Genomic DNA, 231,472 nt, shown 5'->3' with positions numbered 1-231,472 from the left:
TGCCTCCCAAAGCACTGTGATTACAGGTGTAAGCCACCTGACCTCAGGATCCACTCACCTCGGCCTCCCAAAGTGCTGAGATTACAGGCGTGAGCCACTGTGCCTGGACAGATATACATGTTTAACATTACCATGCAAAGTGTAGGCTTCATGACCTGTTTAAACATGAATGAACTGAATGCTATGCAAGACAACTCAACACCAGCTGCATTTTTTGTGTGTTTTTTTTCCTTTATTTTTAATTAATTATTTTTTGAAACAGGATCTAGATGGAGTACAGTAGCAGGATGATGGTTCATGCAACCGTGACCTCCTGAACTCAAGAGATCTACCCACTTCAGACTCATGAGTAGCTGGGACTATACGTGTGCAGCAACACACCTGGCTAATTTTTTAAATTGAGACAGAGTAAGGCCATGTTGCCCAGGCTGGTCTTGAACCCTTGGCCTCAAGCCATCCTCCCACCTTGGCCTCCCAAAGTGCTGGGATTATAGACATGTGCCACCCAACCAAGCCTACCAGCTGTTTTCAAGACAATAATATTCATATGTCAATTCTTTTTTTTTGAGATGCAGTCTCGCTCTGGTGTCCAGGCTGGAGTACAGTGGCGCGATCTCAGCTCACTGCAACCTCCGCCACCTCAGTTCATGCAATTCTCTTGCTTTGGCCTCTCGAGCAGCTGGGGTTATAGGTGCACACCACCATGCCCAGCTAACTTTTGTATTTTTGTAAATACAGGGTTTTACTATGTTGGTCAGGCTGGTCTCAAACTCCCGACCCCAAGGCCTACCTCGGCCTCCCAAAATGTTGGGATTATAGGCATGAGCCACCATGCCCAGTTTCATGTGTAAATTCTTAGAATATGTTTTAGGAGAAAAATTTTTAAGAATAAATAAATGTGGGCCAGTGCGGTGACTCACACCTGTAATCCCAGCATTTGGGTAGGCCAAGGCAGGCAGATTGCTTGAGCGCAAGAATTCAAGGCCAGCCTGGGAAACATGGCAAAACCCTGTCTCTACAAAAAATGCAAAAATTAACCAGGTGTGGCGGGGTGGACCTGTAGTCCCAGCTACTCGGGAGGCTCTGGTGGGAGGATTGCTTGAACCTGGGAGGTCAAGGCTGCAGTGAGCCAAACTCATGCCACTGCACTCCAGCCTGGGCAACATAGCAAAGCCCTGTCTCAAAAAAAAAAAAAAAAAAAAAAAAAAAATAATTAAAAAAATTAAAAAATAAACTTAAATTGGGCTTTCATTTTGTTTGTTTTATTCCCATTCTGAAACTCACTTCAGAAACATAACTTTCTCCTGTGAGTGCAAATTACCTTAGATTTCTCCCGGGATTTTTGTACTGATCTTCAATATTCTGGTCTTCTGATATCATTTCTAAAAGGTAGACCCAGAAAATCACTATAAATTATTAGAAAATTATATAAAACAGTTAAGATTTTATATATACTATAATCATACATGATTTAGTCACCAAACTACAATTGATTCTGTACAGTTTGGAGTTGGAGGTGGAGTCTTGCTCTGTCATCAGGCTGGAGTGCAGTGGCATAATCTCAGCTCATGGCAACCTCCAGCCTCCCAGGTTCAAGCAATTCTCCTGCCTCAGCCTCCTGAGTAGCTGGGATTATAGGCGTGTGCCACCACACCCAGCTAATTTTTGCATTTTTAGTAGAAATGGGGTTTCATCATGTTGGTCAGACTTCTAGAACTTCTGAATTCGTGATCCACCCACCCTGGCCTCTCAAAGTACTGGGATTACAGGCATGAGCCACTGTACCCAGCCTTACAGTTGATTCTTGAACAACACAGGTTTAAACTGCACAGCTCCACCTATATATGAATTTTCTTTAGTCTCTGCTACCCCTGAGATACCAGGATCAATTCTTCGTCTTACTTAGCCTTCTCAATGTAAAGATAAGAATAAAAACCTTTATGATCATCTACCTCCACTTAATGAATAGTAAATATTATTTCTTTTCTTTATGATTTTGTCAATATTTTCTTTCTCTAGCTCACTTTATTGTGAGAATATAGTATGCAATAGATATTACTTAGAATACATGGATTAATCAACTGTTTATGTCACCAGTAAGGCTGCTAGTCAATGGCTGCTTAAGCTACAGTGGACAAAAAGTTAGATGAAGATGTACAACTTCTTTGGGGGCTGTCACTTCTGAATTCCGTGTTGTTCAAGAGTCCATCATTTGCCCTTTCCACATTTAAAATCATTGAACAGCACTGATAACCATGAAACAAATGTCTCTAATTGATTAAGTGAAGACATGATTTTATCCTTACTTATACAGTCCAGGTTCCTGATGGTTTCTTGTGTTACTTATCTGTACAGGTTCTTCTGTGATGGATCCAGCAAAGCCCATTCCTCCTGGGTAAAGTTCACAGACACATCCTCAAGGGCCACTGTGTCCTGAAACATCCCACACATAAAGAAGAGAAAGGTTGAGTGACAGTATTGAAAAATCTATACTCAATTCATAAACTTCATGATGCTGTGCTTTCCAAGCATTTATTCAATGACATAGTAAACTGTCTCATATTCCGTCTATACTCACTTTCTCCCACACAGCCATTTTGATGCTAGAGTTCAACATGTTTGGTAAAGTTACAGTTGAACAGGAACAGGTTTCTTCTTGGTGAGTTAAATGAGTCTTATTGCCTGGATCACCCTAATGTCTATTTCTGTAGTGGGTTGTAGTTCTTGTCATGACAAAGTCCTACTACCTATTGTTCAGAACAGAGCTACTATTAGCAGTCCTGAAACTACATGTCCTTCCAAATTCTTATTCTGAAAGTTGGACCTTTTATGGTGTCTAGTAACTGGATTTAGGGAATGTCCTACCAACCTAACTAATAACAGGGCTTGATTGTATCTACACTGTTTATGCAAAAAGTATATTATTTTCTTAGCTCCTATGTTCTGAGAGTTTGGAATCTTATAAACTCAACAGAGGGAGCATATGTGATCAGCCACTGCTAAGTTTGAATGTTGGTCCCCTCTAAAACACATGTTGAAAGTTAACCCACAAAGTGGGAGTAATAAAAGGTGGAGATTGAAAAGGTGATTGACTTTTGAAGGTTCAGACCTCATGAATAGATTAATCTATTCATTGATCAATGACTTAATAAATAAATAAGTTATCTCAGGAAGGGGACTGGTGTCCTTACGAGAAGATGGAAGAAACCCGAGTTAGGCAGTTCAGCCCTTGCCATGTAATGCTTTGTCATCTAAGAACTCTGCAGAGTCCTCACCAGCAAGAAGGTTCTCACAAGTTGCCCACCCTTACCCTTGGACTTCCCAGCCTCCAGAAAAGTAAAAAACAAATATCGTTCCTTATAAATTATCCAAGTTCAGAAATTCTTAAGCAACAAAAAACAGACAAAGCCAGCCACCAAAAAACACTACAGGCACTGGTCTCTGATGAGAGGCCCTAGTAAATAAAATTTCACATGATTTTTGCAACTCATTAGTTGGAGGATTCAGCACAACCTCTGGGATTATACTAACAGAAAATCTGGAAGCTGGTAACTGGTTTCCTCTAGACAGATGTAGTTAAGCATGACAAAAGAATAATAAAAGATATTTCACCATCCCAGTGGAAATTTTTTGAACATTTTATTGGGTAACGTCAAAGGAGAAGGAAAGAAGGACAATGAGAGCATGTATTCTTAGAAAAGAACTCAATGCCATCTCTCATGAATACTTATATTCCCTAAATAACTAAAACAGATCTTTTAGAAGTCAACTAAAATTACATTACCAGCTGGGCACCATGGCTCATGCCTGTAATCACAGCACTTTGAGAGGCCAGGGCAGATGGATCGTTTCAGCCCAGGAGTTTGAGACCAGTCTGGGCAACACGGCAAAACCCCATCTCTACAAAAAATACAAAAAAAATTAGCTGGACATGGTTATGTGCGAGTAGTCCCAGCTAATGGGACTTAATGGGAGGATCACCTGAGCCGAAGAGGTGAAGACAATAGTGAACCATTACTGAGCCACTGCATTCCAGCATGGGTGACACAGTGAGACTGTCTCAAAATAAATAAATAAATAAGTAAATAAAATTACATTACCAAATCTAATAGAAGTCACAAATGTCTAAAAATGCTAAAAACCTTCTCACCAACAAAGTGACAGCTTTACAAAAACAGATAAAGGATTTTGAAACTATAATATGCAGCACCCCATACTAGTAACAAAGAGATAAATAAAAGTGAAAAACGGTAGGAAAGCCTTGTGGTAAACAGATAAATAAAAGTGAAATATGGTAGAAAAGCCTTGTGGAGTTTTTATTTGTCCTTGGCTCAATCACTCTCCACTTTCATGCCAGTCTTAAAGACAGCAGCCTGAGATCCCAGTGTGGAACCCTAGTCACTAATTCTAGAGAAAGCAGATCAGATATTATTCAAAAATTATTGCCTTTGTATTTTCCAATCATTCTGGGGACGATCTGAAGGTGTGAAACAAGGCTCTCTTTTCTATTTCATCTATGATGGTATCCAGTTAGGGTCAAACATAAGAAATGCTGATGAGCTGGGCGCAGTGGCTCACAACTGTAATCCCAGCACTTTGGGAGGCCGAGGCAGGTGGATCACAAGGTCAAGAAATCAAGACCATCCTGGCCAACATGGTAAAACCCTATCTCTACTAAAAATACAAAAATTAGCTGGGCGTGGTGGTGCTTGCCTGTCTGTAGTTACAGCTACTCAGGAGGCTGAGGCAGCAGAATTGCTTGAACCCAGGAGGTGGAGGCTGCAGTGAGCCGAGATTGCGCCACTGCACTCCAGCCTGGCACCTGATGACAGAGTGAGACTCTGTCTCCAAAAAACAAAAAAAAAAAAAAAGAAAGAAATGCTGATGAAAGGGCCGGGCATTGTGGCTCACGCCTGCAATTCCAGCACTTTGAGAGGCCAAAGCGTGTGGTCAGGAGTTCAAGACCAGCCTGCCCAACATGGCAAAACCCCATCTCTACTAAAAATACAAAAAATTAGTCAGGCGTGGTGGTTGGGTGTCCATAATCCCAGCTACTCAGGCTGAGGCAAGAGAATCGCTTGAACCTGGGAGGTGGAGGTTGCAGAGAGCTGAGATCATGCCACTGCACTCCAGCCTGGGCAACAAGAGCAAAACTCCATCTCAAAAAAGAAAATAAGAAATGCTGATGAAAAATGGTATAAAATACACAAACAGCCTGCAACTATGTAACTACCTGGGACAACAGATTATAATTAAGATATACGTTAAGGTCGGGTGCAGTGGCTCACATCTGTAATCCCAGCACTTTGGATCACAAGGTCAGGAGTTTAAGACCAGCCTGGCAAACATAGTGAAGCCCTGTCTTTACTAAAAATACAAAAATTAGCCAGGGATGGTGGCACATGCCTGTAGTCCCAGCCACTCAGGAGGCTGAGGCAGGAGAATCACTTGAACCTGGGAGGCGGAGGTTGGGATGAGCCGAGATTGTGCCACCGCACTCCAGCCTGGGCAACAGAGCAAGACTCTGTCTCAAAAAAAAAAAAAAAAAAAAAACAAAAAAACATACATTAAACCATCTAAATCCAAAAGGAAAAAACTGGAGAGGATCACTTGAGGTCAGGAGTTCAAGACCATCCTGGTCAACCCGGTGAAAGCCCATCTCTACTAAAAATACAAAAATTAGCTGGGTGTGGGAGTGCACACCTATAGTCCCAGCTACTCAGGAGGCTGAGGCAGGAGAATCGTTTCAACCCAGGAGGTGGAGGTTGCAGTGAGCCAAGATTGTTGCCACTGCACTCCAGCCTGGGCAACAGAGTAAGACTCAGTCTCCAAAAAAATAAAAAGAGAGAGAGAAAAAAAATTAGCTGAAATTAAGATAAAACAATTGAATCTACCCATTTGGAGAAGGGGAGAAATGTCGGGGATGAGATGGAGAAAATGTATGACTGGTGTACCTGCCTTGCCAGTAATATTAATATTAAAAGAAGTTTATCAGAAAAAAAGAGAAATGATATGGGTTAGAAATTCACATCACATTAAATGAAGACACAAAAAATGATCTGTTTTTCTTTTTTTTGGAGACGGAGTTTCGCTCTTGTTACCCAGGCTGGAGTGCAATGGCACGATCTCGGCTCACTGCAACCTCCGCCTCCTGGGTTCAGGCAATTCTCCTGCCTCAGCCTCCTGAGTAGCTGGGATTACAGGCATGCGCCACCATGCCCAGCTAATTTTTTTGTATTTTTAGTAGAGACGGGGTTTCACCATGTTGACCAGGATGGTCTCGATCTCTTGACCTCGTGATCCACCCGCCTCAGCCTCCCAAAGTGCTGGGATTACAGGCGTGAGCCACCGCGCCCGGCTCGATCTGTTTTTCTTACACCTACCTGATCTAATAGATGCAGGGGTGCTCAAAATAATAATATCAACAATGAGGCCAGGCACAGTGGCTCACGCCTGTAATCCTAGCACTTTGGGAGGCTGAGGCAGGCGATCTCCTGAGGTCAGGAATTTGAGACCAGCCTGGCCAACAGGGTGAAACCCCATCTCTACTAAAAATATAAAAAAATTAGCTGAGTGTGGTGGCACATGCCTACAATCCCAGCTACTTGAAAGGCTGAGGCAGGAGAATCTCTTGAACCAAGGAGGCAGAGGTTGCAGTGAGCCAAGATCGTGCCACTGCACTCTAGCCTGGGCAACAAAGTGGGACTCCTTCTCAAAAAAAAAAAAAAAAAAAAAAAAAATCAACAACGTATTGGGTGTTATAAATCCCAATTGTGCAAATGAATGATAGTGATAATTTATGGAATGAAAAGAAGAAGTTTCAAACAGTTTATTACACCAGCACTAACCCTGAAGCCAGTATAGTGTTTTTTTGAAATTGAAAGTCCATTAGTTGTGAATGGTATAATATGTACCCTATGGAATTCACTAAAAAAACTAAAAATCAAGTAGACACACTGTACTAATAGAATAAAGAAAATCACATTCCACTCAACTAACATAAAAGACAGAAAAAGAGAGGTAGATGAAAAAACAGACAAGTGCAACAAATAGAAAACAGTAATATTATACATATACATATTAATCCAATTATATCAATTACCACATTAAATGTGTATTATCTATATTTGCCAGTAAAAAAGACAAGCACTGGCAGAGTAGGATAAAAATACGAGGCCTGACTGGACGTAGTGGTTAATGCCTGTAATCCCAGCACTTTGAGAGGCCGAGGCAAGCGGATCACCTGAGGTCGGCAGTTTGCAACCAGCCTGACCAATATGGAGAAACCCCATCACTACTAAAAACACAAAATTAGGCAGGCATGGTGGCGGATGCCTGTAACAGTTACTTGGGAGGCTGAGGCAGGAGAATCACTTAAACCCAGGAGGCGGAGGTTGCAGTGAGCTGAGATTGTGCCATTGCACTCCAGCCTGGGCAACAAGAGCAAAACTCTGTCTCAAAAAATAAATAAATAAAAATACAAGGCCTAGCAATGTGTACATAAAAACCATTTTAAACAGAAAGACACAGATACATTAAATAGAGAAATACATGCCATTCTAGCTCTAATCAAAAGAAATATGAAACAGCTCTACAACATTCAGAAAAATTGAGTTGTACATTAAGGAAAATTATAAAGCATAGTGATTTCATAATGATAAAGAAAGTCAATCCTATAAGAAGGCATAATAATCCTTAATATTTATGCCCATAAAATAGAGGATCAAAATACATAAAGCAAAAACTTACAAAAACCACAAGGCAAAATACACACATCTACAATTATGGTTGGAGGAAAACAACTCATTTCTATCAACAATTCACAGATCAGTTTGTCAGAAAATCACTAATGATATAGCTGAAATCAATAGCACTATTACAGCACTATTAATCAACTGGATTTAATTGATACATGTTTACAGAATCCTTCATTTAACACCAGCAGGGTATATATTCTTCTCAAGCCCACATGAAATATTCACCAAAATGCACAAAATTCTGAGCCATAAAACACACTAGAACAAATGTTTCAAAATAGAAATTCTAGGCCAGGCATGGCGGCTCACACCTGTAATTCTACAACTTTGGGAGGCCAAAGTGGAAGGATTCCTTGAGGCCAGCCTGAGTAGCATAGTGAGACCTTGTCTCCACAAAAGTTTAAACCAGGATTGGTGGCATGCACCTATAGTCCCAGTTAATCTGAAAGTTGAGGCAAGAAGATTGCTTGAGCCTAGGATTTGAAGGCTGCGTTGAGCTATGATCACAGCACTCCACACTAGGCCTGTGTAACAGGTCAAGACCCTGTCTCTTAAAAAAAACAAAACAGCCAGACGCAGTGGCTCATGCCTGTAATCCCAGCACTTTGGGAGGCCCAGGAGGACAGATCACTTGAGGTCAGGAGTTCGAGGCCTGCCTTACCAACATGCAGAAACCCCATCTCTACTAAAAATACAAAATTAGCTGGGTGTGGTGGCGTATGCCTGTAATCCCAGCTACTCAGGAGGCTGAGGCAGGAGAATCACTTGAACCTGAGAGGTGGAGGTTGCAGTGAGCCTAGATTGCACCTTGTACTCCAGCCTGAGCAACAAGAGTAAAACTCCATCTCAAAAAAAAAAAAGAAAGAAAGAAAGAAAGAAAGAAAAGAAATTATATAAAGTATGTAATCAAATTATAAACCAATAACATAAACATAGTTGAAAAACCTCAAAAAAGTGAAAATTTAAGTCACAAACTTCTCAGCTACACAGATAACAAAGAAAATTGTCACACAAAACGCAATATTGTGGTGTTGATGAAAAAGAATATATTTTAGCAAAATCTCTGGAATGCAGCAAAGGCAGTGCTTTGAGGGAAACTTAAAGAACTGAATGCATTTCCTAGAAAGCAACATTCTAAACTCAGTGCTCTAACCTTCCAACTTAGGAAACTAGAGAAAGAATGGCAAGATTAATGTAAATCAAGCAGAGGAAAATAACAATGGGAAGGGATAGTAATGAAATAGCAATCAAGAAATCAATAGAAAATATCAACAAACCAACAGATGATTCTCTGAAAAGATTAGTAAAATTGATAAGCCCACAGTGAAAAGTTAACACAGAAGTTAACACAGAAAAAAGAAAAGCCACCACTACTAACCCTCCTGGACATTAAAAGGACCATGAAAGAATATTAGGAAGAACTGAATGCACACATATTTGATAAATTACATGGATTGGACCAATTCCTTAAAAGACACAGTCTACCAACCTGGGACGCAAGTGGGGGTGCAGGGCGGTGGGGGGGAGGGGGGCTCCCAATCCGGTTCCATCCAGTTCTCCCACTGCCCCCGCTGTGGGTCTCAGCAGCTCAGGCGGTGGGAGGAGTGCCAGCTGCCAGGCAGCCCAGAAGGCTCTCGGTGTGCAGCGGCCTGCAGGCACCCGGCACGCGCCCTCCCTATCACCAGGGTGCCCGTGAGGTAGGTCAGCTCCCTCAAAGGGGCCGCCAAGGAAGAGCCCAAGATGAGATCGGTGCCATTGACAGCTAAACCTCCTGCAAAAGTGGAAGCGAAGCCGAAAAAGGCAGCAGCGAGGATAAATCTTCAGATAAAAAAGGGCAAACAAAAGGGAAAAGGGGGGCAAAGGGAAAACAGGCCGAAGTGGCTAACCAAGAAGATAAAGAAGATTTACCTGCAGATCATGGGGAAACGAAAACTAAGGAGAGTCCAGCCTCTGATGAAGCAGGAGAGAAAGAAGCCAAGTCTGATTAATATCATAGACCATGTCTTATCAGTGGTCCCTGTCTCCCTTCTTGTACAATCCAGAGGAATATTTTTTATCAACTATTTTGTAAATGCGAGTTTTTTAGTAGCTCTGGAAACATTTTTGAGAAGGAGGGAATCCCACCTTACCCATTTTTTAAGTGTAAATGTTTGTTTTTTGTTTTTTTGAGATGGAGTCTCACTCTGTTGCTCAGGCTGGAGTGCAGTGGCTCGATCTCGGCTCACTGCACCTTCCACCTCCTGGGTTCAAGTGATTCTCCTGCCTCAGCCTCCTGAGTAGCTGGGACTATAGGCGCCCACCATCATGCCCAGCTAATTTTTTTGTATTTTTAGTAGAGACAGGGTTTCACCGTGTTAGCCAGGATGGTCTTGATATCCTGACCTTGTGATCCACCCACCCTGACCTCTCAAAGTGCTGGGATTACAGGTGTGAGCCACTGTGCCCGGTTGTAAATGCTTTTTTTTTTTTTTAAGAGGTGAAATCATTTGCTGGTTGTTTATTTTTTGGTACAACCAGAAAATAGTGTGGGATATTCAATTATGGGAGGCTTTGACTGTCTCAGGTGACAGCTTAACATTCCACAGATGGGGGGTTAGTTTTTACAGCCTATAATACAAAGCATATTAAATGGCAAAATGGAGTCAGTCCTGCATTTAATGTCTTGAACATTTGAAATTACCTCTATTCCCATGTTGTTTTTTAGAATTGTTTCCTAAAGAAAATCACTCCTTGATCATGGCTCTCCCTGTCAGAACTGTGTGCACTCTGTAACATCTTGGATTGTAGTAGTCCTGTTTTCCTAATAACTTTGTTACTGTGCTGTGAAAGATTAAACGTTTGAATATGTAGTATACATGCTATTCAGTTGTGAATTGCTGGGATGTATGCAACAGCTTATCAACAAGTGAAGATACTGGTACTTGATAGCCTCTTAAGGAAAATGTGCTTTCAAATTTTAAGCTGGAAAGTCACTGGAATAACTTCAAAAGAGAATTTCAATACATGGCTTTTTAGATTTTCATTCCGTATGTTAAGAATTGTGCACAGGGCTAGGCGTGGTGGCTCACACCTGTAATCCCAGCACTTTGGGAGGCCGAGGTGGGTGGATCACAAGGTCAAGAGATCGAGACCATCCTGGTCAACATGGTGAAACCCTGTCTCTACTAAAAATACAAAAAATTAGCTGGGCATGGTGGCACGTGCCTGTAGTCCCAGCTACTCAGGAGGCTGAGGCAGGAGAATTGCTTGAACCCAGGAGGCGGAGGTTGCAGTGAGCCGAGATCGCGCCATTGCACTCCAGACTAGGTAACAAGAGCGAAACTCTGTCTCAAAAAAAAAAAAAAGAATTGTGCACAAATTGAAATGTCTGTACTGATCTTCAACCAAAAAAATCTCAATTATGAAAGAATTAAAAAAAAAAAAAGACACAGTCTACCAAAACCCACAAAAGTAACAAAAAGTAATAAGAATAGGCCTACATCTCTTGAAGAAATTGAATCAATAAATGATAAATTACTCAAGAAAAAGGCCAGGATGTTTTCACTGGTGATTTATGGCAAACACATATGGAAGAAATTATATCAATTCTCTACAATGTCTTCCAGAAAATAGAAGCAGAGGTAATACTTTTTTTTTTTTTTTTTTTTTTAGACAGAGTTCCTCTCTTGTTGCCCAGGCTGGAGTCCAATGGCACAATCTAGGCTCACTTGCAACCTCTGCCTCCAGGGTTCAAGCGATTCTTCTGCCTCAGCCTCCCCAGTAGCTAGGATTACAGGCATGCACCACCATGCCCAGTTAATTTTGTATTTTTAGTAGAGATGGAGTTTCTCCATGTTGATCAGGCTGGTCTCGGTGACCTCAGGTAATCTGGCCACCTCAGTCTCCCAAAGTGCTGGGATTATAGGCGTGAGCCACCGCGCCCAGCCAGCAGAGGTAATACTTTCTAATTGATGTTATAAGGACAGCTGGGCACCTTGGCTCACATCTGTAATCCCAGCACTTTGGGAGGCTGAGGGGGGCAGATCAGGAAGTCAGGAGATTGAAACCATCTGGCAAACATGGTGAAACCTTGTCTCTACTAAAAATACAAAAATTAGCCAGATGTCGTGGTTCACACCTGTAGTCCCAGCTACTCAGGAGGCTGAAGCAGGAGAATCGCTTGAACCCAGAAGGCGGAGGTTGCAGTGAGCCAAGATTGCGCCACTGCACTCCAGCCTGGCGACAGAGGGATACACCATCTCTAAATAAATAAATAAATAAATAAGGCCAACATTGCCTAGTACCAAAACTAGACAGACATTACCAACATATCTCTACCATGTGAGGACATAAGGGGAAGATTGCCATCTTTAAATGAGGAAGTGGGCCCTTACCAGAAATCTGACCTGCTTGAACTCAGATTCCCAGCCTCTACACCTTTGATAAATGAAAGAATGTTGTTTAAGGCATGCAGTTGATGGCAATCTGGTATAGCAATCCTAAGTAATTAAGACAGGTAGGCTCTTTCTCTACTACACATCAAGGCTTTGAAGTCTACAGTAATCAGGAGAGTTGGTGTTAGCAAGGTGATGGGTACAAAGTCCAATGGAAAACAGCAAATTCTGGAACAAAAGCATCTATTTAAGGTATGAGAAACTATAGCACAGCAGGTATTGCCAGGCAGTGATACAAATGACAGCCACTTTAACACAAAGAACAGGGACAAATTGTTATCTCCAGGAAAATAATCTGTCCAACACCTCCATATACAATAATCAGCTAATTACAGATCTGCCTGTTTTCATGAATTTTTATTCACCCTGTTATCTCAGCTTCCATTCTGAATATGGTTCTACCTTTCTCCTACCAGAAAAAGTATTTTAAAAGCCTTGACACAGTATTCATTTTTCTGTAGTCATCATGAAAGACAGTTTTTTCCAATTTATTTTCCCTGGTAGCATTTCTCTGCTCAGCCCTGAAATTCCATTTGAGATCATTCAATTAAAAAAAAAAAAAAAACAGATCTGGGAAACTTATAGTATGACAGAAAAAGTAAAAAAGAATTTTTTAAAGGCATATAGGCCTAAATGTATATACTTTGTTTTCTGAAATCCAACTCTTTCTTGTCCCTTTAGAAACATCTTATCTTCTCTATCAATCTTTAATGACAGAATGCATTTTACAGTTAAGAAAAACCTGAACAGAAAGGAGTGAACAAATCTTTTCCAGGCTGACAACCCCAGGGAGGGACAGTGCTGACTGGAACACAGACAAGTTTCATTCAAGGGTCAGGTCAGGTCCTCCTATCACCTGGGACATCCCTCGCCTCATGCTGCTCATTGAAGTGCTCAGTGACCACTCCCCGCCCCCAACCACTGGACACTGCACTGTGTGCTTTCAGGCTCCTGCACCATCTCACTGTGGTACATTATCCTTGACCTTTGAGATAGTTTTTCTCGCCTCACCAGTCTAACAGAATTCAAAAGATGAGAATCATTTTTATTTCACCCCCTCAATACTAGCACCTGAGTGGCTGACCAGTCATGTCTCCAAGCAATGAAAACTGGGCTTGGGGTGAGAAAACTGAGTGTCCTAGGGCTTAACTTTTTAGAAGAGAATACCAGGGGAATCATCCTACCTCAAGGCATCCAGCTCTTCCCCTGGGAGGCCCCCCCCCACCACCAACACCTCAGGCTGTCCTCTGGGAAGAGTGACAGAGGCTGATATTCACTACACCCTCCAAGACAAGGCTGCTGTATTCACTTGGTGCCAGCCCCAGGCAGTTATCAAAGCCAGCACCAGGAAAAGATAGTGTGGGCTCAGGACTCATCACTGGGTGGTTTCCAAATGGGAAACTCAACCCGAACACATTCTGATAAGGTGCCTTTGCCTCGGAAAAACAAAAGGAGAAGCACAGACTTCTGTTGACGTTGTTGTTCGTTTTTACAGCAGAGTGGTTAAACTACCTGACAGGTGGTTATTCTCTACATTCTCACATACGAAATATTCACAAACAAAAATTGTATCTTCTAAAAAAGGGTCATACATTGCTACCTGGGGAAAAAAATGACAGCTAAAATACTGCATCTGTTTGAAATACAGCCTGGGGGACAAAGAGTTCATTATGTTGCTGTGAACTGAGGAGAGTGTGGAGTCTTAATTAGGGAAAAGGAGTCAGGCTAAGGGGAACAGGGGAAAGCAGAAAGATAAAGCAAATAAGCTATAAATCTGCCTATCTTCATGTCCAGAGAATTTAAACAAAAGAGAATGCAGGTAAGTTACAGGTCTAAAATTTTTTTTTTTTTTTTTTTTCCAGACAGGGTCTTGCTCTGTCACCCAGACTGGAGTGCAGCGGTAGTGGTGTGACCTCAGGTCACTGCAACCTCCACCTCTTGCGTTCAAGCGATTCTCCTGAGTAGGTGGGATTACAGGCATGCACCACCACACCTGGCTAATTTTTGTATTTTTAGTAGAGATGGGGTTTCACCACGTTGGCCAGGCTGGTCTTGAACTCGTACACATGTCTTTCTTTCTGGCCTAAGACATATGGCCCAACACATGGCCTTCTTGCCCAGATAAAGTACTTAATTGACAGACTTCCTGCTCACGATCAAACGCCTCAATTTATCAAACACCTGGGCTGACAGAGGAATGCAAGTTAAGCTCCCTGCTGCCTTAGCACCATCAGCCCAAGTTCCATTCTATAAAATCGCCCGCAAGCCTCCGCTTTTCTCCTCCAGGCTCCCCTTTGCCTCCCTTGAGACAGATTTTCCTACTTGTGCTAATAAATCTGCCTTTCTCTACCTACAACTGTCTCGGTAAAAATTCTTTTACCCAAGGGTTACCGGCCCAGATAGTAGCCGTTCCCCTGTGACAGAGAGGAAGTCAGCTTTATGAAATGCAGGGCGAACTCTGGAAGTTTAGGGATTTACTGCCAGCCCCAGGAGTTAGGGTGAGGGGACAAGGTAAGGCATTAGCCACCTGGCTTCCCAAATCTTTGAAGACCAGTTTTCCAAATGGGAAAACTGGTCCCATTTGGGAAGAACACAGAGACTGAGGATCCCACAGATCACAGCGCCTCCCACCCACGAACCCCACACACGAGTGGGGATTCCCCCATGACCCTCCCGTGACCTCCCCACAATCTGGGGGAGAAACGAGGCTGCGGGAGCCGAGCTGCCCAGAGAGGGTTCTGAGGTCGCGACCGCAGTCGCCGCGCAGGGACGGGACAGGACGCCTGGGGTCCCAGCTGCCAATCCAGCCTCACCCTGCGGCCGAGGGGATGGACCGAGCGCCGAGCTGCGCCAGGGGGACCCGGGTCCCAGACCCCAGAGCTGACGGCGGGGGTGGCCCGGGTTCCGCCACGGCCGGTTCTGGACAGTTCCAGTCAGCCCTTCCCCACTTTCGGGACGCCTGGCCCCGCAGACGCACCATTTCCCGGCTTCCGGGATGTTCCAGAGTCCTCCTTCTGCCTCCCGCTGCCAATGCGGGTCCCAGTGTGACAGAGGTTGCCACAGACGTTTCAGGGCGTCTCTCAGCGGCGGAGGCGGGAGATGAGCGAAGGGGCGTGGGGAAGACGCCGCGGGCTCTTTGAACCTCGCACTCTCCTCCGGGCAGCACGCCTGATTGACAGTTCCCATGACCCCGCCCTGTGGCTCTGATTGGATAGGGCTCCAGGTCCTGCCCCTTGGGCACTGAGTAACAGAAGAAGCGATCACACAGTGCTGAGTAGAGCGGGATGAACGGGTTCCAGACACAGCCCTTGGCAGGGCAGGCTTCCTCCCTGCGGTGTGACCTGATCCCACCCAGGGAACATTTGCATGTATGCAGAATCCCCTGCCCATACTCAGCGGGCCCTTATTGCTTTTCCTCCTGGAGAAGGAGTCCCACGTGTGTGCAGGGAATCCCAGACCCACTGTCCAGTGGAGCCACTCCCCTGGCGTCAGAGCAGAGGGAAGCCCAGGCCACAGAGGCCACACTGCAGCAGGAGGGAGCCTGATGTCCACCGGGCGTCAGGATTTGGGGATAAGACTCTTGGTGATAAGGTCAAGCCTTCCTCTCACCTTGCATCTCATTTTCAGCCACAGAAATAAAAACAAGTGAACGGTATTAAATATCCAATGTGTGGAAGAACTGAAATCACACAGCAGCAATAAATGAATGAATGAATCAAAACAGTAAAAAAAAAAAATAGCAAAACCTTGAACTAGTTCAGATAAAGCAGCCTGCTGCACTCATACTTCACAAGCAAACGTCCCATTCAGGAGGCTAAACATATTCCCAGACTTGGCAGCCAGCCTCTTAACTGTTGAAATGGAAACCCAGAGTGGATAAAAACCTGGTGATGAGACTGGGACACTGAAGGATTTGACTCTGGGAGCTCAACATACTTCCCTGTGCTCTCTGCAGAGTGTGGAAATGCCCCCTCCTTCAAGACCTGCATTTTCACCAGCAGTAAAGTTTCATGTAAAGTTAGTTTAAGGGCCGGGCACGGTGGCTTATGCCTGTAATCCCAGCACTTTGGGAGGCCAAGGCAGGTGGATCACCTGAGGTAAGGAGTTCAAGACCAGCCTGTACAACATGGTGAAACCCTGTCTCTACCAAAAATACAAAAATTAGATGGGCATGGTGGTGGGCACCTGTAATCCCAGCTACTTGGGAGGCTGAGGCAGAAGAATCACTTGAACCTGGGAGGAGGAGGTTGCAGTGAGCCGAGATCGTGCCACTGCACTCCAGCCTGGGTGACAGAGTGAGACTTGGTTTCAAAAAAAAAAAAAAAAGTTAGTTTAAGGTACTGACCTACATAAACTGTCAAATTCATAAACTCTTTACCCAGATTTTCCTAATACATAAATGCTAACATCTGATTTTAAGCACAGCTTCAGACTATGTGCAGACCAGCACAGGCTGTGGAGGAAGCACCAAAGAGGAAGCTTCATTTCCCTCCCTTTGCAGCCTTCAGAATGGGCTCAGCGCGGAGTCACCGGCTCCAGCTCTGCTGCCCACTCCAGGTGGTTGGGGCTTAGAAAACAACACCCTAAAAAGAAGACCCGGGTAGAAGCCTCAGAAGCAAAAGTTTTTTCTCTGCAGTGGGCAGAGGAAAAACTTAGTCCCATTCTTTTTCAAGGCTAGTCATAGAAGAATCTGTCTTCTCCGGGTCATAGAATCCAGAACTCTTTTCCCCTAAATCCAGGCATAAAACCTAAATGTATTACTCTTTCCATTGTCCTTTCTGTGTAAAAACTGGCCATGAGCAAATTAACTGCCAACCTTGTTTGATTGTAGGTCAAGGGTGTCCCTGGGACTTCCCTGGGCCACACTGGAAGAATTGTCTTAGACCACATATAAAATACACTAACACTAACAATAGCTGATGAGCTAAAAAAAAAAATCACACACACAAAAAATCCCTAATGTTTTAAGAAAGTTTATGAATTTATGTTGGGCTGCATTCAAAGCCATCCTCGACAGTAGGTTGGACAAGCTTGCTGTAGGTCATAAGACCCCCCATTTCAGAGTGGGTCCTGTCTTATACCCAGAAGAAAGGAATGCATGCTCAGAAAGGCCAAGAACAATCTAGCCAGGTCCAGTTGGGTTTCCCCACTCAGTCTGTTAGTATGGGATCATACTCTTTTGGTCTAATCACATTTCTACATAGCTGTCCATACATTGTTAAACCTAAGCATAAAATAGAACCATTTCCAGGCTGGGAACGGTGGCTCATGCCTGTAATTCCAGCACTTTGGGAGGCTGAGGTGGGCAGATCACCTGAGGTCAGGATTTCGAGACCAGCCTGGCCAACATGGTGAAACCCCATCTCTACTAAAAATACAAACATTAGCTGGATGTGGTGGTGCACACCTGTAATCCCAGCTACTCGGGAGACTGAGGCAAGGAGAATCACTTGGACCCAAGAGGCAGAGGTTTCATGAGCTGAGATCACACCACTGCACTCAAGCCTCGGCGATAGAGCAAGATTCTGCCAAAAAAAAAAAAAAGAACAATTTCCTCTGTATCTCTGGGTCTTCATTCTGAAGTTTCCCAGATATACACGTTAAATAAAACTTGTATGCTTTTTCTCCAATTAGTCTCTCTTCTCTCCAATTAATTCAGCAAAACATCAGAGGGCCAAAGGGAACGTTCCCCATGACCGCTGCAAGTCTTCATGTGCTTCTCACCAGCACTGATTAGTTAAATGAGACAGAGTCCCTCAATTCCACTGTTTGAATAAAAAACTGGCAGAGTCCTGGGTTTCTTCCTGTGCTTATATATTAAGTAGAGGAAAAAAATTCTAAGATTTTTAATAGGGATTTGGAAACTGGTAAATAGACTGGGCATGGTGCCTTGTGCCTGTAATCCCAGCACTTTGGGAGGCAGGAGGATTGCTTGAGCCCAGGAATTGGAGACCAGCCTGGGCAACACGGGAAGATCCTGTCTCCTCAAAAACAAAACAAAAAACCAACTGATAAATAATTATTTCTTTGAGAAACAAACATGCTAACAAACTACTATTTTTACCTTAACAAACTTGTTATGTAAAATAACTAATCAAACTGTCTTCCCAGATAGACTGTGATGTGTAGGGTGAATACCACATCCATTTTATTTGCTTCTGTTCTCGTTAACAGTCTATTGAAGCCTTGAAAGTTCCAGAAAATTGGACAGGCATGGTGGCTCACACCTATAATTCCAGCACTTTGGGAGGCCAAGGCAGGTGGATCATGAGGTCAGGAGATCAAGACCATCCTGGTCAACCTGGTGAAACCCCATCTCTCCTAAAAATACAAAAATTAGCCAAGTATGGTGGTGGGAGCCTATAGTCCCAGCTACTCAGGAGGCTGAGGCAGGAGAATCACTTGAACCCAGGAGGCAGAGGTTGCAATGAGCAGAGATCACACCACTACACTCCAGGCTGGGCAACACCAAGACAGAATCTTGTTCTATCGACCAGGCTTGAGTGCAATGGTGAGACTCTGTCTCAAAAAAAAAAAAAAGAAAAGAAAAGAAAACATCACATTCCAGAAAAAGATTTGGATGGTAAACTGTGGTTAGTTGTGGCCATTTCAACATTCAGCATAGGACCAGCTACCTTTCTCCCCACTACCTCTGTTGCAGAGAGCCATGCACATATATTTTCCTCTATTTGGCATTGGGGTTTCTCAGAAGTGTGGCTACAAACTCTAGTGCTGCCATCATGGGGCTCCCGGACATCTGGTTGTGATGTTTACAGTGTGCCTTTCATGGCAATTCATTCTGGTGAAGGGACTGTTTAAATGTCAGCCAGGCATGGTGGCTCATGCCTGCAATCCCAGCGCTTTGGGAGGCTGAGGTGGGCAGATCACAAGGTCATGAGTTCAAGACCAGCCTGGCCAATATGGTGAAACCACGTCTCTACTAAAAATACAAAAAAATAATAAATTAGCTGGGTGTGGTGGTGCATGCCTGTAATCCCAGCTACTCAGAGGCTGAGGCAGGATAGTTGCTTGAACCCACGAGGTGGAGGTTGCAGCGAGCTGAGATTGTGCCACGGCACTCCAGCCTGGGCGACAGAGCGAGACTCCATCTCAAAAAAAAAAAAAAAGAAAAAAGTCAATGAGTCAATGAATGACCAGGTGTCCCTCACAGGAAACGTGGTTCATCCAACACAGATAATCATCCTGATATCCTGTCAAGAGTCAAGTGAGCCTGATGTCTCACTGCTTATCTACAGTGCCAGCCATCTAGTCACCTCAATGAATCACATTAGGCACCACACTGTAATCATCATCATCATACTTGGGTTATCAAGCAAGAAGGACCAGGATTTTGTTAAGTGTTAACACATGATTCCAGGTCATTACATAAAAGCAATTTATGAGTGTTGAAAAAAGAAACTGAGGCTGGGTGTGGTGGCTCACACCTGTAATCCCAGCACTTTGGGAGGCTGAGTTGGACAAATCACCTGAGGTTGGGAGTTCAAGACCAGTGTGACCAATATGATGAAACCCTGTCTCTACTAAAAATAAAAAAATAAAAAAAAATTAGCCAAGCATGGTGGCATGGCATGCGCCTGTAATCCCAGCTACTTGGGAGGCTGAGACAGGAGAATCACTTGAACTCAGGAGGTGGAGGTTGCAGTTAGCCGAGACAGCGCTTGCACTCTAGCCTGGGCAACAAGAGCAAAACTCTGCTTCAAAAAAAAAAAAAAAAAAAAGGGCCAAGCACAGTGGCTCACGCCTGTAATCCCAGCACTTTGGGAGGCCCAGGAGGGTGGATCACGAATTCAGGAGTTTGAGACCAGCCTGGCCAACATAGTGAAACCACGTCTCTATTAAAAATACAAAAAATTAGCTGGGCATGGTGGCGGGCACCTGCAATCCCAGCTACTTGGGAGGCTGAGGCAGGAGAATCACTTGAATCCAAGAGGTAGAGGCTGCAATGAGCCAAGATCACATGACTGTACTCCAGCCTGGGCAACAATGTGAGACTCCATCTCCAAAAAAAAAAAAAGAAAAGAAACTGTAACATTCTGGGTGACATGTACTATGTAGGCAGGCCTGCAAAGGTTAGGTCTGTTCTCAACATTATAGGATTATTTTCGTATCATGATTCTTTAAAAAATACAATAAAATGACTATTTGCATAGCATTTACAACACATGAGGTATTTTAGTAATCTACTTTTTATTTTTACTTTGACAAAAACTTTGGGTTGGTGAAAAATTAAGTAATGTAGGCATGATTTACAGGACGCAGGAGGATGCAGATACGTTACATGCAAAAGTCATTTTATAAAAGGGACACAGCATCTGTGGATTTAGGTGTGCTTATGAGGTCTGGAACCAATCCCCTGCATATGGCTGGGTGATAACCATATTCAAAAGAAACATCTTAAGGCTTTACCATGTGTTTACATTCATGAGGCTTATTCCTATGTGATTTCTTTCATGTTTCTGAAACAAAATAAAATTAATGAATGCTTTCCCACACTTAGAGAGTATCTCTCCAGTGAGTCCTTTTATGTCTATGCAAGAAACGGAGAGAACTCAGCGCCTTCCCACATTCCTTACATGCATGCATCTTCTCTCCAGTGTGAGTCCTTTCATGTCCTCGAAGGAAACGAGAACGAGTGAAGGCTTTACCACATCGTTTACACTCATAAGATTTCTTTCCAGTGTGGATTCTTTCATGTCTCAGAAGACAAGTGAGCCAAGAGAATGCTTTCCCACATTCCTTACATTCATATGGCTTCTCTCCAGTGTGAATCCTTTCATGGACTTTTAAGTTACCAAAATGACCGAAGGCTTTCCCACATGTTTGACACTCATAAGGTTTTTCAGTTGTGTGGATCCTTTTATGCTGAGAAAGGTATGTAGAACAACTGAAAGCTTTCCCACATTCCTGACACTCATATGGCTTCTCTCCAGTGTGAGTTGATTCGTGATTTTGAAAGGAATAGAAATTAATAAAGGCTTTCCCACATTTGCATTTATAGGGTTTCTCTCCAGTGTGAGTTGCTTCATGTCTTCGAAGGGAACTGGAAATACGGAAGTCTTTACCACATACTTTACATTCATAGGGTTTCTCACCAGTGTGAGTCCTTTCATGTCTTTGAAATACACTGACATAAACAAAGGTTTTCCCACATACCTTACATTTGTGAGGTCCATCTCCAGTGTGCATTAGCATATGACTTCGAAAGCTTGAGCGATGAGATAACGCTTTCCCACACTGCTTGCATTCATAGGGTTTCTCTCCAGTGTGAGTTCGTTCATGACTTTGCAGTGAACTAGGACAATCAAAGCCTTTCCCACATACCTTACATTTATGGGGTCCATCTCCAGTGTGCATTATCATGTGTCTTTGAAAGCTTCCCAGATGATGAAATGCCTTCCCACATTGCTTACATGCATAGGGTTTCTCTCCAGTGTGAATTCTTTCATGTATTCGAAGGGAACTGGAAACGCTGAAGGCTCTTCCACATTGTTTACATTTATAGGGTTTTTCTCCAGTGTGAGTTCTTTTGTGTCTTATAAAGGAACTGGAATCGGGGAAGGCTTTGGAACACTGCTTACATTCATATGGTTTCTCCCCAGTATGTGTTCTTTCATGTCTTAGAAAGGAACTGTAAATAGGGAAGGCTTTAGAACACTGCTTACATTCATACGGTTTCTCTCCAGTGTGAGTTCTTTCATGTATATGAAATAAACTAGGCCAAAAAAAGGCTTTTCCACACAACTGACATTTATAAGGTCCACCTCCACGTTGCACTATTATGTGTCTTCGAAGGTTTCCCAAAGAACTGAAGGTTTTCCCACATTCCTTACAATCATAGCGTTTCTTTCCAATGTGAGGTCTTTCTTGTGTTTGAAAGGAGTGATGATAATTGAAGGCTGTCCCACATTGTTTATATGTATGTGGCTTCTCTCCATATTCCTGACACTCACCTGGTTTGTGTCCAGCATCAAATATGAGGCAATTAAGGAACAAACAATCCATGTTGACTTCTTCACGTACACTGCTTTCACATGGATCTACTCCAGGAGTTTTTTCATCCACAATACTATCTGAAATCTGGCTACTTTTACGGAATCTCTCTACAATATGACATCTGTAAAACATGAGAAGTATATTAATAAAGGTTTACTTATAAATGATTTTATATTTATTAATAGGCTTTGGATTTACATTTTTACATCATCATGCAATGTGTAGGCTTCAGGCACTGCTCGAACGTGAATGGACCAAACGTTGTACAAGATAATTTGACCCCAGCTGTTTTCTTGACAATGATAAACACATAGAATTTCTAATATTGTTTCTAAGGGAATGATTTTCGAAAACACTGAATAGCTACGTCACATTTAAGTATGTTTCTGGGCCAGGTGTAGTGGCTCACACCTGTAATCCCAGCATTTTGGGAGGCCAAGGCGGGTAGATCACAAGGTCAGGAGTTCGAGACCAGCCTGGCCAATATGGTAAAACTCTGTCTCTACTAAAAATACGATTAGCCAGGCATGGTGGCGGGTGCCTGTAGTCTCAGTTGCTTGGGAGGCTGAGGCAGGAGACTCGCTTGAATCCAGGAGGAGGAGGTTGCAGTGAGCCAAGATAGCGCCACTGCACTCCAGCCTGGGAGACAGAGAAAGATGCTGTCTCAAAAAAAAAAAAAACATGTTTCTGAAGAAAATTTTCTAGGAATAAATAAATTTATAATGGGCTTGTTCATTTTATTTGCCTATTTGTAAAACTTCCTGTCATCCTAAGAATTGCTCCACAGATATATCTTTCTCTTGTGAGTACAAATTACCTTAGGCTTCTCCTGGGATTTTTGTGCTGATCTTCAGTATTTGTGTCTTCCCATTTCATTCCTAAAAGGTGAACACAGAAAAAACACTGTAGATTATTATAAAATTCTAAAAACACTATACAATTTTAGGTACAGGCTGGGCGCGGTGGCTCACGCTTGTAATCCCAGCACTTTGGGAGGCCGAGGAGGGTGAATCACGAGGTCAGGAGTTCAAGACCAGCCTGGCCAAGATGGTGAAACCCCGTCTCTACTAAAATTACAAAAATTAGCTAGCATGGTGGTGGGCGCCTGTAATCCCAGCTACTGGTGAGGCTGAGGCAGAGAATTGCTTGAACCCTGGCAGTGGAGGCTGCAGTGAGCTGAGATCACACCACTGTATTCCAGTCTGGGCAACAGAGCAAGACTCCATCTCAAAAAAAGAAAAGATTTTATGTACAATGGAATCATGCATGATTCATTCACTGAATTATAGTTAACTCTTGAACAACATAGGTTTGAACCACATAAGTTCACTTATATATAAATTTTCTTCAGTCTCTGCTACCCCCGGGACACCAAGACCAACCCCTCCTCTTACTCAGCCTGCTCAATGAGAAGACAATGAGGATGAAAGCCCATATTTATGATGATCCATTTCAATTTAATGCACAGTAAATATAGTTTCTCCTCTTCGTGATTTTCTTATTGACATTTATTTTCTCTAGCTTACTTTATTGTGAGAATATAGTATGGAATACATGTAACAGACAATATATCTGTTAATCATTGTTTTTGTGACCAATTAGACTACCAGTCAACTGAAGGTTAAGTTATGGTGAACAAAAAGTTATTGAATATGTATAACTGGTTGGAGACCCCACATCCCTTAACCCTGGGTTGTTGAAGGGTCAACCATATCCCCTTTCCATAATTCAAATCATTCAACAGCACTGACGACCAAGTAAAAAATGTCTCTAATTGACTAAGTGAAGACATAATGTCAACTTTACCTATATAATCCAGGTTCCTAATGGTTTCCCACATCACATCTCTGTACAGACTCTTCTGTGATGGACCCAGCAATGCCCACTCTTCCTGAGTGAAGTTCACAGCCACATCCTCAAAGGCTACTGAATCCTGAAACATCCCACATGTACAGAGGAGAAAGGTTGAGACTGATAGTACCAAAAATTTATACCCACTTCATAAACTTTGCATGATGCTATTGTTTCTAAGCAGTGATTCAACGACATGGTCAATCCACTCTTATTCTCTCTCTACACTCACTTTCTCCCACACAGCAATTCTGATGCTAGAACTGAATGTTTGGTATAAGTAATAGTCAAATAGGAACAGGTCTCTTTTTGATGACTTAAACGAGTGAATTTTATTGCCGGGATCATCCCTAATGTCTACTTCACAGTGGGTCTGTAATTCTTGTTGTGACAAAGTCCTACTACCTACTAGGTAAGATTAGGAGTCCTGAGATTGTATATAACTTACAAACACCGGTTAACAAAGTTGGATCTTTCATGTACTCTAGGCACTGGATTTATAGAGGGTTTCCACCAACATAACTGATAATAGGTGCTGAGTGTGCATAAACTGTTTATGGACAAAGTGTAGTATTTGCTTAGCACTTACCTTCTCTCGGAGAGCTTGGAATTTTGTTACATGCTCAGCAGTGGGAGCACAGCTGATCAGCCAATGCTAGGTTTGAATGTTTGTCCCCACCAAAATGCATGCTGACACTTAACCCCCAATGTGGCAGTAATGAAAGGTGAAGCTTGAAGAGGTTATTGGGTCTTGAGGATTTGGATCTCAAGAAAATCAAGATTAATCCATTCTTGAATTAATGGCTTAAAGAATAAATGGATAGTGATAGGAGCTGGACTTATGTCCCTATGAGAAGAGAAAGAGACCTGAGCTAGACACTCAGCTCTCTCATCAAGTGATGCCCCGTGCCACACAGGGACTCCACAGAGTCTCCGCCAGCAAGGAGGTTCTCACCAGATGCCCAGCCTTGACCTTGGACTTCCCAGCCTCCAGAACTACAAAATACATATATTGTTTCATTTAAATTATCTAGCTTCAGGTATTCTGTTATAAGCAACAAAAAAACATAGACATGAGGAAACACTCTGGACACTGAGTCTCTAATGAATGACACTGATAAATAACTTTTCAAAATGCTGTTGCAACATGTTACTTGGGGGATTCAACCCATCCTATGTGATTACACTAAGACAGAACATTAAGAAACTGGCAACGGGTTTCCTTTAAATCAAATGTGGCAAAGCAAGACAAAAGACTAATAAAATACACTTCATCATCCCAATGGAATACTTTTAAACTTTTTATTAGGTAATGTCAAAGGATAACAAAGGGGACAGATTGCACATGTTTTTAGAAAGAACCCAATGTCAGGCTGGGCGTGTTGGCTCACGCCTGTAATCCCAACACTTTGAGAGAGGCTGAGGTCGGGAGTTCGAGACCAGCCTGACCAACATGGAGAAACCCCATCTCTACTAAAAATATAAAATTAGCCAGGCATGGTGGCACATGACTATAATCCCAGCTACTCAGGAGGCTGAGGTAGGAGAATCACTTGAACCCAGGAGGCGGAGGTTGTAGTGAGCCAAGATCGTGCCATTGTACCCCAGCCTGGGCAACAAGAGCAAAACTCTGTCTCAAAATATCTATATCTATATCTATATAAAATAAAAATAAATAAATAAATAAAAGAATTCAATGTCACCTCTCATGAATATCTATAATATTCCCTAAATAGCTAAATCAGACTTTTGTTTAGTAGTCAACAAAAAACTATATCACCAAATCTAATAGAAGTCACATATGTATAAAAATGCTAAAAAGCTTCTCATCAACAAAGTGACAGCTTTACAAGAACAGATAAATAATTTTAAAACTATAATATTCAGCTTCCATACTATTAACAGAGAGACAAACAAATTTAAAAATGAAAGTGAAAAATGGTAGAAAAGCCTTGTGGAGTTTTCATTTGTCCTTGGCCCAATCCCTCCCCACCTCAGTGTCAGTCTTTTTTTTTTTTTTTTGAGATGAAGTTTTGCTCTTGTTGCCCAGGCTGGAGTGCAATGGCACAATCTCTGCCTCCCAGGTTCAAGCAATTCTCCTGCCTCAGCCTCCTGAGTAGCTGGGATTACAGTTATCCATCACCACGCCCTGCTAATTTTGCATTTTTAGTAGAAGTGGGGTTTCTCCATGTTGGTCAGGCTGGTCTTGAACTCTTGACCTCAGGTGATCCGCCTGCCTTGGCCTCCCAAAGTGCTGGGATTACCAGTATGAGCCACTGTAGTGTCAGTCTTGAACACAGCAGCCTGAGATCCCAGTATGAAACACTCGTCAATGATTGTATAGACAGCAGATCAGATCTTATTTGCAAATTATTGCCTTTGTATTTTCCAATTAGTATGGGGACTATCTGAAGGTCTGACACAAGACTTTTTTTTTTCCCTGAGACAAGTCTCGCTCTGTTGCCTAGGCTGGAGTACAATGGTGAGATCTCGGCTCACTGCAACCTCTGACTCCCGGTTTCAAACAATTCTCCTGCCTCAGCCTCCTGAGTAGCCGGGATTACAGGCGCCCACCACCACACCCAGCTAATTTTTGTATTTTTAGTAGAGACGGGGTTTCATCATCTTGGCCAGGCTGGTCTTGAACTCCTGACCTCGTGATCTGCCCACCTCAGCCTCACAAAGTGCTGGGATTACAAGTGTGAGCCACTGCACCTGCCCCTAAGACTCTTTATTCTATGTCATCTGTAATGGAAATCAGGGACAAACGTGTCAGGAACATCTTGATACACAAAAAGACTGCCAAATACACAAAAAGACTGCAATCACTCAGGAAACAGACTATGATTAAGACCTGAGACCATCTGAGTCCCAGGGAAAAAATCTGGAGAGAAATTTTCCTTCAGAAACTAGGGTATTCAAAGGTACCCAGGTATGCTGGGGAATTGAGGAAGCCACAGCAGGCACAGGAAGTAACATTTTCATAGAAGACCTAGGGAAACCCTCAATTTCAGCTCTGGCTGATGTCTGGGTTTAGTAAAATAGAACATAAAGGCTAAAGCAGAGTTTTAAATAGCCTAGCTAAGTGTTCAAGGAATGACCCAGCACAGAGCCATGCACAGAGACCTGAAGAGGTCAGGTTTTTGTGTGTTTCATCTTTTTTACTTTTAGCTTCGAACATTCAGGAAATCTCTGTCAGAACACAGGATGAACACAAGCTAAAGAACAGAGACTTCAGTGTGATTAGGGAATATAGTCTCTACAAACACACTTTGAAAATGTTACTAAAGGCCGGGTGTGGTGGCTCACACCTGTAATCCCAGCACTCTGGGAGGCCAAGGCAGGCAGCTCACTTGAGGTCAGGAGTTTGAGACTAGCCTGGCTAACATGGTGAAACCCCATCTCTACTAAAAATATAAAAATAAGCCAGGCATGGTGATGCATGCCTATAGTACCAGCTACTTGGGAGGCTGAGGCAGGAGAATGGATTGAACCTGGGAGGTGGAGGTTGCAGTGAGCCGAGATCACACCGTTGCACTCCAGCCTGGGTGACAGAGCAAGACTCTGTCTTAAAAAAAAAAAAAAAGAAAGAAATGTTACTAAAAAAATGAGTAACTACAGCTTGCAACAAACAAGAATATCAACCGGTGAATGGGAAAGAATCAGACTGCTAGAGTTACCCCATTACAACATTCAAATGTCTTCCTTTGAACACAAACAAAATTACGAAGAACACAGAGAAACATGGAAATATAGTTTATTGGTGGAAAAATTTAACTCAGATAAACCATCTCCATGAAATCTCAGATAATGAACTTACTGAATTAAAAACTTGGAAGCAACTGTCTTAAATACATTGAATGAGCTAAAGGCAATGATGAACACAGAACTAAAAGAAAACCAGAAATAGAGAAAATGATACCAATAAAAAATTAACAACTGCGCCATACAGAATTTTTGCAGCTGTAAGGTACAACAACTAAAGTAAGTATTCAACAGATGTGAGCAACCAAAGAAAAACTCAAGCTAAAATGAAGACAAAACAACCGAAACTGGATAGAATCTTTAAGTCCCTAGTCAAGTCAGAAAAAAAGAGGGGCTGGGTTATCACTAACAATGTCAAGGACATTAAATAGACCATATAGGAATAGTGAGAACAGCTGAATGCCTACATATTTGCTAAATGACATGAAATGGACTAACTCCTTGAAAGACACAGTCTACCAAAACTCACAAAAAGAGAAGTGAATAACGAATATGCCTATATCTACTGAAGCAATTGAATCAATAAATAATAAAAGTCCCGGGGGAGGGGGCGGGAACAGGCCAAGATGATTTCACTGGTGAATTCTGGCAAAGAAATGACACAGATTCTTTACAATCTCTTCAGCAAAACAGAAGCAGAGGTAACACCTTCTAATCTACGTTATAAGGCAAACACTGCCCTGACATACTTCTCTATAAGAGACAACTCTGATATGAGGAGTCCCCCTCCCTTCTCCTAAACTTTCCTCTGAAGTTATCACTTTGCAACAAACTTTGGAACATACCCAAATTTGTTGGTGGATCTTAGCTAGTCCATCCTCAAATTAGACTTCCAATAAACTTTTATCAAATGATTTCCGCCAAAACAGAAGTATCCCATGAAAGGCACAATGTAAACATCCACCACCAAACCCCTGGAGAACCATCAGAGCAGGAATAGGGTTTATAGCCAGTCCCCAGAAACAGACCTCAAGATTAAAAGAGAAAAAACCCAACACCTATGAAAGATAAAACTAGTATTTTAAACAGTTACAGACAAAGGTCTTCTTCAGATTTAACAAGATGAGAGTTTTCTTAAGTAAGAAAATAAAGGCTGGACACAGTGGCTCACACCTATAATCAATCCCAACTATTTGGGAGGCCAAGGGAGGAGGATCTCTTGAGTCCAGTGGTTCAAGACCAGCCTGAGCAACATGGTGAAACCTCATCACCACAAAAATACAAAAATTAGCCCAGGTGTAGGAGTGCATGCCTGTAGTCCCAGCTACCTGGGAGGCTAATCAACTGAGCCCAGGGAAGTAGAGGCTGCAGAGAGCCTGGATGACACCACTGCACTCTAGCCTGGGCAACAGAGTGAGCCCTTGTCTCCCGTCAACCTCCCAAAAAAAAAGATAAGAGGAAAAAAAGAAAGTTGGTCCCAAATGAGGAGTCTTCCAAATTCAACTCTATTAAAATTAAGCATAGTGACTCACACCTCTAATTTCAGCATTTTGAGAGGCTGAAGCGGGAGGATCCCTTGAGCCCAGGAGTTTGAGGCTACAGTGAGCTGTGATGGCACCATTGCACTCCAGCCTAGGGCAACAGAGCAAGATTCTAGCTCAAAAAAAAAAAAAAAGAAAGAAAAGAAAGAAAGAAATAGAAAAGAGAAAAGAAAGAGTCTATCAAACTGTAGAATGAAATAAAAAGATAAACCAGGCCGGGTGTGGTGGTTCACATCTGTAATCCCAGCACTTTGGAAGGCCTAGGCAGACTGATCATGAAGTCAGGAGTTTGAGACCAGCCTGGCCAACATGGTGAAACACTGTCTCTACTGAAAATACAAAAATTAGCTGGGCATGGTGGCGTGCTCTTGTAGTGCCAGCTACAGAGGCTGAGGCAGGAGAATCTCTTGAACCCAGGAGGCAGAGTTTGGGCAACAGAGCAAGACTCAGCCTCGAAAAAAAAAGAAAAAGAAAGATAAACCATTATCTGGAAGGAAATATTAGCAATTCCTCCATGTGAAAACTGGTTAGTATGTACAGTATGCTTAAAAACAAAAAGAATGAGAGAAGCAAAGCAATAATATCCAAATAAATTAAACCTGAGAAAAGACTGAAAATTATTTCATGAAGATGAAAGACCGCAAAGAGAAAATGCTCAACACCAATGCTAATCAGCAAAAACCAATGGAGATATATAAAACATAATTTTTTGTTTTTTGAGACAGACTCTTTCACTGTCGCCAGGCTGGAGTGCAGTGGTGTGATCTCGGCTCACTGCAACCTCTGCCTCCCAGGTTCAAGCGATTCTCTTGCCTCAGCCTCCTGAGTAGCTGGAACTACAGGCACCCGTCATCAAGCCAAGTCAATTTTTGTATTTTTAGTAGAGATGGATTTTCACCATGTTGGCCAGGATGGTCTCAATCTCTTGACCTCATGATCCACCTGCCTTGGCCTCCCAAAGTGCTGGGATTACAGGCATGAGCCATCGTGCCCCACCCCACCCCCAGAATTTCTAATTCAGTAGGACTGGAGTAGAACCCTGAAATATGCATTCCTTTTTAAATTTTGTTATTGTTGTTTGTACATATTCATGGGGTACAACTGTAATGTTGCCACAGTGATATAGTGGATTGTGGTGAATGAAGTCAGTCTTCAGTGCATCCATCACTGCGGCAAGGCACATGTACCCACGAAGCAACCGCCCATCATCCACCATCCTCCACCCTCTTGGAGTCTCCAGTGACCATCATTCCACACTCTGCTTCCATGTGTACACATTATTTACACATGGGAGGTATATTCGCCCACTTTAAAGTGTGTACATGTGGTATTTGCCTTTCTGCGTCTGAATCATTTTGCTTAAGATAATTGCCTCCCATTCCATCCATATTATCACAAAGACATGATTTCATTCTTCTTTTTATGGCTGAATAGTATCCCAATGAGCATACATACCACATTTTATTTATCCAATCCTCCACTTAGGTCGATTCCATAGCTTTGCTATTGTGAATAGTGCTGCAATATGCAGACAAGTGCAGGTATCTTTTTGATATTCTGATTTCTTTTCCTTTGGATAGATACCCAGTAGCAGGATTGGCTTTTCAGCAGAATATTGATGGCATATTAATGGTAATATTAACTAACTGAAAACAGAAAAGAGGCAAAACTATGCTTCTAGATGAATACACGCTGAACCTATGCATAATGAAATACAAACTCTATGTCAGTTATGTTTCTAACCTGTAGTGTTACCTTACACAACTTTTTTTTTCTTTTTCTTTTATTTTTTACAGAGAAGGACTTTCACCATGTTGGCCAGGCTGGTCTCGAACTCCTGACCTGGTGATCACCCGCCTTGGCCTCCCAAAGTGCTGGGATTACAGGCATGAGCCACCACGCCCAGCCACCTCACACAACTTTTGACAACAAACATAAAGCATTTGCTGAACACGAATCTCCAACAAAACCTGGTGTCCATCCAACATTAGTACAGACCCCACAAGTTGAGGGTTGAGTATCACAACCCATCAGCCTCCAGGCAGATGCCAGGGGCAAGCCCCAGAGACCATCTTTTAATCAAATGTGTATAAAATCAATGACCCCCTCCTCAGGGTCAATACTGTGCTAAGCCAACCCACAGAACTCAGCAAGACCCTCTGCTTAAGGTTATCAGTGTGTTATAAAGGATATCTTAAGAATCGCCAAAAAGAGGAACGCAGCAAAGAAAGGGGAGGGGTTAGCACAGAATTTGGCACTAATCCATCAAGTATACGTATAGGAACAGAACAGTTATCCAGTCCTAAATTCCCCACCCTAAAAAGAAAGAAACTAAAGTTTTGGTAAATTTTTATAATTCAATCAACTAACTATCACATTTTCTGTTAATATGTGTTCACTTTTTCTGCAGCCATAAATAAAGTATGACCAAACATTTTTCCTTGGTCATACTTTCACTGCTAGGCCCTGAAATTCCATTTGAAATAATCAGAGAAACTTACCAGACAGGCTCTGGTGGAAAAAAAAAAGTTAATGAAGTTTTTTTTTTTTTTTTTTTTTTTTTTTACAAAAAATGGAGGCTGCGGCGGCACATGACTTGATGTCAGGAGTTTGAGACCAGCCTGGCCAACAGGGTGAAACCCAGCTCTACTAAAAATATAAAACAATTATCCAGGCATGGTGGTATAGGCCTATAATCCCAGCTACTTGGGAGGCTGAGATGGGAGGGTCGTTTGAACCTGGGAGGTGGAGGCTGCAGTGAGCCAAGATCGTGCCACTGCACTCCAGCCTGGGTGACAGAGCGAGCCTCCATCTCAAAAAAAAAAAAAAAAAAAAAGGAATAGGTGACTATATACATGATCTGTTTTCTGAAATTTAACTGTTTCTGGCCTCTGTGGAAATACTTTATTTTCTCTATCAATCTCTAATGATAGGATACATCTTATTGTTAATAAAATGTTGAAGTTGAAATGAGGGAACACCTCTTTTCAATGTGAAAACCTCAGGGATGGTCAGTGCTGACTGGAACACAAATCTAACTCAGGTGTTAGGTCAGGTGGTCCTATCTCCTAGGACATTTGTCACCCCCATGCTGCTCAGCAAAGTGCTCAGGGACCACCCCCCTCCACCCCAGGAGATACTGCACTGTGTGCTTTTCTGGCTGTTGCACGACCTGACCTGAATGGGAGGTTCTTGTACAACCAGAATTCATGGGTTCTCCAGTGCTTAGATACTGTTTTCTCTCTTCACTAGTCTGAGAGTCAGGAAGGAAGAAATCATTTCTGTCTTCTTCCCCAAATACGACCATTCAATTGGCTGACCAGCCTGTGTCCCTAAGGAATGGAAACTGGGGTTGGGGAGGAAAAGGTGATTGTTGCAAGGGTTAGCTTTTTATAGAAACGATATCCCATCCCACCCAGGGCATCCAGCTGTTCTCTGTGAGGCCCTACCCCGACACCTCAGGCTGCTCACTGGGAGAAATGACCCAGGGGCTGATATTCACTAGACCCTTCCAGGGACAGGACAGTTGTGTGTATCTTGATTTAACCTCAGGCAGTTCTGAAACAGAACCAGGAAAAGACAGAGGGTGGGCTGAGGACATAACCCTGTAAAATTTCCAAAGGGGACTCTCAACCCAAAGACGTTGAGAAGGTATCTGTACCCATGGGAAAGAAACAGAGAGACACAAAGGTTTTTTTTACAGTGGAGTGTCACATTATTCTCTGCTTCCTCACATGTGAAATGTTCAGGAACACAAATCTTTTAAGAAGAAGCTGAGCCGGGCACGGTGGCTCACACCTGTAATCCCAGCACTTTGGGAGGCTGAGGCAGGTGGATAACCTAAGGTCAGGAGTTCGACACCAGCCTGGCCAACATAGTGAAACCCTGTCTCTACTAAAAATACAAAAAATTAGCTGGCATGGTGGAGGGCGCCTGTCATCCCAGCTACTCAGGAGGCTGAGGCAGGAAAATTGCTTGAACCCAGGAGGAAGAGGATGCACCTGGGTTCCGAGATCGCACCACTGCACTCCAGCCTGGGCAACAAGAGCGAAACTCTGCCTCAAAAAAAGAAGAAGAAGGCTGGGCGCCGTGGCTCATGCCTATAATCCAAGCACTTTGGAGGCCAAGGCGGGCGGATCACCTGAGGTCGGGAGTTCAAGACCAACCTGACCAACATGGTGAAATCCCGTCTTTATAAAAAAATAATAATTAAAAAAAAAAGAAAAAAAGAAGAAAGAAGGAAGAGGGAAGAGGGAGAAGGAAGAAGCAGAAGCAGAAGCAGAAGAAGCAGAAGCAGAAGAAGCAGAAGCAGCAGCCACACATTGCTCTCTGAAAATAAAATGAAAATTAAAATACTGGGACTGAATTAGCACACGTGGGTCGGGGAGGGAGGAATTCATGATGTTGCTGTGAATTGAGGAGAGAAAGTTAGCCTGGGGAAGGATCTGGAAACTAAGGGATTTACTATCAGCCCCAGGAGAAGTTAGGATGAGGGAATAGGTGGTGGATTTGAGGCCCTACTGCCCTCATCTCTGAAAAACTAGAGGAAGAATCAGTCACCCTGGGAAGAAAAGAAGGGACTGGCGACCCCACAGACCACAGCTCCACCCATGCATGAACCCCACGCAAGAGTCTGGATTCCGCCTGGTGACCCTCCCACCCTCACCGGGTTCACAGGAACTGAGGGCCAGACTGGAGGTGAGATTGCAGCTGATATTAACCAGGTGCCCTCAGCCCCGCCGCCTCACGGGGCCGCCTCCCTGAGAGTCAGGTCACAGCAGACGCCGGCTTCCCCACTGTGCCTGGGGATAAGATCTCTGAGTGCTGCTCAAGAGTCGCTTAAATCCTTTCTCAGATCTTGAATTCCAGCGGAAAGGCTGGCGCCACGTAGGCTGAAGACCCCACGAGGAAGCCCACTCAGCAGGAGAACGCAGTTTCTTCACCTCCTGTCCCAGGATTCGCCCCTCATTTCCCCACCAACCAGAGACCCCACATCCCAGCCGCCCCTGTCCAGACCCCAGATCCCTCAGGGAGGCGGATCTGGGGTGTCCTCCCCTCTCCCCCTATTAAACTGTTTCTGCTGCAGCTCTTGGCGTGTCGGTGCAGTGACTCGGGCCGCGAACCTGTGCCGGTTACAGCCGCACAATCTGGGGAGACGCAGGGCTGCGGGCGCGGAGCTGCCGAGAGGACGACGGGGCAGGGGCCGGGGCCGGGGCCACAGTCGCCGCGCACGACGGGACAGAACGCCCTGGGTCCCGGTTGCCGGCCCAGCCCCACCCTCATCCTGCGGCCGAGGGGACCGAGGCCCGAGCTGCGCCAGGGAAACTCGGGGCCGCAGACCCCAGAGTCGCCGCGGGGACGCCCGGGTCCCGCCACAGCCAGTTCTGGCCGGTTCCAACCAGCCCTTCACCCTGCCTCAGGACGCCGGGCCCCGCACACTCACCATTTCCCGGGTTCTCCTCAAGGCTACCGCTGCCAGTATAGGACTCAGTGTGACAGAACCGGCCACTGACCTGCCAGAGCGTCTCTTAGCAACAAAGCCGGGAGCCAGAGCTCAGAGGAGAAGGCTCCACCCTCCTCCCGGCAGCGCGCCTGATTGACAGTTCCCACGAACTCGCCCCCACCCATGACTGGGTAGAGCTCCAAGTTCCGCCCCACCAGGGGACTGATTGACAGAAGAAGCATTACACAGCCGATTGGAGCTGTTCCAGATGGAGCCGTTCCAGATACAGCTCTTGATAGGGTGGGCTTCCTCCCTTCGCTATGACCTGATCCCTCCCAGTGGACATTTGCATTTAAGCGGAATTTTCTGCCTGTACTCAATGGGCTCTTCCTACTCTTTCTTCCTTGACGGGGACCCACGAGCGTGTGCAGAGAATTCCAGACTCACTGCCCAGTGGAGCCGTCCCCTGGCCTCAGAGCAGAAGGGGAGCCCAGGCCACACAAACCACTCTGAAGCAGGAGGGAAGGCCTGGTGTCTTCCGGGGATCAGGAATTTGGGATGAAGCTACTGGCTGCCTAGCCAAGCCTTTAACCCACCTTCTCTCTCTCTCATTCTCAGATCAGAAAATAAAAACCCATCAAGAATGAAATAAAATTAAGTGCATGGAAAATCTGGAATTATATGGCAGCAATCTTGTATAATGGAATCAAAAGAGGGGAAAAGAAAGAAACCTAAATTAGTTCAGAGAACTTTCAGCCACAGTTCAGCAGGAAACCCCCTTTCAGGAGGTTAAACATATTCCCAAGTTTAGGGGCCAGATTCTGACTCCTGAAATTGAGTCCCAGAGTATGTAACCAGCAGCTTAGCAGCTGAGTCTCAAACTGCATTTAAAATTTTTTTTCCTTCTTCTTCTTTCCCTTTTCCTCTCATCTTTAAATACAGCCTCAGAAAGTGCTGTGAACCTCCACTCCCTTTCCTTTCCCATACTATACTGCCATGCCTTATGCATATTGATTTTTATGTTTTTGGAGACACAGTCTCGCTTTGTCACCCAGGCTGGAGTGCAGTGGCACAATCTCGGCTCACTGCAACCTCCACCTCCTGGGTTCAAGAGATTCTCCTGCCTCAGCCTCCCGAGTAGCTAGGATTACAGGCACCCACCACCACGACCAGCTAACTTTTTGTATTCTATTAGAGTCGGGGTTTTCACCTTGTTGCCCAGGCTGGTCTCAAACTCCGGAGCTCAGGCAATCTTACGGCCTTGGCCTCCCAAAGTGCTAGGATTACAGGCATGAGCCAACATGCCCAGCCTATGCACATTTATTTACCTAAATACTTATTAAGCACACACTATGCTCTCTTATTTGGTCATATATTTCCTTAGAAGCTTCAGGGGTTACATCCTGGTAGGGACCAGACACCTCTGGAATTCTCTCCAACAAAAGATAAATTCAAAGACCAAACCCACACCCAGCTGAAGATTGACTAGAGATTGTCTGCGACTAATTTATAACCTGGCAGGATCCACAATGGAGTAGTCCCTTCACCAAATGGGACAATTCAAGAGGGGCAACCAGAGCAAGTCACACCACCTGGTACCTCCTAGCCCCCCTCGCCTCTTCTGCATTCCAAACCCTTCCTATAAAAACCCCTGCATCTCCTCCACAAATTGAACAGTGGGGTTGCTTTCAGCTCTTCCCTGCTAGGACAGATAATATAGAAATTTCACTCCTTATTACAAGTTGTTATTATTTTGACTTCTTTATACAAGTGGCGAGCAGTCAGACCCTTTTGCCAGTTACAAGTGGGATCAGCACCTGGTGATGAAGCAGGGGCACTGAAGGATTTAAAGAGGAGGAAACTCAGCTTGCCCTCCTGTGTCCTCTGCACAGTGTGGACATGCTCTCTCATTCAAGACTTTAAATATTAATGAATTAAATACTCCAATCAAAAGCCAAGGCTTTTGAAAATATAAAGGTTTCCCATATTTGTATGAAATACAAGTGTCACCGTCACCGGTAAACTGAGTTCTTTCTCTAGTTTGTATGCACAATGAAAGAATAACTAATGAAACAAAAAAAAGGCAAGCAGGATTTATTTTCTGGCCAGAGAAGGAGATGGGGTCAGAGTCTCTTGCTCCCAAGACACTACCTCCTCCTAGAGCTGCGGGAAGCTGGGGAATTTTAAGCAGCTAGGTATGGGACGGGAAGGTTTGTAGTATGGGCAGAAAGGAATTTCACATGTGCAAGCACAAATCATAAACATGTCTCTTTATATCACACATGTTCAAAAAGCCACCATGATTTTCTTCTATGGGTGCGGATTTTTGTATGACAACAAGGTGTTGATGCTCTAAAGCAGCATTTCCCAACTTTTTTTCAAAGCACGATCTTGGCTCACTGCAACCTCTGCCTCCCGGGTTGTATTTTTGGTAGAGACTGGGTTTCACGATACTGGCCAGGCTGGTCTCAAACTCCCGACCTCAGGCAATCTGCCCACCTTGGCCTCCCAAAGTGCTGGGATCATAGTCATGAGCCACCATGCCCAGCCACATCTTTTTCAACCTTCACTATACTATTAAAGTCAGAAAATTATTTCCTGTGCAGGTCATGATCTTCTTCATCCATTTCTTGAACTTGCAGCCCAGGTTCAGAATTACAAGTCAATCTTCTCTAATTTTGCATTGTATTTTCTCAATTTCCTATATTTCAAAGAGTCCATATCTGGAGGAAAGTGGGAGGAATTAGGTGAACTGACTTCATAAAGTAGTTTTCCTCATATGAATGGCCCATTTCACTTAGCACAATATCCGCAAGGTTCACCCACGCTGTAGCATATGTCACATTTTCCTTCCTTGAAGACTGACCGATATTCCATTGTACGCATATAGTACCATCTGTCAATAAACATGAGGGTTGCTTTCACAGTTTATCTGTTGGTAAATTATGCTGCTATAAATATGGGTTTACCTTCTTTGAGGTAAATACTTTCTTTCAAAAGTATTTCTTCAAATGACCCAGTCCATCTGTCACCCTTGGAAAAACATTTGAGACCCTTCTGCCTGCCAACAACCCTTTCTGACAAGGGCCCACCGGGCTTCAGGGAAGGACAGAAAGAAGGTGCCTTATGCCCACCTGGCACATAAAAGCCTTCTTACCTGAGATCCTTCTTTCAATAATTTTGGGCAGATTCCCAGAAAGCAGAAATGTGGATCCTATGTTATTTCAATTTTGGATTTCTTGATGATCTATCCTACAGTTTTCAACAGTGGTTGTACTATTTTGCATTCCCACAGTGTACAAAGGCCCCAATTATTTCACATCATTGTCAGCATTTATTTTGTTATTCTTAGAAGCACTCTAGAGTCTGTGAATGTGGGTGGTTTTTTTTATTGTTGTGAGATGGAGTCTTGCAGTGGTGCAATCTCGGCTCACCACAACCTTGGTCTAGCCAAAATTGTTGAAAGAAGGGTGCCAGGTTCAAGGATTCTCCTGCCTCAGCCTCTGGAGTAGCTGGGACTACAGGCATGTGCTACCACGCCCAGCTAACTTTTTTGTATTTTTTTAGTAGAGACAGGGTTTCGCCAAGTTACCAGGATGATCTCAATCTCCTGACCTCATGGTCCACCCGCCCTGGCCTCCCAAAGTGCTGGGATTACAGGTGTGAGCCACTGCGCCTGGCTTGTTTGTTTTTTGAGACAGAGTCTCGCTCTGTCACCAGGCTGGAGTGCAGTGGTGCGATCTCGGCTCACTGCAACCTCTGTCTCCCAGGTTCAAGTGATTGTCCTACCTCAGCATCCTGCGTAGCTGGGACTACAGGCACACACCTCCAAACCCCGCTAATTTTGTATTTTTGTAGAGACGGGGTTTCACCAAGTTGGCCAGGATGGTCTTGATCTCTTGACCTCGTGATTCCCCCACCTTGGCCTCCTAAAGTGGGAGATTACAAGCATGAACCACCGTGCCTGTCCATCATTGTGGTTTTCATTTGCATGTCCCTCATGATGAGTGATGCTAAAGATCTTCAGGTAACTATTGTCTATTTGTACATGCTCATTAGAGTAAGTCCTTGACCTATTTTTTAATGGAGTTATGTTTTACACAGCTTGAGCTACTAAAACAAAATACTAATATAAATACTAATCTATACCCCCATTGAAAGGTCACAGCAAACTTGTTACAAATTATTGGACTTAAATTGCAAAGGCATACTTCTGTGCTATTTATTTTGTTGCACTGGTCTACTTCTGTGTCATTATGCTAGTACCAAACATGTTATTAGCATAGATTTGCAGTATGTTTTGAAATCCAGAAGTTAGAGCCTACTAATCTTGTTCTTGATTTTTTGTTTGTTTGCTTTGTTTTGTTTTTGAGACAGAGTCTCACTCTGTTGCCCAGGCTGGAGTGCAATGGCATGATCTCAGCTCACCACAACCTCCGCCTCCTGGGTTCAGGCAATTCTCCTGCCTCAGCCTCCTGAGTAGCTGGGATTACAGGCGTGCACCACCATGCCCGGCTAATTTTTTTATTTTTAGTAGAGATGGGGTTTCACCATGTTGGTGAGGCTGGTCTCGAACTCCTGACCTCATGGTCCACCCACCTCAGCCTTCTAAAGTGTTGGGATTACAAGCGTGAGCCACCGCACCCAGCAATGTGGGGATTCTTAATGTTGCTTCCATGGAAACTATTATGCAAACACTTGAATAGCTATGAAACAAGTATATACTTTTGAAGAAAATCTTCTAAAATAAATAAATTTGTGGCCGGGCGCGGTGGCTCAAGCCTGTAATCCCAGCACTTTGGGAGGCCGAGGCGGGTGGATCACAAGGTCAAGAGATCGAAACCATCCTGGTCAACATGGTGAAACCCCGTCTCTACTAAAAATACAAAAAATTAGCTGGGCATGGTGGTGCGTGCCTATAATCCCAGCTACTCAGGAGGCTGAGGCAGGAGAATTGCCTGAACCCAGGAGGCGGAGGTTGCAGTGAGCTGAGATCACGCCATTGCACTCCAGCCTGGGTAACAAGAGCGAAACTCCGTCTCAAAAAAAAAAATTAAATAAATAAATAAATTTGAGCTGGGCTTGTTCATTTTCTTTGCTTCTTTGTAAAAATTCCTATCATTTGAAGAATGACTCCAGAGACGTATCTTTCTCCTGTGACAGCAAATTACATTTCTCCTGGGACTTTTGTATTGATCTTCAATGATCTGGTCTTCCCATTTCATTCCTAAAAGATAGACCTAGAAAAATTTTTTACAAAATTATAGAAAAACTTAAGATATTATAGTGCAATCATGCACGATTCATTCATCAAACTACAGTGGCCTCTTGAAAAACAGTTTTGAACTGCTCAAATCCATTTATATACAAATTTTCCTCCGTTTCTGCTATACCTGAGATAGCAAAACCAACCTCTCCTCTTACTCAGCCTCCTCAATATGAAGACAACAAGGATGAAAACCTTTATGAGCATCTACTTCCACTTAAGGAATAGTAACTATAGTTTCTCTTCCTTATGATTTTCATATCATAATTTTCTTTTTTTTTGAGACAGAGTCTTGCTCTGTCACCCAGGCTGGAGTGAGGTAGTGAGATTTCGGCTCACTGCAACCTCCACCTCCCAGGTTAAAGAAATTCTCAGGCCTCAGCCTCCCAAGCAGTTGAGATTACAGGCATGTGCCACCACACCCAGCTAATTTTTTTTGTATTTTTAGTAGAGACAGGGTTTCACCATGTTGGCCAGGCTGGAACTCCTGGTCTCAAGTGATCCACCCACCTCAGCCTCCCAAGGCGTGGGATTACAGGCGTGAGCCACCACACCCAGCCCATATTGCCATTTTCTTTCTTTAGCTTATGTTATTGTGAGAATATAGTATATGATAAATACGACACACAATATATATATATTAATCAACAGCTTATATGACCAATCAGAGTGCCAGTGAACATTAGTTAAGCTGTGGTAGAAAAAAGTTGCATCAGGATGTGCAATTGCTTGGGAGGATGGCACCCCTAAACCCTGTGTTATTCTATGGTCAATCATACCCCCTTCCCATACTGCAAATCTTTGAACAGCATTGCAGATCAAGAAACAAATGTCTCTAATTGACTAAGTGGAGATATGACATCATCCTTATTTATACAGTCCAGGTTCCTGATGGTTTCCTGCATCACATCTTTGTAGAGATTCTTCTGGCAAGGACCCAGCAAAGTCCACTCTTCCCAGGTAAAGTTCACAGTCACATCCTCAAAAGCAACTGAGTCCTGAAACATCCCACATACGTAGATGAGGAAAGATGAGGTTGACAGTACTGAGAATCTATACTTCTTAAATTTCCTGGGTGCATGGTTTCTAAGCATTTATTCAATGACATGGTAAATCCACTTTCATTCTCTGTCTACACTCACTGTCTCCCACATAGCAATTCTGATGCTAAAATTGAATGTGTTTGCTAATGCAACAGCTGAATTGGAACAGGTCTCCTTTTGGTGAGTGAAGTGAGTATTATTACATGGACCTTAATGTCTATTTCTCCAGTGGATCTGCAGTTCTTATTATGACAAAGTCTTACTACTTAGTGTGCAAAAGAGAGTTAACATTAGTAGTCCTGAGACTACATATACTTACAAATGCTTGTTTACAATGTTGTCTAGGCACTAGATTTAGGGAGGGTCCCCACCAATGTGACTAGTAACAGGGGCTGAGTGTACCTAAACTATTTATGAAAAAAAAAATAAGGCATTTACTTAGCTCCTATAGTCCTCTGAGAGTTGGAATTTTGTTTCATACTCAGCAGAGGGAGTGCACCTACCTGATCAGCCACTGCTAAGTTTGAATGTCTGTCCCCTCCAAAACACACAGGTTGAATGTTAATCTCCAATGTGGAAGTAATCAAAGGTGGGGCTTTAAAAGGTGATTGGGTCTTGAGGGTTTGGAGCTCATAAATAAATTAATCCATAATGGCTGAATGAATAAATGGGTTATCTCAGGAGTGGCACAGTTGCCATCATGAGAGGAAGAAAAGATCTGAGCTACACACTTAATCCCCTCACCATGTGATACCTGTGCTACCTAGGGAATCTGCAGAGTCCCCACCGGCAAGAGGTTCTCACCAGATTCCCAGCCTTGACCTGGGACAGTCTCCAGAACTGTAAAAACTAAGTATGATTTCTTATCAATTACCCAGGTTCACTTATTCTGTTAAAAGCAGCAAAAACAAGAGAAAAACAGCCATGAGGAAACACTCTGGGCACTGAGTCTCTAATGAACAATGCCAGTGGATTACATTTCATATTCTTTGTTGCAACTTGTGATCGGGGGATCTTGCCCAGCGTATGTGTGATTACAGTAAGAGAGAATATCTGGAAGCTGGCAACTGGTTTCCACTAGATCAAACATAGTGAAGTTTGACAAAAGACTAATAAAATATACTTCACAATCCCAAGGAAAAAATCTTAAACTTATTATTGGGTAATGTCAAAAGAGAAGGAAACAAAGGGCGGACTGTGCGTGTTCTTAGAAATAACTCAGTCATCTCTTATGAATATGTATAATATTCCTTAAATCCCTAAAACAAACCTTTAGTAGTCAAGATGACATTACCAAATCTAACTGAAGTAAAAAATGTCTAAAAATGCTTAAAACTTCCTCATTAAGAAAGTGACAGCATTATAAAAACAGATGAAGAATTTTGAAATTATAATATTCAGCACCCCATACTATTAACAGAGAGATAAAGATAAATAAAAATGAAAGTGAAAATGGCAGGAAAGCCTTGTGGAGTTTCTGTTTGTCCTAGGCCCAATCCCTCCCCACCTCCGTGCCAGTCTTAAAGTCAGCAGCTGGAGATCCCGTATAAAACCCTAGTCACTCAAGTATCACCTCTGTATTTTCAAATTGGTATGGGGACTTTCCAAAGGTCTGAAACAAGGCTCTCTGTTCTACATCTACTATAACTCAGTCAGGGTCAAATTTGGCAAGAACTACTTTAAAGTGTTGCAAAATAGGCCAGGCACGGTGGCTCAGACCTGTAATCCCAGCATTTTGGGAGGCTGAGACAGGCAGATCATGAGGTCAGGAGATCGAGACCATCTTGGCTAATACAGTGAAACCTCATCTCTACTAAAATTACAAAAAATTAGCTGGGCATGGTGGTGCACACCTGTAGTCTTAGCTACTTGGGAGGCTGAGTTGGAAGGATCACTTGAGCCTAGGAGGATGAGGCTGCACTGAGCCATGTTTGAGCCACTGTACTCCATCCTGGGTAACGGAGTGAGACCCTCTATCCAAAAAAAAAAAAAAAAAAAAAAGGCAACAAATATTAGTCCCATATTTTCCAAAACAAATAAAAACTATGAACCTAGAGATGCAAAAAGCTCAACAAACCACAGCCACAATATATATCAACAAATCCACACCAAGACACAGCATCAAATTGCTGATAACCAGGTATAATAAAGAATTACTTGAAGAAACCGGGGGAAAAAGACACCTTAACAACAGACAACCAAATGTAACATTGATTACATACTTATTATCAGAAACAATGCAAACTGGAAGACAATGGAACAATATCCTTAAAGAACTAAAAGAACAAGTATATCAACAAAGAATCCTATATTGAGCAAACAACATCTTTCCAAATGAATGGAAAATACTTTATTTAGTCATAATTAATGTGTTTGCAATCAGCATATGGGCTCATTAAAAAAGGTCTGGGTCGGGTGCGGTGGTTCACACCTGTAATCTCAGCACTCTGGGAGGCCGAGGTGGGTGGATCACCTGAGGTCAGGATTTCAAGACCCGACTGGCCAATATGGTAAAACCCCGTTTCTACTAAAAATACAAAAATTACCAGGCGGGCACCTGTAATCCCAGCTATCTGGGAGGCTGAGGCAGAAGAATTACTCCAACCCAAGAGGCAGAGGTTGTAGTGAGCCAAGATCACACTACTGCACTCTAGCCTGGGCAACAGAGTGAGACTCCATCTCAAAAAAAAAAAAAAAGGTCCAGCCAGGTGTGGTGACTCACGCCTGTAATCTCAGCACTTTGGGAGAACGAGGCCAGAGGAATGCATGAGTCCAGGAGTTCAAGACCAGGCTGAGCAACACAGCAAGACTCTCTACAAAAAATTAAAAAATTAACTGGCATGGTAGCAGCATGTATCTGCACAGATCACTGAACCTGTAAAAAAAAAGAAAAAGAAAAAGAAAAACAGACCAGGCACAGTGGTGGCTCACACCTGTAATCCCAGCACTTTGGGAGGCTGAGGCAGGCAGATCACCTAAGGTCAGGAGTTTGAGACCAGCCTGACCAACATGGAGCAACCCCGTCTCTACTAAAAATATAAAATTAGCTGGGCGTGGTTGTGGATACCTGTAATCCTAGCTACTCAGGAAGCTAAAGTGGGAGAATTGCCTGAACCTGGGAGGCAGAGGTTGCAGTGAACCGAGATTGCAGCATTGCACTCCAGGCTGGGCAACAAGAGCAAAACAACAAAAAATAGGGCCGGACGCGGTGGCTCCCGTCTATAATTCCAGCACTTTGGGAGGCTGAGGCAGGTAGATCACAAGGTCAAGAGATCGAGACCATCCTGGTCAACATGGTGAAACCCTGTCTCTACTAAAAATACAAAAATTAGCTGGGCATGGTGGCGCACGCCTGCAGTCCCAGCTACTCGGGAGGCTGAGGCAGGAGAATTGCTTGAACCCAGGAGGCAGAGGTTGTGGGGAGCCGAGATCGCGCCATTGCACTCCAGCCTGGGTAGCAAGAGCGAAACTCTGTCTCAAAAAAAAAAAGAAAAAGAAAAAAATAGCAGTGTATTATGGAGTTATAAAATTAATATGGAAAAAACTTGAAATCAGTAAACTAATAGCTAAATGATTCTCAACAAAACAAAACAAAAAAAATTGAAAGACTTAACAAAGCCAAATCAAGATAACATGTCATTGGCATAAAGATAGACAAATACACTAATAGAACAACATAAAAGTTCCAGAAGTATACCTACATATATGTGGTCCAGTGGTTTAAGATAAAGGTTGAATATAATATGGTAGAGTCACACTATGAATTGTGACACTGCCACAAACAAAATGTAAACGTATGTGTATGGAATATTAAATGCAAACAGAAAATTCCATGGTAACACGTATAGTATAAGCCCATCCTGTGCACATTCTAGTTGGAACCAGCACCAAAGGGGATCTTACAGAAACACAGTTCCAGTGGCTATACTTGGCGGTTTCAAGAGTAACACTACCCTCTAGGCAACATCTTTGAGATCTATTTGGAATACACATTCTCATGAATACTCCAATGAAACAGCTCTTATCAAGGCCTGTGGTGGACAAACACTTGGCAAATTCTACAGTCCACCAGCATTCCTCATTTTATTCAAACTCTCAGCTACCTGTGACACAGCTGACCACTCTCCCATCTTGAAATACCTTCTCCTGGAGGCTTCTAGAAGAGGATATCCACCTCTTTCTCCTACCTCACTGGCCTTCCCAGTCTCTTGCAGCCTCCTCCTCCTGTTACCGTTAGAGGAGGAGAGTGCTTCCTTTTCTCTTGAACCCTCCTTCTAATTTACCTCTCAGCCTAAAACCAGGTGACCTCTTCTGTATCCAGAACTCCAAATAGCCTAATTATGCTAAAGACTTTCAAAGATACATCCAGATCCTTCTTCAAAGCTCCAGAAACTCCAGGGTCCAACGGTCTACTCAACACTTCCCTTTGATTGTCTCAAATGTATCATGGCCAAACAGAAAACAACCCTTCGCTTCCCCTCCAATCCCCTGAGCCTTCCTCTTCTGAGGCAAACCGCCCACCTCAGCCTCCCAAAGTGCTGGGATTACAGATGTGAGCCACCACATCCAGCCCGTTCATTGTTTTTTTGATATTAAGTTATATAGACTGCTGTAATAATAAATGATTGGGATGAAATAGATTTGTTTTTAGTTAGGTTATGGTCCTCCTTTCAGTGGGAAGCCTCTCACATGCCAGTTCCTCAACATGCTGTGCTCGAAAACATATTTGAATCAAAAATTCTACATTTGGAAAGCTTGGAAAATAAAGCTTTTGCATGTTTAAAAACATACACATTGGTCAGGCGTGGTGACTCACACTCAGCACTTTGGGAGGCCGAGGCGGGCAGATCATTGGAGGTCAAGGGTTCGAGACCAGCCTGGCTAACACAGGGAAACCGTTTCTACTAAAAATACAAAATAATTAGCTGCGTGTGGTGGCAATCCTAGCTACTTGGGAGGCTGAGGCAGGAGAATCGCTTGACCCAGGAGGCAGAGATTACAGTGAGCCGTGATCGTGCCACTGCACTCCAGCTTGGACAACAAGAGTGAAACTCCATCTTAAAAAAAAAAAAGAAAAAAGTACACATTGAGACAATCTGTTCCTAGCACACTAAACCTACAAGAAAGAGTAAAGTTCTTATATCTGAAACCAAAGGATGTCAAAATAAACAGAAAAAACAGAGAGCTCCATTAAAGATCATAAAATAAGTATAAAGGTAAGATGGAACATGTATTTCTTTTTTTTTGAGATGTAGTCTCACCCTATTGCCCAGGCTGGAGTGCAGTGGCACGATCTCAGCTGACTACAACCTCTGCTTCCTGGGTTTCAGAGATTCTCCCACCTCAGCCTCCCAAGTAGCTAGAACTACAAGCATCCACCACCATGCCCAAATACTTTTGTATTTTTAGTAGAGATGGGGTTTCGCATCTCTACTTAATTAGCCGGGCATGGTGGCAGGAGCCTGCAATCCCAGCTACCAAAAAGAAATGCAAGCCTCAAGTGATCCTCTCACCTTGGCCATTCAAAGTGCTGCCATAACAGGCATGAGCCACCATGCACAGCCCACTCTCATTTTTGAGGCTCCACTCTCATAATTTAACCTAATCCTTATCATATCTCAAAAAAACCATTGCCTCATACTGCCACATCAGGGAAGTGGAAAAATAAATACAATTTTATAAGGACATAAACATTAATTCTGTAACAAGTGATTTATTAGTAGCTAACTTTTTATAGTTCTCTAAATAATCTGCATGTTAACCCCTTATCGGATATATAATTTGGAAATAGTTTCTCCCATTCTATGGGTTACCCATTTACTCTGTTAATATTGCCTTTTGATGCATAAGCTCCATAAAGTCTGTATTATTTTTTCCCTTATGGGTTATGCTTTTGGTGTCAAATCTAGGAAATCATTGCAAAATTCACTGTCATACAGCTTTTACTATGTATTTTCACCTAATAGTTATAGATCTAAGATGTACACTTAGGTATTTCATTCATTTGAACTTTCATACATGTTAGGTAAGGGTACAAGTTCATCCTGTTGCATGTGGACATGCATTTCCCAACAGCATCATTCTGTGGAAACACTAAGCTATCCCCCATTGAATAGTCAAAGCAGACTTTTCAAAAACTGTTAAGACTTTATATAAATTAGACTTTATTAGACTTTCTGTGCTGTCTATCTTGTTGCCTTGTCTATTTATGTGTTATTGCACTAGTACCAAACTGTTTTTATTAGTATGGATTTGTAATAAGTTTTGAAATCCAGAAGTATGAGTCCACCAACTTTGTTCCGGCTTTTAAAGACTGTTTTGTTGATTTAGAGTCCCTTGAGATGTCATACATAAAAAATTTTAAAAACGTTCAAAAATGGCTCCTAAGAAGGAATCAAATGGTCAAAGCTATCCCTAAAAGGTTAGCAGGGAACAAAAAGTGCTTTCTCAATCAGAAAATACAAACCTAAGATGTTTTGAAAAGTGGCATGTCACCTTGGAAAGTTCGTAAGGTCAGTAAGAAGGAACCAAGATCTTCAGTCACACCAAACCAATAGAAAATAAATAAATAAATAAAAGGAACCAAGAAATCCCACACTAAAGCAAAGAGAAGCTGAAGTTCCTGAAAGTGTTAGAGCTGCCCCTATGATGGCAAAAATGATCTCTATGGTTCACGATAAACTAAGTATAAAGACTAAGAAAGCATTAACTGTGTGGCTAGAGGACACATCAAAGAACCACATCCCTGTTGATGGTAACATCATACCTGAAAAAACACTTAGCCTCTATGAGCACTACTGTGAGAGGGCTGAGGAGAGCAAGAGGAAGGAGTCTGAAGCCAGTAAGGTCTGGCTAGGCTAGCTATGAAACACACTGCAGCCCAAGAACTTGAAGACCACAGGAAAGAATTGTCATTGGCTGATACCAGGGAAACCACAGCATTCCTAGAAGAGCTCATAAAACAAAAAAGAAAGACTACCTTCCAGAGCAAATCTTCTACTGTCATGAATCAGGCATATTCTAGAAGATGTCCAATGGCACCCTCATCCGTGAGTGCAGGTACTGGGGTTCAAGGCCTGGAAAGACCACCTTATTCTGGTGCTGTCAGGCAATACATCAGTTCACAAGAATAACCCAGGCTTCATCTACTGGGCAATCAGTAGGTTCTTTAGGACAAAAGCAAAACTTGCTCACCTGTATCCTGGCAAGAAAATAAGAAGGCTTTCTTTTACCAATGCTTCACTCCTGATGTGACAGAATACCTCAATGAGACTTCCACTCAAGGTCTTCCTCAGAATTGACAATACTCCAGGCTCTCTCTCCAATCTCTTTGTTTTGCCTAAAAAAACATGCAAGTGACTGGGTATGGTGGCTTATGCCTGTAATCCCAGCACTTTGGGAGGCCAAGACGGATGGATCACGATGTCAGGAGTTCAAGACCAGCCTGGCCAAGATAGTGAAACCCCGTCTCTACTAAAAATACAAAAATTAGCTGAGCATGGTGGTGGGTGCCTGTAATCCCAACTATTCGAGAGGCTGAGGCAGAGAACTGCTTGAACCCAGGAGACAGGTGTTGCAGTGAGCCAATATCGCGCCACTACACTCTAGCCTGGGTGACAGGGCGAGACTCCATCTCAAAAAAAAAAAAAATACAAGTGATATTTCTGCCTCCTAAAACTACATCACTGCTGCGTCACTAGATCAAGGCATCATCAAGTGCATTAAAGTGACTTATATCCACCTGACCTTGGGTGAATTCATGGGGTCTTGATGCTAACTTTGAATGACATTCACAATGGAAAGGCTTAGATGCCCTAAAGCCCAGGACAGCCAATGTATGTTACAAGCCATCATGGAATAAGGGAGTCTTCAGGGACTTCCTCACTATTGATGCAGTCATTAAGAATATTTGAGGCCGGGCGCGGTGGCTCAAGCCTGTAATCCCAGCACTTTGGGAGGCCGAGGCGGGTGGATCACGAGGTCAAGAGATCGAGACCATCCTGGTCAACATGGTGAAACCCCGTCTCTACTAATACAAAAAATTAGCTGGGCATGGTGGCGCGTGCCTGTAATCCCAGCTACTCAGGAGGCTGAGGCAGGAGAATTGCCTGAACCCAGGAGGCGGAGGTTGCAGTGAGCCGAGATCGCGCCATTGCACTCCAGCCTGGGTAACAAGAATGAAACTCCGTCTCAAAAAAAAAAAAAAAAAAAGAGTATTTGAAATGTTGCAAAAAAAAGTTGGTGAGGAGCGCTGTCTGAAATGACACACAAAAGAGCAAAGAGAAATCCTTACCAACCAGGAACTTCAAAGTCTGCTGAATCCACTATAGATGATGATGATCAGAAAATTTAGAAGACAAAGAATCGCTGATTTGGATACTTGAAAACTTTGCCAGTTTTTCAGTAGACAAAGGTGAAAAAGAGGTATGATCCTCAAAGATCCTACAATGAAACAAAGCTTTCATTTCACCTGAGAAATAACAACATGCCTATAAACACTGCAAGATTTTTTGTGATGAAGCAAAGGAAAAGAAGAACTAGCTTCCTATAACTAAGCATCTGCAAATAAGATGGAACATTCAATGGTTACAGATCTTCAGCCCTCAAGCCAAACAGATCCTGACATTAGTATTATGTAGCCTCATCAAATGAGTCCACATCTATAATTGCAACTTGGTTCTTCCAACATAGATGATAGTCCTGATGGCCTGTCAAGATTCAAGTTAACCTGATGTCTCACTACTTACCCACAGTGCCATACATTTAGTCATCTCAACACATCAAAACATTAGGCACCACAGAATAATCATCATTATAATCATTATACTTGGGTTATCAAGAGAGAAGACCCAGGATTTTGGTGAATGTTAACACATTAAACAAAAGCAGTATGTGAAGGCTGAAAGAAAGAAAGTTTAATGGTCTGGCTGACACATACTATGTCGACAGGCTCACAATTACTGCATCTGTACTGAAAGTACATAGACTCTTTTCCTTATCATGATTCCCTAAACAATACAATAGAACAACTATTTGCATAGCTTTTACAATGCATGAGGTATTTTAAGTAATCTAGACAAGATTGAGAGTATACAAGAGGATGTGGGTAGGTTACATACAAATATGTCATTTTATAAAAGGGACTTGAAATGGCTCACAGAGTGCTGGAACCAATACCCAGCACGTATCAAAGGATAACTGTATTCGAAAGAAATTGAACCTACTTAAGGCTTTCCCAAAGTGCTTACATTCACAGGGTTTATCTCCAATGTGTTTCTTCCAAGTTTCTGAAATGAAATAAATAAATGCTTTCCCACATTCCATATATTTACAGAGTCTTGTTATGTCTATGAGTCTTTTTATGTCTATGCAAGGAATTGAGAGAAGCAAATGCTTTCCCGCATTCCTTACATTCATACGGGTTCTCTCCAGTGTGTTTTTTTTCATGTCCTTGAAGGAAACGAGAATGAGTGAAGGCTTTACCACATTGTTTACATTCATAGGATTTCTCTCTCATGTGAATTCTTCCATGTCGTAGAAAGCAAGTGAGCCAAGAGAATGCTTTCCCACATTCCTTACATTCATATGGCTTCTCTCCAGAGTGAATTCTTTCATGGACTTTTAAGTTACCAAAATGACTGAAGGCTTTCCTACATGTTTGACACTCATAAGGTTTTTCTCCTGTGTGAGTCCTTTTATGTTGAGAAAGGTATTGGAAACAACTGAATGCTTTCCCACATTCCTTACACTCATATGGCTTCTCTCCAGCATGAGTTGTTTTGTGATTTTGAAAGGAATAGAAATCAATAAAGCCTTTCCCACATTTGCATTTATAGGGTTTCTCTCCAGTATGAGTTGTTTCATGTCTTCGAAGGGAACTAGAAATACGGTAGGCTTTGCCACATTGTTTACATTTATAGGGTTTCTCTGCAGTGTGAGTCCTTTCATGTCTTAGAAATACACTGGGATAAACAAAGGCTTTCCCACATACCTTGCATTTATGAGGTCCATCTCCAGTGTGCATTGTCATGTGTCTTCGAAAGCTTGAGCTATGAGATAATGCTTTCCCACACTGCTTGCATTCATAGAGCTTCTCTCCAGTGTGAGTTCTTTCATGACTTTGCAGTGAACTGGGACAATCAAAACCTTTCCCACATACCTTACATTTATGAGGTCCATCTCTAGTGTGTGTTATCATGTGTCTTTGAAAGCTTCCCAGATGATGAAATGCCTTCCCACATTGCTTACACACATAGGGTTTCTCTCCAGTGTGAGTTGTTTCATGTCTTCGAAGGGAAGTGGAAGCACTGAAGGCTTTCCCACATTGTTTACATGTGTAGGGTTTCTCTCCAGTGTGAGTTCTTTCATGTCTCAGACAAGAACTGTAATCAGGGAAGGCTTTAGAACACTGCTTACATTCATATGGCTTCTCACCAGTATGTGTTCTTTCATGTCTTAGATAGGAACTGTAAAAAGAAAAGGCTTTAGAACACTGCTTACATTCATACGGTTTCTCTCCAGTGTGTGTTCTTTCATGCACATGTAATAAACTGGGCCAGAAAAAGGCTTTCCCACACAACTTACATTTATAAGGTCCATCTCCACGTTGCACTGCCATGTGTCTTTGAAGGTTTCCCAGAGAACTGAAGGATTTCCCACATTCTTTACAATCATATGGTTTCTTTCCAGTGTGAGGACTTTCAGGTGTTTGAAATGAGTTGTGGTAACTGAAGGCTTTCCCACATTGTTTACGTGTATCTGGCCTCTCTCCACATTCATGATACTCATGTGGTTTGTGCCCAGCATCAACTCTGATGTAGCAATTAAGAGATGAATGACCCATGACGATTTCTTCACACATACTGCTTTCACATGGATCTACTCCAGAAAGAGTGTTCTTGTTCACAATACTATCCTGAATCTGGCTAGATGTTTCGCCACATTGACTTCCACCACCTTTACTTTCACCAAATCTCTCTAACATATAACATCTGTAAAAAATGGGAAATATGTCACTAAAGGTTTATAAATCATTTTATAGGTATTAATAGGTATTGGATGTATATTTTTAACATTACCATGTAAACTGTAGGCTTCGTGTCCTGCTTGAATGTGAATGGATGGAATGTTGTACAAGATAGCTTGACCCCAGGTGTTCTCAAGACAATGATATTCACATGTGGATTCCTAATATTGTTGCCATGGGAACTATTTTACAAACACTGAACAGCTATGGAACATTTAAGTATATGTTTTTGGAGAAAATTTTCTAAGGATAAATAAATTTAAGCTAGGCTTGTTCATTTTCTTTGCTTGTTTTTAAAATTTCATGTCACCAGGCACGGTGGCTCATGCCTATAATCCCAGCACTTTAGGAGGCCAAGGCAGGTGGATCATGAGGTCAGGAGATCGAGACCATCCTGGGCAACATGGTGAAATCCCATCTCTACAAAAATACAAAAAACTAGCCAGGCAGGGTGGCGCACATCTGTAGTCCTAGCTACTTGGGAGGCTTAGGCAGGAGAATCGTTTGAACTCAGGAGGCAGAGGTTACAGTGAGCTGAGATCACACCACTGCACTCCAGCCTGGCAAGAGAGAGAGACTCTGTCTCAAAAAAAAAAATTAAATTGGGCCGGGCGTGGTGACTCACGCCTGTAATCCCAGCACTTTGGGAGGCCAAGGCGGGTGGATCACGAGGTCAAGAGATCAAGACCATCCTGGTCAACATGGTGAAACCCCGTCTCTACTAAAAATACAAAAAATTAGCTGGGCATGGTGGCGCGTGCCTGTAATCCCAGCTACTCAGGAGGCTGAGGCAGGAGAACTGCCTGAACCCAGGAGGCGGAGGTTGCGGTGAGACGAGATCACGCCATTTCATTCCAGCCTGGGTAATAAGAGCGAAACTCCGTCTCAAAAATAAATAAATAAATTAATTAATTAATTAAATTAAATTAAATTTCATGTCATTCTCAGAACAGCTCCAGGGACCTATCTTTCTCCTGTGAGTATAAATTACCTTAGGTTTTTCCTGGGATATCTGTACCGATCTTCAATGTTCTGGTCTTTCCATTTCATTCCTAAAAGGTAGACCCAGAAAAATCATTATAAATTTTTACAAAATTATAGACAAACAGTAAGATTTTGATGTACATTGCAATCATGCAAAATGCATTCACTGAAGTACAGTTGACTCTTGAAAAACAGAAGTTTGAACTGCACAAGTCCATTTATACATACATGAATGTTCTTCAGTCTCTGCTACCCAAGACAGTGAGACCAACCACTCTTTTTACTCAGCCTACTCAATGTAAAGACAATGATGAAAATCTTTCTGATGATGTGCTTCCACTTAATGAACAGTAAATATAGTTTCTCTTCCTTATGATTATCTTACTAACATTTTTTGTTTCTCGCTTACTTTACTGTGAGAATATAGGATGTAATAATATGACATAAAATATATGTATTAATCACCGCTTATGTGATAGATAATGCTGCCTGTCAACAGTAGGCTAAGATGTTGTGGACAAAAAGTTTTTTGTTTTTTGGTTTGTTTTTGAGACAGAGTCTCACTCTGTTGCCCAGGCTGGAGTGCAGTGGCGTGATCTCAGCTTGTAGCAACTTCTGCATCTCAGGTTCAAGCGATTCTCCTGCCTCAGCCTCCTGAGTAGCTGAGATTACAGGCACGTGTCACCATGCCCAGCTAATTTTTGTATTTTTAGTAGAGAAGGGGTTTCACCATGTTGGTCAGGCTAGTCTCGAACTCCTGACCTCAGGTGATCCACCCACCTCGGCCTCCCAAAGTGCTGGTTATAGGTGTGAGCCACTGTACCTGGCCCGACAAAAAGTTACATGAAGATGTACAACTGCAATGGGAACTGGCACCCCTAAATCTGTTTCTTTTTTCCAGGGCCAACCATATCCCCTTTCCATATTCCAAATATTTGAACAGCATGAATGACTAAGAAACAAATGTCTCCAATTAATTAAGTGGAAATGCAATGTCATCCTTACCTACACAATCCAGGTTCCTGATGGTTTCTTGCATCACATCTTTGTAGAGATTCTTCTGACAAGGACCCAGCAAAGCCCATTCTTCTCGGGTGAAGTTCACAGCCACATCCTCTAAAGCCACTGAGGCCTGATCCATCCCACATGTACAGAGGAGGAAGGGCGAAAATCACTGTACTGATAATCTATACTCACTTCATAAACTTCACGTGATGCTGTGGTTTCCAACCATTTTATTCAATGACATGGTAAACCCACTCTTATTCTCTGTCTACACTCACTTTCTCCCACACATTAACTCTGAAGCTAGAATTAAACACGTTTAGTAAATTAACAGTTGAATAGAAACATGCCACTTGGTGGTGAACTTAGTGAGTGAATCACGTAGCCTGGATCACCCCTAATGTCTATTCCACAGTGGGTTTGCAGTCCTTGTTATGGTAAAGTCCTACTACTTGTTGTGCAACAGAGAGTTACCATTAGCAGTCCTGAGACTGTATATCCTTACAAATGCTTGATCACAAAGTTGGGCCTTTCATGGTATTTAGACAATGTATTTAGGGGAGGGCCCCATGAGCATAACAGAAGTGGAGTGTGCCTAAACTGTTTATGCAAAAATATATATATTATTTCCTTAACTCCTATCTTCCTTCTGAGAGTTTAGAATTTTGTTACATACTCAGCAGAGGGAGTGCACCTGATCGGCCACTGCTAGGTTTGAATGGTTGTCCCTTCCAAAATGCACACTGAATGTTAATCTCCGAAGTGGCAGTTGGAAAAAAAAAAAAAGGTGGGGCTTTAAGAGGTGATTTAGTCCTGACGGTTTGGACCTCATGAATAGATCAATCCATAATGGGTAAATAAATGAGCTATCTCAGGAGTAGGACTCATGTCCTTCTAGAGAAAGAGATCTGAGCTAGACACTCCACTCCCTCACCATGTGATACTCTATGTCACCTAGGGACTCTGCAGAGTTCCCACCAGCAAGAAGGTTCTCACCAGATGCCCAGCCTTAATCCTGGACTTCCCAGCCTCCAGAAATGTAAAAACTAAATACTGTTTCTTATAAATTACCCAGGTTCAGTAATTCTGTTATGAATAACAAGAAACAGGCTAAGACAGCTATAAAGAAACACTCTGGGGCCGGGCGCGGTGGCTCACGCCTGTAATCCCAGCACTTTGGGAGGCCGAGGCTGGTGGATCACGAGGTCAAGAGATCGAGACCATCCTGGTCAACATGGTGAAACCCCGTCTCTACTAAAAATACAAAAAATTAGCTGGGCATGGTGGTGCGTGCCTGTAATCCCAGCTATTCAGGAGGCTGAGGCAGGAGAATTGCCTGAACCCAGGAGGCGGAGGTTGCGGTGAGCCGAGATCGCGCCATTGCACTCCAGCCTGGGTAACAAGAGCGAAACTCCGTCTCAAAAAAAAAAAAAGAAACACTCTGGGCGCATTGGGTCTATAATGAACTTTCTGGGTAGATAAAATTTCACATGTTTTGTTGCAACTTGTTATTTGGGGGATTCAGCCCATCCTACCTCTTACAGAGAATATTTGGAAGCTGGCAACTAGTTTCCACTAAATCAAATGTAGTGAAGTATGACAAAAGACCAATAAAAGATATTTCACCATCTCAATGAAAAAAATTTAAACTTTTTTTGAGTAATGCCAAAAGAGAAGGAAAGAAGGAGAAATATTGCACGTTCTTAGAAAGAACTCAATATCATCTCTCATGAATATTTATAATACTTCCTAAATAACAAAAACAGATATTTTAGTAGTCAACAAAAATTACATTACCAAATCTAATAGAACTCACAATATCTAAAAAAAAAGCTGAAAACCTTCTCACCAAGAAAGTGCAGTTTTTCAAAGACAGAAAAGAATTGTGAAAGTGTAATATTTGGCACCCCATACTATTAACAGAGAGATAAACATATGTACAAAGAAAAATGAAAACTGGTAGAAAAGTCTTGTGGAATTTTTATTTGTTCTTGGCCTAATCCCTCCCCCTATCAATGCCAGTCTTCAACACAGCAGCCCAAGTTCCCAGTTTAGAACCCTGGATGCTGATTCTAGAGACAGCAGATCAGATTTTATTTGAAAATTATTGCCTTTGTATTTTCCAATCTGTATAAGGACTATCCAACGGTCTGAAACAAGGCTCTCTTTTCTTGTTTTTTTTTTTTTTTGAGATGGAGTCTCGCTCTGTCACCCAGACTGGAGTGCAGTCACATGACCTTGGCTTACTACAACCTCCGTCTCCTGGGTTCCAGCAATTCTCCTGCCTCAGCCTCCCGAGTAGCTGGAAGTACAGGTGTGCTCCACCACATCCAGGCAATTTTTGTATTTTTACTAGAGACGTGGTTTCACCATGTTGGCCAGGCTGGTCTCAAACTCCTGACCTCAAGTAATCTGCCTTAGCCTCCCAAAATGCTAGGATTACAGGTGTGAGCCACCACGCCCAGCCAAGGCTCTCTTTTCTATTCTAGCTAAAATACAACACAATCAGGGTCAAACTTGGCAAGAACTGCATGAAAATGTTGCAAAATACACAAAAAGCCTCCAGCCAACTGGACAAACAGACTAGGATTAAGACATACAGTAGATCGGCCGGGCGTGGTGGCTCACGCCTATAATCCCAGCACTTTGGGAGGCCGAGACGGGTGGATCACGAGGTGAAGAGATCGAGACCATCCTGGTCAACATGGTGAAACCCCGTCTCTACTAAAAAAATACAAAAATTAGCTGGGCATGGTGGTGGCGCACACCTGTAGTCCCAGCTACTTGGGAGGCTGAGGAAGGAGAATTGCTTGAACCCAGGAGACGGAGGTTGCAGTGAACCGAGATCGCGCCATTGCACTCCAGCCTGGGTAACAAGAGCAAAACTCCGTCTCAAAAAAAAAAAAAAAAAAAAAAGGACATACAGTAGATCAACTAAGTCATGGGGAAAAAGAGCTGAAGAGAAAATGTCCTCCAGATACTAGAGTAGTCAAAAGCACCCAGGTATTCTGGGGAATTGAGAAAGCCCCATGCATACTCAGTAAAGAATACATTTGCACAAAAGATACCTGAGAAGAAACCCTAATTTTCAGTTCTGGCTCATCTGTAGGTTTAGTTAAGCAGAACATAAAGGCTAAAGTAGAGTATTAAACAACCTGGCTTAGTGTTCAAGGAATACCCCAGGACAGAGCCATCCACAAAGACTAGAAGAGGTCAGGCTTTTGTGTGCTTTATCTCTTTTTACTAGCTTCTAGCATTCAGGAAATCTCTGTCAGAACATTGGATGAACACACACTAAAGAACAAAGATGTTGGACAGTGTGGTGGTTCACACCTGTAATCCCAGCACTTTGGGACGCTGAGGCAGATGGACCACGAGGTCAGGACTTCAAGACCAGCCTGGCCAAGATGGTGAAATCCCATTTCTACTAAAAATACAACAAATTACCCAGGCATGGTGGCGTGTGCCGTAGTCCCAGCTAGTTGGGAGGCTGAGGCAGAGAACTGCTTGAACCTGGGAGGCAGAGGTTGCAGTGAGCCAAGATAGCGCCACTGCACTTCAGCCTGGGCAAGCCAGACTCTGTATCCAAAAAAAAAAAAAAAAAAAAAAAGTCAATGAAGGCACAAAAATTATTTCCTTTTCTTATTCCTATTGGGTATCACAAAAGTTTGTTCAAAAAATAACATCAACAATGTACTGAGTGGTTATAGTTTATAATAGGGCAAATAGATGACAGTGATGTTAAACTGGGTGGGGAAGGAGGAATTCTGAACACTGTGTTTTACTAGCATTACCCTGTTAGCCAGTACAGTGTTACTTAAAACTGAAGTTTCATTTGTTGTGAATGGTTTACTTCAAATGCTAGGGAATTCAATAATAAAATTTAAGAAACAACAGCCTATCACAGTGGCTCATGTAATGCCAACATTCTGAGATGTAAGACAGAAGGATTGCTTAAGCTCAAGAGTTTGAGTCCACACTCAGCAACACAATGAGACTCTGTACAAAAAGTGGGAAAAAAAGGCCAGGTGCAGTGACTCACACCTGTAACCCCAGCATTTTGAGAGGTCGAGGTGGGAGGATCACAAGGTCAAGAGATCAAGATCATCCTGGCCAACATGGTAAAACCCCATCTCTACTAAAAATACAAAAATTAGCTGGGTGACATGAGCCTGTAGTCCCAGCTACTCAGGAGGCTGAGGCAGGAGAATCGCTTCAACCCAGGAGGCAGAGGTTGCAGTGAGTGGAGATTGCACCACTGCACTCCAGCCTGGAGACAGAGCGAGGCTCTGTCTGAAAAAAAAAAAACAAAAAACTAGCCTGGTGTGGTGGCCTGCACCTGTAGTCCCAGCTATTCAGAAGAGCAAGTATGGAAGATCTCTTGAGCCCAGGAGTTGGATGTTACAGTTAGTTATGATTGCTCCACTGCACTCTAGTATAGGTGATAGAGCAAGACCTTGTACAAAGAAAAGAAAAGAAAAAAAGAAAAGAAAGGAGGGAGGGAGGGAGGGAGGGACCCCAGCTACTCTGGAAGCTGATACAGAAGAATTGCTTGAACCTGGGGGGTGGAGGTTGCAGTGAGCCAACATCATGCCACTGCACTCCAGCCTGAGCAACAGAGCGAGACTGTCTCAAAAAAAAGAGGGGGGAGGGGAGGGGAGGGGAGAGAGAGAAAAATAAGCAGACTTCCCATACTATTAGAAGAAAACAAAATCATATAGAATGCTCAGTTAAAATAAAATGAGGTGGAAAAAGAAAGGAAGTTGAAAAAACACCGACAATATAACACATATAAAACAATTATATATGTACATATGAATCCGAGTACATCAATAACCACTTTAAATGTACATTATATGAATATACAAGAAGACAGATACTGACAGAGTAGAATGAAAAAACACAAGACCTGGCCAGGCACAGTGGCTCACGCCTGTAATCCCAGCACTTTGGGAGGCGGAGACAGGCAGATCATAAAGTCAGGAGTTTGAGACCAGCCTGATCAACATGGTGAAACCCCATCTCTACTAAAAATACAAAAGCTAGCCAAGTGTGGTGGCACATGCCTATAATCCCAGCTTCTCAAGAGGCTGAAGCAGGAGAATTGCTTGAACTGGTAGGCAGAGAATGTAGTGAGCCAAGATTGTGCCATTGCACTCTCCAGCCTAGGTGACAGAGTGAGACTACATCTCAAAAAAAAAAAAGAAAAATAAAAAACCAAGACCCACCACTGTGTGCAAGAAAACTATTTTTTTATTTTCTCAAGAAAACTATTTTAAGTAGAAAGACACAGGCACATTAAATAAAAAGGTATGAAAAAAATATATGCCATTCTAGCCCTAATCAAAAGACATACGGGGCCAGGCGCGGTGGCTCACATCTGTAATCCCAGCACTTTGGGAAGCTGAGGCGAGCAGATCATCTAAGGTCAGGAGTTCACAACCAGACTGGCCAACATGGTGAAACCCCATCTCTATCAAAAATATAAAAAAACCCAGCTTGGCCAACAAAGCAAAACCCTGTCTCTTAAAATACAAAAATTAGGCCAGGTGCAGCTGCTCATGCCTGTAATCCCAACACTTTGGGAGGCCAAGCCAGGTGGATCACCTGAGGTCAGGAGTTCGAGACCAGCCTGGCCAACATGGTGAAACCCCATCTCTATAAAATAAAAATTTAAAAATACAAAAATTAGCTGGGCACAGTGGCGTGCACCTGTAATCCCAGCTACTCTGGAGGCTGAAGCAGAAGAACTGCTTGAACCCAGGAGGCTGAGGTTGCAGTGAGCCAATATCATGCCACTGCACTCCAGCCTAAGCAACAGAGCGAGACTGTCTCAAAAAAAAAAAAAAAAAAAAGTGGGCATCAGCCTCAAGCCATGGTCAAAACTACTCGCCCTTCTATGCTTTACATGGGTATTTAAAAACAAAATACTCATGTTTGATGAATCCAGGAAAATCATTCAAATTCAGTGTTTATGTTTATGGGTGGGAAGGAAATCATAAGGCACCTACATTCTATATAGCTCAATAGGAAAAGCACAAATATCTATCCATTTCAGACAATGAATGCCATTTAATTACTACTTCCATGATAGTAAGCCATATAGTAAAAAAAAAAAAAAATTATATTTTACTTCTTTAGCTGTTGTAAAGTCCTGTCCCACAGAATTTAGCACTAATCTGCCAAACCCACATAACAGGAACAGAACAGACTTCTCCATTGTTCCAAAATCTCCACCCTAAAAAGAGGAGGAAATGAACTTTTGTTAAATCTTCTAAATTCAATCAATGTACCTACTACACTTTGTTGTAAAAATGTATTCTTTTTTTTTTGCAGCTATAATGGAAGAAGGTTTTTCCCAATATTTTTCCTTGGTAGTAGTTATACTACTAAACCCTGAAATTCCATCTGAAATCATCCAAAAAACAAACACACCAGAGAAACATACTACACAAGCTCTGGGGCAAAAATAAATAAATAAAGGTTTTTAAAAAATAGAATAGAAAATTACATATACCATTTATATTCTGAAATCCAATTCTTTCTAGAATTACATACACAATTTATTTTCTGAAGTTCAACTCTGGGAATACTTTGTCTTCACTAACAATCTTTTTTTTTTTTTCCCCTGAGACGAAGTCTCACTGTTACCAGGTTGCAGTGCAATGGCGTGATCTTAACTCATTGCAACCTCCACCTCCCAGGTTCAAGTGATTCTCTTGCCTCAGCCTCCCAAGTAGCTGGGACTACAGGTATGTGCCACCACACCCAGCTAATTTTTGTATTTTTTTTAGTAGAGACGGGGTTTCACCATGCTGGCCAGGATGATCTCATCTCTTGACCTGGTAATCCGCCCACCTCAGCCTCCCAAAGTGCTGGGATTATAGTTCACTAATAATCTCTAATCATAGGATGCATTTTACAGTTAATCAAAAATTAAGGCTGAACAGAGTAAACATACCTTTTCAAGGTAACAAACACAGGAATGAGCAGTGCTGACTGGAACACATCAAAGTCTAATGCAAGTATCAGGGCAGGTCATCCTATCACCTGGGACATCTCCTAACCCTATTTTGATCACCACCCTCCCAGGAGACACTGTCTTGTGTGCTTTCCAGGTTCTTGCACTACCTCAACAAGCAGGTTTTCCAGTCCTTAGATTTAACTTTCTCTCTTTTAAGTTTGAGAGAGTCCAGAAGGCAGAAATCATGTTTTTTTCCGTGGAATACAACCACGAAATTGGCTGATCAATGTGTCCCCAAGGAATGGAAACTAGGGCTGGGAAAGAAAAGGTGAGTGTCCCAGGGGTTAGCTTTTTACGGGAATGATACACCAGAAGATTCCTTCTACCCCAGGGGATCCAGTTGCTCCCCAGGAAGCCCCATGTCCCCTATCTCAGGCTGTCCTCTGGGAGGAGTGACCCAGGGGCTCATATTCACTAGACCCTCCTAGAGACTTGGCAGCTGTGGGCATCCATTTTTTTTTTTTTTAGACGGATCTGCCTCTGTTGCCCAGACTGGGATGCAGAGGCACGATCATGGCTCACTATAGCTTCAAACTCACTGGCTCAAGCCATCATCCCACCTCAGCCTCAGAAGTAGGTGCGACTACAAGTGCCGGTTACCAAGTCCAGCTAATTTTATTATCATTTATCTAGAGACAAGGTCTTGCCATGTTGCCCAGGCTGGTCTTGAACTACTGGGATCAAGTAATGCCTCTGTCTCAGCTTCCCAAGGAGCTGGAATTACAGGAATGACCCACCGTGTTCAGGAACTCAGAACAATTCATTCAAGAAAAAGGCATACATTGCTAGCTGAAAACAAGATGACAAACTAGTGAAATATTGCCTGGGGGCCAAAGACTTCATAAAGTTGCTATGAATTGGGGAGACAGTCTGGGGAAGGCTCTGGAAACCAAGAGATCTGCTGCCAGCCCTAGGAGCAGTTAGACTGAGGGGACAGGGTGGTAGATTTCAGACCCTGCTGGCCACATCTCTGCAAGACTCGGAGGAGAAACGGTCGCCTTTGGAAAGAAAGAAGGGACTGAGGACCACAGAGACCACAGCTCCTCCCATACACAAACCCCACACACGAGTCTGGATTCTGCCTGGTGACCCTCCTGTCGTCACCATGCAGCGTCCTCACCGGGTTCACAGGAACTGCGAGCCAGACTGGACGCGAGATTGCAGCTGATATTAACCAGGTACCCTCAGCCCCACCGTCTCACGAGGCCGCCTCGCTGAGAGTCAGGTCACAGCAGACGCCGACTGCCGGCTTCCCCACTGTGCCTGGGGATAAGATCTCTGAGAGCTGCTCAAGAGTCGCCTGAGTTATTTCTCAGATCCTGAATTCCAGCAGAAAGGCTGGTGCTAAGCAGGCTGAAGACCCCACAAGGGAGCCCACTCAGCAGGAGAATGCGGTTCTTCACCTCCGGTCCCAGAATTCGACCCTCACTTCCCCACCAGCCAGCGACCCCACATCCCAGCCGCTCCTGTGCAGATCACAAATCCCTCAGGGAGGCGGATCTGGAGTGTCCTCCCCTCTCCCCCTATTAAACTGTTCCTGCGCTAGCCCTCGGCGTCTCGGTGCAGTGACTCGGGCCGCGAACCCGTGCGGGTTACAGCCGCACAATCTGAGAAGACTCGAGGTTGCGGGCGCGGAGCAGCCCAGAGAGGGCGCCGGCGCCCGGGCCGCAGTCTCCGCGCAGGGACAAGACAGGACGCCCGGAGTCCTGGCTGCGGGTCCAGCCCCACCCTGCGGTCCAGAGGACCGAGGGCCGAGCTGCCCCAGGGGGACCTGGGTCCGCAGACCCCGAAGTTGCCCGCGGGGAGGCCCGGGTCCCGCCACAGCCGGTTCCGGCCGGTTCCACCCAGCCCCTCCCCCGCCTCGGGACGCCGGCCCCGGCACACGCACCATTTCCCGACTTCCGCGGTGTCCCAGGTCCTCCCAACGGCTCCCGCTGCCAATACGGGCTCCAGGGCGACAAAGGCTGCCACAGACTTTCCAGGTCGTCTCTCAGCGACGGAGCCCGGAGCCTACCGCAGGTGGGTGGAGAAGACGCCGCGGGCTTTTTCAACCACACACCCTCCTCTGGGCAGCGCGCTTGATTGACAGCTCCCACGACCCCGCCCCATGGCCCTGATTGGATAGAGCGTCAGGTCCCGCCCCCTGCGGACTGATTGACAGAAGAAGCGATCTTGCACTGCTGAGTGGAGCCGGATGAACAAGCTCCTGACACAGTCCCTGACAGAGCGGTCTTCCTCCCTGCACTGTGACCTGAACCCTCCCGGGGGATATTTTCACTTAAGCGGAATTTCCTGCCTGTACTCAATAGGACTTCCTGCTTCTTCCTCCTGGATACGGACTGACAAACCAATTATACTCTTTTAGTGATTTTTCAATGTACAATTAAATTACATTTTTACTATGTTCACTCTGTTGTGCTAGCAAATACTAGGTCTAATTCATTCTTTTTTTTGAGACGGAGTTTCGCTCGTTACCCAGGCTGGAGTGCAATGGCGCGATCTCGGCTCACCGCAACCTCCGCCTCCTGGGTTCAGGCAATTCTCCTACCTCAGCCTCCTGAGTAGCTGGGATTACAGGCACGCGCCACCATGCCCAGCTAGTTTTTTTTTGTATTAGTAGAGACGGGGTTTCACCATGTTGACCAGGATGGTCTCGATCTCTTGACCTCGTGATCCACCCGCCTCGGCCTCCCAAAGTGCTGGGATTACAGGCTTGAGCCACCGCGCCCGGCCTTCATTCTTTTTTTTTTATTGTTTTTTTTTTTGAGACGGAGTCTTGCTCTGTCGCCCAGGCTGGAGTGCTGTGGCGCGATCTCGGCTCACTGCAACCTCTGCCTCCCGGGTTTAAGCGAGTCTCCTGCCTCAGCCTCCCGAGTAGCTGAGACTACAGGCACGTGCCACCATGTCCCGCTAATTTTTTGTGTTTTTAGTAGAGATGGGGTTTCACCATATTAGCTAGGATGGTCTGGATTTCCTGACCTCGTGATCCACCTGCCTCGGCCTCCCAAAATGCTGGGATTACAGGCGTGAGCCACCATGCCCGGCCTCTATTTCTTATACTTTTTTTTTTTTTTTTTTTGGAGACGGAGTTTCACTCGTTACCCAGGCTGGAGTGCAATGGCACGATCTCAGCTCACCGCAACCTCCGCCTCCTGGGTTCAGACAATTCTCCTGCCTCAGCCTCTGGAGTAGCTGGGATTATAGGCATGTACCACCACGCCCAGCTAATTTTTGTATTTTTACAAAATTAGAACATGGGGAGACAGGGTTTCCCCATGTTCGCCAGGATGGTGTTGATCTCCTGACCTCATGATCTGCCCACCTAGGCCTCCCAAAGTGCTGATATTACAGGCGTGAGGCACCATACCCAGCCCACTCAGCTAATCTTTAAATCTTTTTGTAGAGATGAGGTCTTGCTATATTGCCCAGGCTGATCTGAAACTCCTGGCCTCAAGTGATCCTCCTGCCTCAGCCTCCCAAGGTGTTGGAATTATAGGCGTGGCTCATGCCTGGCCAGATAATGAATATGACAAAGGTCAACACCACTTTACAATGAAAACACTCAATAGAGTACAAATAGGAAGGAACTTTCTCAACCTGCTATAAGGCAGCTATGAGAAACTCATAGCTAAAATTATACTTGATGGTGAAAGATTGAATGCTTTTTATCTTAGATCAGGAACAAAACAAGAGTGTCTGCTTTCATCACTTCTATTTAACATGTTAAAGAAGGTGCTACCAGGGCAATTAGGTAAGATAATAAAATGAAAGCACTCCAGATATTAAAGGGCATACATACATAACTCCCCAGACAGACATACAAAATCACCAGACTTTATCACTGCACATACACGTGGACAAACCCAGACACAGACACACAAACTTACAAACCCTCAATGATTAAAGACCCAGAGACACCAACAGATGACTCCAGAGACACCAACAGCCCAAGCCCTCTGCAATGTTCCCCAGCTTCCTTTCCCTCCTTCGGACTAACCACCATCTGACACATCATGTAATTTTGTTTGTATCTTATTTCTTGTCTCCTAGAATGTCAGCTTCAAGGGAACACTATTAGCTCAGGTTTGCTCACTATGAAACCTACAAAAAGACTTGTTACATACAAGAGTTTAATACACATTGAATTACTGGAGCTCTCTGACACACACACACACACACCCTCACTATAGGGCTACATCCACTTGATCTTAAGAGTGAATTGTTCTCACCTCCATCCCATGTGGCAGAAAAAGTATATAAGCACTGCAAAACAAATTTTAAAATAAGTTTTAAAATATAAATATTGTGTAAGTATATAATTATACAAACCTTGCAATGTTCTTCTAAGTTTAAAGTTCTTGGCTGGGCATGGTGGCTCACGCCTGTAATCCCAGCATTTTAGGAGGCTGAGGCAGATGGATCACTTGAGCTCAAGAGTTTGAGACCAGCCTGGGCAACATGGCAAAACCCCATCTCTACGAAAAAAAGAACAAAAAAAAGTCAGGTGTGCTGGAGTGCACCTGTGGTCCCAGCTACTTGGGAGGCTTAAGTGGAAGGATCTCTTGAGCCCAGGAGGTGGAGGTTGCAATTGAGCCGAGATTGCACTACTGTACTCCAGCCTGGGTGACAGAGCAAGACCCTGTCTCAACAACAACAAAAACTTTTTGGGTAGTGCCCGGTACGGGTGGTGGCACATATTAGGACTTCAAAACCCAGAGAGTCCATGATTCTGAGTTGCACGAGTTTGGGTAAGACCCTGTGCTCTGTGCTTAACTTTCTTCATTTGTAAGATGGGAGAAATGATTGGTTGGGCAATCAAATGAGATACTCATCATTATGAAATCACAGTGCTAAGTGCTAACATAAGTTATCACTGAAAAAATGGAAAAAGATTTTGTTTTCTTTGGTCAAATGTAGTAAGACACAAATATTTTACTTTTTCTCCCTCGTCCCGAACATATGAATACCAAATTGAGATCTGGGGGCTTTCTGGATCATTGAAACAAAAAGATTCAAACTATTCCTCTTATAAGAAGGCATTAAATTTTTCCTTATGACACCAGATATTCTTCCTTTCCACTAAATTAGGCTGTTAAGCAAAATTATTCCCTGTCTGCAACTCACCTCCATTATTCCTTGAAAATTGCCATCAGATCCACAGATCTTTTGGGTGGTACATATTGGGTCTCTCAGTCTGCACAACGGCAAAATGATCATGCCAAATATCCAAGGCAATTTAAGAATCTTTAAATGACATTAAACAGACATGTAAACATCACCAACACCTGTGGCCCAGATCAATAGGAAATCTCAAATCCAAAATACTCATGTCCAAACTCATGATCACACTTCACGTCTCAAAATTTTTATCAATTATAAAAATAAAGATGAACCATATCTATGCCTTTATGGGGAATCCTTACTGTTCATCTCAGGGATGTAGGACTGTATTGTTCCCCAGTATACATCAAACCTGAGCAGTTCCTGAGTGTTTCAGATAAGTTAGATAATGGAAACAGAAATGATCAATGACAACATTCTCACTCATGGAGGTCCCTACCTTCCAAAACTAAGGTATCAAACCAACACAACCATAGCTTCTCTATTAATCTCACAAGTTGGTCGTTATTTCATTTTCTTCAAAGCTCTTTTTTTTTTTTTTTTTTTTTTGAGATGGAGTCTCTCTCGCTCTGTCACCCAGGCTGGAGTGCAATGGCACAATCTCGGCTCACTGCAACCCCTGCTTCCTGGGATCAAGTGATTCTCCTGCCTAAGCCTCCCGAGTAGTTGGGATTACAGGCACCCATCCCCATGCCTTTGTATTTTTAGAAGAGACAGGGTTTCACATGTTGGTCAGGCTGGTCTCAACCTCCTGACCTCAAGTGATCTACCCACCTCAGCTTTCCAAAGTGCTGGGATTACAGGCGTGAACCATCGCGCCCAGCCCTTCCTTCAAAGATCTTAATTGCATCTTAAAAACCAAACCCTTACCTTTTGTTAACTGTCTCTCTTTTCCCATAACTATAAGCATCAGGAAGGCGACAACTTGTTTCATGTTTCTATATCCATAGCCTAGAATGTCTTTATCATTTGTGCTGAACTGTGTATGTTTTGATACTACAATGCCAGGTCTATGAGAGCTGTTAAAAAAAATTAGCATGAAGAGCAAGATGGCTTGATTAAAAGTGATTCTGTCTTTGCACCTTGCTAGGTTTGTGGTCTCTGAAAACTTATCTACACTTACAGGACTCTGCTAGTACACAAGGAGGAAAAGAAAGTATTATATAGTTTGCTAAAGACTAAGTGAACTTACATATTTTAACTGAGATATTTTGTGGAAAACATTCACCAATACCCCATAAGAAATATTTCTATGCTTAGATAATAAGAAAGGTTAAGACCAGTTCCACAGGACTAGGATCTGACCTCACACTCAGGTAAAGCCAAGTCTTATCCTGTTGAAAAGAAAAATGTCACACTTCCTTCATCAGACAAAGCTACTCAGCAACCATAATGGATCAAAACAAAAATAAGGGCATTCTGTAACCATGTCTCTAAAAATGATAAAAGAGAACAGAGTTGAAGCCATTAAAATGACCAAAATTGCCCTCTACTCACTAATCCAAGTGAGTGGTTTCCTAGGAATTAGGTTTAGCTCTACTTCATTCTTCCTGCCTCTAGATAAGAATTATGATTACCAGTGATACAATTAAGTTCACCTCACAGCATACAACACACAGAAGTGTCTCAGTTTGGGGATTAGCAATCAAGTCACCTAACAAAAATCCAAATCCAAAAAGAAGTCCTTTTAAGCACCCTCTTTTTTTTTTTTTTTTTTTGAGATGGAGTCTTGCTCTGTCACCCGGGCTGGAGTGCAGTGGTGTGACCTTGGCTCACGGCAACCTCTGCCTCCTGAGTTCAAGCAATTCTCCGGCGCAGCCTCCTGAGTAGCTGGGATTATAGGAGCACACCACCATGCCCGGCTAATTTTTGTACTTTTAGTACAGACAGGGTTTTACCATGTTGGTCAGGCTGGTCTGAAACTCCTGACCTCATGATCTGCCCACTTAGGCCTCCTAAAGTGCTGGGATTACAGGCGTGAGCCACCACGCCCGGCCATCACTCCTCTCCTGACTACAGGTGTGATCCTGGTGATCTTTGGAAAAAAGGCACTGAAACAACCATGATTTAAGTTTTTGGTATTATTAATGCATGAGAAATTGGTTTTGTGGGAAAAAGTAATAACTATATTAAGAATAAAAAATTAAAAATTCCTAGCCAGGGGCAGTGGCTCACACCTATAATCCCAGCACTCTGGGAGGCCGAGGCAGGTGGATCACAAGGTCAAGAGATCAACACCATCCTGGCCAACATGGTAAAACCCCATCTCTACTAAAAACATAAAAATTAGCTGGATATGGTGGCACATGCCTGTAGTTCCAGCTACTTGGGAGGCTGAGGCAGGAGAATCACTTGAACCCAAGAGGCAGAGGTTGCAGTGAGCTGAGATTGCACCACTGCACTCTAGCCTGGTGACAGAGTGAGACTCTTGTCTCATAAAATTTTTTTTTTAATTCATAAGGATGCACTGGTACAGTGGCAAAAAATAAAAAATAAAAAATAAATTCCTAAGGAAAATACTTGACCTTATATGCACATAATATTGACTCAGAATATATGAAGATTAACTCAATAAACTTAAAAACTTAATCTGAAAATCTATAATTGCAATGGAATATTTTAATATATCCTTGCACAAAATGAAAGAGACAACAATTGATAGCATACAAGTTATTTTAAAACAGTTAATAAAATATTTCTAAGAAATATCTATGGAAGCTTTTGTTCAATAAAAACATAGACATAGTTTTTAATCACATACAATGAAACAAAACTGAAAGTTTAATGAGATTACATTCACCTGTAATAAAACACTGACAATTAGGAAGGTGCTTATTCTTATGCTGTAGGACTGGGTAAGTGCATTCACTATGCAGTGCAGTAGAGGAACAAACACCCATGCAGTTCTTTTTGACTGCACCACTGTAGTCATCATGGTGGAATCAGAAACACATAGTCACTGGTACTGTTAACAAAACATGGTGTTTATTGCATAAATAATACCTTCGATAAATTCAACCTAGAGATGAGGTGAGTCAGAGCATCAGAGAATATTCCCAACCTTAAGAGTCTAAATAGTTGCCTGGTGGACACATTAGAGTTTCTAGGAAAATCCAAACTGCAGTGCATATCTGAGAACTTTTGGAGGCATTCTGTGGAAAACCATGTCTTTGAAAATATGGCAGTTGGGGTCGGGCACAGTGGCTCATGCCTGTAATCCCAGCCTTTTAGGAGGCGAAGGTGGGCGGATCACGAGGTCAGGAGTTTGAGACCAGCCAGGCCAACATGAAACCCTGTATCTACTAAAAATACAAAAAAATTTAGCTGGGTGTGGTGGCAGGTACCTATAATCCCAGCTACTTGGGAGGAGGCAGGACAACTGCTTGAACCTGGGAGGCAGAGGTTGCATTGAGCCAAGATCGTGCCACTGCACCCCAGCCTGGGCAACAGAGCAAGACTCCATCTCAGAAAAAAAAAAAAGAAAGAAAGAAAGAAAGAAAGAAAATACGGCAGTCAAGCAGTTAGTGGTGGTTCTAAGAATACTCTCAATTAGCAGGGCAAAGGATCAGGAAAATGTGGTGGAAGCAGGTGTCCCTGAAGCTCCCATGCATCCATCTGTCTCCACATACAGTGGCTGTAACACCTGACTAATGCTTTCTTCACTTCTGCCTTCCATATCTCCTGCAAGTAGGCTATTAGTGAATTATACCATGGAGCCATAAAAGGAAATAGAAAACATAGGTCAAAACATTACCCATGTTAACACAATCCAGGACAGCCATTTCCAGCTATAGGTCATATGGTTCTATCTCAGGTCTCTCTTATTATTGCAAAGTCTATTATCCAAATCACAGCCAGAAGGAATTACAAACAGCAAAGAACAGAAGATGAAAATAATAATTCCAATGAGAGAGTCTACTATATGATAAATTTTGCATACTCAAAAATGTATTATGATTATTTCTTATCATGAAAAAATAGAAAAAAGGATACTCTGCCCTCCTCTAAAAAAGCTTCTTTTGATCAGGAAAAAAGATGAAATACATATAATGATATCTAGTACCTGCCACATAAGGCCAGTAGGAAATCCTAAAGATTACCAAATTGTTATTTTTTGATGGCCCCTTACAGCACAACTAAAAAATATATATACATAAAAATCAAAACTACTAGTTTATTACAAATACACTTCAATTCACTCATGAATCTAACAGACTTCAATAAGGAAAGACAAAATTTCAGTAACTTATTTAATGAAAAAATACTATCAATAACAACTGTTTAAGAAGAGCTTACAGAATTATCTCATCTCAATGTTCTTTTGTGAAAGTAATAAATAGAAATCCATAGTTCAGAGATCCACTTTCAAAATGAGTAACTGGTAATACATTTATAAGTTTTATACCATTTCTGTCGTGTGAATTTTCTAGAACTATATACATGAATTAATTTGCATCAGGCTTTCCCATATTATCTACATTTACATAATACCTCCCTATTGGGAGTTTCAATATGAGTTTGAAGTTTCACACATAAGGGAGTATTCACATGAGCATTTGTTAAAATTGAAAACATTGTTATTTCTCACTTTTATAGGATTTCTATCCAGTCTGCATTCTCACATATAAGTATGTGGGTCAACTGAAGGCTTTCTCACAATGCCTATATTCAAGAAGTTGCTTTCCAGTACAAGTTTGTTTATGGTTTCCAAGTAAACTGAGACAAATAAAGGTTTACCACATCCTTTACATTTATAGGGTTTTCCACATTCTTTACATTTTTAAGGTAATAAATTCTTTACATTTATAGGGCATATGAAAATTCCTTACATTTCATATGCCTTCTCATGGTCCTCAAATAGTCATATGACCATTGAAGGCTTTTCCATACTGCCTACATTTGCAGGGTTTTCTGTCCAGTATGAATGCTTACCCATATTCACACCTAGAGAATTGAAGATATTCCCATGTCTTATATTCATTCATAGGGTTTCTCTGAAATATGAATAATTTCATGTCTTCAAAAGGAAATGGGGGCCGGGGGTGGGGGCTCATGTCTGTAATCCCAACACTTTGGGAAGACAAGGTGGGTGGATCGTCTGAGGTCAGGAGTTTGAGACCAGCCTGGCCAATGTGGCGAAACCCCATCTCTACTAAAAATACAAAAATCTGGGCATGGTAGTTCACACCTGTAGTCCCAGCTACTCAGGAGGCTGAAGCAGGAGAATCGCCTGAACCTAGGAGGCAGAGGTTGCAGTAAGCTTAGATCACGCTACTGCACTCCATCCAGGGCACCAGAGTGAGACTTCATCTCAACAACAAAAAAGGAAATGGGACAACTGAAAACTTAGCCACATTGCTTACATACATAGGCTTACTCTCCGGTATGAACTCTTTCATGTACTCGAAAGGAACGGGAACACTTGAAGGCTTTACCACATTGTTGACATGCATAGGGTTTCTCTCCCGTGTGAGTTCGTTCATGGATTCTAAAGGAACGTGAGCAACTGAAGGCTTTATCACACTGTTTACATTCATAAGGTTTCACTCCAGTGTGTGTCCTTTCATGCATTCGAACAGAACTAGAACAACTGAAGGCCTTACCACATTGTTTACACTCATAAGGTTTCTCTCCAGTGTGAGTCCTTTCATGTATTCGAATGGAACTGGAACAACTAAACGCCTTACCACACTGTTTACATTCATAGGGTTTCTCTCCAGTGTGAGTCCTTTCATGCATTCTAAAGGAACTGGAACAACTGAAGGCTTTACCGCACTGTTTACATTCATAGGGTTTCTCTCCAGTGTGAGTCCTTTCATGCATCCGAAAAGAACTGGAAAAACTAAAGGCTTTACCACACTGTTTACATTCATAGGGTTTCTCTCCAGTGTGAATTCTTTCATGCATTCGAAAAGAACTGGAACAACTGAAGGCTTTACCACATTGCTTACATTCATAGGGTTTCTCTCCAGTGTGAGTCCTTTCATGTATTCGAACAGAACTGGAACAACTGAAGGCTTTACCACATTGTTTACATTCATGGGGTTTCTCTCCAGTGTGAGTCCTTTCATGCATTCTAAAGGAACTGGAACAACTGAAGGCTTTACCACACTGTTTACATTCATAGGGTTTCTCTCCAGTGTGAGTTCGTTCATGGATTTGAAATGAACTAGGACAATCAAAGGCTTTCCCACATTCCTTACATTTATAAGGTCCATTTCCAGTGTGCATTATCATATGTCTTCGATAGCTTGGAAGAGAAATGAATGCTTTCCCACATTCTTTACAATCATAGGGTTTCTCTCCTGTATGAATTCTTTCATGTTTTCGAAAGGAACTAGGAAAACTGAAGGCTTTGCCACATTTTTTACATTTATAGGGTTTTTCTCCAGTGTGAATCCTTTCATGACTTCGAAAGGATGTGGGACAACTAAGAGCTTTACCACATTGCTTACATTGATAGGGTTTTTCCCCAGTGTGAGTCCTTTCATGTATTTGAAAAGTTTGGTAATATCTGAAAGCTTTTCCACATTGTTTACATTCATAGGGTTTCTCTCCAGAGTGAGTTCTTTCATGGTTTCGAAATGAACTGGGATGACTGAAAGTTTTCCCACATTCTTTACACTTATAGGGTTTCTCCCCTGTGTGCATTCTCATGTGTCCTCGAAAGGTTGTGTGATAAATGAAGGCTTTCCCACATTCCTTACATTCATAAGGTTTCTCTCCAGTATGAGTTCTTTCATGTATTTGAAAGGAACTAGGCCAACTGAAAGCCTTGCCACACTGTTTACATTTATAGGGTTTCTCTCCAGTGTGAGTTCTTTCATGTATTCGAAATGAACTTCGAAAGCTGAATCTTTTCCCACATTCCTTACATTCATATGATTTCTCTCCATATTTTTGATACTCATATGATCTATGTTCACTGTGAGATCTCATGTGCCTATTAAGAGATGAATGACACATATAGTCTTTTCCACACACGCTGCATTCATATGGTTTCACTCTGGTAAAAGTTTTCCTGTTTGTTTTAGGATTTGGAGTCTGACTGATGGCTTCTCCAAGCTGATTACCTTCTTTCCTTTCACAGAGCCTCTCTACCATATGACTTCTATAAAAAAATAAGCACACAATTAGGGTTTTTAAAAATAATAATTTTATAATCACGATTTCACGATCATTAATAGGTAGTAGAATTATACTTTTGCATTTTCAGGGGAGTGTATGTAATGAATGCTCAGGAAGAGTACTTGACCAGAGCTATTATCAAAACAATAAAACTCATAATATAGAGTTACTTTTTTTGAGACAGAGTCTCGCTACGTTGCCCAGGCTGGAGTGCAGTGGTGCAATCTTGGCTCAATGCAACCTCCGCCTCCTGGGTTCAAGCAATTCTTCTGCCTCAGCCTCATGAGTAGCTGGGATTACAGATACCCACCACCACACCTGGCTAATTTTTGAGTTTTTAGTAGAGAAGGGGTTTTGCCATGTTGGCCACACTGGCCTTGGACTCCTGACCTCAGGTAATCCACCCATCTCAGCCTCTCAAAGTGCTAAGATTACAGGCGTGACCCACCATGCCTAGCCAAAATTCATAATATAGAGTTTCTTAATATTGTTTCCAAGTGAACTATTTTCAAATACTGAACATCTGTGCTGTGTCATTTTTAGGAGAACTTTCTTGGCAAAAATTTTCTAAAAATAAATAAATATAAAATGGGGCTTATTTGTTTCAATTACTCTTTTTTTTTTTGAGACAGAGTCTTGCTCTGTCGCCCAGGCTAGAGTGCAGTGGCATGGTCTCAGCTCACTACAACCTCTGCCTTCCAGGTTCAAGCGATTCTCCTACCTCAGTCTGCTGAGTAGCTGGGATTACAGGCGCCCACCACTACGCCTGGCTAATTTTTGTATTTTTAGTAGAGACAGGGTTTCACCATCTTGGCCAGGCTGGTCTCAAACTCCTGACCTTGTGATCCATCCACCTTGGCCTCCCAAAGTGTTGGGATTACAGGCGTAAGCCACCGTGCCTGGCTCAATTACTCATTTTTAAAACTTAATGACATGCTAAGATTCTCTCATGGAACAGTATTTTCTTTTGCAACTACAACTCACCTTAGCTTTCTCCCCTGGTTTCTGTGATCTTCAATGTTCTTGTCCTCCCAGTTTTCCCCTGAAATGCAGGCCCAGAAAAAAATCATTCAAACTATTGGAAATTAAAGAAAAATTATTAGATTCTAAATCTATGATGAGTTGTTATCCTGTATGATTTCTAACGTATTCCCTTTCAACATTCTAAATCTTGGAACCTTGTTGATGAGCAAGAAACACTTGTTCTCTAATTGACTAAGTGAGGGAATAATTTCATTCTTACCTATAGAGGCCAAGTTAACAAAGGTTTCTTGCATCACATCTCTGTAGAGTTTCTTCTGAGAGGGACCCAGCAAAGCCCACTCCTCCTGGGTGAAGTTCACAGCCACATCCTCAAAGACCACTGAGTCCTGAAACATCTCACATGTATAGAGGAGGATGGGTGAGACTGACAGCACTGGGGATATATACTCAATTTATAAAAAGTTCATATTTAATTCCCTTGTTCTCCATTTATCCTGTAACTTTGTCATCAGAACTCAAATCTCTGTCCACGCTTGTGTCTTCATAAATTTAACACTGCCATGAATACTTTGAAATTATTTTTACATTTTTACTGTGATTATTTCAAGTCTTATGCTCTCCAATAACAGGATACACAGCACCTTGGAGAAATGCTATACAAACAAAGCAAATATTTCCAGTTTAAAACCAACAATTCCTTGTAGGAAAAATACTTTATATCTCCTGCCTTATTATGTACCATATCACTCAGCATCCCATGAAACACAGGGTCAAATCTGTATTGAGATTTTAAAGAATAAGTATATGCTGAAGAACTGTACATTTTTTTCTTCTGTCCCCACTATTACACTGAGAAGCCAGAGGGCATGCACAACTTGTAACAACATCCTGCTGGCCATGCTGTCCTCAAGTACTGCAGACCATTAAATTAGTCAGATACAACTGGTTGAGTGAAAATATTCTTTTAGTGAAATTTTAATTTTAACTTGTGTAATATTTATCATGTACCCAGTATTTCTTTTTTCTCCCTGTCCCATGTTAGATGTTAGAGCACAGGCAGGAGGAAGAAGGCATGCCAACTTAGATCTTCATAAATATTAAATCTTAAAAAAATCTCTATACTCATGGGATGCAACCATTGCTAGCACACATAGGATGGAGATGATAAGATGCCAGAACAGCTCTTTCCCTTGGAAACCTAACAGTGTAACCTGAGACTTGCTGACCTTGAGTAACAGGTTAACAGCTGGCAATTTGCAAGGGAGTTCACTGAAGTCCACAATGGTTTCATACTGAATTTGCTAATGATCACAAAATTCAAAGGGTTCAGCAGTGCTGTCCTCCAAAAGGATATGAAATTCCCTTTCTCCAATTTCAGGAAGAAGTGATTCTCAAACAGCTACTCTAGAGACCAGTCATCCTTCCAACTTCTCTCATTTTAAGCTCCCATGATGGGTACGGTGGCATGAGATCTTGACACCAAAGCATAGAAATCCCTCAGTGGCATAATTCCCCTAAATATTGGCCTGTGAAAAAGACAATTAACCTACTGATATCCACATGCAGGGGACAGAAAAAATGCTCCCAAACAGCAATTCTGATACTAGAATTTACCTATTAGGTAAAGTAACAGAATATCCACATCTTTCTTGTTGGTGGGTCAAGGGAGTAAAATGAGCTCATCAGGTGAGCCCTAATTGCTCCTTGCACAGTGTTTCTGTGGCATTTGTTCAAAGAAATTCCTACTACCCAGTGTGCAGAAGATAAGTAGTCTTACTTTACTAATGTTAACCTGAGACTACTTATTCTTAAAAATACCTAAGGGTATATACTCAATTCATTAAAAGTTCACATATGATTCTGTGGTCTCCAAATATTTGTTGTCCTTCACCGGTATCTGGGAAGTGAGAATTTGGGAGGGACTCCACCAACCTAAGTGATAAGAGTGGCTTAGTATGCCTAAATGGTTATGGAACCAACAGAGTATATACTGAACTGCTTTTTTCTTTCTTAGAATCTGGACTTTTTCACATGCTAGGCAGAGGTTGTCTACTTGATCAGCCCCCGAAAGGCAGTCTGAGCACTGGGTCTCTAATGAGCTTCCCTAGCACACAATATATCATATCACAACTTGTTGCTTGGGGAATTGAGCCCATTCCATGTGATTACATAAGGAAAGAACATTTTTTTTTTTTTTTTTTTTTGAGATGGAGTTTCGCTCTTGTTACCCAGGCTGGAGTGCAATGGCGCGATCTTGGCTCACCGCAACCTCCGCCTCCTGGGTTCAGGCAATTCTCCTGCCTCAGCCTCCTGAGTAGCTGGGATTACAGGCACGTGCCACCATGCCCAGCTAATTTTTTGTATTTTTAGTAGAGACGGGGTTTCACCATGTTGACCAGGATGGTCTCGATCTCTTGACCTTGTGATCCACCCGCCTCGGCCTCCCAAAGTGCTGGGATTACAGGCGTGAGCCACCGCACCCGGCCAGGAAAGAACATTTAAAGGCTTGCATCTGCTTTCCTCCACACCAACTATGACTAAATAAGACTAATGAAGGATATTTAATAATCTTAATAAAAAAATGTTATTGGGTAATGTCAAAGCAGAATGAAATAATGTAAAAGTTGGTACATGCTCTTAAAACTCAGTGTTGCCAAGATGCCACTGTTCCCAAATGTTATCTTTTTAAAATTCTACAAATCCCTAAAACAGCCTTATTAGGAGTCAAGAAAAACTGCTTTTCAAAACCTAAGAGGAATAATAAATGTCAAACAATGGGTAAAGTCTTTTGAAGAATAACAAAAATACTTGCCTAGTATGTATCAAGGATTTTCAAACTATAATACTCCAAACAGCAAGACACTAGCAGAGAGATAAACAGAACAAGGGAGGGGAAAAGAGTTTTCAATGAACTGACATTTATAAGGAAAACTGATTAATGATAGATCAAGCATTGTAGGGTAGTGGAGGAGATAACTAACACTTTAATACATGTAGAAGGGACAAACTGTTATCTAATTGGAAAAATGCACTGCATCAGCTCTATTCCATAGACAATAATCAATTTATATAGATTTAAATGTGAAGAATATAATTAAAACTCTCTTAAAAGTCACAGGTAATTTTTTTTGAGACGGGATCCTGCTCTGTTGCTCAGGCTGGAGTGCAGTGGTGTGATCTTAGCTCATTGCAACCTCTGCCTCTTGGGTTCAAGCAACTCTCCTCCCTCAACCTTCTGAGTAGCTGGGACTACAGGTGTGCGCCACCAGACCTGGCTAATTTTCTGTATTTTTAGTAGAGACGAGGTTTCACCATGTTAGCCAGGATGGTATCCATCTCCTGACCTAATTATCTGCTCACCTCGGCCTCCCAAAGTGCTGGGATTACAGGCATGAGCCACCATGCCTGGCTGCAAATTTTTTTTAATGCAAAAATAGAGAGAATTTTCTCATATAAGAGTAAGCCATGAAGGATGAGACTGAAAAGTTCAAATATACTAAAATCAAGAAAGTTAAAGAAACCATAAAGCAGGAGAGAAGTATCTGGCATACAAGCAATATAAATGAACCAGGTATGCTGAGTAAAAATAAATGAACAGTCAGTCATCGTGGCTCACACCTGTAGTCCCTGCTACTCAGGAGGGTAAGGCAGGAGGATTATGTGAACCCAGGAGTTAGACAATGCAATGAGCTCTCATTGCACCACTGCACGTCAGCCTGGGTAACAGAGTGAGACTCTGGCATTAAGTAAATAAAATAGCCAAATAAATAAAAAGTGAACACATGATTTTAAAATGGGAAAATAATGAGAACATATTTAACAGAGGATAACACACCATATATGAAAAAAGGTCTGGCTGGGTACGGTGGCTCACGCTTGTAATCTCAGAACTCTGGGAGGCCGGAGTGGGCAGATCACTAGAGGTCAGAAGTTTGAGACCAGCCTGGCCAAGATGGCAAACCCTGTCTCTACAAAAATTAGCCAGGTGTGGTGGCATGGGCCTGTAATCCCAGCTACTCAGGTGGCCGAGACACGAGAATTGCTTGAGCCTGGGAGACGGAGGTCGCAGTGAGCCAAGATCATGCCACTGCACTCCAGCCTGGGCGACAGAGTGAGACTCTGTCTCAAAAACAAAACAAAACAGGAAAAGGTCCATCTCTCTCCTTGATATAGCCAAATGAAATACCAAATAAAAAGATCCAATTTCTTACATATTAGAAGGACAAAAATCAGTCAATTAGACACTTCCAAGTATTGGTGACCACTGCTAATAAAGAAATAGTTACACGCGAATGGAAGGTCAATTTATATACTCCACTGCTATTTCCTGTAAATTTGAACTTGACCATAATCTACAGCACAATGATTTTTCTCCAACATCCAGAAAAGTTATCGTGTATTTGTACTTAGAGACAGATATCAAAATGAAATGATCGGTATTTTTCACAAGAGCAAAATATCAACTTGAAAAAAGCCCAAACACCACCATCATTGGATTGGATAAAACTGGATTTCTTTGGCCTCAGTCACTACCGTGTGAAACACAGAGGCAAAGGAACCACTCAAAAACCTTTTCATTGTTAATTCCATTAATACTCATTTATTCAAAGTTCAAATAAGGCTCAATTAAAATAATATCACATAGTGAAAAAGAATAAAAGATAAAAGTATAAAGAATAATCAAATAATCAAGACTGTGGCCATCTATGAAGCAGGATGGAGATAAGCCAGAGGAAACCATCAAGAGACTAATGACTGACCAAGGCTCACCTATCAATTTATATTTTTAAATCATTTATTGAGGTAATGATTGACATAAAAAAGCTGTACATATTTAATGTATACAACTCAATGAGTTTGGGGTAAGTATACACCTATGAAACCATCAGTATCATAAGGACATAGACATATCCATCACAAAAGTTTCTTTCCCCTTCATTATTATTACTATTTGCGTGTGTCTCCATGTGTTAAGAATACAACATAATATCTATTTTAGAAATTTTAGGGCCAGGCACAGTGACTCACACCTGTAATCCCAGCACTTTGGGAAGCCAAGGTGAGAGGATCACTTGACACCAGGAGTTCATGACCAGCATAGGCAACATAGTGAGACCACATCTCTAGAAAAAAATGTAAAAATCTTAGCTGGGTGTGGTGGCATTCACCTGTAGTCCCAGCTCCTCAAGAGGCTGGGACAGGAGGATTGCTTGAGTCCAGGAGTTTGAGGCTGCAGTGAACCATAATTGCACCACTGCACTCCAGCCTGGATAACGGAGCAAGATCCATCTTCAAAATAAATAAAATTGTAAAAAAAATTTAAAGGAATGTTTAACTATAAAATAGTTATTTATTAGCTATAGGTACTATGCCATGTAGTATATCTTCAAAGCTCATTTATCTGCATAACTGCAGCTTTGTACCCTTGAATTTCACCTCCCCATTTCCCCCTTCCCCTGAAAATTACCATTCTACTCTCTGCTTCTATGAGTTTATTTCAGATTACATATATAAGTGAGATTACAGATTATGTGCCATTCTGTTTGGCTTATTTCACTGAGCATAATGTCCCCACGTCTATCCATGGTGTTGTTAATGGTAGGATTTCCTTTTTTATTTTTTGAGACAGAGTCTTGCTCTGTAGCCCAGGCTGGAGTGCAGTGGCACCATCTTGGCTCTCTGCAACCTCCGCCTCCCAGGTTCAAGCAATTCTCCTGCCTCAGCCTCCTAAGTAGCTGGGACTAAAGGCACGCCACCACCACACCCAACTAATTTTTGTATTTTTAGTAGAGACAGGGTTTTACCATGTTGGCCAGACTGATCTTGAACTCCTGACCTCGTGACCTATCCGCCTTGGCCTCCCAAAGTGCTGGAATTACACGCATTAACCACCATGCCTGGACCAGGATTTCCTTTTTTAAAGGCTAAATCATATTTTATTTTATATATTCATCATACTGTATCCATTCATCTGTTGACAGATATTTAGGTTGTTTACATATCTTGGCTGTTGTGAACAATGCTGCAATGAACATGGGAGTACACATATCTCTTCAAGATCTTGATTTAATTCCTTTAGCTAAATATGGAGAAGCAGAGTGCTGGATCTTATGACAGTTCTTTTTCTAATTTTTTGATAAACCTCCATGCTATTATCCATAATGGCTGTATCAATTTAAATTTAAACTTCTACTAACAGTATACCAAGGTTTCCTTTTCTCCAAATCCTCACCAACACCAGTAAGACTATATGTCTTAGCAGAAACCTTGAATGTCAACAGAGTGGGACAATACAATTCAAAGTGTTAGGCTAATTATCAACATAAAAACATACAAAATATAAAATTCATGGGTAAAGGCAAAAGTATAGTCAAATCCAGAATATTCTAATACATAATGGTGGTACAAACATCACTTTAAACTCTAGTATAAAGGCTAAAAGATGAAAGTATTTAAAGTGACTATAGCTACCATAACTTGTAAAATGGACACTGAATATTAAAAAGATATAAATCCTGGCCAGGTGCAGGGGCTCACACTTGTAATCCCAGCATTATGGGAAGCCGAGTCAGGCAGATCACCTGAGGTCAGGAGTTCAAGACCAATGTGGTGAAACCCTGTTTCTACTAAAAATGCAAAAATTAGCTGGGTGTAGTGGCAGGTGCCTGTAGTCCCAGCTATTTGGGAGGCTGAGGCAGGAGAATTGTTTGAACTCGGGACTCGGAGGTTGCAATGAGCCAAGATCATACCACTGCACTCTAGCCTGGGCAACTGAGTGAGACTCTGTCTAAAAAAAAAAAAAAGAATCTAAGCAGCTACATTAGGAAAGCAAGAAAATAGGAGCAAATTAAACCCAAAGTAAGCACAAACAGAAGAAATAGTAAAAAGAGAAATTAAACAAAACCAAAGATGTTTCTTTGAAAAGATCAATATATTTGATAAATGTATGGTCAAGCTAACAGAAAAACAGACAGAGAATTACTAATACCACAAATGTAAGTGGGAAAAATAAAAATGAAAAAGCTACTGGCAAAATCCAACATGCACTTATGATAAGAAACGGGACAGAGAGACTTTCCTCTTTTTGAGAAGTGGTATTTTTTTTTCTTTTTTTTCTTGTCCAACTTTCTCATTTGTTCTCTAGAGAAGCGGTATTTTTAAGAAACCTGCAGCTAATATCATATTTAATAATGAGAAACTAGATGCTTTCCTGCTAAGATAAGGAATTGGGCAAAGATGTCCTTACCATTCCTACTCAACAGATTATACTCAAAGTGTAACTAATGATGGAAGAGAAGGTCAGGGGAGGGGAAGGGGGGTAGGGAAGGGGAGGGGAGAAGAAAAGGTATACAGATTGGCAAGGAAGAAATATCACTGTCTTTGTCACATAAGACATGACTGTCTAAGTAGAAAATCTCAAAGAATCCACAACAAACTCCTCAAACTAGGGGGAAAGGAAGCATAGCAAGGTTGAAGGATATAATCTTAATATACAAAAGTCAATTGCTTTCTTACAGACTCACAGTATAGTATAGAGTAAATCAGTCATCTGATTTTCAACAAAGGACCAATGGCAATTCAACGAAAAAAGATAGGCTTTTTCAACAAACTGTCGGAAAAACTGAACATCCACATGCAAAACACAATGAAAAAACATGAATCTAAAAACAGATGCTACATCTTAAACGAAAACTGGCTCAAAATGGATCATAAATCTAAATGTAAAATGTGGGCCAGGAGCAGTGGCTCATGCCTGTAATCCCAACACTCTGGGAGGCCATGGCAGGAGGACAGCTTGAAGCCAGGAGTTTGAGACCAGCCTGGGCAACTAAATGGGACCCCATCTCTACCAAAGATACAAAAATTAGCCAGGCATGGTGGTACACGCTTGTAGTCCCAACTACTCAGGAGGCTGAAGAGGGAGAATTGCTTGAGCCCAGGAAGCTGAGGCTGCAGTGAGCCAAGATGGTACCACTGCACTCCAGCCTGAGCAACAGAGGGAGACCTTGTCTCAAAAAAAAAAAAGTCAAATTATAGGATACCTAAAAAATAACGAAGAAAATGTAGGTGATCCTGGGTTTGGTGATAAATTTTTAGATATAAGCAAGATCCATAAAAAATTAATCAGCGCCATTGCACTCCAGTCTGGGTAACAAGAGCGAAACTCTATCTCAAAAAATAAATAAATAAATAAATAAATAAATAAATAAATAAATAAATAAGTTTGACTTCATTAAAATGAAAAAGCTCCTCCTCTATGAAACCCCTGTGTTAAGGGAATGAAAAAAACTCTAGAGTCTTTTGTGGTGGGGTACCCATTCAAAGTGGGCCAATTTGCTATTAACAGCATAAATGGGCTTAAGTAAAATTTACAAACAAGGAATATGTTGCCTCCAGAACATAAAAAGAACCTAGAAGATGCTGTGGGTAGTCAGAGGGACAATAGATATTTCATAGTGGTGTCAGGATAGAGCAGTCCTCCATTCACCAAATGGTTTTTAGGAGTTTAACCAAAACATAGAAGTCTCTTATTTTATATGTGGGGCAATCTGAGCACTTGGTTGTTCGGTAAAATCCAACATGCATTTATAAGAAACAGGACATATCTTACTTATGATAAGAAATAGAGCTTTTGTAAGCTCTATTTTTTTTTTCAGTATTTATGTATCCTGAATGAATGTCAAAAGAGTGTCCTCAGACAAAACTATCATTAATGTAATGTCATATGTGTGCTCCTGAAGAAAGGTATATACAGTTCAGATTCTGCCTCCAAAGACTGTGTGCGACGGCAAGGCTATTGAGGTTCCCTTGGGAAAAGAGGTAAAGGTGTATAATCAGCCTTTAGAGGTAAAACTGCAAACTACAGCTAAGTGGCTGTTGAAATAAGCACTAAACAGAACAGATGTATACAAATCTGTGAGAGTATTTACCAGTTGGAAGGTGTCAGTAATTTCTATGCTGGGTATTGGTATAGGGGCTTAATGGGTGGGACCACAGCATTAAGGTTGTTGTAATCCACTGTGGGCTGCTATTCATTCTTTCCAAGTTTAAGAAAGGCCAAACTCAACTGCTAAAATGAGAAGCACTGGGAATAATCACTTCCTCACTAAATAGGTTTTATATAATACTTTTCAATCCTTCAAGGCCCTGTTAGCCACAGTAACTAATTTAACTGGGGAGTAAGTTCCATAGGGTCTCATTCTGTTAAGCCAATTTGTAAGTGCCAAAGATTTAATTTAAATCTCATTTATGACTCACTGGTTTAGAGTTTACCTGTTCACTATGGGATATTTTAGGACACTGGGTGCTATGACCATGGGGAATTTAGGTAAAGTTATGATGGCTAAAATGAGGCCTATTCTCTATTTTATATTCAGTACTCCCTTACAATTATCAGGGGACACCCTGCTTAAATTTTAGTGAGTCTCCCAGGTATAAATATAATTTGAGCCTTGGTATTGATTAATCCTATAGTGTGTCACTTAATACATTATACAAGATGTTAAAATTCATACAGAGCTTATGATTTAGAGACTCCTTTATCTTTTTTGTTGTCTAAATTCCTTTACTCTATTTGGAATTTCCAACTGGGTCAAATTGTGGACCTCTTTTTCAGCATTTCTTTTGTTCCCTTCCTTCTTAACATGTTTGTTTTTTGTTTTTGTCCCCAGATATATTTTGACAACAAAATCCTCTCTAGAGGGAAGGGGGGTTCTTTTCCCTCCAGAGAGCCACCAATCACTATTATCAGGCTTAGGGGACTGTCCCTCATGGTTGCTTTATAGAGTTTAAGGAGCTGGACCTGAAGCTGGCTTTGAATGAACCCTATGCAATGCTGCAGAGAAACCATGAAAGTTGTACCCTATAATTCTGAGGATAAGCATCCTTGCTGCAATAGAAGAAGTGGCAGCAACAGCAGCAGCACTTAAGGGTCCTTGTGAGCCCTGTGCTGTTAGGAGTGTGGACTTGGCCCACCATCTAACAAAGGTCTTTCCTCACTCTCTTTTATCTCTTTTTAAAAAATGACTGCTCTGGGGCCAGGCATGGTGGCTCACGCCTGTAATCCCAGCACTTTGGGAGGCTGAGGTGGGTGGATCACGAGGTCAAGAGATCATCCTGGTCAACACGGTGAAACCCCATCTTTACTAAAAACACAAAAATTAGGCCGGGCGCGGTGGCTCACGCCTGTAATCCCAGCACTTTGGGAGGCCGAGGCAGGTGGATCACGAGGTCAAGAGATCGAGACCATCCTGGTCAACATGGTGAAACCCTGTCTCTACTAAAAATACAAAAAATTAGCTGGGCATGGTGGCGCGTGCCTGTAATCCCAGCTACTCAGGAGGCTGAGGCAGGAGAATTGCCTGAAACCAGGAGGCGGAGGTTGCGGTAAGCCAAGATCGCGCCATTGCACTCCAGCCTGGGTAACAAGAGCGAAACTCCGTCTCAAAAAAAAAAATACAAAAATTAACTGGTCGTGGTGGTGTGCGCGTGTAGTCCCAGTTACTCAGGAGGCTGAAGCAGGAGAATTGCTTAAACCTGGGAGGCAGAGGTTGCAGTGAGCCTGCACCACTGCACTGCAGCCTGCTGCTGGTGACAGTGCAAGACTCTGTCTCAAAAAAAAAAAATGATTGCTCTGGCAGGTGGTCCTTCCCATGAGTACCTTGTATATCATGTCAGTAGCAGTCACAGCTTCACTCTAAAACACAGAGATAAGTCGAGGCCAAGACACACTACCCAGGACCATTTTAAGGAGTATCTCAATCTCATCTTCCTCTTCCTAAAAGCCACGGAATTATAAAAACTGCCAACTCCAGTTGGCTAAACATAGAACCCAGACTTGGCAGGGCTCAACATGCAACACAGAGTAGCACAACTCAAAGTACTAGCTTCCCAGAAAGCAGCAACTCAAAGTGCATGCTGGCCATCAGGCAGCAGAGCAGTTAGCAATTCAGTGCAAGAGAAGGCAGACTCATGAGGTGACTATCAATGTCTTAACACCATGCTCGTACCAATTACTATGTTGTTCCAATGTTTACACTAATAACAGCGTGGAGAACAGACACCAAAAGGGTATGAAAAGACTTACTACTGTGATCATTGAGGTCTTGGGGAAAGCAGGGCAGGCTGCTCAAGCAGGTGTGACATAGCTTCAGAGAGCAAAGAAAGCCTCCTGTCCTGGATTTTTATTGTACTTTGTGGGTGGGGCTACAAGAGAGTTCCTGCTCACCAGCAGGAGCTTCTGTGGTTTGAATTTCCTGCTCCCAGACTTTTTCAGCTTGTCCAGGTGTGCAGCACAAGAAGAGGGAAAGGTGAGGCTTATGATCTCCACAGACAAAATCAAACCATGTGGAGTCCAACTACTCATTACAGAACCAAAGTGAGTATGAAAAACATGCATTTGTAATTGCTTCTTTTTATAAAAAGAAACACTCACAGGATGCTTAGGAAATCATCAAAAGGCCAGGCATGGTAGTTTAGATCTATAATACCAGCACTTTGACAGGCTGAGGAAGGAGGATTGCCTGAGCCCAGAAGTTCAAGACTAGCCTGGGCAACATAGTAAGATCCCCCATCTCTACAAAAAATTAAACAATTATCTTGGAGTGGCAGCACACACCTGTAGTCCCAGCTACTGAAGAGGCTGAGGTGGGAAGATCCCTTGAGCCCAGGAGGTTGACACTGCAATGAGCTATGATCCTACCACTGCACCCCAGCCTGGGCAACAGAGCAAGACCCCATCCCCAAAAAAAAAAAAAAAAAAGAAATTATCAAAAGTGAGTATTTGGGTGTGGCTGGAGCAAGTGCCCTGGCCTAGGGTGGACCAGGATACGCTGGCAGTGAGTCTTTTCAAGTTAGACTTAACTATTGTGATTTTTTTTTTAACTTCCAAATCCATGATTTCTTTCAAATAAACAGCTAAACTTAAATAGCCATATTTTACTACTTAATAATCTTCATTTGGTCAACTTACTTTTGCTTTTTAAAATTTGATTTAAAATTTTCTATGTAGCCGGACACGGTGGCTCACGCCTGTAATCCCAGCCCTTTGGGAGGCCAAGGTGGGTGGATCACGAGATTAGGAGTTCAAGACCAGTCTGGCCAACATGGTAAAACCCCATCTCTACTAAAAATACAAAAAATTAGCCAGGCATGGTGGCAGGCGCCTGTAATCTCAGCTACTTGGGAGGCTAAGGCAAGAGAATTGGTTGAACCTAGGAAGTGGAGGTTGTAGTGAAACAAGATCACGTCATTGTACTCCAGTCTGGATGACAAAGCAAGACTCTTGTCAAAAAAAAAGAAGTTCAATTCCATTTTCCTTTTAGTTCCAATGGAAATTCATTTGCGATAGGAATAGTATGGACTTTTAGGGTCTTTTTCTGTTTTTTTGAGACAGGATCTCAATCTGTCGCCCAGGATGAAGCTCTGTGACTCAATTTTGGCTGACTGCAACCTCTGCCTCCCAGGCTCAAGGGATCCTCCTATTTCAGCTTCCTGAGTAGCTGGGACTACACCAGCTAAAAAATTACCACAACTGACTAATTTTTTTTTTTTTTTTTTTTTTTTTTTTTTTGTAGAGACAGGGTTTCCCTATGTTGCCCACGCTGGTCTCAAACTCCTGGGCTCAAGCAGTCCATCTGCTTCAGCCTCCCAAAGTCATGGGATTACAGGCATGAGTCACAATGCCTGGCCTCTTTTAAATTTCAAAGTACTCTATGACATGCATATACGAAAACTGATCTAAAAATGAAAAATGTCTCTGAGAACGTAAACTCCCCATCTCTTATCTTGAACTTCTCTTGCCTAAAAGGAACAAATATTCTGTTTGGTTCCAGAATTTTCTTTCTTTTTTTTTTTTTTTTTTGAGATAGAGTCTTGCTCTGTCACCCAGGCTGGAGTTCAGTGCACAGTCTCGATTCACTGCAACCTCCTCATCCCAGGTTCAAGCAATTCTCCTGCCTCAGGCTCCCAAGTAGCTGGGATTACAGGCATCCACCACTACGCCTGGTTAATTTTTGTATTTTTAGTAGAGACAGGGTTTCATCGAGTTGGCCAGGCTGGTCTCGAACTCCTGACCTCAAGTGATCCCCCTGTCTCGGCCTCCAAAAGTGCTGAGATTACAGGCGTGAGCTACCATGCCCAGCCCAGTTTCAGAATTTTCTTGCCTTAGTTGCATCATATCTTTCAATCAATTTACATTTTCAGACCCAAGAAACAAAATCTTACACACTCACATATGGAATAACATTAAAAAGTGTTAACAAAAACTAGAATTCAGCTGTGGTAATAGCAAATAAAGGAATCCAAAGGGGGAAAAAGAAAATACCAATCTGGACAACATAGTGAGGATCTACAAAAAATTCACAAATTAGCCAGGTGTGACAGTGCATACCTGTAGTCCTAGGTACTTGGGAAACTGAGGTGGGAGGATTGTTTGAGCCAAGAGAGGTGTTTGAGGTTACAGTTAGCTATGATCACACCACTGCACTCCAGTCTGGGTGACAGAGCAAAACCCTGACTTAAAAAAAACAAGGAAGAAAGGATGAAGGGAAAGGGAAAGGCAAGAAAACCACACTTGTAATCCCAACACTTTGGGAGGCCAAGGTGGGAGGACTGTTTGAGGCCAGCAGTTTGAGACCAGTCTGGCCAACATAGTGAGAACCCATGTGTAAAACAGACACACACATACACATACACACTTCCTCTCTCTCCCTCTCTCAAATCAGCTCACAGCCTGCTTCTCCACAATTCAGAAGGAAAACCCACACTCTGAAGGCTAAACACACACACAAGCTTAGAGCCCACATTCTTGCTATTGGGCAACAAGCTTTAGAGTGAGACAGTCCCTGGTGACAGAGGGCAGGGGCACCTGAGCAGACAAAGGAATGAACTTTGGGAACTCCACACACTCCCTCGCCCCTGGTGACAGGAAAATCATCCCTTCAATTCTCATAAGTGAAGAAACTCAACTGGATTGAGATTAGGGTTCTGACCCAAATGAACTCCCCAATTCATTAATCCTGTGTCCAGGAGACAGATCTCCTGGCCTTCATAGACTTTCTCACTATGGAAAAATTACACTGAGTGGACCTACACAACAGATGCAAAACTCAAACCTAACGTCTGAAAACAGGCCCAAGAAAACCACAATTACGCCCTCAGGAAAGGGCATCACTCGGTTCAGCCAATCCCCCAAGGTGCATTCAGATGGCCATCTTTCCAGTGCTCAGCAGCTTCTCTCAGTACAAAGGGCTCCGTCCACAGTAGGTGTGAGTAGGTAGGATACCTGCAGGGGAGGCTCCCTAGGAAGAAACAACTGGACCTTCGATTACATGTATCCTTGGCAGACTCAAGGAATGGCCTTAGCTTAGAGTCACTGACCTCAGTCCTCTTTGCTTTCCAGTCAAGTGACCTGGACCACTACTGATACTTAAATGAGACAAACCTAGTGTTTGAAGAAATCAAAGGGGAGGCTGAGGCAGGTAGATGACTTGGGCCTAGAATGGAATTTCATTTGAAATCACCCAAAAGGAAAGAACAGACCTGAGGAACTTGCTACACATGCTCTGAAGAAAAAAAGAGAAACAAGAATTTTTAATAAATGCAATATAATACTGGGTATTTTATTATTTATTTATTTATTTTTGAGACAAGGTGTGAGACCTTGCTCAGGCTGGAGTGCAGTGGCACCATCAAGGCTCACGGCAGCCTCAACCTCCTGGGTTCAAGCAATCCTCCCACCTCAGCCTCCCAAGTAGCTGGGACTACAGGTGCAGGCCGTCACATCCAGCTAATTTTTTTGATTTCTAGTAGAGATGAGGTCTCTCTATGTTACCTAGGCCCGTCTTGAACTCCTGTGCTCAAGTGACCTTCCTGACAGCCTCCCAAAGTGCTGGGATTACAGGCGTGAGCCACCGCTTCCAGCTGGATATTTTATTATTTTCTGAAATCCATCTCTTTCTTGCCTCTTTGGAAATATTTTACATCCTCTCTCAAGGTCTCTTTTATTTTATTTTATTGTTATTTTTTAAATTAAAATTTTTATTTTTATTTTTTTGAGACAGAGTCTAACTATGTTGCCCAGAACAGAGTACAGTGGCGCAATCTCAGCTCAACTGCAACCTCTGCCTCCCGGGTTCAAGCGATTCTCCTGCCTCAGTCTCAATAGCCAGAATTACAGGCATGCACCACCACGCCCGGCTAATTTTTTGTATTTTTAAGAGAGACGGGGTTTCGCCTTGTTGGCTGGGCTGTAGATCTCCTAATTACTTACATTTTACAATTTTTGAGAATCAATTAAGTGAGTAAATCTTTTCAAGGTGACAAACCCAGAGAGGGGAAGTGCTGAGCTAGAAAGGACAGATCTCCCAGAAAAGTTTCCAAAAAAGACACTCAACCCAAAGGAGTTCCCATAAGATGTCAGATCCCATAGAGATAACTGGGAAGAGAGGCACAAGAATTTTACAAGAGGTAGCTTCAGGTCCTTCTCCTCTGTTTTTCTCTTACGTAAATATCCAAAAGTATAAATTAAATCTTTTAAAAAGAACCATCCATTCCTCTGCACAAAAAGGATAATTAAAATACTACGTCTGGTTGAAATGCCCCCTTGGAAGACGAACAGTTGATAAACGACGTTGTGAAGTGGAGAGAAGACATTGTCATTTGAGAGAGATCTAGAAATTTAGGGATTTAGTCTCAGCCCTCGGAAGAGCCAGGCTGTGGAGAACAGGGTCGTGGATTTGAGATCCGGCTTCCCATACACTTGGAAACCTTGAGAAACGAGTCCTCCCTTGGGAATAAAAGAGGTACTTGGGACCCCACACAACACTGCTCTTCCCACGGACGAACTCCACGCCCGAGGCGGGATTTCCCCCATGACTCTCCCGTGGCCCCCGCACAATCTGGGGAGACGCGGGGCTGCGGGTGCGGAGCTGCCCAGAGAGGGCTCCGGGGCTGGGGACAGGACGCCCGGGATCCCGGCTGCCGGCCCAGCCCCACCCTGAGGCCGAGGAGACCGAGGGCCGAGCTGCACCAGGGGAACTCGGATCCTCAGACCCGGAGACAACAGCGGGGAGGCCCGGGTCTCACCACAGCCAGATCTGGCCGGTTCCAACCAAACCCTCTCCCCCATCTCAAGACGCCCAGCCCCGCACACTCACCATTCCCCAGACTCTGGGATGTCCTGGTGTCCTGCCTACCTCTCCCGCGGCCAGCACAGGTCCCAACTCCACCTGAGGCCCTTTTCGGGTGAGGAGACCTCAAAGCGGAGCGCAGCGGCTGGTAGCGACGTCGCCGTTTGCGCAGCGTCGCCTCGGCCGGCCTTCCCGGCGGCGCCCCTGATTGGACATTGCACACTTGGACCCGTCTTTTTTGCCTGAGTGACAGCTGGCCGGAAAGTCGCGTCTCTAAGCACTCTGCATTGCTCGGGGTCAGGAATCTGCCCCGCTGCCACCAATATTTGCATCTAAGAAGAATTTGTCAAAGTACCTGGGGTCCGGCACTGGTGTCTCCCGCAGCTCCTTCTGAGCGCGAAGACACAAGCGTGCACAGCGCAGGAAATTCCAGACTCAGTTTCCAGATAAAGAGAGGCTCTTTGTCCACAGTAAAAAGGGCGCCCGGGCCATGCCAGACTGGAGCTGGAGGGTCAGATGCTCCCACACTTAGCATATGCTCCCACACACAGCCTTATGCTCCCACAGTTAGCATAAGGCTGGAGGCCATGGACTTCTGACTCTTGTTTACAAATACTGACACTTAGAGTGACCTCATCATACCTAACGAAGAGTCTGACTAACTACGTTTTAATCTTTAACTGACAAGCTGAGGCCATCATCCAACCCTTCCCTCCCCTCACACTTTGCTTTAGTGGGAAGTTTGGACCCCACAGCCCTAGTCGAGAGAAGGAGTTCCTTTTTTTTTTTTCCTCTTTTGGTAGAGATGGGCAGTTGGGTTGGGGGGTCTCATACGTTGCACAGGCTGGTCTCCAATTCCTGGGCTCAAGCGATCCTCCTTGGCTTCCCAAAGTGTTGAGATTACAGGCATGAACCACCATGCCCGGTGAGGAATTATTTTCAGTTCAACCCAAAACTATGTGTTCAGTAAAACTGTGAGGTGCACACTTCACAATGGAAGGGTATTTTGGACCAATTTTTTACTGTGTCCCTACAGAACTTTTGTGGGTCCTTTATGATGGTTTGGTTTGTGGTTTTCGTTTTTGAGACAGGACTCCTCTTTGTCCCTCAGCCTGGAATGCAGTGGTGCCATCAGAGCTCACTGCAGCCTCGACCTTCTGGGCTCAAGCAATCCTCCCACCTCAGCCACTTGAGTAGCTGGAACCTCAGGCACGTGCCACCATGCTTGACTAATTTCTTTCTCTCTTTTTATTTTTATTTTGTAGAAACTGGGTCTCACTATTTTGCCCAGGCTGATCTCAAAGTCCTGGGCTCAAACGATCTGCTGGCCTTAGTGTCCCAAAGTGTTAGGATTACCGACGTGAGACACCTCGACCAGCCCCTAATTAATTCCTATTTTCACTGAGATTAATAGGAGTTAATTGAAGGTAATTAACTGTATTTTCACTGAGATTATTAAAGAAAACACAAAAGGATATGTAAATTTGGGAGGTACCAGGAAACTCAATATACTTAAGATATTGGACCAAAACTACCAAGGGGCTGGGCATGATGGCTCACACCTGTAGTCCCAGTACTTTAGGAAACTAAGGTGGGAAGGCTGTTTGAGCCCAGGAGTTCAAGACTAGCCTGGGCAATAGAGTGAGACCCCCTGCCCCATCTCTACAAAAAATTTTAATTAGCAAGGCATGGTGGTGCACACCTGTAGTCCCAGCTATTGGGGAGGCTGAGGCCAGGGGATCATTTGAACCCAGGAGGTCAAGGCTACAGTGAACTGTGATCCTGCACTCCAGCCTGGGTGACAAAGTGAGACCCTGTCAGAAGGAAGGAAGGTAGGAAGAAAGGAAGGAGGGAGGGAGGAGGGAAGGAGGGAGAGAGGGAGAGGAGAGGAAGGGAGAAGGGAGGGAGGGTAAAAGGAAACCCCTGTAGCCTTTAGCTGTCACTGTCCTATCTTCGCATCCTCCTCCTCCAAGCCTCTGTCCTAAGCAAACACTAATTTACTTTCCAGTTGCTATATAGCTTTCCCATTTTAGACTTGGAATGGAATCATATACTATGTGTTCTTTGTGATTAACTTCATTCACTTAGCAAAACTAAGGTACATTGACATTGAAATTTGTATCAATACTTCATTTGTTGTTTATAGTGAAACAATATTTCATTGTATGGATATAGCGAATTTTGTTTATCCATTCAACCATTAATAGGCATTTGGTTTGTTTCTACCTTTTGGCTGTAAATAATAAGGTTGCTATAAACATCCATGTACAAGTTTTTCTGTAGACATACAATTTCATTTTGCTTGGGAATACACTTAGGAGTGGAATTGATGGGTTACATGGTAATTCTATCTTTAATCCCTGAAGAGCTGCCAGACTCTTCTCCTCTCCTTTGGGTAATTCTATTGAAGCAGGATCGAGAGAAAGAGACCTCTCAGACACCGAACTAGAAAAGGAAGGGGTTTTATTATTATGGCCCAGGAGCAAGGCTTTATGTTTTGTCCAAATGGCCAAGCTCCCCTAACAAAGAGAAGCTCTGCCTTTATATAGGCTTACACTCTAGATACTACATGTGAAAGGATCTTAGGTTTACGGCCTTAGAAATTACAAGTGAAAGGGTCTTGGGTTTACAGCTTTGGAAATCACATATGAAAGGGTCTTGGGTTTACAGTTTTAGGTACATGTGAAAGGGTCTTGGGTTCACAGTTTTAGGAATTACATGTGAAAGATTTCTGGTCTCTGGATGGAGGAGTAGGGTGGGGGTTTGATCTTGTTTTAGTAAAAACAGTGTCTTCCAGAGACATTCCCCCATACCAGCCTGCTATCTTATAGGAAGGTGATTTAGGAGGCGCCAGTTGGCCAGCCTTTTCTTCTATTGAAATGCAGTGTGGAAGTCAAGGGGGAGATGCCTGAGTGTCCTTCCTCACTATTATACACATACTGGTGAGCTAAATAGGGTTGTGCATATTTCTCAGGCTCTGTTCATTTTTCTACTTTTTTTTTTTTTTAAAGATGGAGTCTTGTTATGTTACCCAGGCTGGACTCAAACTCCTGGGCTCAAGTGATCCTCCAGCTTCAGCCTCCTGAATAAGTGGGACTACAGGTGTGCACTAGCATGCCCACCTTAAAGAAATAATTTCTTAGCCAACGTGGTGGCTCACACATGTAATCCCAGCACTTTGGGAGGTTGAAGCAGGCAGATAACAAGGTCAGGAGTTTGAAACCAGCCTGGCCAACATGGTAAAAGCCCGTCTCTACAAAGAATACAAAAATTAGCCAGGTGTGGTGGCACATGCCTTTAATCCTAGCTACTCAGGAGACTGGGACAGGAGACTTGCTTGAACCTGGGAAGCGAAGATTGCAGTGAGCTGAGATCGGGCCACTGTACTCCATCTTGAGGGACAGAGAGACATTCTGTCTCAGAAATAATAATTTCTTAAATCAGTGTTTGATATTTTGGATATGACACCTGCAGATCCCTTCCCCCTCCCCCCTAAAAAAATTTTTTTTTTGAGTTGGAGTTTTCCTCTTGTTGCCCAGGCTAGAGTAAAATGGCAGTCTCAGCTCACTGCAACCTCCCCATCCTGAGTGCAAGCAATTCTCCTGTCTCAGCCTCCTGAGTAGCTGGAATTATAGGCACCTACCACCACATTCCGCTAATTTTTCTATTTTTAGTAGAGATGGGGTTTCACCATGTTGGCCAGGCTGATCTCGAACTCCTGACCTCAGGTGATCCACCCACCTCAGCCTCCCAAAGTGCTGGGATTACAGGTATGAACCACTGTGCCGGCCAATTTTTACTTCTTTCTTCACTTTCTTGAGAGTGCCCTTTGGCTTAGACTTTTCATGCTCTTTTGAGTCAGTTAATTTCTTTGGAAAAATATTAAGAGCCATTAGTTTTTATGGCTTGTGGTAGGAAGAGATGGCCAGGGGCAGACCTGTGTTACAGTTAAATGATTACAAGCTTGCTTTGCTTTTTATACACTGAGATTTGTACCACGGATCAAATACTGAATTTAAAAAAAACTCCAAACTATGGTGCAGTAAAAGCAGAGATCAAGCAGTAACAGGGGGCCTATAGGAAAGACCATCTGGGAGCGCTATAACCGTGGAACGCTGTGTGTGGTTGCACAGCTGGAAAAACTGCTTTGGTCACACATCTCTTCCCAACATAGAGTGCGTGAGGGTCTCACAAAGAGGGGTTATGTAAAAACTCTGGGAAGGAATGCAACCTCTGCTCACAAGATTCGGGAGGGTCTTTGCAGACGGGAGCATATGAAGCCAGCCAGAAAGCCTTGTGGGTCAGAGATAACTGGAATGCCACAGGCTCTGCCTATGTTTAAAAAGCCACTTAACCAAGTATAGTGGCGTATACCTCTAGTCCCAGCTAATTGGGAGGGCTAAGGCAGGAGGTTCACTTGAGTATAGGAATTCAAGGCTTCAGTGAGGTATAATGGCACCACTGCACTTTAACCTGGGTGACAGAACAAGATCCCAACTCTTAAAACAAAAAATTATGGCCTACATAGAAGTGCAAACACACAGCACTTCAAGCCTGCTGGGGCCTCCTTCACTAATTCACTTCTTATAGTTGTGGTAAAAGGTGTGTCTTTTGGACCTTCCCAGGGCTGGTGCATGGGTTGTAAATGGCAAATCCACTCTAACATCCCAATACCCCTAAGTCTTTGCATCCCTTATTCTACAGCAAATGAAGCAGCTTCAGCATTTTAGGTTCATTTATTGTTGGCCACCTTTTGTCCATGTTTCAACCAACCAACCAACCAAGCAGACTCTTAGAGCCCTTTATAAATCCATGAGCTACAATATTAAATGCAGAATGTCTGCTTACTAGCTGGGTGCAGTGGCTCATGCCTATCATTCCAGCACTGAGGATTATAGGGAGACTGAGGTGGGCAAATTGCTCGAGGCTAGGAGTTTGAGACCAGGCCGGGCAACATAGCTAAAACCCATGTCTACAGAAAATAAAAATTAAAAAATTAGCCAGGTGTGGTGGTGTGCACCTGTAGTCCCAGCTACTCCAGAGGCTGAGTGGGGAGGATCTCTTGAGCTCAGGAGTTAAAGGCTGCAGTGAGCTGTGATGACGCCACTGCTCTCATGCCTGGGTGACAGAGTGAGAATCTATCTCAGGGAGAAAAAGAAAAGAATCTCTGCTTAGTGGACCCATATCTGTAAATTTGGCCTGGTCCAACTTCATGTTCCTTCCACCATTATCACAAAACTTTAATATTTATTTCCTGTCTGTAAAAATTTTAAAAATCAAGTAATTCTTCTTCCTTTTTTTTTTTTTGAGACTCCCTACGTCACCCAGGCTGGAATGGAGTAGCACAATCTTGGCTCAATGCAACCTCCACTTTCTGGGTTCAAGCGATTCTTTTGCCTCAGCCTCCCCCAATAGCTGGGACTACAGGCGCATACCATCATGCCCAGCTAATTTTTTGGTACTTTTTAGAATTTTAAAAATTCTTTTTTCATAAATGACCCAGTCCATGGTACTCTGCTATACCAACACAAAACAGACTAAGACAGGCCTAAAAGGTATATCCTAACTTCACATTAGGTTCTAAGAGAAGCCTGTTAAGGCTGGGCACGGTGGCTCACACTTGTAATCCCAGCACTTTGGGAGGCTGAGGCAGGTGGATCACGAGGTCAGGAGTTCAAGACCTAGTCTGGCAACATAGTGAAACCCCATCTCTACTAAAAATACAAAAAAATCAGTCGGTATGGTGGTGTGTGCCTGTAATCCCAGCTACTTGGGAAGCTGAGGCAGGAGAACTGCATGAACCTGGGAGGCAAAGGTTGCGGTAAGCCAAGATCTCACCATTGCACTCCAGTCTGAGCAACAGTGCAAGACTCCATCTTAAAAAAAAAAAAAAAAAAGAAAAGAAAAGCCTGTTGAGGCATGAGTCCTTCCTTCTCTGCTCTTCTTTTCTTCCTAAGAAGTATTCCAAAGTGGTGGAAAAAAGTAGAAAGGTGCTGCACACCTAAAAATCAAGATTTGTAAACCAGGAGCATTTAAGTTGTCAAGTTGTTGTTTTGTTGTTGTTTGCAGGGACGGGGTCTCACTCTGTCGCCCAGGCCGGAGTACAGTAGTGTGATCATAGCTCACTGTAACATCGAATTCCTGGGCTTAAGCAATCCTCCTGCCTTAGCTCCAAGTAGCTGGGATTATAAGCATGTACCATCACGCCCAACTAATTTTTTAAAACTTTTTGTAGAGACAGGCATCCCACTATGTGCCCAGGCTGTTCTTAAACTCTTGGCCTCAAATGCTCCTCCTGCCTCAGCTTCCCAAAATTCTGGTATTACAGGTGTGAGCCACCATGCCCAGCCCAGGAGCATTTAAGTTTTCACTTGACACATGAAAGCCTAATTGTTTCTTTTCTTTTTTTAAGAGACAGGGTCTCAATATATTGCTCAGACGAGAGTGCAGTGGCTATTCACAGGCACAATCCCACTGCTGATCAGCATGGGAGTTTTGATGTTCCATTCCAACCTGGGTGGGTTCACTCCTCCTTAGGGAACCTGGTGGTCCCCTGTTCCAGGGAGGTCACTATGGTGATGCCAAACTTAGTGCAGACACCCCATAGGCACAGCACGCCAAGCCCAGAATTCCCAGGCTCAAGTGAGCCTCCTAACTTACCCTTCAAGTAATTGGAATTTCATGTTTTTAACATACACACATACTATTTTATACTTCTATTAGTTTACATAAATGTATATGATAGCACAATAATCAAGACAGAATACTTTATCACCACAAAAGAAAACTTTTGTAGTATCCAATTGTACTAAACGCCTCCACTTTTAACCACTATTCTCTTATACAACCTTATACCTTTGCCTTTTTCAGAATGTCATATAAATGAAACACCAAGTAGTCTTATTAGTCCGGTTTTTAAAATTTGATGACTTATTTGTAAACATTTATACAGCACCTGCAGTGTTCTGAGTTTTCTATTTTTGACAGTGCCCAAAATTTTGACAGGTGGTGGCACACATTCCAACTTCAAAACTGAGCAATTCCAGGGCCAGGCGCGGTGGCTAACACCTGTAATCCCAGCACTTTGGGAGGTGGCAGAGGGCAGATTATGAGGTCAGGAGTTCGGGACCAGTCTGGCCAACATGATGAAACCCTGTCCCTAAAAAAATACAAAAATGAGGCTGGGTGCAGTAGCTCACGCCTGTAATCCCAGCACTTTGGGAGGCCATGGCGGGTGAATCATGAGGTCAGGAGTTCAAGACCAGTTCGACCAACATGGTGAAACCCCATCTCTATTAAAAATGCAAAAATTAGCCAGGTGTGGGGGGTATGTACCTGTAATCCCAGCTACTCAGGAGGCTGAGGCACAAGAATCGCTTGAACCTGGGAGACGGAGGTAGCAGTGAGCTGAGATCGCACCACCGCACTCCAGCCTGGGTAACAGAGTAAGACTCCGTCTAAAAAAAATATATATATACAAAAATTAGCTGGGCACAGTGGTGGGTGCCTGTAGTCCCAGCTACTCAGGGAGGCTGAGGCAGAAGAATCGCTTGAACCTGGGAAGCGGAGTTTGCAGTGAGCTAAGATCACACCACTGCACTCCAGCCTGGGAGACAGTGAGACTGAGACTCCATCTCAAAAATAAAAATTAAAAAAAAAGAGAGAGAGATTCCATTAGCATTGTGGGCTATAGGAATGTAGTCAAGACTGTGCTCCCTGTACTTCAAATTTTTCATTCATAAGTTAGAACAGACGCTTCGATGGGGCTAATCAAATGAAATAATAATGACCGGCCAGGCGCGGTGGCTCATGCCTGTAATCCCAGCACTTTGGGAGGCCAAGGCGAGTGGATCAAGAGGTCAAGAGATCGAGACCATCTTGGCCAACATGGTGAAATCCCATCTCTACTAAAAATACAATTAGCTGGCCATGGTGGCATGCACCTGTAGTCCCAGCTACTTGGGAGTCTGAGGCAGGAGAATCACTTGAACCTGGGAGGTGGAAGTCGTAGTGAGCCGAGATCACTCCACTGCATTCCATCCTGGGCAATAGAGTGAGACTCCTCCATCTCAAAGAAAAAAAGAAATATTAATGATTATGCACATTAATTTCCAATGACATATAGTGATATGCATATAAGTCATTGAAATATCGGACAAAATTAGGTATTAATTACTCTCTAGTAAAACACAAAGCTGTTACTTTTTTTTTTTTCATCTTTCCTAACATATGCTGGAGGTCTACCATATGGAAATGATACCTATAGTTTCATGAGCTTTTGGGTCTTTGTGGATCATTAAAACAAAATCACCCAGCGACTTCTCTTGTAAAAAAAGGATGAAAGATTGAAGATGTCAAATATATCTTTTTTTTGTTTGTTTGTAGAGACAGAGTCTCACTCGGTCACCCAGGCTGGAGTGCAGTGGTGTAACTTTGGCTCACTGCAACCTCTGCCTCCCAGGTTCAAGCAATTCTTCTGCCTCAGGCTCCCAAGTAGCTAGGATTATAGGCACACGCCGCTACGACCCGTTAATTTATTTTGTATTTTAGGAGAGATGGGGTTTCATAGTGTTGCCCAGGCTGGTCTCGAACTCCTGAGCTCAGGCAATCCACCCACCTCTGCCTCCCAAAGCACTAGGATTATAGATGTGAGCCACCCTGCCTGGCTGTATGCCTTATTTTTAACTAAATTGGGATGAAAATGAAAATGATACCCTCTGCCTGTAGCCTGCCGCAACTCTAACTTGGATAATTGCCCTCTAAATATCCATAGTTCTTTTCAATGTGTCAAACTGGGAAATCATTGTGGATTTGGATAGATACCACTCTGTTCATCGGTTTGTACTATGCAGATGACTATTACCCTTCTCCAAACTGAGAAGAACTCCATGGTTTTCTGATTACAATTTGTGTCATTCAGTCTCCAGTAAATGCAAAATTATAATGTCAAATAGGTGAGATGAATGGAATAGAATTGAAATCCCAGAAATAAACTCATATATATATACATATATATATATTCAAATGACTTTCAAAAATGGTGCCAAGAATATGCAAAGACTATTATTTTCATAAATTGGTGCTGAGACAACTGGATAGCCAAATGTAAAAGAATTAAGTTGGACCCTTACATCACCCAACATATGGTAATTCACCAAAATAGATCACAGACCAAAACATAAGAGGTGAAATTATAACAATCTCAGGAAAAAAAGGTGGTAAATATTGATAATCGTGGATCTGGCAAAGAATTCTTACATATTTGCAAGGCCAGGCACAGTGGATCAAGCCTGTAATCCCAGCACTTTGGGAAGCTGAGAGAGATGGATCGCCTGTGGTCAGGAGATTGAGACCAGTCTGGCCAACATGGCAAAACCCCATCTCTACAAAAAATTAGCTGGGCATGGTGGCACATGCCTGTAATCTCAGCTACTCAGGAGGCTGAGGCAGGAGAATTGCTTGAATTCAGGGGGGCAGAGGTTGCAGTAAGCCAAGATCATGCCACTTCACTCCAGCCTGGGTGACAGAGTAAGACTCTATCCCCCCACCAAAAAAAAAAAAAAAAGAATTCTTATACATGCAGCCAAGTGTGGTGGCTCATGCCTGTAATCCCAGTATTTTGGGAGGCCGAAGTAGGAGGACTGCTTGAGGTCAGGAGTTTGAGATCAGCCTGGGCCACATAGTGAGACCCTTGTCTCTATGCAAAATAAAAGAAAAAAAATTCTTACATATGATAGCAAAAGCAAAAATTGATATTTGTGTGTATACAAATACACACACACAAATAATTTGGACCTCATAAAAATAAATAACCTTTGTGCTTCGTAGGACCCCATCAATAGTGAAAATGCCCACTATAACACTTGTTCATGGTTGCTGGGAATATAAAATGTGGTAGCCAGTACAGGAACAATGTGGCAGTTACTCAAAAAAATTAAAAACATTTACCACATGGTCTAACAATTCCACTTCTGGGTATGTATATAACCCAAAAAACTTGAAGAAGGGCCTTGAACAGATATTTGTATGCCCATGTTCACAGGAGAATTATTTACAATAGCCTCAAGGCCATCAACAGTAAAAGTTAAAATGGGTATGGTAAGTGTCTGTGTTTGTAGACAAGGGCCACAGTTCTTTAAGTTTTCCTTTTTTTTTTAAACATTGCCTGGTCTCTCAAAGAAGGTCACTACATAATGATAAACAAGTCAATTCAGCAAGAACATATAAAAATTGTAAATATATATGCACCCAACACCAGAGCACACAGATATAGGAGTAGGGAATACTTCCAAACTGAATCTACAAGGCCACTATTACCCTGATACCAAAACCAGACAAAGACACATCAAAAAAAGAAAACTATAGACCTCTATCATTGATGAATGTTGATGCAAAAATCCTCACCAATATGTTAGCAAACTGAATTTAACAACACATTAAAAAGATAATGCATCATGACCAAGTGGGATTTATCCCAGAGGTGCAAGAATGGTTCAACATATGCAAATCAATTAATGTAATACATCATAACAATAGAATGAAGGACAAAAACCATAGGATCATTTCAATGGATGTCAAAAAGCAATTAATGAAATTCAACATCTCTTCATGATAAAAGCCCTAAAAAAAACTGAGTATATAAGGAACATATTTCAACATAATAAAACCCATATTTGAAAGACCCATAGCTAGTATTATACTGGATGGGGAAAACTAAAAGCCTTTCCTCTAAGATTGGGAACACATCAAGGATGCCCACTTTCACCACTGTTATTCAACATAGTACTGGAAGTCCCAGCTGGAGCAATCAGACAAAAGAAAGAAATAAAGGGCATCCAAATTGGAAAGGAAGAAGGCAATTTATCCTTATTTACAGATGATATAATACTATATCTGGAAAAAAACAAAGACTCTACCAAAAAACTATTAGAACTGATAACCCAATTTAGTAAAGTTGCAGGATACAAAATCAACATACAAAAATCAATAACATTTCTATATGCCAACAGCAAATAATCTGAAAAAGAAGTCAATAAAGTAATCCCATTTATAATAGCTACAAATAAAATTAAATACCTAGGAATTAACCAAAGAAGTGAAACACATCTACAATGAAAACTATAAGACATTGATACAAAAAATTAAAGAGGACACACACACACACAAAATTAAAAGATACTTGTGTTCATGCATTGGAAGAATCAATAGTGTTAAAATGTGCATACTGTAAGGCCGGCTGCCTCACCGGGAGTTAACTGGACACACTTATCTCTCCCCATGCCGGCCTCTCCATGCTGACATACTTATCTCTCCCCATGCTGGCCTCTCTATGCTGGCTCCCCACACCCACTCCTATCTGGTCTCTCTATGCAGGCTCCACACACCCACTCCTGCATTCCTCACTCAACCCCTTCAAAATTTAAAAGGCCCACCAAAGATTTGTCCAACGGCAGCTTAACATTAACCTCCCCAGCCGGTCAGCCCACCAGTAGTCCCGCCTGGCAACCAATGGCAGCTCGCCCCATCAGCACCTTGACTTCCCCTCACCAATGAAACTCTCTGCTCTTTGTTTCCCTAGTAATCAATCAAACTCCCTCACCAATGAAACTCTCTGCTCTTTGTTTCCCTAGTAATCAATCAAACCCCCTCACCAATGAAACTCACCAATAAAACTGTCTGCTCTTTGTTTCCCTAATAATCAATCAACTCTCCTCACCAATGAAACTGCTCTTTGTTTCCCTAAAGACCAATCAATTACCTCCACTCCCTATAAAACCCCACACCCTGAGAAGCCCAGTGCGACTTCTCTGGCCCCTTCCCGGACCACAGAACCTCGCCAGGGAGCTGAATAAATTGGATTCTCATTTTCTCACACTGGTCTCAGTTTCCTCATTTTAACTCGACAATATACCTTACACATACTACCCAAAGAAGTCTAGAGACTTAATGCAATCTCAATCAAAATATCAACGACACTCTTCACAGAAATAGAAAAAACCATCCTAAGATGTGTATGGAACCAAAAAAGACCCGGAATAGCCAAAGCTATCCTAAGCAAAAAGAACAAAGCTGGAGGAGTCACATTACCTGACTTTAAATTATACTAGAGTTACAGTAACCATAATGGCATGATACTGGCATAAAAACAGACACATAAATCAGTGGAACAGAATAGAGAACCCAGAGATAAATCCATACATCTATAGTGAACTTATTTTTGACAAAGGTGCCAAGAACATACATTGGGAAAAGGGCAGTCTCTTCAATAAATTGTGCTGGGAAAACTGGATATCCATATGCAAAATAATGAAACAGACCCCTGTCTCTCACCATATACAAAAATCAAATCAAAATCAGTTAAACACTCAAATCTAAAACTTTAAAATATAGGGAAATTCTCCAGAACATTGGGGTGGGCAAAGATTTCTTGAGTAGTACCCTACAAGCACAGGCAACCAAAGCAAAAATAGATAAATGGGGTCACATTAAGTTGAAAACTTCTGGCCGGGTGCGGTGACTCACACCTGTAATCCCAGCACTTTGGGAGGCCGAGGCGGTTGGATCATGCAGTCAGGAGATCGAGGCTATCTGGCCATGGTGAAACCCTGACTCTACTAAAATACAAAAAATTAGCCAGGTGTGGTGGCATGCGCCTGTAGTCCCAGCTACTCTGGAGGCTGAGGCAGGGGAATCACTTGAATCCGGGAAACAGAGGTTGCAGTGAGCCAAGATGTGCCACTGCACTCCAGCCTGGCAAAAGAGCAAGACTCCGTCTCAAAAAAAAAGAGCTTCTGTACAACAAAGTGAAAAGACAAGCTACAGAATGGGAGAAAATATTTGCAGACTACACAACTAACAAGGCATTAATAACCAGAATATAGGCCAAGTGCAGTGGCTCATGCCTGTAATCCCAACACTTTGGGAGTCCAAGGTGGGTGGACTGCCTGGGGTCGAAAGTTCGAGACCAGCCTGACCAACATGGGAAAACCCCATCTCTACTAAAAATATATAATTAGCTGGGCATGGTGGCAAATGCCTGTAATCCCAGCTACTCGGGAGACTGAGGCAGGAGAATCGTTTGAACCTGGAAGGTGGAGGTTGCAGTGAGCCAAGATTGCACAATTGCACTCCAGCCTGGGCAACAGGAGTGAAACTCCATCTAAGCAAACAAACAAACAAAAAAAGCAGAATATATAAGGACTCCCAAAAAAGTCTACAGGAAAAGAAAATCTAATAATCGGATCAAAAATAGGCAAAAGATCTGAAAAGACATTTCTCCAAAGAAGGCATGCAAATGGCAAACAGGTATACAAAAAGGCCAGCATCATTGATAATCAGAGAAATGCAAATCGAAACTATTATACAATGAGATATCATCTCACTCCTGTTAAAATGGCCTTTATCCAAAAGTCAGGCAATAACAAATGCTGCAGAGGATGTGGAGAAAAGGTAACCTTCGTACACTGTTGGTGGGAACGTAAATTAGTACAACCACTATGGAGAACAGTTTGGACGTTCCACAAAAAAAATAAAATAAAAATAGGGCTGCCATTTGATACAGCAATGCCACTTTTAGGTAAATACCCAAAAGAAAGGAAATCAGTATATTGAAGAGATATCTGAGATATCTGCACTCTTACGTTTATTGCAGCATTATTCACAATCGCCAAGATTTGGAAGCAACCTCAGCGTCCCTCAACAGATGAATAGATTAAAAAAAAAAAGTTCCAAATACACAATGGAGTACTAGTCAACTACAAAAAAAGAATGAGATCCTGTCATTTGCAACAATTTGGATGGAATTAGAGGTCATTATATTAAGTGAAATAAGCAAGACACAGGCAAACTTCATGTAAAAATTAAAACAATTGAACTCATGGAGACAGAAAGTAGAAGGATGGTAACAAGAGGCTGGAAAGGGTAGTTGGGGGACTGGGGAAACGGGGAAGTGAGGATGGTTAATGGCCACAAAAAACAGAATGAATGGGCCACGCATGGTGGCTCACGCCTGTAATACCAGCACTTTGGGAAGCCGAAGTGGGTGGACTACTTGAGGTCAGGAATTTGAGACGAGCCTGGCCAACATGGTGCAACCCAGTCTCTACTAAAAATACAAAAATAAGTCCGGCATGGTGGTTTGCACCTGTAATCTCCGCTACTCAGGAGGCAGAGGCAGGAGAATCACTTCAATCTGGGAGGCAGAGGTTGCAGTGAACCGAGATCATGCCACCGCACTCCAGCCTGGGTGACAGAGCAAGACTGTCTAAAAAAGAAAAGAAAAGAAAAAGAATGAATGAGACCTGGTATTTGCTAGCGTAACAGGGTGATTATAGTAAAAACAAAAAAAAAAACAACAAAAAAAAACTTGGTTACACATTTTAAAATAACTAAAAGAGTACAATCAGCTTGTTTCTAACACAAAGGATAAATGCTTGAGTTGATGGATTTCCAATTTACCATGTGATTATTATGCATTGCATGCTTATATCAAAATATCTCATGTAACCCATAAATATATACACCTACTGTGTACCCACAACAAAATTTAAAATTAAAAATGTAAACATTGCCTGGTCTCTGTGCACCTATAGGGTCACAGTTCTGAATGTCCTTGCAGCTTGATGCCAAGTCATTGTCCACTGGAGAATATCTGACTCTCTTGATGAAGTCTGGCCTTGCCTCCAGGACCCTTTTGCTGTGGGTTTGCCCCTCAAAGGGTCGCTCATTAAGGGGTTCGCTTTAGCTGGAAACTCAGTCTGCCATTCCCTGCGTGCACACCTATGTCCCCATTGAGAAGATTCTTTAGGTAGACGCCAGTGTCCGGCCTGAGGACCTTTATATCTAGCATATAAAGTTCTGGTGAAATGCAAATGTCTCTGGCAGGACATGTTCAGGGACAAAAGCGGAAGCGGGATCGGCTCAGATACCTGATCTCTGTCACTCAGGCAAGAGGGGGTGGAACCTCACAAACTGTCCAATCGGAGACGCCGCCGGAGCGGTGGGTGGGGCCGCCCTGTACAATGGCGCGTGCACAGGATTGCGCACCTTCTGATTTGTGTCTCTCCTGCCTTTAATGTCGCTGGGTGGCTCTGCCACAGCCTCTGTCGCTCTGGAACCCGCACTGGTAGCTGGAGTCGTAGTTAGGGCGTGGGGACAGCGCAGAAGCGGGGAAATGGTGAATGTCCAGGGCCGGGGAGACCCGATGAGCTGGAACCAAGCCTGACCGCTATCGCTCCGGGTTGTGAAGCTGAGTCCCCGTGCCGCGCCCGTAGCCCCGCGTCTTACAAGATTGTGCTGCGATCACAGAGGGTCATAATGGGGAAGGAATCCCGGCTCGGGTGTTGGGTTCGTGCATGGGAGCAGTGGTCCATGGGGTCCCCAGTCTCTTCTTTTTCCCTAGGGGCATCGATTTGCCCCTTAATTTTCCAAACATGTGGAAACAGGATCTCAAATCCACGACCCTGTTTTCCAGCCTTGCTCTCCCGAGGACTGGCAGGAAATCCCTAAATTTGCCAATTCCTTCTTTTTTTTTTTTTTTTTTGAGGCGGAGTTTTGCTCGTTACCCAGGCTGGAGTGCAATGGCGCGATCACGGCTCACCGCAACCTCCGCCTCCTGGGTTCAGGCAATTCTCCTGCCTCAGCCTCCTGAGTAGCTGGGATCACAGGCACGCACCACCATGCCCAGCTAATTTTTTGTATTAGTAGAGACGGGGTTTCACCATGTTGACCAGGATGGTCTCGATCTCTTGACTTCGTGATCCACCCGCCTCGGCCTCCCAAAGTGCTGGGATTACAGGCTTGAGCCACCGCGCCCGGCCCTGCCAATTCCTTCTTTCATTCCAAATGAAGATTTCCCTCTCCAATTCACAATATTATTATTCGTCCTGTTAAATACAATTTGTATGAAGCCATTGGTTGGGACTGAGCTCCCGCACTAGACCCAACAGACCAAACCAAAATGAGTTACTCACGGGAACATTCCTCACTACCAAGCTCTTCCTTCTATTCCCATCACTAAACGTGAGAGGCCAACAGATAAATATGTGGAAATCTAATGTGTAACATGGTCTAGCTGGCCACATTATCCTAAACTACTGCAGGCTACTGGATGTATCCAGATTCAGAATATTCGTTCAGAAAGTATTAATTTTCTTGTGTAATACATATCACAGACTCATATTTTCCTGTTCTCTCTGTGCCACTTTATGAGGATAGAACATTATTGGGAAGTTAGAGCTTAGGTGCAAGGAAAAAGTCATGACAAGTTAGACTTCACAAAATCCTTATACTTTTCAACTAGCATCCACGTGCACAAAGTTTTTGGCATCCACCTGCACACATACTGATATAAGATGCTAGAAAGAGATCTTTCCTGCAGAACCACCACAAAGAACCCTGGGCCTTGCTGATTTTGAAAATCAAGTTAACAACTGCAATCTGAATAGGAATTCATTGATATCTATATTGCTTTGAAGGTGAATTTTCCCATGATTAAATACTTGTAGGGTTTGGCAGTACCTCTCTGGACAAAAACATAAAAATCCCTTTTTCTGGTTTTTGGAAGAAATTATTCTCAACCAGCCACTCCCCAGTAGGAGGAGCTTGTCCACCCACTTCTCTCTTTTCCAAGCTCTCATGTGAGGCACAGGAGCATGACAGCCCAACCCTTGAGAATGAGAATATCTCAGCCCTGTAATTCCCCTAAATGTGGTCTCTGAAAAAGATTATTAACTCTCTGGTATTTGTGTGCAGGGGACATAGTATTTCACAAACCAATTCTGATGCTAGAATTAACCATTTGGTAAAGCAACAGTACAATAGGAACTCTAGTCTTGGTGAGCCCAGGCAGTAAAATGAGCTGCTTGAGTCATCCTGTACCTCTGTAGAGTGGATCTGTACTGTTTGCTCATAATAAAGTCCTACTACCTTGTGTGAAAAAGAGACTTAACACTGGTAGGCCTGACACTGCTTATCCTTAGAATTGCCTGTTCACAAAATTCATGCTTTGCTGCTATCCAGGAAGTGAGAATTTGGAAGGGACACCCAGCAACCTAAGTGGTAAGACTGGCTCAGTGTGCCTAAATGTTTATGCAATCAATGTGTGTATGCTTAACTCCTGTTTTTCATCTGAAAGTCTGAACTTTTGTTACATGCTAGGCAGAGTGTCACTATATGATCAGTCCTTAAGAAACACTCTGAAGTCAGCAGGTACGGGGGAACGCTTAAAAAAAAAAAAAAAAAAAGACTCTGAAGTCAGGCACGGTGGTTCATGCCTGTAATCCCAGCACTTTGGGAGGCCGAGGTGGGCAGATTGCCTGAGGTCAGGAATTCGAGACCAGCCTGGCCAACATAGTGAAACTCATCTCTACTAAAAATACAAAAATTATCTCAGTGTGGTGGTGCATGTCTGTAATCCCAGCAACTCGGGAGGCTGAGGCAGAAGAATTGTTTAAACTTGGGAGGTAGAGGCTGCAGTGAGCCAAGATCGCACCACTGCACTCCAGCCTGGGCAACAAAGCAAGACTGTCTCAAAAAAAAAAAACTAGCAGAGTAACCAAACCATGAGTAACACAAAATAGAGACCACATATGAAAAACATACATCTCCTTGGTACTGAGGAAATAGCCAAATAAAATGTCAGGAAGATCCCATTTCAAATTAATTAGGAGAAAAGTTACTCAGTTGGACACTCCAAACTGTCATTTGAATACAGTGAATAAATAATTATCGACAAATAAAACAAGGGTCAATTCATATACTCCATTGTTACTTCCTATCAATTTGAATTTGACTATAAGTCCAGTAATTTTTTTCTCCAGTGTGTAGAGAATTTATTGTGCATTTGCAATTTGCTAGAGATACAAATATGATAGGAATGGTATTTTCTGCAAGAATAAAAAGTCAGTCAGGCACAGCAGCTCATGTGTGTAATCCTAGCACTTTGGGAGGCCGAGGCAGGAGGATTGCTTGAGGCCAAGTTTGAGACCAGCCTGGGCAACATAGCAAGACTCCATCTCTTAAAAAAAAAAAGTGAAGAAAAATATGAAAATGAAAAACTCCAGGCCAGGCATGGTGGCTCACACCTATAATCCAAGCCCTTTGGGAGATGGAGGCAGGCAAGTCACCTGAGATCAGGAGTTTGAGGCCAGCATAGCCAACATGGTAAAACTCTGTCTCAACAAAAAATACAAAAATTAGCCAGACATGGTGGCACACACCTGTGGTCTCAGCTACTCGGAAGGCTGAGGCACGAGAATCACTTGAATTCAGGAGTTGGAGGTTGCACTGAGCAGTAAGCAAAGACCGCACCACTGCACTCCCACCTGGGTGACAGAGCAAGACTCTCAAAAAAAGAAAAGAAAAGAAAAACTCCAAGCAACATAAACATTGGCATGGACTAGTAAATCAGAAAGCAGGCTGGGCATGGTGGCTCATGAGGCGGGCGGATCATTTGAGGTCAGGAGTTCAAGACCAGCCTGGCCAACATGGTGAAACCTGGTCTTTACTAAAAATACAAAAACTAGACGGGCGTGGTCATGGATGCCTGTGATCCCAGTTACTCGGGAAGCTGACGCAGAAGAATTGCTTGAACCTGGGAGGCAGAGGTTGCAGTGAGCCAAGATCACACCATTGCACTCCAGCCTGAGTAACAGAGTGAGACCATGTCACAAAAATAATAAAAAAAAAAGACCAGCCTGGCCAACAGGGTGAAACTCCGTCTCTACTAAAAATACAAAAATTAGTATGGTATGGTGGCAGGCACCGATATTCCTGGCTACTTGGAAGGCTGAGACAGGGGAATTGCTTGAACCTGGGAGGTGGAGGTTGCAGTGAGCCGAGATCATGCCAGCCTGGGAGACAGAGTGAGACTCCATCTCAAAAAAAAAAAAAAAAAATCAGATGGCTTCTAGCCTCAGACACTAGCATATGTAAAATGTACTGGGAGAGTAAAGCTACTAATAAACCTTTAAATGTAATTTCATTATTACTCCATTACTGAAAGTTCAAAAGAGGCAAAACTAAAAGATACTACATAGTGAGAAAAAAGAGATGGCAAAAGTATGTGGAATAACCAAAAGATTCAGGACAGTGAGATGAGTCAGTGAGAACATCACACAACTCGGGACTCTGAAAGCCTGCCTATGCCCATTTATTAATATGGATGATGATTCCAAGCATGTTTATAGCTATTGTTATTAAATCTTACCACAAAATATTTTTTACTATCTTTTCTGAATATATTTTATAAAACTTTTAAAGAGGCCTGTAATGCCAGCACTTTGTGAGGATAAGGCAGGAAGACTGCTTAAGGTCAGGAATTCAAGACCAGCCTAGGCAAAATGGTGAAACCCCATCTCTACTAAAAATACAAAAAATTAGCCAGGTGTGGTGGCGCACTCCTGTAGTCCCAGCTACCTGGGAGGCTGAGGTGGGAGGATCACCTGAGCCCAGAAAGTTGAGGCTGTGGTGAGCCATGATTGCACCACTGCACTCCAGCCTGGGGGACCAGGGTGAGACCCTGTCTCAAAATAATAATAATAACAACATTCATCAATTCTCATCATCATTAGATGTAATATATTGGTTTGTAATCGTAAAAAATACACTACACTAAGGCAAGATGTTAAAAATAGGGGAAACTATGAGCTGGGAGTAAGGAGTATATAAGAATGCTCAGTACCATCTGCTCAAGTTTTCAGTGTATATACATCCCTTCCAAAATTCATGTTGAAATTCTAACTCCCAATGGGACAGTATTAGGAAATAGCATCTCTGGAAATTAATTAGGATTAGCTAAGATTATGTGAGTAGAGCCTTCAGAAATGGGATTAGTGCCTCTATAAAAAGAAACTGGAGCATTTGTTTCCTGTCTCTGCTCTACCATATTAGAATACAATGAGAAGATGGTTATCTATAAACCAGGAAGTGGGTCCTTATCAGACACCAGATCTTCCGGCACCCTGGACTTCCCAGCAACCAGAATTGTGAGAAATAAATGTTTGTTGTTTGAGCCATACAATCTACGGTAATTTGCTATAGCAGCCCAAAGTGACTAAGACAGTACAGAACTTTCTTTAATATATGTTAACAAATATCAAGGCTTGGAAGTCTAGAGTAATCAGGACATCATGGTAGTAGCGGAGAAATGGACTGAGAGGCTAATGAAATATAGCAAATTCTGAAACCAGAGCATCTATTTAAAGGTCCATGAGCCTATGACAGAGCAGGTATTGCCAAGCAGGGATAGAAATTATGGCCACTTTAACACATAAGGCAGTGACAAATGGTTATCTCCAGAAGAATGATTCTCATCATCTTCATATAAAATAATTAATAATAGAGTTTTTCTATACTACTCTATATAATAATTTTTTTTTCTCGGCTCACTGCAACCTCTGCCTCCAGGTTCAAGCAATTCCCCTGCCTCAGCCTCCTGAGTAGCTGGGACTACTGGCGCATGCCACCACGCCCAGCTAGTTTTTTGTATTTTAGTAGAGACAGGGTTTCACCATGTTAGCGAGGATGGTCTCAATCTCTTGACCTTGTGATCCACCCATCTTGGCCTCCTAAAGTGCTGGGATTACAGGTGTGAGCCACCACACCCAGCGCATAACATAATTTTATGTTACCTTAGCATCCATTTTGTATATGGCTTTAACTTTCTCACACCAGAAGCAGGGCTCAGTCACTCTTGACATAGTTTCCACCTCTGCACCTCTTCCCATTTCCTCAATGTGGTCAATCAGATATCTGACTTATATAGCTGCCTCCTGGTGAACATCCACTTTATGGAACAGCCAGACACAACCTACTTGACTCACCCCACTGTCTCCCACACCCCACATGGCCTGCAGACAGAATGCAGTGACCAGCTCTCAACTACAGTGTAACCCTGTGGAACTTTTGCCTACTCATTCTAAACCCACCCACTACAACTCCCCAAGGAATACTTGCTTGGGTAACACCTTGGACCTCAAAGGTCAAGGAGTTGGGCCACAGGCTCCTTTTTCTCTGTTGCTTACTAACCACTGGCTGAACATTTGTGTCCAGAGCAGCTCCCTTCGTCCCGCTGACCTGCGAGGCATGCTGTCCTCCTCTCAGGGATCTCTAAGTAGACTGCTTCTGTTATTGATTGTGTTTTGTTTGGTTGCCTCTTCTGTGTCTCACCTGACCAACACACCCCAAGTGAACTTCTTTTCCAGTCAGGGTTTTCCAAGACAGTGATTGTATTGTAAAGATAAACTAGATACAGGCCAGGCACAGTGGCTCATGCCTGTAATCCCAACATTTGGGAGGCCAAGGCAGGCAGATGACTTGAGGTCAGGAGTTCAAGACCATGGTGGCCAACATGGTGAAACCACGTCTCTACTAAAAATACAAAAATTAGCTGAGTGTGGCGGCACACACCTGTAGTCCCAGCTATTCAGGAGGCTGAGGCAGGAGAATTGCTTGAACCCAGGAGGTAAAGGTTGCAGTGAGCTGAGATCACTTCACTGCACTCCAACCTGGCAACAGAGCGAGACTCAAAAAAAAAAAAAAAAAAACTAGACACTAGACAGACAAGAACTACAAGGGCATCTGCTCGTAGAAACAAGCTTCCTGTAAGAAGGACAGCTGGACACTGGTCTGACATGTAGACACTAGGCCTTCTGTCAGGGTAAAGATGCATCCCTTGAAAATCCCCTGCAGCCCTGCCAGGGCAGGGCTAGAGTTTATAGCCAGCAGCCTCCAGAGAGACCACAGGCAAAATGAGGAAAAAACCACAACACCTGTGAAAGACAAAATGCAAAAACTTTCAGAAGTTACAGGCAAATTTTTTTTCCGACTTCACGGTAGGGAGAATTTTCTTATATAAGAAGATAACGCTGGGCACAGTAGCTCACACCTGTAATCCCAGCACTTTGGGAGGCCGAGGCAGGCAGATCACTTGAGGTCAGGAGTTTGAGACCAGTCTGGCCAACACAGAGAAACTCTACCTCTATTAAAAGTACAAAAATTAGCTGGATGTGGTGGTGCATCCTTATAAACCAGCTACTCAAGGGGCTGAGGCAGGAGAATCACTTGAACCCAGGAGGGAGAGGTTGCAGTGAGCCAAGATCGCATCACTGCACTCTAACCTATGCAACAGAGGGAGACTCAGTCACTAAAAAAAAAAAGGAAAATAAAGTAGGTCCCAATGGAAAAGAGAGACAAACTCAACTCTATCATAATAATACAAATATATAAAATATTATATAAAAGATTAAAATTATTATAATTAAAATGTGGAATGGCGTGATAACATGCACCAAAATCTGGGAGAAAATATTTACAATCCCTGCAAATGAAGAAGAATTAGTGTGCAGAGAGTGTTAAAAAAAAGAAAAAAAGGTAGCTTTGCAGACACTGCTGCTGCCACCATTGGGAGCCCCTTACCACCAGCCATGGTCAACCCCACCACGTCCTTCGACATCGCCATCGATGGCAAGCCTTTGGGCCATGTATCCTTCAAGCTGTTTACAGACAAGTTTCCAAAGACAGCAGAAAAGTTTTGTGCTTTGAGCACTGGAGAGAAAGGATTTGGTTATAAGCGTTCCTCCTTTCACAGAACTTTTCCAGGGTTTATGTGTCAGGGTAGTGACTTCATACTCCACAATGGCACTGGTGGCAAGTCCATCTATGGGGAGAAATTTGATGATGAGAACTTCATCCTGAAGCATGCAGGTCCTGGCATCTTGTCCATGGCAAATGCTAGACCCAACACAAATGGTTCCCAGGTTTTCATCTGCACTGCCAAGACTGAGTGGTTGGATGGCAAGCACGAGGTCTTTGGCAAGGTGAAAGAAGGCAAGAATACTGTAGAAGCCATGGAGCACTTTGGGTCCAGGAATGGCGAGACCAGCAAGAAGATCACCATTGCTGACTGTGGACAACTCAAATAAGTTTGACTTATTCTTTATCTTAACCACCAAACCATTCCTTCTGTAGCTTAGGAGAGCACCCGCCATACCATTTGTTCGCAGTATCCTACAATCTTTGTGCTGTTGCTACAGTTCCCTTTGGGTTCCATGCTTTCCTTATTCTCTTCCATGCCTAGCTGAATTGTAGAGTTAAGTTTATGATTATGAAATAAAAATTAAATAACAAAAAAAGGTAAAGAAAGAATACAATAAACATAGAAATGAATTAAATATAAAAAATGCCTGAAAACTATTTCAGAGAAGATAAAAGACCACATCAGAAAAATGTTTGACACCAATGGTAATCAGTAAAAAGCAAGATGTAATTACACAGAGATTGTGTTTAACACTAGAGGAGCACATATAAATAAGTTCAATAATTCCAAGCACTGGCAAATTGCAAGGAATAAACACACATGCATCAGTGGTAAGATGGTTAATCAATATACTCCATCAGTATTTCCTAGTAAATACAAATTTATCCATAATATTCAAGTCAGTAATTTTTTTCTCAATGGGCAAAAAATTTATAATTTAGCACTTGGAGACAGAACAAGAATGACACTGTCACCAGGATCAATAAACTTGAAACATTAGTCCACAAGCAATAGAATGAAGCCTCAGACAGCAATGTATGTGCAACAGACTGAGGCAAAGAAACCAAAAAGCCTTTCAGTGTAACGTTAATTGTAATAGTAATACCAATATTAACTTGCTGAAAACTCAAAATAGCCAAAACCCTGCTTTGCAGTAAACAGATGGTAAATTTATAAAGAATAACAAAAAAAAATTACCATCATGGTCACCTCTGGGTGCAGAAGGGAGGTGAGATGAGGGTGACATACCAGCGCTGCCAAAGGCCTATTTACCTGAGTGGTGAGTCCATGTGTGTTTATTTAAACTAAACGTAAGTATTTTATTTCCAGAATTCTCTTTGCTTCTTAGACTCAATCCAACCAGATTCTCAACCAAGACAATAATACTCTTACACTCAAATCATGGAATAAAATTCTTGAATGCTTCAGCAAACTATAATTATATGACATCAAGATTCTGTAAAGAAAATGAGTGTGAAGCTGCTCTGCCTGAGTGGCTCAGAACTTCGAGAAATACACCTGATTTGGAAATGCCTTGCCCCAATAAAGACTTTAACTCAAAGGTCAATCTCTCGCTGGCTCCCCACATACTGGTTGAGCTTGCACATTCGTTACAGCTTCCACTTTCCTTTAGGCCTGACAGGCATGCTGCCCTCTTTTTGGGGGGTGATCTCTTACTTAGCCTCCTGCTTCACCCACATTACACATGGAAACCAACATTCAGAAAGCTGGACACATTTTCAAGCTTGGTCCTGCTCCCATGAAGCTGTAGCCAGACGTGGCTCACTTCTACAAACTGAAAGAGGAAAACTTGAGCAGCTGGCAAGTTGAATTCTGGGTGCTCCACACACTCTATTCTCCCCTCATCATAGTGTGGAAATCACTTTCTCCTCCAGGATCTCAAGTCTCATCAGTGACCAAACATTTCCCAAGCATCAGTTAAGGTTGTGACTTGTGACACGAAATACACAGTGTTTACTGAACACCAAACTATTCTCCAAAAGCTGAGTGTCAACAATTCGGTTCTGACACCACTCAAAGTTAGCACAGACCCAGCAAGTTCCAGGCTCAGTCCCACAACATGGCCCCCAGTTCACAGGCCAGTCTCAAGCCCCCAGGGTCATCCACACTCTTGAACAACTGTCTATGTACCTATGTATAAGGCCAGACACAGACTCTCCAAATTCCCATTCTTTGCCTCATGAACAATTAGCTGAATAGCTTTGTCTTCACTGATTAGTTTAAACAAAATACCTGTGAACCCACACTTTGGTTAAGTTTCTTTCCTTCTTCTAGGTCCCTGAACTTCTACCACCTTCAGTAGCCTGAGCAAGAACCCAACCCCACCTTTTTGACCCCTCCTAAGAACAGGCTGATCTCAGGAAAAAATATTCTCTAATCTAGCATCTGATTTTGCCCCCCTCCATCCTGCACTCTCACTCCCACTTTATTACTAATCTAGCTTGCTCCTCCCTATGAAAGAAAACCCTACTCTACCTAAGCTTTGAGATGCTTGCAAATATTATACTTGGTGCTTTCCTCCTATTGCTACAATACTGCATTCAAATAAAGTCACTTCTTACCTAAATCTGGATTTGTTTTATTTGAGGGCATCTAGAAACAGCCCCAGAGCAATAACAATCACACCCACAGAAAGGGCATCAGATCCCACTCCCAACCGCATCTGCCTATGGATCCCCTAGGAAATCTGCAGTACAGCCCTGCCAGGAAGAACTAAATGGGCCTTCAGTGACATCCCTTTACAGGCTCAAGATTGGCCTTAGCTTGGAGTCACTGGCCTAAGGCCTCTGCTCCCCACCAAAGGGTAGTCATTTAGTCTTTTTCTCTATTCGACAAGTTTTTATTGGGTTATCTACCCTGTACCAGGTACCAGTCTAAGTATTGGAGAACAAAGACTAATAAGCTCCCTGCAATCAAGGAACTTATGATCATATGATAACATGAAATAAGCAAAAATTTTTAAACATCAACCATGTTAGTCTATCTATTGCAAGGGGATCTTGATCTGGAAGATAGTAATTGTGGGAAACAGTAATAGCTGACACCCAGTGCTCTAATTCAGTCTTTGCAGCAACCCTATGAGGTAGGTATAATTATCTTGTATAAGTGAGGAAACTGAGGCATAGAGAGGCAAGGTCACAGAGTCAGTCAGTGGTGCGGCTTGGATTCAAACCACAGCAGCCTGATTTCAGAGCCTGTGCTTAGCCATTTCTCTCTACCTAGAGGGTGAGAAGCAGGGTATGGAAAAAGGGAAGTCACCCTCCTCCAGGCAGAGTCAGAGTAGAGGAAGCTCACCTCTTACTAGGTAGCTTGGCCCCCAAAAGGGTTAATTCCTTCCCCTGCATCTGCTTTGAATGATAGTAAGAAGTCTGTTGCTTTATAAACAGGTGTACCTCACAAGAGTAGGAGAAAGGACCAGAGCTCTGCAGAGGCAAGCTCTGATTCTCACAGTGAGGACCAGCTTATGGTAAGAGTGGAAGGCATGCAGGTCTTCCCTAGTGTTCTCCTAAGCTGTAAGTGGTAATGGAGTGGTGGTTTGAGTCAAAAAATTCTGGTATCAAATCCTGGATTTGCCACTTATTAGCTCTGGGACTGTGAGCTACCGATTAATTCTTTCTAAAATACAGTCTTCCCATCTGTACTGTGAGCAGACTGAATTATGTCCACGCATTCTTCACTCTATGTCCTAGATTCCTTTTCCCTCCTCTGTGACTCTTCTGTCCTTCATTTCTATCAGGTGCTACGTTCTTAAGTCTTGTATCAGAAACTGATTCAGACAGTAAGGTTGGCAGGCAAGCAGTTTTCATCATGGAGATCAAGAAAGTGGTAAATGGCTGTGTCTTCATTGGTTAGGAATCAATCTGGCTACCTCTATCTTTTCCCTTGTAAACCTTTTGACATAAACCTCTTAGATTATCCTGGGATTTTAAAATTAATATTATTATTTTAAATCCTGGGATTTCCTAGTTGCTTCCTTTCTAGCAAGTCTGATCTGGCTGGTCTATAAACAACGCAGAGGTAGGAGTGGGCTGGAGGGCTGGGATGGTGCTGAGGGCCTGCTGCCCTCTAGCGGCCAGGTGCAGCGGTGACTGCAGCATCCCTGTGAGGAAGGTTGCAGAGGGATTCTGGTGCCAAGTCAGGAGCTAGGCCAATGGTTCTCAGTGTGGTCCTTGGACCAGCGATAGCAGCACCTGGATGCTTTGCTAGAAATGAAATTCTCAGGCACACCTGAAACTCTAAGTCAGAAGCTTTAGAATGGTGGGGGGTGGGGGGTGCGGGGGGAGCCTGAGTTTTGTCAAGCCCTCCAGGGGATTCTAATGGATCCTGAAGCTTGAGAACACGGCGCTCTAAAGTCATTCCCTGAGACTCCCTGTTCTCCTGCCTGTAAACCAAGAAGGGATATGCACAGAACGGCTGTGGAGCTGACCAGGAGAGATGTGCTGAAGGCTGTGTCAGGTATTTGCTTATTTTATTTTTGGAGACAGGATCTCACTCTTTTAACCAGGCTAGAGTGCAGTGGCGCGATCCTAGCTCACTGAGCTCAATCTCCCAGGCTCAAGTGATCCTCCCACCTCAGCCTCCAGAATAGCTGGGATCACAGGTGCTTGCCCCCACATCCAGCTAATTTTTATATTTTTAGTAGAGATGGGGTCTTGCTATGTTGCTCACTCTGGTCTCAAACTCTTGGGGGCTCATGCAATCCTCTGGCACTGGCCTCCCAAAGTGGGGGATTACAGGTGTGAGCCAATGCGCATATCTGGCCCACTTACTTTTAAAGGAGAAAATACCCAGTGTTTAAAAAAAACCAGCAAAATCACTCAAACTCACTGTTACGTCTATAGGAGGAAAAGAAATTGAAAAGCATTTGTATTTTACAGCTCAACAACAAAAGCATAAGTATCCCTTTCCAACAATAAAGATGACATTTAATTATTACTTCCATGACAAATCATTTAGTCAACAACCATATTTGAACACCTTCTTGGTGTTGCCAAATCCTATCCCATAGATTTTAGCATTAATCTCCAAATTCCAGAAAATAGGAAACAGAACAAAGTTATCCACTGCAACAAATTCTCCACCCTGCAAAGGAGAGGAATTGATGTTTTGGTGAATCTTTGTAATTCACAAATTTACCACACTTCTTTATGGAAATGTATCCATTTTAATGTAGGCATAATAAGAGGTTTTTCCCTAATTCTATTCCCTTGTAGCGTTCCCAAGGATAAGTCCTGGAATTCCATTTGAAATTACCCAAAAGAAAAGAACAGACTTGAGAAACATACACTTTCTTCTGGGGGAGGAAAAAAGGTCATTAAGTAAGAATTATTAACAAGTGAAACATGAGATGATCTTTTTTCTGAAATTCTCTTTCTTGCCTCTTTGTAAATATTTTATCTTTTTTATTCTCTCTTTGCTCTGTCACCCAGGCTGGAGTGCAGTGGTGCGATCTCAGCTCACTGCAACCTCCGCATCCTGGGTTCAAGCGATTCTCCTGCCTCAGCCTCCCGAGTAGCTGGGACTACAGGTGTGTACCACCAGACCTGGCTAATTTTTTGTATTTTTAGTAGAGACAGGGTTTCACTGTGTTAGCCAGCCAGGATGGTCTGGATCTTCTGATTTCGTGATCTGCCCACTTTGGCATCCTAAAGTGCTGGGATTACAGGCTTAAGCCACCACACCCCCGACATTTTATCTTATCTTTTAAGCTTTACTGATAACATACATTTTACATTTAATGAAAAGTGGGATAAATGAACAAACCTTTTCAAAGTGACAAACCCATGGAGAGGCAGTGCTGACCTAGAACACAGGTATGTCTGACTCAAGGGTTCGGTCAGGTCATCCTGTCACATGGGACACCCCCTCATCCTCAGTGAAGTGCTCAGTGACCACCATCCCAAGAAAAGACAATGCATTGTACATCCCCGTGTACTCAAGGTGCATTTTGCTTTTCCGTTTTCTTGCACTGCCTGCTTGGATGGGTTTTCTCTTGTCTTTCAGTATAGTTTTCCTCCCTTCGGTAGTCTGAGAGAATCCAGAAGGCAAGAATCAATACCCTCAATACCAGCATCTGATTGGCTGACCCCCCACCCGCCCATCCACAAAGGAACAGAAACTGGGGTTGGGGAAGAAAAGCTGAGTGCCCCAGGGGTTGGCTATTTATTTGAGGGGGATACCAGGAGACTCCTTCCAGCCCAGGGCATCTAGCTGCTTCCCTGCGAGGCCCCAACCCCATCTCTGAGAAGATAACCCAGAAGTTCATAATTCACTAGATCCTCCAAGAGACTTGGCAGCTGTGGGCATCTTGGGTCAACCCTAGGCAGTTCTGAAATCCAGAACCAGGGAAAGACAAAGGGTGGGCTGACGACACATCACCCCAAAGACATTCTGATAAGGTGTCTGTGCCTAGGGAAGATGAGAGAGACACAAAGGTTTTTTAAGGTAGAGCGTCAAGTGGTTACTCTGTTTTCCACTCAGGAAAAGTCCATGAAGAGAAAACAAATCTCTTAAAAAGAGTCATACATTGCTTTGCAGGGAAAAACTAATAAACAATTCTAACACTGTATTTGTTGAAAATGTAGAACGACGGACAAAAAGCTGATAAAGTTATAAATTGGAGAGGGAAAGGTGGCCTTTCTTTGGAAATGCAGCGAGGAATTTATTCCTAGTCCCTATAGCAGACAGGGTCGTGTCTTTGGGACCCTGCTTCTCATACATTTAGAAGATTGGAGGGAAACCAGTACCCCAGGGAAAGATGAGGGAATGAGGATCCCACGGACCACAGCTCCTCCCACACGAACCCTACACCGAGGCGGGATTCCGCCCATGACCCTCCTGTGACCCCCGCACAATCTGGAGAGACGAGGGGCTGTGGGTGCGGGGCTGGGGCTGCAGTCGCCACGCAGGGAAGCAACAGGATGCCTGGGGTCCCGGCAGCCAGCCCAGACCCACCTGCGGGCGAGGGGACCAAGGAACGAGCTGCGCCAAAGGGGACTCAAGTCCCAGACCCCAGAGTCGCCGCAGGAAGGCCCAGGTACCTCCACAGCTGGATCCGGCCGGTTCCAACCAGACCCTCCTCCAAGTCTAGGAACTCCAGGCCCCGCACGTGCACCATTTCCCCACTTCCAGGTGTCCTGGTTTCCTTATTACGGCTCCTTTGGTCAGAGCAGGTCACGGCGCGACAGAGGCTGCAGCGGTGCCACCGGTGGCGTCCTCGGCAGAAATGACTTGGCCTACCGACTTGTTGACCGTTGCCCAGGTTTCCCGGCTGCGCACCTGATTGGAATGTTCAGAGCACGCCCCAGTGTCGCTGATTGGACAGACTTGGGCTCCGCCCCCTACGTCATAGAAGAAAACATCTAATAGGTGGTTGCAGGGAGTCGGATTGATAGGCTGTAGCCACAGCCAATAGCTGGCCCAGTTTCCTCCTGGCAACCAAACCAGGCTCCGCTGGATTCATCCGCACAATTGTCCACCGGCTTTCCAGAGCTACCCCTGGCCTCTTCCTGTACCCAGTGGGCCCTTTCTGCCCCTACAGGTCACAGATATGTGCAGGGAACTCCAGACTCGGTGTCAAATGGAGAAAGATCTCCTTCCCTCAGAGCAAGAGGGAAGCTGAGTCCAAACCAGGCCACACTGGAACAGGAGGGAGGGCCTGATGTCCTCCAGGGATCAGGAATCTGGGATGGGGCAGTTGGTGCCATGGCCAAGCCTTCCTCTCACCTTCTGTCTGCTCATTTTCAGTCCAGAAAATAAAAACATGCCAACATAAGAATAAAATTAATAAAGGCATGGAAAAATTATTAAATGCATAGCTATATGGCAGCATTATTCCATAAGGGAATCTAAAGGAAAGCAAACATTTGAACTAGCTCAGACAAGCAGCCTTCTAAACGCACAGTTCACAAGGAGGTTTCACATATTCTTAATCTTGGGAGTCAGACTCTGACTACTGAAATGGATGCCCAGAGTTGTTCAGACCCTCTAATGAGGTAGGGAAACCTAAGGATTTAACTCTGGAAGCCCAATGTGCCCTCATGTACCCTCCACACAGTGTGGAAAAGCTGCCTCCTTCAAGACCTTCATTTGCACCTGCAGGAAACTCTCACCTGGAATCAGATTAAGGTTCTAACCTAAACTATCAAATACATAAACTCTTTCTCCAGGAGACAACCAAATGAGTCTTTATCTGACCCTGGCCATCCTAGATTTACTTCATATATACAAATTACAGTTGGACTGCAGTGACCCGATGCATGCCAAAACAAACACACTGCCCAGAAAGTGGTTCCAAGCCAACTGGAGTTAGAGCCTGGGAAAGGATAGAACCCCCGAAGCATGCCTTCACATGAGTCTTGTTTTCTGTGGCCGTGCTTCTCAGAATCTGCACTCCTGGAGCTCTTCTGAGCAATTGGAGGTCATCTGCAGAGACAGCAGGCTGCCCAGAAAGTCAAATGGGGAGCTCCATTTTCCTCCCTTTGCAGGCTCCAGACTGGCCTCAGCTTGGTCACTGGCTGCAGGTGCTGCTGCCCACTGCGGGTTATTCACCTGCTTCTAACCAGCACTGATCAGCTAAATGAGACAAAGGCTCTCAATCGTACTGTTTGAAAAAGAAACCAGCTGAGTCCCAGGTTTCCTCCTGTATTTATATGTAAAGCAGAGGAAGAAAATCCTAAAAGATTTTACATGAATTAAAACACTGGAGTGGGCATAATGGCTCATGCCCGTAATCCCAGCACTTTGGGAGGCTGCAGTGGGAGGACTGCTTGAGCCCAGGAGTTCAAAACCAGCCCGGGCAGCAGAGAGAGACCCACCCCATCTCTATAAAAAAATTAAAAAACTTAGTGGTGTATAGTGATGCACACCTGTCATCCCAGCTACTCAGGAGGCTGAGGCAAGAGGATCACTGAGCCTAAGAGGTCAAGACTGTAGTGAGCCAAGATTGTGCCACTGTACTCCAGCCTGGGCAACAGAATGAGACTGTCTCTAAAAGAATTTAAAGAAATAAAAATATTTTAAAACTGGCAAATAAGTATTCCTTTGAGAAAACAAAGATGCTAGCCAGCTATTATTTTCACACTAACACTTATGAAAGGCGCTCTCCCCTTTTCCCTCTGCTTCAGTGGCTGCTGACCTTCACAGTACATGGTTGTCACCAGGTGCTCTGTGGCTGGGGATGTACACGCCCAGTTTATCCATTTGAATCTCTCTCAACCCCACCCCAACACTACTGACCCACCCAATCATTTCTGTAGCTAAACCTTAAGCATTATATAAATACCCATCCCTTTCAAAGAGGCCTCAGGCTGAAAACACCTGTAGCTCTCTCAGATCACCCCTCCCCGGATTAAATTATTTGCATCTGTCTTCCAGGATAGGCTGTGATATCTTGGGTAGGAACCTTATTCATGGTATTTGCTTCCGTTCCCCCAAACCTGTGTCACCACCTGCTCATTAAGGACACAGAATATTTTAAGCTGACTATCAACCTGCTGTAAATGTTGGAAGTTTCACCACAACTCTAAAATATTCACACCCCAGGCTGGGCAAGGTAGCTCCCGCCTGTAATCCCAGCACTTTGAAAGGCCGAGGCGGACGGAGTTTGAGACAAGCCTGGCCAGCATGGTGAAACCCCATCTCTACTAAAAATACAAAAACTTAGCCAGGCATGGTGGTGTGCAACTGTAATCCCAGCTACTTCGGAGGCTGAGGCAGGAGAATTGCTTGAACCTGGGCAGCAGAGGTTGCAGTGAGCCGAGATCACACCACTGCACTCTAGCCCGGGTGACAGAACGAGACTCCATCTCAAAAAAAGAAAGAAAAATCCACACCCCAGGGAGAGTATATAGATTTTTTTTTTTTTTTGAGACATAGTTTCGCTCTTGTTGCTCAGGCTGGAGTGCAATGGCTCGATCTCAGCTCACTGCAACCTCTGCCTCCTGGGTTCAAGTGATTCTCCCATGTCGGCCTCCCGAATAGCTGGAACCACGGGCACGCATCACCACGCCCAGCTAGTTTTTATATTTTTAGTAGAGACGGGGTTTCACCATGTTGGTCAGGCTGGTCTCGAACTCCTGACCTGGTGATCCACCCACCTCGGCCTCCCAAAGTGCTGGGATTACAGGCATGAGCCACCGCACCCAGCCAGAGAGTATATAGATATTAATGTGCCCTCACTACAAGGAGCTCCACTGACTCCCTTTCTGGAAAATGGCTCAAACCAGTTTTCTGGAGGACTATACGCAATTGATAGACATAAAGATAACATGTTCAATTTGCTTTTATTTACATGATTTCCCTTTTTTGTTTTTGAGACAAGTCTTGGTCTGTCACCCATGCAGGCGTGCAGTGGCTTAATCTTGGCTCACTGCAACCTCCACCTTGTGGGCTCAAGCAGTCCTCCCACTTCAGCCTCCTGAGTAGCTGGACTACAAGTGTGCACCAACATGCCTGGCTAATATTTAAAATTTTTGTAGAGATGAGGTCTCACTATATTGCCCAGGCTGGTCTCAAACTCCTGGACAAAAGTAAGTCTCCTGACTCGGCCTCCCAAGCGCTGAGATTACAGGTGTGAGCCACTGTGCCTGGCTGATTTAACTTTTCATAGGTTGTTAAGAAAGTGATTAACCCTGTGAACCATGGTTGGATTTCACTGATTCCCAAAAGTTGTAGTGAATTCTCATAATTTTATGTTGCCTTGATATCCACCTTAAAGGTAAGTTTAACTTTCTCTTTTTTTTTTAAGTTTAATTTTCTCATACCAGAAGCAGAGTTTATTCATTGTTAACAGTTTCCAGTTCTCCACCTCCTCCCAGTTCCTCAATGTCATGAATCCATATATCTGTCTTAGACAACTGATTCCCAGTGACCACCTCACTATAGGACAGCTAGATATAATGTTCTTACTGACCCCCACACTTCAAATGAACTGTACAGGTGTGCTACAGTGACCACCTCTTAGTCACAGTGTGACCTCCTTGAAATTGTACCTGCTTGCTTTAAACCCATTGATTGAAATTCCCTGGGGGAAACTTTCACTAATGCCCTGAACCCTAATACAGGTTCTGACCCCTGGGTTCATCTATTTCTCCCTCTGTCTCTATGTGGTCCCTCACCTCTGTGTGTGTGGCCTCCATATGTCCAGTGTATCCTCCAGGACCTGTAAGCAATAAAATCCTTATTTCCATCTTATGTCTCTCATAATCACTGAAAGGGTGTTCTCCATTTTAAAGATCCTAAATTAGGACAATTGGTATAGTAGGCAGGATAGAGTGATTCTCATGATTAGTATGTCTTTCATCTGCTATAGCTTATTAACATCATAAATCATCTAGGCAACCACACTGGTGAGGCAGTAGTGTTTGCTGTAATAAATGAAATAGACACTAAAAAAAATATGAAAGATCAATAAAATTAAGTTTTTTAAAAAGATAAAATCAACGAAGCTCTGGCCTGACTCACTAGATAAAAATACCACATTCGAATAAAATCAGAGGTGAAAAAAAGGAGTCAGCCAGGTGTGGTGGCTCACGCCTGTAATCCCAGCAATTTGGAAGGCCAAGGAGGGAGGATCATGAGTTCGAGACAAGCCTGGCCAACCCATGGTGAAACCCCATCTCTACTAAAAATACAAAAAATTAGCTGGGCATGGTGGTTCATGCCTATAATCCCAGCTACTAGGGAGGCTGAGACAGGAGAATCACTTGAACCCTGGAGGCAGAGGTTGCAGTGAGCCAAGATCACACCACTGTACTCCAGCCTGAGCAATAGAGCAAGACTGTATCTCAAAAAAAATAAAAGAAAGAAAAAGAAAAACAGGGCTTTCCAGGAAATCTGCTACTAAACTATAGTTTAGGAGATACTTCTTTTCATTGTCATTTTTGTTTTTTGAGACAGGGAGTCAGTCTGTCAAGCAGGCTGGAGTGCAGTGGCACAATCACAGCGCACTGCAACCTCAGCTTCCAGGCCTTAACTGATCCTCCCACCTCAGCCTACCCCAAGTAGCTGAAACTACAGGTGTGCACCACCATGCCTGGCTAATTTTTGTATCTTTTACAGAGATGGGGTTTTGCCATGTTGCCCAGGCTGGTCTTGAACTCCGGAGCTCAAGCAATCCACCCACTTTAGCCTCCCAAAGTGCTGAAATTACAGGCCTGATCCACTGTGCCCAGCCAGATACTTCTTAAACAGAGGAAAAACACGTGAAATGGAAACATCTTCTCCATCTCTTCACTCTTGTTGCTGAACATCCAGAGGACTTCTCTTCTATATTATGAGCACTGATGATACTACTGTCCAGCAGTGTTGACACATGGTGTCAGCCTTATGAACTCACAGCTATAAGCATCTTACAGAATACTACACTAATTATGGTAAGTTATGACTCCAATGATAAAGCCGTAACTAAAAAACAAAAAGAAAAAATATAATGAAAAAGAAGTTATCCAAAAAGAAACTAAAAAAAGAAAGAAAAAAAAAAGAAGTTATCCTAATTTATAGACATGTTAGGTGAAAAGAATTTACTGACCTTCAATTAAAAACTGTCTCTCCTGGCCAGGCACAGTGGCTCATGTTTGTAATCCTAGCACTTTGGGAGGTGGAGGTAGGAGACTAGCCTGAGCAACACAGTGAGATTTTGTCTCTATAGACAATTTATTTAAAAAAAAAAAAAAAAAAAAAACGCTGAGCATGGTGGTGCATGCCCATGGTCCCAACTATTCAGGAGGCTGAAGTGGGAGAACTGATTGAGCCACAGAGGGTGAAGCTGCAGTGAGCTATGATTGTGCCACTGCACTCCAGCCTGGGTGACAAAGAAAGATACTGTCTTAAAAAATAAATAAATACACACACACACAAGAAAACAAACCAAAAAAAAAAACAACTGAGTATCCTCCATACATTCTGTAATAATGTAGAGGCAAGATTCTCCTCATTCATTCATCCAGCCTGGAAACTTCCATGTTTTATCACATATTTAACGCCCAACATCAACTCTGCTATTAACATTGGGCATTTCTTTATTGTGCAAGAAGTGACCTCTTTTTAGTTCTCCGTTGCTTTTTTTCTTTCTTTCTTGTTTGACATGGGGTCTTACTCTGTCACCTAGGCTAGAGTACAGTGGTGTGATCTCAGCTCACTGTAACCTCTGCCTCTTGGGTTCAAGTGATTCTCTTGCCTCAACCTCCCGAGTAGCTGGGATTACAGGCATGTGCCACCACATCCAGCTAAGTTTTCAATTTTTAGTGGAGATGGGGTTTCGCTATGTTGGCCAGGCTGGTCTTGAACTCCTGGCCTTAAGTGATCTACCTGCCTCAGCCTTCCAAAGTGCTGGGATTACAGGCATGAGCCACTGCACCAGGCCTAGCTCTCCATTTCTTGAACAACACCTATAACCCAGGTACAGAATTAGCAGTCAATAGTTGGCCCAGTGTGGTGGCTCACATCTGTAATCCCAGCATTTTCAGAGGCTGAGGCGGGAAGACCTTGAGGTCAAGAGATCAAGACCATCCTGGTCAACATGATGAAACCCCATGTCTTCTAAAAATACAAAAAAATAGCTGGGCATGGTGGCAAGCACCTGTAGTTCCAGCTACTCAGGAGGCTGAGGCAGGAGAATCGCTTGAACCTAGAGGCTGAGATTGCAGTGAGCTGAGATCCCACCACTGCACTCCAGCCTGGGCGACATAGTGTCAAGAAAAAAAAAGTTACACATTTTTACCTATGAATTTTCCATACCTAAGAAGGTCTTTCCGCCTTTTCTGGACACTACATGCTGCTTAGTTTCTTCCCATAGTCTTAAAGATTTGATTCTGAGCAAAAAATGTCTATTTGCTTAAATTATCAGATATATGACTGTGAATTGCGTGCAGAGGAAATGAAAATTATCCCTCCTCAATAAAGGGAGGTGGTTATCATAGGCCCTGGGTCTGGGAGTGGAGTCCAGGTCTACAGTGTAGCAGGGAGGAGATAGGGGAGTCAATCCTGGGGATCAAATCTAAACGCCTACTAAGATCCAAATAGACTCTGTAGGAACAGGTCCTTCGTGGATAGGAAAATGAAAAAAGGTCAGGCGCATTGGCTCATGCCTGTAATCTGAGCACTTTGGGAGGCCGAGACGGGTGGATCACCTGAGATCAGGAGTTCAAGACCAGCCTGACCAATATGGTGAAACCCTGTCTCTACTAAAAATGCAAAAATTACCCAGGTGTGGTGGCGTGAGCCTGTACGCCCAGCTACTCGAGAGGCTGAGACAGGAGAATTGCTTGAACCCAGAAGGCAGAGGTTGCAGCGAGTCAAGATCACAGCACTGCACTCCAGCCTAGGTGACAGACGAAGACTTCTTCTCAAAAAAAAAAAAAAGAAAGAAAGAAAGAAGAAGAAAAAGAAAACAAAAAACAGTACTCAGAACAAGTAGGAAAGAAACCTAGAGACCAGGGCAGGGTGTGGTGGCTCACACCTGTTATCCCAGTACTTTTGGAGGCCGAGGCAGGCGGATCACGAGGTCAAGACATTGAGACCATCCTGACCAACATGGTGAAACCCCGTCTCTACTAAAAAATACAAAAATTAGCTGGGTGTGGTGGCACACGCCTGTAGTCCCAGCTACTCGGGAGGCTGAGGCAGGAGAACTGCCTGAACCCAGGAGGCAGAGTTTACAGTGAGCCGAGATTGTGCCACTGCACTCTAGCCCGGTGCCTGGCTAGAGTAAGACACTGTCTAAAAAAAAGAAAAAAGAAAAAGAAAGAAACCTAGAGGCCAGGCACAGTGGTTCACACCTGTAATCCCCCCACTTTGGAAGGCCGAGGCAGGCGGATCACTTCAGATCAGGAGTTTGATACCAGCCTGGTCAACATGGCGAAACCCCATCTCTACTAAAATATAAAAATTAGCTGGGTGTAGTGGTGCACACCTGTAATCCCAGCTACTCAAGAGGCTAAAGCACAAGAATCGCTTGAACCTCGGAGGTACCGGCTGCAGTGAGCCAAGATCATGTCACTGCACTCCAGCCTGGGCGACAGAGCAAGCCTCCATCTAACATAAATAAATATTCATATTAGTGTGCAACCATCACCACCATCCATCTCTAGAACCCTTATCTTGCAAAATTGAAACTATGCCCATTAAATAACTATCCACTACCCAATTTCCCTAACTCTTGGCAAATGATATTGTACTTTTCTATCAATATGACTACTCTAGATACCTCATATAAAAGTAGAATCATAGAGTACTGTCTTCATATGAATGGCCCAATTCACTTACCATAATGTCCAGGCTCATCTTGCAGCACATATGAAAATTTCCTTCTTTGTAAGATTCAGTAATACTCTATCATATGTATAAACTTCTTTTTGTTTATTCACCTGTTGATGAAAACCTGAGTAGCTTCCAGTTTACCTATTGTTAATGATACTATGTACACTGGTGCATGAAACCTATTTGAGACTTTGCTTTCAATCTGTTTATATTCCCAAAAATGGAAACTGCTGATCACGTTATTTCTGTTATCTGGGGATCTGCCATACCGTTCTCAGCAGGGTTGTACCATTTTACATTGCCACTGATAGTGCACAAGGTTATCAAACATTCCACATCCTTGCCAGCATTTGTTTTTCATCTTTGAGAGTACTTATCCTAATGAGTATGAGACGGTATGTACATCTTGAGTTTGATTTGCATTTCCCTAATGACTAATGATGTTGAGCATTGTTATATGCTTATTGGCCATCTGAATATCTTCTTCGGAGAAACGTCTAAGTCCTTTCCTCCATTTTAAAATTGGATTGTGTCTTACATTGGATTGCTAAAACAGAATACCAACAATTGGAAAACTCAATTAATCAACAAACATTTATTTCTCATGGTTTGAGAAGCTGGGAAGTCCAATACCAAGGCACTGGCAGAGTCCATGTCTGGTAAGGGCCTGCTTCCTAGTTCAAAGACAGCTATCTTCTCACTGTACCCTCTCACAGTGGAGGGCAAAGCTAGCTCTCTAGGGACTCATATTAGGAAACTTACAAGGCCTCCATCTTCATATCATGACATAATTCTTTTTTTTTCTTTTTTTCTTTCGCATGGAAGAGATCTTCAGGATATCACCTAATCCTAACCACCAACCACCAAAGACAGGGCCTCCAAATACCATCACATTGGGTGGGGGGTAAGTTTTTAATATATGAATCTGAGTGACATACACTCAGCCAAAACATTCCACCTCTGGCCCCCAAAATCCATGTCAACACATGTAAAATATATTTATCTCATCCCAAAGACCTCAGAAGTCTCAGCTAATTCCAGCATGAACTCTAATGTTTAAACTCAAACTCCAAAGTGTCATGTCCATATCACGTAATTCAGATATGCGTGAGACTCAATTCATGCTGAAGCAAAATTCTTCTTCAGCTCCGAACCTGCGAAATCAAACTAGTTGTGTATTTCCAAAATATGAGACAGGCATAGGATAGACATTCCTATTCCAAAAGTGAGAAACAGGACAGGAGAAAGGGGTGGGCTCCCAAACAAGTCCAAAACCCAAAAAGCAAACTGAAGACTTTCCACACTTTTTATACTTGTACAATTTTCCTCCTTTATGCATTTTCACATGTATTCGAAGGTTGTGTGATAAATGAAAGCTTTCCCATATCCCTTACGTAAGGTTTATCTCCATTATGAGCTCTTTCATGTCTTTGAAAGGAACTGGAATAACTGAATGTTTTTCCACATTGCTTACATTCATAGGGTTTTTCTCCTGTATGAGTTCTTTCATGTATTCGAATGGAACTGGCATAATTGAAGGCTTTCCCACATTCTTTACATTCATAGGGTTTTTCTCCAGTATGAGTTCTTTCATGTGTTCGGACAGAACTAGGACAGTCAAAGGCTTTACCACATACCTGACATTTATAAGGTCCATCTCCAGTGTGCAGTATCATATGTTTTCTAATCCTTTTAAGAGAAATAAAGGCTTTCCCACATACCTGACATTCATAGGGTTTCTCTCCAGTGTGAGTTCTTTCGTGTATTTGAAATGAACTGGGACAGTCAAAGGCTCTACCGCATATTTGACATTTATAAGGTCCATCTCCAGTGTGCTTTATCATGTGTCTTCGAACACTTGGGAGAGAAATGAAGGCTTTCCCACATTCCTTACATTCATAAGGCTTCTCTCCAGTGTGAGTCCTTTCATGTGTTCGAACATTACTGGAAGAACTAAAGGTTTTACCACATTTATTACATTCATAGGGTTTCTCCCCAGTGTGAGTTCTTTCATGTTTTCTAACATAACTGGGAAATATAAATGCTCTCCCACACACTTTACATTTATAAGGTCCATCCCCAGTGTGCCTAATCATATGACTTTGAAAATTTGTGAAAGAAATGAAAGCCTTCCCACATTGTTTACATTCATGGGGTTTCTCTCCAGTATGAGTTCTTTCATGTATTCGAAACAAACTGGGGCGGTCAAAGGCTTTTCCACATTCCTGACATTTATAAGGTCCATCTCCAGTGTGCCTAATCATGTGTCTTTGAAAACTTGGGAAAGAAATGAAAGCTTTCCCACATTCCTGACATTCATAGGGTTTCTCTCCAGTATGCGTTCTTTCATGTATTTGAAATAAACTGGGGCGGTCAAAGGCTTTCCCACATTCCTGACATTTATATGGTCCATCTCCAGTGTGCTTAATCATGTGTCTTCGAACACTTGGGAGAGAAATGAAGGCTTTCCCACATTCTGGACATGCATAAGGTTTCTCACCAGTGTGAGTTCTTTCATGTCTTCGAAAGGATTGACAAGAACTAAAGGCTTTCCCACACTGCTGACATTTATATGGTTTCTCTCCATATTCCTGATACTCATATGGTTTGTGTCCAGCATGAGACCTGATATGCCTACTAAGGGATGAATGATGCATGAAGACTTTCCCACACAAACTACATTCACATGGTGTTACTATAGTAGGAATTTTCTTGTTCAGATTAAGATTAAGAATCTGACTGAAGGCTTCTCCACATTGATCGTGTTCTTTACTTTCACTGAGTCCCACTTCCACATGATTGCTGGAAACAACAGAAAGCATGATTTAGTGGTTTATTTGCAACTTTATATTTATTAATAGGTATTTGACTTACATTTTTATCATAATCGGGGAAAGGGTAGGCTTTCAGTCCTGTGTGGTTTGAAAGTGAATGGATGGAATGCTCTGCAAGAGGGCATGAGAGTAGCTATTATCAAAAAAGTGATATTCATATATACAGTTTATTTTTTTTTGGAGATGTAGACTCACTCGTTGCCTAGGCTGAAGTGCAGTGGCACAGTCTCAGCTCACTGCAACCTCTGTCTCCTGGGCTCAAGTAATTCTCCTGTCTCAACCTCTCAAGTAGCTGGGATTACAGGCACTTGCCACCACACCCAGCTAATTTTTTCTATTTTTAGTAGAGATGGGGTTTCACCATGTTGGCCAGGCTGGTCTCAAACTCCTGACCTTGTGATCCGCCTGACTCAGCCTCCCAAAGCACTGAGATCACAGGCATGAGCTACTGTGCCGAGCCCTAATTTTTTTTTTTTTTTTTTGAGACAGAGTCTTGCTCTGTTGCCAGGCTGGAGTGCAGTGGCGCTATCTCAGCTCACTGCAACCTCCACCTCCCAGGTTCAAGCAATTCTCCTGCCTCAGCCTCCCAAGTAGCTGGGATTACAGGTGTGCACCATCACGCCCAGCTTATTTTTGTATTTTTTTAGTAGAGACAGGGTTTCACCATGTTGGCCAGGATGGTCTCAATCTCTTGACCTCATGATCCACCCACCTCAGCCTCCCAAAGTGCTGGGATTACAGGCGTGAGACACCATGCCCGGCCAATTTTTGTATTTTTTTTTGAGACAGAGTTTCACTGTTGTTACCCAGGCTGGAGTGCAATGGCGTGATCTCGGCTCACCGCAACCTCCGCCTCCCGGGTTCAGGCAATTCTCCTGCCTCAGCCTCCTGAGTAGCTGGGACTACAGGCACGCACCACCATGCCCAGCTAATTTTTTGTATTTTTAGTAGAGACGGGGTTTCACCATGTTGACCAGGATGGTCTCGATCTCTTGACCTTGTGATCTGCCCTCCTTGGCCTCCCAAAGTGCTGGGATTACAGGCATGAGCCACCACACCCAGCCCAGTTTGTTAACACTATTTCCAAGTGAATGATTTTGTAACACTGAACATCTATGTCACACTTTTTCTTTTTTTTTTGTTGAAAAAGTTGTGTGAATAAATAAATTTGAAGCTGGGGCTTATTTGTTAGTTTCCTTATTTTTTAAATTTCATGACATACCAAGAAGGGGACATTGCTTTCTCTTATCAGTGCAAATTACCTTAAAATTCTCCCCTGATTTTTGTACCAATCTTCAATGCTCTGGTCTTCCCATTTTTTCCCTAAAATATAGTCAGAAAAAAATCCTTATGAACTTATAGAAATTACAGAAATATGACTAAATTCTAACTTCATGAAGAGGTACAAACAGTTCTGATTTATTCGCCCAAGTATTCCCTTTTCCACATCTGATATAATGAAACAGCATTAAAGAGCAAGAAATACTTCTTCTCTAATTGACTAAGAGAAAGAATGATGTCATCCTTACCTACACAAGCCAGATTTCTAAAGGTTTCCCGCATCACATCTCTGTAGAGTTTCTTCTGGGAAGGATCCAGCAAAGCCCACTCCTCAAGTGTGAAGTTCACAGCCACATCTTCAGAGGCCACTGAGTCCTAAAACATCCCAAATATGCAATGCAGGAGGAAGGGTGAGATGACAGTACAGGGATGTAATCAATTCATCAAAGTTCACAAATGGGAGTACAGTACCTCATGCCTATAATCCCAGCACTCTGGAAGGCTAAGGCAGGCAGATCACCTTAGGTCAGGAGTTTTAGACCTGGCCAACATGGTGAAACCCCGTCTCTATTAAAAATATAAAAGTTAGCTGGATATGGTGGCAAATGCCTGTGAACCCAGCTACTCAGGAGTCTGAGGCAGGGGAATCGCTTGAACGTGGGAGGTGAACATTGCGGTGAACTGAGATCATGCCACTGCACTTCAGCGTGGGCGACAGAGACTCCATCTCAAACAAAAACACCAACAAACAAAAAAGTTCACAAGTGATGTGGCCGTCTCCAAACATTTATTTTACGATAGATTGTGGGAAGAAAGTTGCGAGGTGCCATGGCAAGAGACTGAAGGCACAATCTGTCCCAGCATAACAGATTTACTGATTATTTAGTTATAGCAATGATGTATTTACCAATTACTTATAGAAATGACACCAAGTAGATATCAGATTCAATCACATAATTATACAATCAATCTTATTACAACATTATTCACTAATAATCTTTGCTTTAGTGTAGGAACATTTTAGTCTTATAGTATAGACATAATCAAGTGAAATGTAATTCAGAACTGAAGGGACATTGTGAGAAGTGATCAGGAGGCGAGAGTAAATGCCTGTGGTAATGCCAGCACCTGGGAAGACACCTGCTACTTAGCCGGCAAGCCTTGTGGTAATGCCAGCATCTGGGGAGGCGCCCGTTACTTAGCACATCATGAGGGGGAGTTTCCTTCTCACTGGAGAGTTCAGAGAAAACTCTGCTCTGCCGGGTCTTGAGGAAGGTCTGACACTAGCCAGCCTGGCCCACAGACATCCAGGGGTTTAAACACCTCTCCGTGGTGCTATGCTCTGATGCACGGTCACCATCCTTGTCCACTTTCATGTTCCACTTTCCCACCAGATGCTCCCTTGTAAACTCCTAGAAGCTGTGAGAAGAATAGAGGTATCCTAAAAGCCTTTGCTCTCTCTGATAAGTGCATAAAGATACTGATATAAGTGCCTCCCCTCCTTGCAGTGGCTACCTGAGAGAGAGGGACCCTCTGTACTGTACCTATGTGACCCCATGAGCTGTGTCCACGTGGTCCCCCCGTATTGTAAGAATGTGATTTGCTTGACCCCTACCAATCATGTCACATGAGTCACTCTCCTGACCCTGCCCCCCTGCCTTGTATACAATAAATATCATCGCATCCAGGCATTCGGGGCCACTGCTGGGATCCGCCCCTTTTTGGTAGCAGTGGTCCCCCGAGCCCAGCTCAATTCTTGTGTCCTTGATTCTTTCTTTTCTACGATCTATCATCTCTGCACACAAAAGAACACCCACTACACCCTTCGGGGCTGGATCCTGCAATAAATAAATATGGTCGTCAGAATTCTCTCTATCCACATTCACTTTCTCATGAACTTAATAGCCACATGAAAACACACAACTGATCTCTACCTTTTTACTGTGGTCACCACAAGTTTTATTGGTCTCTAATGGCAGGATACAGTTCACCTTAGAGAAACAAATAAAATGCCATACAAGAAAACAAATTTTAAGATCATCATTCCTTCTGAGAAAAACTTCCATTTCCTTTCATATCTCCTATCAATCAGCATTCCATGAAACACAGGGTAGGCCAGGTACAGTTGCTCACGCCTGTAATCCCAGCACTCTGGGGTGACAAGCTGAGGTCAGGAGATCAAGACCAGCCTGCCCAACATGGTGAAACCCTGTCTCTACTAAAAATACAAAAAATTTGCCGGGTGTGGTGGTGGGCACCTATAATCCCAGCTACTCAGGAGGCTGAGGCAGGAGAACAGCTTGAACCCGGGAGGTGGAGGTCGCAGTGAGCCGAGATTTTGCCACTCTCCTCCAGCCTGGGTGACAAGAGTGAAACTCCGTCTTGAAAAAAAAAGAAAAGAAAAGAAAAAAGAAACACAGGGTAAAACCTGAAAAAAGTTTCCATGAATAAATAAATAAACACTGAAGAAGTGGAACCATTTTGTTCTGTTCCCTTCAATAAACATGAGAGAAGGCTCATAGAAATCCAACTACTGACAAATCCAGCTGACCATACTTTCCTGAAGGATTCTAGGCCATCAGACGTAGACAGGTCAAGTTGGTCGAATCAAATTATTCCTCTGCAAAAGCGTTCATTTTAACCTGCATGTATAATATTATAGACTCAGTGATTTCTTTTACTCTGTCCCATTTCACTAGGCTAGGAAGCTATTGGGAAGACAGAAATCAGGTATGACGAAGAAGGTATGGCAACTTAGGCTGTGCCCCCTCACCCAGCAAAATCTCCATAGTCAAGAGCGTCAGGGCAGTTTTCCACCGATTTTTAGCTTATATATGTATACATACTAAGAAGACAAAATGCCAGAAGAGCTTTTTCTGGCAGATATATAACAAAGTACCCTATGCCTTGCTGACCTTGAGGAACAGGTTAAGAGTTGCAATTTCTGGCCGGGCGCGGTGGCTCAAGCCTGTAATCCCAGCACTTTGGGAGGCCGAGGTGGGTGGATCACGAGGTCAAGAGATCAAGACCATCCTGGTCAATATAGTGAAACCTCGTCTCTACTAAAAATACAAAAAATTAGCTGGGCATAGTGGCACGTGCCTGTAATCCCAGCTACTCAGGAGGCTGAGGCAGGAGAATTGCCTGAACCCGGGAGGCGGAGGTTGCGGTGAGCCGAGATTGCACCATTGCACTCCAGCCTGGGTAACAAGAGCGAAACTCCATCTCAAAAAAAAAAGAGTTGCAATTTCTGAGGGATTTAAGTCCAGATAGTTTGATGGTGAATTTAACCATTATAAAATACATGAAGGGATCAGCAGTGCTCTTCTCCAAAAGAACATAAAATCCTCTTTCTCAAACTTCAAGAGGAAATGATTCCTGACCAGTCACTATGTGATATTACATTGTGTAATGTCAAGGCAAAATAAAATAAGGGCAAAGATGGGTTCTTTTAGTATTCATAGAAATGGGAACTTGCTCTGTCATCCACACTGGAGTGCAGTGGCATGATCACAGCTCACTGAAGCCTTGAACCCCAGGGCTCACGTGATCCTCCCACCCAAGCCTCCCAAGTAGCTACAACTATAGGCACAAGACACCACCCACACCAAGCTAATTTTTACATTTTTTGTAAAGATGAAGTCTTACTATGTTGCCCAACCTGATCTCAAAATCCTGCCTCAGCCTCCCAAAGGGCTGGGATTACAGGTGTGAACCATCATGCCTGTCTGGAAAGATGGGTTCTCAGAAAGAATCAAGTGTCCTCAAGATAGCCTCTTACAAAATATTTCTTAAATTCTATAAATCCCCTAAAGACTGTGGAAGAGTCAACGAAAAGTACTTCTCTAAACGTAGCTGGAATAACGAATATCTAACAATGGTCAAAGTCTTCCAAAGAACATGATAGCTTCCCTAACCTTTATCGAATTCTAAATATAGCTGGGTGCGGTGGCTAACACCTGTAATCCCAGCCCTTTGGGAGGCCAAGGCGGGCGGATCACGAGGTGAGGAGTTCAAGACCAGCCAGACCAACATAGTGAAACTCTGTCTCTACTAAAAATACAAAATTAGCCAGGCGTGGTGGCAGGTGCCTGTAATCCCAGCTACTGGAGACTTGCTTGAACCCAGGAGGCAGAGGCTGCAGTGAGCTGAGGTTGCACCATGGTACTCCAGTCTAGGTGACAGAGAAAGACTCTGTCTCACAAAATAAAATTAAAAAAAAAAAAATTCTGAATATTGGCCAGGCGCAGGAGCTCATGCCTATAATTCCACCACTTTGGGAGGTTGAGGCGGGCAGATCATTTGAGTTCACTTGAGTCCCCTGTCTCTACCAAAAATACAAAGCAAGGCATGGTGTTGGGTGCCTGTAGTCCCAACTACTTGAGAGGCTGAGGCAGGAGAATCACTTGAACCCGGGAGGTGGAGGTTTCGGTGAGACAAAATCACAACAGTGCACTGCAGCCTGGGCAACAGAGTGAAACTCTGTCTCAAAAAAAAAAACAAAAACAAATAAAAGCCAAGATCGTGCCACTGCACTCCAGCCTGGGCAGCAGAGCAAGACCCTGTCTTAAAAAAAAAAAAAAAAAGGAGGCTGGGCGTGGTGGGTCATGCCTGTAATCCCAGTACTTTGGGAGGCCGAGGCAGGCGGATCACAAGGTCAAGACATCGAAACCATCCTGGCCAACATGGTGAAACCCCGTCTCTACTAAAAATACAAAAATAAGCCAGGCGTGGTGGCACACGCCTGTAGTCCCAGGTACTTGGGAGGCTGAGGCTGAAGGATCACTTGAACCTGGGAGGCGGAAGCTGCAGTGAGCCGACACTGCGCCACTGTGCTCCAGACTGGCGACAGAGCAAGACTCCGTCTCAGAGGAAAAAAAAAAAAAAGGTCTAGTTCAATCATTGGCATTTTGGCAGCAGCTAACTGACATGGAGGGCAGGGGCGGGGGAGAACTCCCTCTAGCTTTCCTGCCTCACCTAATGAGGGTGACAGTTTTTCCCCCACTTCTGACAACCAAATAAGTTGAGTCTTTTCCAACACCATTTCTCGAACTGTGACTCCAATCAGGTGTCCTAAAGAACAATTCAACACTAACTGCCCAGAGTTAGCGAGCAACTCCACTGGCTAAGGGCTCAGACTGCCCCCACTTCAAATGCAAATGCATCTGACTGCGACTAGTAGCCTGGACAACATAGTGAGATTCTGTCTCTACCAATAAGTAAGTTTAATTTAAAAGACCATTTAAGACCAGGTGAGGTGCCTCACGACTGTAATCCGAGCACTTTAGGAGGTCAAGATGGGTGGATCACCTGAGGTCAGGAGTTCAAGACCAGCCTGGCCAACATGGAGAAACACCATTTCAGCTAAAAATACAAACATTAGCCAGGCATGGTGGCAGGTGCCTGTAATCCCAGCTACAAGGGAGGCTGAAGCACAGGAATCACTTGAACCCAGGAGGTGGAGGTTGCAGTGAGCCAAGATCACACCACTGCACTCCACCGTGGGTGACAGAGTGAGACTCCGTCTCAAAAAATTAGATTACGGCTGGGCGCGGTGGCTCACGCCTGTAATCTCAGCATTTTGGGAGGCTGACGCGGGCGGATTACGAGGTCAAGAGATGAAGACCATCCTGACCAACATAGTGAAACCCCATCTCTACTAAATATACAGAAAATTAGCTGGGCATGGTGATGCGCGCCTGTATCCCAGCTACTCAGGAGGCTGAGGCAGGAGAATCGCTTGAACCTGGGAGGTGGAGGTTACAGTGAGCCAAGATCATGCCACTGCACTCCAGCCTGGTGCCTGGCGATGGAGCAAAATTCTGTCTCAAAAAAAAAAAAATTAGGCCGGGCGCGGTGGCTCAAGCCTGTAATCCCAGCACTTTGGGAGGCCGAAGCAGGTGGATCACGAGGTCAAGAGATCGAGACCATCCTGGTCAACATGGTGAAACCCCGTCTCTACTAATACAAAAAATTAGCTGTGCATGGTGGTGCGTGCCTGTAATCCCAGCTACTCAGGAGGCTGAGGCAGGAGAATTTGCCTGAACCCAGGAGGTGGAGGTTGCGGTGAGCCGAGATCGCGCCATTGCACTCCAGCCTGGGTAACGAGAGCGAAACTCCGTCTCAAAAAAAAAAAAGAAAAAAGAAAAAAAAAATTAGATTAAATTACATTAAATTGAGGATTCCCATGACACCTTTTCACAATAGGTAACACCTCTCAGAACTCAAGAGAACAATTAACTTAGTATCACCAGTTCATTACAAAGAATACAAGGCAGGAACTACCAAATGGAAGACATGCATAGGGCAGAATATGGGCTGGGAGGGCGCAGAGCTTTTGTGCCTTTGCAGGTTAAACATTCTCTAAGCACCAACTTGGAAGCACTGTGAACCCATTTATTTAGGAGTTTTATGGAGGTTTGATTACTCAGGAATTACTGATTAAATCACTGGCTGCTGGTGAATAGCTAATTCTCCAGCTCCTCTCTCTTCCATGGAAGTTAGAGGTTGGGGCTGAAAGTTCCAAGCCTCTGATCAAGGATTGGTGATTCTGAGGCCTTAACCCCCGGCCTGAAGCTAAGAGCTCACCAAGAATCATTTTAGTAGAATAAAAGACACTCCTCTCACCCTTATCTGACAGGAAATTCGAAAGAACACAGAAGAGGCCAGGCATGGTGGCTCACACCTGTAATCACAGAACTTTGGGAGGCCAAGGCAGGTGGATCATTTGAGGTCATCTGAGGTCAGGAGTTTTAAGACCAGCCTGGCCAACATAGTAAAACCGTGTCTCTACTAAAAATACAAAAACTAGCTGGGCATGGTGATGTGCACCTGTTATCTCAGTTACCTGGGAAGCTGAGGCAAAAGAATCGCTTGAATCTGGGACCAGAGGTTGCAGTGAGCCCAGCCCATCCACATGATTAAGTATTGTTCACTGACAAAAAGAAATAAGATAGAAGCTATAAGACATAGAGAAGGGCCGGGCGCGGTGGCTCACGCCTATAATCCCAGCACTTTGGGAGGCCGAGGCGGGTGGATCACGAGGTCAAGAGATCGAGACCATCCTGGTCAACATGGTGAAACCCCGTCTCTACTAAAAATACAAAAAAATTAGCTGGGCATGGTGGCGCGTGCCTGTAGTCCCAGCTACTCAGGAGGCTGAGGCAGGAGAATTGCCTGAACCCAGGAGGCAGAGGTTGCAGTGAGCCGAGATCGCGCCATTGCACTCCAGCCTGGGTAACAAGAGCGAAACTCCGACTCAAAAAAAAGAGAAAACTTAAGAGTGGCTGTGGTGGGTCACATCTGTAATCCCAGCATTTTGGGAAGCCGAGGCTGGTGGGTCTTCTGAAGTCAGAAGTTTGAGACCAGCTTGGCCAACATGGTGAAACCCCATCTCTACTAAAAATACAAAAATTAACTGGCTGGGCACAGTAACTCACGCCTGTAATCCTAGCACTTTGGGAGATCAAGGTGAGTGGATCACAAGGTCAGGAGATCAAGACCATCCTGGTCAACATGGTGAAACCCTATCTCTACTAAAAACACAAAAATTAGCTGGGTGTGGTGGTGCCCGCCTATTGTCCCAGCTACTTTGGAGGCTGAGGCAGGAGAATCCCTTGAACCCAGGAGGCAGAGGCTGCAGTAAGCCGAGATTGCGCCACTGTACTGCAGCCTGGTGACAGAGTGAAACTCCATCTCAAAAAAAAAAAAAAAATTAGCCAGGCATGGTAGCAAGCACCTGTAATCCCAGCTATTCAGGAGGCTGAGGCAGGAGAATCACTTGAAAGAAGGAGGCAGAGGTTACAGTGGGCTGAGACAGCACCACTGCACTCCAGCCTGAGCAAGAGACTCTGTTCAAAATTAAAAAAACAAAAGTACATTACTAAGCGATAGAATCCAATCTAAAAAGGCCACATACAATGTGTTACCAACTATAAGATATTCTGCAAAAGACAAAACTATGGGACATTAAAAAGTCTTTGGTTGTAAGGGATTTCAGGATGGAAAGGAGGGATGAATGAATATATGGACTATAGGCGATTTTTAGGATAGTGAAACTACCCTAACAGAAATAACAGACACTTGTCATTACCAGGCACGGTGGCTCACACCTGTAATCCCAACACTTGGGAAGCAGAGCGGGGTGGATCATGAGTTCAGGAGTTCAAGACCAGGCTGGCCAATATGGCAAAACCCTCATCTCTACTAAAAACACAAAAATTAGCCGGGCAGAGTGGTGCTGCCTGTAATCCCAGCTACTCAGGAGACTGAGGCAGGAGAATGGCTTGAACCCGGGAGGTGGAGTTGCGGTGAGCCAAGATCGCGCAATTGCACTCCAGCCTGGGTAACAAGAGCGAAAATCCGCCTCAAAAACAAAAAAAAATCGTCAAAGTCCAATAAAAACACAATAGAGTTAACTCTAATGTAAAATGTGAACATTAATGCAACAATATTGGTTCCTCAATTGTAACAAATGTACCACAGTAATACAGTATATAAAAAATAAGGCAAACTGTAAAGAGGGGTGATCATTAAGTAACACTCTACTTAATGATCAATTTTTCTGTAAACTTAAAACTGTTCTCTCTTAAAAAAAAAAAAAAAAAAGTACAGTGGCTCACACCTGTAATCCCAGCATTTTGGGAGGCCGAGGCTGGCGGATCATGAGGTCAAGAGATCGAGACCATCCTGGCCAACATGGTGAAACCCCGTCTCTATTTAAAAAAAAAAAAAAAAACACTGTTCTGAAAAAAATGTTACAAAAAGTTAAAATGAAGACAGACTCATGACAATCTGCCCCTGAAAAGTAACTCATCACTGGAACATGTCACTTTTTCTTTCTTTCAGACAGGGTCTCATTCTGTCACCCAGATTGGAGTGCAGTAGTGTGATCACAGCTCACTGCAGCCTCAACCTCCCAGGCTCAAGTGATTCTTCCACCTCAGCCTCCCAAGGAGCTGGGACTACAGGTGCATGTCACCATGCCTGGCAAATTTTCATATTTTTTATAGAGACGGGGCTTTGTCATGTTGCCCAGGCTGCTCTCAAACTCTTGGGCTCAGGCAATCCGCGTACCTTGGCCTCCCAAAGTGCTGACATGGCAGGTGTGAGCCTCTATGCCCAGCCCAGATCATCTTTCATGCAACTGATTTGAACTTATTTTAGTAAGCCATCAGGGTGATGAATAAGGTCTTCAGCCTGAGACTGGGAAGGGAGGAGAAAGTTCCATCCAATGCCTTGTTTAGGAGTCCAGCACTGTATATTCTGAAAAGTGAAATTAGGACCTTGGTTACTGTCTGGAACTTAAACATGTATGAGTATCCTTGTATTGTGGACTTCATATAAGACATGTGTTGGCCGGGAGTGGTGGCCTGTAATCCCAGCAGTTTGGGAGGCCAAGGCAGGCACATCACCTGAGGTCAGGAGTTTGAGACCAGCCTGACCAACATGGTGAAACCCTGTCTCTACCAAAAATACAAAATTAGCCAGGTGTGGCAGCACATGCCTGTAATCCCAGCTACCTGGGAGGCTAAGGCAGGAAAATCACTTGAACCCAGGAGGCAGAGACTGCAGTTAGCTGAGATCGAACTGTTGCACTCCAGCCTAGGCAACGAGTGAAACTCTGTCTCAAAAAAAAAAAAGACATGTATTACCTTGATTTCTATTTTGGGTATCTGACAGAGATACACCAGATGCTGTGGCTCATGCCTGTAATCACAGCTCTTAGGGAGGCAGAGTGGGGAGGATAGCTTGAGCCCAGGAGTTTGAGACCTGCCTGGGCAATAAAGCCATACCCTGTTCTCCACAAAAAGGAAAAAAAAAAAGAGAGATACTCAGGTATCTTACCACAAACAGGAAAGTCTCACACAACCACTAACGAGTCTGTGAACTGGCCAGGCATGGTGGCTCACACCTGTAATCCCAGCACTTCGGGAGGCCAAGATGGGCAGATCACGAAGTCAAGAAATCGAGACCATCCTGACCCATGGTGAAACTCCATCTCTACTAAAAATACAAAAATTAGCCGGGCGCGGTGGCTCACACCTATAATACCAGCACTTTGGGAGGCCGAGGCGGGTGGATCACGAGGTCAAGAGATCGAGACCATCCTGGTCAACATGGTGAAACCCCGTCTCTACTAAAAATACAAAAATTAGCTGGGCATGGTGGTGCGCGCCTGTAATCCCAGCTACTCAGGAGGCTGAGGCAGAAGAATTGCCTGAACCCAGGAGGCGGAGGTTGCGGTGAGCCGAGATCGCGCCATTGCACTCCAGTCTGGGTAACAACAGCGAAACTCCGCCTCAAAAAAAAAAAAAAAAATTAGCTAGGTGTGGTGGTATGCGCCTGTAATCCCAGCTACTCAGGAGGCTGAGGCAGAATTGCTTGAACCCGGGAAGTGAAGGTTGCAGTGAGCTGTGATGACAACACTGCACTCCAGCCTGGCAACAGAGTCTCAAAAAAAGGTCTGTAGGCCGGGCGCGGTGGCTCACACCTATAATCCCAGCACTTTGGGAGGCCGAGGTGGGTGGATCACGAGGTCAAGAGATCGAGACCATCCTGGTCAACATGGTGAAACCCCGTCTCCACTAAAAATACAAAAAATTAGCTGGGCATGGTGGCGCGTGCCTGTAATCCCAGCTACTCAGGAGGCTGAGGCAGGAGAATTGCCTGAACTCAGGAGGCGGCGGTTGCGGTGAGCCGAGATCGCGCCATTGCACTCCAGCCTGGGTAACAAGAGCGGAACTCCGTCTCCAAATAAAAAAAGGTCTGTAAACCTAAGTGTTGATAGAGCCCATTTTTGGCTGGTGTTAAGATGACTGCTTGATGTTTGGTCAGACAGGCTAACCCCTGGATCTGTTTATCACAGACTTCCCAATAAAGGGATGAAAAGCAGCAACCCTTCATTGGCTCCCCCAGGTACACATGTGGTAATGTCATCCATGCAAACTCCCTACTGCTATTCACTTAGTCATTCTAAGGATGCTTTTCACTCCTCTAATTTATACTGGGCCATGGTAACAAATTTAACTGGGGATAAAGGTCCATGAAATTCTGTCTTGCCAAGCCACTTTGTAAGACTCAACAACTTTATTTTTTATCATTTTAGAGTAACCCTGCTCAGTACAGGGTATCTTAGGACAATGGGTGCTTTGACCATGGTTACTTGAAACAAGGCAGTAATTCTGATGGTTAACACAAGGCATATGTTTATCCTCTATTATATATTCATTACTCAGATTACAGGGTTTACCTTGCTTAAATTTAGTGGGATCACCAGGTAAAAGTTTAATATGTGCTTTATGTTGATTAATAGCATGAAGGATTGTTAATTAGCACATTACAGCAGGTATTAATTTAGAACCTATCTTGTGGGCCAGGTGTGGTAGTTCACATCTATAATTCCAGCACTTTGGGAAGCTGGGGCAAGCAGATCACTTGAGGTCAGGAGTTCGAGACCAGCCTGGCCAACATGGTGAAACCTCATCTCTACTAAAAATACAAAAATTATCCAGACCCAGCTACTCAGGAGGCTGAGACAGGAGGATTGCTTGAACTTGGGAGGCAGAGGTTGCAGTGAGCCGAATCAAGCCATTGGACTCCAGCCTGGGCACACAGCAAGACTCTGTCTCAAAACAAACAAGAAACAGAACCTATGTTCTTGAGGGAGGGAGGCACAGTACCATGCAGTTCCCTTTTATCTTTTTTGCTGTGTACATCTTTTTGTGTATTTGGATTTCCTATCGGGTAAAATTGTGAACCTGTTTCAGTACTTTTTTCCCTTTGTTTCCTCCATTGGTCGTTGGTTTTGTCTGTCTCTAGATATACATCAGGGATGGGGAAAGGGACTGTCCTGTCTACCCTAGTATTTGCACATTTCCCACCCCCCCCCACCCTCCGCCCCCCACTCCCAGCCTTACATCTGTATCCTCAAGATCATGGGCCTCCTCCAGGGCAGAAATGGTTTTACAAGGTTTAAAGGACTCCAGGATTAGCTTCAGTTTGAACTACTCTCTCTCCTGTGCAATAGGGTGTATGTGGATGTCATCCCCTATAATATCAAAAGAGTGAACATCCTTGTGGTGACAGAGGAACAGGCAGTGGTGGCAGCAGCACTTAGGAGTCCTGGTGGCCCTCTGATATTACAGTATGAACTCAGCCAGGATCCTTGTGGTGACAGAGACACAGGCAGTAGCGGCGGCAGCAGCACTTAGGGGTCCTGTAGCCCTGTGATACTACAGTATGGACTCAGCCAGGATCCTTGTGGTGACAGAGGCACAGGCAGTGGCAGCAGCACTTAGGGGTCCTGTAGCCCTCTAATATTACAGTATGAACTCAGCCTACCATCTAATGGCTGCCTTTCCCCTTCTCTTCTTTCTCTTCTTTTAAAATGACTCCTCTTCCATGTGCAGTGGTTCATACCTATAATCCCAACACTTTGGGAGGCCAAGGCAGGTGGACTGCATGAGCCCAGAAGTTTCAAGTTACAGTGAGCTATGATGGTGCCACTGCACTCCAGCCTGGGCAACAGAGTGAGGCCTGGTTTCCAAAAATAATTTTTTAATTAAAATAATAACTATTCTTTCAGTTAAGAGTCTTCCCCTCAGCACCCTGTGGAAGGGACCAGAATACAATAGTACACACAGCTTCATTCTAAAAGACACAGGTCCAGATCAAGACACACAACCAAGGACCACTTTAAGGAGGGCTCTAATCCCATACTCCCTTCCTAAATGTCAAGGAATTATCAAACTATCAACTAGGGCTGATTATAGACCCAGACTTGCTGGGTCTCAACAACACAACAAATACAGAGCAAGACAGCTCAAAGCAGGAGTTCCCCAGGAAGCAGCAGCTCAAAGTGCATGCCTAGTATCAGGCAGCAGAGCAGAGGAGCAAAGGCAGACCCCTCTACATGGTGGTTAATGTCCAGACATCTTGTTCACAGCACCAATTGCAGAGATGTGGTTCTGATGTTGACACTGATGATGGAGTGTCTCATGCAGGCTGAAAGGGCATAAAAAAGCTTATTATTCTCACGTGATTGAGGTCTCTGGGGAGAACAGGGAAAGGCCATCAAGCAGGTGTGATATGGCTTGAGAGAGCAAGGGAAGCTGCCTGGCTGGGGTATTTATTATGTTGGGGTTGGGGCTGGATGAGAGTTCCATGGACAGACACCAGAAGACGGAACCCCAGGCTTCCTTGAAAGCTGGTCCCCGCATGGGCACAAAGGGAGAAGGGGACGGTGAGGTTTTAGCTCTTGGCAGACAAACATTAGGCACTGGAGTCTGACTACTCACTACTGTAAGAAAGGCAGGAAAGAAAAATAAACATTCCCAGTTGCTTGTTTTTATGTCAACAGTGACAGGATGCACAAAAAGTGATCAAAACTGGTTATCTGGGGGTGGCTGGAGCAAGAGGACTAGAGTAGACCAGGATATGCTGGCAGGGAGTCATCTAAAATTGAAACTGTCGAGTGTACACTTCACACCAGAAGGGTACTTCTTTCAGATGAGTCTTTACACATGTTCCTGGAGCACTCTGAAATATGTAAGAATATGATACCTCTAAGGCAACTGCGTTTTGTTTTTTTAAGAGACAGGGACTAGCTCTGTCGCCCTAGCAACATTGATTGAGCTATGATTGTACAGTGGTGCAATCATAACTCACTGCAGATTGGAACACCTAGGCTCAAGTGGATCCTCCCGCCTCAGCCTCTGGAGTAGCTGGGACTATAGGTGCAAGCCACAACGCCCAGTTATTTACTTATTTGTGTTTGTTTTGTAGAGACAGGGTCTTGCCATGTTGCCCAGGCTAGTCTTGAACACGTGGGCTCAAGAGATCTTCCTGCCTTGGCCTCCCATAGTGTTGGATTACAGGCGTGAGCCATCACATCCAGCCTTGAAGTCTTATTCTCACTGGTAAATATAAGAAAAACAGTAACAGATTATACAGATTTGAAATGAACCTGGAAACTCCTAATACTTTTAATAGATGGTTTTTAGTATATTCAGAGATACATGCAATCAAGATCACAGTCAATTTTCACCACCTCAAAAATAAGGCCATGTACCTTTTACCTATCTCCTATCCTCCCATTCTTTCTCCACCAATCCCCAGCCCTTGATAACCAGCAATCTTTTCGGTCTCTGTAGATTTTCCATTACGGACTTTCATATAATCAGAATCATGTCATGTGGTATACTGACTTCTTTTTTTTTTTTTTACGACAGAGTCTAAGCCGGGTGCAGTGGCTCATGCCTGTAATCTCAGCATTTTGGGAGGCCAAGGCAGGTGATCACCTGAGATTAGCAGTTTGAGACCAGCCTGACCAATGTGGTCAAACTCTGTCTCTATGGAGGAAAAAAACAAAAGAGAGAGACAGAGTCTCTTTCTGTCACCCAGGCAGTGCAGTGGCACGATCTCAGCTCACTGCAACATCTACCTCCTGGGTTCAAGCGATTCTCCTGCCTCAGCCTTCCAAGTAGCTAGGACTACAGGCACCCGCCACCACGCCTAATTATTCTATTTTTAGTACAGACAAGGTTTCACCATATTGGCCAGATTGATCTCAAACTCCCGACCTTGTGATCCACCTGCCTCGGCCTTCCAAAGTGCTGGGATTACAGGCATGAGCCACCAGGCCCGGCCATAACTGGCTTCTTTATAGGTTTCTCCAGTCACATCCATGTTGCAGCATGCATTGCCACTTTGCTTTTGTGGTAGAATTATATTCCACTGTATGGATATTATACATTTTGTTTATCATCCAATGATGTATTACAGTCAGCTCTCCATACTCGGGGTTTCTGGATCCTCAGATTCAACCAACCTCTGATCATATACTATGTAGTTAGGTCTATGATGGTTAGGTACATACTAACCATGTATAAACTTTTCTTCTCATTATTCCCTAAACAACACAATATAACAACTACTTACCTAGCATTTATGTTGTATTAGGTATTATTAAGTGAGCTAAAGATGATTTAAAGTACATGGAAGAAAATGTTTTCTTAATATCCATTTTGGGTTGTTCTGTGACAAAGTATAGAAATGAAATAACAGATTTTGGCCAGTGGCTCACACCTGTAATCCCAGCACTTTGGGAGGCTAAGGTGGGTGGATCGCCTGAGGTCAGGAGATCAAGACCAGCCTGAGCAACATGGTAAAACCCTGTCACTACTAAAACTACAAAATTAGCAGGGTGTGGTGGCACATGCCTATAATCCCAGCTACTTGGGAGGCTGACGCAGGAGAATCACTTGAATCCAGGAGGCAGAGGCTGCAGTGAGCCAAGATCGTGCCATTGCACTCCAGCCTGGGCAACAAAAGTGAAACTCCATCTCCAAAAAAAAAAAAAAAAAAAGTAACAGATTTTGGCAGGTTGTTTCCTTCCTGCCAGTTTGCTTAATTCACTTATTACTTATAAGTGTGTCTGTGGGGGGGGCGGAAATCTCTTGGATTTTCTGGATGTAAGGTCATATAATCTGTGAATAGGAAAAAATTTTCTTCTTCCTGTCCAATTTTGATGTCTTTTCTTTTTCCAGTCTAATTACTCTGGCTAGAACAGCCAGTACTATGTTGAATAGTAGTGGTGAAAGTTCTAAGTCTCAATAGATTTTTTAAAATAGAATAAAAAAAATCATAAGTTAAAATATAAAATGATTGTATAATACACATTTAACATATGAATACACATTTTACACTGTTAAAATATAAATATAAAATATAATATAAAATAATATTAGCTGGGTGCAGTGGCTCACACCTGTAATCCTAACACTTTAGGGGGCAAAGATAAGAGGAATGCTTGATGCCCAGGAGTTCAAGACCAGCCCGGGCAACATAGTGAGATCCTGTCTCCATAAAAAAATAAATCTGGCCAGGCGCAGTGGCTCATGCCTGTAATCCCAGCACTTTGAGAGGCTGAAGCAGGTGGGTCACGACTAGCCTGGTCAACAAAGTGAAATCCCATCTCTACTAAAAATTCAAAAGTTAGCCAGGTATGGTGGTGTGCGCCTGCAGTCCCAGCTACTCAGGAGGCTAAGGCAGGAGAATTACATGAACCCAGAGGCAGAGGTGTGGTGAGTGGAGATTGCACCATTGTGCTCCAGCCTGGGCAACAGAGCAAGACTCCATCTCGAAAAAAAAAAAAAAAAAACCCTGAAGTAGAACTCAAATATCTAAAAACAGCAAAGACTTTGTACAGTACACCGTCAGTGTTATAGCCTGAATCTGTGCGTCCCTCCCAAAATTCATATACTGAAATTCTAACTCCTAAATATCATTGTATTAGGAGGTGGCATCTTTGGGAGGTAATTGGGGTTAGAGATCATGAGGGTGGCACCCTCATAAATGGAATTAGCACCCTTAGAAGAAATGACAGGAGACAGCTTGCTTCCTCAATACAATGAGAGATGATAATCTGAAAACCACAAAGCAGGCCCTCACATCCACCAGTACCTTGAACTTGGACTTCCCAGCCTCCAGAACTGTGAAAAATAAATGTGTGCTAAGTCACCCAGCCCATGGCAGTGTATTACAGCATCCCCAGGTGACTAAGACAGTCTGGCACTTTCTCAACCATACATTAGGGATATGAAATAATTAGGACATTAAGGCAGTAGCAGAGAGACAGACCAAAGAAATATAGCAAATTCTGAAACCAGGGCATCTATGTAAGGTATGTGAACCTATGACAGAGCAGGTATGGTCAGTCAGGGACAGAAACGATGGACAGTTAAACAACAGGGGCAGGGATAAACAGTTATCTCCAAGAGAATAATTCATCTTCTGCCCATCGTCCCCACATAACGTTGTGATTTCAGTGTAGAGCTGTCTATTGTAGTGAATTCTTATCATTTTATGTTACCTCAGAAGCCACTTTGAATATGGCTTTAACTTTTTCATACCAGAAGCGGGGCTTCGTCACCCTTAATACAGTTTCCATTTCTACGCCTCCTCCATTTCCTCCATGTGGTCACTCCAGTTATCTGCCTTACACAGCTGCCCCCCAGTGATCACCTCCCCATCAGACAGCTAGATACAAACTGCTAGAAATCATCCAACTGACCCCACACAAGGAATGCACAGATAGGCTGCAGGACCACCTCCAGCCATCGTGTGGCTCCACGGAATTGCCATCTGCTCACTCTAAACTCACCAATTACAACTCCCACAGGAGTCTCCAATAAAGGTGTCTGTCCAGATTCCTCTCTCTTGCTCCCCTGGTGAGGTGTGTATGTCAGGTCCTTAACAGCCACCCTCTTCCTGTTGGCCTATAAGGAGAACTATCCTTTCTCTCTGGGGTCTATGACCTAGCAGCCTGCTTCACCCACAGTTCACAAGGAAACCCACATTCGGAAGGTTGAACAAGCCTGAGGACCATTCTGTGAAGATGTGGCCCACTCCTAAGAAATGAGTGAGGGAGACATTCTGGGAGCTCCACACATCCTACTCTCCTCCTCTCATGATGTGGAATCATGGTCTCAATTCTCATCAGTGACCACATGTTTACCTGGAGTCAGTTTAAGGTGCTGACTTCTGGTGTTTTTTTGTGACACCAAATGTGCAAACACCGACCAGTTCTCCAACACTAGTGAGGGACCTAACAATTCAGTTCTCATGCCACTCAGAATCAGCAGACACTCTACAATATCAGGGCTCACACTCACCACATGCCAGTTCACATGCCAGTCACAAGCCACGGAGCCACCCACACTTCTCAACAACTGTGTACAAATCATGAGCTCCCATAATCTCCTCCTTGGGTTCAATAATTTGCTAAAACTATTCAAAGAACTCAGCAAAACATTTTACTTAAGTATAACTCTGGAACAGGCAAATAAGAGATGTAAGTGGCAAGGAAAGGGGAGTGGATAGGAAATGCTCCCCATCTTGGGGTGCACCACCCTCCCAGCACATCAATGTCCTCGTCCACCTGAAAGTACTCTCTGAATGTCTTTGCTCAAAAATTTTTACACAACTCAATCTCCAGCCTCTGCTCTTTCCTGAGGTGGGGGTGCTGGAGCTTAAAGTGACAATCTTCTAGTCACAGGTTTGGTGCTTCTGATCACCAGTCTCCACTCTGAAAGTATCCAAGAGTTCCTGAGTCACCTCATTAGCTTGAAAGTTAACTATGGTCTGAAAGGGGCTTGTTGTGAATAACAAAACACACTCCACCTATCACTTGGGAAATTCCAAGGGTTTTAGGATCCCTGTCTCAGGAACTGCAGACAACACCAAATATATTTATTATACCACAGAGCAAATACACTCTTAAATTCATAAACCTTTCCTCCAGTAGAAAGAAACCAAAGGTGTCTTTCATTAAGTCTGACCCTCACAGACATTTGCACAAATCACACTCTGTCTAAACCAACTCGGATACAAAACCAAACTGATGACAATGTTAAATTTTACCCAAGCTCTATAATCCCACAGAATACCTATGATTAAAGCACTCTCCACCACCACCACCCTTAGTGTTCTAGAGAAGCAGGCTACTGGGGGAAAAAAAAGAAACACGCTTCCCGTTACTAATTAAGATGTCCCTTATTTTACCTATAAGAAAGCCAGATACACTCTCCAAATACCCATTGTTTACTTCACAAACAATTGGCTGGACAGTTTTGTCTTCACTGATCAGTCAAAACGAATTATCTGTAAATCAAACTTTTGGTTAAGTTTCTCTCCCTCTTTCAGGCCCCTGAACTTTGACCCACGCTAAACAGCCTAAGGAAGCACCCATCCAACCCCTCCTTTATGAACCATCCTAAGAACAGGCTAACCTCAGGATAAAACATTCTCTAATTCAGGATCCAATTTTGCACTTTCCATTCTGCCCTTCCCCCCACCCCACTTATTCCCAATCTTATTTGTTCCTCCCTATGAATGAAAAACTTTTTAAGGGGGAGAGGAGGGGAGACAGTCCTGCTCTGTCATCCAGGCTAGGGTACAGTGGCACAATCACAGCTTACTAGAGCCTTGACCTCCTGGGCTCAAGGGATCCTCCCACCTCAGCCTCGGCTGGGACTACAGGTGTGCACCACCATCCCCAGCTAATTTCTTTTTAGTTTTGTAGGGAGGAGGCCTTACTATGTTGTCCAGGTTAGTCTCAAACTCCTGACCTCAAGCAATCCCCCTATTTTAGCCTCCCAAAGTGCTCGGATTACAGGTTTAAGCCACGACTTCCCACCAGAAAAGCCTTTTTCTGTCTAACCTCTGGGATGCTTGCATATCTTACATCTGCTGATTTCCCCCTTTTTGTTATAGTCCTTGCAAATAAAGTCACTTCTTACCTAATTCCAGATTTCTTGTATTTGAGGATGTCTAGAAACAGCTCTCTCAAATCATGGGAGCCCATAGTTTTTTGTTATTATCTGAACAATAACAATTACAACCTCAGACAGAACATCACCTTCCCAACTACACCTACGTGTGGATCCCCAGCTCTCCAGTGGTCTGTAGATTCTCTCAGTATAAAGGACTTCTCCCTGGTTGGAGTGATCAGGCTGGGGCGCCTGCAACTTCTACCCAGGAAGAACCAACTGGGACTTCAATCAACTCCCTTTGCAGGCTCTTAGCTTGGAGTCACTCTGAGATACACTTTGCCTCAGACCTCTGCTTCCCCAGACAAGGCTATTCATTTACTTTTCTTTTTTTTTTTTTTTTTGAGAAGAAGTTTTGCTCTCATTGCCCAGGCTGGAGTGCAATGGCACAATCTCCACTCACCACAACCTCTGCCTCCCAGGTTCAAGTGGTTCTCCTGCCTCAGCCTCCCAAGTAGCTAGGATTACAGGCATGCACCACCACACCAGGCTAATTTTGTATTTTTAGTAGAGACAGGGTTTCTCCATGTTGGTCAGGCTGGTCTCGAACTCCCAACCTCAGGTGATCCACTCGCCTCAGCCTCCCAAAGTGTTGGGATTACAGGCGTGAGCCACCATGTCTGGATTCACTTATTTTTAGACAAGAAAATATCCTGTTTGAAGAATCCATCAAAATCACTCAAACTCACTGCTTATACATATAGGTAGAAAGGAAATTGCAAGATATTTGTATGCTATAGCTCAAACATGAAAAGCACAAGTATTTATCCCTTTCAGACAATAGACATGTCACGTAATTATTGCTTCCATGATAATTTCTTTACTAATATATAATTCACTAATATTTAATATTTCAAAGTCCCATCTGGTAGGATTTAGCATTAATCACCAAAGTCCAGATGAAAGGATACATAACAGTTATGCATTACTACAAAATCTCTACCCTGCAAAGGAGAAGTTATTTTAGAGAATCTCTGTATTTCACCAATTTATCTACCACACTTTCTTGTGGAAATGTATTCGCTTCTCTCTAGCAATATGGAAGACCGAATTTCCCTATTTCTCTGAGATTCTCATCCCCAGTAGCATTCTCAAGGCTAAGTCCTGGGATTGATCTGAAATCACCCAAAGGAAGAAAACAGACCTCAGAAACTTACCACACATGTTATGGGAAAGAAAATAGACAAATAAGACTTTTTAACAAATTGAATGTAAGACTAGATAATTGTTTTCCCTCAAATCTACTTTCTGCCCCTTTGTAAACATTTTAACTTATCTTTCAAGTGCTACTGATAAAATACATTGTACATGTATTGAAAAAAGGATCAAATAAGCGAATAAATCTTTTACAAACCCAGGAAGAGGCAGTGCTGACCTGGAATACAGACATTTATCTGAATCCAGTGTCAGGTGAGTTCACCCTATCACCTAGGCCATCTCCCCAGCCCCATCCTGGCTCAGAGTGCTCAGTGACCGCCCTCCTTAAAGACAGTGAATTGTGCCCTGCTTTCTGCCCCAAGTGTATTTTACTTTTCAGGTTCTTGCACCATTTCAATGGGGTGGGTTTTCCTTCTCCTTTGGGATAGTTTTTCTCCCTTCACTAGACTAAAACAATCCGGAGGTCAGGAATCGTTTGTGTCTTTTCCTCTCAATAACAGCCTAAGATTGGCTAACCATCAATGCGTCCCTAAGGAATGGAAACTGGGGTTGGGGAAGAAAGCTGTGTCCCAAAGGGTAAACTTTTCAGCTGAAAGGGATACCGGGAGACTCCTCCCACCTCAGGGTATCCAGTTCTCCCCTAAGAGTCCCCATCCCTACACCTTAGGCTGTCCTCTGGGAGGAGTGACCCAGGGGCTGATAATCACTAGATCCTCCAAAAGTGGCAGCTGTGGGCATCCTGGGTCAGGCCCAGGCAGTTCTGAAACTCAGGACCAGGAAAAGATAGAGGGCCACATCACCAAGTAAAGTTTCCAAAGGGGAAACTCCACCCAAAGACATTCTGATTAGGCTTCGGGGCTTAGCAAAGATAAAAGGTGGGGAAGTACAAAATTTTTTTATCACAGAGTATCAAGTTTTTATGCTCCGATTCCCTCTCAAGTTAAAAGTCCACAAACAATAGGCCGGGCATGGTGGCTCATGCCTGTAATCCGAGCACTTTGGGAGGCTGAGGCGGGCAGATCACCTGAGGCGGGCAGATCACCTGAGGCCGAGAGTTTCGAGGCCGGCCTGGTCAACACGGTGAAACCCTGTCTCCACTAAAAATACAAAAATTAGCCAGGCATGGTGGTGCATGCCCGTTATCCCAGCTACTCTGGAGGCTGAGGAAGGAAAATTGCTTGAACCCGGGAGGCGGAGGTTGCAGTGAGCCGAGATCTTTCCACTGCACTCCAGCCTGGTGACAGAGAGATGCTGTCTCAAAAAAAAAAAAAAAAAAAAAAAAGTCCACAAACAGAAAACAAATCCTTTCAAAAGACGATGGTGAAAGAAGCTATGAACAACCAAGATACTGTGTCTAAAATACCAAACAAAAAACAGTTGATAACGTTGTGATATGAAGAGGGGAGGTCACCTTTGGGAATGCGGGAAAGGAACCGGAAATTTAGGGATTTACTCCCAGACCTAGAAAAACCTAGGCTAAGAAACGGGAGTCGTAGGTTTGAGACTCTTTTTCCACATCTGGAAGACTCGGAGGGAGATCGGTTTCCCGGAAAAAAAAAGGATGGACCGGGAACCCCACAGCACACAGCTCCTCCCACGCATGAACCACACAGGCGAGGCGGGATTCCCCCTGTGACCCTCTCGTGTCTCCGCACAATCTAGGGAGAGGCGGGGCTGCGGGCGCGGAGCTGTCCACAGAGGGCTCCGGGGTTGGGGCCGCAGTCGTCGCGCAGGGTCTGGACAGGACGCCCGGGATACCGGCTACGACCCAGCCCCACCCAGCGGCCGAGGTGACAGAGGGCCGAGCTGCGCCAGAGGAACTCGGGTCCCAGACCCTGGAGTCGCCGCAGGGAGGCCCGGGTGCCTCCACAGCCGGTTCCGGCCGGTTCAAACCAGCCCCTCCCCCCGTCTCCAGACGCCCGGCCCAGCACACGCACCATTTCCCGGCTTCCAGGGTGTCCCGGGGTCCTGCCTACGGCTCTCTCCAGCCTATGCAGGTCCCAGCGCGGCAGAGGCTGCGGTGGGGCCACCCGGGCCACTGGAGAAGGGGAGAACGGAACCCAAGCGCCGCGGACCCGAGACAGGAAGACAACGCGGAGTTGTTGAACGTTGCCCCCCGTCCCCCTTGCAGAGTTCCTGATTGGATGGTTTGCAGGTCCCCGCCCCAGCACCCGTGATTGGATAATGATCTAAGTCCTGCCCCCTTGGCACTGAGTGACAGGAGAAGCAATGCAGTATGTGGCTGAGTAAAACCAGATTGACACGGTCTTGGTTACTGCCCTTCGCAGGCCCGACTTCCTCCCTCAGTAACCTTCGGTGCGAGGGAGGATATTTGCATTTAAGCAAAAAGTGTTTCAGGCTCTGCAGAGCGGATATTGGCGTCTTTCTGCATTTAGGGTGTCTTTTCTGCTTCTTCCTCACAGACACGGAGTCAGTCACAAGTGTGCACAACGAATGACAGACTCCGTGTCCAGTGGAGCCATTCCCTGGCCTCAGAGCCGGAGACGCACCCAGGCCATAGTGGAAACAGAAGGGAGGAGGGGGCTTGATATCCGCCAGGGGGTCAGGTTTTGGGATGACGCTACTGCCAGCATTACCAAGGCTTTATCATATCATATGTACCCAGTCTACTCATTTTCAGGTGAGAAAATTAAAATGCCAACAAAGAAAATTATTAAATGCATAGGAAAAACTGGAGTTTTTATGACAGCAATCATTGTAAAGAAATCAAGAGAAGCAAAGCAAACATTTGAACTAGCTCAGACAAGCAGCCTGCTTCACCCGCAGTTCACAAGGAAAACCCACAATCATAAGGTTCAAAATATTCCCAAACGCCTGTAATCCCAGGTCTTTGGGAGGCCAAGGTGGGTGGATTGCTTAAGGTCAGGAGTTCAAGACCAGCCTGGCCAACATGGTGAAACCCCGTCTCTACTAAAATACAAAAATTAGCCGGTGTGGTGGGGGGCGCCTGTAATCCCAGCAACTCAGGAGGCTGAGGCAGGAGAATCACTTGAACCCGGGAGGCGGAGATTGCAGTGAACCGAGATCGTGGCGCTGCACTCCAGCCTGGGTGACAGAGCGAGACTCAGGAAAAAAAAAAAAATTCCCAAGCTTGGAAGCTAGGCTTTAACTGCGGAAGTGGAATCCCAGAGTGGATCAGAAGCTGGTGATGAGACAGAGACACTTAAGAATTCAACTCTGGGAGCTCAAGGTACCCTCCAGTCCCCTCCTGACAGTGTGGAAACACTCTTTCCTTCAAAACCTTCATTTATTTGTACCAGTAGGAAACTCTCACCTGGAGTCATTGTAAGATTGTGACCTAAATAAACGTCATGTTGCTAAACCTTTTCTCCAGGGTACAACGCAAACAACTCTTTTACTGAGCCCGACCTTCACAGATTTTCTTCATGTATGCAGATTACAGCCTGACCCCAGCGACCCCATGAATGCCAAAACCAAAACACTACCCAGAAAATGGCCCCAGGCTCCAGGCGCCAGAGGTGCAACCTCAAAAAAGACAGAACCCTCTGCCCCCACCCAACCACACTGCACATGGGTCTCCTGCTTTTCACAGCTCTGCAGCTTCTCAGAATCCACATTCCCGGCCAGGTGCAGTGGCTCATGCCTGCAATCCCAGCACTTTGGGAGGCTGAGGCGGGTGTGGGGGAGGTGGCGGGGTGGTGGTCAGGAGGTCAGGAGTTCCGGACCATTCTGGCTAACAGGAGGAAAACCCGTCTATACTAAAAATACAAAAACTTAGCCGGGCGCTGAGGCAAGAGAATTGCTGGAACCCAGGAGGCAGAGGTTGCAGTGAGCCAAGATTGAGTCACTGCACTCCACCCTGGGCGACAGACTGAGACTCTGTCTCAAAAACAAAAAAATAAAATCAATAAAAATAAAAATTAAATAATATTAAAAAAAAACAAAAAGAATCTTGGCCAGGCGTGGTGGCTCACGCCTGTAATTCAAGCACTTTGGAGGCCAAAGTGGGCGGATCACCTGAGGTCGGGATTTCAAGACCAGCCTGACTAACATGGTGAAACCCCGTCTTTATTTAAAAAAAAAAAAAGAATCTGCACTCCTTCTGGAGTGATTCTGATCTGAAGGCCACCTGCAAGGAAGGGCAGCCTGCCCAAGAAGCACCCTTTCCCTCCCTTTGCAGGCTCCAGACTGGCCTCAGGCTCTGCTGCCCACTGCAGGTTATTCACCTGCCTCTCACCAACACTGATCACTTAAATAAGACAAAAAGACCTTCAATCCCGTTTGTTTGTTTGTTTGAGAAACCAGCAGAGATCCTGCTTTCCTTCTGTGGTGATTGTAAGGCCGGTTGCCTCACCGGGAGCACGAACGAACACCACCACCCCCCCAACCCCCACCCCTGCTTTTTTTCAAAAGCTCGGACATGCTCAGGCTTGTTCCCTTCTCCCATGCTGGCACAGCCTGACCTTACCTTAAAAGAGCCCAGTATGCAAACAAGGTGCAGTAACCCTAGCATCTTGCTAACCAATAGCAGCCGAGTCTTAACAACCAATAGCAGCCGAGTCTTAACAACCAATAGCAGCTGAGTAATTCCAACCAACAACAAGCCAAGTCCTAGGTAAAGGCTTGTAACTTACCCAATAGCAGTCCTGCTCTCCCACAACCAATCCAGCTGTTTCACTCCCTATAAAACCCCACATCTGCAAGGATTCGGTGCGGCTTCTCTGGCCCCTCCTGTTGGACTGCAGAGCATCACCCGGGAGCATAAATAAATTCTTTCGCATTGGATTATTTTCGTGCTGGCTTCAGTTTCTTCATTTTATCCTTGGCGAGAACAAACCTTACACTATCTTTCTCTTTCTTTCTGTCACCCACATGGTCTCTCCCCAACTCCAGGGCACAGCCAGAAAGTAGCCATCTTTGAGCCAGGAAGAAAGCCCTCACCAAGAACAGAATCTGCTGTCATTTTGACCTTGGACTTCCTGGTGTCAAGAATCGTGAGAAATAAATGTCTGTTGTTTAAGCCACCTAGTCTATTGTATTTTGTTATAGTGGCTCAAGCAGAGTAAAAGACAGAAATGGCAAGGAAGTTAAACCCATCCCACGAGAGGTTTGTCATGGAGGGGACAGAGTGTTGGGTTTAAGCCTGAGCTTTGGAGTTGGGAAGAGCCGAGTTCACACCTAGGCTGGGAACCTTGGACAAGTCCCTTGAGTTCTCAACTTCAGCAGCCCCTTCTGTAAAACAAAGATAATAAAGCTGTTGTGAATGCACCTTAAAACTGCAAGACACATGTCCAAGCACCAGGTAGGCCCTCAATAAACAGAGGTAGTGCTATTCTTGTTATTAATTATTAATGTTTTTCTAGTTGTTCGTGCTAATGATACAGTGGGACAGGCAGAACGGGGTCTTCAAGGCTTCAGGTGCCAGGCTGAGGAGGTTGGACTTGCGCTTGAGAGCACTAAGGAGCCATGGGAGGTGTGTGAGCAGGGGAGAGACAGGGAAATAAATGTCTCTTTGGAGCTAGGAACTGAAGTTTGGGAGACCAATGAGAAAACTTTGACACGTACCCAGGTAAGTGTCTAGACAGCATGCATATGAGTTAGTGGGTTAAGTGGGCAAAGCTGGATCCTAGTGCCTGCCCTGTACCCCACTTTTTTTTTTTTTTGAGACTGAGTTTCTCTCGTGTTGCCCAGCCTGGAGTGCAGTAATACAATTGCCACTCACTGCAACCTCCACCTACCAGGTTCAAGCGATTCTCCTGCCTCAGCCTCCCGAGTAGCTGGGATTCCAGGTATGCGCCACCACGCCTGGACAATTTTTTGTATTTTCAGTAGAGATGGGGTTTCACTACGTTGGCCAGGCTGATTTCGAACTTCTGACCTCGTGCTCCACCCGCCTAAGCCTCCCAAAGTGCTAGGATTACAGGCATGAGACACCGCGCCTCACCACTGCTTTGGTTTTAAGATAGTAGGGACGCCCTTTATTAGGGGCCTGTGAACCCCAAGCATGGAAATAAAGAAAAATCCTGAGTTCGTTTAAAGGAAATTCTAGGCACCTAGTGAAGCCCTAAGAAGCAAATAAGTAACTTTGTTAAATAAGAAGGTAATGGACCTAAAACAATAGCTCAGGAAGTTAGAGGCCCAGAAATGTTTCCTTTCCCTGTATACTAAGGATAACATCTTAACATATGTCCCTGAGTCTTTCAGAGGCTTGGAGCCCCACTGAGGACCCCCACTGAGCAGGTCCATTCACAGGCAGAGACTCTTACATAAGAAGAAAGTGAAAACAAAACTTGACCTTTGTTCTGTTTCTTCCTTAGGGGCTTAAAAAAAGTCACTCCCTGTAACCAATTAGTTTTCTACTGACCCCATTTTTCTTTTCTTTTCTTTTCTTTCTTTTTTTTGAGACGGGGTTTCACCATGTTGGTCAGGCTGGTCTTGAACTCCCGACCTCAGGTGATCCACCCACCTCAGCCTCCCAAAGTGCTGGGATTACAGGTGTGAGCCACCCTGCCTGGCCATTTTCTTTCTTTCTTTTTTTTGAGTCAGAGTCTCACTCTGTCCCCAGGCTGGAATGCAGTGGCACTATCTCGGCTCACTGCAACCTCTGCCTCCTGGGTTCAAATGATTATTTCGCCTCAGCCTCACAAGCAGCTGGGACTACAGGCGCAAGCCACCACGCCCAGCTAATTTTTTGTAGTTGTTTTTTTTTTTTTTTTTTTTTTTTTTTTGAGACGGAGTTTCGGTCGTTACCCAGGCTGGAGTGCAATGGCGCGATCTCGGCTCACCGCAACCTCCGCCTCCTGGGTTCAGGCAATTCTCCTGCCTCAGCCTCCCGAGTAGCTGGGATTACAGGCACACGCCACCATGCCCAACTAATTTTTTTTTGTATTTTTAGTAGAGACGGGGTTTCACCATGCTAGCCAGGATGGTCTCAATCTCCTGACCTCATGATCCACCCGCCTTGGCCTCCCAAAGCGCTGGGATTACAAGCATGAGCAACCTCGCCCTACCCTTTTTAAAAAAAATCTTAATGCCCTAATTTTTCTAAGAGACAGTCTTGCTATGCTGTCTAGGCTGGACTTGAAATCTTGGCCTCAAATGATCCTCTCACCTAGGCCTCCCAAAGTGCTGGCATTACAGGCATGAGCCCTTGCACCTAGCTTAATTTTTTTATTTTCATGAGATGGAGATTTACTCTTGTTGCCCAGGCTGGAGTGTGATGGTGCCATATCAACTCACTGCAACCTCCACCTCCTGTTCAAGGGATTCTTCTGCCTCAGCCTCTCGAGTAGCTGGGATTACAGGGTGAGCCACTGCGCCCAGCCTAGCTTAAATTTTTAAACGAAGCTTCTCTCTTCCTTAACCAATTATAAATATGATCTTTGAATCTACCTATGACCTGTGAGCCCCTGCTTCAAGATATCCCCTCCTTTTAAGTTTATATAACACTTGAAACCTCCATGTATTGAAATATGATTTTGCCTGTAGCCTCTGCTTTCCTGAAATTTACCCTGCCTTGTGTGTGTGGTGTGTGTGGTGTGTGTGTATGTTTCCTGCTGTCTTTATAATACTCTTTTTTTTTTTTTTTCAGTCTTAAGGTTATACCTGAATGCAATACTCTTGCCATTAAAAACTCTAACCTGTGGCCAGGTGTGGTGGCTCACACCTGTAATCCTAGAACTTTGGGAGGCTGAGGTGGGCAGATCACCTGAGGTCCAGAGTTCAAGACCAGCCTGGCCAACATGGCGAAACCCCTGTCTCTACTAAAAATACAAAAAAATTAGCCGGATGTCGTGGCACAAGCCTGTAATCCCAGCTACTTCAGAGGCTGAGGCAGGAGAATCACTTGAACCCAGAAGGCAGAGATTGCAGTGAGCTGAGATCACGCCATTGTACTCCAGCCTGTATGACAGAGCAAGACTCTCGAGAGGAAAAAAAAAGAACTCTTACCTCCAAGCTATTGGGAGTTAGAGTTTTAAGCATGAGCCAGGCGGGGCATGGTGATTCATGTCTGTAATCCCAGCAATTTAGGAGCTTGAGGCCGGTGGATCACTTGAGCTCAAAAGTTCAAGACCAGCTTGGGCAACATGGGGAAACCCCATCTCTACTTAAAATACAAAAATTGGCCGGGTGTGGTGGCACGTGCCTGTGGTCCCAGCTACACAGGAGGTCAAGGTGGGAGGATCACATGAGCCTGGGACGCAGAGATTGAAGTAAGTCGAGATCTTGCCACTGCACTAAAGTGTGGGGAACAGTGAGTTCCTGTCCCTTAAAAAATTAAGTGGGTTCTTCCTGGATCTTATCCATTAAAAAAAAAAAAAAAGAAAGAAAGAAAAAGAAAATTTAAAAAAATTAAGTGGCCTTTTGTGTGTGTGTGTGTGTGTTTAAAACAGAGTGTCATTCTGTCACCCAGGCTGGGGTGCAGTGGTGCAATCACAGAAATGAGGTCTAGCAACTGGGTGTGGAGGCTCACGCCTGTAATCCCAGCACTTTGGGATGCCAAGGCAGGGGGATAACCTGAGGTCAGGAGTTCGAGACCAGCCTAGCTAACCTGGCGAAACCCTGTCTCTACTAAAAATACAAAAATTAGCCAGGCATGGTGGCATATGCCTATAATCCCAGCTACTCAGGAGGCTGAGGCAGGAGAATTGCTTGAACCAAGGAGGCAGAGGTTGCAGTGAGCCGAGTTTGTGCTATTGCACTCCAGCCTGGGCGACAAAGTGAAACTCCGTCTCAAAAAAAAATAAGTAAATAAATAAATAGAATAAATGGCGTCTAGCTATGCTGACCAGGCTGGTCCCAAGTTCTTGGGATCAAGCAATGCTCTCACCTTGCGTCCTAAAGCACTGGGATTACAGGCATGAGCTACTATGCCTGGCCTCATGTTGAAATCTGATCTCCAAAGTGGCTGTCCAGGTGGCAGGTGTTTGGGTCAAAAAGGCAACTCCGTCATAATAGATTAACACCTTCCTGTCATTGCTTTCACAGGAATGGTTCCCACAAGAGTGGGTTATTAAAGAGTCTGTCTTCTAGCTAGGTATGGTGGCTCACACCTATAATCCCAGCACTTTGGGAGGCATGCGGATCACCTGAGGTTGGGAGTTCAAACCAGCCTGACCAACATGGAAAAACTGTCTCTACTAAAAATACAAAAATTAGCCGGGCGTGGTGGCGCATGCCTGTAATCCCAGCTACTCAGGAGGCTGAGACAGGAGAATGGCTTGAACCTGGGCGGTGGAGGTTGTGGTGAGCCGAGATCGAGCCATTGCACTCCAGCCTGGGCAACAAGAGCAAAACTCCATCTCAGAAAAAAAAATAATAAAGAGTCTGTCTTCCTTGATGTTCTCTTACTTGCTGTCTCACCATGTGATCTCTGCACATGCTGGCTTCTCTTCTACTTTCCACCACAAGTGTAAGCAGGTGAAACCCTCACCAGACACAGTTGTCCACTCTTGGACTTTTCAGTCACCAGAATCGCGAATCAAATAACCTTTGTTCTTAATAAATTACCTCAGGTATTCTACCACAGCAACACCAAATGGACTAAGAAAAAAAAACAGGCCAGGTATGGTGGCTGACGCCTGCAATCCTAGCACTCTGGGAGGCCAAGGCAGGCAGATTACTTAAGGGCAGGAGTTCAAGACCAGCCTGGCCAACATGGCAAAACCCCATCTCTACTAAAAATACAAAAAAAAAAAAATTAGCCAGGTGTCCTCGTGCACACCTGTGGTCCCAGCTACTTGGGAGTCTGAGGCAGGAGAATTGCGTGAACCCAGAAGTGGCAGTTGCGATGAGCTGAGATCGCACCACTGCACTCCAGCCTGGGCGAGAAAGAGACTCAAAAAAAAAAAAAAAACATATTCCACAGTACTACAGATACCTATTTATTTGTTCTTTTTAAAATTCCTTTTAGCAATGTCTTGTAGTTTTCAGTTTATATGTTTTGCCTTTTTGGTTAACACTATTCTGAAGTATTTTGTTCTTTCTTGTGCTATTTTAAATGTTATTGCTTTCATAATGTCCTTTTTTTTTTTTTTGAGACGGAGTTTTGCTCTTCTCACCCAGGCTGGGGTGCAATGGCGCAATCTTGACTCACTGCCACCTCCACGTGGCCCCAGGGTTCAAGTGATTCTCCTGCCTCAGCCTCCCAAGTAGCTGGGATTATAGGTGCACACCACCACGCCCAGCTAATTTTTTGTATTTTTAGTAGAGATGGGATTTCACCATGTTGGCCAGGTTGGTCTCGAATGCCAGACCTCAGGTGATCTGCCCGCCTCAGCCTCCCAAAGCGCCGAGATTACAGGCATAAGCCACTGCACCGGGCCCATAATTTCCTTTTCTGATTGGCCATTGTTAAACAAAAATTTTTAACAATGTTCTGATTGGCCATTATTAATAAAATGGGGGGCTGTTGTTTTGGTCTGAGCTCCTGTACTAGGCCCAAAAGACAAGATCAAACCAAAATGGAATCACTTATGCTAAATGCTATTCAAAATTGTTTGAAGGGAGCAGATAGATCCAAAACAACCAATTTTTGCTGAAAACAGATTCTATTCGATGTGAGCCAGTGTAATAAGGTGTGAGCCACCACACCCAGCCTGAACAAGATTCTACTAACCAGAGAGCACAAAGCCTTTCACGAGGGATCGACCCTATGACTTAAAACACCTCCCACCAGGCCTAAAACCACTACACTGGACCAAATTTCAATGAATTATGAAAACAAACCACATGGAAACCACAGCAGGAGTTTCCTGCGTGACAATAGATGCTTTACCTAGTTTAGGGACACTGGGATTTATTCATGTTTGAACTAACACCTTTGTTGAGCTACAGAAATGCTGCAGGGTGGCCGGGTACAAGGGTTTACGCCTGACGCCTGTAATCCCAGCACTTTATGAGGCTGAGCCAGGTGGATCACAAGGTGAAGAGTTTGAGACAGCCTGACCAACATGGAGAAACCCTGTTTCTACTAAAAATGCAAAAAATTAGCCAGGTGTGGTGGCACATGCCTGTAATCCCAGCTACTTAGGAGGCTGAGGCAGGAGAATCGCTTGAACCCGGGAGGTGGAGGTTGCGGTGAGCTGAGATCATGTCATTGTACTCCAGCCTGGGCAACAAAAAAAAAAAAAAAAAAAAAACCAGAAATGCCACGGGGTTGTCTCTTACAACCCAGAGAGAGGATCAGGGTCTGTGTTGAGATGGAGGCATGGGTGGCGGCAGCAGCAGAGGTATTAAAGGTCCAGCTGAGTGTGAACTTCAGGACACCATCTAATGGTAGCTTCCTTACCTTCTCTATTATTATTATTTTTTTTTTGGAGATAGGATCTTGCTCCATTGCCAAGGCTGAAAAGCAGTGGGGCAATCTTAGCTCACTGCAACCTCTGCCTCCCAAGTTCAAGTGATTCTCCTGTTTCAGCCTCCTGAGTAGCTGGAGTTACAGGTGTACACCACTACATACAGGCTAATTTTTTTATTTTTCATAGAGACAGGGTTTCACCTTGTTAGCCAGGCTGGTCTCAAACTCCCAACCTCAGGTGATCCACTCGCCTTGGCCTCCCGAAGTGCTGAGATTACAGGTGTGAACCACCACACCCAGCCTTCTTTCTCATTTTTCTTATTTTTGAGATGGAGTTTCGCTCTTGTTGCCCAGGCTGGAGTACAATGGCACCATCCCAGCTCACTGCAACCTCTGCCTCGTGGGTTCAAGTGATTCTCGTGCTTCAGCCTCCCAAGTAGCTAGGGTTACAGGCATGCACCACCATGCCCAGCTCATTTTGTATTTTTAGTAGAGATGGGCTTTCACCATGTTGGTCAGGCTGGTCTCGAACTCCTGACCTCAAGTGATCCACCTGCCTCGGCCTTCCAAAGTGCTGGGATTACAGGTGTGAGCCACCACCTCCGGCCTTCTTTCTCATTTTCAAATGATTGCTCTTTCAGGAATGACCACCAATGGGGGTCCCAATATGCACAAGATAAAAGTCTCACCACCAGACCTGTAAGACAAGGCCAACACCTAGCATCAGTTCCAGCTTCATTCTACATAGAAAGACAGAGTGAAAATGCCTAGCCCTAGACCACTTTAAAGAGGGCCCAAATCCCTACTGCTCCTAAATGCCAGACTTTGATAGAAACTGCCAGCTTTGGTTGGCTAAGTCTGGGACAGAAGTTTGTTAGGTCTCAACAATGGAACACAGAGTGGCAAGCAGCAGCCGCTCAAAGAGCATGCTGCTCTCCAGGTAGCAGAGCAGGTTAGCACCTGACAGCAATGGAAGGCTGACCCATGGCACGGTGACCAACATCTAGACATCCTGCTGATAGTGCCAACTGTTACGGTTACCTGAAAAGCTGTGGTTCGGATGTTGACACTGATGGCTATGTGGTGCACATACACACTGAGAATATGAAAAGACTTCCTGCAAAAACGAGGTCTCGAGGAGAATATGCCAGGGCTCTCCAGCAAGTGTGGCATGGCATGAAAGCAAGGAAGATGGCATTCCTGTCTCTTATAAGTACTGATGCAAAAATCTTGAAATAAATGCCAGTGAACCATATAAAGCAACATATTCAAAAGATTATGCAACATAACCAAGTAAGATTTACCCCTGGAATGTAAGGGTGGTTCACAATATGGAAATCGATCCATGGAATACACCACATTAGCAAATGATGGAAAAACGAGTCTTGATTGATGCAAAAAAGCTTCTGACATAATTCAACACCCATTTATGATAAAAACCCACAATAACCTAGGAATAGACTGCTACAAGAAATATGTGAAAAAGTCAACAAAATCTTTGGTGGTGTAACACCGTTTTTAATATCTAATATCAGAAGCAAGGATGTTTGCTCTCACCAGCTCCATTTGATGTTAAGGGTGATGCTCCCTGGGAAATCAGGGAGGAAAACACAAGCAATCTGGCCGGGTGCGGTGGCTCACCTGTAATCCCAGGACTTTGGGAGGCTGAAGCGGGTGGATCACAGGAGACTGAGAACATCCTGGCCACCATGGTAAAACCCAATGGCTACTAAAAATACAAAAATTAGCTGGGTGTGGTGGCGCATGCCTGTAATCCCAGCTACTTGGGAGGCTGAGGCAGTAAAATCGCTTGAATCCAGGAGGCAGAGATGGCAGTGAGCCAAGATTGAGCCATTGCACTCCAGCCTGGTGACAGAGCAAGACTCCATCTCAAAAAATAATAACAATAATAATAATAATAGTAAGGCCAGGCACAGTGGCTCACACCTGTAATCCAGCACTTTGGGAGGCCAAAGCAGGCAGGTTAGCTGAGGTCAGGAGTTTGAGACCAGCCTGACGAACATGGAGAAACCCCGTCTCTACCAAAAACACAAAAATTAGCCAGGTGTGGTGGTGGGCGCCTGTAATCTCAGCTACTCGGGAAGCTGAAGCATGAGAAATGCTTGAACCCAGGAGGCAGAGGTTGCAGTGAGCTGAGATCATGCCACTGCACTCCAGCTTGGGTGACAAGAGAAAGACTCTGCCTCTCAAAAAAAAAAAAATACCCGAAGCATTCCATATTTAAAAATATATATACACACATATCCCTATAGATAAATATACAAAAATCCCACTTTGTCACTGTCCATACAGGGAGAGAGACACAAACTCACAAACCCATAGATGTAACAGCCCAAACACTAAAAGAGGCTTCCAGAGACAGACAGACCCCAGGTGATCTGATCTCTTCTCCAGGTTTCTCTGGCTCCTCAGAAGTAACTACCACAGTGCATTACAGATTCTTGCTTGCGTTCTTGTCTTCCAGAATGCCAGGATCAAGGGAACAGGGATATTAGCACAGAGATATTAACACAGCACAGCTTTGTTGACTATTAGAGGGCATTACATAGAGGAAAATACTTACTTAATATCAGGACTCAGACACATACACAAAAGGGTTTTACACAAACCTCATCATAGACTCACATATACTTGTCCTTCAAAAAATGCAATGTTCTCATTTTCATTCCACTAAGAGATACCCATTAGTGACTCCCAGACCTATCATAAGAGACGGCTCCTTGAGCCCATTCTGATAGTGAAGGAATTTCAAACTTCCTGAGCTCCCACGGTACAAAAGCACGACATGGCAGCTGAGCTCCCACGTCTCTACAAAAGCACAACATGGCAGCCCAAGAATGTGAAAAGAAGGACCTGAAATGGGTTGAGTAATAACGTTCCAACCCCTCAAACTACCATAAATGTTCCTGGTGAGAGGAGCAAAGGTGTGTATCTCATGGCTCAGCCACCAGGTCTTCCACCGCAGCTCTACGGTAGCCATCACTTCCACCGAGGTCTCATCCGCCAGCAAACCTTGCTCCAGCCTCTGGACTCTCGTATCTTGGCTTTGGATGCTGCCATGTGACCCATCACCCATCCCTGCTGTTGAGGGAGGGCAGAGACCAGAGGCCTAGGGAGTTCCAACCACAGGTCTCCAAGCGACAGACAGATCACTTCTGGGACCCACGGAGACCATTAGTTGTTACAAGTGTGGATGGTGACCTGGTTTCCCTCAATGCTGCCACTTCCCTTCTAGAACACACTGACTTGCTCTCTAAGAAAAAGAGGGACTGACCCCAACAAGGGACAGACACGACACCTATCATGCCTGTGCAATTCAGAGAAGGGAGAAAACTTCGGTAGCTCCAGGAAGCAGTTTACTGGGAGTCCAGTTCACCTTGCCTTGCGATGTGAAGCAAGGCAGTTCCATGGCCTGTGAACCCTCACACCAGCACCTCCCACACACAAGAGTTGGAGCACTGCAGGGCAGGTCCTTTTCCAAAAAGAGCCAGGTGCTAGTCTTAGTGGGAGGCTATGAAACCAGTCCTGGAGCAGCATGCATGTGACATGCACTGAGGTGAGAAGGCCGGTGCATCATCAGTGCATATGCCGCTGAATTATCTCAGGGTAGAATGTGCCAGAAAACAGGGTAAGCAACTTAGGGGAGGTAAGAATTTAGAGTGTCCTACAGCTAAGACATGGCAGAGTATGTCTGTGTGACTCCACTAGCAGTTTTGAGATTATTTTGACTGTGGTGGTTGGTACAGGGCTAGAAATTACGGGACAGTGGATGCTGTGTGGTCAAGGGGCATGTGTCCCATGACACAGGTTCTGCTTCTGCAGCCCTCTCACCTCAGAGCCATCTGGGGTTGCCACAGAGAAATTTGGATGTGAATGTTTAAACATGTTTCCCAGCAAATATCCAAAGTGTAGGTTTGAGATGGGAAACAAAGCTGGAGATGACCTCAAAACAGTCCTGGAATAATGCAATGCTGATCACGTCTGTGAATTAGGATGTCCACAGGCAGATCCCACTTGGGGAGGATTGCAGGATGCACCTTTGTTTTAGAAGCACAGCATTCCCACAGTCTGACCCGAGGACACTGATGAAAACTTAAAGGCAGATTCTGGGAGTCTTATCATTTCTATCCAGTCACATGTGAGCCAAGGGCAGGTGCTGCCCTAGAGGGCGTTTCCTAACTTCAGACTTGGTGCCACAAAAGGCCTGCTGGGGCCCAAGTCCTTCTTCCCCATTCCTTTAATTCTTCCTAAGAAGGATCTCAACAACGGTTGCACATGTAATTGAAGATGTTCCCATACTGCTTACATTTAAGAAGGCTATGGCCAGGCATGGTAGCTCACGCCTGTAATCTCAGCACTTTGGGAGGCCGAGGTGGGTGGATCATTTGAGGTCAGAAGACAGAGACCAGCCTGACCAACACGGTGAAACCCTTTCTCTACCAAAAATACAAAATTAGCTGGGCATGATGGCACGTCTGTAAACCCAGCTACTCGGGAGGCTGAGGCAGAATTGCTTGAACCCGGGCGGTGGAGGTTGTGGTGAGCAGAGATCACGCCACTGCACTCTAGCCTAGGCAACAAGAGTGAAACTCCATCTCAAAAAACAAAACAAAAACCTGGGATGAAGAATTTCTCTCATTTTTTATAGTTTCTCTCCAGCATATATTCTCAGGTGTCTTCAAAAGATTATGTGAAGTGAAGGCTTTCCCACACTCCTTACACTCTTAGGGTTTCTGTCCATAGAGTCCATTGATATATTTGTAATCCTACAGGAGAGTGGAATTTCCTCCCACATTTGTAAAATATTTCATTGCCACATGAGTCATGTCTTCAAAGTAAATCAGGACAACTGAAGGCTTCATCACAGTGTTTACATTCCTGGACTTTCTCTCAAGCTTAAGTACTCACATACATTCACAAGTAACTAATACAACCGACCGCATTACAACATTGCTTACATTCTTAGGGCTTCCCTCTAGTATGAGTCCTTTCATGCACATGCAAAGACTTTGAATAACTGAAGGCTTTACCACATTGTCTACACTGAAATGGTCTTTCTCCGGTATGAATTCTTTTGTGTACTTTCAGGGAATTTAAACAAGTGAAAGCTTTGCCACACTGCTTACACTCACATGGTTTCACCCCGGTGTGACTTCTTTCATGCCTGCGAAGGTGACTGAAGTAAATGAAGACTCGACCACACTGTTTGCATTCATAGGGTTTCTCTCTAGTATGGGTTCTTTCATGAATTCGAAAGTGAGTGGAATAAAGAAAGGCTTTACCACATTCTTTACATTCATAAGTTTTCTCTCCAGTGTGAACTCTTTCATGCAATTGAAGGTAACTTGAAGAATTGAAGGCTTTACCACACTGTTTACATTCGTAGGGTTTTTCTCCAAAATGAGTTCTTTCATGCACTTCACAGGAACTAGAAGACTTGAAGGCTTCCCCACATTTCTTACATGTATAAGGTTGAACTCCGGTGTGGGTTTTCACGTGTTTTCGAAGGCTTGAGTGAGAAAAGAAGGCTCTTCCACATTCCCTACATACAAAGGGTTTCTCTCCAGTATGAGTTTTCTCATGACTTCGTAAGTACGTGGGACAACTGAAGGCTTTCCCACATTGCTTACATTCATAAGGTTTCTCTCCAGTGTGAGTCCTTTCATGGGTTAGAAAAGGCTGGTAATATATAAAGGCTTTTCCACACTGTTTACATTTGTAGGGTTTCTCTCCAGTGTGATTTTTTTCATGGCGCCGAAGAGCAGTAAGATATCTGAATGCCTTCCCACACTCCTTACATTCGTAGGGTGTCTCTCCAGTATGAATTCTAATATGGTTTCGAAAGGAAAAGAGAAATGCGAAGGCTTTCCCACATTCCTTACATTCATAGGGTTTCTCTCCAGTGTGAATTCTTTCATGGGTTCGAATACTGGAGCTGCGAGTGAAGGTTTTCCCACATTCTTTACATTTATGTGGCTTCTCTCCAAATTCATGATACTCATTTGGTTTCTGTTCATTGTGAGACCTCATGTGCCTATTAAGGGAGACTTGATGCATGAAGACTTCCCCACATACACTACAGTCACATGGTTTTAATCCAGTAGGAGTTTCCAGGTTAATATTCAGATCAGGAATCTGGCTAGTGCTTTTTCTACACTGACGATCTTCTTTATTTTCACAGAGTGTTTCAACCATAGGACCTCTGTAAAAAATGAGTATCATATTATTAATAGTTTTGTATTAATGATCTTATATTTATTACCAAGTACCAGAATGACATTTTAAATATTTTCAGAGACACTGTATGTTATTTGCCCTGCCTGAATTGATTGAAACCTAATACATTGACTACTCTAGAACAGGCTGTGACCATAGCTATTATCAAAACAGTCAGGATTTTTTTTTTTTGAGATGGAATTTTGCTCTTGTTGCTCAGGCTGGAGTGCAATGATGTGATGCTGGCTCACTGTAACCTCCACCTTCCAGGTTCAAGCGATTCTCCTGCCTCAGCCTCCCAAGTAGCTGAGCATGCGCCACCATGTCCAGCTAATTTTGTACTTTTTTTTAGTAGAGACAGGGTTACTCCATGTTGGTCAGGCTAGTCTTAAACTCCTGACCTCAGATAATCTGCCCGCCTCAGCCTCCCAAAGTATTGGGATTACAGGTATGAGCCACCACGCTCGACCAGGATTTTTTTTTTTTTTTTTTTTTTTTTGAGACAGAGTCTCATTCTGTCACCAGGCACAAGGCAAGGCTGGAGTGCAGTGGCACAATCTCGGCTCACTGCAACCTCTGCCTCCCGGGTTCAAGCAATTCTCCTGCCTCAGCCTCCTGAGTAGCTGGGACTACAGGCGCACACCACCACGCCCAGCTAATTTTTGTATTTTTAGTAGACACGGGGTTTCACTATGTTGGCCAGGATGGTCTTGATCTCTTGACCTCGTGATCTGCCTGACTCGGCCTCCCAAAGTGCTGGGATTACAGGCGTGAGCCACCACGCCCAGCCCCAGCCAGGATCTTTTAATACTGTTTCATAGTGATTTCTCTTCATACCCTGAACATCTATGACTTTTTTTTTTTTTTGGTAGAGACAGATTCTCACTATGTTGACCAGGCTGGTCTTGAATTCCTGACCTCAAGCAATTCTCCACCCTTCACCTCCCAATGGCTGGGATTAGAGACCTACCTTAGCCACCCAGCCCAGCCTATGACAGTTTCCAAGAAACATTTTTAGTAAAAATTTTCTAAGAATGAATAAACTTGCAGCTGTGCTTATTGTTTTGCTTGCTTGGCTTTTGAAATTTATGAAATACTAAGATTCTCTCATGGGCTATATAATTACTCTGGTGAATGCAACTCACCTTAAATTTCTTCCCTGGTTTTTGTGGTCATCTTCAATATCCTGGTCTTTCCATTTTTCCCCTAAAATATAGACCCAGAAAACTCACTATAAATTATTAGAAATTACAGAAAATTGTAACACTCTAAGGTCCATAATTAGCTATGACCTTGTCTGGTTTACTGACTGAAGTATTCCCTTCCCACATTTTAAATATTGGAAAACAGTTGTGCAAGAAACACTTGTTCTAAACTAAGTCAAGAAATGATGTCACCCTTACCTATACAGGCCAGGTTCTTGAAGGTTGCCCGCATCACATCTCTGTAGATATTCCTCTGGCCAGGATCCAGCAAAGCCCACTCCTCCAGGGTGAAGTTCACAGCCACATCCTCAAGGGAGATGGAGTCCTAAAACATCCCCCATGTGTGTATAGGAGGATGGGTGAGATTGGCAGTAGTGAGGATCCATACTCAGAATTCCTGAGAAATTCCATATAATCCTGTGGTCTCGGTTTAGTGGTATGACTTGGTTGTCAGAACTCTGACTCTTACCACACTCACTTCCTCATAAATTTAACACTATCATGAACACACAGAAATTATTTCTATATTTTAACTGTGATCATGTGAAGCCTTGTTATTTAAATGCAGATCCAAGACCATCTTGGAGATATGGGAGAAATGCTATACAAATGAAACAAATTTGAAGACCATCAATTCCTTGTGAGAAAAACTCTTTCATTTTCTACCTTATTACACATCATTATCACTCAGCATTTTATGAAACTTGGGGTGAAATCTGGAAGAGGTTTTAATAAACGAATACACCTTTTAGACTATAAGCTGCACATCTCCCATTGAGGATAAAAAACTATAAGCTTTCTCTTTTCTTTTTTTTTTTTTCTGAGACAGTCTCACTCTGTTGTCCAGGCTGGAGTGCAGTGGTGCAATCTCTGCTCACTGCAAATTCTGCCTCCTGGATTCAAGTGATTCACCTCCCTCAGCCTCCTGAGTAGCTGGGATTACAGGGGCAAGCCACCATGCCCAACTAATTTTTGTATTTTTAGTAGAGATGGGGTTTCACCATATTGGTCAGGCTGGTCTTGAACTCCTGACCTCGTGATCTGCCCACCTCAGGTTCCCAAAGTGTTGGGATTACAGGCATGAGCCACCATGCCCGGCCAGCTTTTTCTTTCCCAAAGTGCTGGGATTACAGGCATGAGCCACCAAGCCCAGCCAGCTTTTTCTTTTTCTCAAAGAACGTGAGAGATCAGGGCCAGTTGCAGTGGTGCACACCTGTAATCTCAGCACTTTGGGAGGCCAAGGTGGGCAGATCATGAGGTCAGGAGATCGAGACCATCCTGGCCAACATGATGAAACCCCGTCTCTACTAAAAATGCAAAAATTGGCTGGGCATGGTGGCATGCATCTGTATTCCCAGTTACACGGGAGGCTGAGGCAGGAGAATTGCTTGAACCTGGGAGGCAGAGGTTGCAGTGAGCCGAGATCACGTCACTGCACTCCAGCCTGGCAACAGAGCAAGACTCTGTCTCAAAAAAAAAATAAAAAAGGGTGAACATGAGAGATCAGGAAGTCTGTGGAAAGCCAGATGACTGAATGAAAATATTCCTTTGCACAAGTATTAATTTCAACATTTTTGTGTAATATTTATCATAGGTTCAGTTTTTCCTTTCTCTGTCTCATTTCACGGGTCTAGGAGGTTACTGGAAATAAAGCATGGCAACTTGAATCTCTACAAAACCCCTAAACTCATGAAAGGGTTTATTACTCACATGCTCAAGATCTCAGGGAAAGCTGCATAGGCGCTCGAGCACTTGTGAAATGGCTTGAGAGAGCAAGAAAAGGAGCCTGGCTGGGGATTTGTACTGACATTAGGGAGTGGGCTTGCGTGAGAGTTCAAGCAAATAGGCAGAGGCTGATGTGAACTGGCTGTCTTGCCAGCACCAAATGAGGGTGACCCAGGCTTTCCTCCTACCACATTTGTATGTGGGATACACAGTGGAAACTGAGGAATGAGGTCTTAAAGCTGTGAGCATCATAGGCCAGGCGCAGTGGCTCACATCCATCATCCCAGCACTTTGGGAGTCTAAGGCGGGTGGATCACTTGAGGTCAGGAGTTCAAGCACTCAACCTCCAGCCCTTTTTATCTCCCCTGAGTTTAGGGGCTAGTGCTGTTCAAAGATCAAGGCTGGGTGTCTTTCTGGACATCAGTCCCCACCCTGAAGTTAGGTAGCAGTTCCAGTAGTCATTTCTTTACAACAAAAGAGGCTCCTATTACCCTTATCACTCATGAAATTCCAAGAGATTTAGGAACTCTGTACCAGGAACCACACACAAAGACCACATGTCTTTCCTATCACAGCACAGAACATCATGGTTCAGGGACACAGGCTCACCAGAAGACAGATGATTCATAGAATTATATCATGTTTCCACTCCAGCCACTGGTTAATGTGTGTCATTCGGGTTTCGGTTTTTTGTTGTTCTTTTGAGACCCAGTCTCCCTCTGTCACCCAAGCTGGAGTGCACTGACACAATCCTGACTCACTGCAACCTCCGCTTTCAGGGTTCAAGGAATTCTGCCTCAGCCATCCAAGTAGCTGGGATTACAGATGCACCACTACGCCCAGCTAATTTTGTATTTTTAGTATAGATGGGATTTCTCCATGTTGGCCAAGCTGGTCTTGAACTCCTGACCTCAAGTAATCTGCCCATCTTGGCCTTCCAAAGTGCTAGGATTACAGGCATGAGTCAATTTGTCTGGCCTGGGTTTTTGTTTTAAAACAGTAGAATAGTGCTGGACGTAGTGGCTCATGCCTATAATCCCAGCACTTTGGGAGGCCGAGGCAGTGGATCACTTGAGGTAAGAAGTTTGAGACCAGCCTGGCCAACACAGTGAAACCCTGTCTTTACTAAAATACAAAAATTAGCTGGGTGTGGTGGTGCACGCCTGTAATCCCAGCTACTTGGGAGGCTAAGGGAGGAGAATGACTTAAGCCGGGGAGGCAGAGGTTACAGTGAGCCGAGATGGCACTACTGCATTTCAGCCTGGGCGACAGAGTGAGACTCCATCTCAAAAAAATAAAATAAAATAAAGTAAATAAAATACAACAGTAGAATACAATGAAAGAATATTCCACTGTTTCTTTCTGCATGTTTCACAACTGAAGAAATCTCTAGAGAACCCCAAAAATGACAGAACACAGAAAACCAGAAACACCAAATGCAATTTTATCTTCTGACACCTACAGCTACTGAGAACAGTACACAGCGTAAAATCAACAGGATAAACCTAAATCCTCACATTTAAAGCCTGTTTGCCTCAGTTCCTTTTCAACACCATGCCCAGATTTCAACAAAAAATTACAAGATACATTAAAAGACTTAGATGGTTTGGCTAGGCACAGTGGCTCATTCCTGTAATCCCAGCACTTTGGGAGGCCGAGTCTGGCAGATCACACGAAGCCAGAAGATAGAGACCATCCTGGCTAACATGGTGAAAACCCGTTTCTATTAAAAGTACAAAAAATTAAAAATTAGCCAAGTATGGTGGCGCATGTCTGTAACCCCAGCTACTCGGGAGGCTGATGCAGGAGAATCGCTTGAACCCAGGAGGCAGAAGTTGCAGAGAGCCAAGATTGCACCACTGCATTCCAGTCTGACCAAAAGAGCAAGACTCCGTCTCAAAAAAAAAAAAAAACTGAAATGGTTTGAAGAGAGAGTGCAGGCACCAGAACCAGTCTGAGATATAAAAGAGATGCTGAAATTATCAGACCAGAAATTTATTTACATTCTTTTTTTTTTTTTTAATTTTTTGAGACAGAGTCTTACTCTGTTGCCTAGGCTGGATTACGGTGATACAATCTCAGCTCACTGATACTGTCATAGTGGAAAAAAATATATATATATCTAATACATGTCGTCTACAAGAAATCCAATTGTTTTAACTTTCGTTTTTTAGAGACAGGGTCATGCTCTGTCACCCAGGCTGGAGTGCAGTTGTGGGATGATAGATGACTATAACCTCTAATTCCGGGGCTCAAAGGACTCTCTCACCTTTGCCTCTGAGTAGCTGGGACTACAGGTGCACACTACCAGCCCTGGATAATTTTTTTTTTTTTTTTTTATAGAGATGGGGCGTCACTATGTTGCCCAGACTTGTCTCAAACTCCTGGCCTCAAGCAATCCTCCTGCCTCAGCTTCCCAAAGTGCTGGGATTACAGGTGTGAGCCACCATGCCTAAGCCAATAAATCCACTTTAAATATGTCACAAATATATATTACAAATAAAGGGGCCGGGCGCGGTGGCTCAAGCCTGTAATTCCAGCACTTTGGGAGGCTGAGGCGGGTGAATCACGAGGTCAACAGATAGAGACCATCCTGGCCAACATGGCGAAACCCTGTCTCTACTAAAAATACAAAGATTAGCTGGGCGTGGTGGCGCGGCCTGCAGTCCCAGCTACTCGGGAGGCTGAGGCAGGGGAATTGCTTGAACCCAGGAGGCAGAGGTTGCAGTGAGCCAAGATTGTGCCACTGCACTCCAGCCTGGCGCCTGGCAATAGAGTGAGACTCTGTCTCAAAAAAAATAAATAAATAAAATAAAAATAAAAAAAATAAAGGAACAGAGAAAGAGATACTATGCTAACCCTAATTTTTTTTTTCTTGAAACGGAGTTTCGCTCTGTCACCCAGGCTGGAGTGCAATGGCAAGATCTCAGCTCACTGCAACCTCTGCCTCCAGGGTTTGAGCAATTCCTCCTTCCTTGGCCTCCTAAGTAGCTGGGATTACAGGCACATGCCACCACGTCTGGCTAATTTTTGTATTTTTAGTAGAGACAGGGTTTCACCATGTTGGCCAGGATGGTCTCTATCTCTTGACCTCGTGATCCACCTGCCTCAGCCTCCCAAAGTGGCAGGATTACAGGTGTGAGCCACCACGCCTGGCCAACACTACTTTTTTAAAAACTGGCACAGCCAGCTGGGTTCGGTGGCTCACACCTGTAATCCCTGCTGAGGTGGGATGACCTGAGGTCAAGTGTTCGAGGTCAGCCTGGCCAATATGATGAAACCCCACCTCTACTAAAGATTCAAAAAATTAGCCAGGCATAGTGGCATGTGCCTATAATCCCAGCTACTCAGGAGGCTGAGGCAGGATAATCACTTGAACCCGGGAGGCAGAGGTTGCAGTGAGCCGAGATGGCACCACTGTACTCCAGCCTGGGCAACAAGAGCAACACTCCATCTCCAAAAAAAAAAAAAAAAGCTGGCACAGCCTTATTAATTTCAGAAAAAGCTGACTTCATAGCATGAAAATACAGTGATAGAAGGGCATTACAAGACCTAGTTAGAAAGTCGGTAATTACAAAGACGACAGAGGGATAAATATACAATGAAGGGAAGAAACCAGCCTAAAAAGGCAGAGAATACTCAAAATCAGAATGCCTCTCCCTCTACAGGGGATCGCAGTTCCTCATCAGCAACGGAACAAGGCTTAATGGAGGACGAGTGTGTTCCATTAACAGAAGCAGGTTTCAAAAGGTGGGTGATAAGAAACTTCTGGGAATTAAAAGAACTTGTTCTAACCCAATGCAAAGAAACTAAGAACCTTGAAAAAAGGTTTGACAAATTGCTAACGAGAATGGACAATTTAGAAAGGAATATAAGTGAATTGGAGTTGAAAAACACAATACAAGAACTTCGCGAAGTATGCACAAGTTTAAACAGTCGAATTGATCAAGCAGAAGAAAGGATATCAGATGTCGAGGACCAGCTTAGTGAAATGAAACGAGAAGACAAGATTGGAGAAAAAAGCATAAAAAGGAATGAGCAAAGTCTCCAGGAAATATGGGACTATGTGAAAAGACCTAATTTACATTTGATAGGTGTACCTGAATGTGACAAAGAGAATGAATCCAAGTTGGAAAATACTCTTCAGGATATTATTCAGGAAAACTTTCCCAACCTAGCAAGGCAGCGTAATATTCAACTCCAGGTAATACAGAGAACACCACAAAGATATTCTTCAAGAAGACCAACCCCAAGGCACATAATTGCCAGATTTATTAGGGTTGAAATGAAGGAGAAAATACTAAGGGCAGCCAGAGAGAAAGGTCAGGTTACCCACAAACCGAAACCTATCAGACTTACAGCAGATCTCTCAGCAGAAACCCTACAAGCCAGAAAAGAGTGGGGACCAATATTTAACATCCTTAAAGAAAAGAACTTTCAACCCAGCATTTCATATCCAGCCAAACTAAGCTTTATGATCAAAGGAAAAATTAAATCTTTTGAGAATAAGCAAGTACTTAGAGACTTCACCACCACCAGGCCTGCTTTACAAGAGCTTCTGAAAGAAGCACTATACATATAAAGGAACAACCAATATCAGCCTTTCCAAAAATATGTCAAAAAGCAAAGAGCATCAACACAATGAAAAATTTACACCAACTAATGGGCAAAACAGCCAGCTAGCATCAAATGGCAGTATTAAACTCATATATATTCAAATTGGATAAAAAGCCAAAACCCATCGGTATGCTGCATCCAGACCTATCTCACATGCAATGATACACGAAGACTCAAAACAAAGAGAAGGAGGAAGATTACCAACCAAACAGAGTAAAAATAAACAAATAAATAAAAAGCAGGAGATGCAATTCTTGCCTCTGATAAAATAGTCTTTTTTTTTTTTTCTCTCTCTCTTTTTTTGAGACGGAGTTTCTCTCTTGTTACCCAGGCTGGAGTGCAATGGCGCGATCTCGGCTCACTGCAACCTCCGCCTCCTGGGTTCAGGCAATTCTCCTGCCTCAGCCTCCTGAGTAGCTGGGATTACAGGCACGCGCCACTGTGCCCAGCTAATTTTTTGTATTTTTAGTAGAGACGGGGTTTCACCATGTTGACCAGGATGGTCTCGATCTCTTGACCTCGTGATCCACCCGCCTCGGCCTCCCAAAGTGCTGGGATTACAGGCGTGAGCCACCGTGCCTGGCCTAAAATAGTCTTTAAAGCAACAAAGATCAAAAGAGGCAAAGAAGGACATTACATAATGGCAAAAGGATCAATGTAACAAGTAGAGCTAATGATTCTATAGATCAATGAGACAGAAAAGTAATAAGGACATCCAGGACTTGAACTCAGACCTGGAACAAGTAAACTTAATAAACATTTATAAAACTCTCCACTTCAAATACACAAAACATACATTACCACCTCACACCTATTCCAAAAGTAACTACATAATTGGAAGTAAATCACTCCTCAGTAATCGCATAGCATTTCATAGGTTTAAATGAAATATTGGTTGGCTGCTTGTTTATTTTCTTCCCTTATTCCTTCCTGAGGAGCTGGGATTACAGGCATGCCCCATCATGCTCTGCTAATTTGTGTATTTTTAGTAGAGATGGAGTTTCATCATGTTGGCCAGGCTGGTCTTGGAACTCCTGACCTCACTGATCCCCCCACCTTGGCCTCCCAAAGTGCTCGAATTGCAGGCTCAAATTGCATTGCGCCCGGCCCTCTCACCATTTCTATTCAACACTGTACAACAGTGAAATTAACACAAGAAAAAGAAATAAAAGATATACCAACTGGGAAGGAAGAACTAAAACTGTTTTTCTGCATATGACATGATCGTGTATGTAGAGAATTTAAAAAATCCACAACAAAGAAAACTCCTGGAATCAATAAGAGCAAGGTTGAAGGACACAAGCTTAACACACAAAGGCCAAGTGCTTTCCTGTACAGCCACACAAATATAGTCAACTGATCTTTGATAGAGTCAAAGACAGCTGGCTGAGGTGGCTCACGCCTGTGATCCCAGCACTCTAGGAGGCCAAGGTGGGTGGATCACGAGGTCAAGAGATCAAGACCATCCTGGTCAACATGGTGAAACCCCATTTCTACTAAAAATACAAGACTTAGCTGGGTGTGGTGGCATGCCCCTGTAGTCCAGCAACTCAGGAGACTGAGGCAGGAGAATTGCTTGAACCCAGAAGGCGGAGGCTGCAGTGAGCCGCGATCCTGCCACTGCACTCCAGCCTGGTGAAAGAGTGAGACTCGGTCTCAAAACAAACATACAAAAAAACTCAGTAACAGGAAGACAATCCAATCAAAACTGGGTAAAAGATATGAACACATACATCACCAGAGAAGAGTTAGAGATGGTAAACAAGTGTATGAAAACATGCTCAACATCACATAGCATTAGGAAATCAATAAAACTAATATAAATAAGATAAATAAAACTAAGGTATTACTACACTCACTAAAGGGCTGAATTTCAAAACACTGAAAACACCAAATGATGGTGAAGATGAGGAACAATAGGTATCATCATTATTTGCTGTTGGCAATGGAAAATGGTACTCCTATTTTGAAAGGTAGACAGTTACAAAACAAAACACACTCTTAAACTGTAATCTAGACATCATGCTCTTAGGTATTTACTTAAATGAGCTGAAAACTTATGTTCATGCCAAACCTGTGCATGAACGCTTATTGCTTTATTCAAAATTTGCAAACCTTAGAGTGAACCAAGATATCTCTCAATAGACATATGGATAAACCATCTGGTTCACCCAGAGAATGATAAAAAGAAATCAGGCATCAAGCTGTGAAAGGACATGAAGGCCAGGTATGGTGGCTCCGACCTGTAGTATCAGCTACTCAGGGCACTGAGGCAGGAGAATCACTTGAGTCCAGGAGTTCAAGACCAGCATGGGTGATACGAAGAGACCCCATCTCAATTAAAAAAAAAAAAGACATGGAGGAATCTTGACTTGAAAATATATTATTGAAATTATATTATAAACTACAATATAAACTTGAAAATATATTATTAGGCCAGGCATGGTGGCTTGTAATCCCCAGCACTTTGGGAGGCCAAGGCGAGCAGATCACCTGAGGTCGAGAGTTCAAGACCAGCCTGACCAACATGAAGAAACCCCATCTCTACTAAAAATAGAAAAATTAGGTGGGTGTGGTGGCACACGCCTGTAGTCCCAGCTACTTGGGAAGCTGAGGCAGGAGAATTGCTTGAACCCAGAAGGCAGAGGTTGCAGTCAGCTGGGATCACTCCACTGCACTCCAGCCTAGCAAGAGTGAGACTCCGTCTCAAAAAAAAGAAAAAAAAGAAAATATATTAGTAAGTGAAAGAAGCTAATCTAAATCGCTATATACTGTATAGTTTCAAAGATGACATTCAGAAAAATACAAAATTATGACAGAGTAAAAAGACTTCTGATTGTCAAGAATTTGCGGAGAAGAGGGAGGGATTAATGAATAGGGGAAGAATGGGATATTTAGGTGAGGGAAAGCATCCTATATGATGCAATTATGATGAACAGCAGTTAATATACATTTACCAAAACCCACAGATTGTTCACAGAGTCAGCCCTAATGTAAACTGTGAACTTTGAGGCAGCAATACTGGTACATCAATTAGATGGATTAAAGTAATATAAAATATAAAAAGGACAAACTACGTGGAGGCGGAGCAGTCAAGTGGGAACACTATACTTTCTCATCAATTTTGCTATAAGTCTAAAAATAAAGTCTACAAAAATAAAGTCTATTAGAAAAAGAAAAAAAGATGAAGACAGACTGACAATTCACTCCATGACTGGTTGATGGATGAAACATGTAACCTTTCACTCAATTCATGAATTTTATTTTAGTAAGCCTTTACGGTGCTTTCTAAGCCAGAGACTGGTAAAGGCAATGAAACTTCCATAGAATGCCTTGTTCAAAAGCCCATCACTCTAAAGAAGTGAAATAAGAGCCTTGATTAGTATCAGTAGTGTCCAGAACTCTGGCATGAATATAAAGAGTATCCAAGTGGAGCCTTGGATTGTGGGGTTACCCTAGGTAGAGGTGTGTATTATTTTGACTTATATGGCTACCTGTGAGGTAAAAAAAAGATTCCCAGGGTTTTGTGGGGTTTTTTTTTCTTCCTTTGAGAAGAATTCTCGCTCTGTTGCCCAGGCTGGAGTGCAGTGGTGCGATCTCAGCTCACTGCAACCTCTGCCTTCCAAGTTCAAGCAATTCTCCTGCCTCGGTTTCCCGAACAGCTGGGACTACAGATGTGAGCCACCACAACTGGCTAATTTTTTTGTATTTTTGGTAGAGATGGGGTTTCACCATGTTGGCCAGGCTGGTCTCAAACTCCTGACCTCAAGTGATCCACCTGCCTCAGCCTCCCAAAGTGCTGGGATTACAGGTGTGAGCCACCACACCTGGCCTCTAAAAAATAAAAAAAATTCAAAAGTGAAGGGAATCATCAGGTAAGTCACTGTTGAAAAGGGACTTAGCCAAAACTGATAGCTGAGTATTTACCAGTGCTGATTAGATGGAGCCAGTTACTGCCAGAAGGTTGGAGACTGGGTATAGGGGCACAACCACATCATCAAGGTTGCAGTAACCCACCATGAGGTACCATTTATTCTTTCCAGGTTTAAGAATAGGCCAAATTGGGCTATTAAAACAAGAAGCACCGGGAATAACAGCTCTTCACTAAATAGGTCTTGTACAATGGGTTTCAATCCTTGAAGACTGTTTAATTGACATTTGGCCATATTAAGGACTTTAACTGGGGAGTAGGGGTGGTAAGGTCCCTGGGGTTCTATTTTTTAATTTTTTTCTTTTTCTTATAGAAAGATGGGGTTTCACTATGTTGGTCAGGCTGGTCTTGAACTCCCGACCTCAGGTGATCTGCCCACCTTGGCCTCCAAAGTGCTTGGATTACAGGCGTGAGCCACCACACCCAGCCTGGGGTTCTATTTTGTTAAGGCAATTTGTAACTGCCAAAGAGTTAATTTAAATTATGGTGGCTCACACCTGTAATCCCAGCGCTTTGGGAGGCTGAGGTGGGCAGATCACTTGAAGTCAGGACTTCAAGACCAGCCTGGCCAACATGGTGAAACCCCACCTCTATTAAAAAATACAAAAAATTAGCCAGGGATGGTAGCAGGTACCTGTAATCCTAGCTACTCAGGAGGCTCATGCAGGAGAAATCGCTTGAACTCGGAAGGCAGAGGCTGCAGTGAGCTGAGATCACACCACTGCACTCCCACCTGGGTGACAGACTGAGAGTCTGTTTCAGCACTCCCGCCTGGGCAACAGAGCAAGACTCCATCTCAAAATAAATAAATAAATAAATTATAGGGTGTACCTTGCTTACATTTAGTGGGATCCTCAGATATAATTGATTCCTAGGATTGATTAATCCCATCAATGTTTGTCAGTTAGTGCATTACAGAGAGGTTAAAATTAATTCAGGCTGGGCGCAGTGGCTCACATCTGTAATCCCAACACTTTGGGAGGCCGAGGTGGGTGGATCACGAGGTCAGGAGTTCAAGACCAGCCTGGCCAATATGGTGAAACCCTGTCTCTACTAAAAATACAAAAATTAGCCGGGCGTGGTAGTGCACACCTGTACTCCCAGCTACATGGGAGGCTGAGGCAGAAGAATTACTTGAACCTGGGAGGTGGAGGTTACAATGAGTCAAGATTGCACCACTGCACTCCACCTGGGCAACAGAGCAAGACTCTTCTCTAAATAAATAAATACATAATTCAGAACCAGGCTGAGCCTGGTGGCTTATGCCTATAATCCCAGCACCTTGGGAGGCCAAGGAAGGTTTATTGCTGGAGCACAGGAGGGTCAAACCAGAAATATATATATGTGTGAATATATATATATATGATTTTTAAAACAATAAAATTAATTCAGAACCAATGTCAGAGAGGCCTAAAAGCCATGCACGTGCAATGTCCTTTTCTTTTTTAGTTGCATAATTCTTTTACTATGTTTTGGATTTCCAATTAGGTCAAAACGTAGAAAAATGCTTCATTTTTCTTTTTTTTTTGTAGGGAAAGGGAGGAGAGGTGAGTGGGTGAGAGGAAGGAAGGAAGGAAGGAAGGAAGGAAGGAAGGAAGCTTCATTTTTCTTTTGTTCCCTTCCTTCTTTCATCCTTCTCTGTTTTGTTTCTGTGGTCACTTGATACACTTCCAGGCAGAAAGGTTATCTTCCTACCTTAATATTTATTAATATATTTTTTTTCCTCCAGAGAACCTCAAATCATAATCATCAGGGTTATGGGCTTCACCCATGACACCGTTGGCATTAAAAGGTTTCAGGGCTGAGCAAGGTGACTCTCGTCTGTAATCCCAGCACTTTCGGAGGCCAATGCAGGCTTGGTTTCAGGAGTTTAAGACCAGCCTGGCCAGCAGTCCCACCTCCACTAATAATACAAAAATTAGCCGGGTCTGGTGGCAGGCACCAGTCAACCCAGCTACTCAGGAGGCTGAGGCAGGAAGAACTGCTTGAACCCAGGAGGCAGAGGTTGCCATGAGCTGAGATCATGCCACTGCCCTCCAGCCTGTGCAACAGAGCAAGATTGTGTCAAGGAAAAAGAAAAAAAGGTGGTTTGGGCCACCACAGCAGCTCACACTTATAATCCCAGTACTGTAGAAGGCTGAGGCAAGTGAATCACTTGAGGCCAGGAGTTCGAGAACAGCCTGGTCATCAAAAGGCAATATCATCTCTATTAAAAATAATAAAATGGGCCGGGTGTGGTGGCACACGCCTGTAATCCCAGCTACTCGGGAGGCTGAGGCATGAGAATTGCTTCAACCTGGGAGGCAGGGGTTGCAGTGAGTCGAGATGGCGTCACTGCACTCCAGACTGGGCGACAGAGCAAGAATCTGTCTACCAAAAAAAAAAAAAAAAAAAAAAGGGCCGGGCGTGGTGGCTCACGCCAGTAATTCTAGCACTTTGGGAGGCCAAGGAAGGTGGATTGCCTGAGCTCAGGAGTTCAAGACCAGCCTGGGGCACACGGTGAAACGCTGTCTCTACTAAACACACAAAAAATTAGCCTGGTGTGGCGGCATGCGCCTGTAATGCCAGCTACTCGGGAAGCTGAGACAGGAGCATTGCTTGAACCTGGGAGGTGGAGGTTGCAGTGAGCCTAGATCACGCCATTGCACTCCAGCCTGGGCAACAGAGTCAGACTCTGTCTCAAAAAAGAAAAAGTGATTTGATCAAGGAATCCAAAGGAAAGAAACGCAAATGTTCTAATCTGTTTAGATAAGGAATTGCCTCTCCACCGTTAATATGGAAAACCCACAATCAAAATGTAAATACATTCACAAAGGCCAGGCATGATCACGCCTGTAATCTCAACATTTTGGGAACCCAAGGCAAGAGAATCCTGACGCCACGCGTTTGAGACTAGCATGAGCAACATAGCAAGATCTTGCGTCTACACAGTAAAAATTTAAAATTAGCCAGTAGTGGCAGGTGCCTGTAGTCCCAGCTACTCAGGAGGCTGAGGCGGGAGGATCGCTTGAGTCCCAGTGTTTGAGGATGCAGTAAGGTTCGATGGCACCACTACACTTAAGCCTGGGCGACACGGCGAGACCCTGTCTCAAAAACAAATTCCCAAACTTGATAGCGGCAACCCGGACAGTGGGTCAGTGCCTCGTGATGACAGCAGGGGCATCTCAGCAGCCACAGGAACGAACTCTAGGAGCTCCACGCTCGCCCTCCTGTCCCTTGGCGGCAAAATAAAATGCTCCCTCCTCCAGGCTTCAATTCTCACAGGCGGATTCACCTTAACGTTCTGACCCAAATAGATTCTCAGACGCACGAACCCCACACCCGAGTGGGGATTCGCCCTCATGACTTTCCCGTGGCACCCACACAATCTTGGGAGACGCGGGGCTGCGGGCGCGCAACTGCCCGGAAAGGGCTCCGGGGCTGGGGCCGCAGCCGCAGGGGCGGGACAGGTCCCAGCTGCCGGCCCAGCCCTACCCTGCTGGGAGACCCTCGGGGGTCCTGACCCCAGCTGCGCCACGGGGACTCGGGTCCAGCCACAGCCGGTTCCGACGAGCCCCCTCCTCAGGTCTCGGGACTTCCGGCCCCGAACACTCACCATTTCTCGGCTTACGGAGGCTCCAGGAGTCCTCCCTATGGATCTGTCACTACCTGCAGGTCCCAGGGCGACAAAGGGCGTGCAACACTCCAGAGAGTCTTCGGAGGAGGATGAGGGGTAACCCCAGTGAACCGCTACAATAAGGATATTCACACGCCCAAGCAGCGCTAGGGTCCACGCCCCTTTCCAGCAGTGATGCTGATTGGACAGTTTGTGTGGCCCCGCCCCTTCGCCGCGGAGTGACAGTCATGCAGGTGAGCATGTCGTTGAGCCAAGCTCCACAGTCAGAGTGGGTTTTCCCTGCGGGGATATTTGCTTGTGAGCCCAACTTTGTTCTTTGCCCTAGGTCCATTTTTAAGTGGCCTATTCAGTAGTGTTAAGTGTAGTTACATTGTGAAACCAATCTCTAGAAATGATTTCCTCTTGCAAATTCGAAACTCTTAATGATTGAATGACATCCCATTTACCGCTCACCCTCAGCCCCTCACACCCACTATTCTACACTATTCTACTTTTTGATTGTATGAAGTTCACTGTGGGTACCTCATACAAGTGGAATTATTCTGTATTTGTCTTTTTTTTTTTTTTTTTTGAGCCGGAGTTTTGCTCTTGTTACCCAGGCTGGAGCGCAATGGCGCGATCTCGGCTCACCGCAATCTCCGCCTCCTGGGTTCAGGCAATTCTCCTGCCTCAGCCTCCTGAGTAGCTGGGATTACAGGCACACGCCACCGTGCCCAGCTAATTTTTTGTATTAGTAGAGACGGGGTTTCACCATGTTGACCAGGATGGTCTCGATCTCTTGACCTCGTGATCCACCCGCCTCGGCCTCCCAAAGTGCTGGGATTACAGGCTTGAGCCACCGCGCCCGGCCTGTATTTGTCTTTTACTGAATGGTTTATTTCACTTAGCATAAGTCCTCAATCTTCATCATGTTGTTGCCCAAAGTGTTGGGATTACAGGTGTGAGCCACCTGGACAAAAGTCAATTGTCCAGTACCGCCAAAGAGAGCAAGAGGTGTAATAACCTGCTTTTTGCTAGCTAAAACTATCTTTTTCTCAGACTAAAAGCTATTCAGGCTTTATGTTAGCTTCTTGAGCTGCACAGACTCTATCTTAGCTTCTTCATATTAGTTATTTTTCCACCATTAAGTATGTAGCTGGGGCGGGCTGACACTGGGCACCTCCAGGAATGCAGGAGGCCGGGTTAAGTGGTACCAGCAGAGCCTGGGAATGCAGGTGCTGTCGAGTGCCCAGAGCCCCCATTATCTATAAGTTGTATATCTTTTATGACAACTTTACCCCTCACACCTGGCACTGTTTTATTTCTCATGTACTAGTTTATCTTTTAATTTTTTGCTTACTCTGCTTTTGTGAAAAATTTGCTTCAGCTAGGTTCCCCCTCCCCTTCAAAACTAGAGTATAAGAGACCACCTAACTTTTTCTTAGGGGCCGAGAGAATTTTGGGCGTTAGCCACCTCTCAGTCGCAGGCATAATAAAGGATTCATAATTCAATCTCGGAGTGTGGTACATTCCTTGACTCGCAAGGGTACAACAAAGGGTTCGCTCACATATCCGCGTTGCATTTTGGTTGAGATAGGTTTCAAGTTGGTTTTAAGTCTATTCTGCCTGCATATACTCGCCCCTTGTGTTTGTCCGAAATCTGTCTCCACTTGTCTGTGTATCTGTCTTGTCCCTTTTGATACCACATAAACTTGAAAATGGGAGGTATTGGGCACATTCCTGCTAACAATCCTCTGGGAAGGAAAAAGAATTTTTTTTTAAGGAGCTCAATGGTTAACCAGCTTCTCTCCTTAAACTGGGCACGGTGGCTCACGCCTGTAATCCCAGCACTTTGGGAGGCCAAGGTGAGATTAGCTGAGGAGAGGAGTTCTTGACCAGGCTAGGCATCACAGTGAAACTCTGTCTCTACTAAAATACAAAAAAAAAAAAAAAAATTAGCCAGGTGTAGTGGCATGTGCCTGTAGTCCCAGCTACTCAGGAGACTGAGGCAGGAGAATTGCTTGAACCCAGGTGGCAGAGATTGCAATGAGCCGAGCTCACGGCCAAAATACTCCAGTCTGGGTGACAGAGTGAGACTCTGTCTCAAAAAAAAAAAAAAAGGCAGCTTAATTAAAAGCTAACACCCGGTCGGGCGCGGTGGCTCAGGCCTGTAATCCCAGCACTTTGGGAGGCTGAGGCAGGCAGACCACCTGAGTTTGTGAGTTCAAGACCAGCCTGATCAACATGGAGAACCCTCCCCCCACCAGTAAAAATACAAAATTAGCCGGGTGTGGTGGCAGGTGCCTGTAATCTCAGCTACTTAGGAGCCTGAAGCAGGAGAATCACTTGAATCTGGGAGGTTGCAGTGAGCCGAGATTGGGACACTGCATTCCAGCCTGGGTAACAAAAGCAAAACTCTGTCCCCACCCCCTACAAAAAAAGGCCAGCCACGGTGTCTAACACCTGTAATCCCAGCACTTTCAGAGGCCGAGGCGGGTGGATCCCGAGGTCAGGAGTTGGAGACCAGCCTGGCCAACATGACGAAACCCCATCTCTACTAAAAATACAAAAATTAGCCAGGCATGGTGGCGGGCACCTGTGATCCCAGTTATTCGGAAGGCTGAGGCAGGAGAATTGCTTGAACCTGGGAGGCAGAGGTTGCAGTGAGCCAAGATCATGCCACTGCACTCCAGCCTGGACAACAAAGCAAGACTCCGTCTCAAAAAAAAAAAAAAAACCTAGGATTCAGTATGGTTCCTTATACAATCCTATGATAGATTTCTATAATTTTATGTTTCATCTAGCATCCGTCTTTTTTTCTTTTTTTTTTTTTTTTGAGACAGAGTCTTGCTGGAGTGCAGTGGTGTGATCTTGGCTTACTGCAACCTCTGCCTTCGGGGTTCAAGCAATTCTCCTGCCTCAGCCTCCTGAGTAACAGGCATGCACGACCATGCCCAGCTAATTTTAATTTCTGTATTTTTAGTCGAGAAGGGGACTACAGGCACGCACCACCAGGCCTGGGTAATTTTGTTGTATTTTAGTAGAGACAGGGTTTCACCATGTTGGCCAGGATGGTATCCATATCTTTACCTCGTGATCCACCCAAAATGCTGGGATTACAGGCGTTAGCCACTGGCCAGCATCCATCTTTAATATCCCTCTAGCACTGCCAGACTTTTTCTCTCTGTACCTTGAAATGTAAATTTTGCTATCTGATTCTTCACCTAATAGTTGTTTCCTTCAATATGCAGACTCACAGCTATTTAGCTGACAACTGCCAGGGTAATAAACCAGGTTATCAAGAGTTTGTAGGTCTAAAATAGGGAGGAAAAAAAGGTGTCTTATGAACCTATAAAACATACTTCTAGCTGGCGGTGGCTCAATCCTGTAATCCCAGCACTTCGGGAGGCTGTGGCGAGCAGATCATGAGGTCAGGAGATCAAGACCATCCTGGCTAACACAGTGAAACCCCATCTCTACTGAAAATACAAAAAATTAGCTGGGCGTGGTGGCACACGACTGTAGTCCCAGTTACTCAGGAGGCTGAAGCAAGAGAATTCCTTGAACCTGGGAGGCAGAGGTTGCAGTGAGCCAAGATCACACTGCTGCACTCCAGTCTGGGTGACAGAGCAAGACACAATCTCAAAAAGAAAAAAAGGACTTCTTCTGGCTGGGCACTGTGGCTCACGCCTGTAAGCCCAGCTCTTAGGGAGGCAGAGGCAGGAGGATAGCTTGAGCCCAGGAGTTCAAGACCTGCCTGGGTCATACAGTGAGACCTTGTTCTCCACAAAAAAGAAAAAAACAAAAAGACCAAAGAAAATGTACTTATATTGGCATGCCTAATAGGTCTATGTATTTATGTGTTGTGTACACAGTGTTTCACAACCGAAAAAAAAGAGCTCTAATTAATTGGCTTAAAAAATAAAAGCACTTAAATACTTTCACAGAAAAAAAGAGTGGTCAAATGCTTTTTCAAGTTTACATGACTTAACTACAAGCTTTAATAAATAAGCTAGGTTTAAGATTACTGGCAAAGTAATATTAGAAATGCCTTGGCCAGGTGCGGTGGCTCACGCCTCTAATCCCAGCACTTTGGGAGGCCAAGGTGGGTGGGTCACAAGGTCAGGAGTTCGAGACCAGCCTGACCAACATGGTGAAACCCCGTCTCTACTAAAAATACAAAAAAATTTTGCCGCCGGGCGCGGTGGCTCATGCCTGTAATCCCAGCACTTTGGGAGGCTGAGGCGGGTGGATCACGAGGTCAAGAGATCGAGACCATCCTTGTCAACATGGTGAAACCCCGTCTCTACTAAAAATACAAAAAATTAGCTGGGCATGGTGGCACATGCCTGTAATCCCAGCTACTCAGGAGGCTGAGGCAGGAGAATTGCCTGAACCCAGGAGGCAGAGGTTGCAGTGAGCCGAGATTGCGCCATTGCACTCTAGCCTGGGTAAAAAGAGTGAAACTCCGTCTCAAAAAAAAAAAAAAAAAAATTTTGCCGAGCATGGTGGTGCGCGCCTGTAATCCCAAGTACTTAGGAGGCCGAGGCAGGAGAATCGCTTGAACTCAGTTGGCAGAGGTTGCAGTGAGCCAAGATCACAACCACTGCACTCCAGCCTGGGTGACAGAGCAAGACTCTGTCTCAAAAAAAAAAAAAAGAAAGAAAGAAAGAAAGAAAGAAATGTCTTAAAAATTGCCAGCATACATTTGTCTTTGCATTTACTGACCAAACAATTTCATACTTATCCCTGCCAAACACAGTAAGGTGTCAACATTTGTCATGGAGACTACAAAACTATAAACTCAGCCCAAAACAGAATGATCTTTGCTTGTGTACTTTTTAATAAATAAAACATTAATATTCATAGCTATATCTTGAATTATTTAGTAAAATACCACAACTTCTAATCCTGTGGCTTTAGGCAGTCTAGTCCACAGGCATAAAGGAGGTTTTGTTATGGGAAACAACTATTATCATCTTTGTTTCAAAGTTAAACTATAAACTAAGTTAATAAACAAGGATAGTTTGGAGGTTAGAAGCAAGATGGAGTCAGTTAGGTCAGATCTTTTTCATTGTCTCAGTTATAATTTTGCAATGCTTTTTTCATAACTTTAAATGACAACCATCACAGTTTTCATAAACAATCTAGGTAAACAATTAAATAATTAGGTAAGTGTAATGGAATACTCATAAACAACTTGTCATAATTTATTTATTTACTTATTTATTTTTGAGACAGAGTCTCACACTGTTGCTCAGTCAGGAGTGCAATGATGTGGCTCACTGCAACCTCTGCCTCCCAGGTTCAAGCAATTCTCGTGCCTCAGTCTCTCAAGCAGCTGGAACTACAGGCATGTACCACCACATCTGGCTAATTTTTGTATTGTTATTAGAGATGGAGTTTCACCATGTTGGCCAGGCTGGTCTCCAACTCCTGACCTCAAGTGATCCACACACCTCAGCCTCCCAAAATGCTGGGATTACAGGCATAAGCCACCACACCTGGCCCAAACTCGTCACAATTTAGAATCTAAAGTTATATTAAACAATAGATATTTCATTGAGTATTTTCCAATAAAAATATATTGTAGAAACATTCTTTTTTGAAAAAGTTGTGTCCTTTTTAAAGGGTAAATAATTTTTGTCTAATTCAAAGCTTATTTAAAGGTTATACATAAAACAAGGTAAAAGGAACCAGGAAATAAAAGAGATATAAAGAGAGGTGGAGGTTGCAGTGAGCTGAGATTTCATCACTGCACTCTACCCTGGGCAACAGAGCGAGACTCTGTCTCAAAAAAAAAAAAAAAGCTGGGAGCTGTGGCTCACACCTGTAATCCCAGCACTTTGGTAGGCCAAGGTGGGTGGATCATGAGGTCAGAAGTTCGAGACCAGCCTGACCAACATGGTGAAACCCCTTCTCTACTAAAAATACAAAAATTAGCCAGTTGTGGTGGTGCATGCCTGTAATCCCAGCTACTCAGGAGGCTGAGGCAGGAGAATCACTTGAATCTTGGAGGCAGAGGTTTTGTGAGCCAAGATGGCACCACTGCACTCCAGCCTGGTGAGACTTTATCTCAAACAAAAGTAAACAAGACATGAAGAAAATTATAAAAATAAATAAGTATTTTTGGTTCAAAAAAAGGCTTAAAGAAAAGATATTTTATATAAAAAAAGAGCCTTGTATGATAAATTCTTGTCCTAAAGTAAAATGACTGGTTTTTTTAAAAAGAAGGATATTTAGGACAAGTCAGGAAGTCAAAGCATATCACAGATTGTCTGTAGAAGTTGCAAAAGAATTTATGAGAGGGAATATATGCAAGTAATGTACAATTTAAAGGTGATTAGGCCTGCCTCCTGAATGCTTCATAAAATGCCATTATGACTCTTAATTGTACAACTTGCCTGCTTTACAGCTAGGAAGGACCTGGGGCACATGAAGTGACATGCTGGAATGAGTCAGGCCTTATCTGCACTTCTGTCTAGGTTCTAGAATCCCTGCCTGGTACATAATTAAAATCACTTACCAGGTTTTTCACCAAAAGTAAAAGTTGCTAAGAGTCAACATTGTAACATGTTGACTCTATTGAGACTATTGGAAAAAGCAGTTTTACATGCAAGGTGTGTATGGAAAATAGAGTATACTTTTGGTAAAAAGATTAGAAGAAGGCATGGAATGTGGGTTTTTTGGCTAAATTAAAAGGTTAAAGGATTAAGTTGGATAAAATAAAGCTGAAGGTTTAAGCAAGTTGTAGGTTGATTGTAAAATAAATTCGGTGTGTAAACATATTGGCTAATGTTAAAGGGATATTATCCGGTTTTTCTGTAAATTCAACATTAAAATAAAAGCACAACAGGTTTCTCTTAGAGCACTAACCTATGCTTTAACAACAATTTCGAAGGGTTATAAAAGATCTATAAAAATTGCCAAACATTAAAATTGGGCAAACACATCTATAAGGTTTTATTAAGAATTGGGTTCAACATTAATAGTACACTAATGTAAAGGTGAAATTTGGCTTATTTGGTACAAAAATCATACAGCAAGCAATGTCAACTACAAAATGGGGTTTGGCTTTCTTTGGATTATATCTGTATAAATATGTTATTGGCATGTGTTCCAAAATTACGGAAAACTCCTATAATTCTGATATATCTTAGTGTACATTATCAGTAATAATTATATTTATGTTAAATTATTGTGTGCCACAGAGGTAACAGATTTCCTTGTCAATTTTCTCTTTGACTATGGCTACCCTAAAACTTTGTCATCCATAAGCAATTGTTGTCTTGTTTTGGTCCTCTTTAGCAGGTGGTTTTATAATCAGCTATAAAGCTCTAACAGGTGTTCCTCAATGCAAGTTTTTGATAACTTTGGAGATTGTGACAACAGAATAGACAAAAAATGTTCAGTCTTGGATAGCTAAAATGTTCATAACTATCAAGCAGGACAGGAATTAACTGCATTAAGTGAATTAGAAGATTGAAGTGATCTTTTTGAGTTTTGCTTAAAACATTGCTGATCCTTCGTTTTATTTTTCAAAGTCAATAAAACTTTTCTTTTGAGCTATTGACAGCTTTTCACAATTAAGTATATGCCTATGAACCAAATTTGGAACATATTTGTTTCTATCTACCTGATTTCTCCAGAGTTTGGAAACTATTTGTGAGGATTCTTAATTTACGGCAATATGGTTATTTGCAGAAGTACAATAAGAATCTGTTTTCTTTTGTAACAGGACACAATTGAAAAAAACTGGTTATTTTACCAAGGCTTTGACTGGAATGGTGTGCTTTCCTTTAAGGAATTACAGTTGATTATGGAAGCCAATAAAGCCCTTGGAAAGCTGCCCTCAGATTTTGTGTACACAGTCCCTGTACAGGGTTTCTGATCTGTGGTAACTAAAGAATATCACTTTCTGACAGGCCAGGAGTCCCAAGTTATCTTGGAACCTTAAGAGGAGAGGAATTCACCCAACTCATAGGTATCTGATGGCACAAATCCACGGCTGGGCTCAGCTTTAAAAAGTCTTATCTAGACCAGCTGCAATGGCTAACATCTGTAATCCCAGGACTTTGGGAGGCTGAGGCAGGCAGATCACAAGGTCAGGAGTTCAAGACCAGCCTGACCAACATGGTGAAACCCTGTCTCTATTAAAAATACAAAAATTAGCCGGGCATGGTGGTGCACACCTGTAATCCCAGCTACTCAGGAGGCTGAGGCAGGAGAATCACTTGAACCCAGGAGGCAGAGGTTGCAGTGAGCCAAGACTGTGCCACTGCACTCCAGCCTGGGTGAAAGAGCGTGACTCCATCTCAAAATAAATAAATAAAGTCTTGCCAGGCACACTGGCTCAGGGCCTGTAATCCCAGTACTTTGGGAGGCTGAGGCGGGCAGATCACGAGGTTAAAGTTCGAGACCAGCCTGATCAACATGGTGAAACCCCGTCTCTACTAAAAATACAAAAATTAGCCAGGTGCAGTGGTGTGCACCTGTAATCCCAGCTACTCTGGAGACTGAGGCACAAGAATCGCTTGAACCCGGGAGGCAGAGGTTGCAATGAGACGAGATCGCACTACTGCACTCCAACCTGGGTGACAGAGACTCAGTCTCAAAGAAAATAAAATACAAAATAAAATGCAAAATAAAATAAAGTCTTATCTCAGATTCCTTCTATGGAACAAAGTTCCATCCAAGCCAATTTTTTAAAAGGTCTATGTGAAAAATAATTATTCTTGTTGCACTTTATACAAATCATCTGGCCAAGTATAATAAAGCAAACCAAATCTACCATGATTTGTCTTTTAGTAAACATAAGAAACTAGAGAGAGCAAAATTATGTTTCAAAAACTATAGTACACCTGTTACTAGATTCTAGTCTTGCCTAATGTTTTTCAATTTTTATTATTTTCTATAATTTGGATTGAATTCTGATTTTTCTGGCTAAAATTCTCCAAAATAATGTTTTCAATTTTTTCCTTTTTCTTTTCCCTTTTCCCCATTTTTCCTAATTGGCAATCACTGAAACCTAAGCTGTACTTTCATAAAGCCCTGTGAACTGAAGACTGACCAATTTAAACTTCAGAATAAAACAGCAGCAACCTATTTAAATGTGTTGCTGTTACATGTTCTTCCAAAACATCCCTTGAACTCATACTATGTCTCAGCAGCCACTGCCTTTAAGCCCCCGAAACAGAGAGTGCTACCAGGAAGAAATCGACCTCTTCTACTCCAGCACTGCATTTGGTACCTTATAAATATGACCCCCTCTCAGCAGGAAGTACTCAGATTATAACACCCCATCTTCCTGTGATTCTCATGATAAATAAATATACAAGCATGATATAAATCATGCACAAATTCACAGTAGGGATTGTGGCAGCCTAGATCTGACTAACAGAGGCCTCCATAACAACTGTCTCAGCACTGACTGAGTGGTTAAGTTACATATCAAAAGTTGAGAGAGCCAGTGCCCATATACAAAGGCTGGAAGGTAACAAAAGCCCACCAAGAGTTTTACTTAAGCCTTTCCTGGGCCTTAAAGCATGACAAGATAATGAAAGAATTCTTAACAGGACCTGTTTAGGATGAAACAAGTTTTATTTGGGGTCTGAAGAAACTCCCCAGGCCTCCACAAACAAATTTATTGGGATTTGAAGGAACTCCCCAAACCTCCATGATTTAGGAGACAAGATAAGGGTAATCACCCCAGCACCTGGACCCATTTAGATTAAGCGAATTCACTGAGGTTTCAGAGGAAGGTCTTCAGGACTCAGATCTTAGTTATAGATTAGAAGAAGTTAATCAGTCATATCTTTAGATGAATGCACACTTACACGTAGACATATAGCTTAGAAGGTGTATAAACTCTGGAAAACTTTGTAATTTGAGGTGGTCTGGCAGTATTTTCCAGGCCTTCTCCCTGTAACTGGTTACAGAAATAAAAACTCTCTCCTTTCCCAGTTCATCTGCATCTCATTATTGGGCCATGAGAATAAGCAGCCCCACCTTCAGTTTGGCCAGGGAACACCCTCCTTTGGGAAGCTGAGCTGGATGGATCACTTGAGCCTAGGAGTTCTAGACCAGCCTGGCCAACATGACAAAACTCGTCTCTCCAAAAAATACAAAAATTAGCCAGGTGTGGTGGTGCATGCTTGTAGCCCCAGCTACTTGGGAGGATGAAGTAGGGGGATTGTTTGAGCCTGGAAAGTGGAGGTTGCAGTGAGCCAAGCCTCACAACATTCCAGTCAGGGAGACAGAGTAGACCCTGTCTCAAAAAATAAAATAGAATTGGTGTCTCACTCTGTCACCCAGGCTAGACTACAGTGGTGCAATCATAGCTCACTGCAGCCACAAACTCCCAGGCTCCAGTAATCCTCACCACAGCCACCGAGCAGCTGGGACTACAGGTGTGTGCTACAACCCCCAGATAATTTTCTTTAATAAGATATAGGGCTGCAGTACATTGCCCAAGCTGGTCTTAAACTCCAGGCCTCAAACAATCCTGCCACTGTGCTTGGTCCAATTTTATTATTTTTTGTATGTCCACCCAATTGTCACAACATCGATTTTTGAAAATAATACTATGTCCCCATTCCTGGCACTGTTTTTGAAACTCAGTTGACCATATATGTATGGGCTTATTTCTTGAATTTCAATTCTATGCCATTGATCTCCTATGTCTGAATTAACTCATGTATTTGACATGAAAGTTTTGCTGCTACTGGAGACTGGGTGACATAAAGTGTATATGAGAAAACCTCTGGCTGGTGCGGTGGCTCCCGCCTGTAATCTCAGCACTTTGGAAGGCCGAGGCGGGCAGATCACCTGAGGTCAGGAGTTTGAGACCAGCCTGGCCAACATGGTGAAACCCCATCCCTACCATCTCTGCCAAAAAATAAAAAAAATTAGCTGGGCGTGGTGGCATGCACCTGTAGTCCCAACTACATGGGAAGTTGAGGCAGGAGAATCACTTAAACTCAGGAGACGAAGGTTGCAGTGAGCTGAGATCGTGCTGCTGCTCTCCAGCCTGGGCAACACAGCAAGACTCTGTCTCAAAAAGAGAAAACCACTGAGGTCTTCCTAGAGAGTAATGGTCATCTGCACAGTGCAGCCCATCATGCATTTTTTTCTTTTTTCTTTTTTTTTTTTTTATCAAGACAGGGTCTCACTATGGTTACCCAGGCTGGAGTGCAGTGGTGTGACCCCGGCTCACTGCAGCTGTGACCTCCCAGGCTCGGATTATTCTTTTGCCTCAGCCTCCTGAGTAGCTGGGCGGGCCCAAAGGTGTGCACCACCATGCCTGACTAGTTTTTTGTATTCTTAGTAAAGACAAGGTTTTGCCATGTTGGCCAGGCTGGTCTCGAACACCTGGGTTCATGCAATCCACCTACCTCAGCCTCCCAGAGTGCTGGGCTTACAGGCGGGAGCCATTGCGCCTGGCCCCATCATGGATTTTCTTATGTGCAGAGTACTTTTTCAAATCCACAGTTATTTCCCAGTTGACATACCGACAAGAACTATGGATTTTTAGAGAATATCCAAGTTATAATTGAGTCAGAGGGTATCATTTTGAGCACCACCCCCCAGTTTGGTGGAAAAGAAAGTTGTGATATTGTGAAATATATATTTTGGGTTTTGTCCAGGGTTCCTGGCTCACAGTTGCTAAAAATCTTGTAATTTCCTAAGTGACCAGAGGAATCAGAGTATCTTTTGTTAGAAGATTTGGCCTGCCTGTAATCCCACCACTTTGGAAGGCTGAGGCAGGCAGACTGCTTGAGCCCAGGAGCTCAAGACCAGCCTGGGCAACACAGTGAAACCCCATCTCTACAAAAAATACAAAAATTAGCCAGGCATAGGGTTGTGTGCCTACAGTCTCAGCTACTGGAGAGGCTGAGGTGAGAGGATCTCCCAAGCTCAGGGAGGTCAAGACTATAGTGAGCTGTGACGACACTACTGTACTCCAGCCTGGGTGACAGAATAAGACTCTGTCTCAAAAAAAAAAAAAAAAAAAAAAAATGCTGGGCACTGTGGCTCACATCTGTAATCCAGTACTTTGGGAGGCCATGGTAGGTAGATGGCTTGAGCTCAGGTGTTTGAGACCAGTCTGGGCAACATGGCAAAACCCAATCTCTACTAAAAATTTAAAAAAAATAGCTAGATGTGGTGGCGTGCACCTGTAGTCCCAGCTACTCAGGATCCTGAGGTGGGAGAACTGCTTGAACCCTGGGGTGAAGGCTGCAGTGACACAAGATTGTGCCACTGCACTCCAGTCTGGGTGACAGAGTGAAGGAGACCCTCTCTCAAAGAAAAAATGGCATTTTGTCTTCAGTTCTTAAAATAGCTGTAGGAGTTCCAGAGTGAAAGGTGAAATAAATGTCTTTAGTTATTCATAACCATCCCCTTTCTACCACAGCTAAGTTTATGTTAATAAGGAGATTTTTGGAAAACTCCTACAAACCATAGGATGGGAGGCTAGTTGCCAGGGAAACCAACCATATGATTAGAGCCTTGAAACTTTCAGCTGTGTCCCCACCTCCAGGGAGGGAAGAGAAAACAGAGTTGAGTTAATCACCAATAGTGAATGACGTGATTAATCATGTCGCCATAATAAAGCCACCATAAACACCCAAAAACAGGGTTCAGAGAGCCTTCTGGTCGGTAAATAAGAACATAACCATGTGCCCAGAGTTATCTCTTCATCTGGCTGTTCATTTGTATTATTTAAAATATCCTTTGTAGGGCTAGGCACAGTGGCTCACACCTGTAATCCCAGCACTTTGGGAGGCCAAGCAGGGTGGATCAATTGAGATCAGGAGTTCGAGACCAGCCTGACCAACATGGTGAAACCCCATCTCTACTAAAAATACAAAAATAGTCCAGGCGCAGTGGTTCACACCTGTAATCCCAGCACTTTGGGAGGCCTAGGTGGGTGGATCACGAGATCAAGAGATTGAAACCATCCTGGCCAACATGTTGAAATCCCGTCTCTAATAAAAATACAAAAAATAGCCACATGTGGTGGTGTGCGCCTGTAGTCCCAGCTTCTCAGGAGACCAAGGCAAGAGAATCTCTTGAACCCGGGAGTGGAGGTCACAGTGAACCAAGATCACACCACTGCACTCCAGCCTGGGCAATAGAGCAAGACTCTGGCTCAAAGAAAAAAAAATTAGCCAGGCATGATGGCGGGCACCTGCAATCCCAGCTACTTGGGAGGCTGAGGCAGGAGAATCGCTTGAACCTGGGAGGTAGAGGTTGCAGTGAGCCAAGATTGTGCCATTGCACTCCAGCCTGGGCAACAAGAACAAAACTCCATCTCAAAATAATTAATTAATTAATTAAAAAATAAATAAAATAAAATATTCTTTGTAGGCTGGGAACAGTGGTTCACACCTGTAATCCCAGAACTTTGGGAGGCAAGGCAGGTGGATCTCATGAGGTCAGGAGTTCAAGACCAGCCTAGCCAACATGGTGAAACCTTTTTTTCTTTTCGAGATGCAGTTTCACTCTGTCACCCAGGCTGGAGTGTAAGTGGCATGATCTCGGCTCACTGCAACCTCCACCTTCCAGGTCCAGGCAATTCTCCTGCCTCAGCGTCCCAAGTACCTGGGATTACAGACATGCACTACCATGCCTGGCTAAAAAAATATTTTTTAAAAAAATTAACCAAGCATGGTGGCACACACCTGTAGTTCCAGCTACTAGGGAGGCTGAGGCAGGAGAACTGCTTGAGGCTGTGAGGTCGAGTCTGCACTGAGCTGTGATCTTCCCACTGCACTCCAGCCTGGGTGACAGAACATAATAATACAATATAATAATAATAGTAATAATGGAATCTCTCAGTATTGAAGTCCAAATGTGTGTCACCACATATACTGAGTGCTGTCAAAAACTGAAAACTCGGGTCAGGTGTGGTGGCTCACACCTGTAATCCCTGCACTTTGGGAGGCTGAGGTGGGAGGATTGCTCGAAACCAAGAGTTTGAGGCAAGCCTGGGCAACATAGTGAGAGCCCTGTCTCCAAAAACAAAACAAAACAAAAAAGTAACAGGAACAGTATAGCATCTGCAGACAGAGAAGTAGCAGCAAATCAGTGGAGGCCAGGACTGAGATTTCCATAGCCACCATGACCGTCCCCATTTGGGATTTCGGTAGACAGGAAGGACGGTGACCTAGACACTGAAAAACACCAGCATGCTGAACTTAAGGATTGGCCTCATTGAAAATGTCACACAAGCTCCTGGCCAGAAAAGCCACACTGAAGCTCCCATGAGCCAAGGAACCCAGGATTCACGAAATAGTCAATAACCAAATTGTGGTTTTATGTGATGATGTTTTCAGGCTCATATTATGCATCCATATGCGTGAAGGCTGCAGTCATTCCCCATGAAATTCCTCCCACCTCAGTCTCCCAAAGTGCTGGGATTAGAGACTTACTTAGATCAGGGAATAGATAGCAATGATGGAATTGGGTACCCCTGATACCAACCAGTGCCTTATCCCTCTCTCATATGGTAACCTTGAAGGTCAGAACTGCAGTGATCATTTTGGCCAAACTATGCAAACAAGTAAACATAACTCCAAATATGTGGTTTTTATGTGTTTTTTATTTTTTTTTTGCGACAGGGTCTGGCTCTGTTGCCCAGGCTGGAGTGCAGTGCCACCATCACAGGTCACTGCAGCCTCAACGTCCCAGGTTGAAGCCATCCTCCCACCTCAGCCTCCCAAGGAGCTGGGACTATAGGCACATGCCATCATGTCCAGCTAATTTTATTTATTTATTTATTTATTTATTTTTGGGACAGAGTCTCACTCTGTTGTCCAGACTGGAGTACAGTGGTGTGATCTCAGCTCACTGCAACTTCTGCCTCCCAGATTCAAGTGATTCTCGTGCCTCAGCCACCCAAGCAGCTGGGATTACAGGCATGCCCCACCAGGCCCAGCTAATTTTAAAAATATTTTTAATAGAGATGAGGTTTCACCATGTTGGCCAGGTTGGTTTGAATTCTTGGCCTCAAGTGATCTGCTCACCTCACCTCCCAAAGTGCTGAGATTACAGGCATGAACCACTGTGCCCAGCCAATTTTTTAATTTTTTGTAGAGACAGAGTCTCATTATGTTGCCCACACTGATCTCGAACTCCTAGACTCAAGCGCTCCTTCCACCTCAGTCTCCCAAAGTGCCAGGATTATAGTCATGAGCCACTGCACCCAGCCCAAATGTAATATTCCAAAGGATGCAAGTGGCTGTAATGGGATGGCCAATGAAGGTAAGGGACAATGAAGTTACAGGGTGAGGGCAATGAACAGGACATACCTGAAGACCTTGTTATTGGCCTTGACTATGGGAGTGTCTTGATGCTTCACAAAGACCCCAAGAACCCCTCACAAAGAGCCCACAGAAGCACAGGCCCAAAAAGTCATTATAAACCAGGAAGGTTGCCACACTGACAGGTAGCCATCTTACTTACAGTTTGAGTCTTGACATTTTGTCCATGATGTACACTGTTCTGCATCTGATTAGAAAGGGGAGGATGCATTTTGTGAGTTTCAGCAATTTAGAACCAAACGTTACATTTGACAACTGTGGATGCATTGTTTCCCCGGCATCTACCTGTACACACAAAGCTACAAGAAGGGTGGGTCATGAGAGTTTTCAAGATTACACTGTCTCCTCTTTAGTGGGGAAAATGAAACATGTTTCTACTTTAAAACAATTTTTAGAGACAATCTCTCTCTCTCTCCCAGGCTGGAATGCAGTGGCACAATCTTGGCTAACTGTAACCTCAAACTCTTGGCATTAAGTGATCCTCCTGCCTCAGCCTCTGAAGTAGCTAGGACTACAGGTGAACACCATGCACAGCTAATTAAAAAAAAAATTTTTTTTAATGGGGTCTTGTTATGTTGCCCAGGCTGGTCTTGGACTCTTGGCCTTTCAAAGTTCTGCAGGCACACTCTAGAAAACTTATCTGAGATAAATTTCCTTCCACTTTATAGCAACACAGATGGAACTAGAGGTCATCATCCTAAGTGCAATGATGCAGAAACAGAAAGTCAAAAACTGCATCTTCTCACATATACAATATGTGGGAGCTAAACAATAGGTAAACATGGACAAACAGAGTGGAATAATAGACATTGCAGATGCCAACAGGTTGGAGAGAGAGAGGGGATGAGGGATGAAATATTACCTACTGGGTACAATATGAACTATTTGGGTGATGGGTGTACCAAAAGTCAGACTTCACCCCTATGAAATAAATCCACGTAAAACAAGTGCATTTGTAACCATAAATCTACAAAAATAAAAATAAAAATGGAAAGCAATAAAAACATGCTTAAACTAAAAAAAAAAAAAAATTCTTTCCAGAGTAAAATGCAGTTTACTGAACACGTCTCATAGATGTGGTTGGTCTGAAAAGAGTCCCTGTGCCCAGGTTAGGGTTGCAATTTCCCACCAGAGCCAAGTGATCAGGTGTCCTATGGTTTCTTTTTTCTTTCTTTCCTTTCCTTTTTTTTTTTTCCTCCTTGAGATGGGTTCTGGCTATATTGCCCAGACTGAACTCAAACTCCTGGAGTCACGTGATCCTCCCACAGCCCACCCACCGTCCTCCCCACCCTCACACTCACGCCACCCCAAGTAGCTCCACCTCAGCCCATCCACCTTCCCCCCACCCACGCTCCCAGCAGCTGAGACTACAGGTGTGTACTACCACGCCCTAGCTTGGGGTTACTTTTCTAAAGTGCCAAATGTGTGAAGGTGGGAAAAGGAAAGGTGGAAGCATCCACGCTGTTACGGTCAAGGATTAAAATGCAGCCACACTTTTTATTACACATGATGGGGTAACTGTCTGTTTATAAATAAGGGTCACTATTTCATAAGAGGCCTTATAACATTATGCCAAGCCCCTAGTACCTGGAGCACATCAGACCCTCCTGTTCCTGTGCGGCCTTGAGTAGACGACCACTTGCTCTGGGCTTGCTCCTCGAGGGGTCGCTCCATCTGGAAACTGAGACTGGAATTCCTGCGCATCCCTGTCCCCGCATCCAGAAACACTGTAGGAAGGCTTCCGTGTCAGACTGGAGATCCGGAACAATTTCTGCTTCAACACAATTGTCCACGGAGGGCACTAGTTCCGTCCCACCGGCGGAAGCAGGGTCTGCCTAGCTACGAGACCTGCCGCCTAGCTGTCATTTGGACAAAAGGGGGAGGGGCTGTATTAATTGCCCAATCAGAGGCGACACCGGAAAGAAGGGTACCGCTTCGCTGCGCAAATGCGTGTTACGTCACTATGCGATCGGATTGTGCTCAGTTTAGGGTCTCCTGGCCAGTTGATGCGTCAGGTTGCTATTTACCTGCATCTGATACGCTGTACCCTGTGCTGGCAGCGTGAGCCGTAGGGACGACACCGGGACACCCCTGAGGCCGGAAAATGGTGAGTGTGCAGGGTCGGACTGGTTGGAACCGGCCGTTGTCGTGGGACCCGGGCCTCCCCATGGTCATCTCCAGCCGGCCGCAGTGTGGGCTGGGCTGGCAGCCGGGACTCCAACCATCCTGTCCCGTCCCTGCGCGGCGACTGCGGTCCCAGCCCCGGAGCCCCCTCTGGGCGGCTCCGCGCCCGCAGCCCCTCGGCTTTCCCACATTTTGCAGGAACCACGGGAGGGTCATGGGAGAGTCCCACCTTGTGTATGGGGTTTGTGTGAGAGGAGCTGCAGTCTGTGGGGTCCCCAGTCCCTACTTTCTTCCCAAAGGCGATTTCCCCCTGCGTCTTCCAAAGATGTTGGAAGCAGAGCCTCAAATCCACTACCCTGTCCCCTAGCCTAGCTCCTCCTACGGCGGCTCATAAATCCCTGGATTTCCAGATCCCTCCCCGCATTCCCAAACGCCTACTTCCCCCTCCAATGGAAAACATCATCACCAACTCTTTGTCCTGCGTGGTGCATTTCAAACACACGCAGTATTTTAAAAATCTTTTTTCCGATGGATGCCTCTTTTAAAAGATTTAATTCTTGTTTGTGGATATTTTACATGAGAGAAAAATCAGGAAAATTATTCACTTGGAACTACTCTGCATAAAATGCTGTGCCTCTCATCCTGGCATCTTTCCAGGGCACAGATATCCTATAGGAACTCCTTTGGGTTGAGAATCCTTTTTGTAAACATTCTTGGGTGATCTCTCCTTTCAGCACAGTTTCAGATTGGCACTGTCCCGCCTTAGGTTTATGACCTTGAAAAGATATATTCACTTGAATGTAATTTTTCCGATAAATATAAAATATATGGCATAAGAAGAACTTGAGAGACAGTATAAAATATTTCCAAAGAGACCAAAAAAGAAATGAATCTCAAAAAAAAATCCCAGTATTACGTGTTAAAAATTCTTTGTTATTCGCCTGACCACATGGAATATGTTTCTGAGTTCTGAGGTCTGTTCTTTTAGTTCGATGATTTTCTTTTCTTTCTTTTTTTTTTTTTTTTTTTTTGAGACGGAGTCTTACTCTGTTGCCCAGACTGGAGTGCAGTGGCTCAATCTCGGCTCACTGCAACCTCTGCCTCCCAGGTTCAAGCAATTCTCCTGCCTCAGACTCCTGAATAGCTGGGATTACAGGTGCCCACCACCATGCCCAGCTAATTTTTGTATTTTTAGTAGAGACAAGGTTTCACCATGTTGGCCAGGCTGGTCTCGAACTCCTGATCTCAGGTGATCCACCTGCCTTGGCCTCCCAAAGTGCTGGGATTACAGGCATCAGCCACTGTGCCTGGCCAGTTTGATGATTTCAAACGGTATTCCAGGACTTAAACTTGCAACACCTAGAAGCATTCAGATATGAGTAATACTTTAGCAAACTGTTCCCTGCCATGGAAATAATTAAGTGACATTATCATTTTCTTTTCTTTTCTTTTCTTTTTAAAGATGGGGTCTGGCTGTGTTGCTCAAGCTGGTCTTGAACTCCTGGGCTCAAGCAATCCTCCAGCCTCAACATTCCAAAGTGCTAAGATTACAGGCATGAGCCACTATGCCCGGCCCGACATTATCATTTTCTGAAAGTAGTAGTGGGTTTTCTTGTTGTTAGCAAAAGTGCCTTAAAATTTTCTTACTTCCTTTATACATAAACACTGTGTTTGAGTTATTCTGCTAGATTTTTTTTTTTTTTTTTTAGACTGAGTCTCGCTCTGTTGCCCAGGCTGGAGTGCAGTGGTGCAACTTTGGCTCATTGCAACCTCTGCCTCCCGGATTCAGGTGATTCTCCTGCCTCGGCCTCCTGAGAAGCTGGGATTACAGGCATGCGCCACCATGCCTGGCTAATTTTTTTCTATTTTTATCACCATGTTGGAAAATGGAAACCTGGGGAAGCTAATGTTTCTTTGCTACCAAAGGAGAGAAGGAGGTGTGGAGCTCTCGTAGTTCCTTGCTGATCAGGTGCTCCTATCCTCCATTACCAGGGACCGACCCACTCTAGGGGTTACATTTTTCAAGCTGGGAGAGTCTAGGTCCAAGCTTCGGAATATATTTAACTTCTGTTTTTGTTTTTTTGAGACAGAGTTTTGCTTTTATTGCCCAGGCTGGATTGCAATGGCATGATCTTGGCTTACCAACCTCTGGCTCCCGGGTTCAAGTGATTCTGAGTAGCTGGGATTACAGGCATGTGCCACCACGCCCAGCTAATTTTGTATTTTTAGTAAAGACAGGCTTTCTCCATGTTGGTCAGGCTGATCCTGAACTCCTGACCTCAGGTGATCCACTTGCCTCTGCCTCCCAAAGTACTGGGATTACAGGCGTGAGCAACTGGGCCTGGCCTTTTTTTTTTTTTTTTTTAAATACAGTGTCTCACTCTGTTGCCCAAGCTGGTCTGGAACTCCTGGACTCAGGCCATCCTCCCACCTCAGTCTCCCATGTTTAACTTCTTTTTGAGACAGGGTCCCACTCCTTTTCTCCCAGGCTGGAGTGCAGTGGTATGTGATCATGGCTCACTGCAGCCTTTACCTCCTGGGCTCAGGTGATCCTCCTGCCTCCTCAGAATAGCTGGGACTACATGTGTGTGCCACCATGCCCAGTTAATTTTCGTATTTTTCTGTAGAGATGGGGTTTCACCATGTTGCTCAGGCTGGTCTTAAACTCCCAGGCTCAAGTAGATCGCTCACCTTGGCTTCCCACTGCACCTGGCCTCCCACAACTTCTTGACATCCAAAGATATTGTTGCTGTCTTACAGTTTTATATTTTCCAGAATGTAATACACTTGGAGTTATTCAGGATGTAGCCTTCTCAGATTGGCATCCTTCACTGAGCAATGTACTTTGAAGGTCCTTCTGTGTCTTCATGGCTTGATACCTGATTTCTCTTACCATGGAACAGTATTTCATCATAAGATTGTACCACAGATTGTTTATCCATAAACCTGTTGCAGGATATCTTAGTTAAGTCCTAAAATTGGCAGTTATAAAGAAATTTCCCATAAATATTCATCAGCAGGTTTTTGTGTAAACAGTGGTTTTCAACTCATGTAAGTAAATAGCAAGGAATGTGATAAGAGAATGTGGTCCTCTGGTAAGAGAACGTTTTGTTTTGTGAGAAACTGCCTATCTTCCAAAGTGGACCTACCATTTCCCATTCCCACCGGCAAAGGAATCAGGATTCCTGTTGCCTACATCTTTGCTATCCATTGCTGTTCTCAGTATTTTGAACGTTGTCCGTTCTAATAAGTGTAAGTGATATATCTTCAGTTTTATTTGCAGTTCTCTAATGACATATAATGTGGAGCATCTCTTCATATGTATATTTGCCATCTGTGTATCTTTCATTGGTGAGGTGTGTGTTTAGGTCTCTTGCCAATTTTTCATTGGGTCATTTGTCTTATTATTGTTGAGATTTAAGAGTTCTTTGGAGACAGGCATGGTGGCACACACTTGTCACCCCAGCTACTCCAGAGGCTAAAGCGGGAGGATTGCTTTCAGTGCGGAGTACAAGCCCAGCATGGGCAACATAATGGATCCTGTTTCAAAAAAAAAAAAAAGGAGGCCAGGTATGGCGGTTCATGTGAGGCCACTTAGGCTGCCAGGCAGTGGGGCTGAGGAGTGGTGGGCTGAGGCCAGGGCTGGAGCTGCCACAGGATTGGAAAAAAACAAAATTAGCCCAGTGTGGTGGCGCACCCCTGTAGTCCCAGCTACTTGGGAGGCTAAGGCATGAAAATTGCTTGAACCTAGGAGGCAAAGGTTGCAGTGAGCCAGGATCGATACACTGCACTCCACCCTGGATGACAGAGCAAGACTGTCTCAAAAAAAAAGAAAAAGAAAAACAAGGAAGCCGAGCACAGTGGCTCACGCCTGTAATCCTAGCACTTTGGGAGGCAAAGGTGGGTAGATCACAAGGTCAGGAGTTTGAGACCAGCCTGGCCAACATGGTAAAACCTCATCCCTACTAAAAATAAAAAAACATTAGGTGGGGCATGGTAGCGCATGCCTGTAGTCCCAGCTACTTGGGAGGCTGAGGCAGGAGAATCGCTTGAACCCAGGAGGTGGAGGTTGAAGTGAGCTGAGATCGAGTCATTGAATTCCATCTCATCAAAAAAAAAAAAAAAAAAAAAAAAAGGAAGCTGGGCGCAGTGGCTCATGTCTGTAATCCCAGCACTTTGGGAGGCCAAGGCAGGTGGATCACCTGAGATCAGGAGTTCGAGACCAGCCTGACCAATATGGAGAAACCCCTATCTCTGCTTAAAATACAAAATTAGCTGGGCATGGTGGCGCATGCCTATAACCCCAGCTACTCGGGAGGCTGAGGCAGGAGAATCACTTGAACCTGGGAGGCGGAGGTTGCAGTGAGCCAAGATCGCACCATTGCACTCCAGCCTGGGCAACAAGAGCGAAACTCTATCTCAAAAAAAGAAAAAAAAAGGAAAAAAGAAAAAATGGGGAGATCTTTACTTTAAATACTAGTCCTTAATCAGATAAGTGCTTTTGTGAAAATTTGCAAGACTCTGTCTGTGCCTTTTATTTTTTTTCTTTTAACACTTGCTTTCATAGAGTACGAGGTTTTCATTTTAATGGAGTGAAACTTATTTTTTCCTTTCATAAATTGTGCTTTTGGTGGTTTATCTAAAAATTCATCACCAAAGCCAAGTAGATAGTTTTGCATTTTAAATTTACATCTGTAATTGATTTGGGCTTAATTTTTGTGGAAGGTGTAAGATTTATGTATACATTTTTTGTGGGTGCGTGAGAGTTTAGTATAAATTTCACTTAGGCACTGTTTTTGTTGCATTCCACATTGATAAGTTCTATTTTCATTTAATTCAAATTTAATTTTTTTGTTTTTTTGAGACAGAGTCTCACCGTGTCACCCAGGCTGTAGTGCAGTGATGCAGTCTTGGCTCACTGCATCCTCTACCTCCTGGGTTCAAGCAGCAGCTCTCCTGCCTCAACCTCCCAAGTAGCTGAGATTACTGGCAAATGCCACCACCACCTAGCTAATTTTTGCTTTTTTTTTTTTTGAGTCAGAGTTTCACTCTTGTTGCCCAGGCTAGAGTGCAATGGCATGATCTCGGCTCTCGCAACCTCCACCTCCTCAAGCAATTCTCCTGCCTCAGCCTCTTGAGTAGCTGGGACTATGGGCATGCACCACCACGCCTGGCTAATTTTGTGTTTTTATTAGAGACAGGGTTTCACCATTTTGGCCAGGCTGGTCTTGAGCTCCTGATCTCAAGTGATACACCCACCTCAGCCTCCCAAAGTGCTGGGATTACAGGCATGAGCCACTGCACCCAGCACAAATTTAATTTTTCTTGAAACATTTTTGATTTGCATTTAGAACTGTGTTGGGTTTTATTTCCAAATAATTGATGGTTTTCTAACTGTTCTTCTGTTACTGATTTCTAGATTAATGCCATGGTGGCCTGAGAGCATATTTTATATAATGTATATTCTTTCAAAACCATGTTTTGTCCACAACATGGTTTATCTTTGTGAATGTTCCACGTGAACCTGAGAAGAACGTATGTTGTTCTGTTGGATGAAGCATTCCATGGATTTTAATTAAACCCAATTGTTGCCTTTCAACTAAACTATGTCCTTTCTAGCTACTGGAACTCTTTTTTTTAAGACAGAGTTTCACTCTATCACCCAGGCTGGAATGGAGTAGTACAATCTCAGCCCACTGCAACCGCCACCTCAGCCTCCTGAGTAGCTGGAACTACAGGTACATGTCACATGCGGGGCTAAATTTTGCCTTTTTTTTTTTTTCTTTTGAGATGAAGTTTTGCTCATGTTGCCCAGGCTGGACTGCAATAGCTCAATCTCAGTAAACTCCAGCAACCTCCGCCTCCTGGATTCAAGCAATTCTCCTGCCTCAGCCTCCCAAGTAGCTGGGATTACAGGCACCCACTACCACGCCCAGCTAATTTTTTGTATTTTTAGTAGACAGGGTTTCACCATGTTGGTCAGGCTGGTCTTAAACTCCTGACCTCAGGTGATCCACTCGCCTCAGCCTCCCAAAGTGCTGGGATTACAGGCGTGAGCCACCGTGCCCAGCCTAAATTTTGCCTTTTTTATAGAGATGGGGTTTCACCATATTGCCCAGGCTGCTCAAGCAGTCTACCCACCTTGAACTCCCAAAGTGCTAGGATTACAGACATGAGCCACTGTGCCCAGCCCCTGACTCTATTTTTTTTTTTAGAGGAGTCTCACTCTATCACCCAGACTGGAGTGCAATGCCATGTTGGCTCACTGCAACCTTCGCCTCCTGTGTTCAAGCGATTCTCCTGCCTCAAACTCCCAAGTAGCTGGTATTTTAGGTGCCTGCCACCAGGCCTGGCTAATTTTTGTATTTTTAGTAGAGACGAGGTTTTACCATGTTGGCCTGGCTGGTCTCGAACTCCTGACCTCATGATCTGCCTGCCTCAACCTCCCAAAGTGCTGGGATTACAGGCATAAGCCACCACACCCGGCCTGTTTTTTGATTATTGACTGTTGATAGCCTAAAAGCCTCATCCTTCCTTGTTTCCCTTATGCTCCACTTCTGCACAGAGACAAGCCTGTGTTCTCCCTTATTTGGCAGAGCCAGAGTCATTTCACACAAGCCTCTACTTTTAGTGTGTGAGCTCTCATCCTAGCCCACCCCCAACCTCAATTAAAAACTCAGGCCAGGCTGGATGTGGTGGCTCACACCTATAATCCCAGCACTTTGGGAGGCCGAGGTGGGTGGATCACAAGGTCAGGAGTTGGAGACCAGCCTGGCCAACATGGTGATACCCTGTCTCTACTAAAAGTACAAAAATTAGCCGGGTGTGGTGGTGGGCGCCTGTAATCCCAGCTACTAGGGAGGCTAAAGCAGGAGAATTGCTTGAATCCAGGAGGCAGAGATTGCAGTGAGCCAAGATCATGCCCCTGCACTCCAGCCAGGACGACAGAGCAAGACTCCGTCTCAAAAAAAAAAAAAACACCCGGCCAGCTCCTTTCTTTGATCTCTCAAGATGGTTCATACTTATCAGAGAAGCCTACTTTGCCCTCCACAGAGACTTCAATTATGAAACTATTCATAAGCCCTTTCATACCATATTGGGACATGTGCGGTGTCAGCAGCATCAGTTTTGATGTCTGAACCAACCTTCCATGGGGATGCACCTGCCTTTGCAGGTGACCCCAACAGTTAGAGAAAAGGTAAGATGGCTTTTCCCTAACTGTTATGGGCCCAGTGGCTCACAACTGTAATTCCAGCATTTCAGGAGGCAGAGAGGGGAGGACTGCTTGAGCCCAGGAGTTCAAGAGCAGCCTGAGCCCCAGGAAGAGACCCTGCCTCTACAAAAAATACAAAAATGAGCCAGTGTGGTGGCATGTGACTATAGTCCTAGGTACTTGGGAAGATGAAGCAGGAGTATTGCTTGACGTTCAAGCTGCAGCGAGCTGTGATTTTGCCATTGCACTCCAGCCTGGGCAAGAGAGCAGCATCCTGTCTCAAAAAAGATAAGATGGTGTATATATATTGTACCACACTTAATTGTTCTATGGATACATTTTTGAGATATTTTTATATCAGTTCATTACACTCCTTAAAAGTTACCTATGATGGTGGCCTTATGTAACTAATTTTTTCTAATTAGACACGTTTCTAATTTTTTCTAATTAGACACGTTTCCAATTTTTATGGCCAGAACTCTGACTTAAAACAAATTGCCATATAACAGGTCAAACAAACATGTACAAATTGTTTATCATGGAATATATTCAGAAGAGAATAATAAGATACTTTGTAGCATATTTTACTGACAATATGAACATCCTTGGGAATATCAAGACTCAGAAATAGGCACTGGGGAGCTCCTCAGGGTCTCCTCATGTTCACCTGCCTGGCTCAACTCCATCTCATCCTGTAGATGACCACCGTGCTGATTCTTCAGTTCTTCTTTATACCTTAACCATCTATTCTTTTTTTTTTTCTTTTGAGATGGAGTTTTGCTCTTGTCACCCAGGCTGGAATGCAGTGGTGCAACCTCGGCTCACTGCAACCTCCACCTCCCAGGTTCAAGCGATTCTCTTGCCTCAGCCTCCAGAGTAGTTGGGATTACAGGTGCACACCACCATGCCCAGCTAATTTTTTGTATTTTTAATAGAGACGAGGTTTCACCATGTTGTCCAGGCTGGTCTCAAACTCCTGACCTCAGGTGATCCACCCACCTTGGGTACTAGGTGCCCAAGTACTAGGATTACAGGCGTGAGCCACCATGTCTGGCCAACTATTTATTCTTTTTCAAAATATTGTTTTTTTTAAATTTTTGCCTTTTCACCCTTGAGTTCATGCAGGTGGTTTAAAAAAAAATTTTTGCCTCCTTTGAACATTTAATTAGTAGTAATGGAATTACCCTTAAAGGATTTTTTGGAGCCTAGGCAACACAGTGAGACCCATCTTTACAAAAAATTAAAAAATTAGCCAGGCATGGTGATGCATGCCTGTAGTCCCAGCTACTCAGGAGACTGAGGTGGGAGGATCACTTGAGACTGGGAAGTCGAGGATGCTGTGAGCTGTGACTGCACCACTGTACTCTGCCCTGGGCAACAGCGAGACCCTTTCTCAAAAATAAAATAAAGGCTAGGCACAGTGGCTCACACCTGTAATCCCAGCACTTTGGGAAGCCAAGGTGGGTGGATCACCTGAGGCCAGGAGTTCAAGACCAGCGTGGCCAACATCGTGAAACCCCATCTCTACTAAAATACAAAAAATTAGCCAGGCATGGTGGTGCATGCTTGTAATCCCAGCTACTCAGGAGGCTGAAACAGGAGAATTGCTTGCCTGGGAGATGGAGGCTGCAGTGAACCGAGATCGTGCCACTGCACTCCAGCCTGGGCAACAAGAAAGAAACTCCAACTCTAAATAAATAAATAAATAAATAAGTGAATAAATAAATTTCTGGTGATTTCTTGACCTCTATTTTTCACGTGCTGGTATCTGAGGCTGCAGGCTCTCTATTTTTTTTTTTTAAATTGTACTTTAAGTTCTGGGGTACATGTGCAGATCTTGCAGGATTGTTGCATAGGTACATACATGCCATGGTGGTTTGCTGTCTCCATCCTCCTGTCACCTACATCAGGCATTTCTCCAATGTTAGCCCTCCCCAACCTCTCCACTCCCTGCTGTCCCTCCCCTAGACCCTCACCCCCCAACAGACCCCTGTGTGTGATGTTCCCCTCCCTGTGTCCATGTGTTCTCATTGTTCAATACCCATCTGTGAGTGAGAACATGTGGTGTTTGGTTTTCTGTTCTTGTGTCAGTTTGCTTAGAATGATGGTTTCCAGATTCATCCATGTCCCTACAAAGGACATGAACTCATCTTTTTTTGTGGCTGCATAGTATTCCATGGTGTACATGTGCCACATTTTCTTTGTCCAGTCTATCATTGATGGGCATTTGGGTTGGTTCCAGGTCTTTGCTATTGTAAACAGTGCCATAATGAACATACGTGTGCATATGTCTTTATAATAGAATGATTTATAATCCTTTGGGCTATACCCAGTAATGGGATTGCTGGGTCAAATGGAATTTCTATTTCTAGATCCTTGAGGAATCACCACACTGTCTTCCACAATGGTTGAACTAATTTACACTCCCACCAACAGTGTAAAAGTGTTCCTATTTCTCCACATCCTCTCCAGCCTCTGTTGTCTCCAGATTTTTTAATGATTGCCATTCTAACTGGCATGAGGTGATATCTCAATGTGGTTTTGATTTGCATTTCTCTAATGACCAGTGATGATGAGCATTTTTTCATATGTTTGTTGGCCTCACGTATGTCTTCTTTCGGAAGTGTCTGTGCATATCCTTCGCCCACTTTTGAATGGGTTTGTTTGTTCGTTTGTTTCTTGTAAATCTGCTTTAGTTCTTTATAGATTCTGGATATTAGCCCTTTGTCAGATGCGTAGATTGCAAAAATTTTTTCCCATTCTGTTGGATGCTGGTTCACTCTAATGATTGTTTCTTTTGCTGTGCAGAAGCTCTTAAGCTTTTTTTTCTTTTCTTTTTTTTTTTTTTTGAGATAGAGTCTCACTCTGTCACCAGGTTGGAGTGCAGTCAGTTCACTGCAACCTCCGCCTCCCCGGTTCAAGTGATTCCCCTGCCTCAGCCTCCCAAGTAGCTGGGACTGCAGACACATGCCACCATGCCCGGCTTATTTTTTGTATTTTAGTAGAGACGGGGTTTCACTATGTTGGCCAGGATGGTCTCGATCTCCTGACCTCATAATCCACCCACCTCAGCCTACCAAAGTGCTGGGATTACAGGTGTGAGCCACCACATCTGCCCAGGCTGTTCATTCTAAGGTTGTGGGGTTTAGGCTTTTTCACGGTTTTGTTTTTGTTTGTGTTTGCTTTGTAGAAAATAATGCTCTTACTTTTTTTTGTTTCAGTCTCCAAGTGCAAATGCATAATAAATTCTCTGGTAGTTGGATAAAAATTACTGGATCATGGTAAAGTTTAAATTTATAAACTTAAAAAAAAGTGGTGCAGTGTATCAGTAGGTCCTTGATTTGTACATAATTGTCCTCTGTAGTCATCAACACTAGAGTTTTCTTAATCGACTAGTTTTGTCTTCCTACTCAGTATGAAGTGGGAACTATTTGACATTTATTTCCTAATTATCAAGGGGATGAACCTTTTTTTCTTTTTTCTTTTTATTAAAAGGCTATACAAGAAATATTTATTTTTTTTGGCTGGAGTGCAGTGGCATTATCTCAGCTCACTGCAACCTCCATCTCCCAGGTTCAAGCGATTCTCCTGCCTCAGCCTCTTAAGTACCTGAGACTACAGGTGCCTGCCACCACATCCGGCTAATTTTTGTATTTTTAGTAGAGACAGGGTTTCACCATGTTGGCCAGGCTGGTCTCAAACTCCTGACCTCAGGTGATTGGCCCACTTTGGCCTCCCAGAGTGCTGTGATTATAGACATGAGCCACTGCACCCAGCTGAGATTTTATGTTCTTTTGGAGGTATGAAATTATCTGTTACATAATTTTATAATCATAGGCAAATTCACCATCAGACCATTGTGGCCATCAATGAAGTCCCCTGCAAATTGATACTCTCAGCCTATTCTTCGAGGTCAGCAAAGCCCAGATTCCATGATTATGGATCTTCCAGAAAGTGCTCCTCTGACATTTTATCTCAATTTGTATATGTTTGTGTAATAAAAATTGTTGGAAGCAGTTCTGAGGCTCATGGGCATAAGGATTTTGTGAAGGTCTAAGTTAGTGTCCTCTTCCTGTGCCTGAGCTCTGTCTTCCCAATAACCTCCTAGCCTCATGAAATGGGACAGAAAGTAAAAGGAAAAACTGCATCTGTGATAAATATTACACACATAGCCAGGCTTGGTGGCTCATGCCTATAATCCCAACACGTAGGGATATATATATATCAGAAACAAGTTGAAATTAATACATCTCTAAAAGAGTATTTCCATTCAGCCAGCAGAATCTTGAGTGCTTCTAAATGGCCTCAAATACTTCAGGACAATATGGGCAGCTAGACCTTTTTACAAGTTGGGTTTCCACAAGCCTCCTGGCCTCTCATGTATAACAAAGGGGATAGAAGATTCTCAAAGTGTATTTACTTACTAAAACCTTCACCTCGTGTAATCCCACATCTTAAGGAATGCTGAATGATTTGGATAATAAGAAATTAGGCTATGGGCTGGGTATGGTGATTCTTACCTGTAATCACAACACTTTGGGAGGCCCAGGCAGGAGGAACGCTTCAGGCTGAGAGTTCAAGATCAACCCAGACAACATAACAAAACCCCATCTCTAACAAAAAAAAATTTTTTTTTTTTTTTTTTGAGACAGAGTTTCACTCTTGTTACCCAGGCTGGAGTGCAATGGCGAGATCTCGGCTCACCGCAACCTCCGCCTCCTGGGTTCAGGCAATTCTCCTGCCTCAGCCTCCTGAGTAGCTGGGATTACAGGCACGTGCCACCATGCCCAGCTAATTTTTTGTATTTTTAGTAGAGATGGGGTTTCACCATGTTGACCAGGATGGTCTCGATCTCTTGACCTCGTGATCCACCTGCCTCGGCCTCCCAAAGTGCTGGGATTACAGGCGTGAGCCACCGTGCCGGGCCCCCCAAAAAATTTTTTAATTAGATGGGTGTGGTGGTGCACATATATAGTCCTAACTACTTGTGAATTGAGGCAGGAGGATCTCTTGGGGGCCCAGGGGTTTGAGGCTATAGTAAGTTATGATTGCTGCACTTGAGGCTGGGTGACAGAGCGAGACCCTGTCTCTTAGAAAACAACAAACAAACAAACAAACAAGAAATAAGAGTTGATCTCATAAAGAACTGAAGATCTTACCTGTAATCTAGCACTTTGAGAGACCAAGTCTGGTGAATCACTTGAGCTGAGGAGTTTGAGACCAGCCTGGGCAACATGGCAAAGCTCATCTCTACAAAAAATACACACAAAATACTTAGCCAAGTGTAGTGGTGTGTTCCTATAGTTCCAGCTACTCAGCAGGCTGAGGTTGGAGGATTCCTTAAGCCTGGGAGGTCTAGGCTCCAGTGAGCTGTGATTGTACCACTGCACTCCAAGCCTAGGCAGCAGAGCAAGACCATCTATGCCTCAAAAAGAAAATAAAAAAGGCCAGGCACAATGGCTCAGGCCTGTAATCCTAACACTTTGGGAGGCCAAGATGGGTGGATCACTTGATGTCAGGAGTTCGAGAGCAGCCTGGCCAACATGGCAAAACCTCATCTCTACTAAAAATACAAAAATTAGGCTGGGCGTGGTGGCTTACACCTGTAATCCCAGCGTTTTGGGAGGTCTAGGCAGGCAGATCACAAGGCCAAGAGATCAAGACCATCCTGGTCAACATGGTGAAACTCCATCTCTATTAAAAATATAAAAATTAGCCAGGCATGGAGGTGCATGCCTGTAGTCTCAGCTACTCGGGAGGCTGAGTCAGGAGAATCGCTTGAACCCATGAAGCAGAGGCTGCAGTGAGCCAAGATTGATTGCACCACTGCAGTCCAGCCTGGTGACAGAGTGAGACTGCATCTCAAAAAAAAAAGAAAAGAAAAAAAAAAAATTAGCTGGGCATGGTGTCAGGTGCTTGTATAGTATTTCTTTCATTTTTCTTTTTTTTTTTTTTGAGACGGAGTTTCGCTCTTGTTACCCAGGCTGGAGTGCAATGGCGCGATCTCAGCTCACCGCAACCTCCGCCTCCTGGGTTCAGGCAATTCTCCTGCCTCAGCCTCCTGAGTAGCTGGGATTACAGGCATGCGCCACTATGCCCAGCTAATTTTTTGTATTTTTAGTAGAGACGGGGTTTCACCATGTTGACCAGGATGGTCTCGATCTCTTGACCTCGTGATCCACCTGCCTCGGCCTCCCAAAGTGCTGGGATTACAGGCTTGAGCCACCGTGCCTGGCCTCTTTCATTTTTCTTTACAAGTCGAACTAGACACTACCATTGGAGAGCAATAAGACTTATAGTGATCACAGTAAAGATGTAGCTGTAAGTTTTGTGTTCAAGGTGCTGTTAAATTTCTAACAATTGAGTCATACACTAAATGTGTGGAGACCACAAAATCATGGGGGAACTTCTTATGAATTGAGTACACCTCTCATCCTTGTCAATCTCACCCATTCTCCTCTACATATATTGGCTGTTTCAGGACTCAGTGGCTTTTGAGGATGTGTCTGTGAAATTCAGCCAGGAGGAATGGGCCCTGCTGGCTCCTTCACAGAAGAAACTCTACAGAGATGTGATGCAGGAAACATTCAAGAACCTGGCCTCCATAGGTAAGGATGACATCATTTTTTCCTTTTTTTTTTTTTTGAGATGGAGTCTTGCTCTGTTCCCCAGGCTGGAGTGCAGTAGTGCAACCTCAGCTCACTGCAAGCTCTGCCGCCCGGGTTCAAGAGATTCTCCTGCCTCAGCCTCCCAAGTAGCTGGGATTACAGGCACCTGCCACCACGCTCGGCTAATTTTTGAATTTTTAGTACAGACCGGGTTTCACTATGTTGGCCAGGCTGGTCTCACTCCTGACCTCAGGTGATCCACCCGCCTTGGCTTCCCAAAGTGCTGGGATTATAGGCGTTAGCCACCACACCCAGCTGACATCATTTTTCATATAGTCAGTTAGAGAACTAGCATTTCTTGCTCATTATCACTATTCCGGGATTTGGAATCTGAAAAGGGAATACTTTAGTAAATAAACCAGGCATGGTTACGGCTCTTTATTTTTTTCAGACCACTCAGGGAGATACAGCTCATTTTGAACCTCGAATCTAATAATATTTGTATGATTTTTAACAATTTATTATGATTATTCTGGATCTATACTTTAGGGAAAAAATGGGAAGACCAGAACATTGAAGATCAGCACAAAAACCAGGGGAAAAATCTAAGGTGAGTTGCACTCACAAGAGATAGCAGTGTTCTTGAAAGAATCTTAAAAATGTCAGGACACTTTTAAAACAAGAAATAAGCTCAGCTCCAAATGTATTTATTTCTTTATTTTTGTTATTATTATTTTTTTCTTGAGAGGGAGTTTTGCTCTGTTGCTCAGGCTGGAGTGCAGTGGTATGATCTCAGCTCACTGCAGCCTCCACCTCCCAGGTTCAAGTGATTCTCCTGCCGCAGCCTCCTGAGTAGCTGGGATTACAGGCATGTGCCACCACCCGCAGCTAATTTTTATATTTTTAGTTGAGACAGGGTTTTGCCATGTTGGCCAAGCTGATCTCAAACTCCTGACCTCAGATGATCCACCTGCCTCAGCCTCCCACAGTGCTGGGATTACAGGTGTAAGCCACCGAGTCCCAAATTTATTTATTGTCAGAAAATGTTTAACAAAATTATTTTCTCAAGTGACACAGATGTCCACTGATTCAAAAATACTGTACTTGGGCTGGGCACTGTGGCTCATGCTTATAATCCCAGCACTTTGGGAGGCTGAGGCGAGTGGATCACCAGAGGTCAGGAGTTTGAGACCAACCTGGCCAACATAGTGAAACGCTGTCTCTACTAAAAATACAAAAATTAGCTGGGCATGGTGGCACACACCTATAATCCTAGCTACTCAGGAGGCTAAGGCAGGAGAATCACTTGAACCTGGGAGGCAGAGGTTGCAATGAGCCAAGACTGCACCACTGCACTGCAGCCTGTGCAACAGAGCAAGACTCCATTTCAAAAAAAAAAGAAAGAAAAATATTGTCCTTGGAAACAGTTTTTGTTTGTTCATTTATTTTGTGAGACAGAGTCTCACTCTGTCACCCAGCTGGAGTGCAGTGGTATGATCTCATCTCACTGTAACCTTTACACCCTGGGTTCAAGCAATTCTCCTGCCTCAGCCTCCTGAGTAGCTGGGATTATAGGTGCACACAACTACACCAGGCTAATTTTTGTATTTTTTGGTCGAGACGGGGTTTCACCATGTTGGGCAGGCTGGTCTCAAACTCCTGAGCCCAAGTGATCCACCCCTCTGAGCCTCCCAAAGTCCTGGGGTTACAGGCATGAGCTACCATGCCCAGCCTGGGAAACAGTATTTTAAAGCCTCATATATAACTTTAGGAAGCCAACATAGGCAGATCATTTGAGCTCAGGAGTTTGAAACCAGTCTGGGCAACAAGACAAAACCCTATCTCTACAAGAAATAGAAAAATCAATTGGTTATGGTAATGCACACCTGTAGTCCCAGCTACAAGGGAGGCTGAGGTGGGAGGATGGATTGAGCCCAGGAGATCAAGCCTGCAGTGAGCCATGATTCCATCACTGAACTCCATGGGCAACAGAGCAAGACTGTCTCAAAACAAAACAAAAACCATATATCAATATTATTGTTTTCATAATAGCTATCAGTGACACAAGCCCTCTTGGAGAACATTGAGTATATTCATTTTCAAACACTTCAGCTGGGAACGGTGGCTCACGCCTGTAATCCCAGCACTTGGGGAGGCTGAGGCAGGTGGATCATCTGGGGTCAGGTGTTCAAGACCAGCCTGCCCAACATGGTGAAACCCCCATCTCTACTAAAAAAATACAAAAATTAGCTGGGTATGGTGGCAGGCGCCTACAATTCCACCTACTCAGGAGGCTGAGGCAAGAGAATCACTTGAACCTGGGAGGCAGAGATTGCAGTGAGCCGAGATCATGCCACTGCTCTCCAGTCTAGGTCACAAGAACAAGACTCTGTCTCAAAAAAACAAGACAACAAAAATCCAATTCAGACGGGGCAGAAAACTATTTCCCTGAAAATGATAAAAATTTAGTTCTGCTGCCAGGAGTGGTGGCTCATGCCTGTAATCCCAGTACTTGGGGAGGCCAAGGAGGGTGGATCACCTGAGGTCAGGAGTTCAAGAGCAGCCTGACCAACATGGTTAAACCCCATCTGTATTAAAAATACAAAATTATCTGGGTATGGTGGCACATGCCTATAATCCCAGCCACTTGGGAGGCTGAGGCAAGAGAATCACTTGAACCCCAGAGGTGGAGGTTGCAGTAAGCTGAGATCACACCATTTCACTCCAGCCTGGGCAACAAGAGCAAAACTTTGTCTCAGAAAAAAAAAAAAAAGAAATTTAGTTCTACTACCTGATAATAAATGTAAAATCATTAATACTCAACCAGTATTACTGTGCTTCCAATTTTTTACAGAAGCCATATGGTAGAGAGACTCTGTGAAAGTAAAGAAGGTAGTCAATGTGGAGAAACCTTCAGTCCCAATCTCAGTGTGACCAAGAAGACTGCCAGAGTAAAATTAGATGAATGTACCGTCTGTGGAAAAGTCTTCATGCGTCGTTCGTCCCTTACTAGACACATGAGGTCTCACACTGGATATGAGCTAATTGAGAAGCCATATAAATGTAAGGAATGTGGGAAAGCCTTTAGTTATCTCAAATCCTTTCAAAGACATGAAAGGAGTCACACTGGAGAAAAACCCTATAAATGTAAACAATGTGGAAAAACCTTCATATATCATCAACCCTTTCAGACACATGAACGGACTCACATTGGAGAAAAACCCTATGAATGTAAGCAATGTGGGAAAGCTCTTAGTTGTCCTAGTTCACTTAGAATTCATGAAAGGATTCACACTGGAGAAAAGCCCTATGAATGTAAAAAATGTGGGAAAGCCTTCAGTTGTCCCAGTTCTATTCGAATACACGAAAGAACTCACACTGGAGAGAAACCCTATGCGTGTAAGGAATGTGGGAAAGCCTTCATTTCCCACACAAGTGTTCTAACACACATGATAACGCACAACGGAGACAGACCTTATAAATGCCAGGAATGTGGGAAGGCATTCATTTTCCCCAGTTTTTTACGAGTACATGAAAGAATTCACACTGGAGAAAAACCCTATAAATGTAAACAATGTGGTAAAGCCTTCAGATGTTCCACTTCCATTCAAATTCATGAAAGAACTCACACTGGAGAGAAGCCCTATAAATGTAAAGAATGTGGGAAATCTTTCAGTGCGCGCCCAGCCTTTCGAGTACACCTCAGAGTCCATACTGGTGAGAAACCCTATAAGTGTAAAGAATGTGGGAAAGCCTTTAGTAGGACTAGTTACTTTCGAATACATGAAAGGACTCACACTGGAGAAAAACCCTACGAATGTCAAAAATGTGGAAAAACCTTCAATTATCCTCTAGATTTGCAAATCCACGAGAGGAATCACACTGGAGAAAAACCCTATGAGTGTAAGGAATGTGCAAAAGCCTTCATTTCTCTCGAAAACTTTCGAAGACACATGATCACACACACTGGAGACGGACCTTATAAATGTAGAGACTGTGGGAAGGCATTCATTTTTCCTAGTGCGTTACGAACACATGAAAGAACTCACACCGGAGAGAAACCCTTTGAATGTAAACAATGCGGAAAAGCCTTTAGTTGTTCCAGTTACATTCAGATCCATGAAAGAACTCACACTGGGGAGAAACCTTATGAATGTAAGGAATGCGGGAAGGCCTTTATTTATCCCACAAGCTTTCAAGGACACATGAGAATGCACACTGGAGAGAAACCCTATAAATGTAAAGAATGTGGGAAGGCCTTTAGTCTTCACAGTTCCTTTCAAAGACATGAAAGAATTCACAGTTGTGAGAAACCTCTTGAATGTGAGCAATGCGGTAAAGCCTTCAGTTTATCCACGTCCTTGCAAAAACATATGAGAATGCACACTCGATAGAAACTCTATATATGTGAGAAATAGGGGAAAGTTTTCAATTCTAACAGATACTTTCAAAATTATGAAAATTCCCACTGAAGAGAGAAATCCTATAAATGTAAGTGATATAGAAAGCGAGATACAGGATAATTCATGTACAGTCAGGTACCACATAATCGTGTTTCAGTCAGTAATGGACCATGTATAAGTTGGTGGCCCCTTAAGATTATATAACAGCTAAAACATTTCTGCCACCTGCAATTTAGTAGCAGTAGTAACACCACAGCGCAGCACATTAAGTGTTTATGGTGATGCTTGTGTAAACCTGTTGCACTTCCAGTTGTATAAAAGTACAACAGCTGGGCATGGTGGCTCACACCTGTAATCCCAACACTGGGAGACTAAGGCAGTAGGATTACTTGATGCTGGGAGTTTGTGACTAGCCTGGTCAACATAGACCCCCATCTTTACAAACAATAAAAACATTTTCTAGGTGTGGTAGCACACCCTGTAGTTCCAGCTACGTGGAAGGCTGGGGCAGGAGAATTGCCTGAGCCCAGGAGTTTGAGGCTATAGTGGAACAAGATCACGGGACAGCAGTCCAGCATGGGTGACAGAGTGAGACTCTGTATCAAAAGAAAAAAAAAAAATTGGCTAGGTGCGGTGGCTCACACCTGTTATCCCAGCACTCCGGGAGGCTGAGGTGGGAGGATCACTTGAGGTCAGGAGTTTAAGACCAGCCTGGTCAAATGATGCAACCTTGTCTCCATTAGAAATATGAAAATTAGCTGGGTGTAGTGGTGCCCTGTAGTCCCAGCTACTTGGGAGGCTGAGGCAGGAGAGAATCACTTGAACCCACGAGGTGGAGGTTGCAGTGAGCTGAGATCTGCTACTGCACTCTAGCCTGGGCGACACAGCGAGACTCCATCTCAGAAAAAAAATTACACAGCACATATCATTATGTGCAATATATACTTGATAATAAATGGCTATATTACTGGTTTATATATCTACAATACTGTTTTAGAATGTATTCCTATTTTTTTAACAGTTAACTGTAAAACAGTCTCAGGCAGGTCCTTAAGGAGATATTCCAGGAAAGAAAGGGATTGTTATGATAGGAGATGACAGCTGCATGTGTGTGAGTGCCCCTGAACGTCTTCCGGCGGGACAAAATGTGGAGGTGGAATACAGTGATACTGATGATCCTCACCCTGTGTAGTCCTAGACTAATGTGTGTTTGTGTCTTAGTCTTTAATAAAAATAAATTAATAGAAAAAAACTTATAGAATATTGTCAGAAAATATTTTTGTACAGCTGTATGATGTGTTTCAAGCTAAATTATTACAAAGTCAAAGTTTTTTTTAAAAGTTTATAAAGAAAATAATGTACAGTAAGTTAAGGTTTATTATTGAGGGAAAGGTGCTTTTATGAATGTAGTGTGGTCTAAGTGTACAATGTTTATCAATTCTGCAGTAGTGTACAGTAACGTCCTAGAAGCTCACATTCACTCACCACTCACTCACTCACCCAGAGCAACTTCCAGTCCTGCAAGCTGTGTTCATGGTAAGCATCCTATGCAGGTGCATCTTTTTTTGCCTCTTATACTGCATTTTTACTTTGTGTAATTTATATGTTTAGACTCCTACTTAACATTTTGTTACAATTCCCCGCAGTGTTCAGTACAATAATATGCTGTACAGGTTTATAGCCTAGTAGCACTGGGCTGTACCGTATAATCCAGACGCCTTGTAGCCGTACTGTCTGGATCTGTGTAAATTCACTCTGTGATGTTTGTACTATGAGGAAATCACCTAACAACACATTTCTTGGAACATGATTAAGCAATTTCTGACTGTATAATGCTCCAGATAATTCACACCATGAAAGATGTTATAAAAGTTAAGGCCAGGCATGGCGGCTCACACCTGTCATCCCAACACTTTGGGAGACCGAGGCGGGCAGATCTCCTGAGGTCAGGAGTTTGAGACCAGCCTGGCCAACATGGTGAAACCCCGTCTCTACTAAAAATATAAAAATTAGCTGGTTGTGGTGGCATGCGGCTGTAATCCCAGCTACTTGGGAGGCTGAGGCAGGAGAATCATTTGAACCTGGGAGGCAGAGGCTGCAGTGAGCCGAGATTGCCCCACTGCAATCCCGCCTGGGCAACAGAGCAAGACTCCGTCTCACACACCAAAAAAAAGTTAAAAGCATTTTTTATCAGTGGCTCATTCTTCAAGTACATGTCTGGACTACGTATGAATTGTGACTTATTTTGCAAGAAATCTTGGAAGCAAGATAATTCTGTAAGAACTCTTTAAGCAGTAGTCAAAAGTTTAAAAGGTTGTGTTTTCTCATTAAATCAATTAGTAAAACTTTTCTATTTCTCTTAATGTCTTGATTTATGGGTAAATTGAAGTGTATTTTTTTCTTGTACTTAAAGACCAGTGTTAGTAGAAGTGTATTTTTAATATACAATTTGTTTTAATTTGTATATGGTTTTTCAGTTGTTTTCTGAATAAAGAGACTATTGAATACTGATACATTGGTAACTGTAGGATTTTTCCTATGGGCCTCGTGTGGAAGACGGTGCATATATTACCCATTATATATTTATTTTACCTTTCTCTCTTTTGTGAAAAACTACTTTTTAAATTTCTTGCCCAGATATGGTGCTCACTCCTTTGCAATCCCAGCACTTTGGGAAGGTAGTTTGAGACCAGATACGATGGTCTTAGCCAGATGCAGTGGCTCACTCCTTTGTAATTCCAGCACTTGAGGTCAGGAGTTCGAAACCAGCCTCACCAACATGGTGAAACCCTGTCTCTACTAAAAATACAAAAATTAGCCGGGCATGTTGGAGGGCACCTATAACCTCAGCTTCTCGCGAAGCTGAGACAGGAGAATTGCTTGAACCCGGGAGGCAGAGGTTGCAGTGAGCTGAAATCATGCCACTGCACTCCAGCCTGGGCAACAGAATGAGACTGTGTATCAAAAAAATAAATTAAAACATAATAAATTACTATCAGCTAGAATGCCTTTATTCCATTTTCCTTTTTTAAAAACATCTGGCATAAGTTGGTAAGTATGTGAAGTTTATCATACAGTCTTATGTGAATTATTATTTTCACCTTTTGTTCTTTGTAATTCTGTCTGAGATTTGGTTAGTAGAGTTTGAATTCAGGAGGGACATCTGTGATAGGATAATAAAATCTAGAGCTGGACATGGCTCTCCTGCTACCTGTCAACACAGGTAAATTTCCTAGAATCTGTTCCCTTTATAGGTCCATGTTCAGATTCACTAATAGCCTCACTTGGATGAGATTTGCCAGGCAGAAGTGAAGACGACGTAAGTCAGGTATTGGGACCCTACCATACGGGGAGACAGTGCTTCCTGCTTATTTTCCCAGTTATCTTCTCTGCTAATCAAAAGTACGCTGAAAACGCACTCAGCTACTTGACTTCCATTCTCAAGAGATGTGTTGGTTTCCACAGTTGTCTCCACAAGCTGCACATCAAAGATCCATCTACAGTTTGGATTTTCCTTGTAGCCTTAGTGTGTGCCCCGGGCATTTAATTCAGACTATCGTGGTTGGCAATGTTCGCTGAGGTTCTATCTCCCTCTATGAGGTTTAATTTTTATGGTTCTTGATAGTGAATCAGGAATACATAGTCCCTAATGGCATTAACAGAACAGCTACAGTGAGACAGTCAAAAGAAACTACATGGGAGTTTGTTCCCCTACTGTGTTACAAAGTGACTACTCTGCCCCCATCCTTCCATTTGAGAATAATCACCTTCCTCATATTGGACAAACGGTGTGTGTTTCCAACTATTGCTGAATGTTCTCCCTCAGTATATTTTCATTTATGTCTGGTTGTATGCACCTAAAAATAATGCATTTTTTTGTGAAGCAAAAGCTTCTTAGATATTTCTTAGAAATATTCTGTTAACTGTTTCCAAACAACATGTATACTATCAAATATCATCATTGGCTGGGTGCAGTAGTTCACTGCTATAATCCCAACAATTTGGGAGGCTGAGACAGGAGGATTGCTTGAGGCCTGGAGTTGGAGACCAGCCTGGGCAACATAGCAAGACCCCGTCTCTCTTTTTTTTTTTTTTTTTTTTTTTGGGATGGAGTTTCACTCTTGTTGTCCAGGCTGGAGTTCAGTGGCATGATCTCAGCTCACTGCAACCTCTGCCTCCCGGGTTCAAGCAACTCTCCTGTCTGAGCCTCCTGAGTAGCTGGGATTACAGTCATGAACCACCATGCCCGGCCAACCTCGTCTCTATTAAATCAAAAATACATAATTATACTGTCTTTTCTGTTTCCTGAAAGGCTATATTAAAGTATCCCATTACAGTTATGAATATTCAGATCAACTTTGTCATTTTATCAAGATACGCTCTGACTCAATATTAGCATGTGCATTAAAATTCTGGTATTTTTCCCTGAGACATTTTTTATTCTTATACTTACACATTTTGTCATAAAACGAAATTCTCTTCATGATAACAGTGGCATTTTCAGTGTCCTATTGCCAGCAATCACCAGGCACACCTGTATTCAAAATTAATTACAGTAATACAGTAGTTAGTTCTGAGCCAAAGTTTTGCTTTCTGTGGTTTCAGTCATGGTCAAACACAGTCCAAGACACTTAATGGAAATTTCCAGAAATAAGCGTTTCATAAATTTTATTTATTTGTTTATTTATTTTGAGACAGAATCTCACTCTGTCATCTAGGCTGGAGTGCAATGGCACGATCTCAGCTCACTGAAACCTCTGCCTCCCAGGTTCAAGCAATTCTTCTCTCTCAGCCTCTCGAGTAGCTGGGATTACAGGTGCCTGCCACCATGCCCAGCTAATTTTTGTATTTTTAGTAGAGACACGGTTTCACCATGTTGGTCAGGCTGATCTCGAACTCCTGACCTCAGATGATCCACCCACCTCAGCTTCCCAAAGTGTTGGGATTCTCCCCATCTTACACATGAAAAAACCTAAACACAGAGAGCACAGGGTCTTTCCCAAACTCATATAACTCAGAATCATGGAATACAAAGTTTTAAAGTTTAAAGTTCTAGTGTGTTGCACCACCTGTCAAACTTTCTTTTTTTTTTTTTTTTTTTTTTGATCAGGTCTTGCTCTGTCACCCAGGCTAGATTGCAGTGGTGCAATCACAGCTCACTGCTGCCTTGACTTCCAGGGAGTGATCCTGCCTCAGCCTCCCAAGTAGCTAGGACTACAGGTGCATGCCTGCATAAGCAGACTTAGAAAATTTGAATGAGGCCATGCTGGGTGCCTTATGCCTGTCATCTCAACAGATTGGGAGGCCAAGGTGGGAGGACAGCTTGTGCCCAGGAGTTCCACATGACAATGAGCTGTGACTGCACCACTGCACAGCAACCTGGGTGACAGCGAGACTCAGTCGTGTTATAAAAAGAAAAAGCAAGAGACATGAGAGAGAAGGAAGGAAGGGAGGGAAGGAGAAAAAAGAAAAACAGAACTGAGACCCCATCTCTACAAAATTTAAAAAATTAGCTGGGTGTGGTGGCGCACACCTGTGATTCCAGCTACTCTGGAGGCTGAGGTGGGAGGATGGCTTGAGCCCAAGAGTTCAAGGCTACAGTGAGCCATGATTGTGTCACTGCACTCAAGCCTGGGTGACAGAGTTCATGTCAGCCACGCTCCAGAACAGGCAAGAATGCTATGTGTGTCATAGCCTATAATTTGTACCATGACATTAAGGTTGTGTTGATCTAGAGCAGAATTGATGAGTACTTGTTCTTACACTAGGGACAATAAAGTATGTGGAGTCTTAAATAAGGAAAAAGGAGTCAGGCTGGCTGGAGCAGGGGAAGCAAAAAGAGAAGACAGAGAAGCTGTAAGTCTGCTTTTTTTTTTTTTTTTTTTTGAAATGGAGTCTTGCTCTGTTGCCCAGGCTGGAGTGCAGTGGTGCAATCTCAGCTCACTGCAACCTCCACCTCCTGGGTTCAAGCAATCCTCCTGCCTCAGCCTCTCGAGTAGCTGAGACTACAGGCCTGTGCCACCATGCCTGGCTAATTTTTATATTTTTAGTAGAAACGGGGTTTCACCATGCTGACCAGGCTAGTCTCAAACTCCTGACCTCATAATCTGCTCACCTCAGCCTCTCAAAGTGCTGGGATTACAGGCGTGAGCCACAGTGCCCAGCCAAGGCTGCCTTTCTTTATGCTCCAGGATACACAGCCCTCCTGCACAAATAACACAATATTCCTGTGCCCAGCAACCACCAAACCCTTCGCTGATACAAAAAAAAAGAAAAAAAAAATGCAAGTTGGCTGGGTGCAGTGGCTCACATTTGTAATCCCAGTACTTTGGGGGAACAAGGCAGTCAGATCACTAGAGGCCAGAAGTTCGAGACCAGCCTGGACAATATGGTGAAACCCTGTCTCTACTAAAAATACAAAAATTAGCTGGGGATGGTGGAGTATGCTTGTAATCACAGCTACTTGGGAGGCTGAGGAATGAGACTCGAATCCGGGAGGCTGAGGTTGCAGTGAACTGAGATCACACCACTGCACTCCAGCCTAGGTGACAGCAAGATTCTGTCAAAAAAGGAAGGGAAGGGGAGAGGAAGGAGGGGGAGGAGAGGGGAGGAGGAGGGGAGGGGAGGAGGGAAGGGGAGGAGAGGGGAGGAAAGGGAGAAGGGAAGGAAGGGAAGGGGAGGAGGAGGGAAGGGGAGGGAGAGGGGAGGAGAGGGGGAGGAGGGGGGAAAGGAAAGGAAAGGGAGGGGAGGAAGGGGAGGAGGGAAGGGGGAGGAAGGGAGGATGCAAGTTAGCTCCCTGCAACCTTGGAATTTTCAGTACTGCACAAAGCCCATTCAGCACACAGCACAGCACCATTCTATGAAATCCCCAGCAAGCCTTTGTCTCCTTGCAGTTAGCTTCTCTCTGGCTGTGCTGCATGTTGCAACCCTGCAATGTGTTTTCATACTTTTTTTTTTTGAGACGGAGTCTCACTCTGTCACCTAGGCTGGAGTGCAGTGGCACGATCTCGGCTCACTGCAATCTCTGCCACCCAGGTTCAAGCAATTCTGCCTCAGCTTCCCGAGTAGCTGGAACTACAGGAGCACACCACCACATCTGTCTAATTTTTTTTTTTTTTTTAGAAGAGATGGGATTTTACCATGTTGGCCAGGCTGGTCTCGAACTCCTGACCTCAGGTGATGTGCCCACCTCAGCCTCCCAAAGTGCTGGGATTACAGGCATGAGCCACCACACCTGGTCTTTTCATACTTTTAATAAGTCTGCCTTTTTTAACCTACAATTATCTTGGTAAATTCCTCTTACCCCACACTACCAGCCTCAGTTGCCATTGACCTATGACAAAGTAGAAATTGGGAAGCCTTCCCAGGACTGGGGTTCATCAGAAATCAACATGGCAAAAAACAAAATAAAAGAAAATGAAAAATAAATAAATAAATAAATAAAAGAAATCAACATGGCAGATGAGCATCCAAAATGGAGTCACTTTTTTTGTCTCCACAGTGACATTTTCAGGAGTTACCACCAGGTGGCTTCAATACCACAACCCATGCAGAACCACGGCCCAGCCCAGTTGCCCATCCTGAGTCTCTGTGGCTAGGCTACGCCTGTCCCTAGTACCAAAGGATGACTTAGATTTAAAGGGGTGTATTTAGTGATCAGGCCCCATGTGGGACTAAGGGAGAACCCAGGGCAACCTCTAAGGGGCTCGTTGGCCAGTCCAGGACAGAGGCCACCTTTGGTAGGGGTCTTGGATGTGTTTTCAGGAGGCACACAGATGATCAGGCCCAAGGAGCCATCCCTGGGGTTCCCTGTCTGGCCGGGTCCAATCTCTACCACTAGAGGGTACTTAGAACAATTTTGGTGATAGCCTGGTGTGGTGGCTCATGCCTGTCATCCCAGCACTTTGAGACATCAAGGTAGGGGATCACTTCAGGCCAAGAGTTGGAGGTTCCAGTGTGCTATAATCTCACCACTGCACTCCAGCCTGGGTCACAGAGTAAGAGTGCAATCTTACCTTTTTTTTTTGAGACAGAGTCTCACTCTGTTGCCCAGGCTGAAGTGCAGTGGCATGATCTCGGCTCACAACCTTTGCCTCCCAGGTTCAAGTGATTCTCCTGCCTCAGCCTCCCAAGTTGCTGGGTTTACAGGCACCCACCACCATGCCCAGCTAATTTTTTATATTTTTAGTAGAGATAGGGTTTCACCATATTGGCCAGGCTGGTCTCAAATTCCTGACCTGAGGTGATCCACCTGCCTCAGTCTCCTAAAATGCTGGGATTACAGATGTGAGCCACTCCGCCCAGCCAACCTAGTCTCTTAAAAAGAAAAAAAAAAGAGATAAAAAGAAGAAATTGTTTTTGAAGGCCCACAGGGGAATTTAATCAGATTACATCAATCTGCCAGAGCATTTTAATTAGAAACTCCTTGTCCCATCCCTACCCTTTCCCTCCCCTCTGCCAGACCTACCCTGCCCCGCACCATCCTGACCTTCTCCATACTTCATCCCCATTTTCCCCTCTTTCCCCACTTTGTCTCCTCTTCCCGACTCCATCACTTCTTGCACCCTTGAGGCCTGCTGAAATAGAAATGTTTCCAGCAGGTGATTCAGATGCACCTGAGCCAGACTGCGGCCAGGTGCAAGTCGCCCTCCTCTGGACCTCCCTGCTCAGCCTGCATGATCCTTCCCAAGTGTATTGCTCCATTCTGGCACTGCTCTAAAGAACCACCTGTAGTGGGGTGTGGTAATCCCAGCCACTCAGGAGGCCGAGGCAGGAGAATCGCTTGATCTCGGGAGACAGAGGTTGCAGTGAGCCAAGATCATGCCACTGCATTCCGGCCTGGGCATCAAGAGTGAGACTCCATCTCAAAAAAATAAAAATAAAAATAAAGAATCACCTAAGACTGGTTAATTTATGAATAAAAAGTTTAATTGACTCACAGTTCCACAAGCTGTACTTGAAGCAAGGCTGGGAGGCCTCAGGAAATTTATATCAAGGTGAAAGGCGACTGGGGAATCGAGCAAGTCCTCACTTGAGGCAGGAGGAATCAGGAGAGAGCACAAAGCAGGAAGTGACTCACACTTTTAAATCATCAGATCTCGTGAGAACTCACTATCAGGAGAACAGCAAGGGGGAAAGCCGCCCCCACGATCTAATCACCTCCCACCGGGTCCCACCCTCAACATTAGAATTAAAATTCAGGCCGGGCGCAGGTGGCTCACATCTGTAATCCCAGTACTTCGGGAGACCGAGGCGGGCAGATCACCTGAGATTGAGAGTTTGAGACCAGCCTGACCAAGGTGGAGAAACCCCGTCTCTACTAAAAATAGGCGCATGTCTGTAATCCCAGCTACTCGGGAGGCTGAGGCAGGAGAATCGCTTGAACTCAGAGGCAGAGGTTGTGTTGAGCCAAGATCACCCCATTGCACTCCAGCCTGGGCAACAAGAGCAAAACTTCATCTCATAAATAAATAAATAAATAAATAAATAAATTCAACATGAGATTTGTGTGGGGACACACAGCCAAACGATACCACAAAGGTTTTCTGGAAGCGTCTGATTAATAGGCACTGTAGGAACGCAGCTGGACTCTAAGTGGCATCCTTAAGCCTCTTTGTTAGCCTGAGCCCGTGTCCTCTTAAGAGGGAGAGTTGGAAGAGATTTCAGGGTGCACTCAGCCACGGTGCCCCACATGAGTCCGAGGCCAGGAGCAGGGCACCTTCCCGGGCCTCCGTGGCTGTGATCCTGTCCTCAGGAGGGAGATCCTGGTCACCTGCGACTGCTCAAGGCGGTCCTCAGAAGTGGAGGGGCCCTCTACGTGCCAGTCGACCTGCAGAATTCTCAGAAATCGATCACCCCCATCCTGCAGTGACAATCTCAGGAGAGCTTGTCTACAGACGGCTCCTGGAGAGAAGATCCTGCCATTGCCGCCAGCCTCCAGGAACTGAACTGGATTCTGAGCACCATGGCAGAATCTTATCCTACATATGCAGCAGGTGAGTTCCAGGGAGAATGTAAAAAGGACAACCACCAGGTGACCGCCCGATCACCGGTGAGACCCCACCAGACCTGGACCCCTCAGCAGAGGCCACCTTGTCAGGGTCTCACTCTAACCCGTACCTCAGCCCCAAGATATCGGAGGCTGCCTTGGTGGGCCCAGGGCACTCCACAGAACTCCCTGAATGGCCAGGGCTGATCCTGGCCTCCACAGGCTGACTCAGAAAATGTGGAGAACGCAGGGCACAGTAGCTCACGCAAGTCATCCCAACATTTTGGGAGGCCGAGACGGGGATCACTTGAACCAGCAGTTCAAGATGAGCCTGGGCAATATAG

At 43.8% G+C, this 231,472-nt stretch overlaps 7 protein-coding genes, 1 long non-coding RNA gene and 1 pseudogene across 23 annotated transcripts; 3 read left to right on the top strand and 6 right to left on the bottom strand.

The window, feature by feature from the left end:
• Positions 1-1,253: 1,253 nt before the first annotated feature.
• On the bottom strand, positions 1,254-15,244 carry LOC135276666 (uncharacterized). The gene is made up of 3 exons (XR_010344194.1): positions 15,168-15,244; positions 2,307-2,433; positions 1,254-1,382 (listed from the first exon to the last, which is right to left on the bottom strand). It is a non-coding gene; the product is annotated as an uncharacterized LOC135276666 (long non-coding RNA).
• On the top strand, positions 9,207-9,745 carry LOC135276682 (non-histone chromosomal protein HMG-14-like; annotated as a pseudogene).
• Positions 15,245-20,379: 5,135 nt separating the features above from the next.
• Positions 20,380-63,059, bottom strand: ZNF442 (zinc finger protein 442). Of its 4 annotated transcripts, none has more exons than XM_012435987.3 (4): positions 62,981-63,059; positions 24,011-24,137; positions 23,022-23,082; positions 20,380-22,325 (listed from the first exon to the last, which is right to left on the bottom strand). In XM_012435987.3, the coding sequence occupies exons 1-4, from the start codon at positions 62,981-62,983 to the stop codon at positions 20,705-20,707; spliced, it is 1,812 nt and encodes a 603-aa protein (XP_012291410.2). In that variant the 5' UTR covers positions 62,984-63,059; the 3' UTR covers positions 20,380-20,704. The 4 variants fall into 4 exon arrangements, with proteins under 4 accessions (XP_012291410.2, XP_012291409.2, XP_012291411.2 ...); XM_012435986.3 differs by lacking the exon at positions 62,981-63,059 and adding an exon at positions 34,745-35,829; XM_012435988.3 differs by lacking the exon at positions 62,981-63,059 and adding an exon at positions 32,531-33,199.
• Positions 50,274-66,715, bottom strand: LOC105705985 (zinc finger protein 799). 3 transcript variants are annotated; one of them, XM_064381812.1, is made up of 5 exons: positions 66,217-66,715; positions 65,422-65,567; positions 54,069-54,195; positions 53,071-53,131; positions 50,274-52,044 (listed from the first exon to the last, which is right to left on the bottom strand). In XM_064381812.1, exons 3-5 carry the CDS (start codon positions 54,100-54,102, stop codon positions 50,382-50,384), a joined length of 1,758 nt encoding a protein of 585 aa, XP_064237882.1. In that variant the 5' UTR covers positions 54,103-54,195; positions 65,422-65,567; positions 66,217-66,715; the 3' UTR covers positions 50,274-50,381. The 3 variants fall into 3 exon arrangements, with proteins under 3 accessions (XP_064237882.1, XP_064237880.1, XP_064237881.1); XM_064381810.1 differs by lacking the exons at positions 65,422-65,567; positions 66,217-66,715 and adding an exon at positions 60,202-62,597; XM_064381811.1 differs by lacking the exons at positions 65,422-65,567; positions 66,217-66,715 and adding an exon at positions 62,981-63,061 and having other exon boundaries at positions 50,288-52,044.
• Positions 66,716-70,373: 3,658 nt separating this feature from the next.
• Positions 70,374-120,139, bottom strand: ZNF709 (zinc finger protein 709). 4 transcript variants are annotated; one of them, XM_064381816.1, is made up of 5 exons: positions 90,483-90,602; positions 77,138-77,187; positions 74,585-74,711; positions 74,326-74,383; positions 70,374-73,324 (listed from the first exon to the last, which is right to left on the bottom strand). In XM_064381816.1, the coding sequence occupies exons 3-5, from the start codon at positions 74,616-74,618 to the stop codon at positions 71,587-71,589; spliced, it is 1,830 nt and encodes a 609-aa protein (XP_064237886.1). In that variant the 5' UTR covers positions 74,619-74,711; positions 77,138-77,187; positions 90,483-90,602; the 3' UTR covers positions 70,374-71,586. The 4 variants fall into 4 exon arrangements, with proteins under 4 accessions (XP_064237886.1, XP_064237887.1, XP_064237883.1 ...); XM_064381817.1 differs by lacking the exons at positions 77,138-77,187; positions 90,483-90,602 and adding an exon at positions 120,054-120,139 and having other exon boundaries at positions 74,585-74,720; XM_064381813.1 differs by lacking the exon at positions 77,138-77,187 and having other exon boundaries at positions 74,585-74,720.
• On the top strand, positions 112,880-113,377 carry LOC105706097 (peptidyl-prolyl cis-trans isomerase A-like). The gene has a single exon (XM_064380714.1). It carries the CDS (start codon positions 112,880-112,882, stop codon positions 113,375-113,377), a length of 498 nt encoding a protein of 165 aa, XP_064236784.1.
• Positions 120,140-128,847: 8,708 nt separating the features above from the next.
• Positions 128,848-169,129, bottom strand: ZNF564 (zinc finger protein 564). 7 transcript variants are annotated; one of them, XM_064381805.1, is made up of 5 exons: positions 154,813-154,986; positions 144,729-146,302; positions 132,635-132,761; positions 132,368-132,428; positions 128,848-131,073 (listed from the first exon to the last, which is right to left on the bottom strand). In XM_064381805.1, exons 2-5 carry the CDS (start codon positions 144,729-144,731, stop codon positions 129,603-129,605), a joined length of 1,662 nt encoding a protein of 553 aa, XP_064237875.1. In that variant the 5' UTR covers positions 144,732-146,302; positions 154,813-154,986; the 3' UTR covers positions 128,848-129,602. The 7 variants fall into 7 exon arrangements, with proteins under 7 accessions (XP_064237875.1, XP_064237874.1, XP_012291654.1 ...); XM_064381804.1 differs by lacking the exon at positions 154,813-154,986 and having other exon boundaries at positions 144,729-145,391; positions 146,151-154,275; XM_012436231.2 differs by lacking the exons at positions 144,729-146,302; positions 154,813-154,986 and adding an exon at positions 168,009-169,129.
• Positions 165,412-202,617, bottom strand: ZNF490 (zinc finger protein 490). The gene is made up of 5 exons (XM_064381809.1): positions 202,380-202,617; positions 200,935-200,979; positions 171,797-171,923; positions 171,539-171,599; positions 165,412-170,379 (listed from the first exon to the last, which is right to left on the bottom strand). The coding sequence occupies exons 1-5, from the start codon at positions 202,494-202,496 to the stop codon at positions 169,140-169,142; spliced, it is 1,590 nt and encodes a 529-aa protein (XP_064237879.1). The 5' UTR covers positions 202,497-202,617; the 3' UTR covers positions 165,412-169,139.
• A 144-nt stretch (positions 202,618-202,761) lies between these two features.
• Positions 202,762-223,653, top strand: ZNF791 (zinc finger protein 791). Of its 2 annotated transcripts, XM_064381802.1 has the most exons (4): positions 202,762-202,899; positions 216,611-216,737; positions 217,287-217,347; positions 219,592-223,653. In XM_064381802.1, the coding sequence occupies exons 1-4, from the start codon at positions 202,897-202,899 to the stop codon at positions 221,129-221,131; spliced, it is 1,731 nt and encodes a 576-aa protein (XP_064237872.1). In that variant the 5' UTR covers positions 202,762-202,896; the 3' UTR covers positions 221,132-223,653. The 2 variants fall into 2 exon arrangements, with proteins under 2 accessions (XP_064237872.1, XP_064237873.1); XM_064381803.1 differs by lacking the exon at positions 217,287-217,347.
• The last annotated feature ends 7,819 nt before the right edge of the window (positions 223,654-231,472 follow it).

The sequence above is a fragment of the Aotus nancymaae genome, unplaced genomic scaffold (assembly GCF_030222135.1).
Source record: "Aotus nancymaae isolate 86718 unplaced genomic scaffold, 86718_ANA_hifiasm-v0.15.2.pri h1tg000028l, whole genome shotgun sequence".
NCBI lineage: Eukaryota > Metazoa > Chordata > Mammalia > Primates > Aotidae > Aotus > Aotus nancymaae.
This window is presented reverse-complemented; position numbering and strand designations above follow the sequence as displayed.

Excerpts from the sequence above, each read along its gene's own strand:
- ZNF442 (XM_012435988.3), bottom strand. The coding sequence starts at position 32,608 with ATGGTCGTATTTGGGGAAGAAGACAGAAATGATTTCTTCCTTCCTGAC. Across the intron at positions 24,138-32,530 it reads GTGAAGAGAGAAAACAGTAT|GATTCAGTAGCCTTTGAGGA; the intron begins CTAAGCACTGGA and ends GGGATGTTTCAG. Across the intron at positions 22,326-23,021 it reads AATCCCAGGAGAAGCCTAAG|ATGTCATATTGTAGAGAGAT; the intron begins GTAATTTGTACT and ends CATGTTTTACAG.
- LOC105705985 (XM_064381810.1), bottom strand. The coding sequence starts at position 60,288 with ATGGAGAAGTCTGTTCTGTTCCTGTTATGTGGGTTTGGCAGATTAGTG. Across the intron at positions 54,196-60,201 it reads ACTTTACAACAGCTAAAGAA|GCCTCAGTGGCTTTAGAGGA; the intron begins GTAAAATATAAT and ends GGGATGGATCAG. Across the intron at positions 52,045-53,070 it reads TATCCCAGGAAAAACCTAAG|ATGTTATATGTTAGAGAGAT; the intron begins GTAATTTATACT and ends CATTTTTTACAG.
- ZNF709 (XM_064381813.1), bottom strand. Across the intron at positions 74,384-74,584 it reads TGTTAACTTGGCCTCTATAG|GGGAAAACTGGGAGGACAAG; the intron begins GTAAGAATGAAA and ends CCTGCATTTCAG. Across the intron at positions 73,325-74,325 it reads AACCAGGGGAGAAAGCTAAG|AAGTCATATGGTAGAGAGGC; the intron begins GTGAGTTGTAGT and ends ATTTTTTTATAG.
- LOC105706097 (XM_064380714.1), top strand. The coding sequence starts at position 112,880 with ATGGTCAACCCCACCACGTCCTTCGACATCGCCATCGATGGCAAGCCT.
- ZNF564 (XM_012436231.2), bottom strand. The coding sequence starts at position 168,062 with ATGTTTAAACATTCACATCCAAATTTCTCTGTGGCAACCCCAGATGGC. Across the intron at positions 132,429-132,634 it reads TAGAAATCTGGCTTGTGTAG|GGAAAAAATGGGAAGACCAG; the intron begins GTAAGGATGACA and ends ACTATATTTTAG. Across the intron at positions 131,074-132,367 it reads AATCAGGGGAGAATTTTAAG|CAATCATGTGGAAGTGGGAC; the intron begins GTAATTTGCACT and ends TGTTGTTTCCAG.
- ZNF490 (XM_064381809.1), bottom strand. The coding sequence starts at position 202,496 with ATGCGCAGGAATTCCAGTCTCAGTTTCCAGATGGAGCGACCCCTCGAG. Across the intron at positions 171,600-171,796 it reads CAAGAACCTGGCCTGTATAG|GGGAAAAATGGAAAGACCAG; the intron begins GTAAGGGTGACA and ends TCTATATTTTAG. Across the intron at positions 170,380-171,538 it reads AACCAGGGAAGAAATTTAAG|AGGTCCTATGGTTGAAACAC; the intron begins GTGAGTTGCATT and ends CATTTTTTACAG.
- ZNF791 (XM_064381802.1), top strand. Across the intron at positions 216,738-217,286 it reads CAAGAACCTGGCCTCCATAG|GGAAAAAATGGGAAGACCAG; the intron begins GTAAGGATGACA and ends TCTATACTTTAG. Across the intron at positions 217,348-219,591 it reads AACCAGGGGAAAAATCTAAG|AAGCCATATGGTAGAGAGAC; the intron begins GTGAGTTGCACT and ends AATTTTTTACAG.